This window comes from Haliotis rubra, unplaced genomic scaffold (genome assembly GCF_003918875.1).
Source record: "Haliotis rubra isolate DU_JTF1 unplaced genomic scaffold, ASM391887v1 Scf465, whole genome shotgun sequence".
NCBI classification, from domain to species: Eukaryota; Metazoa; Mollusca; class Gastropoda; order Lepetellida; family Haliotidae; genus Haliotis; species Haliotis rubra.
This window is the reverse complement of record NW_025767152.1, coordinates 661,511-899,519: the sequence shown is the minus strand read 5'-3', so window position 1 is coordinate 899,519 and position 238,009 is coordinate 661,511. Positions and strand designations below refer to the sequence as shown.

At 39.6% G+C, this 238,009-nt stretch overlaps 10 protein-coding genes and 1 long non-coding RNA gene across 22 annotated transcripts; 8 read left to right on the top strand and 3 right to left on the bottom strand.

Annotated features, from left to right (window-relative positions):
- The first annotated feature begins 9,909 nt into the window (after window positions 1-9,909).
- Window positions 9,910-14,804, top strand: LOC124290433 (calpain-9-like). The gene is made up of 6 exons (XM_046727133.1): window positions 9,910-9,914; window positions 10,923-11,082; window positions 11,975-12,037; window positions 12,960-13,054; window positions 14,055-14,218; window positions 14,794-14,804. The coding sequence occupies exons 1-6, from the start codon at window positions 9,910-9,912 to the stop codon at window positions 14,802-14,804; spliced, it is 498 nt and encodes a 165-aa protein (XP_046583089.1).
- Window positions 10,721-22,599, top strand: LOC124290441 (calpain-2 catalytic subunit-like). Of its 2 annotated transcripts, XM_046727148.1 has the most exons (9): window positions 10,721-11,100; window positions 11,975-12,037; window positions 12,960-13,054; window positions 14,055-14,218; window positions 15,250-15,413; window positions 16,850-16,963; window positions 19,154-19,239; window positions 20,297-20,511; window positions 21,917-22,599. In XM_046727148.1, exons 5-9 carry the CDS (start codon window positions 15,275-15,277, stop codon window positions 21,966-21,968), a joined length of 606 nt encoding a protein of 201 aa, XP_046583104.1. In that variant the 5' UTR covers window positions 10,721-11,100; window positions 11,975-12,037; window positions 12,960-13,054; window positions 14,055-14,218; window positions 15,250-15,274; the 3' UTR covers window positions 21,969-22,599. The 2 variants fall into 2 exon arrangements, with proteins under 2 accessions (XP_046583104.1, XP_046583105.1); XM_046727149.1 differs by lacking the exons at window positions 10,721-11,100; window positions 11,975-12,037; window positions 12,960-13,054; window positions 14,055-14,218 and having other exon boundaries at window positions 15,153-15,413.
- Window positions 22,600-32,690: 10,091 nt separating this feature from the next.
- On the top strand, window positions 32,691-69,479 carry LOC124290432. The gene is made up of 4 exons (XM_046727132.1): window positions 32,691-32,924; window positions 67,606-67,904; window positions 68,565-68,648; window positions 68,974-69,479. Exons 2-4 carry the CDS (start codon window positions 67,622-67,624, stop codon window positions 69,477-69,479), a joined length of 873 nt encoding a protein of 290 aa, XP_046583088.1. The 5' UTR covers window positions 32,691-32,924; window positions 67,606-67,621.
- On the top strand, window positions 63,583-150,647 carry LOC124290437 (uracil-DNA glycosylase-like). 8 transcript variants are annotated; one of them, XM_046727143.1, is made up of 6 exons: window positions 117,093-117,314; window positions 117,710-117,736; window positions 142,365-142,588; window positions 143,763-143,810; window positions 145,668-145,840; window positions 150,114-150,647. In XM_046727143.1, exons 3-6 carry the CDS (start codon window positions 142,397-142,399, stop codon window positions 150,394-150,396), a joined length of 696 nt encoding a protein of 231 aa, XP_046583099.1. In that variant the 5' UTR covers window positions 117,093-117,314; window positions 117,710-117,736; window positions 142,365-142,396; the 3' UTR covers window positions 150,397-150,647. The 8 variants fall into 8 exon arrangements, with proteins under 8 accessions (XP_046583098.1, XP_046583097.1, XP_046583096.1 ...); XM_046727142.1 differs by lacking the exons at window positions 117,093-117,314; window positions 117,710-117,736 and adding an exon at window positions 63,583-63,654; XM_046727141.1 differs by lacking the exons at window positions 117,093-117,314; window positions 117,710-117,736 and adding an exon at window positions 65,326-65,365.
- Window positions 150,648-165,649: 15,002 nt separating this feature from the next.
- Window positions 165,650-167,837, top strand: LOC124290439. The gene is made up of 4 exons (XM_046727146.1): window positions 165,650-165,791; window positions 165,879-165,977; window positions 166,611-166,694; window positions 167,017-167,837. The coding sequence occupies exons 1-4, from the start codon at window positions 165,650-165,652 to the stop codon at window positions 167,238-167,240; spliced, it is 549 nt and encodes a 182-aa protein (XP_046583102.1). The 3' UTR covers window positions 167,241-167,837.
- A 42-nt stretch (window positions 167,838-167,879) lies between these two features.
- LOC124290420 (ankyrin repeat and KH domain-containing protein mask-like) lies at window positions 167,880-172,277 on the top strand. 2 transcript variants are annotated; one of them, XM_046727123.1, is made up of 2 exons: window positions 167,880-169,949; window positions 170,562-172,277. In XM_046727123.1, exons 1-2 carry the CDS (start codon window positions 168,608-168,610, stop codon window positions 170,699-170,701), a joined length of 1,482 nt encoding a protein of 493 aa, XP_046583079.1. In that variant the 5' UTR covers window positions 167,880-168,607; the 3' UTR covers window positions 170,702-172,277. The 2 variants fall into 2 exon arrangements, with proteins under 2 accessions (XP_046583079.1, XP_046583077.1); XM_046727121.1 differs by having other exon boundaries at window positions 170,154-172,277.
- A 4,505-nt stretch (window positions 172,278-176,782) lies between these two features.
- Window positions 176,783-190,505, top strand: LOC124290422 (leucine-rich repeat-containing protein 46-like). The gene is made up of 7 exons (XM_046727124.1): window positions 176,783-176,915; window positions 177,582-177,672; window positions 181,543-181,654; window positions 182,913-183,069; window positions 185,472-185,541; window positions 189,701-189,861; window positions 190,061-190,505. The coding sequence occupies exons 1-7, from the start codon at window positions 176,870-176,872 to the stop codon at window positions 190,216-190,218; spliced, it is 795 nt and encodes a 264-aa protein (XP_046583080.1). The 5' UTR covers window positions 176,783-176,869; the 3' UTR covers window positions 190,219-190,505.
- Window positions 190,223-191,842, bottom strand: LOC124290423. Of its 3 annotated transcripts, none has more exons than XR_006901925.1 (7): window positions 191,812-191,842; window positions 191,327-191,429; window positions 191,173-191,282; window positions 191,028-191,112; window positions 190,798-190,882; window positions 190,410-190,490; window positions 190,223-190,302 (listed from the first exon to the last, which is right to left on the bottom strand). It is a non-coding gene; the product is annotated as an uncharacterized LOC124290423 (long non-coding RNA). The 3 variants fall into 3 exon arrangements; XR_006901924.1 differs by having other exon boundaries at window positions 190,410-190,468; XR_006901923.1 differs by having other exon boundaries at window positions 190,820-190,882.
- Window positions 191,843-198,137: 6,295 nt separating this feature from the next.
- LOC124290440 (uracil-DNA glycosylase-like) lies at window positions 198,138-203,071 on the bottom strand. The gene is made up of 2 exons (XM_046727147.1): window positions 203,019-203,071; window positions 198,138-198,563 (listed from the first exon to the last, which is right to left on the bottom strand). The coding sequence occupies exons 1-2, from the start codon at window positions 203,036-203,038 to the stop codon at window positions 198,281-198,283; spliced, it is 303 nt and encodes a 100-aa protein (XP_046583103.1). The 5' UTR covers window positions 203,039-203,071; the 3' UTR covers window positions 198,138-198,280.
- Window positions 203,072-203,569: 498 nt separating this feature from the next.
- On the bottom strand, window positions 203,570-207,885 carry LOC124290431 (uracil-DNA glycosylase-like). Its single transcript, XM_046727130.1, has 3 exons — window positions 207,694-207,885; window positions 205,919-206,142; window positions 203,570-203,647 (listed from the first exon to the last, which is right to left on the bottom strand). Exons 1-3 carry the CDS (start codon window positions 207,800-207,802, stop codon window positions 203,570-203,572), a joined length of 411 nt encoding a protein of 136 aa, XP_046583086.1. The 5' UTR covers window positions 207,803-207,885.
- A 2,451-nt stretch (window positions 207,886-210,336) lies between these two features.
- On the top strand, window positions 210,337-233,023 carry LOC124290430 (retinol dehydrogenase 12-like). Its single transcript, XM_046727129.1, is given in 10 exon segments — window positions 210,337-210,415; window positions 222,970-222,992; window positions 222,995-223,031; window positions 223,034-223,137; window positions 225,464-225,635; window positions 226,502-226,621; window positions 227,253-227,414; window positions 228,259-228,420; window positions 229,034-229,498; window positions 230,634-233,023. Coding segments are annotated over 10 exon segments (1,401 nt in total). The 3' UTR covers window positions 230,711-233,023.
- Window positions 233,024-238,009: the final 4,986 nt, after the last annotated feature.

Here is a 238,009-nt window from a genome sequence, read left to right as displayed (position 1 = left end):
TTTGCCACACGTCGTCCATATCCCACAACAAGAGTTTCTATCCAAGTATTCTGAGTTACATTGAAATGATGTTAAAGCATAGCAGGAATTCATGCCCCCTTATTCGTATACCGTATTTCCTTTCTAATGAGCGCCCTCTTTGGCGCTGATTTTTCTTAACGGATTCCTCCAGACCCGGTACGCTTATTAGAGGCCCGGCGCTCATTAGAGGCTCGGCGCTTCTTAAAATACCCCATATTTAAAAAAGCGGGGATTAGTACATGAAGTTATGATTTCATGACCATTCCACATAATACATACTGGCCACATATAGAAATCCGTGCACACAGAAAATATAAAGATTGGCAGACAGCGCGTCTTTTATGCATAAATAAAGGTGTGAACATAGCAAGTTATTCGGGAGACAATCAAACGCTCATGCAGGTGCCAGGCGACGTCCACGTCATTGGATGGTGGCCTATGGACTTGCAATGTGTTGATTGCACGTGCAGCCTGTGCAGCTGCACACAACATGCGAAACTCTGAAATTGATGTCACTGTCGAAAGCTTGATCTTTGGTCATTTAAACGTTCACAAATTCATTACGAAAAAGTTACATGCACATCATTGCCAAGATTAACATGTGCTCAACGTCATGTTTTCATTGGAATGGTTCGAGCAGGCATGAGCAAACAACAGGTGGCAGCATATTTCCAATGCCATCGTAACACGATATCTCGCATTGGTCAAACAGTAATGACGTCGCTGACCACCCACTGCACGTTCTGGGCGTCCCCGAGTAACGACGCCAAGACAGGACAGATGTATCGGGCGAATCATAGACACAGGTTCCAGACGGCAGCACTTGAAGTCCCAAACCCATCCCGTTCTACTTGTAAAATTTTAGTACCTTTCTATGCATCGTCGATTAATTGCTGTACTCACGCGCATGATGCATCGGCAATTCGCTATTGACCCTTTGTGACTTCGAGGTGATCCACCACTAATTTTAACCTCTGACGTTATCGCCACGGATATTGTTCACGTTCTTTTGACATGGTTGAGGCCCGATACTTCAGCTTATAAAGTACTACATCATGTCTTTTCTATTCCAATTCTGAAGGAATTTTCTGTAAGCACAGTTTCTTTATGTATTAGTATATTTATTTTAGACCAAGGGAGAATCACATTTGCGGTAAAAAATGCAAAAGTCTATACCCGGCGCTTATTAGAGACCTGCCGCTAATTTCTAAAGCAGTGCTTTTTATCCTCGGCGGTTATTAAGAAGATCCGGCGCTTAATAGAGGAAATACGGCATATATGTATATATTACTGTCGTCGTCGTTTGACGTCATAGAACAAAAATCCATTTTCGACATTTATTGCGAGTCATTTTTGAGGTTGAGCGTATTTTACACGAAACGTTACAAAAGCACACAAACCCATTTCATATACTTATGTCGTTCAGAAATCAGGCAGTACACTTTCCATAAAGATGCCAAATTAAATACAGCCGCAGCGCAGTGCTTTTATCGGCTTTTTACTGTTTTTTAACGTATAACAAAATTTTGACAGCATTTAGCTGTGTTTTTTGATTTCAAACCGCAGGTATTTGCACTTATATTTATACCAACGATAGGAAATTTAATATTCTACATTTCTGCATAACTTCTTTATAGCCGCACATGTCCAGGACCACGCAAGAGCAATCCTAGCTCAACGTTCACTTTTCAAACCTTATATCTCTGTAGATCTTTCAGTATATGACGTCAATGTACAGCTTGACCAGCTTGACCAGCTTCTGACTAATTCAGAGATGTGACGCAGTGAAGCCTAAACCGGCTCAGCTTTGGCGCAAGAGTGGCGCGCGCAAAGGAGCCGGGAACCACCTTTATGCGGGAGAAGGAGCCGGTGCTCACCTAATGAAGGGAGAGCACTTCTAGTTTGTTGTCGAGTCGATAAACTAAAACAATCATCTGACAGATGAACGAGACCCAGTACAGGAGACTGGATGTAACAGCGGTCGATTATGGAAGCGGAGGAGGTAAGACCTTCAAACACATGTGATGCTTTCAAAAGTGAGTATGTGGAAGGATTTTTAAAGAAAACAGATTGATCAGATGCCAAAATGAGACTCGATCCAGTCAATGGCCTTTACGATATGCTCATTTCTCAAGACCAATTTTCATCTTGATCTTCATTGATGCTTCAATTAAGAACATAGAAGTACACATTTCTGCCATACACAGCGACAGACGAGACGTTCCAGCCAGGTACACAACATGACAAGGACAGAGGTATTATTGTGTATCTCTTCTGAAGTGTATCTTATCAGCTGTTATTGACCATTTTTGTTCCAAATATAAAATATAGCCATTGGTTACTCTTGAATGTAAGCGATTGTGATTGGCGCCTTATCTAACATTCATTTTCAGCTTACGGAAATGTATATAACAACTGAACCAAATCAAGAGTGTGTGTCGCTCAGTTCAACCATCATACATGTCTTCAGGATTATTCAGTTCAACTGTCATCAATGTATCAAACTCTGAAAGATATTCTCCAACAATGCCAAAAGCAGCCGTTTGTTCCTATGGAGAAAGTGGATCTGGAAGCTATGGAGCCACTTGAAAAACTGCATGGATATATAGAGCAATACACTCCAAAGTTTTAGATTAGCTTATGTCCATTCCTTTTCCAAACTGTTCAGTGTTCAGCATAGGAGATTATGGCACAGCAGACGGTGCTAATTCCATGGTCTTTCTGTGAGACTATTATAATTCTTTAAAGAACGACACGGCCCTGATGCCCAGTTTCAGTTATTCATGAAGATCAAGGTGGGAAATGATTTCAACCACTCTTCCGACGCTTCGACAGGAATTATCTCAAGCCGCCATCCTACCTCCTGGCGATGGACAACGTGTATGCTTTTGCTTGTGGAACAGACTTCTACAAACAATGTGTACTTTCTGATTCCGATGCATTTCATCATGTACATGATGTCCGTACACTGGCTGTCCTTAACCTCAACCTCCTATAGGGACACAACATCTACGTTTGTAACGACAGCCTTGAGGAAGAAAAAGAAGCATTGAGGAAGGAAAAGCCCAGGCTGACTGGGAGAAATTCTGCTGATGAGGAGTAGGAATTGAAAGAAGGTGGGGTAATTTTGTGTTGGTGCGCCTGCCGCTTATATGGATCAAAAGATTCTAAGTCATACGGTTTTCTGCAAACGTTAGTGACTCAGATGGCAGACGCATAGAAATCATTCACAGTTCTGGCGAATCACAAGACAAGAATTCATTAATAAATATTCTGTTTTGTTTGAGGAATATTCAGCAAATGCGAGAGCCATTCGAAGCAGAGAATTCCTAGATCATAGCATCAGACTGCGTCTTTTGTCATCCGAAATAATTTTAAACAAAATTACTTACTATTCTTCACAGAAGAAAGACGAGGAGGGAATTGATGACAGAGAGCTTGTCGAAATGATGGTGTCGGCCCACCGGAAATGGAGCAACCACAGCTTCATGGCAGATCTCTCTCAGACACTCGATCACTGAAAGAAAAGAAACAAATTGTCAATGATTTGTACACCAATGTCATGGAAATGCAACAACAACCCTGAACTGTTTAAGCATGACTATTGTACAGCATATGTGTAGAAACATACACAAGTTTGTTATTGAATATAAGGGTGTGGAGTTAACTCTTAATCGTCAACTCAAGATACATGGTATTGTCTTAGTCTTTAGGCTGAATTTACGAATTATTTATTTATAAATCTATATACTGAACTCATATCTTCACGTTGTATGACCGCACCAAATTAACGAAATTGACCAGACAACGACGTGTGGTTGACATCATGACCATCGCTGTACGTAACAAGGATACGGCATACGTAACAAGGATACGGCATACATAACAAGGATACGTCATACTGCAAGAAGGATACGGGCATACGTAACAAGGAAATTTCGAAAGGCTTTTGCTCGGTTTAGGTGTTCCTCAGATGACTTTTGGCTATCGAAAACAGGGAGATATCAATAAAATAGAGAGGGAAAATAGAATTTGCACATTTTGTGATCTTAATTGTGGTAGAAGATGAATTTCACTTCCTCTTAATTTCGGTCGGGGTTAAGATTGTGAGTTAAGACAAAAATGTCCCAAGATACATTATTCTGTATATCCCGATAGGGTGAAATTTTCAGAGTTAATGAGGGAATTAGATGAGAAATGTGTTCTAACTGTAAGTTATCAACCTTTATCTGTCAAGCATTGTCTCTAAGAAATAAACATACTAGAATCATAGGATGTGGGCAATTATTGTTATTTGTTACGATATGATGATGGAAGTATATAATATGGATATGATATGATATGATAAGGAAAGGATATGACATGATGTAATTTGGGGTGTTTTGATATGATGTGATACGACAAAGTATATGTAATGCGATGTTTTATGATGTGATACATTTTGATGAGATATGGCATATTGTGATTTGACTATTTTTATTCTTTTCTATGATATTGTGTACTATGTTCTTGTATACTATGGGCCCGTGGCCTTCAGTATGAATAAAGATTGATTGACGTAACAAGGATACGTCATACGTCAGAACATGGCTGTATAAATGGAATGAAAGGTTCATTCAGGCATTCCCGTTGGACTGGCGAAGTATAGTTATATCGTGTCTCCCTTTCAATGGGTACAGTGGTTTCAAAACGAGCTCCGCTTCGTTGCTTTTGTTAGTCTTAAAGCATTGGCAGCCTTCGTCGCACAGTTGTGCAAAGTCAGTACTAGGACGGGCTGTTGAGAGAGACACAGATTGATCGGTGCTATAATACGTAAGTTCCTTTCAGTGTCGCATATTACAGTTACAATCATGTTGTGAATATGATCTCCCTATTAGACGTCCAGTGTTATAAGAAATTATTACATGACTATTTCGCATGACATATTCTTTGGGAGGCGTAACCACGTATACACTCTCTCTCTCTCTCTCTCTCTCTCTCTCTCTCTCTCTCTCTCTCATCTCTCTCTGTCTGTCTCTCTCTCTCTCTCTCTCTCTCTCTCTCTCTCTCTCTCTCTCTCTCTCTCTCTGTTGTTTGTTGCGACACGTGAAGATCCGGATTAAAATTGAACTTCATTAACTTATGCTTGTCGTGAGTGTCGACTAACAGAGTCGGGTGGTCAGGTTCGCTGACTTTGTTGACACGTGTCATCGCATCTCAGTTGTATAGAACTCGATCCTGATGCTGTTGATCACTGGACTGTCACCTCTGTTCCAGCTTTTTCAGCAAGTGTTACACACGTGACTCATGCATTTACGTCGTGACTTATAATCGTGATATGGCTGCTATTTCAGTAATGCCAAATACAACAACAATAATTAGTAAGAAAACACAAACCACTACAAATATTGCAGTTGGACAATGTAACGTCGTTGGCGCCACAGAATGATTGTAACGGTATTTCTGTCTGTTGCCATACGGCAATTCATATTAACGTATGCAATACGTTAAAGGAGCACGCTGATTCGCTACATCTACGCACTGGCGTACAGGCGTATTTTCGCTATTATCTAGTATGCTGTGTTACCATTCCACAAGCTATTAAGCATGAGGCGTATTCGACCCTAAATAAACCGTGACTGCATTCTTAATATGTTTGCATTGCCAGTAAGTTGGGAGATATCTGTGGAGAACTAAAATATGTACGAGTGAGTTTGGTTTTACGCCGCTTAGCAATATTCAAGCAATATCACGGCGGTGACACCAGAAATGGACTTCACATTGTACCCATGTTGGGAATCGAACCCGGGCCTTCGGCGTGAAGAACCAACGCTTTAACCACTAGGCTACCCCTGCCGCCCAAATGTGTAAGAACAGACACGTGCTGCTGCAAGGGTGGTCATACAGGGAAGTGCCTAGCAGACAAATCTATAAAGATTGAGGATTAAATTCTACGATCTTTTCTAGGACTGCCTACTGTTACCAAGACACTTGTCTCAATTATGTTTAAGGACCATTGGTTACTGCACATTGTCTTTCACGGACATCTTCAAAACAACAACAATAATAATATTTGAAGATGAATGTAATAGCATATTCATCAAACAAACGAACCTCGGCCTTGTGTGCTTTTGTCTTTTTATGAATATAAACTCACGATGAGTCATTGACGAACGCCATGCAGTTTGTCCATATATCAACAGTGACAGTCTTGTTGCAGAACATGATGGAAAGGTATAGTAGGTTTAAGTTGTGTTCCTTAAACAAAACGTTCTACACGCTACAATTAAACCCCTGTTAGTACTTTTGACATGTGGCAGTGTTAGTGCAACGACCTCTAAACCGGCATCATCATTACAACATCGTCGTTCCCGCGCGTACGAAGGGGACCTCAACGCTGGTAACATCAGTACCATACAAAAACGGCGTTGTTGTTGATTGGTGTTGGATCTCATGACTTCGTCTAGCCAGCGCTGGAAATCAACACCCCCCAAGGGTTTTCTATAACCAATTGTCGATCTGAAACCACTTACACCAGTGAATAAAGTATCGGGCAATTTCTCTTTGGGAGATGTGAATGACGGTCCCCGTTGTATGACTAAGGGTATAGAGCTGCGGGCTTTTTGTTGGTGCTACACAAAGGACTTCACTGTGTACGGCAGGTTTGTATCACTGCGAATTGTGACCAATGTGTTACACACATTTCAATAGTATCAATACACAAGGTCATTTACAAAACGGTCAAATGTACTTTAGGTCCGTCTCCTATTCTCGCGGGTTTCCTATTCTCGCGGTAAATACGCTTTCTGCCGAAATCGCCGATGCGCGACACTTAACGATTGTTTACATCACCGACTGGTAACTAGGAAGTGGACCAAGTCGGTGAATGATCAAAATCTTGCAGTGTCACGAATATTGGGGAGTTTATACCAACTTGGCCATATCATTAATTTTTCTCGCCCTTTCCGGCAGGATGACTCTTACATACACTCAATAACGTTAATTCCTGGTAATACCGCGAGAATGGGAGAGAGCCTCGTTTCGTCAATTGCGGATGGCATTGTTTATCGCCGGGCTCACGAGTGGTAATTCACCTGATGGATCTGGCATAGCTGATAGATGTAGAGGGATAGAGGAGAAGGCCCTTCATTTATTAACGCCAAACATTCATACGATAAAAAAGTGTTTTGTTATTTTTTCAGCCGGTTTCCGTAAGTACCGCGAGAATAGGAAACGCCTTCCTACTTTGATGGGTAGAGCCCACCCGTTGCTAGTACCTTTTGAGTTGAGACCACCCGATGCTAGTACCTTGCTTGTGTTGACACCCACCCGATTCAAGCATCTTGTTCAGTGAAGACCACCCGATTCTGGTACCTTGCTTTAAGCACCTTGTTGAGTTGAGACCACCCGATTCAAGCACCTTGTTCAGTTGAGACCAGCCGATGCTAATACCTTGTTGGGTTGAGACCCACCCGATTCAAGCACCTTGTTCAGTTGAGACCACCCGATTCTGGTACCTTGCTTCAAGCACCTTGTTGAGTTGAGACCACCCGATGCTAGTACCTTTTGGGTTGAGACCCTCCCGATTCTTGTATCTTGATGGCTGAGTTCCATCCAGGTACTAGAATCGGGATTTAACTGAGAAAGTGTATTCCCAAAAGCAACATATGTAAAGTCGAAAAGTAGTTATCAAAACAAATAAACTTAGCAGTTAATTTAAATGTACGGTGTTTCATGACCTAAAGGTTTTGCCTATTGACATTAGCAGCTTCCTCCTTTGCAGATACAGTTTCATTTTAAGACACAAATGTTGTCGATGTTTTGCATCTGAAGGGCTTATTGTTGCTCAAGAAAGACCTGCAGGGGACAAGAAGGTATGCACGTAAGACAAGACCTTCAAACGTTAAGACAATGTTATTAGGCTGGAAAAGGTCTCCGAACCATTGCAAACTCGTGTATATATATAAACATATAATATAATAACACAGTATTAATATATTATGATCGAAGAACTATTTCTTGTTTCTTAATTTTTTTAAGATTAGCCGCAATCAAACTTGATTTTGCCCTGCAGTTGATGTTATCCAAATAGTTTTCTTAACTTAATCCGAACATATTTCTTTTCATTGTAATTACGAGAGGAGGGCTAATATAACGCTTCAAATAATCAACATGTATCCATTATTTTAAACCAAGCTAATTTCGTTACAGGATTTTGTTTATTTACAGTATGGAATGCTTTTGTCCTAAAGCGTCTGATAAGTATCACGAAAAAGAGTTTGACAACAAACACGATGATGAAAATGATGATAAAGGGACAATGACTTCGAAGATACGGACACCGATGTTGTGGATGACTTAGATCCCTACAATCCGTCTGACAAGCAGTACATCCAGGATTCTCTTGGTTCACGCCTGAAGTATTACACCAAAATATTCCTGCCACCGAGATCAGATCCACACAAGCCACAACGTCCAGTAGTTCCCAAAGGCAAAATGTGGACAGACCCAGACTTTCCTCGACCAATGAAAATTAAACTGAACAAAAAAATGTGTTTGCTAGAATGGAAGAGGCCACACGTAAGTATTTATAATGTGTTACAAACGTTCTATTACTCAAATTGAACGGTGTTGCAATAAAATATTCATTTTTGAAACGCTGTCTGAAGATACAAATAGTGGTTAAAGCGTTCGCTCGTCACGCCGAAGAGTGAGTGAGTGAGTTAAAATTTATAGTCACATCGACAATATTTCAGCCATATTGTGACTTAAAAAGTTATAAATTAGCAATAAACACAATTACATTATAAAACACCTGTCGACGAAAGACAGTAAAACAACTAGATCACAGGAATGAATTTAAGACGAAGTAAATCTAATTTATTTTACCTATAAAAGACAATACAACATAAAAACCGGCTATAGATTGCCAACAACTTAAGGCAGATCACCATACTAGGGATCATGGGGACTGACAGCACTTTTGCTCCCTTCATGGGCCGTCACGCCGAAGTCCCTGGTTCGATTCTCCACATAGGTGCAATGTGAAGACCATTTCTGGTGGTGTCCCACGGACACACACACACACATTACGTATGCTGGTATATTTAATGCTGTATATTCCAGCTATATCAGAGTGGTCTGTACATAATCGAGTCTGGACCAGAGAGTCCAATGATCAACAGCATGAACGTCGATTACGTAACTGGGATACGATGACGTGTGTCAAACATATCAGCGAGTCTAAACACCTGATCCCGTTAGTCGCCTTTTACAAGCCTGGGATGCTGAAGACCAAATCTAACCCGGATCTTCACGGGTGTATATTTCATGAGACTAATCACTCATATCCATGAATTAAACACATCAACATACTCTAAGATTTACATTATTCAGATGCCAGATTAGACAGATTTTATATCATAAGCATATTAACTAAGTTCGTAACCACTGATTTTTGTTTGATTTCAGAAAATCTATAGTAACCCAGTTCTTTTCCATGAACAAACTGAGAGAGGTGATATCAACCAACGCAGTTTTGGAACGTGTTGGTTTTAGCGATGGTTGCAAACATAAGAGAATCTGTTCTTCGACATATGGTTTTTATAGACTTTAACAATTAGAGTGAGTTTTGGTTTTAATCCGCTTGTAGCAATATTCCAGCAATATCACGGCGGAGGAGCAGAAATAGGCTTCAAACATTGTACCCGTGTGTTGGGAATTGAACCCGGGCCTTCGGCGGCGTGACGAGCTAACGAATAGCCAACTTGGCTACCCACCGACTCCTTTAACATCCCGCATGACCAGATACATTGATTGTCATGCAGCAAGCCAGAGACATGACAGTAACATGACTCTGACCTCATTGTCAATAGTCTGAACTACTTCTGTTTATAAGTGTGATATATAATGAGGTAGAACTGTGATTCACTCGTCGTCCAGGCTTCAATTCCTATCGTGGACTCAGGCCTTATTGATGTCGTGATATAGCTGGATGAAAGTATGCATTACCACAAATTACGAGGTTACCCACAGATTCCATTTGCATAACAGGTAAAATAGCATTGAAAAAATCGTTGAATCTGTCACTGAAACTCGGGGATGACTTTCTTTTTAAGGTGATCAACGAAATGTCCTATACTCCCAGAACGGATGGTGTCTTCCACTGCAGGATGTGGCGGTTTGGGGATTGGGTGGACATCTACACTGATGATTTATTGCCGGTCAGGGAGGAAATCAGTGTTCCTGTTTGGGGCTGCCGCTCTTCTCTCTCTGGCGGTGTGTGGTCTCCCTGCTGGAAAAGGCCCTTGCAAGGTGTGTCGACACCTTTATATTAATGTAATTCATTTTGATAAGATGCTTCGCTAAAAGATCAAAGCCGCCGACAGTACTTTAACAGGCGATAAAGTTTTTCATTACATCACACTGTTGTGACGTCACTACGCCAATCTCGTCCGCCCCTCGTAATCAAACGTACCCTTGGTAAAAGTACCTCGTCTGTAAACTATTCCGTAGAATCCCGTTTCCTGCTTTTTCGACGGAAACGTCACTGAAAGAGTCCGTCAGTTAGCCCCGAACGAGACTTGTTAATTTAGGGTCACCGACACCGTCGCTTTTCTGTTTGTTTTCTGCCTCGATTAATTCCTGTGTGTATTAAATTATTTGGCATCTCAGAAAAGAAATACACTTCGCTCTACCACCATGTTTTGTGTTATAAAGTACACTTTTGCCCTGAGCTATTATAGTTAAAGTACGAGGACGCTTGCGTGCTATTGTCGAATAGTAAAGCTTGTTTCATTCCTTGTAGCCACGAGTGCCTGTAAATGCGAACGTGAAAGCGTGGCTAAAACCTGCATTAAAAATTAGCTCTGCCTATCTGTTTGTCCTCCTTGAACTACCTATCATTGGCACCTCGGCTTTAGGCTCCACGGATCCTACAGCGTTGTTGAAGGGGGTTGGCCAAGCGACGCCTACCTGTCCCTGACCGGAGGGGTGGCAGAGACGATAGACTTTGCTACCTACAACGACCACCCTTACGACCTTTTCCGGCGAATAGCGAATGCGTTTGGCAGTGGTGGCCTGGTGACTTGCTGTAATCTTGTGAGTATCTCATCACTGTCATTTCTTCTCACACCATAAACGTTAATGCTAAGGATGGCGTCGGGGTAGCCCAGTGGTTAGAGCGTTGGATTGTCAAGACAAAGATCTCGGTTCGATTTCCCACATGAGTACACTGTGTGAAGCCCGTTTCAGGTGTCCCCACTATGATATTGCTGGAACATTGCTAAAACTATACTCACTCACTTATGTTAAGAGGTGAGGTGAAATTGGGTTTAACGTCGTGCTTGAGAATATTTCGCTCATATGACAACGTGCATGCGTGTGTATGTGCATGTGCGGCTGCTTGTACTAGCCCAGACAGAAGCTGGTTTTATAGTGCTAGCCCACTGAGAAACCATGCCGCAGTGAATCATGAATACCCCACTCAGACACATTATACTAACTCCGAGCCGATCAGTCCTTGTTGTACCCATTAATGCCGGGCGCCAGGCAGGAACCAACAAGTACTAACCACTACACCACGGAGGCGGTCACTTATGTTAAGAAACATGTATTCCATTTTTCAAAGTATTTGGTGATGATACCTTTCAAATATGATACCTGGAGGAAGTTTCATGAGAAACACAAGCACTGTCAAAATACTCAAAGAACGTTTCCACCTTTTTCGTCAACGTTAACACCTGTTATCATTATTATTATTAATAAAGGATATTTATATAGCGCACATATTCAGGTAACTAGTACATGCTCAAGGCGCTGGCATCTTTCCCCTGGATCATTGAATGTCAATCTCAACGGCACATCATATTATTAATCTCAACTCCCTGGAGATTGTACAACTCTTGTAGCCACTAGGTGGTGCGGAAGGATCATTTATGTTCTGATTGTCGTGAATACAGATTTGTGTTTACAGGCAGACGAAGATAACATGGGACTGGTTAGAGCGCATGCTTACTCCCTGACCGGCGCTGAAGTGGTGAGTAGGAAATCGTGTCTACAACAAGGCATTTTTCAAGTAAAATGGGTTTGGCCAGGGATAGTCAAATAGGTGATCGCAGTCGTCTTTGGTGCAGATCTTAGTGGAAGTAGCAAATATTCAAACGTGTATGTTAATTATAATTTCAAGGGAATATGGTAGGGTTCCTTCACAGTAATAACCAGATGCTTCAGCCAAGCGTATATTTGGGATGACACTTTCTCAGTACAGTTCATATTTTGGGGTTGAGTCCCATCGGGGAGTTGAAACCACACCCTCAGCGTCAGGCAACTCATCGTCAGTACACAAAGTCAACAATCTAACAACTACAATGACTTTAACTATTCATTACCTACGGCCGTGGGAACAGTGCCAGTCAGAGGGATTCACTACCAGTCGTCTTCCAGTTCTTGTGGAAGCCGCGGTGGCTGAATGGATTCACTACCAGTCGCCTTCCAATTCTTGTGGAAGCCGCGGTTGCTGAATGGATTCACTACCAGTCGTCTTCCAATTCTTGTGGAAGCTGCGGTGGCTGAATGGATTCACTACCAGTCGTCTTCCAATTCTTGTGGAAGCCGCGGTTGCTGAATGGATTCACTACCAGTCGTCTTCCAATTCTTGTGGAAGCCGCGGGGGCTGAATGGATTCACTACCAGTCGTCTTCCAATTCTTGTGGAAGCCGCGGTTGCTGAATGGATTCACTTCCAGTCGCCTTCCAATTCTTGTGGAAGCTGCGCTGGCTGAATGGATTCACTACCAGTCGTCTTCCAATTCTTGTGGAAGCTGTGCTGGCTGAAGGGGTTAGATCGCTGACTTTGTGTGCTGGTGATAAGGTGCCTGACACTGAGACTGGTTTCGAAACATTTCCTGGTAATTCCTTAACTGGTCACTTAGAATGCAGGTCCATTTGTGATTCCTGCAGGTAATGCGACATGACGGCGAAATGATCCCTCTGGTCAGAATTCGTAATCCACATGGCCATCAGAGCGAGGAGTGGCATGGAAAATGGAGTGACAGGTAGGTGTTGAAAACTCGAAACTCGAAACCCGAACTCGAAATCGCGATCTTCTTAACATTACTGCCAGTATTTTCTCGAAATCACGAGTTGATTTCATTACCTTGATTATTTTTCGAAATTTGAGTTATGTTTTCATTAGTTCAAATTCCTTTAGAAAAGTCAAAATTTTTAGAAAACAATTCCAAGACACGAGAAAAAGGAGTTACGAGTGTACTGAAATATTTCAAACAACAGGGGATAAACAGAAGTAACGAGAAATTTCGAGTATTTGAGAGAACTTGAACGACCTAAATTACGAAAATAACAAGGAAAAAACGTAATAACCATAATATTAATGAGTAACGAAAATTTTTGAATTTTTTGGGAAAATAATAATGAAACAACGGGAAACCTCTGCTAAAATTATTACATAGTTACCATTCACTTGATTCTGATGAAACAAAACGTTATTGAAGGGGTCAAGTCGCGCATGTTACATAGAACGAAACTAAATAGTACTTTGATGAAGAATCCCATTTCTGATGCAGTTGATACTGAAATACCGAGATGGATTATTTTGTTGGTTGATGCAGGATGATACCAATTACCATAATGTGCACCCTTTTATGCGTCGTGAGATGTTACTGATTGTAGTCACAGTTTGTAAACTGAATGTCAGTAGATGCCTATTATTATAATTTTAAGTGCATGGTAAACTCAGTAAACTGAGATAATTCATTTGTTTTTTGTTTACCGCCACACTCAGCAATATTCCAGCTACATGGCGGCGGTCTGTAAATAAATCGGGTCTGGACAAGACAATCCAGTGATCAACATCATGAGCATCGATCTACTCAGGTTGGATACGATGACATGTGTGTACCAAGTCAGACTCTTACGACAAGCATGGGGTGCTGAAGACAACTTCTAACCCGGATCTTCACGGGTCAGTAGATAAGTGAACTAAATACGTGGGTGTATGTGGACATAGAAAAAGGATGTTGAAACCATTATTTCTAGGAGTGATGAGTGGTCGACCCTCCAGATGGGCAACAACCTTCACCATGACAATGAAGATGGCGAGTTCTGGATGAATATGGATGATTTCATCAGATACTTTGATCAGACAACAATCTGTTCCCTGACCCCGGACTTTGACATAGACGGCCGATCCGACCCATTAAGTGAGTATAAACATTTTAATTGTTTCATCAGCATTCTAGAAGTTGTTGCCGCCATATAGCCGGGGTATTGCTGAGTGCGGCGTTAAACAACAGTGGGTTTATTTTTATACTGCACTCAGCAATATTCCAGCGATATGGCGGAGGTCTGTATATAATCGAGTCTGGACCAGACAATCCAGTGATCAACAGCAGATCGATCTACGCAATTGGGATACGATGACATGTGTCAACCAAGTCAGCGAACCTGAGCACCCGATCCCGCTAGACGCCTCTTACGACAAGCATGGGTTACTGAAGATCAACTGTAACTCGGATCTTCACGGGTTCGTTAAACAAACGAACCAACTAGAAGTTCGTGAGTCAGTAATAAAGTATACAACTTAATGGATAGCAAACTTTTGTGTGTTGCAACGTTTCGGTACATTTTCTTATTTCGTTTTCAAGCTTTGCATGTTTGTGCTTGAACCCGGTGTAAGAAGCTACATCGAAACGACGCTCTACACAATAAGCAAGAAGTTGTTATCCATAACATGTATCCATATGCTTATTATCAACATGCTGTTGTGCAACTTCAGGACATTCCTGAATGGTAATGCTTTTTACATTTTGTTTTGTTAAATAAGTTTAAAATATAGATAATTGTATTTGAGATACCAGGGCAACCTCGGTGTATATACTGACAACGTCTATCTCTGTATATATATATATATATTAAGTGCATGGTAAACTCAGTAAACTGAGATAATTCATTTGTTTTTTGTTTACCGCCACACTCAGCAATATTCCAGCTACATGGCGGCGGTCTGTAAATAAATCGGGTCTGGACAAGACAATCCAGTGATCAACATCATGAGCATCGATCTACTCAGGTTGGATACGATGACATGTGTGTACCAAGTCAGACTCTTACGACAAGCATGGGATGCTGAAGACAACTTCTAACCCGGATCTTCACGGGTCAGTAGATAAATGAACTAAATACGTGGGTGTTTGTGGACATAGAAAAAGGATGTTGAAACCATTATTTCTAGGAGTGATGAGTGGTCGACCCTCCAGATGGGCAGCAACCTTCACCATGACAATGAAGATGGCGAGTTCTGGATGAATATGGATGATTTCATCAGATACTTTGATCAGACAACAATCTGTTCCCTGACCCCGGACTTTGACATAGACGGCCGATCCGACCCATTAAGTGAGTATAAACATTTTAATTGTTTCATCAGCATTCTAGAAGTTGTTGCCGCCATATAGCCGGGGTATTGCTGAGTGCGGCGTTAAACAACAGTGGGTTTATTTTTTATACTGCACTCAGCAATATTCCAGCGATATGGCGGAGGTCTGTATATAATCGAGTCTGGACCAGACAATCCAGTGATCAACAGCAGGAGCATCGATCTACGCAATTGGGATACGATGACATGTGTCAACCAAGTCAGCGAACCTGAGCACCCGATCCCGCTAGACGCCTCTTACGACAAGCATGGGTTACTGAAGATCAACTGTAACTCGGATCTTCACGGGTTCGTTAAACAAACGAACCAACTAGAAGTTCGTGAGTCAGTAATAAAGTATACAACTTAATGGATAGCAAACTTTTGTGTGTTGCAACGTTTCGGTACATTTTCTTATTTCGTTTTCAAGCTTTGCATGTTTGTGCTTGAAACCGGTGTAAGAAGCTACATCGAAACGACGCTCTACACAATAAGCAAGAAGTTGTTATCCATAACATGTATCCATATGCTTATTATCAACATGCTGTTGTGCAACTTCAGGACATTCCTGAATGGTAATGCTTTTTACATTTTGTTTTGTTAAATAAGTTTAAAATATAGATAATTGTATTTGAGATACCAGGGCAACCTCGGTGTATATACTGACAACGTCTATCTCTGCTATCTCCATCAATATGATTCCTTCACAACCAAGACAAACACCGGTTAACCTGTTTTACCTTATGATATTATCGATTGACTCTGATGTGTTTTTCTGTCAAGGTACCGATGTTGTTGTCACATTCTTGATAAAAACACTTCATGCTCTAATATGTATGTATGTACATGCGTGTGTATGTATGTATGCGTGTGTGTATGTGTGTGCACATGTATATATGCATGTTAACGTGCGTTTGTAAACGTTTGTATGAATATCTAAGCTACTTTATTCTTTCAATACTGATATGGTTGCATTAGGATATCGTCTTATCATTTCTGAAGTACGAAAGAGTTGTGAGATCGTTCATGTCCTGCTCCGATGTTGTTGTATCGCTGTGACCGCCCGTTAACTTGCCTGACCCTGAAATCCAGTCCAACGCACATCTACAATGGTTGAGCAAGTCTATAGTACCTCACCTCTTGGTATTTGGAATTCCGTTTTATTTCGTAGGAATGATTTATTTGGTCAACACACTATCAGTCTACATTTGAACATTACGCAAAGCGGACTTGTCGTACCTATGTCTTCGTCTATGTTGGCCAAGAAGTCATACATTAAATCCTACAACTGAGATACGAACATGATACATTTGCAAAGAAGAACCACCACCTGCAGTTCTACACCCACATACAACATGGACTAATGTTTAGATATATCGAATCATGGCCAAAGTAGCACTTGACTTCTGTTCGATAGATTACGTGCTGAAGATATTCGGAGAGTGGCGAGGAAGGACCTCTGTGGGTCAAGGACGAGATTTGACGGAGAGACTAGGAAATCCTAAAATGGCGTTCACACTTCCTGCAGAAGGTAAATACTTCACAAAGAATATTTACTGGCATCCGCTGTAGTTGAATGTTTTCTGTATGAGTGAGTACCCTATGCAGCTTGTACGAATATCAGACGGTGTCATTTTTTTTAGTTTAGTTTTAGCAATGTTCCAGCGATATCACGTCGGGGGACACCAGAATTGGGCTTCACACATTGTACTCATGTGGAGAATTGAACCCGGATCTTCAGCGTGAAGAGCGGACGCTTTAACTACAAGGCTACCTCCTTTCTGTGTGACGAGTGTGTGCTTGAACTGTCCTGCGCTCCCATTATGGATAACACACCATCACGACTGGGATTGCAGGTTGTAATACAGATCCCCAGCTGCCTAGACTTGTCGTAAGACGCTACTACATTAATCGGTTTGCCAGCATCGGTCAAGTGCTTCTTTGCATGTCGTGCGGGAGCCTAGTGGTTAAAGCATCACGCCGAAGACCCGGGTTCGATTCCCCACATGGGTACAATGTGTGAAGCCCATTTCTGGTGTTCCTCGCCGAGATATTGCTGGAATATTGCTAAAAGCGGCGTAAAACCATACTCACTCACTCACATGTCATCGAATCGCAATTGATACCATGATATCAGTCACTTCGTTGTATGCAAACAGTCGTTATGTACTGGAATATTACTGAGTACGGAGTTAACAAACAAATCGTTGGTGACAGATGCAGGACATGTTGAACCGTTTTTATGAACACCAGGGATCACCAATGTGATATTGAAATTATTTGACATCACACCAACCTCTTATTGGTATCACATCAATCTCTTATTGATATCACATCAACCTCTTATTGGTATCACATCAATCTCTTATTGATATCACATCAACCTCTTATTGATATCAAATCAACCTCTTATTAATATCACATCATCCTCTTATTGATATCACATCAACCTCTTATTAATATCCCACATGGGTACAACTTGTATAGCCCATTGCTGGTGCTCCCCGCCGTGATATTGCTGGAATATTGCAAAAACGGCGTAAAACAATACTCAGTCAGTCAGTCTTATTAATATCACATCAATCTCTTATTGATATCACATCAACCTCTTATTGATATCACATGCAGGCTTCAATGCGGCGGGGCATACTACCGATCAAAGAAATTAGAAAGTCGTGGTCCATGCTGTCCCAATATCGGACCACCTCTTCTTTCATTTCAGCAATATTTGTCAGATTTTTCTTATTGACACTTTCCTTCATAAGTCCCAAAACATTTTGTATTGGATTTAGGTCAGGGCTATAGCTTGGCCAATGTCATACTTTGGGTCCGAAACCAGGCCTGTGAATGCTTTGAAAGATGTTTTGGGTCGTTGTCCTGCTGGAAAATCCAAACATTTCCATTGAACACGTGAGCAGATGGAGTAAATGTCCCTCGAGAATTTCTGTGTACCGCTCACTGTTCATATTCCCTTCAAATACACAGATAACACAGATATGACACACACACATACACATACACACACACACACCACCCCGTTAACTTTCGGACTGTACTTAAAATTCTCAATAATTTCTGGTCATACTATACGTTTGATAATGAGGGGGAAGACGAGAATGGCGGAGTGACGTCAATGTAGTGTGACGTCATGCAAAAAGTATACTTTATCGCTTAAGAAATTACTGTGGGCGCTTTTGATCTTTTAGAAAAGTATCTAAGGATATATATTCTGTGCATAAAATCAAGGTTTTGGGTTCGTTGCGCAGAGATGGCGAAACCATGAGGTTAACTCTGTCTTGTTAACACAATAGGTTTCATCTGGGCTTCTCACAACTGCATTCAGCGTCTGAGTACTTCACCACTCACTTCGGGATTCCCTCCCACTTTAACCAGACACGCTGTCATGTAACTTAGATAAAGTTGAAAGCGGCCTTGAATTTTAATCGATTACTCACCAGTCAACCCTGAATGTAACGGAAGCAATGTTTTCATCGTTTTCAGTAGGGGCGGTGGGGTAGACTAGTGGTTAAAGCGTTCGCTCGTCACGCCGAAGACCCGGTTCTGTTATATTGCTAGAAGCGGCGTAAAACTAAATTCACTCACTCACTCACTCGTTTTCAGTGAATGGTTATCTGGGTGAACTTTTAATGTAAGCAGTCATTTGAATATCCGGTCAGAGTGGAACGATACATTTGTTTTCAAATTGACACTGGTTTTCCAGGAGGTCACATACCCGTTGTGATACACGTCGTCCAGAATGCTGACAGTGGCGAGAGGATTTATCACATGCGGGTCGACTTATTTAAGGTGAGTGAGTGAGTGTGAATGGTTTCAGCAATATTCCAGCAATGTCACGTCGAGGAAACTACAACTGAGCGTAACACAGTGTACCCATGTGGGGATCCTTGGTGTTCTTGAAACGGGTAAATGTGTCCTGCATCTGTCACCAACGACTTGTATGTTAACTCTGTACTCAGCAATATTCCATTACCTAATGACATGTGTGAGTATTGTTTTACGCCACTTTTAGCAATATTCCAGCAATACCACGGCGGGGAACACCAGAAATGGGGTTCACACATTGTACCCATGTGGGGAATTGAACCCGGATCTTCGGCGTGACGACCGAACGCTTTAACCACTGGGCTACCCCACCGCCACTGATTCAAATTTACTATAGCTTTCCATTTGGAATCTCCATGTATAACTGAGGTAGATAAGAACGAGACAGGTTAAAAAAAATTGGGTTGACTAACTTCGAGCTATTCACATTCTTCTTGAGACCAACGTGACTGATGTAGAGCCAGTTAATTTTTATCAGTATGGTGAAAGCCCGAGGTGATCCAGGGTCCCGATCCTCAAAGCGTTCGTAGCTCTACGACCTGTCGTAACTCTATAGTTTACCATAAGATTACGTATGTCGTAGCGTTACGAACGCTTTGTGGATCAGGAACCTGCATTACTTCACTTTCACAAAGCGTTCGTAGTGCTACGGTATTCGTAAGCCTATGGTCAACTATAGACTTACGACAGGTCGTAACGTTACGAATGATTTCTGGATCAGATCCCAGATCTTTCGAGATCCCAGACATTGACGACGTACATTAAACCCAAGAGTTAAGATATGGTGCTGACAGATTTGTCCCAGCGAAAGGGCACCTTAGACTACCTTACCTGTTGTTGGGTCAATTTCCTTTTTCAGTTCTTGAGTCTCGTGAAACTTTACCTCTGAAGGTGTTTCCTATTTTATGTACTTTAAGTGTACGTTGTATTTTTGTTACTGACTGACTGACTGAGTTTAGTTTTACGCCGCTTTTAGCAATATTCCAGTATTTTTGTTACTACTTTGTATGTTACGTTATAGGTAATAAAAGGTTCCGAGACTGAGAGCCACATCTTCATAGAAAGGATGCCCTGTAATACTGAAATGAAGGAGTACTACTACCCCGCGCATCAGTACACCTTCCGCTTCAGCCTCACCCCCGGGCGATATGTTGTGCTGCCGTCCCTTGTTCATCCCGGTATCAACAGGGAGTTTCTCATCAGAGTCTTCTCGCCCCGGCCTCTCTATAGATGCAGGTAAAGTGTGCTAATTGTTCAGCAATCTCTTCATGCGAAGATCTGACCAGGAATCTATTCAAGGAAAGGTTTATCTGCCATGAAGGGACTACAATAATTGTTAAGACTGATGAAACATAATGTCTGATATAGGATATGGTACAGTTTGGTACTGTTGTTCTGGTAGAACTGAATGACCAATGGGAACAAACGCTTAGTGACATTTCTAATTGTTCTCTTAATTCGAAGCTCTGACTAGAAAGCATAGACCGTTGCTCTTACTATCCATCACTGACAGGTTTGGACCCCAGAGAGGCTCCAGTTTTTATGATGACCATAAATCTACGTTATGAATTGGTGTTTGTTTAACATCATTTTATCAAACGGGTCCTGGGTCACGATCCAAAAAGCATTCGTTACTCTATTGATTATCACAGGCTTACGAATGTAGTATGAACGCTTTGTGAAACGGGGCGTGGGTCCACAAAGCGTTCGTAATATTACGACCTGTCGTAACTCTATAGATTATCATAGGCTTACGAATGTCGTAGTGCTATGAACGCTGGGTCCTGGTTCCCGATCCACAAAGCGTTCGTAACGTTTCGACCTGTCGTAACTCTATAGATTATCACAGGCTTAAGAATGTCGTAGCGCTAGGAACGTTTTGTGAAACGGGTCCTGTTGCAGAGTCATTATTCAAAGACAGCTTCCATATAGCTGAGAGACTGGTTTATACGACAATTAACAACAAGGATCTTGTCATAGGGCTTTATGTGGGAACTACGACTGGTAAGTTCTCTTTCACTGACGGAGCAGTTCGGGGTGTTTTGCTGAAGTTTCTATTTTGATTCACTGACTGGGTACTGTTATCGTGGTAGAACTGGATGGATAATGAGAAAAAACACTTGATGAAATTTCACTTGATAATTTCACAATATCAGGAAGCACATAACATCGGTAACGAACAAGGTTTTTTGTTATATTTGGTAATTTTGTTCCTCTGTGGGCAGTATACAATAGAATCAAACCCAGACAAACCAGTGGGTGATGTGAACTGAATTTTATTTATTTTCAAACCTAAAGGTTTTGCTTGGTTGTCATTTTGGGTCAAAAGGTGCTTGAATGGAGTTATGATGTTCATTCAAAATATGGAAGCGGTAACGGAAAGTTTGGCATTATGACGTCACTATCGTTGAATAGCCTAGTTTGATTACACAACACTCGTTAGATAACTATCAACTGTCTACACAACCCCTGTTTCAAATACCCAAATATTCTCACAACGATATTCAGAACATGTTTGTAATAAACTTGATTAAACAAGGATCCGAGACCGACGGTTTTTTGCTCATTATAAGTCTACCCAGCAATGCCCAAGGCAAGATATTATTACTTACTATCTTAATAACGATGCTATTTGTTACAGGCATTTACCAAAGAAGTTGCAGGTGGTTATACAACATCACAGAAGATGGTGATTAACTTTACGTCACAGGTGTCTTTGATCAGAATCCTCGTGTGAACTGAACAGTGAACAGAACAATGAAGAGAACAGACCAATAAAGAGAACAGAACAATGAAGAGAACAGAACAATGACTTAACAGTGAACTGAACAGTGAACTTAACAATGAATGGAACAGTGAACTGAGCAGTGAACATAACAATGAATGGAACAGTGAACTGAGCAGTGAACAGAACAATAAAGAGAACAGAACAATAAGGAGAACAGAACAATGACTTAACAGTGAATTAACAATGACTGGAACAGTGAACTGAGCAGTGAACAGAACAATGAAGAGAACAGAACAATGAAGAGAACAGAACAATGAAGAGAACAAAACAATGACTTAACAGTGAATTAACAATGATTGGAACAGTGAACATAACAAAGACTAGACCAGTGAACTGAACAGTGGTATAAACAATGCGGTTACGGGATCAGCCTATATAAGGCAAGGAATCAATAAGTATCTATTCCTAACTCATATTAATTTTTAAATCCATAACACAACTACTTTTCATCTCCCCTGTAAAAAAGTAGCCATAGTCTTACCCGAAAGACTATGTGGTACGGGACCATAAACCCATACACAAATACTATTTATCTCCCCTGTAAAAAGTATCCATAGTCTTACTCGAAAGAGTAAGACTATGGCTACTTTTAAGGGAGATAAAAAGTAACCATAGTCTTACTCGAAAGAGTAAGACTATGGAGTATGGGGTCATCCTATATAAGGCAAATAATCAATAAGTATCTATTCCTCAATTTGTAAACCCATAAGATCACATCAATTTAAAATATTGACTTCAGCAAAACAATTTAATGTGTATTTTCTATGATGTCTTTGGTTTTCGTAATAAATGCTTGTTGGGCTTGTTGTATCCCTTGGTTTATGTAAAAAAAATCTCGTTCTCGCCGATAGCAGAACTTTTTTAATGAAACTTTAATCGAATCTCTTCTTTCATTTTTTCTATATTTTTCGAGTGCACATAGGATCAAACGAAACTCTTCCTCTGAGATTTTATTATCATTGAGAGCGGTGGAAATATGGTCTTCTATCGTGTTTAACTTTGCTTCAGCAAGAATTCTAATTTCATCATGTTTCTTAGCTTTACGATTCAATTTGCGAGATACAAATTTAAACACTGACCCAGCTATTCCTGTCACTACAGCTGTTATTTCAAGGCCTAACACCACTGGTGAGGCTACGATTGGGGTCAACAATCCAACTCCTACTGCTCCTAATCCCATGCTAGTTGTCATAAGAGTGGTATCAGCCCCATCCAGGTAAGTTAAAGATCTATTGTATTTTTTTGTGTAGCGATGCCCGAATATCACGGTCTTGTTCTAGCTGACGTTTTATTTCACATATCTGTTTAAGTCGAAACCCTTCTACACTTCCCTTTATACTTCCTTCTTCATCTATGGCTGGGTATAGCCCCATTTTATGTGTTTATAATATATTTTATAAATTATTTTTTAATTATATGTCATTTAATATTTGATTAACATAGTTGAGGCTTATAAGGTTTAGATTATTGTACAGGTAAATGGGTGAGACATTAATAGGTATGTTTTGGTCTAAAATACTAACCCCATCTAGGCTTATTAATGGTTTATTATGATTCGGCAACGTTTATTCTCGTGTCTTTTAAGCCAAATTATTCTCAGGCCGTCTAAAAGTATTCTTGGACTGGACATCTCTGCGAGATATACGTCTATAACTAGCGTGGTGTGTGCTTCATACCATAATTTGAATCTGAAAAAACATCACGTTGGTAATCGTAAATGCTGCAAATGAATAAACTGGCATTCAAGCCGACTGGAGCTAACATGTCACCAGTATGCCCTGGTATTCGTAATACTTGAACAGTATTTTCTTTAAAGGGATTAAAGGACGTAAGCAGAATCCCGTTGTTTGTAATTTTGGAAACGAAATCATTTTGATTAAAAAAGATGTAAGGTGAGGTTAGTGTTATTTTAATTAACCATTCAAGCTCTGAAAAATCTGCTAGTGGCATTCGTTCATATACGTCGTCTTTATAGTATAGTAGGTACGGCGTGTCTTCCTCACCAGGTGATTTGAACCGTTTTGTGTCTCCTAGATCACCCAGAGCTACATTGGGGTGATGACTTACCATTGTTTATATAACTGTTATAAAATAGTTTCCAATTGTTTTTCTGATAATTTCTCAGGTGTTAACTTCAATTCCATAAAATGCATGTTCTCGGATAGAAAAATACCGGCTAGAGATATAGTGTCTTCCACGTTAACGGTGACACCCTGCAGACTGGTATGTGAATCGTCTCCCACCCGCACGTAAATAGAGCAAACGCGATACTGGTGTTTTTTAGCCCACTGGAGTTTGATTCCCTTCACGATCTCAATCTCACTCTGCGTTGGTTGGCCTAGGTAGACTTGGATGAACAGCGTGGAATTCTCCGGTAGATTTTGCAAGATGTTGAGCACGCCGTCGAATTCATACACCAACTTCAATACGGCGTTTTTCTCCCCTGGTTTAACCGATAGCATGTGGGCTGACATAGTCGAGCGTGGGCTGATGATTACACTGCGTCTCTCTGATGGGACGTAAGCCACGATTAGGGTTCCGTTGTTAACGACTTTGTTTAGTAAGTGGTCTTTGTTTTCCGTGAATACGTATGGGGAACTTAGTGTGATGTTGAGAAACCAGCTGATTCGAGATGGTAACATCATCCACTTGTTATCGTTAGTGAGCATTAGATAGTAAGGTTTGTTTTGATCATCGTTCGTTCTGTCAAAGTCTTCTAAATCGAACAATTTACCACTGAACGATGGGTATATTCTCCATTCATCCTCGTCGTTGTGAACTATATCGTATCGAGTGTTGCTGACAGATCTTGATGTATCTAGGTTAAAAGCACTACCAGATCCACCGACGACGGGAACTTCAACTCGTTTGTAAATGCTGTTTACAAGCTTTAAAGCGTAAATTTTACCATCTATTCCTGAGTCATCAAACCCCCTAGTATCACCTAGGTTTGATAATCCTACATTACTGCATCTTTTTACTCGCATTCCTGGGCATTGATTGCCAGCCATATATGTATATGTAGTGTTACGCTGAGGTATCCTATATTTATATTATTATTTTTTGTATCTAAAATTGATATTTTTAATTCAGAAATATTACCATTTATCATTTTTTTATACTGTCGCGATGAAAACGACTCGGTGCGTCCGTCATTGTATTTTTCTGTTTTAACCGGGACAGCCCTCAACAACGTGGAAGGACGTTCACTTTGTACATTATCTGTTGTGCTAAGCTGATCGAGATGAACGCATAGCTCGCGGTATGGAACTAGCTCTGGTAACTTCGTACCAGTGACGGTAATCTTAGGGTTTATTTCTTCAGGTGGCAGCCCTGGTATCTTCGCCAACGGTCGACCGAGTCTCAATTTGTTTGGACTGTTGTTAATCAACACCACTGTTCCGTTTGAGTCATTTATTTTGAGTTCAGCTCCTAAGGGTTTGAAAACTTCATCATTGAGAGAAGAGACGCTGTAGTATCCATCTGTTATTTTACGTAGGAATCCACTATAGAACACATTATTATTATTGCTGTTGATGTTTGTCCATCGCGGGTAGTAAATATTACCACATAGTGCTATTTCGAGTTGACCAGACGTGTTATCAATACCGTGCATAAGTTGAACGGCCTCACTACTCGTTACACCCGGAAGCGGAATTTAATATTTATATATATTTATATATTATATAATAATATGTATAAACCCGAAGTACGTTACCCAAAAAACGACAACATAAAGGCTTATGACTTCACACACATGAAAATAGTGGTTGACACGGCTGGTTCTTACTTCAAAACCCAGTTTATAGACGTGTTTAAAAATTATAGGTTTTCGGTCACTAATGTTAAAACGGTTCACGGTTGGTTTCACAACCCTATGCAGTTCTGGCAGAATCAATTCAATTTTGCCGTGTAGTGTGCGACAACTGGATGTGGTTTGACATTGACAGATTCTAGGCATAATGAGCTAAGTAAATACGTTTTCACTTTTCACGTGTATTACCAGGTAAGGCGTATCCCCAAAGAAATCAGCGCCCCAGTCCCACAGGACAAGGCATGGGATGCAGTAAACAATACGTACGATCGACGTGCGTATGAACGTATTTGTAATGAATTCGAACTAGATCCAAAGACGGATTGGCGTTTGACGGGCCCAAACCATGGGTTGGGTATCCCTATCGTTCACAACATGCCCCTCGTGGAAGCCAGCAAAAAAGCTTAAAGAATGGGGTGGTAAAACATATGCGAATGCTTACGTCAGGAGTAACGAGTGGAGAGATGATCTCATGTCTTTCGACCACAGCAAGGATTACAGAGTATGGAGTGAGTGAGTGAGTTTAGTTTTACGCCGCACTCAGCAATATTCCAGCTATATGGCGGCGGTCTGTAAATAATCGAGTCTGGACCAGACAATCCAGTGATCAACAGCATGAGCATCGATCTGCGCAATTGCGAACCGATACAGAGTATGGAGGTTCGAGCAGGGTCCGGGATGACTGGAAAATATTTATGCTGGACACGTCGAAGGGTTTAACTCGTGCTGGTGTTATCAGATAGAATGATTCGATTCGAACGTACGTGTGGGCTATTCTAGGGTCTCAATCACAGACGCATTCTCATATTATAGGTAAGGGAACGGCTTACGATTCTCAAAAACAGTTCGTGGCTAAAATTGAGGACGCTATCGCATCACCAGTAGATTTACCTAGTGCTATAAAACGATATCAGGATACGTTGCAATACGCCAGGTCAAAAGTCGACAACGTGTTCGGTGTTGGATTGTACATGGCTCTGAGTGATATGCGTCTGAGAATCAATAAAATAACAGGCTACAACAATGAAATAATCATCGCCACAGCCGACCAAAAATTGGGTGTTAACGCCGACGTCAACGTCTCCCATGTACCACCACCCACGCATACTGGTGAAACTGGTATAGTGGCATCACCCCCAGAGTCTAGGGTTCAGTCCACACCACCACAACCCCAACAACCACACGTGCAGGTGTTTTATCAGCAGCACATCAAACGTAAAACAGCGCTGGTGGTTGTTGGGATCGCGGTTGGCTTGGGTTTCATCTGGTTAAAAATTCCTTAGCAGCCACGTACACCAACCCGGCAACGGTGATGATGAACGCCCACAGGTTTTGACTGAGCCAAGTGACTGTTTTCGAGAGAGTGCTAAGCAACCACGAGACGATGCTACCCAGGATACCTGGCAGGGCTTCGGCGGCTTTACCGGCAAGTTGAGCCAGGGCTTCCCCTAGTGATTTCAGATGTTTTTTTATCCAGTCTCTGATGTCACCACCACTCGGTGGTTTTGGTGGTGTTGGTGTTCCTCCACCACCAGTCAGCAATATGACCAAGGTCGATATGATGAAGCCAAATGCTGTAAGAACGCTGGCAATGGTGATACCTTGCTCTCGGAACAATATTCTGATCCTTTCAGCCAATGTGGTATCCTTGTTTAGTACTCGATCGATGGTTTCCCGCACGCGGTTGATCTGAGATAGAAGCTGTTCTCGATTCGAGGAAGCGGATTCCAATCGGGTCTGTCTCTCATCTTGTAAATTACGTAGTCGTTCTGTGATACGACGCTTCATATCATCGTCTTCAGTTTCGGTGAGTTTGTTTTTTTCACTTGCGATGTGCTCGTCGAGTTCGTTCAGTTTACCCATGTTGTTCACGAGTTCTCAACGTACATGTTTCCAGGCTTCATCTAAGTTCCCTCATTGGAAATTTAAAACCAGGCAATGGTTTGTCCCAGTAGGTGCCCAACAGTTTTTCGATGCTGTCTGACGCTGTGTCATGTCACCACCACTACTGAGTTCGGACCTGTTAGCTTGCAGATCTTGAACTACCTTCGGAGGAATCTTAGGTTTTGCACCACCATAATCCTGCATGTTCAGTTTATCACGGATAAATTCGGTACCATGGCGACTGGTTAGCGTTGACAAGGCAAGTGGTTTTCTAGTGCGCGTGTTCATGATATCAACCTCCGGTTTATCCTTAAGGCGTAGAATGCCCTTATCATCTATGGTAAACTTTGAATAGTCTTTGTACTGAGGCTCGACGTAGTTTCTATCGTTTTTTAATCCATCGTAATAATCGTCTACTGTTGTTTTAAGTAGTTGGCTGCTCAATGATGAGTTAGTAAATGAAATGTCTTCATCGTAATGAACATCAGCAGAGGTCATAGATCCAAAATCATCCATCGGAATATCGTCCATATTTATGAAATTTTATTATATTAATATAAATATATAACAATGTCATATGGTAGAAAACTAAATCGTTTTCGAAGATTAAGAAAACCACTAGGCGTCAAAGCCGTGCGTCAGTCGGTGACTATTACAAACAAGCCCAGCAAGATAGACCAGAACCAAGTACTGTTGGTTAGATTCCCCAACTTGGGGGAGAACGACGTCATACTACCAGGTACGGTACGATTGGCATTTAACATCACGTTGAAATCAGACAACGACAAACGGGAGCTAGTGAATAATGTGGGCCGTGCAATAGTCAAGAGGACCTCCATAAAAATTAGTGGTAACGAGGTGCTTAGCATAGACGACAGCGATGTATATTACTGTTACATAAACCTATGGAAACGTGAGGGAGAACGCGCCAACGACGTGTACCAGGGAATCAGTAAATCGACTAGGTTACATATCGGGTACGCCTTCACACAAGACGAGACAGCCAAAATATCAAATAGTGAAAAAGCCATCGCCGAAGCGTATGGAAACAGGTTCTGTGTCCCGCTAGACTTGAGTTGCTAACGGGGCATGCACCATTTTACCAAGTCGCATTAGGTGACAGGTTGGAATATAAACTCACGTTCAATGATTACAGCAAAGTCGTGTATACACCGAACGGTGAAGAGGGTAGTTACGAGATCGATAACATCTCGTTGGAGTTCGACATGGTGACTAATCCTGATCTCGCCCGGCAGATTTGAAATCAGTACTCTGGGAAAATGACCATCCTGTACGATAGGATACTGCGACATAGAATGATATTACGTGACAAGAGCGACACGGTATGGAATATCAACATGAACGTGCCGGCGCGATCGATGAAAGGTATATTAATCATACCCGTGGAGGAATACGATCCATTCGAAAGAGACAGCGAGAACTTTTTCAACCCAGGGATCACCAAAGTGGAAGTGACCATAGAGGGAGTGCCTAATCAGCCATTTAGCCATGGAATGAAGGCATATCAGCAGTGGGATGAAATAATGAAGCTACCGGCTATCAAACGAAACTCAATAGTCAACAACGTAGTCAATGACCTGGATCTATCCTCCGTGCATATCGGGGATTACCTAACCACAAAGTACGCGTTATGGTTGGATATGAGATCAACAGATGACGACACTCTACACGGTAGTGGTCGTCGCATCGACAACGGAAGCGAGGGTATAACCATTCAAATAATGAAGAAGGCTCAACCAACTGGTAAATTAAAATTATATTTATATGTAATTATGGACGCGCAACTTAATATAGAGAATTGGAGATTTGTGCAAGCAATGTATTAATTTACCACAAGATCCGCACTGCGCCATAATATGTGGGCAGACGGGCAAGACAGTTTTCGTACTGGATTTGTTGGAGGGGTACTATAAAGACCTATTTGACGATATTATTATCTTATGTCCTGCTATAAAAATGAACAAGACTTACACGGATAGATCTTGGGTGATGACGGATCCCGATGTATATAAAATCGATCCGGGAACACACCCACAGGACTATTTGAAAGTTTATCACAACAAATTTAAAGGGAAGCCGACGCTATTTATCCTGGATGACTGTAGCGCTAATAGAGAGATAACAAAAAAGAGAGATATGCTGTCCTACCTAGCGTTTTCAGGTCGACACGCAGAACATAGCGTCTGGGTGCTGACACAAAAATTCAACTCGGTGTTAAAGGATTTACGTGAACAGACGCGATGGGTAGCTCTATTTCACTGCAAGGACAGGGATTCGTTCGAGGAATGCTTGAGAGAGAACGATGTGATGAGTAAAGTAGACCGGGAACGGGTTAAGAAACAGCTCGCCAAAACTAAACATGCTAAGCTCGTGTTGAAAACCGACCAACCAGTGGATTACCAAGTAATAGTTTAGTAATTTTTACTAAATTTTAGTAATGTTTTAGTAATGTTTTAGTAAATTTTAGTAATGTTTTAGTAATTTTAGTAAGTTTTAGTATAAATGTCGGTTTTTGAAGTTATAGTCGTGTGTAACCTAACCTTTATCTCTTTGTATTTAGGGTGGGCTGGTTATTATTTTTTAAAAATTAAAACTAGATTACCATATTATAAAATGGATTGTGATGAATTACTAGAACAGAGATTAGTTTCAGATGAACAAAAGGACGACAAGCAGCGGGACAGACTGGTAACACTAGTTGTGGGTGGTAAGGCAAAACAATATTTAGGAGATGATATAACTGCTGATAAAATTCAGAAAATGTCAGATGAGGAAATAAATAAATTATACGCCAGGTATGAGTCAAAACTCATGATGACAAAAGTTATAGGTTCTACTATTACCCAGATTTACACAGGTATAGCATCATTATTTTTACCCATCCAACCGGAACGTCGACTCTATTTGTGGGAGGACCTAGAGAAAGACCCGTTTATTGAACACGCCTTGAGCTCTATCAGCTGCGTGCTGTACCACAAATACGGGATGTTTTTAGCCCCGGTGACGGCGGCGATTATCACTGCAAAGCATTGTCAATTTAAAGAGGATAAAAATAATAATAATAATATACAAGATGGATACTTACCAGGAAAAAATAACCAAGATTCCAGAGGAGGAAACACCGAAGACGGAGCCAGTGACGCATGTCACAAAGAAGAAGAACAAAAAAAGAGTTGAAGCTGTTAGAAAAAACGCCATAGCCAGGCACCATAAAAATAATTACACATTGTGGTTTACCGTAGGTGGTGTAGTAGCCACTGCTGTTGTTTCATTATTTATGTTATTTAAACCAAAACAAACACAACCACAGCCATCACCAACACCCCCAGAGGATATCAACTCTCATATTATGTTATGATTAAAATTATATTTCTATTAATATATATTATGTCTGAGGGAAAAACATTCGTTAATGATGCATACCACGCCTTAGTGGTTTCCGGATTAGCAGTAGGATACACTCGGTTGACTAAAATGATTATAAAACAACCGACTATAAAACTCGAATTCGACCTGCAGGATATTGCTATGCTTACTATGAATATTGGTATGGCGATGGCCACCAAGGACGTTCTGATTAAACAAGGTATTATACCTGAAAATATTTTAAAGTAATATATATGATATGACCACGATAGCAATGATGGTTGGTGGAGCTCTTGTGAATGCCCTAGCATTTGCCGGGAGTAATTATCTATTTTCTAAATTCCGAGAGTCAAACGCGGCTGAGGTAGAAGCGGTGAGAAAACGACACGATATAGCTGTAGAAAAACTGCAGACCGCACAGGCTGAATACGCTAAGAGACGCATGAAGAGATTAGATTTTATCAATAATCAACTTCAACGCGAAAATCATTCTGTTAGAACTTTCAAGGACGTCGACGAAGCTATGAAAGAATACTACATGCTAACAGGTAAACAACTAGAACCATTAGGCAATGCACCAACGATTTCACAGTATTACACTCCTTCCGATGGGCAAAAAGATCGTGAGTTGGTATTCTAGGCACTGGGTTTAGCATCGACAGTGTTAATTGTGAAACAATTAGACTAATTACACAAATTATTATATCAAAAATGAGATACGCACCATATCTTTGTCAATGGGTTCTTATGGGGAAAACTGAAATTTGTGGTAATAAAATCCGCATTGAGGGTTATTGTTGTTTTCACCGTAAAGGTTATACTAACTATGTGTTCGGTGTGTGGTATAGGAGTTCAAGGTCATTACCGATTATGTAAAGCCCATGGCGCGGATAAATTACGATTTAAACTTGTTTATGATAAGAAAATAGACTACATCTGCGAAGTTAAACGTTTGTTAAAGATAATGGTATAAGTATATATTTTTTTTATCACTGTGGTATGATTTGTAATTCCTCAAGTACGAATCCTCTACGTGGACCGTCTTTCAAGAAGTATAGGTTAGGTTCCCCGTCTTTGGCATCCACTCGACTGATATTGTACGTTTTCATAGACCATATGGGATCTGTAGCACGTTTACGGGTGTCTCCCTCGTATTCACCTAGTTGATATAAATATCTAAAAAGAGCGCGATCTGGATTTTTTTTTCCTTTTTACGACGGGGTGCTGCTGCCTCTGATATAACGGATTTCATACGGATTGCTTCGACTGGTCTCCTATCAAGTATGCTTGTTATTTCATGATTCAAGAAGTCAACCAGCTGTGGAAGTCGTTCTACCCATTCAGTGTTTCTGTTATTAGGATCCGCTAAATCACGTGAATACTGGCGTGAAAACAAACGTTCGGCTATGAATCTCTCTACTATAGCTTGACTTCGATGGGCTCCCACCTCACCGCGTCTAACTTCTACGTTATGCTTGGCTAGTAGTTTCGACACGGATCCCATGAATTCCCGTCCTGGATCGACTTGCAATAAATCAGGCCATGTAAGCCGACTACGCTTGTATATTCGCTTAGACGCTTGTGCTATTTGATCCGAGTCTTTCGTGGTTAATGGTTCAGCTTCCTTGTAGCGGCTGGCTACGTCTACAACTGTCAGGGCGTACTTATAGGTTTTACCTCTCACCCTGTCGTATGGAAGAAACAACAGGTCGGCCTGGTGAACTTGATTAGGTGTATGTATACCGAATTTTCTCCTCGGTATATATTTTGGTGCTGGTAAGTATATTTGCCATATAACTTGTTTTTGTAACCTGGCTTTGGCTTTTTCTTCCGAAACACATGCGGCTTTAGATAATTTTGTAATAGCGTCTACCCCTTTCCAATATCCTCGCCGGCTGTAGTAAATTTTCTCCATTATATATATAAATTTAAATTTTTTTATGACCGTAAGCAAAGGTTTTGGCAACATCTGAAGCTATCCATCGTTTTGTATCCATTGGTGATAGAGACGTTTTATTTCTAGTCATCCCGTATATTTTGTGCCCGTCACTACGAAGTATGTTCATCTGGTGTTTGAACGTTTTCTTCTCGAACAGGGTCTGTTTGTAGAGGGTATGATTAATATGTCGTTTCACCACGTTCTTTTTCACACCTTTAGCCTTTCTTATTTCAGCGTCGTCTGCTTTTTTGATAGAATACATCTTAGGTCTCAATCCGACGTATTCGGTGATTGGTGTGCCAGCACATTCATCCTTCATCTTACCTAACACCTTTTTGTTGACTTGGCTATGCATGGGGTGGTCTTTTGGGTAATCGCTGGTATCATATAGGTGTATATTGTTTTTAATATCCTCGTACACGTCCTCGGTTTGAATTTCCATGAGTAATGAATCCGTGTCAGTGTACAACACCTCACACCCTTCACCGTATTGTTCCTTGAGCTTGTTATAGTAGAAGTCATACATGAGATGTTTGGATAGGTTTAGAATGCTCATACCAACATAAACCGGTCGATTAAGTATAATGTGGCTCTTTTTCATATGTATCGCTGCCAAGTCATCATCGACTATAATACTTCTATTGTACGCCGGGCTGGATATCAATTTCCTGAGTTTGTTTTCCTCACTCGACCGAAATAGCTTCACGTTAACACGTTTTCGTAAATTCCCCATCGTTTTACCAAATACAGAGTTGTTCATGTTTTTTCTCAAAGTCGCTGGTGGCTGTCTTACATAAATCCGTGTTCATTCTGACGTATGGTTCCATCCACTGGCTTTGATTGAATTTTAGTACCCTATGTATTTTAGTCAGCTTCATACCCAGCGACAGATATAGTTGTAAATTGCGATAGTGAATGATGTACTTGATTTTATTCATCAAGTTAGGTACGAGTTTTTCAACGTTTACCACCCGTCCTGTAGGACCCAGCAAATTTCGTTGGTAGTCAGACATCCATTCCATATTCACCTTCAAACGCTCTGGAGCCAGGGGATAACTGTTGTGTGAGGTGTGTAAATCCTCCGGATATTCTAAATCCACTTCGAGTATATAAACCTTGTTCGAATACTGTGCGATGCTCATAACATCATCGATCTCAGATGTCCACTCAAAACCACAGGTAGGTAGATACTGGTTCATGGCCCAGCCGTACAGGTTGTTGGCATCTAGATAGAGTAGATACTTTGTAGGTTTTTTATGGTTGTAGATTTTCACATACTCGTTGTTAGCTTTGGCATAACGTTTTGATACCATGGAAATACCACTGCGTAACCCTTTCTCTATAAACAGATGCATATCGTAATCGGTGAATAATTCTAATTTCACACCGGTTTTCTTCAGTAGGGCATCCCACGAGAGCCCAGGACTTGAATAATACCATGCCGGGTCCAACCCGTATTGCTTCGAACACGTTTTTCTAAATATCTCGAAAACATCAGCCAGCAATAACACATCAGTTTTCAAATACAAATCGTGATAATCACCTAGATTCTGACACCCCAGTTTTTCCCATACTTTTTTCGCGTGTTCGTAATCGTCTTGTGTGATAGACGCGTCAGACAGCTTGCTATAGAAACTGTCAGTGGGAGGCAGCTGTGTCTCATTTAACTTAAACCAGTCATCCATATATTCATACGGGTAGATACCCTTACGTAGCAGCAAAGCTCGAGTTTCCTCTTCTGTGTGATTAGTTACAGATAAGTCGTTCGGGTTATTAGCCATGACCAAGCTGTCTAGAGACAACAACAGAAACTGAACACTATCTATGAATCTCAACCCATTTAGCGAAAAGGATATATATCTTTCCATATTGTTTGGGATACAGGATATGTTGCCTTTTACCTTTGAAAGAGCTTGCATAATCAAGTGTGAATCATACCCGCGAAGATTGTGAAACACCACTGGTGTATGAATAAGTTCATGATTTATTCTTAGCTTCAAGTTACATTCATTGTGAGCCGAACCTCTTTATTTACCAGTAATGTGACAGTGATCTCTAACTGAATCACCATTTAGAGGTTTACAACACACTTGACAATGTGTGCTTTTGTTGTGGGCTTCCTGGTCATATGCATTGGTGTTTTGTTGCATAGTTTTTTAATAATCTTTTTCTCTTCGTGTTGTAAACACTTTAGAAATTCTTCAGCCGCGTCTTGTCCTCTATAAATAACGGGAGGGTTAGTTTGACCATCACAACGAACGACCACATACCCGAACCCACACGTTTCGTGCTCTTGTACTTTTTGTGTGAAACTTTGATTAGTGGATTGAGCTACTGTATCTATTGGTTTAATGATAGCTTCGAAGTCGGCGTAGATAATATATGGTACTGGTATTTGATTTTTGTGGTTGATAAATTTCAAGATGTTGTTTTTTTTCTCTCGGCATATCTATTCGTACGGCTGTCTCCCCTACACCTAGGCAATCAACCCTGTGCGAATCTAGCAGATCAGCCCTAGAAAACCCGTGAAGGCACCTTTCACAAAAGTGTTTCTTTTCCCTGTGTTTCGATTGATTGTACAACAGTCGGCTGAAATTCTTTATCCATGTGTAGTGATATTTTTCACCTTGTTGGATCATAAACATATTGATCATTTTACGACAATCCTTATACAATAAAGGACTTATCCTGTGTACTATTACGTTTTCACCTTCGTGTCCGAAAACATTTATGGCTAAGTCTTGATTCTGTTGTTCTATTTTTTTGATCTGAGAGATGGGAGTGGGTTCGTCTATACCTTCCCAATTGAGCCCGTCATCTTCTGGATAACTGGAAAGTCTATCGGAATGTTTTTCAACTGGAAATTTAGCGGATCTTATCGCTATCCTCAGACAATTGTTGCCTCGGTTTTTAACGTTAACCATAGCTTGTTTTTTTTTCTTGAAATACTCAGACATGGGTAAGTACGATCCACCTTTCAACGGTATATAGTTTGCTATATCCAGGTAGACCATGTTAATCTTGTCAACAACCCAACCAGAACCCATATTAGTATAACGTTCTAGTGTTTCTCGCATTTTTTCTAATGATCTGTCTATAGAAGAGTTGATAGTGTCTGCTTGCGTTGTAACTTCTTGATTACCTCTGAAGTAAACATTGGTGTATTCAGTTGTTTCATTCGACTGTTGTTTCTCTAGTGTCATGTTTAACGTGAGTTGAAATTTAATACCTCTTAAATCTTTCAGTTCTTCGTTTACTTTGTCAAATACCAATGGTTTTATATCTTCAACGTCTATATTTCTTTGAACTTCCATCCTTCTGTTGTTGGCGATCAATAGCATGTTGTATTGTCCAAATAGTGTTATTAGTTTTAACGTTCCACGCTGTTTTAATTCTTATTGTGCTATTCTAGTTGCTTTACTGTCCTTCGTCGACAGGTTTTTATTATATACATATACTGAACAGCAAAAGAAACGCAAGTTTCGAAAAAATGAAATCTCATGAAGGTAAGCGTTCATGTTTATGGAACGTTCATGGTAAAGTGAAGTGATGATCCAAGATGAGGTGATGTCATGCAATTTGACGTCCATACGAACCATTCGCACAAACACACAAACAGTGCAGCAAAATAATTTTAGCACGTGCATCGATGGTTCTGGATGAAAAGCATGCATTTCACTCTGAGGTATCCTTTATAAAGGTTTGTGTCAAAAAACAGTTCAGTATTGACACTAGGAGATGCACACGACACACAAACGATGCCTAAACTAACCACTGAGCAGAGAGGAATGGCCATTGGAAAGTTGCAAGGAGCTAGCTCTGCAACCGCTGTAGCTAGACAATTGGGCTGTCATCTTACCACCATTACACGACTTGCTCAACGTCATCAGCAAACCGGGGTTGCTGCTGATCATCCCCGTACCGGATGGCAACGAGTGACATCTCATGCGCAAGATCGGTTCATCCGGGTCACTCATATAAGGAACCGAACTCAAGCACCATCAATAACAGCAGCCTTAGTTAATGGGTCAAGGGGAGCAGTGTCAAGCGATATGATTAGGCTTCGTCTTCAGGCTGCTGGAATCCACTGCTGAAGGCCATATGTAGGGCCAATTTTGACACGACGTTTGCAGCCCTCCCATAGCAGGGGTGTCGATGGATTATCTGGCTCAAAACAACATTAACGTTTTTCCATGGCCGTCTCTTTCCCCGTATATGGCTCCCATTGAACATTCTGGGACGAAATTGGACGGAGGATTGGTGCAGGTAGACAGCCACTCACACTTGCACAATTGGAATAGAGATTGGTGTTTGAACGGAACCAATTGCCTCATGCATTCTTTCAGACTCTAATGAACTCAATGAGGCTACGTAGCACAGCCTGTGTGCAAGCTCAAGGTGGCCATACACGCGACTAAAGAGACTGTCACTTTTCGCATTCAGGGGTATCTCCATTTGACGGACTGTGATCAATTTGAACTTATTGCAATTCAATGTCAACATCAACTTTGAGCTATTAAATTGACAGTGTTATCTATAGAATAAATGATGGGACATGATTTTGGTTGTCTTCTATTCACAAACTTGACAAAAAGCCAGACTTGCGTTTCTATTTCTGTTCAGTATATATTCCATTTCAATGTCAAATATGTTCTCGTCACGATATGGCTGAAATATTGCCGATGTAGCCTTTCTCGATGATTTCGCTGTCTATTTCGGGGAAATCTGAAATCTGTTTCCCATATATATATATTTAAAATGTTCAAACAATGTATCGAAATCGGGTGCATCACTAGAGATATTTCTTTTACTCTTTGTAAGCATATTCCAAAAGTCTTTAGGCTTGTGCTTTTGTTTTTCTCTAATCAATTTACAAAATTCATTTTCATGATGCTTGTTATGCTTATTCCTACACTTCTTATACTCTTTAGGACATCGGCGGTACTCAGCTTTATTAAGAGATGTTTTGCAATTAAAGTATTTTCTTTTGGAGTTATGAACGTTATTACGTATATCTCTGCATTTTTTGCCGAACCAAGGTTTGTGATCACGTAGTGCGCTTAATTCATTTTTAAACAGGCGTTTCACACCGAACGTTGCACGTGCAGCATCGGCAAGCAGATTCTCTACTCCAGGGGCAAATTCACTAATTGCATGTGCTGTGTCATCGTGACCTGTTGTCGACTGCAATATGTTTGACAATCTGGAGACATTATTGATGTTGATATTATCTGCAAACAATTTAGGTGAATATATTTCATAACGCTTAGGATATTATCATTTTGGGGTACGTTTGTATCAATATTATAAACCTTAATTTTTTGTTCTACTATTACATCATTGAAACCTAAGTTCAATGAGAACATGATTGGAGAGTGGATATCTGAGTAAAAGGCTGAAAATTCAGTAATCTTTAAATCTCTAAAAAGTGGTAGGCATAATGATGAGGATAGGACATAGTTCAAACTAAATTTGAATCCTGACAAGTGACTTTGCCAACAACTTTATCTTATCTGCCATTACAAATGAGCATATTGGTGTTTCTACATAGTTGTATCAATTTGAGGCCTGATGCATGTTTTATCTTTATCTTGATTTGCTCTTAATATAGGCAGGGAGGCTGTGCAAAGGATATTCTCATGTTCATAAATATAATTCATTATCAATATCAATATCAAGTTCTACAATGATATGTTTGTGTATAGTACAAACATCCTTCAGATTACTCGTCCTTGCATTAAAGTCTCCCATAAGCAAAAGGTAATCACTTTTACTTTGCATATGTAAACCTGATTACTCTAGAACAGTGTACATGAAGCATATTTAGAACTTTCAGGGGGTAAGTGTAAACTTCCCAAATGCAATTTATTATCAGTTTCCAACAAATCTTTAGATATGGTATACCATATAACATAATCACATTCATCATTCTCTAATGAAAGTCAGAATAAAACTTTCTAACAGCTTACCCAATACCACCAGATTTCCTTATGAATCTTGATCGGTTGTGAAGGTACAGTTCATAGCCATCAATTTCTAGTTCGTCTAGTGAATCTGTTTTTGTTTCTTGTAAAGAAATTCGGTCATCATTTTGTAAAAAATGAGGCGAATTCGGTAGTGTAGCTTTCTTATAAGTCCACTAACATTCAGATTGCTAAAACTCAGTTTGTTATTGGGGGATTACATTAAGAGATGTTACCTGTATTTATATCTATAGTTGGGGCGTTTTTACTTATTTCAGCAAAGTAAGGATCAACGGTTTCATCAGTGTGGTCATTCTCACATGTGAGAACCGTGCTGGTTTCATCTTCTAATAGCATATGATTTATGTCAACAACACGTGTATCCTGGTAATTTGACATGCATGGTGATCTGTAATGAAGTCTTTAATGTTTGCATACATTTCCATACAAACTTTGTTCAATATTACATGATTGATCTATTCTAGTTTCAGCATTAACAGGTACTGTTATACCAGTACTACTTGTATTTGCATTATCATACATACAGTTTACAGTGTTACATTGTTGTTCCTTTCTAGGAGGGTGATGGGTAGCCTTGATGTTTGTACTACTGTTTGCATTACCATACAAACCATAAACATTACTACAGACTTGGTCTGTAGCATATTTACAATCTGCAGGTGAGTCACTGTATGTTTGTTCTACGTGTGCACGAGTAAAACACCAGTTCTCATGTCCACCAGCGCACCGATATTGCCTGGGGTGGGGTCCAGCAGTGTCACCCATAGTTGTAGTGGGGACAGGTAATGATTGAAGTTTGTTCTCCACATAGAGTTTGTCTATGCTGATATGATCTCTCTTATTAGCTCTTCTGGCATCCCTAGGTAGGGACATGAGGACCTCCCTCCTGTATGTGCTCACCTCATCAGGGAACTGCTCAAAGATGCTGATGTTCTGTCCCTTGAGTTCCCTCCCATCCCTCTTGACAGCATCTCTCTCCACAGTGTATATAAAGCTATCATGGGGTGGGGTCTTACACTATCTCCTTGGGAGGGGGGTCTCCTCTCCTGACCAAGACGATGTACCCGTTTAAAGCTGATATCCTCACTGTTACATAGGTGTAGTTTGGTAAACCGTCGGAGGACCTCCTCACACTCCTCAGTCTGGCTCTGTTTCTGGGATATTCGTTAAGATGAGATTATCCCTCATACTCCGACACCTTGTGTCAATAAGGGTCTCCTTTAGCCTCAGATTCTCAATCTGAGAGGGTGCCTCGACTTTAGCTTGAGACGAGATATGCTCTTTTAGAGACTTTATGTCTTCTTTTTAATTGTATATTTTCACTCTCCATAAAGTAAAGCTATCACTTATGAACTCCACACTATCTTCTAGTTTATCAACTCTCCCCCTCACCTCCTCGAAGTCCTTTACCCTCAGCTCCAGTGACGCTACATTAGACTTGATAGAAGATATGTCAGACTCGATCTTGTCTAATTTAGCTCACCGTAAGTCCATTCTCTCAGGCATAGCCATAATGTGTGCTAGATCGGTGGGGTTAGGGTGTATTGGTGGCTGGGCACCAGCTGCGGGGGGTGGGGTCCGGGTGGTAGTGACCCTGGGTGTCTGGGTGGGTCTGAGGGTGCAGTACCTGTTGCCCGGGGTGTAGGGTATCCGTGGGTTGTGGGGCCAGACTCGTTACGTTCCTCTCGCGTGATGCGGGTGGGCTCGGGGTGTCCATGTCTGCAAGATTAGGGTCGGTCTCGCTCTCGACTCCCTAAGACAACATGACATCCAAACTCTACAATAGCCTGCACTCATTCAGGATTTAAGTCGATTCAAAGAAGACTTAATGACCCCCGATCAAGGCCGACAACTGTGGCTGAACACGATCAGACATTTCGTATATGGACCTAAGTGCATATGGCCTTCATCAACCGGCTAGTTCATTCCATGTACAGACAATGCAACGATTTCATCGATGTCCATGGATGCCCACACACGATACTACATTTGGGGTATATCAATGGTAAACACGTCACAATTTAATTCTGGACTCACAAAAGTCCAGAAACTCTCCGCACTGTGGGCACTTTCTGACAAGGGATTTGACCAAATTAAACATGCAGTTGTTATGAATATATGCCAAGGATGAAAAAATGAAAAAAAAGATTTTCGAAAACTTTAAATTTCAACTCGCTCGCCCATGGGCGAACAATGGCCCATGGTCGAGAATGTTTAATTTCGCTCAGAATTCATGTTTTGACGGTTGTAAATGAATGAGTGTATGTTTATAAGTATCATGGCACAAAATTCAACTCATTTTGACTTAATTCAGCTAACATAGAGCGATGTTAAAAAATCACGCCCAAGGGCGAAAAATATGTTGGTCCATGGGCGAGGATATTTACTTTTACTCAAAATACATGTTTTTCCTTGTTTTGAAGGTTGTAAATGAATAATGGAAAGTTTGTTAGTATCATGACAAAAAAAATAAACTGTTAGGACTAATTTCGACTAATTTATAGCGTTATTTAAACAATCTCGCCAATGGGCTTAACAAAATTATTTCTCCTATTTATGAAAACAGAATGCGAATTGCTTCATTTTATCCTTTTGATCAGGGTTGGTTGAAAACAAATGTAATAAAGACATATCACTGATGAAAACGATTTGAGTGTGAGTGAGTTAATATACTCCAGTATATCGTCACATCGGCAATATTTCAGCCATATTTTGACTTGAACCAATTAAACATTGATGAGGAATAAATGTTTTGTATATAACCTGTCGTCAAGGGACAGTGAAATATCCAGAATATCAATCAGATTTAAACCTGGCATTTAATATTTATATAATAGCACTATTTGGACAATACACAAAATGAAAACAGGTTATAGACAGCCAGCAACTGAATTTAGATCACCATTTAGACTTTAGCTACCTGCGAGAACCCTAGAAGGACTTACATGGTCCCTTCATACGTTGGCGATTGTGCACAAATTTAGCCATCACTTAAAAACACAAGTATCCTACTATTATAAACCTGGTATATCTAAATTTACTTCAAATGTTTTGAGACTTACGTACCCTCTCAAGAAGACAAAACTGTGAAACCCGTGAAGATCCGGGTTAGAATTGGCCTTCAGTAACCCATACTCACCGTAAGAGGCGACTAACGGGATCGGGTGGTCGGGCTCGCTGGCTTGGTTGACACATGTCATCGGTTCCCAATTGCGCAGATCGATGATCATGCTGTTGATCACTGGATTGTCTGATCCAGGCTCGATTATTTACAGACCGCCGCCATATAGCTGGAATATTGCTGAGTGCGCCGTAAAACTAAACACTCATCCAATTGCGCAGATCGATGCTCACGCTGTTGATCCCTAGATTGTCTGGTCCAGACTCGATTATTTACAGACCGCCGCCATATAACTGGAACATTGGTGAGAGCGACGTAAAACCAAACATACTCGCTCACTCACTCCAAACTGTGACAAAAAGGAACACCTCCAGCTACCAACAATGTCAACAAGAACATAATGGTGTCCCTGCATCAATACATCTTCAAGACTAAACGAATTGATAAATTATTCTAGACCAATATCTGTACGCAAATAATGAAATGTAACTGCAAGTTCATGGTTCCTAAGCTCGTACAATGCACATTTATTCACCTCATGTAATGACTATCTCTGATTGATTCACGTGACCTTGAACAAATTACCATGTATGCCGGGTGCACGGTCGTACACTGCTTGGGTGGTGTAGTACAAATCATCAGGCAGAATATATCATTTATACCCCGCCCCATGGAAAAAAAACATGCATCCACGGCAGTCAGTGAACCGTGAAGCAGTGGTTCAAATCGACTAGTCAGTACCATGTTAGTGAAATATATGACTGAATTTCAGCTTGTTTTGATGCTATATTTACATGAAGAGAGATTTAAGATATTTTTACCTAAGGTTATGTATTTATGTGGTTTTATAAAAATCTTTCTATGGTGTATATTTGGACCCTCTAGATAACATTGTCTCATAAGCCTGTTAAGGTTGGATGTATGTAAAACATTATGTGTTTATTTTATATGTATTTTATATCTTGTTTACATACAAGGGTCACTATGTCTGTCTGTCTGTCTGTCTGTCTTTCTTTAAACATTCGTTAAGATAAATTCTGTTTACTATTGTGATGCGGGGTGTACGGGGATTTTTGCGTCCCGGTGTATCCACCTAGCCGAAGGCGTCAGCGACAGTTTGCTACTACTTATGATAGGAATTAATTTGACGTTTTTGTGTATCCAGTTCTTGTGTATTCTGTTATATTACATATGTACTTTTATTAATAAAAGCAATGTTTTGCTTGTTTACCAAACCAGATTCTCTGAGAATATAAATATGTTTAAACCATATGTTCAAAATTGAAATACAATATGGCATTTCCAAGTTTGACGCATGACACGGCTAGAGAATATCGGTTTCACATTGGCAACCTCTTGTGCTGTCTTATCTCTTATCTCGTATAAACCTCAACCCTCCCACAATATCTTTATGCGCCTTTCCTTTCAGGCCACAATGAGGTGATTCAATGCCGATTGAATGGCCTTATCTTGTCAGCTGGTATTTCTGTACATAGGTTACACTGTTAATGTGGTGTTCAGGGTAAACATGTGACACGGAGATAGGCACACACGCACGCACGCACGCACGCACGCACGCACACGACGACACGGAAACTCTCTCAGTCACACACACACACTCTCTCTCGCACACGCTCTCAGAGAGAGAGAGAGAGAGACTCACTCACCCTTGCATTCGGTTACAGCATTTAATATGTACTTGATTGTGACATTGTACTTTTTGCATAAAATTCAAAAGCTCTTACTTCTCTGTGTCATATTGTTTAGTCAAACGTTATCATAGTATTGCGCGGAAATCTGAAATACAATATTGATGTTATGTAATACATGGTGTCTTTTAAATATATTTCAGCAGAGGTTATCAGTATGTAGAAGTGTGCTGTATTGCATGCAATTCTTAGCATTCTGCCAGTGAGCTACTTAATGAAGCCCATTGTGATATTGTTGGAGTATTGCTAAAACCGACGTAAAACCATACTCACTCACTATACACTACTTTAGATGCTAACATTGCCACAACAACCCACAATCTCACAAGTAAACGAAAAGATTTGAATGAAAATGCCCAGACGTTTACCCTTTCGGTGAATTCAGTATAAATGTGACAAATTATATGTTGGCTGTTTTTTTACAAAGAGAGTGGATTTCATTCAAAGCTGTAATCTGAAACGTATTCCGTACAAAGGTAGTACAGTCATTGTGAGCTGGTCCATGGCGATACACCACCTCTATCGAACCTTGACAAAACACATTTTTAACGTGGTTAAACAGAATTGCTTTCCCACAGAGAACGTGGATTATCTATTTTTGTTCCTGAAGTATTTTGTGTAGAGTAGACAGACAGATTTTTCAACGTTGTTTAAAGCATTATATCTATATGAAAGCATACTTTACGCTCCGACATGTTGTCAAGCTGAGCTGCACCCAAACATGAAATATACTTTTCCTGCAAAATTAAATAACATAAATGACTCATTTATAATAACATGTAACTCAAGAAAGGAAGAGCACAAATACAAAAGTATAAATTGTATGTATTCTACACATGGTTCAGGTTTGTTATTTTTAATGATTGATGAGGGTAGAAAAACCTTTATTGTCCTTTATGTAACGTTGGAATAGAAAATGAAATTCATTTTACACTGTTATCAGGAATTAAGGCAGAAATATATACCAGACCATTTACTAGTAAAACAACCTCTGTATGCATTTATATCTATATAATCCCCCCCCCAAAAAAAACAACAACAAAAACGAAAACAAAACACACACCCAAACCAAACAAAACAAAACAACAGCAACAAAAACAACAAAAAACAACAACAACAAAACAACAACAACAACAACAAACAAACAGACATTGGTACAAATCCAGGGAGAGACATTCTACACCAGTTACATTCATTCAGTTAAGCATCTTCTTGAGAAGTTTGTGGAACTCGGATGGGATTTATGCTTGAAATATACTGGACAAAATAAGTTAGGGATATTGTTATTTTTATGATTGATATTTTATCAGTGTGTCAATGAATATATAGATCGTTATTCATAATTTCAAAATTTACATTTATCCCTAACTATTGTTGTCCAGTATATTTAATAACCGATGCAGTCAACCGCACTAAAACTCAGAACGTTTCAGCCCCCGTTTTACGTACATGGGTGACCACAATATTTATCTGTTGAAGTTTAAAACATGAGACTTTCTCTCGCATAAAATGAAATATTGCGCAGTCATTTAACATTTTTTTACTCGATAACTAAAGATTTCACCGCATTTAACATTGTGCAACTTTGACTGTACCCGTCAAGTAACATTCCACCTGCATGACTCAATGTTTATATTCAGTACATCATAAACTTACGACAACACACATATGTGAGCTGTTATGCTCATGTAAGGAACAAATGCTTTTAGTATTCTTAAGAAATATAGCTCTGAATAGACACGACACAGTTACAACACTCAGTAGACTTGGCGCAAACTGTTTGTATTGATACTTCTGAAATTATTGAATCACAAGGTGGATTTAGACGTGAGTATTCTACTATTGACAACATATTTATTTTGATTGCATTGATAGAGAAACAAATAACGAAGAAAAGAGGGAAATTATATGCAGCGTTCATAGACTTTAAGAAGGCCTTTGATACGGTAAGGAGACCAAAACTGTGGAAATTATTCAATCGCATCGGAATGAAAGGCAAGTTATTTCAAATAATACATAATCTGTATAATGATGTCTCTGCTTGTGTAAGAAATAACAGCACGTATTCAGAATTCTTCAAATGTCATGTCGGTTTAAAACAGGGATGCATTATGAGCCCTTTGATATTTTCAATATACATAAACGAATTAGCAACTAGTATTGAATGTTCAGACTGCTATGGGCTACAACTTATGCCTGATCTTGTACATATATATTTACTTCTTTTTGCTGACGACATTGTGCTGTTTTCTAATGTGGGTAAGGACCTCCAAAAACAGTTAAACATTCTTTCTTCATTTTCGATCGAATTTGGATTGAAAGTTGATATGGCAAAATCAAATATAATGGTATTCAGAAAGGGAGGTGTGTTAGGTACAAATGAGAAATGGAACTTTGAAGGAGTCGAGTTAAAAGTTGTGAATAATTATAAATACCTTGGTATATATTTCACTCCTCAGTTATCATGGAAATATGCTATTAGTAGAAGAGCCCAGTAAGGGAAGCGAGCTTTAAATAGTGTTCTACAGACATTGAATATGAACTGCACTATAAATAGCAAGATATTCTTCCATATTTTTGATCCCAAAATATTACCAATTCTAACATACGGATGTGAAATTTGGGGATATAAGCAATACGATGATCTAGAAAGAATTCAGTTCACAGCTTGTAAGAGATATTTATAACCGGCAGTTAAGACGCCAAATTATGCTGTCCTTGGTGAATGTGGCCGCTTCCCCTATTTGTTAACACTTTAGTAAGAGTCATTAAATACTGGCTTAAAATAAACAGGATGCCTGACCATAGATATGCCAAAACATGTTACAGAATGTCACTTCGTTATGATACTAACGGAAAAGTAAACTGGGTTACCAAGGTAAGAAACATTTTATGCTCTAATGGATTTATGTATGTATGGGTAAATCAAGGGTGCAAAACATAAACTTATTTCTCCAGAAATTCAAACAAAGAATGAAAGATGTATTCATATCAGAGTGGTTTAATTCAATAAATAGTACATCTAAACTACATAGATACAAATTGTTTAAGTATAAATTTGAAACTGAAGAGTATATCAATTCAATACAAATAAATAAATTCAGGAGTATTTTGGCAAACTTTCGTTGCGGTACACTCCCACTAGAAATAGAAATTGGTAGGATGAACGGTATCGAGCGAAAAAACAGATTGTGTAAATTATGTAAATCGGGAGATAGAGAGGATGAATACCATTTTCTTTTGGGTTGCCGATCACTTTCACACATTAGAAAACAATATATCGATGTCGGGACGATTTCTATAGATCAGTTTATTTACCTAATGTCGAATAAAAATGAAAGCATTATTAGAAATGTATCAATGTATTTACATCATGCAATGAATTTGAGAACTTCTATACTATCCCCACAGATATGAATGATTGTACCAATTTGTTACTACACATATGAATATGCATATTTTACGCATGCGCATTAGGCTATTATATTGTATATGCATTCTATGTTGTAATGGGCCGTTGGCCTGAATATCAACTACAAATAAATAAATTCCGATACTTCTGATTGTGTAACACAGATTTCACGTCCAGAAATGTGTCAACAGCTATGAACATTCCCTATCGCCACCCAAGACATATAGAGGGATGTTGTATAGATACATTCAATTTGTCAATCCAACTACTTGTACTTGTCAAAACTGAAATACAATATGAACATGCACACAATAGCTAAATTGAAAGGCACATCTTGCCAAACAAGGTTTTCAAGAGCATATACACATAAATGTCAGTGTCTTTTACAGACTAATATGTGCACGTCTTGAGAAAGGTCAAAGTTCCTATTCCTATCTCAGTAAACAGGGTTGTTTAATCACACGTATATACACACAAATTTTGCATGTCAAATAAGTTAATGCACAAAAGAGAATTTAACAAAAGGTTGAAATTCAAGATTATTCATGTGCATATCTTGGTATATAAGGTTTTGCAATGCATCACTGCCAAAATGCCAAGAAGCGAAGGCGACCTCCAAAGCACCTAACCACCATCACCAATGTAAACAACAATATATTTACACCCTAATTTCACATGACAAAGGAAGTTTTTACACATAACAAAACTCTTGGTCCTGATAGAGTGAGAACAAACAGAATTCCAATTGGTTAGCTCGACACCTTATAAAACAATCAATTCGAGATTTCCTTAGAATGTGCGATATTTGGCTGCGAGTTATGATTCCTGTGGTCAATCCACCCTTATCCAATAAACCAGTGATACAGATGTAATAAATCACTGTTAGAATAAATATTTCACAATCATATTTGATTTGTGTTGTTTCTAATGATTCACCCCTTCTGTGTTCAATAATGGACCAGTTCAGCAATAAACCAGTGAGGCATGAAGTCCCACATAGCCTAATGAACTGTACCTACCTAATTTAATAACTTTAGGCCTCGTGGGACGACACCACGTGTGTCGTCATGGGCAGGAAGTGACAGTGTATTGACTTCTTTCCTTAATTACCCATTTGGGGCTCCCTAATTAACCTTATTTGTTCTGAAGCAGCATAGACTATTTATTTTATTTGGAAGTGGTTATTGGCTAATGTCAATAGGATTGACAAGACATATTTCAATACAGTTAAAGCTCTCACAATTCTGTTTATGTTACAAGAATTAGAAAGTAATATTTCATATTTAACAATTTCTTAGTTTTGACTGTTCCGACGTGTATGTTTTGATATTATCTGTGCGAACACGCATACCACTGACGAGCCACATTTCGCATGTTGTACGTTAATAAATTAATAAATAAGCTCCTGTACTGAGGCTTATCTTGCTGTGATTTCTGTTCTGTTTCATGACTCAATGTATCATTGAAGCAGTATGTCAGATACAGTTTCCAACACAAGGTAGTACTCTGGATCATTCGCAGATTGTTGCGAAGCGGCATTTTTGACATTTTCAGTCATCACTCGATCCTGAACTGGGTCACCAGTGTTATGCCCTTGGTGGTAAAAAACGATGCTTTTTCAGTGCTTCTGTATTCTCAAATCATCTACTATACAATATCACGTCATACTGTAGTTAGGTAACTTGTTCCAAGGCATTGCTTCTAATGTTTTAAGTGCCTAGTGACTACATAATTATGATGATGATTATGAGTTTAACGTGGGCTTCTGGCTGTAGCCAGTGTCGCCGACGTTGTAGGTGGTATAAACATATTTATTTCATGAAAAAGCAACGACAGAATTGTCATGAACTGGATTGGTCAATAAGCTTAAAAGAACTTATATGAAGACCGCTCCAGTATACATAGATAATGAAACAGTATCATGACAAGAACATATGATATCTAAAATCAATTAGATGGTATGACATGTACCCCAACGGGGTAGGTGGGGGGCGATTGCTGTGGGTAGGTTTTGGACGTTTGCATGTGTTGCTGATTAGGTGGGTTAGAGTAGTTTTATAAGGTTTGTTTTGTGATATAATTTCTGATTGCTTTTTGTATTTGTGGGGGGTTGTGGGGGGATAGGAGACTGTGGGTGTTTTTTGTGTATTTTGTGTCGGGTGTGTTGATGTACTGAATTCTATATGGTACGTAGAGTGCGCATGTGAAGAATAAGTGTTGTATCGTTTGTGGGACTTTACATGTGGTGCAGAGCCCACTGGAGTGGCGGTAGTTTAATTTTGTAATGCCTACATATAGTCTATTTAGTGTAGACTGTATCTGACGTGAGTTGCTGAAGAGGTTAACTGAGGAGATTGGTTTGCCGATTGTTTTATATGTCCACGTGGCAGGGGAAGTATGTAGTTGTTTGCAGTTTTCCCGTATTATTAGTTTTTTCACAATGGATCTATACTCTTGTTTGCTGTATGTTAGTGGGTAGTTGATGCTTGAGTTTTTTGTTGCTTGTTTGGCTGCTTTGTCTGCGTTTTCGTTGCCCGTGATCCCAATGTGTGAGGGTACCCATACTATATTGATTTGTTTATTTTGATCTGTTAGTGTGCTGGTTGAGTGCAGTATTCGATGTAGTAGATTTGGTCTGTTTGAGTAATTTCTATTTCTAATAGATTGTATTGCACTGAGCGAGTCTGTGATGATTTGGAGTTTGTTGTGATTAGTTGTTTCTGCCATTTTTGAAGGCTAGATATATTGCCGTTTTCTCTGCGGTATATATAGAAAGATTGTTTGGGATGCGTGCTGATGTTGTAGTTATGTCTGGTTGTGTTGTGTGTATTGTGAATGCTACTGTGTGGTTATACGGGTTGTGTGATCCGTCTGTTTAGATGTGTTTCAAGTCTGGCCAGTGTTGTTGTATGTAATCCATTACCAGTATTTTTGTTGATTTTTGTTTGTTGATATTTTTGTGACGTTTGTTAGAGCAGTGTCCGTGTGAGGAGGTTGGAGGTGATAAGTGTAGTCATGTATGACTGGGGTGAGTTTTATGTTTCTCAGCTTATATGCTTTCAGAAGGTTGTTTAGTCGAATAGTGTATGGGAGTCTTCGTCTTTTTTTAATCAGCTTGACTTTCTGTCTTGGTGGTAGATGTTCAGTTGTGGTTATGAGATTGTTAAGTAATGGGTTTGTGCATGCGTTAGCCCAATAGTTGAGTGTAATTTGTTGGCGTTTAAGGGGAAGGGCTATTTTTCCAGATAACTTTAAGAGAGACGTACGTGCAGTACCTGATGCTGTGCCTAGTGAGATTGTTAGTGCCTTGTATTGTATTGAGTCTAGCTGCTTGGAGTCTTTTTGTGTCAGTGCGTCGTATGCAGGTGCAGCGTATTCCAGCTTGGGTCGTATAAGTGTTTTATAGACAGTGAGAAGCGTGAGTTGGTCTGCTCCCCAGCTTGTTCCTTGTATGTTTCACATTAGGTTGAGATCTTGGTTGCATTTGGTGATGATGTGCTTGATATGGGGTGTGTATATTAGGTGTTGATCTAGTATGAGGCCGAGGAATTTTGTTTGTGTGGTGAGTTAATTTGGATGTTGTTTAACATAAGGGATAGTGAATAGTTTTGCATATAGGGTGTTTTGAAGAGTAAAGCTACTGTTTTGTCAGTGTTGATTTTGAAACCCCATGTATTTGCCCATTTGTCGATATGATTTAGTGCTTGTTGGATGTGTTTCTGGGCTGTGCCTAGTGTTTTATGTGATGTCCAAAGGGATGCGTCGTCTGCAAATTTGGCTGTTTTGATTGTTGAGCGGATGTCAGTAAATATGTCGTTGATCATAAGATTAAAGAGCGTTGGAGATAAGACACTACCTTGGGGTGTGCCATTTTGGATGCGGTGCGGATCTGAGAGTGCATTGTTTACTTTTACAGTTATGGTGCGATTGTTCAGGAATTAAGCTGTGTATAAAGTTGAGCATACGTCCGTTTATATTTTTATGCATCAATTGTGTTATTAGCCCGCAATTCCAAATCATGTCAAAGGCTTTTGAAAAGTAGGTAAATATGGCCAGAAGGTAGTGTTTGTTTGCTTGGGCTACTCTGATGGCGTGCTCTATTCGGATGATGTGATCTAGGGTTGTTCTGTTTGGCGTGAACCCGCTCTGGTCTGCATGTATGAGATTGTTTGTGTTTATGTAATGTTGAAGTCTTTTTTTGATGATTGTTTCCATGATTTTGCATATGTTTGATATGAGTGATATGGGTCTGTATGAGTCTGGGTTCTGTGGTGGTTTGTTTGGTTTCCTTATTGGAATGACAAGTGCTTGTTTCCACGTAGTAGGAATTTGTGAGGTGTACCAGATTGTGTGAAGTAGATTTAGCAGTAGCGTTTTGCCGTGTAGGGTGAGCTGTTTTAGTAGTATATAAGTTATGCCATCTCCTCCTGGAGCAGACGACGTGGTTTTGCTTTGGAGAGCGTGTGTGAGCTCGTGTATTGTTAGGGATGCGTTGTAGGGTATATGGGCTTGGGGCGGTTGCATGACGTAAGCTGGTGTAGTGAGTATTTTCTGTTGCAGTGAAGCGTGATGATTAGTGTTTCTGCTTATGTGCTGATAATGCTGGGCTAATGTTTTTGCTTTTAATTTATTATCAGTATAGTCGTGTATTTTATGGATTTGTGTAGATTTTTTGTTCCGTTTATTGCCTTTTAGTTTGTTCCACATGACTTTAGAATTATTTTTCGTTATGTTTAGAGTGCTGCAGAATTTTTCCCAGTGTTCTTTTTTTGTATTTTTCATAAGCATGTGTGTACTGTTTCGAAGTTGTTTTGCGTGGGGGAGTTTGTGTGGATGTATTTTTGCGCGTCTAAATGCTCGTTTTCTCTGTCTTCTTGCCTGTTTGATTTCTGGGGTCCACCAGGGAACCCTGTTGCGTTGGGAGTTAGGATTTGTTTTGGGAATATACCTAGTAGCTATGTTAATAATTTCTCTAGTGAAATTGTTGGAAAAGGTTTCAGGGGCTGAGCTGATAATTTGTGAATAGTCAATTTGATTGATTAAGGTTTGGTACTTTCTCCAGTCTGCTTTAGTGTAGTTGAGTTTTGGGTCTTGGTGGGTTAGCTCAGGTGTAAGATTGGGACCAATATTGATATTTATTGAGATGGGGAAGTGGTCGCTTCCCCAGCGGTCGTCGAATACTTCCCAAGTTGATTTTCATGCCAGATTTGGCGTGGTGATGGTTAAGTCTATTGCTGTAAGGGAGTTTTGATTTTCCTGTTGGCTGTATCTGGTTGGGGATTTGTCATTTAAAATAATTAGGTCGTTTTGCTGTGCCCATTCGTATAGTAAATTTCCAAATTTGTCTGAGTGGTTTCTGGTGGTCCAGCTATGGTGATGCGCGTTTAGATCTCCTAAAAAGATTGTGTGTTTAGAAATATGGTTAGCTAGTATTTCAAGGTCAGTTTTGTCCATAGGGTTTGTGGTTTGGTGATATATGTTGACTAGTGTTATGTTGTTTTTTTTCTGTCATGATTCCATGTGCTTGTGTTTCCAAGTGGGGTATGTTTATTTGTATTTGTTTGTAACTGAGTGAGTCATGTATGAATAAGGAAAGGCCACCGCGAGTAGCGTTTGGATTGTTTATTGTGCGGTATTTATTGAGTGTGGAGTAGTTTGGTATAGTGAATTGTTTATTTTTTTGTATTTTTGATTCTTGAATGGCTATTATTTGTGGATTTAGCTTATTTAGTTTTATGAGTGATTTTATTTCATAGGATTTAGGTATGAAACCATTTGCATTCCACTGGATAATATGCATAATGACTACTGGTAGTAGTGCAAGTAGAAGCATGTGTAGTTTAGATTGAACGCGTGTGTTGTGTCTCATGTTAGTTTGACGGTTTTAACATTGTGTTGAAATTGTGCTAATGGGAGCGTGTAGAATGAGGTTTGGAGGAGATATTCGTGAATTGTTTCTATTGTGTTGTTGGGAGAGAGATTTAGTGCGGTAATGAATTCTATGAGCTTATGTTGCACATTTTGTAGTTGCGTAATTGTGACTTGTGCTGTGTGTTGTGGGCTCGGAGTTGGGTTTGATCTGTGGGATTTGGGGAGCAACTGCTGGTTGCTCAAGGCTGGCTGGGGTGGCTGTGACAGCCAGGGGCGGCAGCTTTGTTTTGTTTTGTGTTGTGTGATCCTACGACCCCAGGAAGACGCCAGACTAGCTGAGCGACTGGAGCTTAGTGCTCTTGACTCTTTGGGATTTAATGGTGGTGGGAATACGTCGTCGTCGTCATCTGAGGATGCGTACGACTGGGGTTGGTCGTACCAATTGTATATTTTGGAGTTTAAGGGTTTGGCAGGGGGGGGGGGGGTAGGTCAGATGCTGTGAGATAATAGGATTTTGTTTTGGCGAACTGGGCAGGAGTTTGAGAAGGCGGTATGATCGTACTGATCACAGTTTATACAATACAGTTGTTGAGTGCACTCTGGACTGTTATGGAACTCGGAGCTGCATTTGGAGCATCTGTCTAGGTTTTTGCAATTTGATTGAACATGTCCGAAAAGGTGACAGGTAGTATATTGAATTGGTTTTTTTTCTAGTTTTGTGTACTTTGCAAGAGATTGATCCAAATATAATTTTATCAGGAAGTGTGGTGCCTTTGAACGTCAGGATGACAGTGGAAGTGTTTGATGGAGGACTGTGTGGGTTTTTTTCTGGTGATCCTGAGTAGATTGGTGATTTGAGGCTGGGTTTGGAGTTTGTTTGATTCGTATACATATGTCTGAAGGTCATGGTCAGACTCCGCTGGGTCAGTGTAAATGACCCCTTTTGTTTCGGATAGCCAACAGGGTGTTTGCCAAGATAGGTTGAGGCCATCTATTGATGTCTTTTTCATTGCCGCATTGAGGTCGTCTTGATGCTGAAAGTTTATTTTGAAAGCCCTGCCGCAGTTGTTTAGGAATTTGAATTTGAGATTAGATTGTTTTAGTATAAGCCCAAATCTGTTTTTTGTGTACAGGGAGGTGAGAGGTGTGGGACCTGTATTGAATGCGAGAAGTATTAACTGTTGGTTATTGTTTGGTTGTGTTTGGTTAGAACCTTGTCGTTTTTGCATCTTGGATTGTGTTTGCAGGTCCTCTGGGGATTGTCTAAGACGTTTGCCACCCAAGGCTGTAGTCGAAGCTAGGTTATTTAATAGAGTTGATTGGGACTTGCGAGGGATAGCCATGGAAATGGTGGGCGATTTTGGAGGAGGTTTAGGAAACGTTGATGGAATGAGTGAAGTGGGGTTGCTTAGATCAAGAGGTGGGAACTGGGAACTGTGTGAAGTTTTAACGGGAGTTGACGTGAGTGACGGGGAGGGTGAGGTGGTGAAAGTAGTAGGGAGGAGCTTACAGTCTTTCCTTGAGGGGCGTTTGTCTTTCTGCTGATCGAGGGTTGGTGTCAACATTGATCCTTGAGGTGTAGGAGGAGGCCCGTCATTTCGGTTGTGGTGACGGTCGAGTGATAGAGTCCGATTTCGATCGGACGCCATGTTGGAGCGCTCGAGCGGGTGACATGCTGCAGGTGGATTTCACCATAGGCCACAGAGGCCAAGCAAATATCCAGTGGCAACCCAGGAGACGGAGGGAAGATCGCTGACTCGTTTAAAGACGATAATGTTATCAAGACGTAGATAAGTGAAAAGGAAGGGAATTACAATCGCAAGTGATTTTGAATACAACTGCTCTCGGTGACCATCGCCAAATGTTGTTGGGAGGTAGAGTTGGTGTGAAATAATAAAGGAACAGAGAGGCGCGCGGACCTCTGAGAAGACAGGTGGTTGGAGAGAGAGGTGAAGTTATAGATGGCTTGATAGTGAGCTGAAAGTGAATCGAGATTGCTAGGTTGAGAGGTGGGCGCGGACGTCGGAGAGGACAGTCACGCACAAATGGTGAATTTGGAGTGACCTACCTATCCGTGAAACAATTTAGTAATGAAACAATAGGCGAGAGCTTTCAATACAACTGATGGCTCATGACAGGTAATTAATGACAGATGGTCGGATTGGGGTGTGCTGATAGTTATAGCCCGGGAAAGCCACTTTTAAGAAAACAAGAGTTGAACATGGTGTGGTTCAACCGGCAATGGGTATGATGGTCTCTGAATGGGGGTCTCCCGGCAATTATTATTAGTTAATCCATGTTACCGTAAATAATGCAGATTCTTTAATATCGCTCTATAATTAGCCGAATTAAGTCAAAATGAGTTGAAATTTGTGTCATGATGCTTGAAAACATACACTCATTCATTTACAACCTCCAAAACATGAATTCTGATCGAAATTAAACATTCTCGCCCATGGGCCAACATATTTTTCGCCCATGTGCGAGATTTTTTGATATCGCCCTATGTTAGTCTAATTAAGTCAAAATGAGTTGAATTTGTTTCATGATACTCATAGGTATACACCCATTCACTTACAACCTCTAAAACATGGAAAAACATGTATTTTGAGTAAAAGTTAATATTCTCGCCCATGGGCGAGATTTTTTAATATCGTTCTAGGTTAGTCGAATTAAGTACAAAGGAGTTGAAATTTGTGACATGAAGCTTATAAACATACACTCATTCATTTACAACCTCCAAAACAATTCTGATCTAAATTAAACAAGATTTTTTAATATCGCCCTATGTTAGTCTAATTAAGTCAAAATGAGTTGAATTTGTTTCATGATACCCATAAGTATACACTCATTCATTTACAACCCCCAAAACATGAATTCTGATCGAAATTAAACATTCTCGCCCATGGGCCACTGTTCGCCCTTGGGCAGGCCCATAGGCGAGCGAGTTTAAATTTAAAGTTTTCGAAAATCTTTTTTTTTCATTTTTTCATCCTTGGCATATATTCACAATAACTGCATGTTTAATTTGGTCAAATCCCTTGTCAGAAAGTGCCCACAGTGCAGAGAGTTTCTGGACTTTTGTGAGTCCAGAATTAAATTGTGACGTGTTGGTACTATTTTTGGTGATTTTGTTTGTGTGAACTCTAAATGTGATTTCCGAAAATGTGTTAACCATAATTGTCAAGTTTTAACTCAATCCTTCGTTTTGATTGTTAATTAGAGTGAATTAAAGTGTGTGTTGTAAGAAAGCGCTATTGGAGCTACATTTTGTTTTGTGGTTCAGTATATTTCCTTCTCGGGACACCTCGTGAACACTTGATCATCATGCATCATGCATATGTAATATTCCGGAAAAATTTCATTTATTATGTTATTATACTTATTATTAGTTATAAAATCAACTTTCTTCCGTAACATCCGTGTAGAGACGTTACACCATATTAATCTGCCGGATCTCCTGCTGTCCCTTGAGCACGCCAGAAACCTGGAAGCTCGGGTTTAGTCTATATTTGCTTCAACAACACCACATCCTTGCTGGTAGGCTTCAGTAAAGCAGTAGACGTTTAAGACCTGCAAAACGTCGAGCACGCCAACTTACCCTGATGCCCCATGATATACCTTGAATACCGTTCAAAGCAGCATCAAAGTGCACTCACTCACTTAGTCACGTAAGATGTGGACACTGCCACATTTGACATCATCCATCTGTCATGGAATCCATGCTGCTCCGGGAGTAATGGCGCCGTTACTGCTCCAAGACTATGTCTGTGTTGTCGGCTACTTGGCTGAAAGAATAAAACATTGTTTGGAATCTAGCACGTGCCTTGGGCGTGACGAGAGAACGCAACTACCCCATCAAACCTACCCTACTACCCAATAACTTTTTGTATTTTCAAGCGCGCCATGTACACATGTGTATTATTGTGTGCATTATTGCTAGTTACAGTCTACACATATGATCAGGACATTCCAGCAGTAGGTCGGCATCTAAATACAAAGCTTCACAAAGATTGTGTTTTCGGTCGAAATGAGGTACTTATCCAACAAGTCTGGTTTCAAATACCCCGACAAACGATATGTAATAAGTATCAAATTTGACCGATCTTTTGAGATCGCACAAATCTAGCATTATCTATAGAATGAGAAGTGGCTCCAGGTAATGTTTCCGGAGGAGTTCTACACAATTAAGTAGCGATCGAAAAGAACTATTATGGTAAAAAAAATGAAACTGCGGAAATTTAAAAGTTCGAAATAAATCAGGTGCAAATCGTATCGTCCAAATACAACAATACTCTGATAGCCATACACGTTCACGGCACCTTTTCTTGCGTAAACAGGAACTGCCTTAAGAGGCAAAACTGCGTGTTATACCGAAGACACATGGGACACTCCCTCCGAACAAAGCGTGGTCGACGAGCTGTAAAGAAGCCTCTCTAGTGATCCAGCGAGCTTGAGGTGGCGGGATCGAGCCCACCTGTGACCGGGTGTAAAACAGGAGTCTTCTTCGTGTGCAGACACTTTCAGTGTTGTCACAACCCCGAGTGTACAGTACACAACCCTGTACACTTAAAAGAACCCACGAATCCGATTGTAAATGACCAGATGGTGGCCACATGAATACATGCAAATATCTTGTTGCGGGTACAGCAATGTGCAGTAAACTTGGACAAAGTCCTGTGACTATTTGTCCCAGTCCACCCAGGTGTGAATGGGTACCTTGTAAGGATGGGAACGCCACACTAACACGGTGCGCCTAGTGGCTGCAAGACTCGTGTATGATCCCCAGGGAATGAGATTGATAATCTGACGGGCCGTTGAGATTGACATCCAGTGATCGAGGGGAAAACAATGGGCCCTTGAGCAGCTGAGCAGGAAACTGTTCCCCTGTGTCCAAACACCATTACTTCACTGTTTCTATTCTCTCGTGGACACAGGTGATGTTCCTCCATGGTTCTGCAAAGGTCGCACAATACTCCTTCCCAAAACAGGAGACTTGACTAATCCCAAAAATGTCCGCCCTATCACATGTTTGAATACTCAGTATAAAATATTTATAGGGTGTTTGACAAACCTCGTGTCATCCTACTGTTCTGCCAATGATTTAATTTATAGAGCAGAAGGGAGCAAGAAGGGGATGTTGGGGGTGCAAGGATCAACTTCGTGTACAGAAAATGATTTTGGAAGAGGCTAAAACATATCACTGCAACCTCTCAATGTGCTGTATTGACTAGAAAAACCCATAGACTCTGTCCCTCGTGAATGGATTCTTAAGTGTCTGCGTTGTACTGACCTCCCCGGGCGACTACTTGATTTGGTCGACTCAATTTGAGATGTACTCGCAAGGGCAGGTGCAGACTTCGGAATCTATTCCAATCAGAAGGGGAATATTTCAGGGGACTCCTTCAGTCCTTTGCTTATTTGTTTGTCTCTAAATCCTTTGAGCTTCCTGCTCAATAAAGCGGAGGGTTACCATCCCAGACCTCCTCAATACAGATCCCTCACACCACTTACTCATCTCCTTTACATGGCTGACATCGAGATCCTTGCCAAAGGAGATGCCAGTTTGAAAGAACAGGTTCTCCTTGTTCTAAAGATATTGGCATGACATTTGGACTCGACAAATGTAATACTCTCCATTTGAAAAGTGGAATGGTAGTTAATGGTGGATCAGTCAAGTTACAGGGGAGTTATTGAGCATCCTGTGGAAGATCAGGCCTACGCCTATCTTGGAATGCAAGTTCGAGACAAGCTCCAGAGTGCCTAAATTCAAGACAAACTTCGGGCCGAGTACAAATCTCGCTTAAAGAAAATCTGGAGCTCAGAGCTAAATGCTCGAAACAAGGTCAAAGCCACCAATACTTTTGCTGTGCCAGTCTTTCCCTATTCCTTTGGAGTAGTTGATAGGACAAAACAAGACATCCAGAGTCTTGACTGCCTGACCAGAAGCATCACCACTCTCGTTCCTCTCTTAACCGTTTATATATACCAATCAATTCTGGAGGTAGGGGTTTGATTAATGTCAAAGCTCTTCATGATAGAATTGTATTGTGTACTTTGGCACATATTTATCGGATGATCCTCTGGTGATGCAAGGAATTCCACAGCTATTTTAAGCGTGCCAAGGTTGTTCGACAGAATCTGAAATTTGAGGTTGATTTTGCTGGCAATACGGTACAGCGATGGGAGTTAACCAGGTAAAGTTATTCACCAAGTCTGCCCAGAGTCGGTCCTTTGTGGAGAAGCTTTCTGAGAAGCCATTGCATCGTGTGTACATGGGGTGTGTGGAACAGAATAACAGTCCCACCGACTCCTTCGCCTTGATCAAGTCGGCTGGTCTTCAATGTGAAACTGAGGGCTTCCTTTTTGCTGCTCAGGACCAGTCTCTTCCCACTTGTAATCGCCAAAATGTTTAGTTTTACGCCGCTTTTAGCAATATGCCAGCAATATTCCAGCAATATCAGGGAGACCAGAAATGGGTTGCACACATTGTGCCCATGTGGGGAATCGAACCCTGGTCTTCGGCGTGACGAGCCAACGCTTTAACCACTAGGTTACCCCACCGCCCCCTGTTATTCTTAAAGAAAATATCAAAATGAAATGTCGACTATGTAATGAATTTACAGAGACTGTCCAACACCTTGTCAGTGGATGCCCTTGGCGTGGCGTCATAAGTGACAAATGCCTTTGGGCATATAGTAAGGCGACAGACAATTAGCCAGGAGATGTAGGACTCGAAAGACTGCGGATTACAGCTATAGGTAGCGTGTTGGCAGAGACTGCCAGCGACGTGGCTGGCAGAGGGTCGTCTTGACTGATGAAACCCGACTCCCGAATTGCGGGTTTCAACACCGAAAGAGACAACAAACGGCGGCATGTTGCATATAGGAGGTCATGAGGTATGGTGGAGGGGGCGTTGTGGTGTGGGGAGGAATTTGTTAGCAGATGAGAACATCACTGGTCATCGTACAGCGATATTTTAAAGCGTTACATGGGTGACATTCTTCATTCAATTTTATCAACATAACAACCCCAGATCCCATACAGCCCTACCTTCCTTGCTGCCCTCAATGTCAAGGTCTTGCCTTCGCCTGCGCTACACAAATAAGTCCCTCGTGAAACACGTCTGGGATGTTATGGATAGTCGTGTGCGACATTAAAAACATCTCCCAGCCAACCGACAAGAACTGATCCAGGTCCACCAAAGAGAATGTTGACGTATCCCACGTGACGTCTTGAGAAGACTGACTCTTCTTGGTTTACTGCATCTTAATGGCATTTATGCATCGTGAAAACATAATGGCATTTATGCAACGTGAAAACATAATGGCATTTATACAACTTGAAATCATAATGGCATTTATGCAAAGTGAAATCCTAATGGCATTTATGCAACGTGAAATCATAAGGGCATTTATGGAATGTGAAATTTTGATGGCATTTATGCAACGTGAAAACATAATGGCATTTATACAACGTGAAATCCTAATGGCATTTATCCAAAGTGAAATCCTAATGGCATTTATGCAACGTGAAATCATAATGGCATTTATACAACGTGAAAATATAATGGCATTTATGCATGGTGAAACCGTAATGGCATTTATGCAACGTGAAAGCATAATGGCATTTATACAATGTGAATCATAATGGCATTTATGCAACGTAAATTCATAATGGCATTTATGCAACGTGAAATCATAAGGGCATTTCTTCATAGTGAAATCATGATGGCATTAATGCACGTATACGTGAAGTTATTACGTCACTACAGAACCTCTGAAAGGCAAATAGCAGAGATGCACGCAAAGGAAGGTAAAGACGGGGTGGTGTGTGTTTGTCTATGGAGTATTACCTAAAACATCATACTGGGTTTTTTACCCGTTGAATGAAGTTACCTGCAGTAGGGCATTAGATAAGGCGAACACACCCGTGCTAGGACGTCTCTGTGTCCTTCACGATCGCCTGTGGAAGGAACCAGGATGTACCGACCTGGGGTGAGTTCGAAACGGAATGTACGCTGCCGCATTTTAGCGAAGTGTGTCTCATCCTGGCCCTTCTTGACCTTAGTCTTCTGGTCGGGTCTCGTCATCTGAAAGTAAACATTTATTTTGCTAAAAGCGGCTACTTATTTAATTTTCAGTGGTTCCAAACAGCAGCCATTTAGTAATTTAAAGTCGACAACATTCATCGTTATCGAATGTATGTACGAGGGGCTATCAAAAAGTACCCAATGGGACTCAATACTTGTACTGCTGTCAATCGCTCTTCAATGTGATTCGCCGGGTGGCCCTCTTGGACTAAACACTTTATGACTGCTCTGTACTCGAGGTTATCCATTTCTGCCGTTTCAATTGGGGTACATGTGATTAGAAACTAAGCGGCCGGAAACTAGCGACATGTGCATGACAATGTTATATTTATGTGAATGATATAATCCATTTTTCAATATCGTTATATATTATCTTTATCATGCACATGTATGTATGTATGTATGTCTGTATGTCTGTATGTATGTATGTATGTATGTATGTATGTATGTATGTATGTATGTATGTATGTATGTATGTATGTATGGATGGATGGATGGATGGATGGATGGATGGATGCGCCTGCGTGCGTGTGTGTGTGTTTGTGTGTGTGTATGTTTGTGTGTGTTAATGGATGGATACACACACAACCGATCAACTTGAAAGTTAAACACTGTGCTTACAATTCACCATCCTCCATAATCTCCAGGGTATACGTCACGGTAACTCTCCACTATACCCTGGATGCATCTACGGCTCGGTCCGATGATTTTATTACCTCCCTTTGCTGGCACCGCATTCTCACTGTAGCCAATCAGATAAGCCGCCGTTACAACCGAGCTTGCCAGTGTCAACAAAAATAGCGGTGGCAGCCGCCAAAGTTTGTTCGCAGTGCGACTCAGATTTGGGTGGAAAACATACAGACAAACTCGCAGATCGGAAACCTTAAATATATATATGCAAGAACTGCTTCTTTCAGAGTATCTGCAACAATGTATTATTGTTTTCACAAGTTTGATCGATTAGATCATTTAAAAAGCGAAAGTGAGTTGTGATTGGTACGCTCAACTTCCTAGCGTACACACCTGATTATATATATAAAGCCAGCCAAGGGAGGAAAAAATCATCGGGCCGAGCCGTAGATGCATCCAGGGTGTAGTGGAGAGTTATCGTAACGTATACCCTGGAGATTATCGAGGATGACAATTCAGGTCATTGGGGATATTTCATTCTGTCCTTTCAGTTACTCATTTCACGTTCAACCATGGGCGTGGTCGCAAAAGGGTATGAACAGGGAAAGGAATTGTGACATGTTTAATGAACTGAACAGTGACATGAACAATGATTTGAACGATGAACGGAGCAATGAAAAGAACAATGATCTGAAAAGTGACATTAACAATGAACCTATCAGTAAGTGAGTGGGTATGGTTTTAGATTGCTTTAAGCGATAATGCACCGTGAGCGTTCTCGCCAACAGGTTACTACCGACGTTGAGTATGATATTCATCGCCAATACGTTCTCCTGCACACGCTTGCCTGACCATGTGATTTGTTTGTTTGTTGTTTAACCCCTCTTGCTAATGTCGGCTTTTCTTTTACTGAACTGTGCATATTCATCCAGTACATTTTCTAATCCTTGTGTATGTGCGGTTTCTTTGAGTATTTGTGTGTGTATGTATGTGTGCGTGCGTCTGCGTGTTCCTGTGTGTGTGCGTGTGCCTGTATGTGTGTGTGCGTGTGTTTCTGTCTGTGTGTGCGTGTTTCAGTCTCTGTGTGCGTGTTTCTGTCTGTGTTTGCGTTTATGTCTGTGTGTGTGTTTCTGTCTGTCTGTGTGCGTGTTCTGTCTCTGTGTGTGCGTGTTTCTGTCTATCTGTGTGTGTGTGCGTGTTTCTGTCTGTGTGTTCACGCGCAGTCGGATACAAGCACTACTGTGTCTAAAACAGGCATATAATAAATTAAATACCGTAATATATGTTGGTTATACAGTAAACGCATGTATCACATGTTCGATGTCAAATAGTACACCTGTCTTCTATGAAGGTTTTCTCAAATCTGCTGTCATGTTTTACTAACTGTACGCCGATAGGTCTGCCCATACAGTGCCTAATGTCATTAACAGTCAAATCATGCGGCAAGCATGCCATAGGAATCCAATGAATTGACCTCACCCTCGGATCCATGAAAATACCATACATAGATTAGGATAGTTTGTAAGTCGGTAACCAAATATGGAATACAAACTGAAACAAAGTATTAAAAGAAGAGTGTTGACGAGAACCATGATTTGAACCTGTCCACAACGTAAGGTGATGTCGATATATAATAGACTGTTACTGTACGAGTTGTCCCCCTTCATACACGATAACGAAAGTAGAACCCGGGTAACTTCCTGGTTGTATGGACGGGTGGACCGCCCGCACACTATGAGAGTTTCGCTGTAAGTTGTTCTTATTCAGTGTTACATACTCTCCCACTGTTCCCATGCTTGGGGTATAACTGTTTCTGTAGACGGGTGTCTTAATGTTATTGTTTAGTGTTACGAACATGTCATGATTTAACTGTTACTGGTGACCAAACACTTGTGTTCAAAGCTACTTCACACCCTCTGATATCAACGCTCCACGTAAAGGAGATGTACAGTAAAACTCAAATCAAATCATTTATTAAGCATATAAAAACAAGTATCTGGAAGATGATGTTTTTCATAAAGTCAATAGTCTTCTAAAAAAGTACTCCTGTTCCGGAAACTAGCGAGAGTTGACGACTAGAGTTGTTATTATGTGACCTGACGTCACAGTGTAGAGTTGACGAGCTGCATTTCATTCGTGACCAATTCGTGTTATTACGGGCCAAGCTGAAGGATTGAATGTTGGCTAATGAACAGCCGAACTACTTCAGACTTGAACGATAACTCTCTTTCTGAATGTTTCTAATAGTTTTAACAATCACTCATTTCTGTATTTCATAAACGAATGAGATCTCTTTCATATACTACACAATTATGATGATGAAATTAATTTGTTGAGAACATATTCTGTTGTCGTAATTATTCCGAGCTTTTAGTGTTTTATTTCCAAATGAATACATCTAAATGTTTGTAAAAACGTTAAAGAGATTAAAATATATCTATTCAGTGTACATTGATTTCTTCAACTTTCTTGGACATTTAGGAATTGCAAATGTAAGCGGTTTCCTTTATTAGGTATTAACAATAATATTTTTATGTCATAAGTCGAAATACAGAAGACATTTGTCAATATTAGTATCCATTATAGCTATCTTAATCATCTAGATTTACTACGTTTGTTTTTCATAAACCAGGCCTGTGAGCATTTATTGTTTTTGTGGGGTATTAGGTATTTTGCATGTTAATAGTTCGGAATGGTGTTTCATCTTCCATTATTCCGATATTTCATTTTCCTCTCATTTCCAGTTCATAAACGTTCATAAACAATGTTTTAATGCAAGCTTGTGAGTTTGGAGGGTTTTTTTAAAGTGTCAAAATAATGTTAAAGATATGTGCAGGGGCAAGCTCAAGATATATCTATGATCTTTACAAATCATCAGTTAAGCATCTGTTTTATAGCATGGCTTCTGAAAAGTGGAATGAATTGGCTCAGGTTGATAACCCGGTAATGACTTTGAGGGATCATTGAATGTGTCTTTCATACACAGTATATGTACTTTCGATTTATAACATTATTTTACAGATTAATCAGTTACATTAATCAGTAACAGAAATTTAGTCAATAGTTAGTAAGTAACGACTGTATATCTGTTTTGATAGTTTGATAAATCAAAGCAACTAGGGAAAACATTAACCCCAAACAAATCTAGTGGAATTATCATCTTCATATTTTTGATTCGTCTTATCTTAAACATCTAGTTATTAAATATAGACAAGTCTGTATCGGTTTATTCAAGATTTGAATCTCTCGCCGTGCGAGGCTTAGTTCTATTGACAACTGCAATTCATGCAACACAGCTCAGGTCGTCATGCCTGGTAATCACTTCAACGCCCAGCGACAAAGTGAGTCATAAGCTATAAATAGTTTTCCGGGCAATTCCTGTTAAAGCGAAAGCTGTCGTCTTATGGGCACTTGGATATCATCAATAGTGTTCTACCTATTACTGACTTTGGAAGGGAGGTAAGACAGAATACATGTCTGTTACATTATTCAGTACCAGAAATGTACGTAGTACCTAATTACTGACGAGTTTTACCTCAACCCAAAGGTCGAATTTACAGGAAACCCCTTACTGACAATTGTGTATCTGTTTTGATAGTTTGGGAAATCAAGGCAACTATCGGTAAGCATTAATCCTAGCCAATAATGGAATTTATGCCTTCATATTCCTTATTCTTCTGTAAGTTGTCTTTTTCGTATGGTGTTAAATATTCTCCCACGCTTTGGATATAACTGTTTCTGTAGACTGCTGTCTTAATGTTATTGTTTAGTTTCCAGTGTTACGAACATGTCATGATTTAACTGTTACTGGTGACCAAACACTTCAAAACAAGCATCTTGAAGATGTCATATTTTCTAAAGTCAACATTTGCAGACAAAAAACGTGAGAGTTAACGAGCAAAGTTGCCATTAAAATAAACAGCAAAAATAGAACCATCACTAGTTTTTATAGTTATAGCACTCGCATATATATAAAGGACTGAAACCGCTTTACTATACTACAGCGACAATTATGAAGATGAAAATAAGTCTTGACAACAAATTCTATTGTAATTATTTTCAGCTGCATCAGCATCGAGTGACATTCAATGATTGTTTTACCTTTCCGAATGCACTGTGTTGTAAAGATGACTTTTGTATCCCATGGATAGATCTTAGACTATGATTCTTAGAATCAAGGTATCTAACATTAATATAATAATAATAATGTTTCCATTGATATAGCGCCAAACTCCACACTAGGTGTGCTCATAGCGCTAACAATCAAGGCATAGCACATTATTACCCCGGATAACCCAAGCTGGCTGTTAGGCGCTAGAAGGTTATAGTCATATGACTTTTTTCCACTGGGTACCCATTTTCCTGCTGGGTGAACAGAGACAATTTTGAATAAACTCACTTGCCTAAGGTGAGACCACATGTGTCATATGTGCTTCGTTGTGGGGCAGGACTCAAGTCCTAGAAACTCTCAGGAGTCAAGCTGCCAAACACAGTCACCAATCCAAGGACTCTCCGAGCTCGACTCTGCTTAACTTCACCGACTGGTGACCTGAGCTTTGAGCACAGGACCACGCGCCACCACAATATACACAGATTATGTTAGCTTGTCCCAACATATGGTAACATAACGACAAAGAGAAAATGAAGCATATAACTTGGAACACAAGAGTGTAAATTGAGCCCCGATCTTAACCTGTCCACGACTGTGGTGATGTGGAAACATAATGGACTGTTACTGCACGAGTTCTCCCCCTTCTTGTACGATGACGGACGTAGAACACTGGTTACTTCCTGGTTGTATGGGCGGGTGGAGCGGGCTTAAATAATGACAGTATCTCTGTACGTTGTTCATGTTTAATGTTGTTTTATGCTCTGTCTCCGTGCCTTGGACTGAACTGTTGCTGTCAACTGTTATCTCAATATTATTGTTTAGTTATATAATATAATATATTCAGTATAGGCTGTAGAGACTGTCGCCGGGGACCCATACGCTCTGATGTGATCTAAGACACGTGCATCCACGTAAAACTGTCCATTTTATGTCGAGTGTCTTTCCCAAGCTAAACTGTCAAAGTATTCCAATTTTTCTGTAAACTCAGTGAGTTTAGTTGTACACCTCTTTTAGCAATATTCCAGCAATATCACGCCATAAATGGACTTCACGTTTTTGCAAAGTGGCCTATCAATAGGTATATTTTGTAAGATGGTTGTTTTGTTTCAGCAGATCTTCAGAACTGGTAATTTCCTGGCGTTGATGTTAAGATCTTTGAAGCTATGTTGCGATTTGCATATGTCCAAGCCTGGTATTGGTCATCCTGAAAACTTAGTGGCCCAAGCGATCTCAAACTTGCTAGCTCTTTGGCCGCAATTGCAAAATCTACTCATACTTATTAATTGTCAATTTGGTGGATGAAAATGGAAAACAATAGAGTCAGAGTTTTCTCCTGCATACTCCTAGACATTACCATATATGTTTATTTAATCTTTTCGATTTTCATCTTGCATGATTTTGAATTTTAAATTTGACCATGTTCATTATTACCCTCAAACGTAAACTTATTTGGCGTATCTGAATATTCGAGCCTGAGAAAGATGAACCTTATCATGTCCGATTATTTCTGGTTGTAATTTTAACTTTTAAAGACTATATTTATTGAGATAAACATAAACATATGATAAACTATTGACTACATTTACAGAATGGTCTCATGAAGAATGGAAACTGGACCACTGACAAACACTCCAGATGTGACAGAGTGCATACAGTCCCCATCGAAATCAACTCTTGGTGGCCCGGTGGCAGGATCAGCAGCAGGCACACAGTCTGTTATTGAAGGGAACCAACCAAAGGACATTCACTCCACACTGTCGCCAACACAAGATGGTGCTGTAATAGAAGGGAGTCAAGAGCAGGGGAGACAACCCAACCCTTCCGTAATGGAGGAGAACCAGCGACAGGGACTTCAATCCATTTCTACAACAACACACAACTACATCGGTAAATCTTCCCCTACCATCACTGTCTCCTTGTTTTTAGAGCATATTTTCCCCATCATGATGGCTGTCACTGTACTTGGATAGAGTGTCTGCCAAATTAAATACAAAATAGGACTGATTCTACTGTAGATTTCTCTCAATATAGTATATCTCTGATATGTGGTCAAGCATATTTACACATCCTACAGGATTAAATCAAAGTCTAGCATGAAATGTGATGTAAGTTAGTTAAAGGATAGCGATTAAAGAACATTCTGGTTTCATATGTTAAAAACTATTGATCATCTTCACATGTAAGTAAGCAAATTTGTATGTAACTTCATACTGTTATTTAAATGTTTAATGTCCGTTTGGGCTTAGGTCCTGTGTTATTGTTCGTTGTCATTCCGTCTGATAGCTCTGATTGATCACAATTTACCAGAATCAATTTTCAAAAAACTGAAAGCACACTTTAAGAACATAGTCAGCAGTTTGCTTGTTCCAGGTTGTTCAGTATCTCAGCAATTCCTGTCCACGTCACTCAACGTTGTTTTCATGTGTCAGATCGTTCTGTACCTTGGTGTGACCTGTCAAAGTCCTTCAACGGTGTTGTCTTGTTCCAAGTTGTTCAGTATCCCACTCTCACCTGCTCAACTCATTCAAATTTTGTTTCTTGTTCCAGGTTGTTCTGTATCCCAGTATGATCTGTCCAACTCATCTCACACTTCATTGGGGAATCCCGAACATCGTGGCTGTGTATCACAAGGTAACTAATAGTGAAGGGTCACTCACAGCCTAAACATGTCTCCCATAACTGTGCAGCATCTTCTGTCATCAGTAGGACCTGATTAGGAATGAACCTAACTGTAAGTTAGCATACTTTGTACATTGATGTTGTTACTAGTTTTATTGGAGAAGAAATATTAAACAAATTAAAATATATTGCTTTTTGTTAAGTCCCTAGCCTTATGTGAAAATGTATTGTAGATTGTATGCATAATTATGCATCTATTTTACTTAAAAACCAATTCCATCTGCTGTTACAATTTCTGGGAAGACGTCCTCTAGTTTTCTGGTGTTCTTGTTTTCAGCATCTCTTAGCATCAGGATCAAGCAGCTGAATGAGGTGTTTGAGGAAATTCGCACACTCCACACAGCAGAAGAACCCCTGAAAAAACACAACCATGTGGCACTTTGTGGAGCTCCTGGTGATGGGAAAACAAGCATTGCTCTCAAGATATGTGAGAAATATCTCCTAAAGAAATATGAAGTTGTGTTTGTTGAAAATATTGAAGAGTTTCAAGTAGATACAATAATTCAACGACAGTGTGACATGTTGATTGTGTTTGATGATATGTTTGGTTCTGTAGCATTTCCATCCTATCTGCAGAAAATCAAGAAAGTGTTGACCGCCCTGGCTGATGATATAGTAAACATCTCAGTCCAGAAGGAACAACAGGACAAGAGGAAGAGAGAGCTGAAAAAATTGAATGTAGACAAGAAGAATGAGACTCTAGGTGATGATGATTCAAAAGCCTCTACAAACTCAAAAGTGTCTTCATTATCTAGAACATACAACTGGAATGAAGGGATGTAGCAGACTTCACCAGTTTAAAATTAACCTCTTCAACCCTGTGAGTGTTATTGATATGACCACAACTACTCTCTGACTACTAAGGAAGGAATCCATAATAAATTCCTTCTGGAAAGAAATCACATGTTTGATATCTCCAGTCAGGACAAGAACACAATTACACAGTTACATGACAACGTGTTTGGGTTTCCACTCATCTGTCAACTTTACTGTACCAACCCAGCCTTCCAGATGCACAAAATCACTAACTTCTTTCAGAACCCTGTGACCTATCTGAGAGGTGACCTTGACACCATTATCCGTGAAGGTAGCAGCAGATCAGCAGCTCTCGTTCTCCTCGTCCTGTGTGGGGGGAAGTTGGACCTTGTCTCCTTCAAGTCGGGGACAAAATGTGCAGCATTGTTTCAGGTTGTAAAGGAGGAGATAGCGTCTTGCAGTCGTACAGACATCGGTAAGGAAATCCGCAACTTTATCGGCACCTACTGTACAGTGGAGAATCATGTTGCCTCCTTCTCTCATCCATCCATCCACGACGCTGCAGCATGTGCTTTGGGCCATCTTAATGACGTGTTGTTACTGGAACACTGTTCTCTGCAGTTGCTATATGAAAGAGTCAGACTTAACAGGGATGCTAGCTTTCAGTCAACCCACATTGATGATGTCACAAACATGATCTACATCACTTCCAGTCTACATCCTTTAGTGATCTCTAGACTGGTGCAAGGTGTCCGAGAAGGGTGTTTTAGATGGACAGTTGGTCACTCTATATTCAGCAACGTTCAAATAGCCTCCTCCTTCTTGACACAAATGATGCCAGACTTGCCAGAGATTGTTCACAGAAAAGATACGAAATCCGGTGAATGCTTTCTGTATTGGGTCTCAGTTTCAACTAACCATTCACTGTTTGAACACTCGGTGTCACTGATGTGTAGAGAGACAGACCTTTCAAATTCTATTGTCACTGACTTCTACGATAGTATCATAGGCTGTATACAGAGTGGCAATCAACTGTATCTTGAGCGTACTGCTGCTGCACTCAAACAGCTTGACAGTTTTGATGTTGACAGGAGGACAAAAGACCACAAAACACTGCTGATGGTTGCTGCTGAGGCAGGACTGCTAGATGTGTTCAACTTCCTACTGAAAGAGGGAGCTGATGTTTCAGCGACAGACAATCGACATTGCAATTGTCTTCATTTTTCATGTAAATCAGGAAGCAAAGATATAGTAAACGTTCTCATTAAACAGTTTCAAAATCTGATCAATGTTGGTGACGAAGATGGAAATACTCCAGCAATTTTATGTGCTGAATCAGGGCAGGTGGAAATCCTCAAACTTCTTGTTTCACACAAAGCAGATTTAACCAACACGACTAAGTATGACAGTATGAACACTTTTCAAACAGGTTGTATCAATGGTCATGTATCAGTTGTAAAATATTTGCTGACGTGTGAAATCTTTAATCTAGACATGCGAGTAGGATGGATGGAACAAACATCACTGATGTTGGCAGCTTCAAGAGGACATTATGATGTATATGATCTTCTTGTGTCAGTGGGAGCCGATCTGTCACTGACTGATAAATACAACAGTGACTGCTTGATGTTGGCATGTGGGGGAGGTAACATGTCTATAGTGAAACACCTCCTTTCCTTGGAAACATTTGACATCAACAGGCAAGGTGGGTTTTGGCATCAATCAGCAGTTATGATGGCAGCTTCAAGTGGACACTATGATGTATACAATCTTCTTGTGTCGGAGGGAGCTGATCTGTCACTGACTGATACATACAACAGTGACTGCTTGATGTTGGCATGTGAGGGAGGTAACATGTCTATAGTGAAACCCCTCCTTTCCTTGATAACATTTGACATCAACAGGCAAGGGGGGCTTTGGCTTAAATCAGCCGTTATGATGGCAGCTTCAAGAGGACACTATGATGTATACAACCTTCTTGTGTCGGAAGGAGCTGATCTGTCACTGACTGATACAGGGAACCGTGACTGCTTGATGTTGGCATGTGAGGGAGGTAACATGTCTATAGTGAAACACCTCCTTTCCTTGGAAACATTTGACATCAACAGGCAAGGGGGGATGCGGCATCAATCAGTAGTTATGATGGCAGCTTCAAGAGGACACTATGATGTATACAATCTTCTTGTGTCGGAAGGAGCTGATCTGTCACTGACTGATACAGGGAACCGTGACTGCTTGATGTTGGCATGTGAGGGAGGTAACATGTCTATAGTGAAACACCTCCTTTCCTTGGAAACATTTGACATCAACAGGCAAGGGGGGATGCGGCATCAATCAGTAGTTATGGTGGCAGCTTCAAGAGGACACTATGATGTATACAATCTTCTTGTGTCGGAGGGAGCTGATCTGTCACTGACTGATACAAGCAACAGTGACTGCTTGATGTTGGCATGTGGGAGAGGTAACATGTCTATAGTGAAACACCTCCTTTCCTTGGAAACATTTGACATCAACAGGCAAGGTGGGTTTTGGCATCAATCAGCAGTTATGATGGCAGCTTCAAGTGGACACTATGATGTATACAATCTTCTTGTGTCGGAGGGAGCTGATCTGTCACTGACTGATACATACAACAGTGACTGCTTGATGTTGGCATGTGAGGGAGGTAACATGTCTATAGTGAAACACCTCCTTTCCTTGGAAACATTTGACATCAACAGGCAAGGTGGGAGTTTGCATCGATCAGCAGTTATGATGGCAGCTGCAAGAGGACACTATGATGTATACAATGTTCTTGTGTTGGAGGGAGCTGATCTGTCACTAACTGATACAGGCAACAGTGACTGCTTGATGCTGGCATGTGAGGGAGATAACATGTCTATAGTGAAACACCTCCTTTCCTTGGAAACATTTGACATCAACAGGCAAGTGGGGAGTTTGCATCAATCAGCAGTTATGATGGCAGCTGCAAGAGGACAATATGATGTATACAATCTTCTTGTGTCGAAGAGGGAGCTGATCTGTCACTGACTGATACAAGCAACAGTGACTGCTTGATGTTGGCATGTGGGAGAGGTAACATGTCTATAGTGAAACACCTCCTTTCCTTGGAAACATTTGACATCAACAGGCAAGGTGGGAGTTTGCATCGATCAGCAGTTATGATGGCAGCTTCAAGTGGACACTGTGGTGTATACAATCTTCTTGTGACGGAGGGAGCTGATATGTCAATGACTGATACATACCAGAATGACTGCTTGATGTTGGCTTGTAGGGGTGGTAACATGTCTATAGTGAAACACCTCCTTTCCTTGAAACAATTCAGCCAGTGTCAACGGGGATTAGAGAAGTATGTCACTATTGCAAACAACTGGGACAACAAAGCCATTGTGAATCTTCTAAGGTCCTCTTCAACATGACTGAAGTCTGAACGTTGTGAACATGGTGTCTGAACATGTGTATGACTGTTGTATAACTGGCACAGCATAAGCATGTATATAACATGTTATGATAACTCCTGAAGAGAATACACATCTGTGCTACTACGAAAGTTGATAAATCAATATTTTGTGTTTCAGTTTAACTACAGAGATATAAAGTTACGTTAGTGCATGGGTGTTATAAATCATACCAATTGCATATTTTTTTGCTATTTGCTACGTTACAGTTTTTAAGTAGAATAGTCACCTGAGAATGTGTTCATTATTTGATTATTCCAGGAGTTTTAGTATTTTTCCAATTCAGACAGGTGGTATCAAAAATTAACCTTTATGGCACTGTTAAATATTAAATTTGGATGAATTAAATTTTATTAACAGAGTTGGCGACCTAAAACCTGACTAGAAGTATTTAATACCAACCCCTTCCGTAGGCACTACGTCCAACCCTGACCTCGGAGAAAGTTTGTAAGCTGCTTGGTTCTTATCACTTTTATCCGACACTAATATTGTAATATTTCACAAATACTGTTTAATGAAGATTTAGATTAGCCCGCTGGGGGTATTCTTCCGTTGGAAGATCATCAAGTGTCATAAGTGTTAGACAAGCATCAGTCAATCTCTGTATCTTCGCTTTTTGGTAAACATCCAAAAAATGATACATATGTTATATTTGGGATAACACTTTCTCAGTAAAGTACAGATTTGGGATTCGAACCCACACCCTCAAAATCAACAATCCCAGTTCATAAATAATATGGTCTGGATTTCCATTTGCATATGTGATTCGCTACTCTACTAGTATCGGAATGAAACGATGATAACCTGTGTCGTTTATTCGGCAACATTCCACCTGCACCATCTGAGTCTATTTCTTTTGACTATGGTGACAAACATTACATCCATAAACTTTGTAAATACCCCAGAAGGTCCACTCAAACGTATGTACAGTTTATGCATTTTGGTGATTCTATATTATGATTCTTCTTATTAATATATTATCACTTGTTTGTTTCTTTGTTTATTTTATATGATGACAATGAAGGGTATATCATAGATTTTGTGTTTATGGCTAGTATTGGCTACAACTACCAGTTACTAAAGTTATAGCTAAAGCCCTTGATTTATGCTGGAAGCTGAAGAACTTTTAAGTTCCTATGATCTATGGTAAGGTTTTGATTGCTAGTGTTCTACTGCTCGTATTTTATACATATTGAATGTGATATTGATCTATGTGTTGATGAGAATATTGTATTACCATATGTATGTATTTCCACCAACATTTGTGTAGAATTGAATTCATGTTAATTGTGATCTTTGCAGAATAGAACCAACTTGACTTATTGTTTCTAATACTGACGTATCAATTTCACTTACTACACACAAGAAATATATTCCTGTGTAAGTATCTGGATTAATTACCTAGATTTTGTTTCTTGCTTTTCACTATGGAGGTGATCTTTTGTTTATTTTCTCCGCTATTGTTACTTTGCATATATATTTGTACCTTTGTCTCATGTATCAATAAATTTGTGAACTCTGACTAAACTTATTTTGTCGTAATCATCCGAGAAGACTGGAGCTTTTCATTTCTCATCTGTACGTTCAATGTGTGAAATTCATCATTTGCACTTTCGTTTGTATGTTTGTGTTTGTTGAGTTTTTTTTGTTTTGTTTTGTTTTGTTTTGTTTTTTTGTTTTTGTATTTGTTTGTGTGTGTGTGTGTGTGCCTACAATTCTCTTCACTGTGATATTTCAGTTTGGCTTTTCAGACACTCATTTCACGTTCAACCATGGGTGCAGCAACAAGGTTGCATGCAAGTTCAGACAGATGGTAGTCTCCACCTACAGTGAATATTGATAGGATTCTCCTTGAATTCTTCAGTTTCAGATATATTTTAAAGTCATTTTGTGTATCTATTTCATGACTTATAACAGCTGAAATTTAATGTTATTTCATGCGATTCTGGAGGAAAATATTTGCGATTCTGGAAATCGCTTTAAGAAATATACTTTTGATTGTAAGGTGGACAGCCTGTAATAATTACATTAGGATGTGTTCTCAACAAATCATCATTATTATTTTTTAAAACAGGTTATAATCTAATTTTCGAGTGTTTCAGTAATGTTAAGTACTGCTGGAATTAAGGTCGGTTGGTTTGTTGCTTAACGCTGCACAAAGCAATATTCCAGCTACATGGCGGAGGTCTGTAAATAATCAAATCTGGACCAGGCAATCCAGTGATGAACATCATGAGCATCGGTCAGTTGGGATACGATAACATGTGTCAGCGAACCTGTTAAAGTTAAGTTCCCTTTAACTACAAGCATGGGTTGCTGAAGATACACGCACGCACGCACGCACGCACACACGCACGCACGCACGCACGCACGCACACACACACACACACCTATTCCTCAAAAAGCTGTATCCGCCCCTTACCTTGTACAAGTGACTGATGTTGACAGATGTTGCACAGACCATGGGCGGTATTCTAAAAAAGTCTTAAGACCTTAAAAAACTTAAGTCTATGGAAAATGACAAGTTTTTTTAAAAAACTTAAGTCTTGTCTTTAGTCACTTGTTTTTTCTTAGTCATATTCAATAAAGGTTTTAGACTCAAGTTTTGTTGTTTTGGACTTATTTCCTAAGACTGCATCCATGAAGGCTTAACCATAGGATTTAAACTTAAGTCTGTAGGTAAGATGGCTGCCGCACAGCGGGTTTATTTGCCAAGATCCAACAGATTCAATGATATGCGTGATGAGGAACTTTTTAAGAGATAGAGACTGAACCTACAAAGTATTAGATTTTTATTGCAACTTGTTGGAGCACAAAAACAGCCATTAACTGGACGGAATCATGCTATTGACGCGACAACAAACCTTTTAGTCACTTTGACGTTTTTAGAATACCGCCCCATGCTTCCGATTCAGTCTTCTCTCGCAGTAACTTAACTACCTCGGCTGAATCGTAACAAAACTGATGCAAAACAACAAAACTGTTCTATACTAAACAGAAAAAGAAACTTCACATTTGTCACGTTATGCTTAAAACCATGATAACCTACAGGTTAGAATACCCGAGACGGGTACCAAAATCGAACAAGTATTACACCATATTCTATTCTTCTATTCTCCCTGATAAAACACACAAATATAGAATTAGGTGCAGGAGCTTGTTCGATTTCAGTACCACGTTCGCACCCTCTCGCGTTCACAACGGCAAGTGCAAATTCCAATCACTGACAATCTTTGAAAGCTGCCTAAAGACGTATCTCTTTCAAAAGTTCTATAAAGATTGATTTAACAGAGAAAATGTAGCACCTCTACTGCAGTGTATTTTAATTTTGTGTAGCGCTATGAGCAAGCCCTATAAAAAGCTGTATTATTCTTCTATTATTAACGTACGTTGTATCAGTGACTGCTTAACAAATATGAACACTTCTTCCAAAAGTGAGTGAGTTCTGTTTTACGCTGCTTTACGCAACATTCCAGCAATATCACAGTGGGGTGCACAAGAAATGGGGACTTCACACATTGTACCCATGTGAAGAATCGAACGTGACAAGCGAACGCTTTAACCACTAGGCTACCCCACTGCCCCACTTCTTCAAAGAGCATTCCATATGTGTTCGATGGTATTGAATTCAGGCAATTTGTCTGGTCTCCCCATGAAGCCTAAACACAGAGATCTGGGCGTCACGAAGGCGTCAAACGTTCGAGCTGGTCTATGCACAACGCCAACTTGCAATGTGAGAGACGGTAGCCCAGCTTGCTTAGATAAGATGGTTCCCGGTTCTCTTTACGCATCGTCAAGCCCGTTCTGTGACGCAGCTCTTACCTCAACGAACGGGAACCAGCTGGGCTCCGTCTCACATATCGCAATATACACGAGCCGGTACAGGTTAAAGAGACGATGGCTGTGAAGGCCTACCAAAAACCAACATTGACAATGTTATGTCATTTTCCATTGGTTGCTATTTTTAGACGGCTGAGCTGTCCTTCGACGGCCAAACCACATTTTGTATCGTTTTTTAAAAATCGCTGTCATGCAGGCGCTGGAAAGACCTTTGAAAATTAAAATGTCTTGGAAAATTCGTGATCAAAATTCTTGCTTTCTGTTATATCTCGTATTTGATGTCAATATTCACGAGAAATAATAGTTAACGTAAATATTCGTTTTATTTGCGTGAAAGGATCGACGCTTTTCAAATACACACCCTAATTTCCCCACGCGACAAAGATTTTTATTATAAGCTTGTCAGAAAACTGTGAGCGAATAAAATCATCTCTGATGTATGAACGAGAAAAATATGCAGGTAATTTTTACATGTGGACATCGCATACAAATTAAATCTCGTATTGCAAATATTCCAAACTTTCCGCGCGGATGACGTTAGAAAAGTGTGTTTTAGAGCGGTTTGGTGCGCCAACATTGGCACAAAATCAGTAGTAAGTCGGATAACGAATCAATAATATTTTGTTGCGATACATAAGTATTGAATGATCAACTGAGAAAATGCTGAAATTGTCCTGTAGACACTTTATTACAGCAACACGAATTTTTTTGATGCGATGCATCAACACCGCGGCAAACTCTTTGTTCATCAATCAACATGGGTAGGCTTTTTAAGCAATATGGTCTTGTCATCAGTACGAAGTGGTTATATGAAATCGAGGAATAAAGATAAGGTGTGGAAACGAAGGCGGTGCAAACTGTACTTGTGTAAAATGTAAACAAATCATCACAATTCAGTTCTTAGACTGTGTAGCATTTAGATTTATGAACGTTTGATAATTAGTTGGTTTGAACATACTTATTATACGTTAGTGTTGTATACAAAATCTCGTACCTTCAGACAAGTGTCAGCAGATCTAAATTTACTCTACCTCTGAACATAATGTAATAGTCGGAGGACCGTAGATCCAATACAACGTTCCCTTTAGCATAATGTGAAACTGTGCGTCACAAAATACTTCCGCATCCAGTGGTTGTATTATTTTCAGCAATTTCATTAAATTTGAAGATATGACTAGTACTCTGTTAATAATGATGCAAAATTAGTCAAAATACATCTACACAAACAGGAGAATATGGGAATCTAAGAAGTAATTTACATATCGGATAGGGCCATCCAAGTCGCTATTTCGTGCTTTTTTCATGTAGTTTGTTGTCATCTTTTCTTATAAATTGTGAAACTACCAAAACGTATCCGCTCACATTGAGGAACTTTGTATTGGAATAGTTTGGTTCAGGGTTAACAAACCATAACGAAAATATAGCGTCCATATCCACAACAAATTCTATCCAAGTATTCTGAGTTACATTGAAATGATGTTAAGTATATAGGAATTATGCCCCCTTATCTGTATACCGTATTTCCTCTAATGAGCGCCCCTGGCGCTGATTTTTTTCAACGGACCTCGAGACCCGGCGCTTATTAGAGGCCCGGCGCTTATTAGAGGCCCGGCGCTTCTTAAAATACCCTGTATTTTAAAAGCGGGGATTAGTACATGAAGTTATGATTTAAGGGACCATTCCTTAATATATACTGGCCACATATAGAAACTGTGCACACAGAAAATATAAAGATAGGCAGGCATCGTCTTTATGCATAAATAAAGGTGTGAACATAGCAAGTATTCGAGACAATCAAACGCTCATGCAGGTGCCAGGCGACGTGACGTCATTGATGGTGGCCTATGGACTTGCAATGTGTTACTGCACGTGCAGCCTGTGCAGCTGCATACAACATGTGAAACTCAGAAATTGATGTCACTGTCGAAAGCTTGATCGTTGGTCATTCAAACGTTCACAAATTCACATGAAAAGTTACATGCACATCATGCCAAGATTAACATGTGCTCAACGTCATGAAGCCATTGGAATGGTTCGAGCAGGCATGAGCAAACAACAGGTGGCAGCATATTTCCAATGCCATCCTAACAAGATATCTGCATTGGTCAGGGAAACAGTAATGACGTCGCCGACCACCCACGTTCTGGGCGTCCCCGAGTAACGACGCCAAGACAGGACAGATGTATTCGGGCGACTCATATCAGACACAGGTTCCAGACGGCAGTGACCACGTCCCAAACCATTCCCCAGGCCTTCATTTAGAAAATTTAGTACCCTCTTTGCATCGTTGATGCACTGCTGTACTTCACGCGCATGATGGTCATACCCGTTATTGACTTTGTGACTTCGACGTGTGATCCACGACTCAATTTTGAACTTCTGAACTTTCGCTACGGATATTGTTCATGTTCTTTTGACATGTAGTTGAGGCCCGATACTTCAGCTTATAAAGTGTCTACATCATGTCGTCTTTTCTGTATTCCAATTCTGAAGGAATTTTCTGTGGGCATGGTTTCTTTATGTGGCTAGTATATTTATTTTTAGACCAAGGGAGAATACATTTGCCAAAAAATGCAAAAGTCTATACCCGGCGCTTATTAGAGACCCGTCGCTAATTTCTTAAAGCACTGCTTTATCCCCGGCGGTTATTAAAGATCCGGCGCTTAATAGAGGAAATACGGCATATATGTATATGGCCACTCTGTCGTCGTTTGACGTCATAGAACAAAATCCATTTTCGACATTTATTGCGAGTCATTTTTGAGGTTGAGCGTATTTATTAATGAAACGTTAAGCAAAAGCACACAAACCCATTTCATATATACTTATGTCGTTCAGATATCAGGCAGTACACTTTCCATAAAGATGCCAAATTAAATACAGTCGCAGCGCAGTGCTTTTATCGGCGCCTTTACTGTATTTTAACGCATAACAAAATTTTGACAGCATTTAGCTGTGTTTTGATTTCTCAAACCGCAGAGGTATTTGCACTTATATTTATACCAACGGATAGGAAATTTAATTTTCTACATTTCTGCATAACTTTATAGCCGTACGAAGGTCCAGGACCACGCAAGAGCAATCCTAGCTCAACGTTCACTTTTCAAACCTTATGATTCCCAGATCTTTCAGCAGGACGTCAATGTACAGCTTGACCAGCTTGACCAGCTTGACCAATCCAGATGTGACGGCGGCCTAAACCGGCTCCTAGCTTTGGCGCAAGAGTGGCGCGCGCAAAGGGTGCCGGGAACCACCTTATGCGGGAAGGAGCTCGGTGCTCACCTAATGAAGGGAGATCACTCTAGTTTGTTGTCGAGTCAATAAACCAAACAATCACTCCGACAGATGCAACGACCCAGTACAGGAGACTGATGTAACAGCGTGGTCGATTATGGAAGAGGAGAAGGCAGACCTTCAAACATTTGATTCTTTCAAAAGTGAGTACGTGGAAGGATTTTTTTAAGGAAAACAGATTGATCAGATGCCGAAATGAGACCTGATCCAGTCAATGGCCTTTTACGATATGCTCTGCTTCTCCAGACCAATTTTAATCTTGATCTTCATTGATGTTTCAATTAAGAACATAGAAGTACACATTTCAAGTCATGTCACAGCGACAGACGAGACGTTCCAGCCAGGTACACAACATGACAAGGACAGAGGTATTATTGTGTATCTCTTCTGAAGTGTATCTTTATCAGCTGTTATTTGGACTTATTTTTGTCTCCAAATATAATGTACTATAGCCATTGGTTACTCTTGAATGTAAGCGATTGTGATTTACTCCTTATCTAACATTCATTTTCAGCTTACGGAAATGTATAAAAACTGAAACAAATCAAGAGTTTGAGTCACTCAGTTCAACCATCAGACATGTCTTTAGGGTTACTCAGTTCAACTGTCAATGTATCAACGTCTGCAAGATATTCTCCAACAATCCCAAAAGCAGCCATGTTTGTTCCTTATGGAGAAAGTGGATCTGGAAGCTGTGGAGCCACTCTTGGAAAACTACATGCTGGATATATGGAGCCAATACACTCCAAAGTTTTCAAATTAGCCGTTTCCATTCCTTTTCCAAAAGGTTCAATGTTCAACATAGGAGATTATGGCACAGCAGACGGTGGTAGTTCCACGGTATTTCTTGGGAGACTATCAGAATTCCTTAAAGAACGAAACGGCCCTGATACCCAGTTTCAGGTTATTCATGAAGATCAAGGTAGAAATGATTTCAACTCACTCTTCCGACGCTTGACAGGAATTATTCCCGAGCCGCCATCCTACCTCTTGTCGATGGACAACGTGTATGCTTTTGCTTGTGGAACAGACTTCTACAAACAATGTGTACCTTCTGATTCCATGCATTTCATCATGTGCATGATGTCCGTACACTGGCTGTCTCAACCGCCCACAGTTTATAGGGACTCCATCTACGTTTGTAACGACAGCCTTGAGGAAGAAAAAGAAGCGTTGCGGAAACAGGCCCACGTGGACTGGGAGAAATTCCTGCTGATGAGGAGTAAGGAATTGAAAAAAGATGGGGTACTTTTTGTTGGTGCGCCTGCTGCTTATATGGATCAAAAGACTTGTCAAGTAAGGTTTTCTGGGGAAAAATTAGTGACTCTGATGACAGAAATATGGAAATCATTCACAGTCTCTGGCAAAATCACAAGACAAGAATTCATTAATACAAATATCTCGTTTTGTTTGAGGAATCTTCAACAAATGCGAGAGCTATTCGAAGCAGAGAATTCCCAGATCATAGCATCAGGACTGCGTCTTTTGTCATCCGAAATAATTTTAAACAAAAACATTTACTATTCTTCATGGAAACAGAAGAAAGACGAGGAGGGAATTGATGACAGGGAGGAGTTTGCGAGTTGGATATCAGCGAGTATAAACACCTGATCCCGTTAGTCGCCTTTTACAAACCTGGGATGCCGAAGACCAAATCTAACGCAGATCTTCATGGTGTATATTTCATGAGACTAATTACTCATATCCATGAATTAAACACATCGACATACTCTAAGATTTACATTATTCAGATGCCAGATTAGACAGATTAAATGTCATAAGCAATTTTAACTTAGTTCGTCACCATTGATTTTTGTTTGATTTTAGAAAATCTATAGGAACCCAGTTCTTTTCCATGAACAAACTGAGAGAGGTGATATCAACCAACGCAGTTTTGGAACGTGTTGGTTTTTAGCGATGGTTGCAAACATAGCAGAGAATCCAGTTCTTCGACGAAAGGTCTGTGCATAGGGTTTTTATAGACTTTAACAATTAGAGTGAGTGAGTTTGGTTTTAATCCGCTTGTAGCCATATTCCAGCAATATCAGCAGCAGAAATGGGTTTCACACATTGTACCCGTGTTGGGAATTGAACCAAGGCCTTTGGCGTGACGAGCGAACGAATAGACAACTTGGCTACCCCACCGCCCCTTTAACATCCCGCATGACCAGATACATTGATTGTCATTCAGCAAGCCAGAGACATGACAGTAACATGACACTGACCTCATTGCCAATATTATGAACTGCTTCTGTTTATAAGTGTGACATATAATGAGGTAGAACTGTGATTCACTCGTCATGCCGAAGGCATGGAGTCAATTCCCTATCGTGGAATTAGGCCTTATTGATGTCGTGATATGGCTGGATGAAAGTATGCATTACCACAAAATACCGAGGTTACCCACAACACAGATTCCATTTGCATAACAAGTAAAATAGCATTGAAAAATCGTTGAATCTGTCACTGAAACTCGTGGATGACTTTCTTTTTAAGGTGATCAACGAAATGTCCTATACCACAGAACGGATGGAGTCTTCCACTGCAGGATGTGTCGGTTTGGGGATTGGGTGGACATCTACACTGATGATTTATTGCCGGTCAGGAGGAAATCAGTGTTCCTGTTTGGGGCTGCCGCTCCTTCTCTCTCCGGCGAGGTGTGGGTCTCCCTAGTGGTGTGTCGACACCTTTTATATTGATGTAATTAATTTTGATAAAGTGCTTCACTCAAATTCAAAGCCGCCAACAGTACTTTAACAGGCGATGAAGTTTTTGCATTACGTCACACTGTATTCACGTCACTACGCCATTCTCGTCTGCCCCCTCGTAATCAAACATACCCTTGGTAAAGTACCTCGTCTGTAAACTAATCCGTAGAATCCCGTTTCCTGCTTTTTTCGACGGAAACGTCACTGAAAGAGCCCGTCAGTTAGCCCTGAAAGAGACTTGTTGATTTAGGTCACCGACACCGTCGCTTTTCTGTTAGTTTTCTGCCTCGATTAATTCCTGTGTGTATTAAATTATTTGGCATCTCAGAAAAGGAATACACTTTGCTCTACCACCATGTTTTGTGTTATAAAGTACACTTTTGCCCTGAGCTATTATAGTTAAAGTACGAGAACGCTTGCGTGCTATTGTCGAATAGTAAAGCTTGTTTCATTCCTTGTAGCCACGAGTTCCTGTAAATGCGAATGCGAAAGCGTGGCTAAAACCTGCCTATCTGTTTGTTCTCCTTGAACTACCTATCATTGGCACCTCGGCTTTAGGCTCCACGGATCCTACAGCGTTGTTGAAGGGGGTTGGCCAAGCGACGCCTACCTGTCCCTGACCGGAGGGGTGGCAGAGACGATAGACTTTGCTACCTACAACGACCACCCCTACGACCTTTCCGGCGAATAGCGAATGCGCTTGGCAGTGGCGGCCTGGTGACTTGCTGTAATCTTGTGAGTATCTCATCACTGTCATTTCTTCTCATACCATAAACGTTAATGCTAAGGATGGCGTCGGGGTAGCCCAGTGGTTAGAGCGTTGGTTTGTCAAAACAAAGATCTCGGTTCGATTTCCCACATGAGTACACTGTGTGAAGCCCGTTTCAGGTGTCCCCACTACGATATTGCTGGAACATTGCTAAAACTATACTCACTCACTTATGTTAAGAGGTGAGGTGAAATTGGGTTTAACGTCGTGCTTGAGAATATTTCGCTCATATGACAACGTGCATGCGTGTGTATGTGCATGTGCGGCTGCTTGTACTAGCCCAGACAGAAGCTGGTTTTATAGTGCTAGCCCACTGAGAAACCATGCCGCAGTGAATCATGAATACCCCACTCAGACACATTATACTAACTCCGAGCCGACCATTCCTTGTTGTACCCATTAATGCCGGGCGCCAGGCAGGAACCAACAAGTACTAACCACTACACCATGGAGGCGGTCACTTATGTTAAGAAACATGTATTCCATTTTTCAAATTATTTGGTGATGATACCTTTCAAATATGATACCTGGAGGAAGTTTCATGAGAAACACAAGCACTGTCAAAATACTCAAAGAACGTTTCCACCTTTTTCGTCAACGTTAACACCTGTTATCATTATTATTATTAATATAGGATATTTATATAGTGCACATATTCAGGTAACTAGTACATGCTCAAGGCGCTGGCATCTTTCCCCTCGATCATTGAATGTCAATCTCAACGGCACATCATATTATTAATCTCAACTCCCTGGAGATTGTACAACTCTTGCAGCCACTAGGTGGTGCGGAAGGATCATTTATGTTCTGATTGTTGTGAATACAGATTTGTGTTTACAGGCAGACGATGATAACATGGGACTGGTTAGAGCGCATGCTTACTCCCTGACCGGCGCTGAAGTGGTGAGTAGGAAATCGTGTCTACAACAAGGCATTTTTCAAGTAAAATGGGTTTGGCCAGGGATAGTCAAATAGGTGATCGCAGTCGTCTTTGGTGCAGATGTTAGTGGAAGTAGCAAATATTCAAACGTGTATGTTAATTATAATTTCTAGGGAATATGGTAGGGTTCCTTCACAGTAATAACCAGATGCTTCAGCCAAGCGTATATTTGGGATGACACTTTCTCAGTACAGTTCATATTTTGGGGTTGAGTCCCATCGGGGAGTTGAAACCACACCCTCAGCGTCAGGCAACTCATCGTCAGTACACAAAGTCAACAATCTAACAACTACAATGACTTTAACTATTCATTACCTACGGCCGTGGGAACAGTGCCAGTTTACACTTGTCAGAGGGATTCACTACCAGTCGTCTTCCAGTTCTTGTGGAAGCCGCGGTGGCTGAATGGATTCACTACCAGTCGCCTTCCAATTCTTGTGGAAGCCGCGGTTGCTGAATGGATTCACTACCAGTCGTCTTCCAATTCTTGTGGAAGCCGCGGTGGCTGAATGGATTCACTACCAGTCGTCTTCCAATTCTTGTGGAAGCCGCGGTTGCTGAATGGATTCACTACCAGTCGTCTTCCAATTCTTGTGGAAGCCGCGGTTGCTGAATGGATTCACTACCAGTCGTCTTCCAATTCTTGTGGAAGCCGCGGTGGCTGAATGGATTCACTACCAGTCGTCTTCCAATTCTTGTGGAAGCCGCGGTTGCTGAATGGATTCACTACCAGTCGTCTTCCAATTCTTGTGGAAGCCGCGGTTGCTGAATGGATTCACTACCAGTCGTCTTCCAATTCTTGTGGAAGCTGCGGTGGCTGAATGGATTCACTACCAGTCGCCTTCCAATTCTTGTGGAAGCCGCGGTGGCTGAATGGATTCACTACCAGTCGCCTTCCGATTCTTGTGGAAGCCGCGGTGGCTGAAGGGGTTAGATCGCTGACTTTGTGTGCTGGTGATAAGGTGCCTGACACTGAGACTGGTTTCGAAACATTTCCTGGTAATTCCTTAACTGGTCACTTAGAATGCAGGTCCATTTGTGATTCCTGCAGGTAATGCGACATGACGGCGAAATGATCCCTCTGGTCAGAATTCGTAATCCACATGGCCATCAGAGCGAGGAGTGGCATGGAAAATGGAGTGACAGGTAGGTGTTGAAAACTCGAAACTCGAAACCCGAACTCGAAATCGCGATCTTCTTAACATTACTGCCAGTATTTTCTCGAAATCACGAGTTGATTTCATTACCTTGATTATTTTTCGAAATTTGAGTTATGTTTTCATTACTTCAAATTCCTTTAGAAAAGTCAAAATTTCTAGAAAACAATTCCAAGACACGAGAAAAAGGAGTTACGAGTGTACTGAAATATTTAAAACAACAGGGGAAAAACAGAAGTAACGAGAAATTTCGAGTATTTGGGAGAACTTGAACAACCTAAATTACGAAAATAACAAGGAAAAAACGTAGTAACCATAATATTAATGAGTAACGAAAATTTTTGAATTTTTGGTGAAAATAATAATGAAACAACGGGAAACCTCTGTTAAAATTATTACATAGTTACCATTCACTTGATTCTGATGAAACAAAACGTTATTGAAGGGGTCAAGTCGCGCATGTTACATAGAACGAAACTAAATAGTACTTTGATGAAGAATCACATTTCTGATGGAGTTGATACTGAAATACCGAGATGGATTATTTTGTTGGTTGATGCAGGATGATACCAATTACCATAATGTTCACCCTTTTATGCGTCGTGAGATGTGACTGATTGTAGTCACAGTTTGTAAACTGAATGTCAGTAGATGCCTATTATTATAATTTCAAGTGCATGGTAAACTCATTAAACTGAGATAATTCATTTGTTTCTTGTTTACCGCCACACTCAGCAATATTCCAGCTACATGGCGGCGGTCTGTAAATAAATCGAGTCTGGACAAGACATTCCAGTGATCAACGTCATGAGCATCGATCTACTCAGGTGGGATACGATGACATGTGTTAACCAAGTCAGCGAGTCTGACCGCCCGATCCCTTTAGATGACTCTTACGACAAGCATGGGATGCTGAAGACAACTTCTAACCCGGATCTTCACGGGTCAGTAGATAATTGAACTAAATACATGGGTGTATGTGGACATAGAAATAGGATGTTGAAACCATTATTTCTAGGAGTGATGAGTGGTCGACCATCCAGAGGGGCAGCAACCTTCACCATGACAATGAAGATGGCGAGTTCTGGATGAATATGGATGATTTCATCAGATACTTTGATCAGACAACAATCTGTTCCCTGACCCCGGACTTTGACATAGACGGCCGATCTGACCCATTAAGTGAGTATAAACATTTTAATTGTTTCATCAGCATTCTAGAAGTTGTTGCCGCCATATAGCCGGGATATTGCTGAGTGCGGCTTTAAACAACAGTGGGTTTATTTTTATACTGCACTCAGCAATATTCCAGCGATATGGCGGCGGTCTGTATATAATCGAGTCTGGACCAGACAATCCAGTGATCAACAGCAGGAGCATCGATCTACGCAATTGGGATACGATGACATGTGTCAACCAAGTCAGCGAACCTGAGCACCCGATCCCGCTAGACGCCTCTTACGACAAGCATGGGTTACTGAAGATCAACTGTAACTCGGATCTTCACGGGTTCGTTAAACAAACGAACCAACTAGAAGTTCGTGAGTCAGTAATAAAGTATACAACTTAATGGATAGCAAACTTTTGTGTGTTGCAACGTTTCGGTACATTATCTTATTTCGTTTTCAAGCTTTGCATGTTTGTGCTTGGAACCGGTGTAAGAAGCTACATAGAAACGATGTCTACACATTAAACAAGATGATGTTATCCATAACATGTATCCATATGCTTATTATCAACATGCTGTTGTGCAACTTCAGGACATTCCTGAATGGTAATGCTTTTTACATTTTGTTTTGTTAAATAAGTTTAAAATATAGATAATTGTATTTGAGATACCAGGGCAACCTCGGTGTATATACTGACAACGTCTATCTCTGCTATCTCCATCAATATGATTCCTTCACAACCAAGACAAACATCTGTTAACCTCTTTTACCTTATGATATTACCGATTGACTCTGATGTGTTTTTCTGTCAAGGTACCGATGTTGTTGTCACATTCTTGATAAAAACACTTCATGCTATAATATGTATGTATGTACATGCGTGTGTATGTATGTATGCGTGTGTGTATGTGTGTGCACATGCATATATGCATGTTAACGTGCGTTTGTAAACGTTTGTATGAATATCTAAGCTACTTTATTCTTTCAATACTGATATGGTTGCATTAGGATATCGTCTTATCATTTCTGAAGTACGAAAGAGTTGTGAGATCGTTCATGTCCTGCTCCGATGTTGTTGTATCGCTGTGACCGCCCTTTAACTTGCCTGGCCCTGAAATCCAGTCCAACGCACATCTACAATGGTTGAGCAAGTCTATAGTACCTCACCTCTTGGTATTTGGAATTCCGTTTTATTTCGTAGGAATGATTTATTTGGTCAACACACTATCAGTCTACATTTGAACATTACGCAAAGCTGACTTGTCGTATCTATGTCTTCGTCTATGTTGACCAAGAAGTCATACATTAAATCCTACAACTGAAATACGAACATGATACATATGCAAAGAAGAACCACCACCTGCAGTTCTACACCCACATACAACATGGACTAATGTTTAAATATATCGAATCATGGCCAAAGTAGCACTTGACTTCTGTTCGATAGATTACGTGCTGAGGATATTCGGAGAGTGGCGAGGAAGGACCTCTGTGGGTCAGGGACGAGATTTGACGGAGAGACTAGGAAATCCTAAAATGGCGTTCACACTTCCTGCAGAAGGTAAATACTTCACAAAGAATATTTACTGGCATCTGCTGTAGTTGAATGTTTTCTGTATGAGTGAGTACCCTATGCAGCTCGTACGAATATCAGACGGTGTCATTTTTTTTAGTTTAGTTTTAGCAATGTTCCAGCGATATCACGTCGGGGGACACCAGAATTGGGCTTCACACATTGTTCTCGTGTGGAGAATTGAACCCGGATCTTCAGCGTGAAGAGCGGACGCTTTAACTACAAGGCTACCTCCTTTCTGCGTGACGATTGTGTGCTTGAACTGTCCTGCGCTCCAATAATGGATAACACACCATCACGACAGGGATTTCAGGTTGTAATACAGATCCCCAGCTGCCTAGACTTGTCGTAAGACGCTACTAAGTTAATCGGGTTGCCAGCATCGGTCAAGTGCTTCTTTGCATGTCGGGCGGTGCGGGAGCCTAGTGGTTAAAGCATCACGCCGAAGACCCGGGTTCGATTCCCCACATGGGTACAATGTGTGAAGCCCATTTCTGGTGTTCCTCGCCGTGATATTGCTGGAATATTGCTAAAAGCGGCGTAAAACCATACTCACTCACTCACATGTCATCGAATCGCAATTGATACCATGATATCAGTCACTTCGTTGTATGCAAACAGTCGTTATGTACTTGAATATTACTGAGTACGGAGTTAACAAACAAATCGTTGGTGACAGATGCAGGACATGTTGAACCGTTTTTATGAACACCAGGGATCACCAATGTGATATTGAAATTATTTGACATCACACCAACCTCTTATTGGTATGACATCAATCTCTTATTGATATCACATCAACCTCTTATTGATATCACATCAGCCTCTTATTGATATCAAATCAACCTCTTATTGATATTACATCAATCTCTTATTAATATCACATCATCCTCTTATTGATATCCCACATGGGTACAACTTGTATAGCCCATTGCTGGTGTTCCCCGCCGTGATATTGCTGGAATATTGCAAAAACGGCGTAAAACAATACTCAGTCAGTCAGTCTTATTAATATCACATCAATCTCTTATTGATATCACATCAACCTCTTATTGATATCACATGCAGGCTTCAATGCGGCGGGGCATACTATCGATCAAAGAAATTAGAAAGTCGTGGTCCATGCTGTCCCAATATCGGACCACCTCTTCTTTCATTTCAGCAATATTTGTCAGATTTTTCTTATTGACACTTTCCTTCATAAGTGCCAAAACATTTTGTATTGGATTTAGGTCAGGGCTATAGCTTGGCCAATGTCATACTTTGGGTCCGAAACCAGGCCTGTGAATGCTTTGAAAGATGTTTTGGGTCGTTGTCCTGCTGGAAAATCCAAACATTTCCATTGAACACGTGAGCAGATGGAATAAATGTCCCTCGAGAATATCTGTGTACCGCTCACTATTCATATTCCCTTCAAATACACAGATAACACAGATATGACACACACACATACACATACACACACACACACCACCACGTTAACTTTCGGACCGTACTTAAAATTCTCAATAATTTCTGGTCATACTATACGTTTGATAATGAGGGGGAAGACGAGAATGGCGGAGTGACGTCAATGTAGTGTGACGTCATGCAAAAAGTATACTTTATCGCTTAAGAAATTACTGTGGGCGCTTTTGATCTTTTAGAAAAGTATCTTAGGATATATATTCTGTGCATAAAATCAAGGTTTTGGGTTCGTTGCGCAGAGATGGCGAAACCATGAGGTTAACCGTGTCTTGTTAACACAATAGGTTTCATCTGGGCTTCTCACAACTGCATTCAGCGTCTGAGTACTTCAACACTCACTTCGGGATTCCCTCCCACTTTAACCAGACACGCTGTCATGTAACTTAGATAAAGTTGAAAGCGGCCTTGAATTTTAATCGAATACTCACCAGTCAACCCTGAATGTAACGGAAGCAATGTTTTCATCGTTTTCAGTAGGGGCGGTGGGGCAGACTAGTGGTTAAAGCGTTCGCTCGTCACGCCGAAGATCCGGTTCGATTCCCCACATGAGTACAATGTGTGAAGCCCATTTCTGGTGTCTCCCGCCGTGATATTGCTGTTATATTGCTAGAAGCGGCGTAAAACTAAATTCACTCACTCACTCACTCGTTTTCAGTGAATGGTTATCTGGGTGAACTTTTAATGTAAGCAGCCATTTGAATATCCGGTCAGAGTGGAACGATACATTTGTTTTCAAATTGACACTGGTTTTCCAGGAGGTCACATACCCGTTGTGATACACATCGTCCAGAATGCTGACCGTGGCGAGAGGATTTATCACATGCGGGTCGACTTATTTAAGGTGAGTGAGTGAGTGTGAATGGTTTCAGCAATATTCCAGCAATGTCACGTCGAGGAAACTACAACTGAGCGTAACACAGTGTACCCATGTGGGGATCCTTGGTGTTCTTGAAACGGGTAAATGTGTCCTGCATCTGTCACCAACGACTTGTATGTTAACTCTGTACTCAGCAATATTCCATTACCTAATGACATGTGTGAGTATTGCTTTACGCCACTTTTAGCAATATTCCAGCAATACCACGGCGGGGAACACCAGAAATGGGGTTCACACATTGTACCCATGTGGGGAATTGAACCCGGATCTTCGGCGTGACGACCGAACGCTTTAACCACTGGGCTACCCCACCGTCACTGATTCAAATTTACTGTAGCTTTCCATTTGGAATCTCCATGTATAACTGAGGTAGATAAGAACGAGATAGGTTAAAAAAAATTGGGTTGACTAACTTCGAGCTATTCACATTCTTCTTGAGACCAACGTGACTGATGTAGAGCCAGTTAATTTTTATCAGCATGGTGAAAGCCCGAGGTGATCCAGGGTCCCGATCCTCAAAGCGTTCGTAGCTCTACGACCTGTCGTAACTCTATAGTTTACTATTGGATTACGTATGTCGTAGCGTTACGAACGCTTTGTGGATCAGGAACCTGCATTACTTCACTTTCACAAAGCGTTGGTAGTGCTACGGTATTCGTAAGCCTATGGTCAACTATAGACTTACGACAGGTCGTAACGTTACGAATGATTTCTGGATCAGATCCCAGATCTTTCGAGATCCCAGACATTGACGACGTACATTAAACCCAAGAGTTAAGATATGGTGCTGACAGATTTGTCCCAGCGAAAGGGCACCTTAGACTACCTTACCTGTTGTTGGGTCAATTTCCTTTTTCAGTTCTTGAGTCTCGTGAAACTTTACCTCTGAAGGTGTTTCCTATTTTATGTACTTTAAGCGTACGTTGTATTTTTGTTAGTACTTTGTATGTTACGTTATAAGTAATAAAAGGTTCCGAGACTGAGAGCCACATCTTCATAGAAAGGATGCCCTGTAATACTGAAATGAAGGAGTACTACTACCCCGCGCATCAGTACACCTTGCGCTTCAGCCTCACCCCCGGGCGATATGTTGTGCTGCCGTCCCTTGTTCATCCCGGTATCAACAGGGAGTTTCTCATCAGAGTCTTCTCGCCCCGGCCTCTCTATAGATGCAGGTAAAGTGTGCTAATTGTTCAGCAATCTCTTCATGCGAAGATCTGACCAGGAAACTATTCAAGGAAAGGTTTATCTGACATTAAGGGACTACAATAATTGTTAAGACTGATGAAACATAATGTCTGATATGGGATATGGTACAGTTTGGTACTGTTGGTCTGGTAGAACTGAATGACCAATGGGAACAAACGCTTAGTGACATTTCTAATTGTTCTCTTAATTCGCAGCTCTGACTAGAAAGCATAGACCGTTGCTCTTATTATCCATCACTGAAAGGTTTGGACCCCAGAGAGGCTCCAGGTTTTATGATGACCATAAATCTACGTTATGAATTGGTGTTGGTTTAACATCATTTTATCTAACGGGTCCTGGGTCACGATCCAAAAAGCGTTGGTAACTCTATTGATTATAACAGGCTTACGAATGTAGTATGAACGCTTTGTGAAAGGGGTCGTGGGTCCACAAAGCGTTCGTAACATTACGACCTGTCGTAACTCTATAGATTATCATAGGCTTACGAATGTCGTAGTGCTACGAACGCTGGGTCCTGGTTCCCGATCCACAAAGAGTTCGTAACATTTCGACCTGTCGTAACTCTATAGATTATCACAGGCTTAAGAATGTCGTAGCGCTACAAACGCTTTGTCAAACGGGTCCTGTTGGAGAGTCATTATTCAAAGACAGCTTCCATATAGCTGAGAGACTGGTTTATACGACAATTAACAACAAGGATCTTGTCATAGGGCTTTATGTAGGAACTACGACTGGTAAGTTCTCTTTCACTGACGGAGCAGTTAGGGGTGTTTTGCTGAAGTTTCTATTTTGATTCACTGACTGGGTACTGTTATCTTGGTAGAACTGGATGGATAATGAGAAAAAACACTTGATGAAATTTCACGTGATAATTTCACAATATCAGGAAGCACATAAACATCGGTAACGAGCAAAGGTTTTTGTTATATTTGGTAATTTTGTTCCTCTGTGGGCAGTTTACAATAGAATCAAACCCAGACAGACCAGTGGGTGATGTTGTAATCATTGACTCGGGGTACAGAGACACAGAGATTAAAAAACGATGCCGGATGTTAGTTAACGAAAGGGAGATAACTCTGTCACGACTACTTTAAAGATGAAAATAAAAAGTTAAAAATATTTAATGGAATTTGTTTTAACTAATCCCCGGACACCGAAACTGAATTTTATTTATTTTCAAACCTAAAGGTTTTGCTTGGTTGTCATTTTGGAGTTATGATGTTCATTCAAAATATGGAAAACGGAAAGTTTGGCATTATGACGTCAGTATCGTTGAATAGCCTAGTTTGATTACACAACACTCGTTAGATAACTATCAACTGTCTACACAACCCCTGTTTCAAATACCCAAATATTCTCTCAACGATATTCAGAACATGTTTGTAATAAACTCGATTAAACAAGGATCCGAGACTGACGATTACTGCTCATAATAAGTCTACCCAGCAATGCCCAAGGGAAAATATTATTACTTACTATCTTAATAACTATGCTATTTGTTACAGGCGTTTACCAAGGAAGTTGCAGGTGGTCATACAACATCACAGAAGATGGTGATTAACTTTACGTCACAGGTGTCTTTGATCAGAATCCTCGTGTGAACTGAACAGTGAACAGAACAATGAAGAGAACAGAACAATAAAGAGAACAGAACAATGAAGAGAACAGAACAATGACTTAACAGTGAATTAACAATGACTGGAACAGTGAACTGAACAATGAAGAGAACAGAACAATAAAGAGAACAGAACAATAAAGAGAACAGAACAATGAAGAGAACAGAACAATGACTTAACAGTGAATTAACAATGACTGGAACAGTGAACTGAACAATGAAGAGAACAGAACAATAAAGAGAACAGAACAATAAAGAGAACAGAACAATGAAGAGAACAGAACAATGACTTAACAGTGAATTAACAATGACTGGAACAGTGAACTGAACAGTGAACTTAACAATGAATGGAACAGTGAACTGAGCAGTGAACAGAACAATGAAGAGAACAGAACAATGACTTAACATTGAATTAACAATGAATGGAACAGTGAACTGAGCAGTGAACTTAACAATGAATGGAACAGTGAACTGAGCAGTGAACAGAACAATGAAGAGAACAGAACAATGAGGAGAACAGAACAATGACTTAACAGTGAATTAATAATGTCTGGAACAGTGAACTGAGCAGTGAACAGAACAATGAAGAGAACAGAACAATGACTTAACAGTGAATTAACAATGACTGGAACAGTGAACAGAACAATGACTAGACCAGTGAACTGAACAGTAGTATAAACAATGGGGGTACAGGACCAGCCTATATAAGGCAAGGAATCAATAAGTATCTATTCCTAACTCATATTAATTTTTAAATCCATAACACAACCACTTTTCATCTCCCCTATAAAAAAGTAGCCATAGTCTTACCCGAAAGACTATGTGGTACGGGACCATAAACCCATACACAAATACTTTTTATCTCCCCTGTAAAAAGTATCCATAGTCTTACTCGAAAGAGGGAGATAAAAAGTAAAGAGTAAGACTATGGAGTATGGGGTCATCCTATATAAGGCAAGCTTTCAATAAGTATCTATTCCTCAATTTGTAAACCCATAAGATCACATCAATTTAAAATATTGACTTCAGCAAAACAATTTAACGTGTATCTTCTATAATGTCTTTGGGTTTCGTAATAAATGCATGTTGGGCTTGTTCTATCCCTTGGTTTATGTTGTTTTTTGTCTCGTTCTCGACGATAGCAGAATTTTTTTGATGAAACTTTAATCGAATCTCTTCTTTCATTTTTTTTATAATTTTCGACTTCACATAGGATCAAACGAAACTCTTCCTCTGAGATTTTATTATCATTGAGAGCAGTGGAAATATGGTCTTCAATCGTGTTTAACTTTGCTTCAGCAAGAATTCTAATTTCATCATGTTTGTTAGCTTTACGATTCAATTTGCAAATTAAACACTCACCCAGCTATTCCTGTCACTACAGCTGTTATTTCAAGGCCTAACACCACTGGTGCGGCTACGATTGTGGTCAACAACAATCCAACTCCTACTGCTCCTAATCCCATGCTAGTTGTCATAAGAGTGGTATCAGCCCCATCCATGTAAGTTAAAACTCTATGGTATTTTTTGTGTAGCGATGCCCGAATATCACGGTCTTGTTCTAGCTGACGTTCTATTTCACATATCTGTTTAAGTCGAAACCCTTCTACACTTCCCTTTATACTTCCTTCTTCATCTATGGCTGGGTATAGCCCCATTTTATTTTTTGATTATATGTCATTTAATTTTTTATTAATATATTTGAGGCTTATAAGGTTTAGATTATTGTACAGGTAAATGGGTGAGACATTAATAGGTATGTTTTGGTCTAAAATACTAACCCCATCTAGGCTTATTAATGGTTTATAACCTTGTCTTATTATGATTCTGCAACGTTTATTCTCGTGTCTTTTAAACCAAATTATTCTCATGCCGTCTAAAAGTATTCTTGGACTGGACATCTCTGCGAGATATACGTCTATAACAAGCGTGGTGTGTGATTTCATACCCCAATTTGAATCTGAAAAAAAATCACATTGGTAATAGTAAATGCTGCGAATGAATAAACTGGCATTCAAGCCGACTGGAACTAACATGTTACCAGTATGCCCTGGTATTCGTAATGCTTGAACAGTATTTTCTTTGAAGGGATTAAAGGACGTAAGAAGAATCCCGTTGTTTGTAATTTTGGAAACGAAATCATTTTGATTAAAAAAGATGTAAGGTGAGGTTAGTGTTATTTTAATTAACCATTCAAGCTCTGAAAAATCTGCTAGTGGCATTCGTTCGTATACGTCGTCTTTATAGTATAGTAGGTACGGGGTGTCTTCCTCACCAGGTGAATTGAACCGCTTTTGTCTCCTAGATCACCGAGTGTTACATTGGGGTGATGACTTACCATTGTTTATATAACTGTTATAAAATAGTTTCCAATTGTTTTTCTGATAATTTCTCAGGTGTTAACTTCAATTCCATAAAATGTATGTTCTCGGGTAGAAAAATACTGGCTAGAGATATTGTTTCTTCCACGTTAACGGTGACAACCTACAGACTGGTGTGTGAATCGTCTCCCACCAGCACGTAAATAGAGCAAATGCGATACTGGTGTTTTTTAGCCCACTGGAGTTTGATTCCCTTCACGATCTCAATCTCACTCTGCGTTGGTTGGCCTAGGCAGACTTGGATGAACAGCGTGGAATTCTCCGGTAGATTTTGCAAGATGTTGAGCACGCCGTCGAATTCAGACACCAACTTCAATACCGCGTTTTTTTCTCCTGGTTTAACCGATAGCATTAGGGCTGACATAGCCGAGAGTGGGCTGATGATTACACTACGTCTCTCTGATGGGACGTAAGCCACGATTAGGGTTCCGTTTATAACGACTTTGTTTAGTAAGTGGTCTTTGTTTTACGTGAATACGTATGGGGAACTTAGTGTGATGTTGAGAAACAAGTTGATTCGAGATGGTAACATCATCCACTTGTTATCGTTAGTGAGCATTACATAGTACGGTTTGTTTTGATCACCGAACGATGGGTATATTCTCCATTCATCCTCGTCGTTGCGAACTATATCGTATCGAGTGTTGCTGACAGATCTTAATGTATCTAGGTTAAAAGTGCTACCAGTTCCACCGACGACGGGAACTTCAACTCGTTTGTAAATGCTGTTTACAAGCTTTAAAGCGTAAATTTTACCATCTATTCCTGCGTCATCAAACCCCCTAGTATCACCTATGTCTGATAATCCTACATTACTGCATCTTTTTACTCGCATTCCTGGGGCCTTCATTGCTAGCCATTATTGTATATGTAGCGTTACGCTGAGGTATCCTATATCTATATTATTATTTTTTGTATCTAAAATTGATATTTTTAATTCAGAAATATTACCATTTATCAATTTTTATATACTGTCGCTGATGAAAACGACTCGGTGCGTCCGTCATTGTATTTTCTGTTTTAACCGGGACAGCCATCAACAACGTGGAAGGACGTTCACTTTGTACATTATCTGTTGTGCTAAGCCGATCGAGATGAACGCATAGCTCGCGGTATGGAACAACTCTGGTAACCGTACCAGTAACGGTTATCTTAGGGTTTATTTCTTCAGGTGGCAGCCCTAGTATCTTCGCCAACGGTCGACCGAGTCTCAATTTGTTTGCACTGTTGTTAATAAACACCACTGTTCCGTTTGAGTCATTTATTTTGAGTTCAGCTCCTAAGGGTTTGAAAACTTCATCATTGAGAGAACACACGCTGCAGTATCCATCTGTTATTTTACGTAGGGAATCCACCAAAGAACACATTATTACTATTGCTGTTGATGTTTGTCCATCGCGGGTAGTAGGTTATACCACATAGTGCTATTTCGAGTTGACCAGACGTGTTATCAATAACATACATAAGTTGAAAGGCATCACCGCTCGTTACACCCGGAAGCGTAATGTACATATTTATATATATTTATATATTATATAATAATATGTATAAACCCGAAGTACGTTACCCAAAAAACGACAACATAAAGGCTTATGACTTCACACACATGAAACTAGTGGTTGACACGGCTGGTTCGTACCTCAAAACCCAGTTTATAGACGTGTTTAAAAATTATAGGTTTTCGGTCACTAATGTTAAAACGGTTCACGATTGGTTTCACAACCCTATGCAGTTCTGGCAGAATCAATTCAATTTTGCCGTGTAGTGTGCGACAACTGGATGTGGTTTGACATTGACAGACACTAGGCATAATGAGCTAAGTAAATACGTTTTCACTTTTGACGTGTATTACCAGGTAAGGCTTATCCTCAAAGTAATCAGCGCCCCAGTCCCACAAGACAAGGCATGGGATGCAGTAAACAATACGTACGATCGACGTGCGTATGAACGTATTTGTAATGAATTCGAACTAGACCCAAAGACGGATTGGCGTTTGACGGGCCCAAACCATGGGTTGGGTATCCCTATCGTTCACAACATGCCCCTCGTGGAAGCCAGCAAAAAGCTAAAAGAATGGGGTGGTAAAACATATGCGAATCCTTACGTCACGAGTAACGAGTGGAGAGATGATCTCATGTCTTTCGACGACAGCAAGGATTACAGAGTATGGAGGTTCGAGCAGGGTCCGGATGACTGGAAAATATTTATGCTGGACACGTCAAAGGGTTTTACTCGTGCTGGTGTTATCAGATTGAACGATTCGATTCGAACGTACGTGTGGGCTATTCTAGGGTCTCAATCACAGACGCGTTCTAATATTATAGGTAAAGGGGAGCTTACTTATTCTCAAAAACAGTTCGTGGCTAATATTGAGGACGCTATCTCATCACCAGTAGATTTACCTAGTGCTATTAAACGATATCAGGATACGTTGCAATACGTCAGGTCAAAAGTCGACTACGTGTTCGGTGTTGGATTGTACATGGCTCCGAGTGATATGCGTCTGAGAATCAATAAAATAACAGGCTATAACAATGAAATAATCATCGCCACAGCCGACCAAAAATTGGGTGTTAACGTCGACCTCAACGTCTCCCATGTACCACCACCCACGAATACTGGTGAAACGGGTATAGTGGCATCACCCCCAGAGTCTAGGGTTCAGTCCACACCACAACAACCCCAACCACCACACGTGCAGGTGTCTAATCAGCGGCACATCGACCGTAAAACAGCGCTGGTGGTTGTTTGGATCGCGGTTGGCTTGGGTTTCATCTGGTTAAAAATTCTTTAGGGGCCATGTACACCAACCCGGCAACGGTGACGATGAACGCCCACAGGTTTTGACTGAGCCAAGTGACTGTTTTCGAGAGAGTGCTAAGCAACCACCAGACGATGCTATCTAGGATACCTGGTAGGGCAGAGTTTAGCCAGGGCTTCCCCTAGTGATTTCAGATGTTTTTTTATCCAGTCTCTGACGTCACCACCACTCGGTGGTTTTGGTGGTGTTGGTGTTCCTCCACCACCAGTCAGCGATACGACCATGGTCGAAATGATGAAGCCAAATGCTGTAAGAACGCTGGCAATGGTGATACCTTGCTCTCGGAACAATATTCTGATCCTTTCAGCCAACGTGGTATCCTCGTTCAGTACTCGATCGATGGTTTCCTGAACGCGGTTGATCTGAGATAGAAGCTGTTCTCGATTCGAGGAAGCGGATTCCAATCGGGTTTGTCTCTCATCTTGTAAATTACGTAGTCGTTCTGTGATACTACGCTTCATATCATCGTCTTCAGTTTCGGTGAGTTTGGTTTTTTCACTTGCGATGTGCTCGTCGAGTTCGTTCAGTTTACCCATGTTGTTCACGAGTTCTCCACGTACATATTTCAAGGCTTCATCTAAGCCGTACAGTTCCCTCATTGGAAATTTAAAACCAGGCAATGGTTTGTCCCAGTACGTGCCCAACAGTTTTTCGATGCTGTCCGACGCTTCTGTAGCAGGCTGTGTCATGCCACCACCACTACTGAGTTTGGACCTGTTAGCTTGCAGATCTTGAACTACCTTCGGAGGAATCTTAGGTTTTGCACCACCATAATCCTGCATGTTTAGTTTATTACGGATAAATTCGGTACCATGGCGACTGGTTAGTGTTGACAAGGCAAGTGGTTTTCTAGTGCGCGTGTTCATGATATCAACCTCCGGTTTATCCTTAAGGCGTAGAATGCCCTTATCATCTATGGTAAACTTCGAATAGTCTTTGTACTGAGGCTCGACGTATTTTCTATCGTTTTTTAATCCATCGTAATAATCGTCTAGTGTTGTTTTAAGTAGCTGGCTGCTCAATGATGAGTTAGTAAATGAAATGTCTTCATCGTAATCAACATCAGCAGAGGTCATAGATCCAAAATCATCCATCGGAATATCGTCCATATTTTTGAAATTATATTATATTAATATAAATATATAACAATGTCATATGGTAGAAATCTAAATTGTTTTCGAAGATTAAGAGAACCACTAGGCGTCAAAGCCATGCGTCAGTCGGTGACTATAACAAACAACCCCAGCAAGATAGACCAGAACCAAGTACTGTTGGTTAGATTCCCCAACTTGGGGGAGAACGATGTCATAGTACCAGGTACGGTACGATTGGCATTTAACATCACGTTGAAATCAGACAACGACAAACGTGAGCTAGTGAATAATGTGGACCTCCATGAAAATTAGTGGTAACGAGGTGCTTAGCATAGACGACAGCGATGTATATTACTTTTACATAGACCTATGGAAAAGTGAGGGAGAACGCGCCAACGACGTGTACCAGGAAATCAGTCGATTTCTAGGTTATGTATCGGGTAAGCCTTCACACATTACGAGACAGCCAAACTATCGAATAGTGAAAAAGCCATCGCCGAACCGTATGGAAACAGGTTCTGTGTCCCGCTAGACTTGAGTTGCTAACGGGGCACGCACCATTTTACCAAGCCGAATTAGGTGACAGGTTGGAATATGAACTCACGTTCAATGATTACAGCAAAGTCGTGTATACACAGACCGGTGAAGAGGGTAGTTACGAGATCGATAACTTCTCGTTGGAGTTCGACATTGTGACTAATCCTGATCTCGCCCGGCAGATTCGAAATCAGTTCTCTGGGAAAATGGCCATCCTGTACGATTGGATACTGCGACATAGAATGATATTACGTGACAAGAGCGACACGGTATGGAATATCAACATGAAAGTGCCGGCGATCGATGAAAGGTATATTAATCATACCCGTGGAGGAATATGATCCATTCGAAAGAGACAGCGAGAGAAATTTTTCAACCCAGGGATCACCAAAGTGGAAGTGACCATAGAGGGAGTGCCTAATCAGCTATTTAGCTACCGGCTATCAAACGAAACTCAATAGTCAACAACGTAGTCAATGACCTGGATCTATCCTCCGTGCATATCGGGGATTACCTAACCACAAAGTACGCGTTATGGTTGGATATGAGATCGACAGATGACCACACTCTACACGGTAGTCGTCGTCGCATCGACAACGGAAGCGAGAGTATAACCATTCAAATAATGAAGAAGGCTCAAGCAACTGGTAAATTAAAATTATATTTATATGTAATTGTGGACCCGCAACTGGGAGATTTGTGCAAGCAATCTATTAATTTACCACAAGATCCGCACTGCGCCATAATATGTGGGCAGACGGGTTGTGGCAAGACAGTTTTCGTACTGGATTTGTTGGAGGGGTACTGTAAAGACGGATTTGACAATATCATTTTCTTATGTCCTGCTATAAACATGAACAAGACTTACACGGATAGATCTTGGGTGATGACGGATCCCGATGTATATAAAATCGATCCGGGAACACACCTGCAGGACTATTTGAAAGTTTATCACAACAAATTTAAAGGGAAGCCGATGCTATTTATCCTGGATGACTGCAGCCCTAATAGAGAGATAACAAAAAAGAGAGATATGCTGTCCTACCTAGCGTTTTCAGGTCGACACGAAGAACATAGCGTCTGGGTGCTGACACAAAAATTCAACTCTGTGTTAAAGGATTTACGTGAACAGACGCGATGGGTAGCTCTATTTCACTGCAAGGAAAGGGATTCGTTCGAGGAATGCTTGAGAGAGAACGATGTGATGAGTAAAGTAGACCGGGAACGGGTTAAGAAAAAGCTCGCCAAAACTAAACATGCTAAGCTCGTGTTGAAAAACGACCAACCAGTGGATTACAAAGTAATAGTTTAGTAATTTTTACTAAATTTTACTAATGTTTTAGTATTTTTTAGTAAATTTTAGTAATGTTTTAGTAATTTTAGTAAGTTTTAGTATAAATGTCGGTTTTTGAAGTTATAGTCGTGTGTAACCTAACCTTTATCTCTCTGTATTTAGTGTGGGCTAGTTATTATTTTTTTTAAATTAAAACTAGATAACTATATTATAAAATGGATTGTGATGAATTACTACAACAGAGATTAGTTTCAGATGAACAAAAGGACGACAAGCAGCGAGACAGACTGGTAACACTAGTTGTGGGTGGTAAGGCAAAACAATATTTAGGAGATAATATAACTGCTGATAAAATTCAGAAAATGTCAGATGAGGAAATAAATAAATTATACGCCAGGTATGAGTCAAAACTCATGATGACAAAAGTTATAGGTTCTACTATTACCCAGATTTACACAGGTATAGCATCAGTAATTTTACCCATCCCACCGGAACGTCGACTCTATTTGTGGGAGGACCTAGAGAAAGACCCGTTTATTGAACACGCCTTGAGCTCTATCAGCTGCGTGCTGTACCACAAATACGGGATGTTTTTAGCCCCAGTGACGGCGGCGATTATCACAGCAAAGCATTGTCAATTTAAAGAGGATAAAAATAATAATAATAATATACAAGATGGATACTACCCATGAAGAAATAACCAAGATCCCAGAGGAGGAAACACCGAAGACGGAGCCAGTGACGCATGTCACAAAGAAGAACAAAAAAAGAGTTGAAGCTGGTAGAAAAAACGCCTTAGCCAGGCACCATAAAAATAATTACACATTGTGGTTTACCGTAGGTGGTGTAGCAGCCACTGCTGTTGTTTCATTATTTATGTTATTTAAACCAAAACAAACACAACCACAGCCATCACTAACACCCCCAGAGGATATCAACCCTCATATTATGTTATGATTAAACGTTGGCTCTTCACGCCGAAGACCCGGGTTCGATTCCCCACATGGGCACAATGTGTTAAGCCCATTTCTGGTGTCCCCCGCCGTGATATTGCTGGAATATTGCTAAAAGCGGCGTAAAACTAAATTTCAGTCAGTCAGTCAGTTATGATTAAAATTATATTTCTATTAATATATATTATGTCTCAGGGAAAAACATTCGTTAATGATGCATACCACGCCTTAGTGGTTTCCAGATTAGCAGTAGGATACTCTCGGTTGACTAAAATGATTATAAAACAACCAACTATAAAACTCAAATTCGACCTGCAGGATATTGCTATGCGTACTATGAATATTGGTATGGCGATGGCCACCAAGGACTTTCTGATAAAACAAGGTATTATACCTGAAAATATTTTAAAGTAATATATATAATATTACCACGATAGCAATGATGGTTGGTGGAGCTCTTGTGAATGCCCTAGCATTTTCCGGGAGTAATTATCTATTTTCTAAATTCCGAGAGTCAAACGCGGCTGAGGTAGAAGCAGAGAGTAAACGACACGATATAGCTGTAGAAAAACTGCAGACCGCACAGGCTGAATACGCTAAGAGACGCATGAAGAGATTAGATTTTATCAATTATCAACTTCAACGCAAAAATCATTCTGTTAGAACTTTCAAGGACGTCTACGAAGCTATGAAAGAATACTACGTCCTAACAGGTAAACAACTAGAACCATTAAGCAATGCACCAACGATTTCACAGTATTACACTCCTTCCGATGGGCAAAAAGATCGTGAGTTGGTATTCGTGGCACTGGGTTTAGCATCGACAGTGTTAAGTGTGAAACAATTAGACTAAATACACAAATTATTATATCAAAAATGAGATACGCCCCATATCTTTGTCAATGGGTTCTTATGGGGAAAACTGAAATTTGTGGTAATAAAAGCCACATTGAGGGTTATTGTTGTTTTCACCTTAAAGATTATACTAACTGTACGTGTTCGGTGTGTGGTATAGGAGTTAAAGGTCATTACCGATTATGTAAAGCCCATGGCGCGGATAAATTACGATTTAAACTTATTTATGATAAGAAAAAAGACTACACCTGCGAAGTTAAACGTTTGTTAAAGATAATGGTATAGGTATATATATTTTTTTATCACTGTGGTATGATTTGTAATTCCTCAAGTACGAATCCTCTACGTGGACTGTCTTTCAAGAAGTATAGGTTAGGTTCCCCGTCTTTGGCATCCACTCGACTGATATTATGCGTTTTCATAGACCATATGGGATCTGTAGCACGTTTACGGGTGTCTCCCTCGTATTCACCTAGTTGATATAAATATCTAAAAAGAGCGCGATCTGGAATTTTTTTTCCTTTTTACGACGGGGTGCTGCTGCCTCTGATATAACGGATTTCATACGGATTGCTTCGACTGGTCTCTTATCAAGTATGCTTGTTATTTCATGATTCATGAAGTCAACCAGCTGTGGAAGTCGTTCTACCCATTGAGTGTTTCTGTTATTAGGATCCGCTAAATCACGTGAATACTGGTGTGAAAACAAACGTTCGGCTATGAATCTCTCTACTATAGCTTGACTTCGATGGGCTCCCACCTCACCGCGTCTAACTTCTACGTTATGCTTGGCTAGTAGTTTTCGACCGCGGATCCCATGAATTCCCGTCCTGGATCGACTTGCAATAAATCAGGCCATGTAAGCCGACTACGCTTATATATTCAGCTTAAGCGGCTTGTGCTATTTGATCCAAGTCTTCGTGGTTAATGGTTCAGCTTCATTGCTAGCGGCTGGCTCGTCTACAACTGTCAGGGTGCTTATAGGTTTTACCTCTCACCCTGTCGTATGGAAGAAACAACAGGTCGGCCTGATGAACTTGATTAGGTGTATGTATACCGAATTTTCTCCTCGGTATATATTTTGGTGCTGGTAAGTATATTTGCCATATAACTTGTTTTTGTAACCTGGCTTTGGCTTTTCTTCCGAAACACATGCGGCTTTAGATAATTTTGTAATAAGCGTCTACCCTTTCCAATATCCTCGCCCGCTGTAGTAAATTTTTCTCCATTATATATATAAATTTAAATTTTTTATGACCGTAAGCAAAGGTTTTGGCAACATCTGAAGCTATCCATCGTTTTGTATCCATTGGTGATAGAGACGTTTTATTTCGAGTCATCCCATTATATCTTGTGCCCGTCCACTCTGATGTATGTTCACCTGGTGTTTGAACGTTTTCTTCTCGAACAGGGTCTGTTTGTAGAGGGTATGATTAATATGTCGTTTCACCACGTTCTTTTCACACCTTTAGCCTTTCTTATTTCAGCGTCGTCTGCTTTTTGATAGAATACATCTTGGGTCTCAATCCGGCGTGATTCGGTGATTGGTGTGCCAGCACATTCATCCTTCATCTTACCTAACACCTTTTTGTTGACTTGGCTATGCATGGGGTGGTCTTTTTGGGTATCGCTGGTATCATATAGGTGTATATTGTTTTAATATCCTCGTACACGTCCTCGGTTTGAATTTCCATGAGTAATGAATCCGTGTCAGTGTACAACACCTCACACCCTTCACCGTATTGTTCCTTGAGCTTGTTATAGTAGAAGTCATACATGAGATGTTTGGATAGGTTTAGAATGCTCATACCAACATAAACCGGTCGATTAAGTATAATGTGGCTCTTTTTCATATCTATCGCTGCCAAGTCATCATCGACTATAATACTTCTATTGTACGCCGGGCTGGATATCAATTTCCTGAGTTTGTTTTCCTCACTCGACCGAACTAGCTTCACGTTAACAAGTTTTCGTAAATTCCCCATCGTTTTACCAAATACAGAGTTGTTCATGTTTTTTCTCAAAGTCGCTGGTGGCTGTCTTACATAAATCCGTGTTCATTCTGACGTATGGTTCCATCCACTGGCTTTGATTGAATTTTAGTACCCTATGTATTTTAGTCAGCTTCATACCCAGCGACAGATATATAGTTGGAAATTGCGATAGTGAATGATGTACTTGATTTTATTCATCAAGTTAGGTACGAGTTTTCAACGTTTACCACCCGTCCTGTAGGACCCAGCAAATTTCGTTGGTAGTCAGACATCCATTCCATATTCACCTTCAAACGCTCTGGAGCCAGGGATAACTGTTGTGTGGGTGTGTAAATCCTCCGGATATTCTAAATCCACTTCGGTATATAAACCTTGTTCGAATACTGTGCGATGCTCATAACATCATCGATCTCAGATGTCCACTCAAAACCACAGGTAGGTAGATGCTGGTTCATGGCCCAGCCGTACAGGTTGTTGGCATCTAGATAGAGTAGATACTTTGTAGGTTTTTTATGGTTGTAGATTTTCACATACTCGTTGTTAGCTTTGGCATAACGTTTTGATACCATGGAAATACCACTGCGTAACCCTTTCTCTATAAACAGATGCATATCGTAACCGGTGAATAATTCTAATTTCACACCGGTTTTCTTCAGTAAGGCATCCACGAGAGCCCAGGACTTGAATAATACCATGCCGGGTCCAACCCGTATTGCTTCGAACACGTTTTTCTAAATATCTCGAAAACATCAGCCAGCAATAACACATAAGTTTTCAAATACAAATCGTGATAATCACCTAGATTCTGACACCCCAGTTTTTCCCATACTTTTTCGCGTGTTCGTAATCGTCTTGTGTGATAGACGCGTCAGACAGCTTGCTATAGAAACTGTTAGTGGGAGGCAGCTGTGTCTCATTTAACTTAAACCAGTCATCCATATATTCATGCGGGTAGATACCCTTACGTAGCAGCAAAAGCTCGAGTTTCCTCTTCTGTGTGATTAGTTACAGATAAGTCGTTCGGGTTATTAGCCATGACCAAGCTGTCTAGAGACAACAACAGAAACTGAACACTATCTATGAATCTCAACCCATTTAGCGAAAAGGATATATATCTTTCCATATTGTTTGGGATACAGGATATGTTGCCGTTTACCTTTGAAAGAGCTTGCATAATCAAGTGTGAATCATATACGCTTGAAGATTGTGAAACACCACTGGTGTATGAATAAGTTCATGATTTATTCTTAGCTTCAAGTTACATTCATTGTGAGCCGAACCTCTTTATTTACCAGTAATGTGACAGTGATCTCTAACTGAATCACTATTTAGAGGTTTACAACACACCTGACAATGTGTGCTTTTGTTGTGGGCTTCCTGGTCATATGCGTTGGTGTTTTGTTGCATAGTTTTTAATAATCTTTTTTCTCTTCGTGTTGTAAACACTTTAGAAATTCTTCAGCCGCGTCTTGTCCTCTATAAATAACGGGAGGTTAGTTTGACCATCACAACGAACGACCACATACCCGAACCCACACGTTTCGTGCTCTTGTACTTTTGTGTGAAACTTTGATTAGTGGATTGAGCTACTGTATCTATTGGTTTAATGATAGCTTCGAAGTCATGCGTAGATAATATATGGTACTGGTATTTGATTTTTTGTGGTTGATAAATTTCAAGATGTTGTTTTTTCTCTCGGCATATCTATTCGTACGGCTGTCTCCCCTACACCTGGGCAATCAACCCTGTGCGAATCTAGCAGATCAGCCCTAGAAAACCCGTGAAGGCACCTTTCACAAATGTGTTTCTTTTCCCTGTGTTTCGATTGATTGTACAACAGTCGGCTGAAATTCTTTATCCATGTGTAGTGATATTTTTCACCTTGTTGGATCATAAACATATTGATCATTTTACGACAATCCTTATACAATAAAGGACTTATCCTGTGTACTATTACGTTTTACCTTCGTGTCCGAAAACATTTATGGCTAAGTCTTGATTCTGTTGTTCTATTTTTTTGGATCTGAGAGATGGGAGTGGGTTCGTCTATACCTTCCCAATTGAGGCCGTCATCTTCTGGATAACTGGAAAGTCTATCGAATGTTTTCAACTGGAAATTTAGCGGATCTTATCGCTATCCTCAGACAATTGTTGCCTCGGTTTTTAACGTTAACCATAGCTTGTTTTTTTTTCTTGAAATACTCAGACATGGGTAAGTACGATCCACCTTTCAACGGTATATAGTTTGCTATATCCAGGTAGACCATGTTAATCTTGTCAACAACCCAACCAGAACCCATATTAGTGTAACGTTCTAGTGTTTCTCGCATTTTTTCTAATGATCTGTCTATAGAAGAGTTGATAGTGTCTGCTTGCGTTGTAACTTCTTGATTACCTCTGAAGTAAACATTGGTGTATTCAGTTGTTTCATTCGACTGTTGTTTCTCTAGTGTCATGTTTAACGTGAGTTGAAATTTAATACCTCTTAAATCTTTCAGTTCTTCGTTTACTTTGTCAAATACCAATGGTTTTATATCTTAAAAGTCTATATTTCTTTGAACTTCCATCCTTCTGTTGTTGGCGATCAATAGCATGTTGTATTGTCCAAATAGTGTTATTAGTTTTAACGTTCCACGCTGTTTTAATTCTTATTGTGATATTCTAGTTGCTTTACTGTCCTTCGTCGACAGGTTTTTATTATATACATATACTGAACAGCAAAAGAAACGCAAGTTTCGAAAAAATGAAATCTCATGAAGGTAAGCGTTCATGTTTATGGAACGTTCATGGTAAAGTGAAGTGATAATCCAAGATGAGGTGATGTCATGCAATTTGACGTCCATACGAACCATTCGCACAAACACACAAACAGTGCAGCAAAATAATTTTAGCACGTGCATCGATGGTTCTGGATGAAAAGCATGCATTTCACTCTGAGGTATCCTTTATAAAGGTTTGTGTCAAAAACAGTTCAGTATTGACACTAGGAGATGCACCACGACACACAAACGATGCCTAAACTAACCACTGAGCAGAGAGGAATGGCCATTGGAAGTTGCAAGGAGCTAGCTCTGCAACCGCTGTAGATAGACAATTGGGCTGTCATCTTACCACCATTACACGACTTGCTCAACGTCATCAGCAAACCGGGTTGCTGCTGATCATCCGTACCGGATGGCAACGAGTGACATCTCATGCGCCAAAGATCGGTTCATCCGGGTCACTCATATAAGGAACCGAACTCAAGCACCATCAATAACAGCAGCCTTAGTTAATGGGTCAAGGGGAGCAGTGTCCAGCGATATGATTAGGCTTCGTCTTCAGGCTGCTGGAATCCACTGCTGAAGGCCATATGTAGGGCCAATTTTTGACACGACGTTTGCAGCCCTCCCATAGCAGGGGTGTCGATGGATTATCTGGCTCAAAACAACATTAACGTTTTCCATGGCCGTCTCTTTCCCTGTATATGGCTCCCATTGAACATTCTGGGACGAAATTGGACGGAGGATTGGTGCAGGTAGACAGCCACTCACACTTGCACAATTGGAATAGAGATTGGTGTTTGAACGGAACCAATTGCCTCATGCATTCTTTCAGACTCTAATGAACTCAATGAGGCTACGTAGCACAGCCTGTGTGCAAGCTCAAGGTGGCCATACACGCGACTAAAGAGACTGTCACTTTTCGCATTCAGGGGTATCTCCATTTGACGGACTGTGATCAATTTGAACTTATTGCAATTCAATGTCAACATCAACTTTGAGCTATTAAATTGACAGTGTTATCTATAGAATAAATGATGGGACATGATTTTGGTTGTCTTCTATTCACAAACTTGACAGAAAAAAGCCAGACTTGCGTTTCTATTTCTGTTCAGTATATATTCCATTTCAATGTCAAATATGTTCTCGTCACGATATGGCTGAAATATTGCCGATGTAGCCTTTCTCGATGATTTCGCTGTCTATTTCGGGGAAATCTGAAATCTGTTTCCATATATATATATATTTAAAATGTTCAAAAATGTATCGAAATCGGGTGCATCACTAGAGATATTTCTTTTTACTCTTTGTAAGCATATTCCAAAAGTCTTTAGGCTTGTGCTTTTGTTTTCTCTAATCAATTTACAAAATTCATTTTCATGATGCTTGTTATGCTTATTCCTACACTTCTTATACTCTTTAGGACATCTGCGGTACTCAGCTTTATTAAGAGATGTTTTGCAATTAAAGTATTTTCTTTTGGAGTTATGAACGTTATTACGTATATCTCTGCATTTTTTGCCAAACCAAGGTTTGTCATCACGTAGTGCTCTTAATTCATTTTTAAACGGGCGTTTCACACCGAACGTGGCACGTGCAGCATCGGCAAGCAGATTCTCTACTCCAGAGGGAAATTCACTAATTGCATGTGCTGTGTCATCGTGACCTGTTGTCGACTGCAATATGTTTGACAATCTGGAGACATTATTGATGTTGATATTATCTGCAAACAATTTAGGTGAATATATTTCATAACACTTAGGATATTATCATTTTGGGGTACGTTTGTATCAATATTATAAACCTTAATTTTTGTTCTATTTACATCATTGAAACCTAAGTTCAATGAGAACATGATTGGAGAGTGGATATCTGAGTAAAGGGCTGGAAATTCAGTAATCTTTAAATCTCTAAAAAGTGGTAGGCATAATGATGAGGATAGGACATAGTTCAAACTAAATTTGAATCCTGACAAGTGACTTTGCCAACAACTTTATCTTATCTGCCATTACAAATGAGCATATTGGTGTTTCTACATAGTTGTATCAATTTGAGGCCTGATGCATTTTTTATCTTTATCTTGATTTGCTCTTAATATAGGCAGGGAGGCTGTGCAAAGGATATTCTCATGTTCATAAATATAATTCATTATCAATATCAATATCACGTTCTACAATGATATGTTTGTGTATAGTACAAACGTCCTTCAGATTACTCGTCCTTGCATTAAAGTCTCCCATAAGCAAAAGGTAATCACTTTTACTTTGCATATGTAAACCTGATTACTGATTACATGTAGCATATTTAGAACTTTCAGGGGGTAAGTGTAAACTTCCCAAATGCAATTTATTATCAGTTTCCAACAAATCTTTAGATATGGTATACCATATAACATAATCACATTCATCATTCTCTAATGAAAGTCAGAATAAAACTTTCTAACAGCTAACCCAATACCACCAGATTTCCATATGAATCTTGATCGGTTGTGAAGGTACAGTTCATAGCCATCAATTTCTAGTTCGTCTAGTGAATCTGTTTTTGTTTCTTGTAAAGAAATTCGGTCATCATTTTGTAAAAAATGAGGCGAATTCGGTAGTGTAGCTTTCTTATAAGTCCACTAACATTCAGATTGCTAAAACTCAGTTTGTTATTGGGGGATTACATTAAGAGATGTTACCTGTATTTATATCTATAGTTGGGGCGTTTTTACTTATTTCAGCAAAGTAAGGATCAACGGTTTCATCAGTGTGGTCATTCTCACATGTGAGAACCGTGCTGGTTTCATCTTCTAATAGCATATGATTTATGTCAACAACACGTGTATCCTGGTAATTTGACATGCATGGTGATCTGTAATGAAGTCTTTAATGTTTGCATACATTTCCATACAAACTTTGTTCAATATTACATGATTGATCTATTCTAGTTTCAGCATTAACAGGTACTGTTATACCAGTACTACTTGTATTTGCATTATCATACATACAGTTTACAGTGTTACATTGTTCCTTTCTAGGAGGGTGATGGGTAGCCTTGATGTTTGTACTACTGTTTGCATTACCATACAAACCATAAACATTACTACAGACTTGGTCTGTAGCATATTTACAATCTGCAGGTGAGTCACTGTATGTTTGTTCTACGTGTGCACGAGTAAAACACCAGTTCTCATGTCCACCAGCGCACCGATATTGCCTGGGGTGGGGTCCAGCAGTGTCACCCATAGTTGTAGTGGGGACAGGTAATGATTGAAGTTTGTTCTCCACATAGAGTTTGTCTATGCTGATATGATCTCTCTTATTAGCTCTTCTGGCATCCCTAAGTAGCGACATGAGGATCTCCCACCTGTATGTGCTCACCTCATCAGGGAACTGCTCAAAGATGCTGATGTTCTGTCCCTTGAGTTCCCTCCCAGCCCTCTTGACAGCATCTCTCTCCACAGTGTATATAAAGCTATCATGGGGTGGGGTCTTACACTATCTCCTTGGGAGGGGGGTCTCCTCTCCTGACCAAGACGATGTACCCGTTTAAAGCTGATATCCTCACTGTTACATAGGTGTAGTTTGGTAAACCGTCGGAGGACCTCCTCACACTCCTCAGTCTGGCTCTGTTTCCCGGATATTCGTTAAGATGAGATTATCCCTCATACTCCGACACCTTGTGTCAATAAGGGCCTCCTTTAGCCTCAGATTCTCAATCTGAGAGGGTGCCTCGACTTTAGCTTGAGACGAGATATGCTCTTTTAGAGACTTTATGTCTTCTTTTATTTGTATATTTTCACTCTCCATAAATTAAAGCTATCACTTATGAACTCCACACTATCTTCTAGTTTATCAACTCTCCCCCTCACCTCCTCGAAGTCCTTTACCCTCAGCTCCAGTGACGCTACATTAGACTTGATAGAAGATATGTCAGACTCGATCTTGTCTAATTGAGCTCACCGTAAGTCCATTCTCTCAGGCATAGCCATAATGTGTGCTAGATCGGTGGGGTTAGGGTGTATTGGTGGCTTGGCACCAGCTGCGGGGGTGGGGTCCGGGTGGTAGTGACCCTGGGTGTCTGGGTGGGTCTGAGGGTGCAGTACCTGTTGCCGGGGTGTGTAGGGTATCCGTGGGTTGTGGGGCCAGACTCGTTACGTTCCTCTCGCGTGATGCGGGTGGGCTCAGGGTGTCAGGTCTGCAAGATTAGGGTCGGTCTCGCTCTCGACTTCCTAAGACAACATGACATCCAAACTCTACAATAGCCTGCACTCATTCAGGATTTAAGTCGATTCAAAGAAGACTTAATGACCCCCGATCAAGGCCGACAACTGTGGCTAAACTCGATCAGACATTTCGTATATGGACCTAAGTGCATATGGCCTTCATCAACCGGCTAGTTCATTCCATGTACAGACAATGCAACGATTTCATCGATGTCCATGGATGCCCACACACGATACTACATTTGGGGTATATCAATGGTAAACACGTCACAATTTAATTCTGGACTCACAAAAGTCCAGAAACTCTCTCACACTGTGGGCACTTTCTGACAAGGGATTTGACCAAATTAAACATGCAGTTGTTATGAATATATGCCAAGGATGAAAAATGAAAAAAAGATTTTCGAAAACTTTAAATTTCAACTCGCTCGCCCATGGGCGAACAATGGCCATATGGTCGAGAATGTTTAATTTCGCTCAGAATTCATGTTTTGACGGTTGTAAATGAATGAGTGTATGTTTATAAGTATCATGGCACAAAATTCAACTCATTTTGACTTAATTCAGCTAACATAGAGCGATGTTAAAAAATCACGCCCAAGGGCGAAAAATATGTTGGTCCATGGGCGAGGATATTTACTTTTACTCAAAATACATGTTTTTCCTTGTTTTGAAGGTTGTAAATGAATAATGGAAAGTTTGTAAGTATCATGACAAAAAAAATAAACTGTTAGGACTAATTTCGACTAATTTATAGCGTTATTTAAACAATCTCGCCCATGGGCTTAACAAAATTATTTCTCCTATTTATGAAAACAGAATGCGAATTGCTTCATTTTATCCTTTTGATCAGGGTTGGTTGAAAACAAATGTAATAAAGACATATCACTGATGAAAACGATATGAGTGTGAGTGAGTTAATATACTCCAGTATATCGTCACATCGGCAATATTTCAGCCATATTTTGACTTGAACCAATTAAACATTGATGAGGAATAAATGTTTTGTATATAACCTGTCGTCAAGGGACAGTGAAATATCCAGAATATCAATCAGATTTAAACCTGGCATTTAATATTTATATAATAGCACTATTTGGACAATACACAAAATGAAAACAGGTTATAGACAGCCAGCAACTGAATTTAGATCACCATTTAGACTTTAGCTACCTGCGAGAACCCTAGAAGGACTTACATGGTCCCTTCATACGTTGGCGATTGTGCACAAATTTAGCCATCACTTAAAAACACAAGTATCCTACTATTATAAACCTGGTATATCTAAATTTACTTCAAATGTTTTGAGACTTACGTACCCTCTCAAGAAGACAAAACTGTGAAACCCGTGAAGATCCGGGTTAGAATTGGCCTTCAGTAACCCATACTCATCGTAAGAGGCGACTAACGGGATCGGGTGGTCGGGCTCGCTGGCTTGAATTGACACATGTCATCGGTTCCCAGTTAGCGCCAGATCGATGATCATGCTGTTGATCACTGGATTGTCTGATCCAGGCTCGATTATTTACAGACCGCCGCCATATAGCTGGAATATTGCTGAGTGCGCCGTAAAACTAAACACTCATCCAATTGCGCAGATCGATGCTCACGCTGTTGATCCCTAGATTGTCTGGTCCAGACTCGATTATTTACAGACCGCCGCCATATAACTGGAACATTGGTGAGAGCGACGTAAAACCAAACATACTCACTCCTCACTCCAAACTGTGACAAAAGGAACACCTCCAGCTACCAACAATGTCAACAAGAACATAATGGTGTCCCTGCATCAATACATCTTCAAGACTAAACGAATTGATAAATTATTCTAGACCAATATCTGTACGCAAATAATGAAATGTAACTGCAAGTTCATGGTTCCTAAGCTCGTACAATGCACATTTATTCACCTCATGTAATGACTATCTCTGATTGATTCACGTGACCTTGAACAAATTACCATGTATGCCGGGTGCACGGTCGTACACTGCTTGGGTGGTGTAGTACAAATCATCAGGCAGAATATATCATTTATACCCCGCCCAATGGAAAAAAAACATGCATCCACGGCAGTCAGTGAACCGTGAAGCAGTGGTTCAAATCGACTAGTCAGTACCATGTTAGTGAAATATATGACTGAATTTCAGCTTGTTTTGATGCTATATTTACATGAAGTGAGATTTAAGATATTTTTACCTAAGGTTATGTATTTATGTGGTTTTATAAAAATCTTTCTATGGTGTATATTTGGACCCTCTAGATAACATTGTCTCATAAGCCTGTTAAGGTTGGATGTATGTAAAACATTATGTGTTTATTTTATATGTATTTTATATCTTGTTTACATACATGGGTCACTATGTCTGTCTGTCTGTCTTTCTTTAAACATTCGTTAAGATAAATTCTGTTTACTATTGTGATGCGGGGTGTACGGGGATTTTTGCATCCCGGTGTATCCACCTAGCCAAAGGCGTCAGCGACAGTTTGCTACTACTTATGATAGGAATTAATTTGACGTTTTTGTGTATCCAGTTCTTGTGTATTCTGTTATATTACATATGTACTGGTGAAGTATTAATAAAAGCAATGTTTTGCTTGTTTACCAAACCAGATTCTCTGAGAATATAAATATGTTTAAACCATATGTTCAAAATTGAAATACAATATGGCATTTCCAAGTTTGACGCATGACACGGCTAGAGAATATCGGTTTCACATTGGCAACCTCTTGTGCTGTCTTATCTCGTATAAACCTCAACCCTCCCACAATATCTTTATGCGCCTTTCCTTTCAGGCCACAATGAGGTGATTTAATTCCGATTGAATGGCCTTATCTTGTCAGCTGGTATTTCTGTACATAGGTTACACTGTTACTGTGGTGTTCAGGGTAAACATGTGACACGGAGATAGGCACGCACGCACGCACACACACACGACGACACGGAAACTCTCTCAGTCACACACACACACACTCTCTCGCACACGCTCTCAGAGAGAGAGAGAGAGAGAGACTCACTCACCCTTGCATTCGGTTACAGCATTTAATATGTACTTGATTGTGACATTGTACTTTTTGCATAAAATTCAAAAGCTCTTACTTCTCTGTGTCATATTGTTTAGTCAAACGTTATCATAGTATTGCGCGGAAATCTGAAATACAATATTGATTTAATGTAATAAATGGTGTCTTTTAAATATATTTCAGCAGAGGTTATCAGTATTTAGATATGTGCTGTATTGCATGCAATTCTTAGCATTCTGTCAGTGAGCTACTTAATGAAGCCCATTGTGATATTGTTGGAGTATTGCTAAAACCGACGTAAAACCATACTCACTCACTATACACTACTTTAGATGCTAACATTGCCACACAACTCCACAATCTCACAAGGAAACGAAAAGATTTGAATGAAAATGCCCAGACGTTTACCCTTTCGGTGAATTCAGTATAAATGTGACAAATTATATGTTGGCTGTTTCTTACAAAGAGAGTGGATTTCATTCAAAGCTGTAACCTGAAACGTATTCCGTACAAAGGTAGTACAGTCATTGTGAGCTGGTCCATGGCGATACACCACCTCTATCGAATCTTGACAAAACACATTTTTAACGTGGTTAAACAGAATTGCTTTCCCACAGAGAACGTGGATTATCTATTTTTGTTGTGTTTTGTGTAGAGTAGACAGACAGATTTTTCAACGTTGTTTAAAGCATTATATCTATATGAAAGCATACTTTACGCTCCGACATGTTGTCAAGCTGAGCTGCACCCAAACATGAAATATACTTTTGCTGCAAAATTAAATAACATAAATGACTCATTTATAATAACATGTAACTCAAGAAAGGAAGAGCACAAATACAAAAGTATAAATTGTATGTATTCTACACATGGTTCAGGTTTGTTATTTTAAATGATTGATGAGGGTAGAAAAACCTTGTCCTTTATGTAACGTTGGAATAGAAAATGAAATTCATTTTACACTGTTATCAGGAATTAAGGCAGAAATATATACCAGACCATTTACTAGTAAAACAACCTCTGTATGCATTTATATCTATATAACCCCCCAAAAACAAACAACAACAACAAACAAAACCCCAAAAACAAAAACAAAACACACACCCAAACCAAACCAAACAAAACAACAGCAACAAAAACAACAAAAAACAACAACAACAAAACAAAAACAACAACAACAAACAAACAGACATTGGTACAAATCCAGGGAGAGACATTCTACACCAGTTACATTCATTCAGTTAAGCATCTTCTTGAGAAGTTTGTGGAACTTGGATGGGATTTATGCTTGAAATATACTGGACAAAATAAGTTAGGGATATTGTTATTTTTATGATTGATATTTTATCAGTGTGTCAATGACTATATAGATCGTTATTCATAATTTCAAAATGTACATTTATCCCTAACTATTGTTGTCCAGTATATTTAGTAACCGATGCAGTCAACCGCACTAAAACTCAGAACGTTTCAGCTCCCGTTTTACGTACATGGGCGACCACAATATTTATCTGTTGAAGTTTAAAACATGAGACTTTCTCTCGCATAAAATGAAATATTGCGCAGTCATTTAACATTTTTACTCGATAACTAAAGATTTCACCGCATTTAACATTGTGCAACTTTGACTGTACCCGTCAAGCAACATTCCACCTGCATGACTCAATGTTTATATTCAGTACATCATAAACTTACGACAACACAAATATGTGAGCTGTTATGCTCATGTAAGGAACAAATGCTTTTAGTATTCTTAAGAAATATAGCTCTGAATAGACACGACACAGTTACAACACTCAGTAGACTTGGCGCAAACTGTTTGTATTGATACTTCTGAAATTATTGAATCACAAGGTGGATTTAGACGTGAGTATTCTACTATTGACAACATATTTATTTGGATTGCTTTGATAGAGAAACAAATAACGAAGAAAAGAGGGAAATTATATGCAGCGTTCATAGACTTTAAGAAGGCCTTTGATACGGTAAGGAGACCAAAACTGTGGAAATTATTCAATCGCATCGGAATAAAAGGCAAGTTATTTCAAATAATACATAATCTGTATAATGATGTCTCTGCTTGTGTAAGAAATAACAGCAATTCTTCAAATGTCATGTCTGTTTAAAACAGGGATGCATTATGAGCCCTTTGATATTTTCAATATACATAAACGAATTAGCAACTGGTATTGAATGTTCAGACTGCTATGGGCTACAACTTATGCCTGATCCTGTACATATATATTTACTTCTTTTTGCTGACGACATTGTGCTGTTTTCTAGTGTGGGTAAGGACCTCCAAAAACAGTTAAACATTCTGTCTTCATTTTCGATCGAATTTGGATTGAAAGTTAATATGGCAAAATCAAATATAATGGTATTCAGAAAGGGAGGTGTGTTAGGTACAAATGAGAAATGGAACTTTGAAGGAGTCGAGTTAAAAGTTGTGAATAATTATAAATACCTTGGTATATATTTCACTCCTCAGTTATCATGGAAATATGCTATTAGTAGAAGAGCCCAGTAAGGGAAGCGAGCTTTAAATAGTGTTCTACAGACATTGAATATGAACTGCACTATAAATAGCAAGATATTCTTCCATATTTTTTATACCAAAATATTACCAATCCTAACATACGGATGTGAAATTTGGGGATATAAGCAATACGATGAACTAGAAAGAATTCAGTTAACAGCTTGTAAGAGATATTTACAACCGGCAGTTAAGACGCCAAATTATGCTGTCCTTGGTGAATGTGGCCGCTTCCCTCTTTCTGTTAACACTTTAGTAAGAGTCATTAAATACTGGCTTAAAATAAACAGGATGCCTGACCATAGATATGCCAAAACATGTTACAGAATGTCACTTCGTTATGATACTAACGGAAAAGTAAACTGGGTTACCAAGGTAAAAACATTTTATGCTCTAATGGATTTATGTATGTATGGGTAAATCAAGGGTGCAAAACATAAACTTATTTCTCCAGAAATTCAAACAAAGAATGAAAGATGTATTCATATCAGAGTGGTTTAATTCAATAAATAGTACATCTAAACTACATAGATACAAATTGTTTAAGTACAAATTTGAAACTGAAGAGTATATCAATTCAATACAAATAAATAAATTCAGGAGTATTTTTTTGGCAAACTTTCGTTGCGGTACACTCCTACTAGAAATAGAAATTGGTAGGATGAACGGTATCGAGCGAAAAAAACAGATTGTGTAAATTATGTAAATCGGGAGATATAGAGGATCAATACCATTTTCTTTTGGGTTGCCGATCACTTTCACACATTAGAAAACAATATATCGATGTCGGGACGATTTCTATAGATCAGTTTATTTACCTAAAGTCAAATAAAAATGAAAGCATTATTAGAAATGTATCAATGTATTTACATCATGCAATGAATTTGAGAACTTCTATACTATCCCCACAGATATGAATTATTGTACCAATATGTTACTACACATATGAATATGCATATTTTACGCATGCGCATTAGGCTATTATATTGTATATGCATTCTATGTTGTAATGGGCCGTTGGCCTGAATATCAACTGAAATAAATAAATTCCGATACTTCTGATTGTGTAACACAGATTTCACGTCCAGAAATGTGTCAACAGCTATGAACATACAGAGGGATGTTGTATAGATACATTCAATTTGTCAATCCAACTACTTGTACTTGTCAAAACTGAAATACAATATGAACATGCACACAATAGCTAAATTGAAAGGCACATCTTGCCAAACAAGGTTTTCAAGAGCATATACACATAAATGTCAGTGTCTTTTACAGACTAATATGTGCACGTCTTGAGAAAGGTCAAAGTTCCTATTCCTATCTCAGTAAACAGGGTTGTTTAATCACACGTATATACACACAAATTTTGCATGACAAATAAGTTAATGCACAAAAGAGAATTTAACAAAAGGTTGAAATTCAAGATTATTCATGTGCATATCTTGGTATATAAGGTTCTGCAATGCATCACTGCCAAAATGCCAAGAAGCGAAGGCGACCTCCAAAGCACCTAACCACCACCACCAATGTAAACAACAATATATTTACACCCTAATTTCACATGACAAAGGAAGTTTTTACACATAACATTTTTATGCATCAATTGTGTTATTAGCCCGCCATTCCAATCATGTCAAAGGCTTTTGAAAAGTAGATAAATATGGCCAGAAGGTAGTGTTTGTTTGCTTGGGCTACTCTGATGGCGTTCTCTATTCGGATGATGTGATCTAGGGTTGTTCTGTTTGGCGTGAACCCGCTCTGGTCTGCATGTATGAGATTGTTTGTGTTTATGTAATGTTGAAGTCTTTTTTTGATGATTGTTTCCATGATTTTGCACATGTTTGATGTGAGTGATATGGGTCTGTATGAGTCTGGGTTCTGTGGTGGTTTGTTTGGTTTCCTTATTGGAATGACAAGTGCTTGTTTCCACGAAGTAGGAATTTGTGAGGTGTACCAGATTGTGTGAAGTAGATTTAGCAGTAGCGTTTTGCCGTGTAGGGTGAGCTGTTTTAGTAGTATATAAGTTATGCCATCTCCTCCTGGAGCAGACGACGTGGTTTTGCTTTGGAGAGCGTGTGTGAGCTCGTGTATTGTTAGGGATGCGTTGTAGGGTATATGGGCTTGGGGCGGTTGCATGACGTAAGCTGGTGTAGTGAGTATTTTCTGTTGGAGTGAAGCGTGATGATTAGTGTTTCTGCTTATGTGCTGATAATGCTGGGATAATGTTTGTGCTTTTAATTTATTATCAGTATAGTCGTGTATTTTATGGATTTGTGTAGATTTTTTTGTTCCGTTTATTGCCTTTAGTTTGTTCCACATGACTTTAGAATTATTTTACGTTATGTTTAGAGTGCTGCAGAAATTTTCCCAGTGTTCTTTTTGTGTATTTTTGATAAGCATGTGTGTACTGTTTTGAAGTTGTTTTGCGTGGGGGAGTTTGTGTGGATGTGTTTTTGCGCGTCTAAATGCTCGTTTTCTCTGTCTTCTTGCCTGTTTGATTTCTGGGGTCCACCAGGGAACCCTGTTGCGTTGGGAGTTAGGATTTGTTTTGGGAATACACTTAGTAGCTATGTTAATAATTTCTCTAGTGAAATTGTTGGAAAAGGTTTCAGGGGCTGAGCTGATAATTTGTGAATAGTCAGTTTGATTGATTAAGGTTTGGTACTTTCTCCAGTCTGCTTTAGTGTAGTTGAGTTTTGGGTCTTGGTGGGTTAGCTCAGGTGTAAGATTGGGACCAATATTGATATTTATTGAGATGGGGAAGTGGTCGCTTCCCAGGGTCGTCGAATACTTCCCAAGTTGATTTGCATGCCAGATTGGGCGTGGTGATGGTTAAGTCTATTGCTGTTAGGGTTTTGATTTTCCTGTTGGCTGTATCTGGTTGGGGATTTGTCATTTAAAAAATAATTAGGTCGTTTTGCTGTGCCCATTCGTATAGTAAATTTCCAAATTTGTCTGAGTGGTTTCTGGTGGTCCAGCTATGGTGATGCGCGTTTAGATCTCCTAAAAAGATTGTGTGTTTAGAAATATGGTTAGCTAGTATTTCAAGGTCAGTTTTGTCCATAGGGTTTGTGGTTTGGTGATATATGTTGACTAGTGTTATGTTTGTTTTTTTCTGTCATGATTACATGTGCTTGTGTTTCCAAGTGGGGTTTGTTTATTTGTATTTATTTGTAACTGAGTAAGTCATGTATGAATAAGGAAAGGCCACCGCGAGAAGCGTTTGGATTGTTTATTGTGCGGTATTTATTGAGTGTGGAGTAGTTTGGTATAGTGAATTGTTTATTTTTTTGTATTTTTGATTCTTGAATGGCTATTATTTGTTGATTTAGCTTATTTAGTTTTATGAGTGATTTTATTACATAGGATTTAGGTATGAAGCCATTTGCATTCCACTGGATAATATGCATAATGACTACTGGTAGTAGTGCAAGTAGAAGCATGTGTAGTTTAGATTGAACGCGTTTGTTGTGTCTCATGTTAGTTTGACGGTTTTAACATTGTGTTGAAATTGTGCTAATGGGAGCGTGTAGAGTGAGGTTTGGAGGAGATATTCGTGAATTGTTTCTATTGTGTTGTTGGGAGAGAGAGTTAGTGCGGTAATGAATTCTATGAGCTTATGTTGCACATTTTGTAGTTGCGTAATTGTGACTTGTGCTGTGTGTTGTGGGCTCGGAGTTGGGTTTGATCTGTGGATTTGAGGGCAACTGCTGGTTGCTCAAGGCTGGCTGGGGTGGCTGTGACAGCCGGGGCGGCAGCTTTGTTTTGTTTTTGTGTTGTGTGATCCTACGACCCCGGAAGACGCCAGACTAGCTGAGCGACTGGAGCTTGGTGCTCTTGACTCTTGGGGATTTAATGGTGGTGGGAATACGTCGTCGTCGTCATCTGAGGATGCGTACGACTGGGGTTGGTCGTACCAATTGTATATTTTGGAGTTTAAGGGTTTGGCAGGGGCGGGTAGGTCAGATGCTGTGAGATGTTTATTTATTAATAGGATTTTGTTTTGGCGAACTGGGCAGGAGTTTGAGAAGGCGGTATGATCGTCCTGATCACAGTTTATACAATACAGTTGTTGAGTGCACTCTTATACAATACAGTTGTTGAGTGCACTCTGGACTGTTATGGAACTCGGAGCTGCTTTTGGAGCATCTGTCTAGGTTTTTGCAATTTGATTGAACATGTCCGAAAAGGTGACAGGTAGTATATTGAATTGTTTTTTTTTCTAGTTTTGTGTACTTTGCAAGAGATTGATCCACATATAATTTTATCAGGAAGTTTGGTGCCTTTGAACGTCAGGATGACAGTGGAAGTGTTTGATGGAGGACTGTGTGGGTTTTTTTCTGGTGATCTTGAGTAGATTGGTGATTTGAGGATGGGTTTGGAGTTTGTTTGATTCGTATACATATGTCTGAAGGTCATGGTCAGACTCCGCTGGGTCAGTGTAATTGACCCCTTTTGTTTCGGATAGCCAACAGGGTGTTTGCCAAGATAGGTTGAGGCCATCTATTGATGTATTTTTCATTGCCGCATTGAAGTCGTCTTGATGCTGAAAGTTTATTTTGAAAGCCCTGCCGCAGTTGTTTAGGAATTTGAATTTGAGATTAGATTGTTTTAGTATAAGCCCAAATCTGTTTTTTGTGTACAGGGAGGTGAGAGGTGTGGGACCGGTATTGAATGCGAGAAGTATTAACTGTTGGTTATTGTTTGGTTGTGTTTGGTTAGAACCTTGTCGTTTTTGCATCTTGGATTGTGTTTGCAGGTCCTCTTGGGATTGTCTAAGACGTTTGCCACCCAAGGCTGTAGTCGAAGCTAGGTTATTTAATAGAGTTGATTGGGACTTGCGAGGGGTAGTCATGGAAATGGTGGGCGATTTTGGAGGAGGTTTAGGAAACGTTGACGGAATGAGTGAAGTGGGGTTGCTTAGATCAAGAGGTGGGAACTGGGAACTATGTGAAGTTTTAGCGGGAGTTGACGTGAGTGACGGGGAGGGTGAGGTGGTGAAAGTAGTAGAGAGGAGCTTACAGTCTTTCCTTGAGGGGCGTTTGTCTTTCTGCTGATCGAGGGTTGGGGTCAACATTGATCCTTGAGGTGTAGGAGGAGGCCCGTCATTTCGGTTGTGGTGACGATCGGGTGATAGAGTCCGATTTTGATCGGACGCCATGTTGGAGCGCTGGAGCGGGTGACATGCTGCAGGTGGATTTCACCATAGGCCACAGAGGCCAAGCAAATATCCAGTGGCAACCCAGGAGACGGAGGGGAAGATCGCTGACTCGTTTAAAGACGATAATGTTATCAAGACGTAGATAAGTGAAAAGGAAGGGAATTACATTCGCAAGTGATTTTGAATACAACTGCTCTCAGTGACCATCGCCAAATGTTGTTGGGAGGTAGAGTTGGTGTGAAATAATAAAGGAACAGAGAGGCGCGCGGACCTCTGAGAAGACAGGTGGTTGGAGAGAGAGGTGAAGTTATAGATGGCTTGATAGTGAGCTGAAAGTGAATCGAGATTGCTAGGTTGAGAGGTGGGCGCGGACGTCGGAGAGGACATATGGTGAATTTGGAGTGACCTGCCTATCCGTGAAACAATTTAGTAATGAAACAATAGGCGAGAGCTTTCAATACAACTGATAGCTCATGACAGGTAAATAATGACAGATGGTCGGATTGGGGTGTGCTGATAGTTATAGCCCGGGAAAGCCACTTTTAAGAAAACAAGAGTTGAACATGGTGTGGTTCAACCGGCAATGGGTATGATTGAGTGAATGGGGGACTCCCGGCAATTATTATTAGCTAATCCATGTTACCGTAAATAATGCAGATTCTTTAATATCGCTCTAAAATTAGCCGAATTAAGTCAAAATGAGTTGAAATCTGTGTCATGATGCTTAAAAACATACACTCATTCATTTACAACCTCCAAAACATGAATTCTGATCGAAATTAAACATTCTCGCCCATGGGCCAACATATTTTTCGCCCATGTGCGAGATTTTTTGATATCGCCCTATGTTAGTCTAATTAAGTCAAAATGAGTTGAATTTGTTTCATGATACTCATAGGTATACACCCATTCACTTACAACCTCTAAAACATGGGAAAACATGTATTTTGAGTAAAAGTAAATATTCTCGCCCATGGGCGAGATTTTTTAATATCGTTCTAAGTTAGTCGAATTAAGTACAAATGAGTTGAAATTTGTGTCATGATGCTTATAAACATACACTCATTCATTTACAACCTCCAAAACATGAATTCTGATCGAAATTAAACATTCTCGCCCATGGGCCAACATATTTTTCGCCCATGTACGAGATTTTTTAATATCGCCCTATGTTAGTCGAATTAAGTCAAAATGAATTGAATTTGTTTCATGATACCCATAAGTATACACTCATTCATTTACAACCCCCAAAACATGAATTCTGATCGAAATTAAACATTCTCGACCATGGGCCACTGTTCGCCCTTGGGCAGGCCCATGGGCGAGCGAGTTGAAATTTAAAGTTTTCGAAAATCTTTTTTTTCATTTTTTCATCCTTGGCATATATTCACAACAACTGCATGTTTAATTTGGTCAAATCCCTTGTCAGAAAGTGCCCACAGTACAGAGAGTTTCTGGACTTTTATGAGTCCAGAATTAAATTGTGACGTGTTGGTACCATTTTTGGTGATTTTGTTTGTGTGAACTCTAAATGTGATTTCCGAAAATGTGTTTACCATAATTGACAAGTTTAAACTCAGTCCTTCGTTTTGATAGTCAATTAGAGTGATATTCCGGAAAAATATCATTTATTATGTTATTATACTTATTATTAGTTATAAAATCAACTTTCTTCCGTAACATCCGGGTAGAGACATTACACCATATTAATCTGCCGGATCTCCTGCTGTCCCTTGAGCACGCCAGAAACCTGGAAGCTCGGGTTTAGTCTATATTTGCTTCAACAATACAACATCCTTGCTGGCAGGCTTCAGTAAAGCAGTAGACGTTTAAGACCTGCAAAACGTCGAGCACGCCAACTTACCCTGATGCCCCATGATATACCTTGAATACCGTTCAAAGCAGCATCAAAGTGCACTCACTCACTCAGTCACGTAAGATGTGGACATTGCCACATTTGACATCATCCATCTGTCATGGAATCCATGCTGCTCCGGGAGTAATGGCGCCGTTACTGCTCCAAGACTATGTGTGTGTTGTCGGCTACTTGGCTGAAAGAATAAAACATTGTTTGGAATCTAGCACGTGCCTTGGGCGTGACGAGAGAACCCAACTACCCCATCAAACCTACCCTACTGCCCCATAACTTTTTGTATTTTCAAGCGCGCCATGTACACGTGTGTATTATTGTGTGTATTATTGCTAGTTACAGTCTACACATATGATCAGGACATTCCAGCAGTAGGTCGGCATCTAAATACAAAGCTTCACAAAGATTGTGTTTTCGGTCGAAATGAGGTACTTATCCAACAAGTCTGGTTTCAAATACCCCGACAAACGATATGTAATAAGTATCAAATTTGACTGATCTTTTGAGATCGCACAAATCTAGCATTATCTATAGAATGAGAAGTGGCTCCAGGTAATGTTTCCGGAGGAGTTCTACACAATTAAGTAGCGATCGAAAGAACTATTATGATAAAAAATGAAACTGCGGAAATTTAAAAAGTTCGAAATAAATCAGTGCAAACCGTATCGTCCAAATACAACAATACTCTGATAGTCATACACGTTCACGGCACCTTTTCTTGCGTAAACAGGAACTGCCTTAAGAGGCAAAACTGCACGTGTTATACCGAAGACACATGGGACACTCCCTCTGAACAAAACTTGGTCGGCGAGCTGTGTAAGGCGCCCCTCTAGTGATCCAGCGAGCTTGAGGTGACGGGATCGAGCCCACCTGTGACCGGGTGTAAAAACCTTGGAGTCTACTTCGTGTGCAGACACTTTCAGTGTTGTCACAACCCCTAGTGTACAGTACACAACCCTGTACACTTAAAAGAACCCACGAATCCGATGGTAAATGACCAGATGGTGGCCACATGAATACATGCAAACATCTTGTTGCGGGTACAGCAATGTGCAGTAAACTTGGACAAAGTCCTGTGACTATTTGTCCCAGTCCACCCAGGTGTGAATGGGTACCTTGTAAGGATGGGAACGCCACACTAACACGGTGCGCCTAGTGGCTGCAAGACTCGTATGATCCCCAGGGAATTGAGATTGATAATACGACGGGCCGTTGAGATTGACATCCAGTGATCAAGGGGAAAACAATGGGCCCTTGAGCAGCTGAGCAGGAAACTGTTCCCCTGTGTCCAAACACCATTACTTCACTGTTTCTATTCTCTCGTGGACACAGGTGATGTTCCTCCATGGTTCTGCAAAGGTCGCACAATACTCCTTCCCAAAACAGGAGACTTGACTAATCCCAAAAATTTCCGCCCTATCACATGTTTGAATACTCAGTATAAAATATTTATAGGGTGTTTGACAAACCTCGTGTCATCCTACTGTTCTGCCAATGATTTAATTTATAGAGCAGAAGAGCAAGAAGGGATGTTGGGGTGAAAGGATCAACTTCGTGTACAGAAAATGATTTTGGAAGAGGCTAAAACATATCACTGCAACCTCTCCATGTGCTGTATTGACTAAAAAAAACCATAGACTCTGTCCCTCGTGAATGGATTCTTAAGTGTCTGCGTTGTATTGACCTCCCCGAGCGACTACTTGATTTACTCAAGTCTTTAATGAGTTGCTGGTCGACTCAATTTGAGATGTACTCGCAAGGGCAGGTGCAGACTTCGGAATCTATTCCAATCAGAAGGGGAATATTTCAGGGGACTCCTTCAGTCCTTTGCTTATTTGTTTGTCTCGAAATCATTTGAGCTTCCTGCTCAATAAAGCGGAGGGTTACCAGCCCAGACCTCCTCAACACAGATCCCTCACACCACTTACTCATCTCCTTTACATGGATGACATCGAGATCCTTGCCAAAGGAGATGCCAATTTGAAAGAACAGGTTCTCCTTGTTCTAAAGATATTGGCATGACATTTGGACTCGACAAATGTAATACTCTTCATTTGAAAAGTGGAATGGTAGTTAATAGTGGATCAGTCAAATTACGGGGAGTTATTGAGCATCTTGTGGAAGATCAGGCCTATGCCTATCTTGGAATGCAAGTTCGAGACAAGCTCCAGAGTACCAATACTTTTTGCTGTGCCAGTCTTTCCCTATTCCTTTGGAGTAGTTGATTGGACAAAACAAGACATCCAGAGTCTTGACTGCCTGACCAGAAGCATCACCACCCTCGTTCCTCCCTTAACCGTTTATATATACCAATCAATTCTGGAGGTAGGGGTTTGATTAATGTCGAAGCTCTTCATGATAGAATTTTATTGTGTACTTTGCACATATTTATCGGATGATCCTCTGGTGATGCAAGGAATTCCACAGCTATTTTAAGTGTGCCAAGGTTGTTCGACAGAATCTGAAATTTGAGGTTGATTTTGCTGACGACGGTACAGCGATGGGAGCTAACAAGGTGAAGTTATTCACCAAGTCTGCCCAGAGTCGGTCCTTTGTGGAGAAGCTTTCTGAGAAGCCATTGCATCGTGTGTACATGGAGTGTGTGGAACAGAATAACAGTCCCACCGACTCCTTCGCCTTGATCAAGTCGGCTGGTCTTAAATGTGAAACTGAGGGCTTCCTTTTTGCGGCTCAGGACCAGTCTCTTCCCACTTGTAATCGCCAAAATGTTTAGTTTTACGCCGCTTCATTGTGCCCATGTGGGGAATCGAACCCGGGTTTTCGGCGTGACAAGCCAACGCTTTAACCACTAGGCTACCCCACCGCCCCCTGTTATTCTTAAAGAAAATATCAATATGAAATGTCAACTATGTAATGAATTTACAGAGACTGTCCAACACCTTGTCAGTGGATGCCCCTGGCGTGGCGTCATAAGTGACAAATGCCTTTGGGCATATAGTAAGGCGACAGACAATTAGCCAGGAGACGTAGCACTCGAAAGACTGCGGATTACAACTATAGGTAGCGTGTCGGCAGAGACTGCCAGCGACGTGGCTGGCAGAGGGTCGTCTTGACTGATCAAACCCGACTCCCGAGTTTCAACACCGAAAGAGACAACAAACGGCGGCATGTTGCATATAGGAGGTCATGAGGTATGGTGGAGGGGTGTTGTGGTGTGGGGAGGAATTTGTTAGCAGATGAGAACATCACTGGTCATCGTACAGCGATATTTTAAAGCGTTACATGGGTGACATTCTTCATTCAATTGTATCAACATAACAACCCCAGATCCCATACAGCCGGAGCTTCCTTGCTGCCCTCAATGTCAAGGTCTTGCCTTCGCCTGCGCTACACAAATAAGTCCCTCATGAAACACTTCTGGGATGTTATGGATGGTCGTGTGCGACATCAAAAACATCTCCCAGCCAACCGACAAGAACTGATCCAGGTCCTCCAAAAAGAATGTTGACGTATCCCACTAGACGTCTTGAGAAGACTGACTCTTCTTGGTTTACTGCATCTTAATGGCATTTATGCATCGTGAAAACATAAAGGCATTAATGCAACGTGAAAACATAATGGCATTTATACAACTTGAAATCATAATGGCATTTATGCAAAGTGAAATCCTAATGGCATTTATGCAACGTGAAATCATAATGGCATTTATACAATGTGAATCATAATGGCATTTATGCAACGTGAATTCATAATGGCATTTATGCAACGTGAAATCATATTGGCATTTCTTCAACGTGAAATCATGATGGCATTAATGCACGTATACGTGAAGTTATTACGTCATAAATTCAACAGAATCTCTGAAAGGCAAATAGCAGAGATGCACGCAAAGGAAGGTAAAGAAGGGGTGGTGTGTGTTTGTCTATGGAGTATTACCTAAGACATCATACTGGGTTTTTTACCCGTTGAATGAAGTTACCTGCAGTAGGGCATTAGATAAGGGCAACACACCCGTGCTAGGACGTCTCTGTGTCCTTCACGATCGCCTGTGGAAGGAACCAGGATGTACCGACCTGGGGTGAGTTCGAAACGGAATGTACGCTGTCGCATTGTAGCGGAGTGTGTCTCATCCTGCCTCTTCTTGACCTTAGTCTTCTTGTCGGGTCTCGTCGTCTGAAAGTAAACATTTAGCGGCTACTTATTTAATTTTCAGTGGTTCCAAACAGCAGCCATTTAGTAATTTAAAGTCGAGAACAATCATCGTTATCGACTGTATGTACGAGGGGCTATCAAAAAGTACCCAATGGGACTCAATACTTGTACTGCTGTCAATCGCTCTTCAATGTGATTCGCCGGGTGGCCCTCTTGGACTAAACCCTTACGACTGCTCTGTACTCGAGGTTATCCATTTCTGCCGTTTCAATTGGGGTACATGTGATTAGAAACTAAGCGACCGGAAACTAGCGACATGTGCATGACAATGTTATATTTATGTGAATGATATAATCCATTTTTCATTATCGTTAGATATTATCTTTATCATGCACATGTATGTATGTATGTATGTATGTATGTATGTATGTATGTATGTATGTATGTATGTATGTATGTATGTATGTATGTATGTATGTATGTATGTATGTATGTATGTATGTATGTATGTATGTATGGATGGATGGATGGATGGATGGATGGATGGATGCGCCTGCGTGTGTGTGTGTGTGTGTGTGTGTGTGTGTGTTTGTGTGTGTTAATGGATGGATACACACACAGCTGATCAACTTTAAAGATAAACACTGTGCTGACAATTCACCATCCTCCATAATCTCCAGGGTATAAGTTACGGTAACTCTCCACTATACCCTGGATGCATCTACGGCTCGGTCCGATGATTTTATTACCTCCCTTTGCTGGCTCCGCATTCTAACTGTAGCCATTCAGATAAGCCGCCGCTACAACCGAGCTTGCCAGTGTCAACAAAAATAGCGGTGGCAGCCGCCAAAGTTTGTTCGCAGTGCGACTCAGATTTGGGGGGAAAACATACTGAGAAACTCGCAGGTATGAAACCTTAAATATATATATGCAAGAACTGCTTCTTTCAGAGTATCTGCAACAATGTATTATTGTTTTGACAAGTTTGATCGATTAGATCATTTAAAAAGCGAAAGTGAGTTGTGATTGGTACGCTCAACTTCCTAGCGTAGACACCTGCTTGGATATAAAGCAAGCCAAGGGAGGTAAAAAAATCATCCGGCCGAGCCGTAGATGCATCCAGGGTATAGTGGAGAGTTATCGTAACGTATACCCTGGAGATTATCGAGGATGACAATTCAGGCCATTGGGGATATTTCAGTCTGTCCTTTCAGTTACTTATTTCACGTTCAACCATGGGCGTGGCCGCAAAAGGGCATGAACAGGGAAAGGAATTGTGACATGTTTAATGAACTGAACAGTGACATGAACAATGATTTGAACGACGAACGGAGCAATGAAAAGAACAATGATCTGAAAAGTGACATTAACAATGAACCTATCAGTAAGTGAGTGGGTATGGTTTTAGGTTGCTTTAAGCGATAATGCACCATGAGCATTCTCGCCAACAGGCTACTGACGACGTTGAGTATGATATTCATCATCAATACGTTCTCCTGCAGACGCCTGCCTGACCATGTGATTTGTTTGTTTGTTGTTTAACCCCTCTTGCTAATGTCGGCTTTTCTTTTATTGAACTGTGCATATTTATCGAGTACATTTTCTAATCCTTGTGTATGTGCAGTTTCTTTGAGTATTTTTGTGGTCGATGTATGTGTTCGTGCGTCTGCGTGTTCCTGTGTGTGTGCGTGTGCCTGTCTGTGTGTGTGCGTGTGTTTCTGTCTGTGTGTGCGTGTTTCAGTCTCTGTGTGTGTGCGTGTTTCTGTCTGTGTTTGCGTTTATGTCTGTGTGTGTGTCTGTCTGTCTGTGTGCGTGTTCTGTCTGTGTGTGCGTGTTTCTGTCTATCTGTGTGTGTGTGTGTGCGTGTTTCTGTCTGTGTGTTCACGCGCAGTCGGATACAAGGACTACTGTGTCTAAAACAGGTATATAATAAATTAAATACCGTAATGTATGTTGGTTATACAGTAAACGCATGTATCACATGTTCGATGTCAAATAGTACACCTGTCTTCTATGAAGGTTTTCTCAAATCGGCTGTCATGTTTTACAAACTGTACGCCGATAGGTCTGCCCATACAGTGCCTAATGTCATTAACAGTCAAATCATGCGGCAAGCATGCCATAGGAATCCAATGAATTGACCTCATCCTCGGATCCATCAAAATACCATACATAGATTAGGATAGTTTCTAAGTTGGTAACCAAATATGGAATACAAACTGAAACAAAGTATTAAAAGAAGACTGTTGACGAGAACCATGATTCGAACCTGTCCACAACGTAAGGTGATGTCGATATATAATAGACTGTTATCGTACGAGTTGTCCCCCTTCATACACGATAACGAAAGTAGAACCCGGGTAACTTCCTGGTTGTATGGACGGATGGACGCCCGCACACTATCAGAGTTTCACTTTAAGTTGTTCGTATTCAATGTTACATACTCTCCCACTGTCTCCATGCGTGGGATATAACTGTTTCTGTAGACTGCTGTCTTAATGTTATTGTTTAGTGTTACGAACATGTCATGATTTACTGTTACTGGTGACCAAACACTTGAGTTCAAAGCTACTTCATACCCTCTGATATCAACGCTCCACGTAAAGGAGATGTACAGTAAAACTCAAATCAAATCATTTATAAAGCATATAAAACAAGTATCTTGAAGATGATGTTTTTTATAATGTCAATAGTCTTCTATAAAAGTACTCGTGTTCCGGAAACTAGCGAGAGTTGACGAATTGAGTTTCATTGTAGAGTTGACGAGCTGCATTTCATTCGTGACCAATTCGTGTTATTACGAGCCAAGCTGAAGGATTTAATGTTGGCTAATGAACAGCAGAACTACTTCAGACTTGAACGCTAACTCTATTTCTGAATGATTCTAATAGTTTTAACAATCACTCATTGCTGTATTTCATAAACGAATGAGACCTCTTTCATATACTACACAATTATGATGATGAAATTAATTTGTTGGAAACATATTCTGTCGTCGTAATTATTCCGAGCTTTTAGTTTTTTATTTCCAAATTCTTTGACATTTAGGAATTGCAGATTTTATCGTTTTCCTTTATTAGGTATTAACAATAATATTTTTATGTAATAAGTCTAAATACAGAAGACATTTGTCCATATTAGTCAACATCAATATCAGTATCCATTGTAGCTATCTAACTCATCTAGATTTACTACGTTTGTTTTTCATAAACCAGGTCTGTGAGCATTTATTGTTTTTGTGGGGTATTCGGTGTTTTGCGTGTTCATAGTTCGGAATGGTGTTTCATGTTCCATTCTTCCGATATTTCATTTTCCTCTCATTTCCAGTTCATAAACGTTCATAAACAATGTTTTAATGCAAGTTTGTGATTTTTGTGTGTGTTTTTAAAGTGTCAAAATAATGTTAAAGATATGTGCAGGGGCAACCTCAAGATATATCTATGATATTTACAAATGTTCAGTTAAGCATCTGTTTTATAGCATGGCTTCTGAAATGTGGAATGAATTGGCTCAGGTTGGTAATCCGGTAATGACTTTGAGGGATCATTGAATGTGTCTTTCATACACAGTATATGTACTTTCGATTTATAACATTATTTTTCAGATTAATCAGTTACATTAATCAGTAACAGGAATTTAGTGAATAGTTAGTAAGTAACGACTGTATATCTGTTTTGATAGTTTGATAAATCAAAGCAACTTTGGAAAAATATAACCCGAAACAAATCTGCTGGAATTATCATCTTCATATTTTCATTCGTCTTATCTTAAACATCTAGTTATTAGATATAGACAAGTCTGTATAGGTTTATTCAAGATTTGAATCTCTCGACGTGTGTGGCTTATTTCTATTGACAACTGCAATTCATGCAACACAGCTCAGGTCGTCATGCCTGGTAATCACTTCAACGCCGAGCGACAAAGTGAGTCATAAGCTATAAATAGTTTTCCGGGCAATTCCTGTTAAAGCGAAAGCTGTCGAGCTTATGGGCACTTGGATATCATCAATAGTGTTCTACCTATTACGGACTTTGGAAGGGAGGTAAGACAGAACACAGGTCTGTTACATTATTCAGTACCAGAAAAGTATGTAGTACCTAATTACTGACGATTTTTTACCTCAACCCAAAGGTCGAATTTACAGGACTCCCCTTACTGACAATTGTGTATCTGTTTTGATAGTTTGGGAAATCAAGGCAACTATCGGTAAACATTAATCCTAGCAGGGGTTCAAAAATATTTTAAAAAGTCACTTGCCCTGACTAAGTTTCCACTTGCCCTGATTTTATGAAATAGTCATGATGGTGTAATTATGAAAGAATATATCAACATGGTATTTGATGTTAATGTTTACTGGACTATTTATTGAAAAGTGATAAATAGCAAAGAAAGATAACTGTACTTTATTATCATTGCGAAATGTAATAGCTACATTTTGAGCAGTTTGAAATTAAATCAAAGTTTATTTGCAGTTTGAAACCATAAATGGAAATTATCTAGTAGCCCACGGACAAGTAAGATGACATTACTTGATTGCCCGAAAGGAAAACTGACTTGTCCCGGGAGTCGGGCGATGGGATTTTTCAACCCCTGCCTAGCCAATCATAGCGAAATTTATGCCTTCATATTCCTTATTCTTCGTATCTTTATAACTCTGGACGAATGGATGGCCTGCACACAGTGAGAGTTATTTCTGTAAGTTGTTCATTTTCGTATGCTGCTAAATATTCTCCCACGCTTGGGACAGGACTGTTTCTGTAGACTGCTGTCTTAATGTTATTGTTTAGTTTCCAGTGTTACGAACATGACCAAACACTGTGTTCAAAGCAGCACGCTCTGATATCAGCACTCCAGGTAAAGTCAACAGGGCGGTGGGGTTGTCTAGTGGTTAAAGCGTTGGCTCGTCACGCCGAAGACCCGGGTTCGTATCCCCACATGGGTAGAATGAGTGAAGCCCATTTCTCGTGTTCCTCGCCGTGATATTGCTGGAATATTGCTAAAAGCGGCGGAAAACCAAACTCAGTCAGTCTAACGTCAAGATTTGCAGCCAGAAAACGAGAGAGTTGCAAAGTTGCAAAGTTGCCATTAAAATAAACAGCAAAAATAGAACCATAACTAGTTTTCATAGTTATAGCACTCGCATATATATAAAGGAATGAAACCTCTTTGATATACTACAGCGACAATTATGAAGATGAAAATAAGTCTCGAAAACAAATTCTGTTGTAATTATTCTCAGCTGCATCAGCATCGAGTGACATTCATCGATTTATTTGTACCTTTCTCAATGCACTGTATTGTAAAGATGACTTTTCTATCCCATGGATAGATCTTATACTACGATGCTTAGAATAAAGGTATCTAACATTAATATGCAAAGATTATGTTAGCTTGTCCCAACATATGGTAACATAACTATAAATAGAAAATGAAGCATACTTGGAACACAAGAGGGTAAATTGAGCCCAGATTTTAACCTGTCCACGACCGTAGTGATGTGGAAATATAATGGACTGTTACTGCACGAGTCCTCCCCCTTCTTGTACGATGACGGACGTAGAACACTGGTTACTTCCTGGTTGTATGGACGAGTGGAGCGGGCGTAAATAATGACAGTATCTCTGTAAGCTGTTCATGTTTAATGTTGTTTTATGCTCTGTGGCCGTGCCTTGCACCGAACTGTTGCTATCAACTGTTATCTCAATATTATTGTTTAGTTATATAATATAATATATTCATTATAGGCTGTAGAGACTGTCGCCGGTGACCCATACACTCTGATGAGATCGAAGACACGTGTATCCACGTAAAACTGTCCATTCTATGTCGAGTGTCCAAGCTAAACTGTCAAAGTATTCCAATTTTTCTTTAAAGAGAGTGAGTGAGTTTAGTTGTGCGCCGCTTTGAGCAATATTCCAGCAATATAACGTCGGGGGACGTCTGAAATGGACTTCACGTTTTTGCAAAGTGGCCTATCAATAGGTATACTTTGTAAGATGGTTGTTTTGTTTCAGCAGATCTTCAGAACCGGTAATTTCCTGGCGTTCATGTTAAGATCTATGAAGCTATGAAAATGGAAAAAAATAGGGTCAGAATTTTCTCCTGCATATTCCTGGACATTACCATATATGTTTATTTAATCATTTCGATTTTCATCTTGCATGATTTTGAGGTGAGGTGAGGTGAAATTGGGTTTAACGTCGTGCTTGAGAATATTTCGCTCATATGACGACGCGATGCATGCATGTGTATGTACATGTATTTACATGGGGTAAATCTCCATTGTGCGGCTGCTTGTACTAGCCCAGACTTCCGCTGGTTTTAAAGTGAAAGTAGACATGTTTCAACGCGATGGCACACCTATGTGCGTTCGTGTACATGAAAATGTATTTACATGGGGTAAATCTCCATTGCATGAGCTTTCAGAATGTATTAAAATCATATTTCTGTGAAATTGGCACATAGGTCAAAATTGTCGTGAAAAACTGACTACTTCTGCTTATACTTAGCTTAATTTCCTTAACAAATGTCTGGGATATTTAATATATATTTCAAAGCTCAATGAAGTATGTACTTCTCCATGTCAACGTATGTTCGGGTTTGATTTTTTGTTTTTTATAAATTGTACTTAGAGTTGTTTGTGTGCTACTGGATGAAATATGTGGTCAATCGACAGGTAGTCAACGCCTACGAGTGACCCTCTCACAAACAGTCGTGCACTTGCTTTTGCGAGGCGTCTCTCGTACGCGTAACGGGTCTGCGAGGACGATATGTTTGGCTATGTCTATGACGAGCTGTGGGAGGAAAGCACACGTTTCAACGCGACGGCACACCTATGTACGTTCGTGTGCATGAAAAACTATTTACACGAGGTAAATCTCCATTGAACGAGCTTTCAGAAAATATTAAAATCATATTTCTGTGAAAATGGCACATGGGTGAAAATTGTCGTCAAAAACCGACCAATATAACAGCAAACTAAAAACTTAAGCCGGCGCATTGTTTTTACACCGGTAGAAGTGACCACCTCTCTTAGTCCTTTTTCCAATGATTATACTTCCACCAAATATAGTCCGTATGAAAAAAATGTTTTTCGTAAATGTGTATTAATTTATTATATCCTCTTTGTTGTAACGCAATAGAAATATCCCCCTATATAGTACGTACGCTTCTGACAGTCCAAGTCACAAGACGAATGTTTTGACAGAGCAATTTAGTCAGGCATCAGTTACCTCCTCTTAATGACTCGCTTCCCCAGTCACTTCTACGCGAGACGGTTCGCGCAGTTTTTAAGAAAGTAAACATGTTTCAACACAATAACAAACGGGTGTGCGTAGGTGTGCCTCGAAAGCTGCATATATAATTTGAATCTGCGATGAATGAGCTTTCAGAAAATACTAAATGTAAGTTTCTGAAAAATATGCACATAGGGTGAAATTCGCTGTTCAATATTGTCAAATATTGCTTAGATTTTGCACATTTTTGTCAAATAATGTTTACTTTACACGTTTTCATTCATGCCAATCAATGACTTGAACACCTATTAATGACTGTAGCAAAATTTTGTTTCATTATTTTCATAAATAACACTTTTAGACGCGTTTTTGTGTGACATGCAGAACTTCCCTGTCTGTGATCAGGCAGTCACGCGAATGAGTGACCCCCTCTCAGGTACTTGTACGCGTAACGGGGGACAGTAATGAAGTTGTCTAAACCATTCCTGTTCATAGTGATCGTTGAAGGCAACCACAATATTGAGTTACAATTTTGCGAGCGACCACAATGTCTGTGACCCCATTATTTGACATGTTGACTTCAAGAAGTATAGAGTGGCCATTACACTTGACGTCCGTACTCTTTGCAAACTTTAAACAGTTTTCGCTTCTTTGCATAACAAAGAAGCAAGGAGGAAGAATTTCTGGAATGTTGTGAAGTGTAATGGCATTGATAGGTTTCAAAGTTGAAAAATAACGCGATGAAAAAAGCTGTTTCAACAGCTGGGCTGCGCTCATAGCACGTGCGCAAGTAAATAGGTTCGCGCAGCTTGTCGGGTGAGTACTCGGTGAAGGCTTTGGTGTGAGCTATTTTTCTAATGTTTTGTTGATATCTAACAGGCGCGAGCTTTTTATATGTTATGACAGTAAATTAACTGTTTATGTAATTTCATTTGTCTATTTCACCACACGTTCTTCTTACCGAGACGGGGCGGTGGGGTAGCCTAGAAGTTAAAGCGTTGGCTCGTCACGCCGAAGACCCGGGTTCGATTCCTCACATGGGCACAATGTGTTAAGCCCATTTCTGGTGTCCCCCGCCGTGATATTGCTTGAATATCGCTAAAAGCGGCGTAAAACTAAACTCAGTCAGTCAGTCTTACCGAGACACTTTCTCAGTTCGATACTTAAAAGCAATGTCAGAATGTCTAACTGTGATATAGATATGTCGTTGTCACAGACAAGACTCAATGTCTTGTTTTATTGACACCTGTGTGTCTGCCTGCCTGTCTGCTAATGACAATATTCAATACACAGCTGCTATCACTGACCACATGCAATTTGAACTTAACACCAATCAGGCTATACACCATAAACAAAATGCATTGAGTTATGGCCCGAGTTCGGTCTTTGTCACATTATGTAATTACACAGACAAGCAGGTGTGATGCTTGAACACATGACATGTTATGATGTCTGTTGATTGCAAAATGTTATACACAAAAAATGAGCATGTATTTACAAACCCCAACATCTCTATATATTTACACACACAATTAGCCGTGAAGGCATCTGCAAATGAACCAGCCGTTACACTTGAGTTCAAACCCACCCGCTCTGACTGGGTTCGGTATCCCGGCTGCTTCGTTTCTTGGGAAGTAAACCGAAGTACACAATTTTGCACTTTCGATTTGCGATTGTACGCTTATAATTTTGTTTATATATTTTTTCGTAACCAGCAATGTATATTATATGTCATGAATAAGTGATAATTGTGTTTTAATTATGTTTGATTTTTTGGTTGCATGTGACCTTTAAATATCCGCCGACTGCTCTTTTATTAGTAATATCTGCAAAGTTTTGCTTCACAGCTTCTAGTACCTGTAAGACTGGAATAGACTCTGTATGATTCTCTGCATAAGTCTCCTGTAACCTGCAAATATTGAGTACTTTGGTAAATTCAATTCAATTAGATATCCAGTTACATATCACAAAAAAACATGTGGTTAGCAAACTTTCCTTTGAACCAATAGGTTCAGAGTTCTAATCCTGCAGTTTGCAGCAGAGATTTTTTCTATAGGCAGTCAGGGTTTTTATGCAATCTTACATTGACTTTCAGTGTATCACTAATGGTTCACTAGTTCAAGTCAATGCTCGCAGGTTTCATCGCTTTACAAACCACAATTGTGGTGCAGATTTTCATCTTACCTATTAATAATACTAGTGGCTGCAATATAAGTGAAAAAGTCTTGAAATCTGCATCATAAAATCAACTCACACACTCACAAATATATTAAACAGACATATAACAGAACATTTAATATCATTACTTGTCTAATTATCCTTAAAAAATACACACTGATGAGTTAATTTCAAATTGTACAGTACTACTTACTTTTCTAATGAACAACATTGGAATATATTTTCTGGGTGGTTCAATAAAACATTCATAACGAGTTGTTTTTCCAAGTGAGGCTAATAGTATTATTTGATGACATGTATTCAATAAAAGCATTAATTGTTGTTGTTTTTTGTTGTTGTTTTTTTACAGATGGTGAAGAAGACAAAATTTTGATATCAAAATGGCATTATGGTTTGTAGAGTTTATGTTATGTTTATGTTAAATCAGTTATGCATATACTAAATATAATTGTAAATATTATTTTCATTATTATACATGTGTGATAACTTTCACAAAAACCATATAAGACGTTGCAAATTCATATTTCAATTAAAGTAATTTTACTTACCATGATATTAAATTCTTGGAAGCCATTTCTCATTTATTTCGGACTTTTCAAATTTCCCTCCACGAAACAAGCGTTGTGTTGTGATCGTAAAATGGACCAATCAGAGAGCTTGGTAGCATTCGGTGCGGAGTGCCCGGACGCGTTACAGAAATGCGATATAGGCCAATAAGCGGTCGAAACGGCCTAATAAGGCAACATAAAGGGGCTTTATGAAACTTAGATATAGTTGTACAACGAAAACGAATACTTACGTGGCTGAATATATCCATGTTTATTCATGTCAAGCGAGAAATCAGCGTGAATAGAGGTTTATCGCACAGGCGATCGATGCATCGATCGCCTATGGTTTATCGAGGTGTCCAATACGGCGGGTGAATTACCTTGTTCCTATAGTAGTATAAGGGGCGTATCCAATGCATCGATCGCCTGTGGTACCTCAGGTACGTTTCTGTATACAGACGTGTACCCTAAAGGAAGACGAATCTATATATTCCGCAACCCAAAACCGAAACTGTATGTGGTTGATCCCGTTCAATTTATTGCATGAGGTATTCTGTAGTCAGCAATATTCAGTAAATAATCCAGTGTGGACCAGACAATCCGGTGATCAACAGCATGGATGGAGGGGGCTGGTTTGATGAAGTAGCAATATGTTTTTTTTTGTTTTTAATGAATTATATACATATAAAATGACTAGTGAATTAAATCAGTACATTTGAATGAGTGAGTTTATAGTTTTGTGCAGCACTCAGCAATATTCCAGCTATATGGCAGCGGTCTGTAAACATTTTCAGGTAGCCAGGTTTCAACAGTAAATACCAGTACTGTGAACCTCAAATAAATGTTGTGCAGTCAGGTTTTTATGGGTGTTTGTTTTCGAAGTGCCCCACCCCCACCATCCACCTCTCTCTCCTCCCTCCCCCCTTTGAAAATGAGTAAAGACCACATTGAAGTTGATGTTTTGCACACACAGACACATGTACACGCCCCCCATGTGGTAAATCGAACCCGAGGTTTCGGCAGGAAGAGCGGATGCTTTAACCATTAAGCTTCCCCACCGCCACCATAAATGCTTGGAAAAGGTTGAATGGGCATAAAAGTAAACCAACAATTATTTTGTTCCTTAAACATGTTGATGCATGCCCTGGTAGCATTGATGAATGAATGCTGATGATGTTAATCACTGGAGTCGATAGGTTTGATCCTTTTTCTGAGGATGAGATCAGAACTATTATGACCAAATCAAAACCAACATCCTGCCCCGGTGATCCAGTTCCCACCAAGTTCCTTCTAGAAAATATTGATCTGTTTTTGCCAACTGTAACAGACATTGTAAACAAAAGCCTCAGAAGCGGATATTTTCCTCAGGAATTCAAGAACTCTTTTGTTAAGCCTTTACTGAAGAAACCTAATTTGGATAGTAGCGATTTCAAGAATTTCCGCGCGGTATTGAATCTCTCTTTTCTTTCAAAAGTTGTGGAAAGGGCTGTCAGTATCAGGCTGAAGGAACGCTTGGACAATCATAACCTATTGGACAAGCATCAGTCTGCATACCGACAATGTCATAGTACTGAAACAGCTTTAGTGCAAGTTAGTGATGAGTTGAGACGGAATGTAGATAGGGGTGACATAGCAGCATTGGTCCTTTTAGACCTCTCCTCAGCATTTGATACCATAGACCATAGTTTCCTTATAAATCTGCTGAAAACCCAGTATGGAATTGACGACATAGTACTGAACTGGATAAGCTCCTATCTCTGTGACAGACGGCAGTGTGTAATGATAGGGAAAGACAGATCTGACAGCATTACTCTCAAACATGGCGTACCACAGGGATCTGTTTTGGGACCGTTGCTGTTCCTGCTGTATACTGGTCATGTTGCCAACATCACATCAGTCCACAACATGTCGCATCACTCTTACGCAGATGACACCCAACTCCTCAAGAAAATACCACTGCAAAATCTAAATCAGTCACTTCAAGAACTCACAAACTGCACAGGGGAAATCAAGTTATGGATGACAACTCATATGCTTAAACTCAATGACACGAAGACTGAGGCACTTCTGGTAGGAACAAGTCACCAAATTTCAAGATGTCCCATTAAGAACCTAACCATCGCCGATGCAGTTGTTCCTATAAGCACATCTGTCAAAGATCTAGGCATATACTTTGATACATCACTGTCAATGGAAACACACGTGAACAACATCTGTAAGACTTGCTATTTCCATCTTCGCTCCACCAGCAACATCCGTCAATATCTTACAGCTGAAGCCACCCATGCCTTAGTCCGGGCGCTTGTGATTTCAAGGCTCGACTACTGCAACAGCTTGTTGTTTGGGATCAGTCAGAGGCTATTGGATAAGTTACAGAAGGTGCAGAACACGGCCGCACGTATTATCCGTCGCATTCCCAAACATGGCCACATCACACCTGTTCTTAAACAGTTGCACTGGCTCCCCATCAAGGCAAGAAGCGACTACAAAATCCTCTGCTTGACCTACATGACCCGTCACGGACTTGCTCCCCCATATCTCTCTGACCTGCTTACTCCTTACTCAAACAAGCGCTGCCTTCGATCATCCAATCAGGAGTTTCTGTTCGTGCCAAACTTCATAAAACTTTTGGAAACCGGACTTTTTTATATGCAGCCCCAACCTTGGGGAATTCACTCCCATACAATCTGAAAGTTTCTGATAGCATTGCCACATTCAAGTCAGCACTCAAAACATACCTGTTTTCAATGTATTATTAGGAACTCTATTTTGGACCTGTACATATTGCTGCATAAATGTGGGAGACTCTTTTAATTTGTCATTGTTGCGCCTTGAGCATATCTGCTGACGTGGAAAAGGCGCATGAAGAAATCTGCATTTTATTATTTATTTATTATTATGGATTGTATAATCCAGACATAATGCTTTACATGTTTAGCAAGAATATTGTTGGCTGTGGCATTAAACAAACAAACAACCTTTGAGCGAAATGTTAACATTTTAAGATAAAAATAGTGTGTATTGTAAAAGTGTCCTTGATTAATTCTGGACAATGTAGGTTTCTAGTTAATGTGATATGACCTTGACCACTCTGTCTTGCACACAATACCTTCCATGGGGCATCATTTAAAGATTTACAGCCAATTTCCTGTTAATTGTACCCTAGTAATATCATGAAAATATGGAAAAACTGAAGTCTCTCTTAGGATGTTAAACATGTCTAAAAGAAGTTAAATTGCCATACTCTGATCATGTTTTCCTCGTTTCCTCTTCAGCACCTGTAAAAGTGGCAGAAGCGAAAGCAAGCATGTCGTCATCATTTGACCTGAAGTCCCTTCTAACGGAAAGCAGCTGGACAGAAGCCTTACAGGAAGTGTTCCAAGAGCAGTATTTTGAAGACCTCCAGAAACAGCTGGAGAAAGATTACTCAGGAACAAAGCAGATCTTTCCTCCAAAGGAAAAGATTTTTAATGCTTTTAACCTGACCCCAATTGACAAGGTAAACATTTTTGTGAAAGTCTGAAGTGAGGTCACAGATCTGAATCTGTAAAGGCGTCAGATTGTTTAAACTAAAACTTTAATTGATAATCTGAAAATATGTTGAAATATTGGGTGGTTAAATTGTCCTTAATTGATAATCTGAAAATATGTTGAAATATTGGTTGGTTAAATTGTCCTTAATTGATAATCTGAAAATATTTTGAAATATTGGTTGGTTAAATTGTCCTTGTGTTTCATCAATATTGAGGAGATATTTTAACCTACCCATGATCTCTCTGAAGAGGTATAATTTGTTACCAGTGGTGGAAAGAACTTTAAAATTGCTAGTGTACTCCGGGACAGTGGCACATGTAAAATCACCTGCCCTGATCATTTTTACACTATACCGACCGTTTTCTTGTTGATTTTTTAAATAAACCACATAATAAATATTGGAAAGTCAATTGGACACCAGTACAGTGTGATATACAAATTTGCTTGCCCGGCAGAAAAAAAACACTGGACTCGGGCGTCGGGCAATGGGTTATTTCCACCCCAGGTTACGGTTATGTTTTTTGTACACCAGGAATCCTATTACTGCATATACATGTACAGTATATTATGATTTTCTGTATATGTGAGTGAGCGAGTCTAGTTTTACGCAGCACTTAGCAATGTTTCAGCTATATGGCGGCGGTCTGTAAATAATCAAGTCTGGACCAAACAATCCATTGATCAACAGCATGAGCATCGATCTATGCAATGGGGATACAATGACATGTGTCAACCAAGTCAGCAAGCCTGACCACCGATCCCGTTAGTCACCTCTAACAACAAGCATGGGTTACTGAATTCACATTCTAACCAGGATCTTCACGGGCTAATCTGTATATGTATGCATGGGTGTATATATATGATATATTTCTGAATTCCTGATTGTATATTTGTCGTTTAACGCTGTACTCAGCAATATTAAACTACGTGGTGGCCATAAACAAAGAGTCTGAACCAGACAATCCAGTGATTAAAATCATGAGCATGGATCCAGTCAATGGGGATATGGTTGTATTTTAAGGTTATACGGTTGAACAGTTGATGTGTTGTGAAATAAAAATGAGAAGGGGCAACTTTACTGATTTCAACACAGTGGTACCGTTCTTAATGGCATGTTGACAATGTGTGTTGTTTTTTAGGTGAGAGTTGTGATCCTTGGACAAGACCCATACCACGGTGACGGGCAGGTGAGAAACTCACTTATAAACCTCAAGTGACATCACGCTATTGTTCAATTGGGTTGTTCTTTTACAGCGTAAAGTTCTGCAGTCAGTTTCCTGGTCATTCTCCAGGAAATTCCAGGAATTTCTTAAGGAATGCCCTGGGGTTTTTTTATACATAGCCATTGATTTTGAATTATTTTATTTGCACACGTTTTGAAGATAGATATAAGATGAGATCTATACTTGTTTAACACAAATTGTAAATCTCTCACTGACAAGTTGTGAAGTTCCTCCATGTCTGAAGGAAGCACTTATAAGACCCCTCCTGAAGAAACCTAGTTTAGATCCTGATACCTTAAAGAACCCTGTGTCGAACCTCACGTTTCTATCTAAGCTCATAGAGCGCGTAGTAGCCAGTCAGCCTACAAGTTAGGTCACAGTACGGAATCTGCTCTGATACGTGTCCAGAACGATTTGCTAATGTCTGTCGACTCTGAAGGTGGAGCTGCCTTAGTGCTACTAGACCTCTCAGCAGCCTTCGACACCATCGACCATTCCATTCTGCTGTCCCTCCTGGAGACTCGTGTCGGTGTTACTGGAGATGCTCTGAAGTGATTTCAGTCATAGCTATGCAACCGATTCCAATCTGTAATCATCGACGGCAAAGAATCACAGAAGCAGAAGCTTGTATATGACCAGGAAACTGACTGCAGAAGCTTGTATGTCCCATACTATTCACCTTGTATACCCTACCTGTAGGAGACATTGTCAGAAAATACAATCTGGGATTTCATCTATATGCCGACGATTCCCAGATCTACATGGGTTTCCGACCTTTCAACCCATCCTCTGTTGCTAATGCTCAGGCGACCATCGTAGATTGTGTCAAGGAGATCCAGCACTGGATGTCCACGCACTTTCTCCAACTCAACGCCGACAAGACAGAACTTATTATCTTTGGATCCAAATCTTTGCTTTCAAACTTTCAGTTCCCACCATTGAAACTTGGTGACTGTGATGTTAACCCCAGTTCTCAAGCAAGGAATCTAGGTGTGGCTTTTGAGTCATCCTTGTCATCTGAGCGACACATCGATGCTGTATGCAGGTCATGCTACTACCATCTGAGAAACATCAGCTTGATCAAGAAGCATATTGGTACAGATGCAGTCAAGACTCTAGTTAATGCGTTTGTCACATCTCGCATAGACTACTGCAATAGTCTATTGTATGGGGCATCGGAATACTCACTCTCCAGACTCCAGAGAGTGCACAACAGTGCAGCCAGAGTAATCACCAACACCAGACGTCGAGATCACATCTTCCCGGTCCTACAAGACCTCCATTGGCTGGTGTTTGTTTTCAAATCGCTTCATGGTCTAGCTCCTGAGTATATCAGTGAACTCCTATCAACCTACACTCCAGGGAGAGAGCTGAGGTCAAGACCATCAAGAGCACTGGATGTTCCTATGACTAGGAAAAGACACTATGGAGATAGATCGTTCTCCAAAGCCGGCCCCTGGCTCTGGAACCGTCTTCCTCGGCACATTCAGAACATTGTCAATCTCGACCAGTTTAAACGACAACTAAAAACCCACTTGTTCAACATAGCCTTCGCCTAAGCGCCTTTGAGCAATATGTTGGAACAGGCGCTATACAAATATTAACTTTATTATTTTATTATAACTTTGTCTTGCTATTACCGAATATGATCGTAAAATATCACAGTGTTGAAAATTTCCAACAATATTGTGTCAATGCCTGTTTTCAATATTTGTTTAGTGAGACATTACCAGAGTGGTCTAAGGGAGGTAACTGTGTAGTATATGGGGATCTGGTTCTAACTGTTTTGGATAATTTGAAACCAAGGGCTTTTGGTTTTAGGCGGAAGGGCTGGCGTTCTCGATGCCAGATGGACTGGCTGTTCCTCCGTCTCTAAAGAACATCTACAAGGAATTGACAACAGACATCCCAGGGTTCAAGACGCCTGCTGGCGGAAGTCTAGAGAAATGGGCTGTACAAGGAGTGTTCCTTCTCAATGCTACGCTCACTGTGGAGTAAGTTTGTCTCATAGCGTTTGTGTGATATATAGAGGTGACTGCTGAGGGCTTTTTAGCTCAACTGGCCTGTGTCACAGCGTGTACTATTGTCGTTTCGTGTGCTATGAACATTGTCCGAAAATATTATGAAGTAATAATTCTATATTTTTGTCCTCTTCTCATAATGGCTTGGATGTTATTTCTATTAGAGCTGTGACGATATATCGTCGTATCGATAATCATGATATCTTTTCTGACAATAAATATATCGATACGTTTTTTTAATATCGTGATGTGTATCGTTGACCTAAAAATTGTGAATTTTCACTGGAAATTGACGGGTGTGTCAAAATTTACACTGTTACTTGTTATTCAAATACACCTTTTTATAGAAAATAACTAAAGATAGCATATCGTGATACGCATTGTATCGAATCGTATCATTCCAAGATATCGAGATACGTATCATAAAATTTCTGTATCGTCACACCTCTAGTTTCTATAAGGGTGTTAATGGCTTTTCAAATCATCCATACCAGGGTTAGATTTGGTCTTCAGCAACTCATGTTTTTATAAAGACACAACTAAGGGGATACATGTCTTATGTCTGGAAACTGCTGAGTGCAGGGTTTAAAACAACAAATAAACAAATAAACTGACACATCAAAGCATCCAATTTTAATATCAATATTGTCACTAGGATGAATCTTTTATTCTGAAAAACATAAAGGGCCCTAGACGTGAAATGTGGTCAACAGGGTGATCTTAAGTAAGGCCATATAGTTCAAAGCTACGGAAGTGTAGTAGGGACACAGTGAATTTTTTTTTTGGTCTCTTTATCTCCTACGTAGGACATAATATCTCCTATGTAGGACTTAGTATCTCCTACGTAGGACATAGTATCTCCTACGTAGGACTTAGTATCCCCTACGTAGGACATTGTATCTCCTATGTAGGACTTTGTATCTCCTATGTAGGACTTAGTATCTCCTACGTAGGACATCGTATCTCCTGTGTAGGACATCGTATCTCCTATGTAGGACTTCGTCTCTCCTACGTACTTCGTACTCCTATGTAGGACTTCGTATCTCCTACGTAGGACTTCGTATCTCCTATGTAGGACTTAATATCTCCTACGTTGGACATACTACATGTATTTCCTTAATATCTCCTACATAGGAGATGATGAATATATATATAAAAGATATTTGTGTATATACACAACTAATGTTCCGTGAGCTGAAAGGGAAATTGATAAGAATCCTGCAGTTATGTGGATGGGTCACACGTAATTATTCAGTCGAGCAACCACGTCCAGACTTGATAATAATTTCTTCCATTTTTTTAATGTTACAGTTTATGTCTACTTAGAGGTTAGTAATGGTTAGAAAGTACCGGGTATTTACAATTCGAATCTGGGTACTGAGTGTCGCTTAATGTTGTAATTACATGCGTATGCCAATCGTAGCAATTGAATAATTCCAGAAAAAGTTCCCTTTTTAAAGTTTGTTTGTTTATGCAGGACGTTAGATAGTAGAAATGTGAGTCAGTGAATTTTCATGACACTAACGCAGTGTTGCTATACAGTGTTGTGTATAACGTTAGGGTGGCGTGAACCTTCTATTGATAAGTGCAGTTATAGCAATTTTGGTATGGTTATGTTTGATCTATCATACATGCATCTATTCATACACAGAGGGAGAGAGAGGTGGGTAGGTGGGGAGGGATGAGGTTATGATATGAAACTCCTCCGCAAGCTGCTGCTTGTCTTCCGATGGGGCTAGGTTGGATCGGATACAACGCTCGTTGTTTGCGCTTTGTTCGTGATTGTTTACAGGTTGACTTGACTGGGTGAAAAAGGCTTGAATGCGGTGTAAAACTATGCGAAATTCAAAAAGGCAAAGAATTGTCATTCTAGTTATTTGTAAACCACTGTAACACAAAAAGACATATATTGGCCAATGATCAATGTCACTCGCATTTAAAATGTCGCATAGCCTACCGACCGGATCCACTTGAAGTTCTATCACAGAATCCCCATGATGTGAAATGACACAAACTCTTCTTTTTTTTTCCAGTGATAATTTGTTTTTTTGTTTTTTTATTAGTCAAATATTACAGAAAATGCATTTCACGAGTATTTACAGTATACATTTTCATGCCACAAACTCGACAAGCTGTAATATCTATTCACAAGAAGATGGTAATGTTGTCTTTTATCTTGGAGGAAGGTCAGGGAAAATATTGTTGACAAACATTTGTCGACGTAGCTACTACACTCGACCGGCTTCTGAATCGTGGAAATAGGCAAATATAGATTCACACCGATAATCTTAGACAGGTCTGTGTATGCAGATTATGGATCATGTGCCATGACCTCTGAAATATCCAACGCATAAGAGTAAAGTGTAACAAAGTGCAACATATAACAGTGAATAACTGCAACGCGTAATAGTAGAGCAAACTGAATGCAAGGCAGTAAAGTATAGCAGTCCGTCCAACACGTGACAGTAATGTGCAGCAATTAGTTCAACACAAGACTCTAATAGTGAATGAAACAGCAGACTCTTATAGTAAATGAAACACATGATAGTAGATAGTGAGTGAGTTAGTGAGTTCAGTTTTACGCTGCTTTTAACTATATTACAGTAACATCATTGCTGGGGGACACCAGAAATATGCCTCACTCATTGTATCCATGTGGGGAATCGAACATGGGCCTTTTGCGTGACGAGCGAACACTTTAACCACTAGGCTACCCCACCACCAAGACTCGAATAGGAAATGAAACACATGACTGTATACAACACTGACTGAAACGGGGGGAGGGGATTGTTTGCGTGTCTGGGGTTTTGAGTTGACCATTTCAAATTAATGTATATTAATATATATCGCTCATCTCCTTCAAAGGAGGTATTGTATGTCCTACGTAGGAGATACTAAGTACTACGTAGGAGATAGTAAGTACTACATAGGATATAGTAAAACTTAGAAGGAGATACCAAGTCCTACGTAGGAGATATTAAGTACTACGTAGGAGAGAGTATGTCCTACGTAGGACTTAATAACTCCTACGTAGGAGACAGTAAGTCCTACGTAGCAGATACTAAGTCCTGCGTAGGAGATACAATGGCCTATGTAGGAGATACAATGTCCTACGTAGGAGATACGATATCCTATGTAGGAGATACTATGTCCTACGTAGGACATAGTATGACCTACGTAGGAGATAATGAGACCAAAACACTACGCTTCCGTACAAAACAGCTTGATGGAAAATCAAATGTGTCTACCAGTAAACATACTGAAAATGTGAAAAACACCCTCTCAAACCACAGAAATAATCGTGAAGCTTAATCTTCATGTCCTGATCCTTATATAATACACCTGAATATATGTTCAATTGGTTTAAGTCTGAATGTTCATAATGGTTGCAGTAATGGCCGTATTAAAAATCTATTTCTGAATTTTTTCAGCTGTTACTCATTGTGTATGTGAAGCTAGCAGCGGTGCTCAGCATCCTGCATATGAAGTAAACACTATGTATTTATCTCGCCAAGGTTTGCTAAATACAATGTTTATTCTCAAAGCAGGATATTAACCATCCCAAAACATATTCGGATGATAACCTATATATCTTTGTGAGTTTAATTTGGTTATTTGAAACAGGTGTTGTGTAGCCAGTTGTAAATTATCCAATGAGTGTTGTGTAACCAAACTAGATTATTCAGTGATGGTGAATTCATAATGCAGACATTTCTGTTGCTACCTTGATATTTTGAATTGACACTTTAACTCCATTCAAGCATTTTTTTTACCAAAAATGTCAACCAAACAAAACATTAGGTTTGTACATGATTAAAGTTCAATTACAGTGTCATGGGGATTAGTAGTTGTTTTTCAACTGAATATTTTTGTTTATGTTTGCCTTTAACGTAATACTAAGACAGAGTTATCTCCCTTTCATTTTGTTTACATCTGGCATCATCCGCTTGATTTGTCATTCTAGATCACACTGTCTTCCCAACCTATGTGTGATAAATAGATCACAAAACTCGTGGATGTCGAATATGGAAATTTGGCTTGTGAATAAATCAAAACGTTTAAGAATATTGAGTTGGACAATTTGTCATATTCAACACCCACAAGCTGTGTAATCACTATATATTGAGCTGCAGGTGCAATCTGTTTGTCAGGTGCAACAAGGTTATTTCCCTAATGTTGCGTTGGGTGCAAGAAGGTTTCATCTCCTTATTTTGATCCCTGCATTTCGTTACCTCTTCTGTTTCAGGGCACGCAAACCTGACTCACATAAAGGCTATGACTGGCAGAAGCTGACTGACCAGGTCATCAAGATCATCAGTGATCACTGCCCATTTGTCGTTTTCAACCTCTGGGGAAACATTGCTCAGGAAAAGGTCAAACAAATTGATGATAAAAAGCACACAATCATTAAGAATGCTCACCCCTCCCCACTAAGTTTTACCAGGTTCGCAGGCTGTAAGTGTTTCTCTGCCACTAATGATGCTCTGCAGAAGAAAGGGTTCTCTCCCATAAACTGGTCACTGGAGTAACAGGAGCTGTAGCAGCTGGGTCATGAAGTCACATGAACTGTAGTATTTCAGGGCTCCCACTTCAGTGCTCCCTCAGTGCTTGACTAATTACATATTTTTGTCATTTTTATTTTTCTTGGTTTCCATGGAAACGTTTTAGACTGTTCTTAAAAGGGAGTGGTGGGCTTTGCTTCCGGAGCACAACTCGAAAACCGTTTAATATCTTTCAACAAAACTTGGCAGATATATCAAACAGAACCTAAAGTGGTGCCTTTTGCTATTTACAGATTTTTGTCATATCTATTTTTCTTGGTTTCCATGGAAACATATTGAAATTTGTCTGAAAAAAATGAAGTTCAACTTTAAGTAACTGTCAGATGATTTGCTCTTTCATATTTGTATGAGCTGGGGGATTTGTCATCTTCTGATGACTCTTGTTTTGTATGGAAAAACACTAGTCCGAGATAGGCATAGTGATTAACAATAGATAATTGTTTGCCATTCAAAAACATTTTTCTTTATAGGCGACAGATCCACTTCTTCTAAAGATAACTATGTTAGCCTATATTGGCCAAAAATACCCATATAAGTTCCATTGTTAAAGTACAGCATAGGTTTATAGGTTTTATATGCCCTATGTTCTGACATTTGCTGTTTATTCACAAATGGAAAGTGGTTTAATGATGTTCATAATCTAGTTGTCATGGTTGTACTGAATGGAAAGTTACATCTTGCATGTTTATTCTTTCCAAATACGCCTTTGATAATTACAACATTTTGTGATAATGAAGAAATGTGTTCCTGACTTTGAATGAAACAATTCAATTAAATCATTAGTTTCACATTTATGCTCTTTGTCAAAAGCCTTTAATATAAAATACAAAGTTTTCAGATGATATATTACTGACTTCACCTGAGAATATATATTTGATGATCACGGTCAAATGTATCTAATAGTATTATGTAACATTGTGGCAGGAGCGTCAAGGAAAATGTTCTTCCTCACAAATATAAATGTTTTGGTTAATGTAATAAAGTAACAAATATTGTGTGTATTTATGATATGCGTGAAGGAAATATCTTAACAGGGTGGTTAGGACTGACTGAAAGGGAGGAAGAAGGCCAGTTTTTAAACTTAAATGGTCAGGGAAAAATCTATACTTATCAGGGAAAAGTCAGGGAATTTTGGCCTGCCATGCCTGTGGGAACCCTGTATTTTTCGACCCTGTAGTGGCTAGCTCAAGTACCTGGTCCCTGCAATGACTTTATCGCAAGCATCTGGTTCCTGTAATGACTTTATCTCAAGTATCTGGTCCATGCGTTAACAAGAACTGTGGCAGGTGGTCATTACAGTGACAAGAGCCGTTGCAGCTGTTCCACACATTGGCAAGAGCTGTAGCAATTTGTCATTACAGAGTTGTGATAGCTGTTGCAGCTGGTCCCTACAGCGACAAGAGCTGTAGCAGCTGGTCCCTACAGTGACAAGAGCTGTAACAGCTGGCCCCTACAGTGGCAAAAGCTGTAGCAACTGGTTGCCAAATTGGCTAGAGCTGTAGCATCTTGTCATTACAGGGACCAGAGCTGTGGCAGCTGTAGGATCTCATCATTAGAGTGACACAAACTCATACAATGAACAGTTGGTTTATGAGAGCACATCTGCACATATCCAATAGCATTGATAGCAGTGCTTGCTTCCATCATGAAACAACACTATCATTTGTGTGGGTGAATGAGAATTGTTCAGCGTCTCTTTTAACCAGATTCCAGCAATAGATTCCATGCACAGGGACCAATTTTGTCATAGTTCTTAGGATTTGCACTAGCATTCAATATTTTTCACGTTACTTCACGTAAAACAAATATACCAATTTTTACACATATCTTGTAAATGTAACAATTTGTTATCAATATACTAAATCTAATTGGGTTTTTTACACCTATATTGTTAATATAATATTTTTATCCCACCGGCATGTAATGCGCTGGGATATAGTCGTCGCCTCGTCCGTCTGTCCGTCCGTCCGTAATCATTTTGTTTCCGGAGCATAACTCAAAGACCGTTCGATATTTTTTAACCAAAATTGGTAGATATGTCAAACATAACCTAAGGTGGTGCCTTTTGCTATTTACAGATTATTGTCATTTTTATTTTTCTCGGTTTCCATGGAAACGTTTTGGACTTAGTCTTAAAGAAGAGTGGGCTTTGTTTCCGGAGCATAACTCAAGAACCGTTCAGTATTTTTCAACAAAACTTGGTAGATATATCAAACAGATCCTCAAGTGGTGCCTTGTGCTATTTACAGATTTTTGTCATTTTTATTTTTCCCGGTTTCCATGGAAACGATTCGGAAAAAGTGAGGGGTGGGCTTCGTTTCCGGAGCATATCTCAAGAACCGTTCAATATTTTTCAACAAAACTTGGTTGATATATGACACAGATCATTAAGTGGTGCCTTGTGCTATTTGCAGATTTTTGGCATTTTTATTTTTCCCGGTTTCCATAGAACCGATTCAGACTTAGTCCCCAAAGTGAGGAGTGGGCTTCGTTTCCGGAGCACAACTCGAAAACTGCTCAATGTCTTTCAACAAAACTTGGCAGATATGTGAGGCAGATCCCAAAGTGGTGCCTTTTGCTATTTGCAGATATTTGTGATTTATTATTTTTTGGTTTCCATGGAAATGATTCGGATTTAGTCTCAAAAGGAAGGGGTGGGTTTCGTGTCCGGAGCATAACTCAAGAACCGTTCAATATTTTTCAACAAAACTTGGTAGATATATCAAACAGATCCTAAAGTGGTGCCCTTTGCTATTTACAGATTTTTAGCATTTTTACTTTTCCCGGTTTCCATGGAAACATTTCGGACTTAGTTGCAAAAGTGAGGGGTGGGCTTCGTTTCCGGAGCATAACTCAAGAACCGTTCAATATTTTTCAACAAAACTTGGTAGATGTATGAAACAGATCCTTAAGTGGTGCCTTTTTGGTATTTGCAGATTTTTGTCATTTTTATTTTTCCCGCTATCCATGGAAACATTTTGGACTTAGTCTCAAAAAGTAAGGATTGCTTTCGTTTCCGGAGCACTACTCAAAAACCGTATAATATTTTTCAACAAAACTTGGTAGATATATCAAACACATCCTAAAGTTGTGCCTTTTGCTATTTGCAGATTTTTGCATTTTCATTTTCCCCGGTTTCCTTGGAAACGTTTCGGACTTAGTCCCAAAACTGAGGGGTGTGCTTCGTTTCCGGAGCACAACTCAAAAACTTCTCTATATCTTTCAGCAAAACTTGGCAGATATGTGAGGCAGATCCCAAAGTGGTGCCTTTTGCTATTTGCAGATATTTGTGATTTATTATTTTACTCGGTTTCCATGGAAATGATTCGGACTTAGTCTCAAAAAGGAAGGATGGGTTTCGTTTCCAGAGCACAACTGGAAAACTTCTTAATATCTTTCAGCAAAACTTGGCAGATACGTGAGGCAGATCCCAAAGTGGTGCCTTTTGCTATTTGCAGATTTTTGTCATTTATTTTTTTCATGATTTCCATGGAAACGATTTTAGTCTAAAATCAAGCTGGACTTTAAGTAAATGTCAGATGATTTGTTCTTTCAAAGATGTGGGGGCCGGGGGGCATATGTCATCTTCTGATGACTCTTGTTTTATTACTGCTTGTAAACTGATATAGTTATTTTTACACATGTTGTTTTGATGTAACATTAACCATATACATTTGTAGAGACTATATTTCTTTTTGTAATTTTCCCCCATGTTTTTAATGAACAGTTTTGTGAAAGATTTTTATATAAAACACTATGCGACAGTTTTGTATGTGTCATTCTTAAAAACTTTAGGTCATGTATCATACCGACTAATTACTGCTTGACCAGATTGGTGACCATCAGATGTTGAAATAGCTGGATACAGTGAAGATCTTCGTTAGAATTGGTTTTCAACAACCCATGCTTGTTATGAGAAGCGACGGAGGGGATCGTTGGTCAGATTGACTAACTTGGTTGACATTCCACTTGCGCTTAGTCATTGAATATATACTCATGGAAATGGATAAGGGAACACATGAAAGTACAAGTGTTCCTTTATTTATTCTCGAGAGCGGAAGGTCGCGGGTTCGATCCCCGACCGCGTCATACCAAAAGACGTTAAAATATGGTACTTGTTGGTCCCTGCCTGGCGTTCGGCATTAATGGGTACAACAAGGACTGGTCGGCTCAGAGTCAGTATACTGTGTCTGAGTTGGGTATTCATGCTTCACTGCGGCATGGTATCTCAGTGGGCTAGCACTATAAAACCAGCTTAAGTCTGGGCTAGTACAAGCAGCCGCAAATACACACACGTCGTCATATGATCGAAATATTCTCAAGCACGACGTAAAACCCAATTTCACCTCACCTCACCTTATTTATACCCAGAATTAGCCCATTTCTGGTGTCCCCCGCCGTGATATTGCTGGAATATTGCTAAAAGCGACGTAAAACTAAACTCAGTCAGTCAGTATACCCAGAATACATACCTTGTGAAGAAACCTGGAAAAGAATAAAGGAGGCTGTCTGTAATTAATCAAGTCTGGACCAGACAAAATTCTTTTTGTAATGGCATGTGTCAACCAAATCAGTGAGTCTGACTACCTGATCCCCTCAGTCGCCTTTTATGAGTGAGTTAGTTTAGTTTTACACAGCACTCAGCAATATCCCAGCTATATGGCGGCGGTCTGTAAATAATCGAGTCTGGACCAGACAATCCAGGGTTCAACAGCAAGAACATCGATCTACATAATTTGGATACGATGACGTGACAATCCAGTCAGCGAACTTGACCAGCCGATCCCGTGAGTCGCTTCTTACGACAAGTTACTGAAGATCAATTCCAACCTGGACCTTCACGGGTGTACGAGGTTTATACAGCAAAAATTGATGTTTGTGACGACAGCAGTCCTAGCATCTCTAACCCCTATTCCCAGAGGGGCGGTAGGGTAGCCTAGTGGTTCAAGCATTGGCTCGTCAAGCGGAAGACCCGGGTTCGATTTCCCACATGGGTACAATGTGTGAAGCCCATTTCTGGTGTCCCCCAACTTGATATTGCTGGAATATTGCTAAAAGCGGAGTAAAACCATATTCACTCACTCACTCTATTCCCAGAATTCAAATCACTAATAGAACTGTATCTGTGATTCATAAGAACACAATACACAACAGAAGACAGATGCAAAACCCTTTATTTCAAAGTAAAAAAATATAAACGTTGGTTGTTTAACAATACTTTGAGAACACACAGTTAGGTCTGGCTATTGATGATATAGATTGTAGAAATTGATAATCATCAACTAAAAAATATCAATCGATTATCGATAATTATCGGAGATGTAACTTTGAGCCAAAATGCCAAAACTATCTGAAATAAAGGAATATATTTCACATCACTGGGAGTGCGGACATGTTTTTGCTGTGATTATTAACAAAACTACATTCTGAACACAATTTAGAAGCAGATTACGAATAATGTCCTAAATTGGTATTGTGTGAGAAAATTATGATTTTTTTTCTATCACAAAGGTTGATATACGATATTATTGATCACACAATTTTCATATTGATAATCATTAATAATATTTCCAATCGATGATATTTCTGATTAGCCAGCGCTAGATACAATCACATATTGATAACACATTTGTGTCTCGGTCCAGTATATGACAGATTGGCATGCCAAAGTCACAGAAACGGAGAATTATATCTCCTTCCAAATGAGCAATCAGAACTAAATGAGCTCTTTCTTAGATCCTGCTGGAATAAGCAATAATAAGCTCTTAAGACAACTGAAACTAACTGTCATACCATTAAGTAATTTTAATTTAATTAAATGGGAATTTTCATTTGTGAAGTTTTTTCAATTTGGATGTATAAATCGTGTTCATTTTGTCAGAAATGTAGTCAGATAAACAGAATTCCCATGTACCATATTCAAATGAGATTCTCAGATATGTAGAGCTGATACAAGTGATGAATATCGATCAGTGCAATATCTGTTTATAGCCCAACACCTGTGTTTAGCTTATTATAGTATATTGTCATTGTTTTGTGCCTATATATTTCTTGGCAATTATACAATTTTACATACTTCAAGGATTTGGGCCTGAACATAACTTGTTCATTTCTGACGACTAAATGAATCTTATCATTTTAAACATATAAAACATGGATTTTTTATCAACATTGAACTATAATGGAATGATACTGAATATATACATTTCAACAACACAAATAAATAAATGATACATGTAAACACGTCTCAAGAAATAACTTGTCACCATGACATAGAATGATAAATAAAAAATATGCTTTTGTTCGTTTTGGATGGATTCATGTAAAGGTATAAATACAACAAGAAGTGGTATGGCCCATATATCTTCGAGGCCTGGTCAACTCGGACATTGTTTTTGAATTATTGACTTTTAATGTTGGCAGAAGCTTAAACCAAGAAACAAATTATATAAGGTCTCAGAACAAAAGAACAACCTGATGATATCAGTAGATGTGCCCTTACCCAGGTAATACAGATCATGATATGTGCCCTTACCCAAGTAATACAGTTTGGGATATGTGATCTTACCCAGGTAATACAGATCGGGGTACGTTCAACCATCGGCGTGTTCGCAAAAGGACATGAACAGGGAAAGGAATTGTGACATGTTTAATGAACTGAACAGTGACATGAACAATGATTTGAACGATGAACGGAGCAACGAAAAGAACAATGATCTGAAAAGTGACATTTACAATGAACCTATCAGTAAGTGAGTGGGTATGGTTTTAGGTTGCTTTAAGCGATAATGCACCTTGAGCGTTCTCGCCAACAGGCTACTGACGACGTTGAGTATGATATTCATCGTCAATACGTTCTCCTGCACACGCTTGCCTGGCCATGTGATTTGTTTGTTTGTTGTTTAACCCTTTTGCTAATGTCGGCTTTTCTTTTACTGAACTGTGCATATTCATCCAGTACATTGTCTAATCCTTGTGTATGTGCGGTTTCTTTGAATATTTGTGTGTGTATGTATGTGTGCGTGCGTCTGCGTGTTCCTGTGTGTGTGTGCGTGTGCCTGTCTGTGTGTGTGCGTGTGTTTCTGTCTGTATGTGCGTGTTTCAGTCTCTGTGTGCGTGTTTCTGTCTGTGTTTGCGTTTATGTCTGTGTCTGTGTTTCTGTCTGTCTGTGTGCGTGTTCTGTCTGTGTGTGTGCGTGTTTCTGTTTATCTGTGTGTGTGTGCGTGTTTCTGTCTGTGTGTTCACGCGCAGTCGGATACAAGGACTACTGTGTCTAAAACAGGTATATAATAAATTAAATACCGTAATATATGTTGGTTATACAGTAAACGCGTGTATCACATGTTCGATGTCAAATAGTACACGTGTCTTCTATGAAGGTTTTCTCAAATCTGCTGTCATGTTTTACAAACTGTACGCCGATAGGTCTGCCCATACAGTGCCTAATGTCATTAACAGTCAAATCATGCGGCAAGCATGCCATAGGAATCCAATGAATTGACCTCGTCCTCGGATCCATGAAAATACCATACATAGATTAGGATAGTTTGTAAGTCGGTAACCAAATATGGAATACAAACTAAAACAAAGTATTAAAAGAAGAGTATTGACGAGAACCATGATTTGAACCTATCCACAACGTAAGGTGATGTCGATATATAATAGACTGTTACTGTACGAGTTGTCCCCCTTCATACACGATAACGAAAATAGAACCCGGGTAACTTCCTGGTTGTATGGACGGGTGGACCGCCCGCACACTATCAGAGTTTCACTGTAAGTTGTTCTTATTCAATGTTACATACTCTCCCACTGTCTCCATGCTTGGGATATAACTGTTTCTGTAGACTGCTGTCTTAATGTTATTGTTTAGTGTTACGAACATGTCATGATTTAACTGTTACCGGTGACCAAACACTTGTGTTCAAAGCTACTTCACACCCTCTGATATCAACGCTCCACGTAAGAAGATGTACAGTAAAACTCAAATCAAATCATTTATAAAGCATATAAAAGCAAGCATCTTGAAGATGATGTTTTTTTATAAAGTCAATGGTCTTCTAACAGAAGTACTCGTGTTCCGGAAACTAGCGAGAGTTGACGACTTCAGTTGCATTTATGTGACCTGACGTCACAGTGTAGAGTTGACGAGCTGCATTTCATTCGTGACCAATTCGTGTTATTACGAGCCAAGCTGAAGGATTTAATGTTGGCTAATGAACAGCAGAACTACTTCAGACTTGAACGATAACTCTATTTCTGAATGATTCTAATAGTTTTAACAATCACTCATTGCTGTATTTCATAAACGAATGAGACCTCTTTCATATACTACACAATTATGATGATGAAATTAATTTGTTGAAAACATATTCTGTGGTCGTAATTATTCCGAGCTTTTAGTTTTTTTATTTCCAAATGTATACATCTAAATGTTAGTAAAAACGTTAAAGAGATTAAAATATATCTATTCAGTGTACATTAATTTCTTCAAATTTCTTTGACATTTAGGAATTGCAGATGTTATCGTTTTCCTTTATTAGGTATTAACAATAATATTTTTATGCAATAAGTCTAAATACAGAAGACATTTGTCAATATTGGTCAACATCAATATCAGTATCCATTATAGCTATCTAACTCATCTAGATTTACTACGTTTGTTTTTCATAAACCAGGTCTATGAGCATTTATTGTTTTTGTGGGGTATTCGGTGTTTTGCGTGTTCATAGTTCGGAATGGTGTTTCATGTTCCATTATTCCGATATTTCATTTTCCTCTTATTTCCAGTTCATAAACGTTCATAAACAATGTTTTAATGCAAGTTTGTGATTTGTGTGTGTGTTTTAAAAGTGTCAAAATAATGTTAAAGATATGTGCAGGGGCAACCTCAAGATACATCTATGATATTTACAAATGTTCAGTTAAGCATCTGTTTTATAGCATGGCTTCTGAAATGTGGAATGAATTGGCTCAGGTTGGTAATCCGGTAACGACTTTGAGGGATCATTGAATGTGTCTTTCATACACAGTATATGTACTTTCGATTTATAACATTATTTTACAGATTAATCAGTTACATTAATCAGTAACAGAAACTTAGTCAATAGTTAGTAAGTAACGACTGTATATCTGTTTTGATAGTTTGATAAATCAAAGCAACTATGGAAAACATTAACCCCAAACAAATCTGCTGGAATTATCATCTTCATATTTTTCATTCGTCTTATCTTAAACATCTAGTTATTAAATATAGACAAGTCTGTATAGGTTTATTCAAGATTTGAATCTCTCGCCGTGAGTGGCTTATTTCTATTGACAATTGCAATTCATGCAACACAGCTCAGGTCGTCATGCCTGGTAATCACTTCAACGCCCAGCGACAAAGTGAGTCATAAGCGATATAAATAGTTTTCCGGGCAATTCCTGTTAAAGCGAAAGCTGTCGGGCTTATGGGCACTTGGATATCATCAATAGTGTTCTACCTATTACAGACTTTGGAAGGGAGGTAAGACCGAACACATGTCTGTTACATTATTCAGTACCAGAAATGTACGTAGTACCTAATTACTGACGATTTTTACCTCAACCCAAAGGTCGAATTTAAAGAACTCCCCTTACTGACAATTGTGTATCTGTTTTGATAGTTTGGGAAATCAAGGCAACTATCGGTAAACATTAATCCTAGCCAATAATAGTGGAATTTATGCCTTCATATTCCTTATTCTTCGTATCTTTAAAACTCTGGACGGATGGACAGCCTGCACACAGTGGGAGTTTTTTCTGTAAGTTGTTCATTTCGTATGCTGTTAAATATTCTCCCACGCTTGGGACAGGACTGTTTCTGTAGACTGCTGTCTTAATGTTATTGTTTAGTTTCCAGTGTTACGAACATGTCATGATTTAACTGTTACTGGTGACCAAACACTTGAGTTCAAAGCTACTCCAAACCCTCTGATATCAGCACTCCACGTAAAGGAGATGTACAGTAAAACTCAAATCAAATCATTTATAAAGCATATAAAAACAAGCATCTTGAAGATGATATTTATTATAAAGTCAATGGTCTTCTAAAATAAGTACTCGTGTTCCGGAAACTAGCGAGAGTTGACGACTAGAGTTGCTATTGTAACAGGTGGATCCTGTTTCCGGTCCTCAGGTCCGCAGGATTTAGGGGTTTAAAGTCATAATGACAACCAAACACAAGATTTTGCAAACCAAATAAATTTATTTCCAACTCAACTAATATATATCATAAAATCAACAATAAACAAAGTTAAAGAAACAACAACAAAAATAATGCCTCCAAGGATCCTGCGAAAAGTGAAAACCCTATTAAATATACCCATAACTCTTATCCAATAAAAGCCATGCTCTGAAAATTACCCAATAAATGCCTACAAAAGAAAAGTTCAGTGGACTAATCCCTCTGCTCATGAGATGCTCATGCACTGGCCCATTCCATTGCATAACAATGGGGAAGAAGCATACTAGGCACTTGCCTAGCGTGTCCTTACCCCTCAAGAGCTAAATGGACCAGACCACTGAAGCCAAAGCCTGGTGTGTTACTTTTAGCCAAGCCTATGCCTAGCCTGTCCCCACCCTAAAAGAAGCCTTATTTTATACTAAAAAAGTAACCCTACCATTACACTATTATGTGACCTGACGTCACAGTGTAGAGTTGACGAGCTGCATTTCATTCGTGACCAATTCGTGTTATTACAAGCCAAGCTGAAGGATTTAATGTTGGCTAATGAACAGCAGAACTACTTCAGACTTGAACGATAACTCTATTTCTGAATGATTCTAATAGTTTTAACAATCACTCATTGCTGTATTTCATAAACGAATGAGACCTCTTTCATATACTACACAATTATGATGATGAAATGAATTTGTTGAAAACATATTCTGTGGTCGTAATTATTCCGAGCTTTAAGTGTTTTATTTCCAAATGTATACATCTAAATGTTTGTAAAAACGTTAAAGAGATTAATATATATCTATTCAGTGTACATTAATTTCTTCAAATTTCTTTGACATTTAGGAATTGCAGATTTTATCGGTTTCCTTTATTAGGTATTAACAATAATATTTTTATGTAATAAGTCTAAATACAGAAGACATTTGTCAATATTAGTCAACATCAATATTAGTATCAATTATAGCTATCTAACTCATCTAGATTTACTACGTTTGTTTTTCATAAACCAGGTCTGTGAGCATTTATTGTTTCTGTGGGGTATTCGGTGTTTTGCGTGTTCATAGTTCGGAATGGTGTTTCATGTTCCATTATTCCGATATTTTATTTTCCTCTTATTTCCTGTTCATAAACGTTCATAAACAATGTTTTAATGCAAGTTTGTGAGTTTGGAGGGTTTTTTTAAAGTGTCAAAATAATGATAAAGATATGTTCAGGGGCAACCTCAAGATATATCTATGATATTTACAAATGTTCAGTTAAGCATCTGTTTATTGCATGGCTTCTGACAAGAGGAATGAATCGGCTCAGGTTGTTAATCCGGTAATGACTTTGAGGGATCATTGAATGTATCTTTCATACACAGTATATGTACTTTCGATTTATAACATTATTTTACAGATTAATCAGTAACAGAAATTTAGTCAATAGTTAGTAAGTAACGACTGTATATCTGTTTTGATAGTTTGATAAATCAAGGCAACTAGGGAAAACATTAACCCCAAACAAAAACCGTGGAATTATCATCTTCATATTTTTCATTCGTCTTATCTTAAACATCTAGATATTAGATATAGACAAGTCTGTATAGGTTTATTCAAGATTTGAATCTCTCGCCGTGAGTGGCTTATTTCTATTGACAACCGCAATTCATGTATCCCAGCTCAGGTCGTCATGCCTTGTAATCACCTGAACGCCCAGCGACAAAGTGAGTCATAAGCTATAAATAGTTTTCCGGGCAATTCCTGTTAAAGCGAAAGCTGTCGGGCTTATGGGCACTTGGATATCATCAATAGTGCACTACCTATTACAGACTTTGGAAGGGAGGTAAGACAGAACACATGTCTGTTACATTATTCAGTACCAGAAATGTACTGACGAAAGGTCGAATTTACAGGACTCCCCTTACTGACAATTGTGTATCTGTTTTGATAGTTTGGCAAATCAAGGCAACTATCGGTACACATTAATCCTAGCCAATAAAAATTTGAATTTATGCCTTCATATTCCTTATTCTTCGTATCTGTAAAACTCTGGACGGATGGATGGCCTGCACACAGTGAGAGTTTTTTCTGTAAGTTGTTCATTTTCGTATGCTGTTAAATATTCTCCCACACTTGGGACAGGACTGTTTCTGTAGACTGCTGTCTTAATGTTATTGTTTAGTTTCCAGTGTTACGAACATGTCATGACTTAACTGTTACTGGTGTTCAAAGACACACGCTCTGATAACAGCACTCCACGTAAAGGAGATGTACAGTTAACCTCTGGAATCAAATCATTTATAAAGCATTTAAAAACAAGCATCTTGAAGATGTCATATTTTCTAAAGTCAACATTTGCAGCCAAAAAACGTGAGAGTTAACGAGCAAAGTTGCCATTAATGAACAGCAAAACTAGAACCATAACACCGTAGTTGTATGAGTAGTTCTCATAGTTATAACATTCGCATATATATAAAGGAATGAAACCTCTTTGATATACTACAGCGACAATTATGAAGATGAAAATAAGTCTTGAAAACAAATTCTATTGTAATTATTCTCAGCTGCATCAGTCGAGTGACATTCATCGATTTTTTACCTTTCTCAATGCACTGTATTGTAAAGATGACTTTTGTATCCCATGGATAGATCTTAGACTACGATTCTTAGAATAAAGGTATCTAACATTAATATGCAAAGATTATGTTAGCTTGTCCCAACATATGGTAACGTAACGATAACTAGAAAATGAAACATATAACTTGGAACACAAGAGTGTAAATTGAGCCCCGATTTTAACCTGTCCACGACTGTGGTGATGTGGAAATATAATGGACTGTTACTGCACGAGTTCTCCCCCTTCTTGTACGAGGACGACGTAGAATACTGGTTCTTGTACGAGGACGGACGTAGAATACTGGTTACTCTCTCCGTGGTTGTATGGACGGGTGGAGCGGGCGTACATAATGACAGTATCCCCATCTGCAAGTTGTTCATAATTTAATGTTGTTTTATGTCTCTGTCTCCGTGCCTTGGACTGAACTGTTTTCCGCTGTCAACTGTTACCTCTCAATATTATTGTTTAGTCGGGCATCGTCTCGAAAGCTTTGAACATCAACAATATGCCTGTACCCTTGCCGAGAGTATTTTCACAGTTGTAAGAAGCGATTTTATTGATAAAGATTGGTTTCTAATGACGCTTTTTTCGCCACAGTCCGCTATAGGTAGTCGATTGGTCAAAAATCAGACACGTGACCTAAGGCAGCCAATCATATTAAGGCAATGGATACCGTCCTCGCAAACGGAAACTTTAGATTCGGACACGTTTTTGGGTGAAACAATGCTATTCTGAACATATTAAGCAGGCAGCCACCACGCAAATTATGGAACTTATTTGACGTGTATCGTGCCGCGAAGTTATTAACCCGTGACAAAATGCTTCATGTATGTATTTTCAGCATTAAAACATCGTGTCCGAGCGTGAAGATTGAGGCGGCGAGAGCCGAGATGTCACTTGTCAGTGACTTGACTTGCATTACACGATCGCACAAAAAGATGGAAATTGTAATTTTATACGTACGCTTTATCAATTTTTATGAATGCTGTTGTTGATTTCATTCATTAGTCTATTCAATTTATTTAATAATTTCCTGGAAACATCGTTATTTTGCTCTTTGACAATGTTATTAGGACCCGCTGTCGAAGGATGTGTCCGAGAATCGTTGTTTTCAATAACATTGCGAAAAAATAGTTTATAATTTTAATTCTGGTTGATAATATATGATAAATTGAAATTTAATAAGTGTTTTCAGACATTGTTAAATGATAGATTTGATATATGAATCAAAAGTCAGGTAGGTTCCTAAAAGCATGTCTCATTTTGACGTGACTACTGCCTGCCGATTAATCAGCCTCCGGTGTCTGGGGACTCATAACGTTGTGGCTGATTATTCGACCTGTGGTGTTGAATGGGTTAGTAACATAATATAATATATTCAGTATAGAATGTAGAGACTGTCGCCGGTGACCCATACACTCTGATGTGATCTAACACACGTGCATCCACGTAAAACTGTCCATTCTATGTCGAGTGTCTTTCCCAAGTTTTTGCAAAGTGGCTCTATCAATCGGTATACTTTGTAAGATGGTTGTTTGTTTCAGCAGATCTTCATAACTGGTAATTCTGGCGTTGATGTTAAGATCTATGAAGCTATGTGGCGGTTTGCATATGTCCAAGCCTGGTGTTGGTCATGTTGAAAACTTAGTGGCCCAAGCGATCTCAAACTTGCTAGCTCCTTGGCCTTTTGCAAAAATCTACTCATACTTATTAATTGTCAATTTGGTGGATGAAAATGAAAAATAGGGTCAGAATTTTCTCCTGCATACTCCTGACATTACCATATATGTTTATTTCATCATTTCGATTTTCATCTTGCATGATTTTGAGGAGGGGTGAGGTGAAATTGGGTTTAACGTCATGCTTGAGAATATTTCGCTCATATGACGACGTGCATGCCTGTGTATGTGTATGTGCGGCTGCTTGTACAAGCCCAGATTTCCGCTAGTTTTATAGTGCTAGCCCATGCCGCAGTGAAGCATGAATACCCCACTCAGACACATTATACTGACTCTGAGCCGACCAGTCCTTGTTGTACCCATTAATGCCGAGCGCCAGACAGGGACCAACAAGTACCATATTTTAACGTCTTTTTTGTATGATGCTCTCCGGGCGGACGCTCTAACCACTAGCATGATTTTGAGTTTTAAATTTGACCATGTTCATTATTACCCTCAAACGTAAACTTATTTGGCGTATCTGAATTTGTGAGCCTGAAAAAGATGAACCTTGTCATGTCCGATTATTTCTGGTTGTAATTTTAATTTTTAATGACAATATTTATTGAGAAATACATAGACATATGATAAACTATTGACTACATTTACAGAATGGTCTCATGAAGAATGGAAACTGGACCACTGACAAACATTCCAGATGTGACAGAGTGCATACAGTCCCCATCGACATCAACTCTTGATGAGTCAACAGCAGGGGAGACAACCCAACCTTTCCTCAACACAAGATGATGCTTTGGCCTTACCATCAACAGACACTCCGGTGGTAAGAAAATGGAGTCAACGGCAGGGTATGCAATTCAACCCTTCCTCAACACAAGAAGGTGTTATCGCCGTACCATCAACAGACACTCCGGTGGTAATAGAAGGGAGCCAAAAGGAGGGGATGCAATTCAACCCAATTCATGAAGGTGTTATGGCCTTACAACGAACAGACCCTCCGGCGGTAATGGAGGAGAACCAGCGACAGGGAATTCAATCCAGTTCTCCAATAACACACAACCACATCGGTAAATCTTCCCCTACCATCACTGTCTCCTTGTTTTGGAGCATATTTTCCCCATCATGATGGCTGCCAACTGTACTTGGATAGAGTGTCTGCCAGAGTTAAATACAAAATAGGACTGGTTCTACTCTAGATTTCTCTCAGTATAGTATATCTCTGATATGTGGTCAAAAACATATTTACACATCCTACAGGACTTAATCAAAGTCTAGAATGAAATGTGATGTAAGTTAGTTAAAGGATAGCGATTAAAGAACATTCTGGTTTCATATGTTAAAAATATTGATCATCTTCACACATACTGTTATTAAAATGTTTAATGTCTGTTTGGGCTTAGGTCCTGTGTTATTGTTCGTTGTCATTCCGTCTGATAGCTCTGATTGATCACAATTTACCATGATCAATTTTCCAAAACTGAAAGCACACTTTAAGAACATAGTCAGCAGTTTGCTTGTTCCAGGTTGTTCAGTATCTCAGCAATTCCTGTCCACGTCACTCAACGTTGTTTTCATGTTTCAGATTGTTCTGTACCGCAGTGTGACCTGTCAAAGTCCTTCAACGGTGTTGTCTTGTTCCAGATTGTTCAGTATTCCACTCTCACCTGCTCAACGCATTCAAATTTTGTTTCTTGTTCCAGGTTGTTCTGTATCCCAGTATGATCTGTCCAACTCATCTCACACTTCATTGGGGAATCCCGGACATCGTGGCTGTGTATCACAAGGTAACTAATAGTGAAGGGTCACTCACAGCCTAAACATGTCTCCCATAACTGTGCAGCATCTGTCTTCAGTAGGACCCGATTAGGAATGAACCTAACTGTAAGTTAGCATACTTTGTACATTGATGTTGTTACTAGTTTTATTGGAGAAGAAATATTTAAAAAATTAAAATATATTGCTTTTTGTTTAGTCCCTAGCCTTATGTGAAAATGTATTGTAGATTGTATGTATAATTATGCATCTATTTTACTTAAACACCAAATCCATCTGGTGTTACAATTTCTGGGAAGACGTCCTCTAGTTTTCTGGTGTTCTTGTTTTCAGCATCTCTTAGCATCAGGATCAAGCAGCTGAATGAAGTGTTTGAGGGAATTCACACACTCCACACAGCAGAAGAACTCCTGAAAAAACACAACCATGTGGCAGTTTGTGGAGCTCCTGGCGATGGGAAACAAGCATTGCTCTCAAGATATGTGAGAAATATCTGCAAAAGAAATATGAAGTTGTGTTTGTTGAAAATCTTGAAGAGTTTCAAGCAGATACAATAATTCAACGACAGTGTGACATGCTGATTGTGTTTGATGATATGTTTGGTTCTGTAGCATTTCCATCCCATCTGCAGAAAATCAAGAAAGTGTTGACCGCCCTGGCTGATGATATAGTAAACATCTCAGTCCAGAAGGAGCAACAGGACAAGAGGAAGAGAGAGCTGAAAAATTGAATGCAGACAAGAAGAATGAGACTTTAGGTGATGATGATTCAAAAAGCCTCTACAACTCCGCTTCATCTTCACATCTAGAACATACAACTGGAATGAAGGATGTAACAGACTTCACCAGTTTAAAATTAACCTCTTCAACCCTGTGAGTGTTATTAATATGACCACAACTACTCTGACTACTAAGGAAAAGGAATCTATAATAAAATCCGTCTGGAAAAGAAATCACATGTTTGATATCTCCAGTCAGGACAAGAACACAATTACACAATTACATGACAACGTGTTTGGGTTTCCACTCATCTGTCACCTTTACTGTACCAACCCAGCCTTCCAGGTACACAAAATCACTAACTTCTTTCAGAACCCTGTGACCTATCTGAGAGGTGACCTTGACACCATTATCCGTGAAGGTAGCAGCAGATCAGCAGCCTCGTTCTCCCTCGTCCTGTGTGGGGAAGTTGACCTTGTCTCCTTCAAGTCGGGGACAAAATGTGCAGCATTGTTTCAGGTTGTAAAGGAGGAGATAGCGTCTTGCAATCGAACAGACATCGGTAAGGAGATCCGCAACTTTATCGGCACCTACTGTACAGTGGAGAATCATGTTGCCTCCTTCTCTCATCCATCCATCCACGACGCTGCAGCTTGTGCTTTGGGCCATCTCAATGACGTGTTGTTACTGGAACATTGCTCCCTGCAGTTGCTATATGAAAGAGTCAGACTTAACAGGGATGCTAGCTTTCAGTCAACCCACATTGATGATGTCACAAACATGATCTACATCACTTCCAGTCTACATCCTTTAGTGATCTCCAGACTGGTGCAAGGTGTCCGAGAAGGGTGTTTTAGATGGACAGTTGGTCACTCTATATTCAGCAACGTCCAAATAGCCTCCTCCTTCTTGACACAAATTATGCCAGACCTGCCCGAGATTGTTCACAGAAAAGATACGAAATCCGGTGAATGCTTTCTGTATTGGGTCTCAGTTTCATCTAACCATTCACTGTTTGAACACTCGGTGTCACTGATGTGTAAAGAGACAGACCTTTCAACTTCTATTGTCAGTGACTTCTACGATAGTATCATAGGCTGTATACAGAGTGGCAATCTACTGTATCTTCAGCGTACTGCTGCTGCACTCAAACAGCTAGACAGTTTTGATGTTGACAGGAGGACAAAAGACCACAAACACTGCTGATGGTTGCTGCTGAGGCAGGACAGCTGGATGTGTTCAACTTCCTACTGAAAGAGGGAGCTGATGTTTCAGCGACAGACAATCGACATTGCAATTGTCTTCATTTTTCATGTAAATCAGGAAGCAAAGATATAGTAAACGTTCTCCTTAAACAGTTTCAACATCTGATCAATGTTGGTGACGAAGATGGAAATACTCCTGCAATTTTATGTGCTAAATCAGGGCAGGTGGAAATCCTCAAACTTCTTGTCTCGCACAAAGCAGATTTAACTAACACGACTAAGTATGACAGGATGAACACTTTTCGAATAGGTTGTATCAATGGTCATGTATCAGTTGTAACATATTTGTTGACGTGTGAAGCCTTTAATCTTGACATGCAAGGAGGATTGATGAAACAAACAGCACTGATGTTGGCAGCTTCAAGAGGACACTATGATGTATACAATCTTCTTGTGTCGGAGGGAGCTGATCTGTCACTGACTGATAAATACAACAGTGACTGTTTGATGTTGGCATGTGAGGGAGGTAACATGTCTATAGTGAAACACCTCCTTTCCTTGGCAACATTTAACATCAACAGGCAAGGGGGGATTTTGCATCAATCAGCAGTTATGATGGCAGCTTCAAGGGGACACTATGATGTATACAATCTTCTTGTGTCGGAGGGAGCTGATCTGTCACTGACTGATAAAGACAACAGTGACTGCTTGAAATTGGCATGTTGCGGAGGTAACATGTCTATAGTGAAACACCTCCTTTCCTTGGCAACATTTGACATCAACAGGCAAGGGGGGAGTTTGCATCAATCAGCAGTTAGGATGGCAGCTGAAAGAGGACACTATGATGTATACAATCTTCTTGTGTCGGAGGGAGCTGATCTGTCACTGACTGATAAATTCAACAGTGACTGCTTGATAATGGCATGTTGCGGAGGTAACATGTCTATAGTGAAACACCTCCTTTCCTTGGAAACATTTAACATCAACAGGCAAGAGGAGGTTTGGCATCAATCAGCAGTTATGATGGCAGCTTCAAGAGGACACTATGATGTATACAATCTTCTTGTGTCGGAGGGAGCTGATCTGTCACTGACTGATAAATACAACAGTGACTGCTTGATGTTGGCATGTGAGGGGGGTAACATGTCTATAGTGAAACACCTCCTTTCCTTGGAAACATTTGACATCAACAGGCAAGGGGGGAGTTTGCATCAATCAGCAGTTATGATGGCAGCTGAAAGAGGACACTATGATGTATACAATCTTCTTGTGTCGGAGGGAGCTGATCTGTCACTGACTGATAAAGACAACAGTGACTGCTTGATGTTGGCATGTGAGGGAGGTAACATGTTGTTAGTGAGACACCTCCTTTCTTTGGAAACAGTTGACATCAACAGTCAAGGGGGGAGTTTCCATCAATCAGCAGTTATGATGGCAGCTTCAAGAGGACACTATGATTTATACAATCTTCTTGTGTCGGAGGGAGCTGATCTGTCACTGACTGATAAATTCAACAGTGACTGCTTGATGTGTGCATGTTGGGGAGGTAACATGTCTATAGTGAAACACCTCCTTTCCTTGGCAATATTTAACATCAACTTGCAAGGGGCGATTTTGCATCAATCAGCAGTTATGATGGCAGCTTCAAGAGGAGACTATGATGTATACAATCTTCTTGTGTCGGAGGGAGCTGATCTGTCACTGACTGATAAAGACAACAGTGACTGCTTGAAATTGGCATGTTGCGGAGGTAACATGTCTATAGTGAAACACCTCCTTTCCTTGGAAACATTTGACATCAACAGGCAAGGGGGAGCTGATGGTCAGTCAGCAGTTATGATGGCAGCTTCAAGGGGACAATATGATGTATACAATCTTCTTGTGTCGGAGGGAGCTGATCTGTCACTAACTGATACAGGCAACAGTGACTGCTTGATGTTGGCTTGTTGGGGAGGTAACATGTCTATAGTGAAACACCTCCTTTCCTTGAAACAATTCGGCCAGGGTCAACGGGGATTAGAGAAGTATGTCTCTTTTGCAGAAAAATGGCTCAACAAAGCCATTGTGAATCTTCTTAGGTCCTCTTCATCATGATGATAGTTGCCCCGGACTGAAGACTGAACGTTGTGAACATGGTGTCTGAACAGGTGTATGACTGATATATAACTGGCACTGCACAAGCATGTATATAACATGTTATGATGACTCCTGAAGAGAATACATATCTGTGCTACTACGAAAGTTGATAAATCAATATTTTGTGTTTCAGTGTAACTACAGAGATTTAAAGTTAAAATAGTGCATGTGTGTTACAAATCATACCAATTGCTTATTTTTTGCTATTTGCTACGTTACTGTTTTTAAGTAGAAATGTCACCAGAGAATGTGTTCATTATTTGATTATTCTAGGAGTTTTGGTATTTTTCCAACTGAGACAGGTGGTATAAAAAAATAACCTTTATGGCACTGTTAAATATTAACATTGGATGAATTAAATTTTATTAACAGAGTTTTCGACCCAAAACCTGACTAGAAGTATTTAATACCAACCCCTTCCGTAGGCACTACGTCCAACCCTGACCTCGGAGAAAGTTTGTAAGCTGCTTGGTTCTTCTCACTTTTATCCGACACTAATATTGTAATGTTTCACAAATACTGTTTAATGAAGATTTACATTAGGCCACTGGGGGTATTCCTCCGTTGGTAGTCCATCAAGTGTCATAAGTGTTAGTCTTGCGTGAGTCAATATCTGTATCTACGCTTTTCGGTAAACATTCACAAAATGATACATATGTTATATTTGGGATTACACTTTCTCAGTAAAGTACAGATTTGGGATTCGAACCCACACCCTCAAAATCAGCAATCCCAGTTCATAAATAATATGGTCTGGATTTCCATTTGCATATGTGATTCGCTACTCTACTAGTATCGGAATGAAAGGACGATAACCTGTGTCGTTTATTCGGCAACATTCCACCTGCACCATCTGAGTCTATTTCTTTTGACTATGGTGACAAACATTACATCAATAAACTTTGTAAATACCCGAGAAGGTCCATTCAAACGTATGTACAGTTTATGCCTTTTGGTGATTCTGTATTATTATTCTTATTATTAATATATTATCGCTTATTTGTTTCTTTGTTTATTTTACATGATGACAATGAAGGGTATATCATAAATTTTGTATTAATTGCTAGTATTGGCTACAACTGCCAGGTACTAAACTTATGGCCAAAGTCCTAGATTTATGCTGGAAGCTGAAGAACTTTAAGTTCCTATGATCTATGGTAAGGTTTTGGTTGCTAGTGTTGTACTGCTCGTATTTTATAAATATTGAATGTGATATTGATCTATGTGTTGATGAGAATATTGTATTACCATATGTATGTATTTCCACCAACATTTGTGTAGAATTGAATTCATGTTAATTGTGATCTTTGCAGAATAGAACCAACTTGACTTATTGTTATTTAATATTGACGTATCAATTTCACTTACTACACACAAGAAAGATATTCCTGTGTAAGTATCTGGATTAATTATCTAGATTTTGTTTCTTGCTTTTCACTATGGAAGTGATCTTTTGTATATTTTCACCGTTATTGTTACTTTGCATATATATTTGTACCTTTGTCTCATGTATCAATAAATTTGTTAACTCTGACTAAACTTATTATTTCGTAATCATGCGATAAGACTGGAGCTTTATATTTCTCATCTGTACGTTCAATGTCTGAAATTTATCATTCGCACTTTCGTTTGTATGTTTATTTGTGTGGTTTGTTTGTTTGTTTGTGTGAGTGAGTGTGTGTGTGTGTGTGTGTAAGAAATATACATTTGGACATGATTGTAAGGTGGACAGCCTGTAATAATTACATTAGGATGTGTTTTCAACAAATCATCATTATTATTGTTTAAACCAGGTTATAATCTAATTTTCGAGTGTTTCAGTAATGTTAAGTACTGCTGGAAGTAAGGTCGGTTGGTTTGTTGTTTAACGCCGCACAAAGCAATATTCCAGCTACATGGCGGAGGTCTGTAAATAATCGAGACCAGGCAATCCAGTGATGAACATCATGAGCATCGGTCAGTTGGGATACGATAACATGTGTCAGCGAACCTGACCATCCGATACGGTAAGTTCCCTTTAACTACAAGAATGGGTTGCTGAAGACCAATTCTGATCCGGATCTTCACGGGTGTGTTCTTGATTGAAGTAGCACTGATGTTAATATGTAATATGTAATTACAGATGATGTTAATATGTAATATGTAATTACAGAGGGGCACAAGTCGCCAATTCCCCCCCCCCCCCTTTTTTGTGTCCTGAGAGTTTATTATATGACCCGTAAAAACGGGTGAAAATGCCGTGTGCACCCACCACCCCTTTTTCTCAAGAGTGTGTGCGCGCACGCGCACACGCACACGCACACGCACACGCACACACACACACACACACACACCTATTCCTCAAAAATCTGTATACGCCCCTGTCGGGTATGACACTTACCTTGAACAAGTGACTGATGTTGACAGATGTTGCACAGACCATGCTTCCGATTGTTGGAGCACAATTGCAGCCATTAACTGGACGGAATCATGCTAATGACGCGACAACAAAACGTTTAGTCACTTTGACTTTTTTACAATACCGCCCCATGCTTCCGATTCAGTCTTCCCTCATAGTAACTACAGTAACTTAACTACCTCTGCTGAATCGTAACAAAACTTATGCAAAACAACAAAACTGTTCTATACTAAACAGAAAAAGAAACTTCACGTGTCACTCTATGCTTAAAACCATGTTAACTTACAGGTTAGAATACCCGAAAGGGGTACCAACATCGAACAAGCTCCTACACCATATTCTATTCTTCTATTCTCCCTGATAAAATACACAAATATAGAATTAGGTGCAGGAGCTTGTTCGATTTCAGTACCACGTTCGCCCCCTCTCGCGTTCACAACTGACAATCTATAAAAGCTGCCTAAAGACGTATCTCTTTCAAAAGTTCTATAAAGATTGAGTTCAGGCAATTTGTCTGGTCACCCCATGACGCCTAAACTCAGAGATCCGGGCGTCACGAAGGCGTCAAACGTTCGAGCTGATCTATGCACGTCGCCAACTTGCAATGTGAGAGACGGTAGCCCAGCTTGCTTAGGTAAGATGGTTCCCGGTTCTCTTTACGCATCGTCAATCCCGCTCTGTGACGCAACTGGCCTCAGACCACAGTTACCCCCCTTAACTTTTACCATGACCCGGAAGTAAAATATGAGAATATAGTGCCTTGTTTAAATGGGCTGTTCTGCTTGTGCTGATTTTTTCAGGGTGACTTGTGATAGCTTAAATGAAAGGTAAGACATTGTACTTTATTGCAACATTTTTTTGGTCCACAATCTACTCATGGTATTGACACCAGCCTTCCTTGATTTGACCCCAAGTTCAAGGCTGTCTGGTGTGTTTCGGCTCGAAACTTCCGGTGACCATTGTTTACAGTGGATACAGCAAAATCGACATGGTCGACCCAGGCTCATATTTTGCCGATTAAGTGACAAGTGGCAGGTTGGTCAGCATGCAACAGGAGAACAGCCTACGACCGATATTAATTATGGTGCACTGGCATGTCACTGTAGATAGCAAAGAAGGAAAATAATTGTGGTCTGAGGCCAGCTCTTACCTCAACGAACGGGAACCAGCTGGGCCCCGTCTCACATATCGCAATACACGAGCCGGTACAGGTTAAAAAGACGATGGCTATGAAGGCCTACGAAAAACCAACATTGACAATGTTATGTCATTTTCCACTGGTTGCTATTTTTAAACGGCTGCGCTGTCTCCGACGGCCAAACCACATTTTGTATCGTTTTTAAAAAAATCGCTGTCATGCAGGCGCTGGAAAGACCATTGAAAATAAAAATATCTTGGAAAATTCTTGATCAAAATTTTTACTTTCTGTTATATTGCGTATTTGATATCAATATTGACGAGAAATAATAGTAAACGTAAATATTCGTTTTATTTGCGTGAAAGGATCGACGCTTTTCAAATACACACCCTAATTTCCCTACACGATAAAGATTTTTATTATAAGTTTGTCAGAAAACTGTGAGCGAATAAAATCATCTCTGTTGTATGAAAAATATGCATGTAATTTTTACATATGGACATCGGTCGAGCCACGCATACAAATTAAATCTCGTGTTGCAAATATTCCAAACTTTCCTCGCGGATGACGTGAGAAAGGTGTGTTTTAGAGCAGGTTGGTGCGCCAACATTGGCACAAAATCAGTAGTAAGTCGGAAAATGAATAGATAATATTTTGTGGCGATATATAAGAATTGAATTATCAACTGAGAAAATGCTGAATTTTTCCTGTAGACACGTTATTACAGCAACACGCGACGCATCAACACCGCGGCAAACTCTTTGTTCATCAATCAACATGGTTAGATTTTTTAAGCAATAAGGTCTTGTCATCAGTACGAAGTGGTTATATGAAATCGAGGAATAAAGATAAGGTGTGGAAACGAAGGCGGTGCAAACTGTACTTGTGTAAAATGTAAACAAATCATCACAATTCAGTTCTTAGACTGTGTAGCATTTAGATTTATGAACGTTGGATAATTAGTTTGTTTTGAACATACTTATTATAAGCTAGTGCTGTATACAAAATCTCGTACCTTTAGACTAGTGTCAGCAGATCTAAATTTACTCAGAGTTTGGCTGCTTAGCCTCAACACCAACTTTTTCCAGCACAATGCCCTTGTGCAAAAATGTCGGAGCGTAGATCCAATACAACGTTCACTTTTAAGATAATGTGAAACTGTGCGTCACAAAATACTTCCGCATCCAGTGGTTGTATTATTTTCAGCAATTTCATTAAATTTGAAGATATGACTAGTACTCTGTTACTAATGATGCAAAATTAGTCAAAATACATCTACACAAACAGGAGAATATGGGAATCTAAGAAGTAATTTACATATCGGATAGGGCCATCCAAGTCGCTATTTGGTTCTTTTTTCATGTAGTGTGTTGTCATCTTTCTTATAAATTGTGAAACTACCAAAACGTATCCACTCACATTGGGGAACTTTGTATTGGAATAGTTTAGTTCAGGGTTAACAAACCATAACGAAAATATAGCGTCCATATCCACAACAAATTCTATCCAAGTGTCCTGAGTTACACTGAACTGGTGTTAAGCATATAGGAGTTATGCCCCTTTATCTGTATACCGTATTTAAAAGCGGGGACGAGTACATGAAGTTATGATTTAAAGGACCATTCCTTAATATATTTATTTTAAGACCAAGGGAGAATACATTTGCGAAGAATTGCAAAGGTCTATACCCGGCGCTTATTAGAGTCCCGGCGCTTATTTCTTAAAGCACTGCTTTATCCCCGGTTATTAGAGCGCCGGCGCTTTATAGAGGAAATACGGTATATACGTGTATGGCCACTCTGTCGTCGTTTGACGTCATAGAACAAAATCCATTTTAGACATTTATTGCGAGTCATTTTTAAGGTTGAGTCTATTTATTTATGAAACGTTATGCATAAGCACACAAACCCATTTCTTATATACTTATGTCGTTCAGATATCAGACTTTTCACTTTCCATAAAGAGGCCAAATTAAAAAAAGTCGCAGCACAGTGGTTATCGGTGCATGGTAAAAACCGGAGACCCTTACTGTTTTTTAACGCATAACAAAATTTGACAGTATTTAGCTGTGTTTATTTCTCAAACCGCCGAGGTATTTGCACTTATATTTATACCAACGGATAGGAAATTTTATATTCTACATTTCTGTACGCAGATCCAGGACCACGCAAGAGCAATTCTAGCTCAACCTTCACTTTTCAAACCTAATGATTCCCAGATCTTTCAGCAGGGTCCCGTTCCTCAAAGCGATCGTAGCGCTAAGGTGATCGTAACTCCCATACTTTTACATCGACTTACGACAGTCGTAGCGCTACGATCGCTTAGAGAAACGGGGCCCAGGGCGTCAATGCACAACTTGACCAGCTTGACCAATCCAGATGTGACGGCGGCCTGTACCGGCTCCTAGCTTTGGCGCAAGGTGGCGCGCGCAAAGGGAGCCGGGAACCAGCTTATGCGGGAAGGAGCTCGGTGCTCACCGAAGGGAGAGCACTCTAGTTTGTTGTCGAGTCGATAAACAAAACAATCACTCCGACAGATGCAACGACCCAGTACAGGAGACTGATGTAACAGAGTGATCGATAACCTGATCATGGAAGAGGAGGAGGCAGATCTTCAAACGTGTGATGCTTTCAAAAGTGAGTATGTGGAAGGATATTTTTAAGGAAAACAGATTGATCAGATGCCGAAATGGGACTGACTGTCGCTGCGTTTCATTTCATGCAACAAATAGGATTGTCACTGCTAGTCGGGCAACAATCTTTGGTATGCAATGTTCTGATCGTTGACTGCTACTCATATAAACAGTAAACAGCTTATCACAAGAGTAATTTTGCATGGGAAAAACATGGTATATAGTTCCAAATGATAGTGATTTTACAAACTGATGGCAATAAACATATGCATGTTAGAAGTAATAGAACTATACTCAGTCAGATGAAATGAATTATCACATCACGTTCAAGATTTTAACATTCAATGACGTACCAGGTTTTTGAAATTTCAGAATTATCTTTTGTACAATTTCTGATCTATGTAATGAAGTTGTGGTGTTTGAGTACTTGAAATATGCATCCAAAAGACACGTCAGAGTTTAAGGTTATCAAGGGATCTTGATTTTGAAGCCTTGACAAATTCCTCAATGGACAAACCTTAAATGCAAAATGTTTGTGCAACTCTGATCCCTCATATTGCACATTAGTCCCCAAATATGATCCGTCCCAAATGTTGCCATGGTTACGGATGATTCCTCTCACCACATACATCCTAGGTATGTCCTCCATGTTTATTGTATGTTTGTTCAGCTGAGAAGAAAGCTCAACGCTTGTCCTTGCATCTGCTTGTAACCAGACATCTTCCTCCAGAGGCAACTTCTTCATGGGACCAGGAGAAAATGTAAATATCTTTTGTCTGTATTTATAGGGCCGTCTCCCTATTCTCGTGGGGTTTCCTATTCTCAAGAGTAAACACGCTTTCTGCCTAAATCGCCGATGCACCCATTAATTTTAGCGGTTGTTTACATCACTGACTGGTAACTAGGACGTGGCCCAAGTCTGTGAGTGATAAAAATCTTGCAGTGTCACCTAAAATTGGGGAGTTTATACCATCTTGGACATATCATTACTTTTCCCCTTTCCGTAGGATTGCTCATACATACACTTAATAACATTAATTCCTGGTAATACCAACGAGAATGGGAGAAGCCTCGTTTCGTCAATGGCCGATGGCATTGTTTATCACCGGGCTCACAAGTGGTAGTTCACCTGATGGATCTGGCAGCTGATAGATGTAGATGTTAGGGGAGAAGGCCCTTCGTTTAAAAACAACAAGCATGAATACGATAAGAATTGTTTGTGTTATTTTTTCAGCCGATATCCGTAAGTACCGCAAGAGTAGGAAATGCCTTCCTATCTACTTTGTTAGTGAGGCAAATTCTGGGGTGGGGGATAAAAGAAGGGTGCTGTTTATGGGCACAGCTTACTGTAGCGATAATTGGCTCCTTGTTCGATCGACATTTTAGAAGTTGGTGAGTCAAAATAGAAGAAAACAACTTTATTGATGACAACTTCTTGTTTATTGCATTGAGCGACGTTTCGATGTAGATTCATACACCACCATGATTATATTAACAGTGACTACAACCAAATGATTAGAAATATATATGAAGTATGTTTCAACAAACCGCAGATAACATGGTATGTTGTGACAAACAGCAGATTAACATTAACAACAGCATAGTTGGCCCCTTGCATTTGTTAAAACTGATATAAAATACAAAATTTTTGATGCTCCAAGCAGTATCCGAATGTTTTCACAGGCCCCTTCACAAGATAATCATTCCTACCGTATATTCTGAATAGCAAGTTCATTTGGGCAAATTTTGATAATCAAAATAAGCATGGTAGTAATTATAAACATGGTAATCTAAGTATAAACATGGTAATCTAAGTATAAACATGGTAATCTAAGTATAAACATGGTAATCTAATTATAAACATGGTAATCTAAGTTTAAACATGGTAGTATAGTTAATATCGAGAACTCAGTAAGCATGATTATCCAATTAATTGCAAACATGGTAATCTTATTATAAACATGGTAAGCATAGTTAACATAAAGAAAATGCTAAGTGTCTTTATCCAATTAATTAAGAACCTGGTGATCTAATCATAGACATCTTAAGGGCAGTTAACATAGGCAACATAGGCAGGTGAATTATAAACATGGTAATCAAATTATAGACATGGTAAGCACAGGTAATGTAGAGAACTCAAAAAGCATGATTATCCAATTAATTATGAACATGGTAATCAAATTATAGGCATGGTAAGATTGCTAACATAGAGAACATGCTAAGCATGATTATTAGTTTAATTTTGATTAGAGCTTAGATGCAACAAAGAAATGAAACATTATTAAAACACAATTATCATTTTTTCATGCCATATAATATACATTGCTGATTATGAAAAAAACAAATAAACACAATTATAAGCGTACAATTGCAAATCAAAAGTGCAATATTTTGTACTTGGGTTTACTTCCCTCAAAATGAACACCCGGGATACCGAACCCAGTCAAACTGGGTGGGCGTGCACTTCAGTGTAACGAAGGCTATCATTGGCTGATGCATTTGCCGATGCACTTAGGGCTCTTTGTGTGTGTATAGAGATGTTGGGTTTTGTAAATATATGCACATTTTTTTTGTATAACATTTTGCAATCAACAGACATCATAGCATGTGATGTGTACAATTATCACACCTGCCTGTCTGTATAATTACATAATGTGACAGAGACAGAACTCTGGTGCACGAACCCTAAATCAATGCGTTTTGTTTTGGGTGTATAGCCTGATAGGTGTTAAGTACAACTTGCATGTGGTCAGTGATCGGTTTGTGTATTGAATATTGTCATTAGCAGACAGGCAGGCAGACACATAGGTGTCAATAAAACAGACATTGAGTTTTGTCTGTGACATAGACATATCTATATCACAGTTGCTTTTAAACAGTTAAATCGGTAATCCACTGTCATAACATATTGAAAGCTTGCGCCTGTGAAACATCAACAAAGTCAAAACATTAGAAAATAGCTCACATCAAAGCCTACTTTGAGTACTCACGCCAGCTTAAGGTTTTCCGTCTTGAAATGTCGAACACCTCACTGGTTGACACATAACTGAGTAGATCTAGATCCTTAACAAGGTTCTTTTATGTAAGGAGTAGATTATTTACTATTTGTTGTTTGTGTACACAGCCAAGATTAGACTACTCCTGCTCACGACCTTATAATCCGGGCATGCCGCTTCAAGCTGCACAAACCTATTCACTGCGCATGCACTATGAGCGCACCGCAGCACAGCTGTTGCAAACTCTTTTCACCCCAGCTGGGACGATTTTAGTGAATCTTTTGAACTCCAATTTCGCTGGGGGTTTTACATCGCATTATTTTTCAACTTTATAAGTCGAATTTGTATTTTTGATAATTTGTTACTGTAAGTCCATACTGAAAGGTATCAGAATCTGCAAAGTTGTTATTTTGAGTTGCATGTAAGCTCTAGGTCAGCATTCTTTTCATGTGATTTACATAGCCACTGTGATCTATTTGTGCTGGCTGGTTTAGATCTCGAGTGTAAAAGAGGGAATTAAAATATGTTCATTTCTACATCAAAAATGATTCTGCTTTATTTTGAATGTTTGTGGCCAGGGCAAATCTGCATATGGAAACAAAAAGACCTGTCTTCAACAAAACTATTTCTTCTATTTTCTTTGGTATTCGCGAAACTAAAAATATATTAATACAGAAAAATCATTTGTTGTCAAATTTGCAGAATTTAAATCTGTAACAGATTGCACAGCAAGAAAAAGTAGCAGAGAACAAAGCAAAACAGCAGATACCATCAAAAGATAATCAAAGTAGTTTAGACAATGATCATAAACATGACAATGACAGTGGACATAATGAGCATAGTAAGCCGAGTAAGCATGACTATCAAAGTAAGCATGGTGTGCTTAATGAGCATAAGGCCAGTACAATGACATTATTTTTTACAAAGCACGCATGACACATGTGGACTCACCTTAAGCAAGTGAGTTTGTTCATGAATTGCCTCTGTTCACCCAGCAGAAAATGGACACCTGGTGGGATAAGCCATATAGCTTCCAGCGTCTATCAGGCAGCTTGGGTTATCCAGGGTAATAACGTGTTAGCACACAGCATGCACAAGTCCCTGGAAACCGGCACTTTATTAATAGCCATTATTATCATATTGCACAGTTGGACGTTTCACTTTCTTTTGAGAAACAAGTCTGTAAAGAGAAATGATCGTTCCTGGTTACTGTTTTTCGAAACAAAGACAGTCAGAGTTAAGCCTCCCACTCATCCAACTGTCATAGCTAGTAATTCAGAACAGCCATCGTCCAAGTATTTCCAAAGGCCAGTTACTATGTAGTCAAGACATTTGAGACTTAACTGTAATTATGTATAAAATCTTCATCATCCTATCATCATACATTGACATGTCAGTGAACCAGTACCAACCAGGGGCTCCTTTCATGAAGCAACATTTACTAAGGTTAACCTTAACTCCCATTCTTTAACATTGCACTAAGGTTACCTTAGTGACTTACGATCACCTTAGTGCTTTGTGAAAGGAGGCCCAGCATGCCATTTAGAAAGGGGTTCACCAGACACCACACTGGTACAATAACACAACCAAGATTAATCATGATGAATTAAAAGAAGCATTTTTCATGTTTCACAGCTTAACAGCCCTTTGTGAGATCACACATGTTCGACTAGACCGTGAAAACATCAGTCATATTGACAGTCTGGAGCTTCTGAGTGATAAAGTCACCAACGTGTATCTCCAACAGGTGAGTGTGTGTGTGTGTGTGTGTGTGTGTGTGTGTGTGTGTGTGTGTGTAGTGGTTAAAGTGTTTAATTAGCTTGTCATCTCTAAAACCTGGGTTCAATTGCCTATATGGGTATAATGTGTGAAGCCCATTTCTGGTGTTCATGAATTTCACAGCTTGGTGTTCATGAATTTCATAGTTTTGCACCTGTTTGTCTCCGGCCAATTCTGGTGTCCCCTGTCGGCATATTGTTGGAGTATTGCTAGAAGTGGCATAAGGTTAGAGGGAAATTCAGGTGAGTTTCATTGATATATGATAAAGGGACTTTAAACACTAGGGTAGGGGTGTACAGATTATGAGCACTGGATGATAGTCACTTCTAATGTGATGTTTAATATACACAGTGACTTTGTAGACACAGTGAGATCATGGACTCATTGACATCATAGACACAGTGAGATCATGGACACAGTGACATCATAACCTCATTGACATCATAGACACACTGACATCAGAGACACAGTGACATAATAGACATAGTGACATCCTTAACGCAGGTACCTCATAGACGCAGTGACATCATAGACACAGTGATGTCATAGACACAGTGATGTCATAGACACGGTGATGTCATCGGCACACTGACATCATAGACATAGTGACATCATAGACACAGTTGCATCATAGACACAGTGACGTCATAGGCACAGTGACATCATAGACACAGTGAGATCAGAGACATAGTGACATCATAGACATAGTGACATCAGAGACAGTGACATCAGAGACTTAGTGACATCGTAGACACAGTGTGATCATGGACTCAATGACATCACAAACACAGTGACATCACAGACCAAATGACAGCAAAGATTCAGTGACATCGGAGACAGTGACATCATAGACTTAATGACATCATTGGTGATGTCATGTACATGGTGGTGTCATAGATACAGTGACATCAGAGACACAGTGACATCAGAGACACAGTGGCATCAGAGACACAGTTGCATCAGAGGCACGGTAACATCATAGACTCAGTGATGGACGCAGTGAAATCTTGGTTTCTGTAAGTTCATGGAACATGTCCCCAAAAATCACTCTCTACACAGTGTCCAAGTTCAAGTTTATGTTTCCGTAGACAACACTGGTCAAGGTAGTTTCAAGTGTTGTGTTCCTGTCTTTCATGTCACAAACTTTGTATTTCCTTCAAAAGAATCAAATGCTGTACATGCCAGAGAAAGCAGATTTTGATTTGGACAGTTGTACTTGCTTCCAGAACCGGATCACACGCATCAGCAACCTCGACTGCCTGAAAAACTTACAGTTTCTGACACTGGCCGGCAACCTCTTACAGAAGGTGGAGAACCTCAGTAAACTCTCCAAGCTTCTCTTCCTTGACCTCTCAGACAACCGCATAGCACAGTTTGACATTGGTAAGGTGCCACCCCAGCTCTGTGTTTGGAGACCAACAATTCAGGGAGCAACCTTGTGTGTTTTCTCAAGGTACTAGTTCAAGATTAAAGCCCTAAATGATCTGAAATAATGCCTCTGTATTTTTAGGCATGCTAGGGAATGCACAGGGGTGTCCCCAGGAATGTGGAAGTAGGGTGTCTGTGAACAACGAGGAGAGTTTTATGGATATAAATCTTTTTATCATTAATATGAGCAATGTTTCAGTGTAGCTACAAACAAAATTTTAAGCAAGTGATGTACAATACTGCAGGCAAGGCTATATGTTACTAGTAAAATTTGAACAGTAAATTGGTTGTTCTTTACACAATTATTAAGCTTGATCTACAAGATTGGAGGATGTATACACAAGAAGGCAGTTGTTACACAAGCAGAATTAATGAAGGAGGGATTAATGGGTAGGGGAAGTCAATGATATGACAGACAGGAGAATAATGGAATTAAGATTGCTTGGTGATGAGTTGGTGGTAGGCAGTGGGGATGTAATATCCTTGGTCTCTGTTCATGGTCTATTGGAGTCTCTTGATGTGAATGGATTATAGTAGTCTCCTGATCTTGTATAGTTTGGCATGAAATGCATGTGGACCCGTTTTTTGTAAATATCTCTTCATCCAATGATCCAATCGATCTCAAACTGTGCAAGTGGATGTTTTGTCAGACAACCTAATCACATTGTAAATCACCGATTTTATGCATTTGTATTAAAGAATCTGTCTATGTAACTGTCAACAAAATAAACAGCAGAACGCAGACTGCTTGCAGAGGGAGGGAGCCAATGACCTGTAACAGCGGCAGTGTTACAGATTCTGATTAAGCGATGCGAGCAATCACTTGGTGTTTGGAGACTGTGCGCTATAGAAGATGACTTATTATTATTAGTGGTATATCCATGTAACTCTCCCCTGTTCACTCATAATCACCTCGGTGTAGTGGTTAGAGCCGCCTGCCTGGAGAGCGAATGTCGTGGGTCTCGATCCCCGACCGCATCATACCAAAAGACGCTAAAATATGGTACTTGTTGGTCCCTGCCTGGCGCTTTGGCATTAATGGGTACAACAAGGACTGGTCGCTCGAGTCAGTATAATGTGTCTGAGTGGGGTATTCATGCTTCACCGGGCATGGTATCTCAGTGGGATGGCACTATAAAACCAACTTAAGCCTGGGCTAGTACAAGCAGCCGCACATACACACGCATGCACGTCGTCATCTGAGCGAAATATTCTCAAGCATGATGTTAAACCCAATGTCACCTCACCTCCCTGTTGTTCACCACACCAACTTCTGATTGTCACTCACAGAAGGTTGTCCGTCTGTGTTTACGTCATTTTAAGAATACAGTCTCATGAAAAGCATCTGAATATCAACATGTGTCATCCATACACTTATGAATGTCAGCTGTCACGGTCATGTGACCAGCTTCTCTCGTCCAAAGCTGCATATTGTATAGGCTTCAAAATAAATGACCAGTTCTACATGTGTACCTGCCATTGTTTCAAAGCAAAATGCTGATGATCAGTTTTCCAGCCACTGTTTCATGTCAGTACACTGGTGATCAATTTACCTGTCATTATTTCATACCCATTCAGTGATAATCAGTTTACCTGTCACTCTTTCATAACAAATCACCCGTGAAGATCCAGGTTAAAATATTGAACTTCAGTAGCCCATGCTTGTCGTAAGAGGCGACTAACGGGATCGGGTGGTCAGGCTCGCTGACTTGGTTGACAAAAGTCATTGGTTCCCAATTGTGTAGATCGATGCTCATGCTGTTGATGACTGGATTGTCTGGTCCAGACTCTTTTTTACAGACCGCTGCCATATAGCTGGAATATTGCTGAGTGTGACATAAAACTAAACTCACTCACTCACTCATAACAATACACCAATTATCAGTTTACCATCCGTGAAGGTCCGGGTGAGAATTGATCTTCAGCAACCCCTGCTTGTCGTAAAAGGCCACTTACGGAATCAGTAGGTCAGACTCGCTGACTTGGTTGACACATGTCATCATATCCCAATTGCGTAGATCAATGCTCATGCTGTTGATCACTGATGATCAGTTTACCTGACATTTCAGGGGTGGAAATAACTCATTGCCTGACGCCCCAGTCCAGTGCTTTTTTCTGTTGGGCTAGCAAATTTGTATGTCACGCTGTACCGGTGTCCAGTTGACTTTCCAATGTTAATTATGTTGTTTATTTAAAAAATCACCAAGAAAATAAGCCAGTATAGTGGAAAAATTATCAGGGTAAGTGATTTTACATGTGCAACTGTACCAGAGTACATTAGCAATTTTAAAGTTATTTCCACCCCTGCATTTTTTATAGCAAGACACCAATGATTGATTTACCTGATACTGTTCCAGATGAATTCCCCCAGTCTCTGATACTGCTGAACCTGTCTGGTAACCCCTGTACTCAGATGCCAGACTACCGGTGAGATACTGGCTTCATAATGTTGACAAACTACATCTTGTACATAACTCACAACTTAAAAAATCTTTCTTTATTTAAACTTGATATGGAAGAATACTGCTGTATCTGTAACAGAACTGGGTCAGTGGAGTTTGTTTGTTTGTTTATATCATATGTTGCGGCACGTGGTCCTGTGCATAGAGCTCAGGTCACAAATCAGTTAAAGTTAACCAACGTTGTGTGCGGAGAGTAATTGGATGGGTGACCGTGTTGACTCCTGAGTGTTTCTAGAACTTCAGTCCTGCCCCACAACGAAACACATTTGATACATGTGGCCTCCCCTCAGGTTATGCAAGTTTGTTCAAAATTGCCTCTGTTCACCCATCTGAAAAATGGTTATCCCTGTGGGATAAATCATGTGACTATAACCTTCTAGCATTACCCTGTGGGATAAATCATGTGACTATAACCTTCTAGCGCTACCCTGTGGGATAAATCATGTGACTATAACCTTCTAGCACTACCCTGTGGGATAAATCATGTGACTATAACCTTCTAGCGCTACCCTGTGGGATAAATCATGTGACTATAACCTTCTAGCGCTACCCTGTGGTATAAATCATGTGACTATGACCTTCTAGCGCTGTCCTGTGGGATAAATCATGTGACTATAACCTTCTAGCATTACCCTGTGGGATAAATCATGTGACTATAACGTTCTAGCGCTACCCTGTGGGATAAATCATGTTGCTATAACCTTCTAGCGCTACCCTGTGGGATAAATCATGTGACTATAACCTTCTAGCTCTACCCTGTGGTATAAATCATGTGACTATAACCTTCTAGCGCTGCCCTGTGATATAAATCATCTGACTATAACCTTCTAGCGCTACCCTGTGGGATAAATCATCTGACTATAACCTTCTAGCGCTACCCTGTGGTATAAATCATGTGACTATAACCTTCTAGCACTACCCTGTGGTATAAATCATGTGACTAAAACCTTCTAGCGCCACCCTGTGGTATAAATCATGTGACTATAACCTTCTAGCTTACCCTGTGGGATAAATCATGTGACTATAACCTTCTAGCTACCCTGTGGGATAAATCATGTGACTATAACGCTCTAGCTACCCTGTGGGATAAATCATGTGAATATAACCTTCTAGCACTACCCTGTGGGATAAAGCATGTGACTATAACCTTCTAGCTTTACCTGTGGGATAAATCATGTGACTATAACCTTCTAGCTACCCCTGTGGGATAAATCATGTGACTATAACCTTCTAGCTACCCTGTGGGATAAATCATGTGACTATAACCTTCTAGCTTACCCTGTGGGATAAATCATGTGACTATAACCTTCTAGCTACCCTGTGGGATAAATCATGTGACTATAACATTCTAGCTACCCTGTGGGATTAATCATGTGACTATAACCTTCTAGCACTACCCTGTGGGATAAAGCATGTGACTATAACCTTCTAGCTACCCTGTGGGATAAAGCATGTGACTATAACCTTCTAGCTACCCTGTGGGATAAATCATGTGACTATAACCTTCTAGCGCTACCCTGTGGGATAAATCATGTGACTATAACGTTCTAGGGCTACCCTGTGGGATAAATCATGTGACTATAACCTTCTAGCGCTACCCTGTGGGATAAATCATGTGACTATAACGTTCTAGCTACCCTGTGGATAAAATCATGTGACTATAACCTTCTAGCGCTACCTGTGGTATAAATCATGTGACTATAACCTTCTAGCTACCCTGTGGGATAAATCATGTGACTATAACCTTCTAGCTACCCTGTGGGATAAATCATGTGACTATAACCTTCTAGCGCTACCTGTGGGATAAATCATGTGACTATAACGCTCTAGCTTACCCTGTGGGATAAATCATGTGACTATAACCTTCTAGCGCCACCCTGTGGGATAAATCATGTGACTATAACCTTCTAGCCTACCTGTGGGATAAATCATGTGACTATAACCTTCTAGCTACCCCTGTGGGATAAATCATGTGACTATAACCTTCTAGCTACCCTGTGGGATAAATCATGTGACTATAACCTTCTAGCTTACCCTGTGGGATAAATCATGTGACTATAACGTTCTAGCTACCCTGTGGGATAAATCATGTGACTATGACCTTCTAGCTGTCCTGTGAGATAAATCATGTGACTATAACCTTCTAGCTTACCCTGTGGGATAAATCATGTGACTATAACGTTCTAGCTACCCTGTGGGATAAATCATGTTGCTATAACCTTCTAGCGCACCCTGTGGGATAAATCATGTGACTATGACCTTCTAGCGCTGTCCTGTGGGATAAATCATGTGACTATAACCTTCTAGCGCTACCCTGTGGGATAAATCATGTGACTATAACCTTCTAGCTCTACCCTGTGGGATAAATCATGTGACTATAACCTTCTAGCGCTACCCTGTGGGATAAATCATGTGACTATAACGTTCTAGCTCTACCCTGTGGGATAAATCATGTGAATATAACGTTCTAGCGCTACCCTGTGGGATAAATCATGTGACTATAACCTTCTAGCGCTATCAGGCTGCTTGGGTTATCTGGGGGAATAATGTATTGTACTATTCATTGTTAGTGCAATGAGCATGTCTCGTGTGGAGTCTGGTGCTATAAAAAATGGACACATTATTTTGTTTGTTTGTTAAATGTCATATTAATTGTTCTGGATTGGACAGTCCAGTGATTGTCAGCCAGATAGACATTGCTTCAGCAATTGTGACAAAGGCTAGGGCACTTCAGTAAAGGGTCTTTCCTCCTCAACAAATCCAATCAGGTGTCTTTTTCCTTCTCTCTTGTTTTCCTATTTTGTTGTGAAAGTTGAAGCATCTTAATTCTTTCAGGTCCGGTAGGCTGCTCAGAGGTGCAAATAACTTTAAAATTGCTAGTGTACTCCGGAACAGTGGCACATGTAAAATCACTTGCCCTGATAATTTTTCTACTATACCGTCCGTTTTCTTGTTGATTTTTTGAAATAAACAACGTAAATAACATTGGAAAGTCAACTGGACACCGGCACAGTGTGATATACAAATTTGCTTGCCTGACAGAAAAAACACTGGACTCGGACGTCGGGCAATGGGTTATTTCCACCCCTGCTGCTGAACATTCTGGTATTGTTGTTTTCCAAATAGATTGATTCACCAATTGTTGTTTAACGCCGCACTCAGCAATATTCCAGCTATATGGCGGTGGTTTGTAACTAATCAAGTCTCGACCAGACAATCCAGTGATCAACAACATGAGCATTGTTCTACACAATGGGGAACCGATGACATGTGTCAACCAAGCCAGCGATCCTGACCACCCGATCCTGTCAGTCACCTCTTACGACAAGTATGGGTTGCTGAAGACCAATTCTAACCCGGATCTTCACGGGTCGTTTTCCAAAAAAGAGACTGGTCACTCTGTGTGTGGGTTTGATTTTTGGTGGTTGGTTGTAGGTCTGTTCCTAGGACTGTATCATATATTGCTGACCCCCATCACCTCTCAGCTATCCCATATGTCGCTTTTCCATCCCTCAGCATAAAGAAGTTCATGTTTTCATGACTGATCATATTTTTCAATGAAACATTTACTATGGATTGTTTATCAGCTTAACTGGCTGGTTTTGCTATCTGGTATATTTTTCTGAATTGTATTTTGTTTCTTTTCATGGAAACAATTTGACTTTGTCTCACACGACTCGAGGCTTCATTCTCAAACTAATGATATTTTTGTGTGAAGCTACAAACTTTGCATTGAGTTTATTCTGAGCTGTTTCCTAATAATATTTTTGGGCTTTTTTATTTCTTGTGTTTCTATGGTAGCAAGTTGGAGTTAGTCTCAAACAAGTAGCATTTGTTGTTAATTATGCAAACAAATATTTCCGCATGAAACCATTATCTTCATAAGTTATAATACAAAACACATTTATAATAACAAATTGAATTTATGTATAAAATTTGGAACTGGGGAGTTGGAGTAAAAATGCATTCTATTTGGATGTTGACCAAACCTTAATGATGGGTTAGTGAATAATGTAACCTTAAAAATAATATTAAAAGAGTGGCCCAAAATACTCATTTTATTAAAAATGATCATTTTACTTAAAATACTTTTGTAATTAGTATAGTCTCATACTGTTCTCCAGAGGCTGCATCATTCAAGACCTGCACAATCTGCAGCAGCTGGACAATGTGGACGCCACTGAGGAGCGAGAGGAGGCGGGATACCCGGTGTCCAGTGAGGAGGAATCGGATGAGACAGAAGAGGAGCCAAGACGCAGGATGATGAGAGAACATGAGGTGGATGGTAAGTTGATCACATGTGGTACTTGATATGTCTGTCAGGAAACAGGTTGTTATCATATATGTGTAATACATGTTAAAAGTTTACAAGATCATATGGGTTTAGTGCAATTAATTGTAATAGTTTTGCCAAATGGTATACAACCACGTCAGCTAAGCAAAAGTTACATGCTCTAAATTTCCTGCGTTGTGTTTTTCCTCAGTGCCTCTACAGAGTCTAACGTCTGAGGTGTTGATGAGGTCACAGACCCGTCTAGAGGAGAGTCTTGCTGACCATCGCAGACACAACATGGAGCTGGACAATATAAGGCTCAAGTACAAGTTGCCCCCAAGTGCTAGATCCACTCCTCACAACACCTGACTCCACTCCACACAACACCTGACTCCACTCCACACAACACCTGACTCCGCTCCACACAACACCTGACTCCGCTCCTCACAACACCTGACTCCACTCCTCACAACACCTGACTCCACTCTACGCAACACCTGACTCTACTCCCAACACCTGACTGCGCTCCACACAAGACTTGACTCCACTCCTCACAACACCTGGCTCCACTCCTCACAACACCTCACTACACAACACCTGACTCCACTTCACACAATACCTGACTCCACTCCACACAACACCTGATTCCACTCTCTCACAACACCTGACTCCGCTCCCCAACACCTGACTCCGCTCCACACAACACCTGACTCCACTCCTCACAACACCTGATTCCCACTCCTCACAACACCTGACTCCGCTCCTCCTGACACCTGACTCCGGCTCCACACAACACCTGACTCCACTCCTCACAACACCTGACTCAACTTCATAACACCTGACTCCGCTCCACACAACACCTGACTCTGCTCCTCACAACACCTGACTCCACTCCACACAACACCTCACTCTGCTCCTCACAACACCTGACTCCGCTCCACACAACACCTGACTCCACTCCTCACAACACCTGATTCCACTCCTCACAACACCTGACTCCGCTCCCAACACCTGACTCCGCTCCACACAACACCTGACTCCACTCCTCACAACACCTGACTCAACTCGCAACACCTGACTCCATTCTACACAACACCTGACTCCGCTCCTCACAACACCTGACTCCGCTCCCAACACCTGACTCCACTCCCAACACCTGACTCCGCTCCACACAACACCTGACTCTGCTCCACACAACACCTGACTCCATTCTACACAACACCTGACTCCACTCCCAACACCTGACTCCGCTCCTCACAACACCTGACTCCGCTTCCAACACCTGACTCCACTCCCAACACCTGACTCCGCTCCACACAACACCTGACTCTGCTCCACACAACACCTGACTCCATTCTACACAACACCTGACTCCACTCCTCACAACACCTGATTCCACTCCACACAACACCTGACTCCATTCCACACAACACCTGACTCCACTCCACACAACACCTGACTCCACTCCTCCCAACACCTGACTCCATTCCACAACACCTGACTCTATTCCACACAACACCTGACGCCACTCCCCGCAACACCTGACTCCACTCCTCAAAACACTTGACTCCTCTCCACACCTGATCCTGCTCTACACAACACATGCCTCCGCCCCACACAACACAGGACACACCATACAACACCTGACTCTACTCCACACCGGATCTGCTCTACACAACACCTGACTCCACTCCACATCTGACCTCGCTCTACATAACACCTGGTTCCTTGCCACACAACACCGTTCTCCACACTACACAACACCTGACTCCACTCCACACCGGATCTGCTCTACACAACACCTGACTCCACTCCACATCTGACCTCGCTCTACATAACACATGATTTCTCGCCACACAACACCGGTCTCCACACTACACAACACCTGACTCCACTCCACACCGGATCTGCTCTACACAACACATGATTTCTCGCCACACAACACTGGTCTCCACACTACACAACACCTGACTCCACTCCACCCAACAGCTGACTGTACTCCACTCCACTCCAAAGTTTTACATGTATTTAGGGAGAATGGAATGATGTTATGTAAAATGGTGTTGGCAATGCACATCAATAAACCTTTTCAGATATATAATCACAATAACCATATCCCGATCTACATAACCTGGGTTAGATCGCATATCATGATCTGTATTACCAGGGTAAGATCACATATCATGTTTTGTATTACCTGGGTAAGGGCACATACCCGATCTGTATTACCTGGGTAAGATCACATATCCCGATCCGTATTACCTGGGCAAGGGCACATATCCAGATCTGTATTTCCTGGGAAGGATCACATATGCCGATCTGTATTACCTGGGTAAGGGCACATATCCCCATCTGTATTACCCAGGTAATATCACATATCCTGATCTCTATTACCTGGGTAAGGGCACATATCCCATCTGTATAACCTGGGTAAGATCACATACCCCGATCTGTATTACCTGGGTAAGATCACATATCCCAAACTGTATTACCTGGGTAAGATCACATGTCCCAAACTGTATTACTTGGGTAAGGGCACATATCATGATCTGTATTACCTGGGTAAGGGCACATCTACTGATATCATCTGGTTGTTCTTTTGTTCTGAGACCTTATATAATTTGTTTCTTGGTTTAAGCTTCTGCCAACATTAAAAGTCAATAATTCAAAAACAATGTCCGACTTGACCAGGCCTCGAAGATATATGGGCCATACCACTTCTTGTTGTATTTATGCCTTTACATGAATCCATCCACAATGAACAAAAGCATATTTTTTATTTATCATTCTATGTCATGGTGACAAGTTATTTTTTGAGACATGTTTACTTGTATCATTTATTTATTTGTGTTGTTGAAATGTATATATTCAGTATCATTCCATTATAGTTCAATGTTGATAAAAAAATCCATGTTTTATATGTTTAAAATGATAAGATTCATTTAGTCGTCAGAAATGAACAAGTTATGTTCAGGCCCAAATCCTTGAAGTATGTAAAATTGTATAATTGCCAAGAAATATATAGGCACAAAACAATGACAATATACCATAATAAGCTAAACACATGTGTTGGGCTTCAAACAGATATTGCACTGATCGAGATTCATCACTTGTATCAGCTCTACATATCTGAGAATCTCATTTGAGTATGGTACATGGGAATTCTGTTTATCTGACTACATTCCTGACAAAATGAACAAGATATATACATCCAAATTGAAAAAACTTCACAAATGAAAATTCCCATTTAATTAAATTAAAAATACTTAACGGTATGACAGTTAGTTTCAGTTGTCTTAAGAGCTTATTTTTGCTTGTTCCAGCAGGATCTAAGCAACAGCTCATTTAGTTCTGATTGCTCGTTTGGAAGGAGATATAATTCTCCGTTTCTGTGACTTTGGCATGTCCATCTGTCATATACTGGACCGAGACACAAATGTGTTATCAATATGTGATTGTATCTAGCACTGGCTAATCAGAAATATCATCGATTGGAAATATTATTAATGATTATTGATATGAAAATTGTGTGATCAATAATATCGTATATCAACCTATGTGGTAGAAAAAAAATCATAATTTTCTCGCACAATACCAATTTAGGACATTATTCGTAATCTGCTTCTAAATTGTGTTCAGAATGTAGTTTTGTTAATAATCACAGCAAAAACATGTCAGCACTCCCAGTGATGTGAAATATTTTCCTTTATTTCAGATAGTTTGGGCATTTTTGCTCGAAGTTACGTCTCCGATAATTAGCGATAATCAATTATTAATTTTTAGTTGATGATTATCAATTCCTATAATCTATATCATCAATAGCCAGACCTAACTGTATGCTTTTAAAGTATTGTTAAACAACCAACGTTTATATTTTTTTACTTTGAAATAAAGGGTTTTGAATCTGTGTTCTGTTTTGTATTGTGTTCTTATGAATCACAGATACAGTTCTATTAGTGATTTGAATTCTGGGAATAGAGTGAGTGAATATGGTTTTACTCCGCTTTTAGCAATATTCCAGCAATATCAAGTTGGGGGACACCAGAAATGGGCTTCAAACATAGTACCCATGTGGGAAATCGAACCCGGGTCTTCCGCATGACGAGCCAATGCTTGAACCACTAGGCTACCCCACCGCCCCTCTGGGAATAAGGGTTAGATACGCTTAGGACTGCTGTCGTCACAAACATCAATTTTGCTGTATAAACCTCATACACCCGTGAAGGTCCGGGTTAGAATTGATCTTCAGAAACTTGTAAGAGGCTTACTCACGGGATCGGCTGGTCACGCTCGCTGACTGGATTGACACATCATCGTGATCCAAATTGCATAGATTGATGTTCATGCTGTTGATCCCTGGATTGTCTGGTCCAGACTCGATTATTTACAGACCGCCGCCATATGCTGGGATATTGCTGAGTGCGGTGTTAAACTAAACTAACTCACTCATAAAAGGCGACTGAGGGGATCAGGTAGTCAGACTCACTGATTTGGTTGACACATGCCATCACAAAAGGAATTTTGAAATTTCGTAGATCTATGCTCATGCTGTTGATCACTGGATTGTCTGGTCCAGACTTGATTAATTACAGACAGCCTCCTTTATTCTTTTCCAGGTTTCTTCACAAGGTATGTATTGTGCTGTGGGTGAAATTCTTGGTATACTGACTGATTGAGTTTAGTTTTATGCCGCTTTTAGCAATATTCCAGCAATATCACGGCAGGGGACACCAGAAATGGGCTAATTCTGGGTATAAATAAGGTGAGGTGAGGTGAAATTGGGTTTACGTCGCGGCTTGAGAATATTTCGGCTCATATGACAACGCGTGTATGTGTGAGGCTGCTTGTACTAGCCCAGACTTAAGCTGGTTTTATAGTGCTAGCCCACTGAGATACCATGTCGCAGTGAAGCATGGTATACTGACTCTGAGTTTAACCAGTCCTTGTTGTACCCATTAATGCCGAGCCAGGCAGGGACCAACAAGTACCATATTTTAACGTCTTTTGGTACGACGCTGTCGGGGATCGAACCCGCGACCTTCCACTCTCAAGAATAAATAAAGGAACACTTGTACTTTCATGTGTTCCCTTATTCATTTCCATGAGTATATATTCAATGACTAAGCGCAAGTGGAATGTCAACCAAGTTAGTCAATCTGACCAACGATCCCCTCCGTCGCTTCTCATAACAAGCATGGGTTGCTGAAGACCAATTCTAACGAAGATCTTCACTGTATCCAGCTATTTCAACAGCTGATGGTCACCAATCTGGTCAAGCAGTAATGTGTCAGTATGATACATGACCTAAAGTTTTGAAGAATGACACATGCAAAACTGTCGCAAAGTGTTTTATTTAAAAATCTGTCCCAAAACTGCTCATTAAAAACATGGGGGAAAATTACAAAAAGAAATATAGTCTCTACAAATATATATGGTTAATGTTACATCAAAACAACATGTGTAAAAATAACTATATCAGTTTACAAGCAATAATAAAAAAATATTATATTAACAAGATAGGTGTAAAAAAAACAATTAGATTTAGAATATTGATAACAAATTGTTACATTTACAAGATATGCATAAAAATTGGTATATTTGTAACGCTGAAAAATATTGAATGCTAGTGCAAATCCTAAGAACTAAGACAAAATTGGACCCTGTGCAAGGAATCTATTGCTGGAATCTGGTTAAAAGAGACACTGAACAATTCTCATTCACCCACACAAATGACAATGTTGTTTCATGATTGAAGCAAGCACTGCTATCAATGCTATTGGACATGTGCTGATGTGCTCTCTTAAACCAACTGTTGATTGTATGAGTCTGTGTCACTCTAATGATGAGATGCTACAGCTGCCACAGCTCTGGTCCCTGTAATGACAAGATGCTACAACTCTAGCCAATTTGGCAACCAGCTGCTACAGCTTTTGCCACTGTAGGGACCAGCTGCTACAGCTCTTGTCGCTGTAGGGACCAGCTGCTACAGCTCTTGTCGCTGTAGGGACCAGCTGCTACAGCTCTTGTCGCTAGCTGCCACAGCTCTTGTCGCTGTAGGGACCAGCTGCTACAGCTCTTGTCGCTGTAGGGACCAGCTGCTACAGCTCTTGTCGCTGTAGGGACCAGCTGCTACAGCTCTTGTCCCTGTAGGGGCCAGCTGCTACAGCTCTTGTCCCTGTAGGGGCCAGCTGCTACAGCTCTTGTCGCTGTAGGGACCAGCTGCTACAGCTCTTATCGCTGTAAGGACCAGCTGCTACAGCTCTTGTCGCTGTAGGGACCAGCTGCAACAGCTATCACAACTCTGTAATGACAAATTGCTACAGCTCTTGCCAATGTGTGAACCAGCTGCAATGGCTCTTGTCACTGTAATGACCAGCTGCCACAGTTCTTGTTAACGCATGGACCAGATACTTGAGATAAAGTCATTACAGGGACCAGATGCTTGCGATAAAGTCATTGCAGGGACCAGGTACTCGAGCTAGCCACTACAGGGTCGAAAAATACAGGGTTCCCACAGGCATGGCAGGCCAAAATTCCCTGACTTTTCCCTGATAAGTATAGATTTTTCCCTGACCATTTAAGTGTAAAACTGGCCTTCTTCCTCCCTTTCAGTCAGTCCTAACCACCCTGTTAAGATATTTCCTTCACACATATCATAAATACACACAATATTTGTTAATTTATTACATTAACCAAAACATTTATGTTTGTGAGGAAGAAAATTTTCCTTGACTCTCCTGCCACAATGTTACATAATACTATTAGATACATTGGACTATCATATATATATTCTCAGGTGCAGTCAGTAATATATCATCTGAAAACTTTGTATTTTATATTAAAGGCTTTTGACAAAGAGCATAAATGTGAAACTAATGATTTAATTGAATTGTTTCATTCAAAGTCAGGAACACATGTATTCATTTTCACAAAATGTTGTAATTATCAAAGGCGTATTTGGAAAGAATAAACATGCAAGATGTAACTTTCCATTCAGTACAACCATGACAACTAGATTATGAACACCATTCAACCACTTTCCATTTGTGAATAAACAGCAAATGTCAGAACATAGGGCATATTATAAACCTATGCTGTACTTTAACAATGAAACTTATATGGGTATTTTTGGCCAATATAGGCTTCCACAATTTGCAAGAAACCACCATAGCCATCATACTATTTATAATATTTTGGAACAGTATACAAATGAATGGAAAATTATCTGTTAACATAGTTATCTTTAGAAGAAGTGGATCTGTTGCCTATAAAGAAAAATGTTTTTAAATGGCAAACAATTATCTATTGTTAATCACTATGCCTATCTCGGACTAGTGTTTTTCCATACTAAACAAGAGTCATCAGAAGATGACAAATCCCCCAGCCCATACAAATATGAAAGAGCAAATCATCTGACAGTTACTTAAGGTTTCCATGGAAACCAAGAAAAATAAAAATGACAAAAATATGTAATTAGTCAAAGGCACCACTTTAGGTTCTGTTTGATATATCTGCAAAGTTTTGTTAAAAAATTGAACCGTTTTCGAGTTATGCTCCGGAAACAAAATGATTACAGATGGAGGGACAGACAGACGGGCAAGGCGTCGACTATATCACCCCGCATTCATGCTAAGAAGGCTCTTATCAAATTTATGTCAGTTTCCCAGAATTTTGGAATTTTAACCCAGAAAATATGTTTCATATTGTTTGATTCACAAATCCAACCGATTGTGCTTCATAGAAGAATATGTCTGTTATGTCACCCGGCTGTAGAAGATAAAAATCACATTATGCTAATTTCAGAAAACAATACCTGCCAAATAATTATCTGTAAAAATATCCTTCAAGTGACTCTGTTTCCATTCTATCCTCCAGAAATGAAAATGTAATATGTAATCTAGGGCATTATGTAAAACATGCTGTTAAAAGCAATCTCTTATCTGAACTGTAATTTATTTCATGAAATGTCTGTAACATGTGCTGCTTCTTTGACTTTGACTACTACCATACCTGGTTAGCGACATTCTGAGTCTTACTTTTCCCTGACCCAAACCCTAAATTTCCCTGACTTAAACCCCAAATTTGCTGACTTTTGAAAACATATCAAAATTCCCTGACTTTTGAAAACATATAAAAATTCCCTGACTTTTGCCTGACTTTCAAAGAAATGCCAAATTTCCCTGACTTTTGAAAACATATCAAAATTCCCTGACTTTTCCCTGACTTTCATAGAAATGCCAAATTTCCCTGACTTTTCCCTGACTTTTGAAAACATATCAAAATTCCCTGACTTTTGAAAACATATCAAAATTCCCTGACTTTTCCCTGACTTTCATAGAAATGCCCAATTTCCCTGACTTTTCCCTGACCTGTGGGAGCCCTGAAATACTACAGGTCATGTGACTTCATGACCCAGCTGCTACAGCTCCTGTTACTCCAGCGACCAGTTTATGGGAGAGAACCCTTTCTTCTGCAGAGCATCATTAGTGGCAGAGAAACACTTACAGCCTGCGAACCTGGTAAAACTTAGTGGGGAGGGGTGAGCATTGTTAATGATTGCGTGCTTCTTATCATCAATTAGTTTGCCCTTTTTCTGAGCAAAGTTTCCCCAGAGGATGAAAACGACAAATGGGCACTGATCACTGATGATCTTGATGACCTGGTCAGTCAGCTTCTGCCAGCCATAGCCTTTATGTGAGTTAGGAGTGTGTGCCCTGAAACAGAAGAGGTAACGAAATGCAGGGATCAAAATAAGGAGATGAAACCTTCTTGCACCCAACGCAACATTAGGTAATAACCTTGTTGCACCTGACAAACAGATTGCACCTGCAGCTCAATATATAGTGATTACAAAGCTTGTGGGTGTTGAATATGACAAATTGTCCAACACAATATTCTTAAACGTTTTGATGTTTTCACAAGCAAAATATCCATATTTGACATCCACGAGTTTTGTGATCTATTTATCACACATAGGTTGGCAAGACAGTGTGATCTAGAATGACAAATCAAGCGGATGATGCCAGATGTAAACAAAATGAAAGGGAGATAACTCTGTCTTAGTATTACTTTAAAGGCAAAAATAAACAAAAATATTCAGTTGAAAAACAACTACTAATCCCCATGACACTGTAATTGAATTTTAATCATGTACAAACCTAATGTTTTGTTTGGTTGACATTTTTGGTAAAAAATGCTTGAATGGAGTTATAGTGTCAATACAAAATATCAAGGTAGCAACAGAAATTTCTGCATTATGAATTCACCATCACTGAATAATCTAGTTTGGTTACACAACACTCATTGGATAATTGACAACTGGCTACACCTGTTTCAAATAACCAAATTTAACTCACAAAGATATATACGTTATCATCCGAATATGTTTTGGGATGGTTAATATCCTGCTTTGGGAATAAACATTGTATTTAGCAAACCTTGGCGAGATAAACACATAGTGTTTATTTCCAATGCAGGATGCTGAGCACCACTGCTAGCTTCACATGCACAATGAGCAATGGCTGAATAAATTCAAAAATAGATTTTTAATGTGGTGAAAAATGTTTTGGTATCATTATCTCCTACGTAGGACATAGTGAGTGAGTTAATATTTAACGTCACATCGGCAATATTGCAGCCATATCGAAACGAAAACAATTTATGCAATAAAAAGTAATGGAATATATGTACGTTATAAAAAACCCGTAGGACTTAGTATCTCCTACATAGGACATAGTATCTCCTACATAGGACATAGTATCTCCTACATAGGACATAGTATCTCCTACATAGGTTGTTTTATCTCCTACGTAGGACTTAGTATCTCCAACAGAGGACTTAGTATCTCCTACGTAGGAGTTATTAAGTACTACGTAGGACATAGTATCTCCTATGTAATACTTAATATCTCTTACATAGGACTTAGTATCTGCTACGTAGGACTTACTGTCTCCTACGTAGGAGTTATGAAGTCCTACGTAGGACATACTATATCCTACATAGTACTTCATATCTCCTACGTAGGACTTGGTATCTCCTATGTAAGACTTACTATATCCTACGTAGTACATAATATCTCCTATGTAGGACTTAGTATCTCCTACGTAGGACATACAATACCTCCTTTGAAGGAGATGAGTGATATATATTAATATACATTAATTTGAAATGGTCAACTTAAATCCCCAGACACTCAAATAATCCCCTGTTTCACTGTTTCAGTCAGTGTTGTATACATGTGTTTCATTTCCTATAAGAGTCTGAGCGGTGGGGTAGCCTAGTGGTTAAAGTGTTCGCTAGTCACGCCAAAGACCCGTGTTCGATTCTCCACATGGATACAATGTGTGAAGCATGTTTCTGGTGTCCCCCTGCAATGATGTTACTGGAAAATAGTTAAAAGCGACGTAAAACTGAACTCACTCACTCACTATCTACTATCATGTGTTTCATTTACTATTAGAGTCTGCTGTTTCATTCACTATTAGAGTCATGTGTTGAACTAATTGCTGCACATTACTGTCACGTGTTGGACCGACTGTTATACTTCACTGCCTTGCGTTCAGTTTGCTCTACTATTACCCGTTGCAGTTAGTTCACTGTTATGTGTTGCATTTTGTTACACTTTACTATTATGCAGTGGATATTTCAGAAGTTGTAGCAAATGGGTCATAATAAGCATGCACAGACCTGTGATAGACTATCGGTGGCAATTTATGCCTGGTTATTCCACGATTCAGAAGCCGGTCGAGTGTAGTATCTACGTCGACACAGAAAATGTTTGTCAACAATATTTGTCCTGACCTTCCTCCAAGATAAAAGACAACATTACCATCTTCTTGTGAATAAATATTACAGCTTGTCCAGTTTGTGGCATGAAAATGTATACTGTAAATACTCGTGAAATGCGTTTTCTGTCATATTTGACTAATAAAAAATATTTTTAAAAAATATAATTTATCACTGGAAATAATAAAAAAAATTAAAAAAAGAGTTTGTGGCATTTCACATCATGGGGATTCTGTGTTAGAACTAAACCCAGTAACCTGTGCTTGTGGTCCGGTGGACTTCAAGTAGATCCGGTCGGTAGGCTATGCAACATTTTAAATGCGAGTGACATTGATCATTGGCCCATATACCGGTATGTATTTTTGTGTTACAGTGGTTTACAAATAACTAGAATGACAATTCTTTGAATTTGGTATTGTTTTACGCCGCATTCAACACTTTTTCACCCAGTCAAGTCAACCTGTAAACAATCACGAACAAAGCGCAAACAACGAGCGTTGTATCCGATCCAACCTAGCCCCATCGGAAGACACGCAGCAACTTGCGGAGGAGTTTCATATCATAACCTCATCCCTCCCCACCTACCCTCCTCTCTCTCCCTCTGTGTATGAATAGATGCATGTATGATAGATCAAACATAACCATACCAAAAATTGCTATAACTGCACTTATCAATAGAAGGTTCACGCCACCCTAACGTTATACACAACAACACTGTATAGCAACACTCATGCTAGTGTCATGAAAATTCACTGACTCACATTTCTACTATCTAACGTCCTGCATAAACAAAAACAAACTTTAAAAGGGAACTTTTTTTCTGGAATTATTCAATTGCTATGATTGGCATACGCGTGTAATTACAACATTAAGCTTACACTCAGTACCCAGATTTGAATTGTAAATACCTCGTACTTTCTAGCCATTACTAGCCTCTAAGTAGACATAAACTGTAACATTAAAAAATGGAAGAAATTATTATCAAGTCTGGATGTGGTTGCTCGAATTTAATAATTACGTGTGACCCATCCACATAACTGCAGGATTCTTATCAATTTCCTTTCACCTCACGGAACATTAGTTGTGTATATATCGCGAAATATCTTTATATATATTTATCATCTCCTATGTAGGAGATATTAAGAAAATACATATAGTATGTCCAACGAGGAGATATTAAGTCCTACATAGGAGATACGAAGTCCTATGTAGGTGATAATGTAAGTCCCACGAGGGAGAGACTTAAGTCCTACCTAGGGGATATGATGTCCTACGTAGGAGATACAATGTCCTACGTAGGAGATACTAAGTCCTATGTAGGAGATATGATGTCCTACGTAGGAGATACGATGTCCTACATAGGAGATACAATGTCCTACGTAGGAGATACTAAGTCCTACATAGGAGATACGAAGTCCTACGTAGGGGATACTAAGTCCTACGTAGGGGATACTGAGTCCTACGTAGGAGATACTATGTCCTACGTAGGAGATACTATGCCCTACGTAGGAGATACTATGTCCTACGTAGGAGATAGTAAGTCCTACATTGGAGATATTATGTCCTAAGTAGGAGATAAAGAGACCACTGTGTCCCTACTACACTTCCGTAGCTTTGAACTATATGGCCTTACTTAAGATCACCCTGTTGACCACATTTCACGTCTAGGGCCCTTTATGTTTTTCAGAATAAAAGATTCATCCTAGTGACAATATTGATATTAAAATTGGATGCTTTGATGTGTCAGTTTATTTCTTTATTTGTTGTTTTAAACCCTGCACTCAGCAGTTTCCAGACATAAGACATGTATCCCCTTAGTTGTGTCTTTATAAAAACATGAGTTGCTGTAAACCAAATCTAACCCTGGTATGGATGATTTGAAAGCCATTAACACCCTTATAGAAACTAGAGGTGTGGACGATACAGAAATTTTATGATAATGATCTTGATATCTTGGAATGATAATGATTCGATACAATGCGATCACGATATGCTATCTTTAGTTATTTTCTATAGAAAGGTGTATTTGAATAACAAGTAACAGTGTAAATTTTGACACACCCGTCAATTTCCAGTGAAAATTCACAATTTTTAGGTCAACGATACATATCACGATACTAAAAAAAGTATCGATATATTTATTGTCAGAAAAGATATCATGATTATCGATACGACGATATATCGTCACAGCTCTAATAGAAACATCCAAGCCATTATGAGAAGAGGACAAAAATATAGAATTATTACTTCATAATATTTTCGGACAATGTTCATAGCACACAAAATGACAATAGTACATGCTGTGACACAGGGCCAGTTGAGCTAAAAAGCCCTCAGCAGTCACCTCTATATATCACACAAACGCTTTACGGTGACAAACTTACTCCACAGTGAGCGTAGGCATTGAGAAGGAACACTCCTTGTACAGCCCATTTCTCTAGACTTCCGCCCAGCAGGCTGCCTTGAACCCTGGGATGTCTGTTGTCAATTCCTTTGTAGATGTTCTTTAGAGACGGAGGAACAGCCAGTCCATCTGGCACCGAACGCCAGCCCTTCCGCGCCTAAAACCAAAAGCCCTTGGTTTCAAATTATCCAAAACAGTTAGAACCAGATCCCCATATACTACACAATTACCTCCCCTTAGACCACTCTGGTAATGTCTCCTAAAACAAATATTGAAAACAGGCATTGACACAATATTGTTGGAAATTTTCAACACTGTGATATTTTACTTCATCATATTCGTGGTAATAGCAAGACAAAGTTATATCAATCTTCAAAACGTGTGCAAATAAAATAATTCAAACTCAATGGCTATGTATAAAAACCCAGGGCATTCCTTAAGAAATTCTGGAATTTCCTGGAGAATGACCAGGAAACTGACTGCAGAACTTTACTACTGTAAAGAACAACCCAACTGAACAATAGCGTGATGTCACTTGAGGTTTATAGGTGAGTTTCTCACCTGCCCGTCATCGTGGTATGGGTCTTGTCCAAGGATCACAACTCTCACCTAAAAAACAACACACATTGTCAACATGCCATTAAGAACGGTACCACTGTGTTGAAATCAGTGAAGTTGCCCCTTCTCATTTTTATTTCACAACACATCAACTGTTCAACCTTATAACCTTGTAATACAATCATATCCCCATTGACTAGATCAATGCTCATGATTTTAATCACTGGAATGTCTGGTTCAGGCTCGTTTTTTACAGCCACCACGTAGCTGGAATATTGCTGAGTACAGCGTTAAACAACAAATATACAATCAGGAAATCAGAAATCTATCATATATATACTGACTGATGAACTGTCTTATTCTATAACAATTGCTATAGACAATGCCAAGCTGAATACTGACTGACTGACTGAGTTTGGTTTTACGCCGCTTTTAGCAATATTCCAGCAACATCACGGCGGGGGACACCAGAAATGGGCTTCACACATTGTGCCCATGTGGGGATTCAAACCCGGGTCTTCGGCATGACGAGCCAACGCTTTAACCATTAGGCTACCCCACCACCCCCTATCATATATATACACCCATGCATACATATACAGAATAGCCCGTGAAGATCTGGGTTAGAATGTGAATTCAGTAACCCATGCTTGTCGTAAGAGGTGACTAACGGGATCGGTGGTCAGGCTTGCTGACTTGGCTGACACATGTCATTGTATCCCAATTGCATAGATCGATGCTCATGCTGTTGATCACTGGATTGTCTGGTCCAGACTCGATTATTTACAGACCGCCCACCATATAGCTGAAACATTGCTAAGTGCTGCGTAAAACTAAACTTGCTCACTCACATATACAGAATTATCATAATATACTGTATATGCAGTAATAAGATTCCTGGTGTACAAAAAAATAACCGTAACAAATTATACCTTTTCAGAGAGATCAAGTTACTAGGTTAAAAAATCTCCTCAATATTGATGAAACAAAAGGACAATTTAACCACCCAATATTTCATAATTTTTTCAGATTATCAATTAAGGACAATTTAACCACCCAATATTTCATAATTTTTTCAGACTATCAATTAAGGACAATTTAACCACCCAATATTTCAAAATATTTTCAGACTATCAATTAAGGACAATTTAACCACCCAATATTTCAAAATATTTTCAGATTATCAATTAAGGACAATTTAACCACCCAATATTTCAAAATATTTTCAGACTATCAATTAAGGACAATTTAACCACCCAATATTTCAAAATATTTTCAGACTATCAATTAAGGACAATTTAACCAACCAATATTTCATAATTTTTTCAGACTATCAATTAAGGACAATTTAACCACCCAATATTTCAAAATATTTTCAGATTATCAATTAAGGACAATTTAACCACCCAATATTTCAAAATATTTTCAGATTATCAATTAAGGACAATTTAACCACCCAATATTTCAAAATATTTTCAGATTATCAATTAAGGACAATTTAACCACCCAATATTTCAAAATATTTTCAGACTATCAATTAAGGACAATTTAACCACCCAATATTTCAAAATATTTTCAGATTATCAATTAAGGACAATTTAACCACCCAATATTTCAAAATATTTTCAGATTATCAATTAAGGACAATTTAACCACCCAATATTTCAAAATATTTTCAGATTATCAATTAAGGACAATTTAACCACCCAATATTTCAAAATATTTTCAGACTATCAATTAAGGACAATTTAACCAATCTAATATTTCAAAATATTTTCAGATTATCAATTAAGGACAATTTAACCACCCAATATTTCAAAATATTTTCAGATTATCAATTAAGGACAATTTAACCACCCAATATTTCAAAATATTTTCAGATTATCAATTAAGGACAATTTAACCACCCAATATTTCAAAATATTTTCAGATTCGATCAATTAAGGACAATTTAACCACCCAATATTTCAAAATATTTTCAGATTATCAATTAAGGACAATTTAACCACCCAATATTTCAAAATATTTTCAGATTATCAATTAAGGACAATTTAACCACCCAATATTTCAAAATATTTTCAGATTATCAATTAAGGACAATTTAACCACCCAATATTTCAAAATATTTTCAGACTATCAATTAAGGACAATTTAACCACCCAATATTTCAAAATATTTTCAGATTATCAATTAAGGACAATTTAACCACCCAATATTTCAAAATATTTTCAGATTATCAATTAAAGTTTTAGTTCAACAAATCTGACGCCTTTACAGACTCAGATCTATGATCTAACTTCACACTTTCACAAAAATGTTTACCTCGTCAATTGGGGTCAGGTTAAAAGCATTAAAAATCTTTTCTTTTGGAGGAAAGATCTGCTTTGCTCCTGAATAATCTTGCTCAAGCTGTTTCTGGAGGTCTTCAAAATACTGCTCTTTGAACACTTCCTGTAAGGCTTTTGTCCAGCTGCTTTCCGTTAGAAGGGACTTCAGGTCAAATGATGATGACATGCTTGCTTTCGCTTCTGCCACTTTTACAGGTGCTGAAGAGGAAACGAGGAAAACATGATCAGAGTATGGCAATTTAACTTCTTTTAGACATGTTTAACATCCTAAGAGAGACTTCAGTTTTTCCATATTTTCATGGTATTACTAGGGTACAATTAAGAGGAAATCGGCTGTAAATCTTTAAATGATGCCCCATGGAAGGTATTGTGTGCAAGACAGAGTGGTCAAGGTCATATCACATTAACTAGGAACCTACATCGTCCAGAATTAATCAAGGACACTTTTACAATACACACTATTTTTATCTTAAAATGTTAACCTTTTGCTCAAAGGTTGCTTGTTTGTTTGTTTAATGCCACAGCCAACAATATTCTTGCTAAACATGTAAAGCATTATGTCTGGACTATACAATCCAGTGATTAACATCATGAGCATTCATTCATCAATGCTACCAGGGCATGCATCAACATGTTTAAGGAACAAAATAATTGTTGGTTTACTTTTATGCCCATTCAACCTTTTCCAAGCATTTTTGGGGGTGGTGGGGTAGCCTAATGGTTAAAGCATCTGCTCTTCCTGCTGAAACCTCGGGTTCAATTTACCACATGGGGGGCGTGTACATGTGTGTGTGTGTGTGCAAAACATCAACTTCAATGTGGTCTTTACTCATTTTCAAAGGGGAGGGAGGAGAGGTGGGGGTGGGGGTGGGGCACTTCAAAACAAACACCCATAAAAACCTGACTCCACAACATTTATTTGAGGTTCACAGTACTGGTATTTACTGCTGAAACCTGGCTACCTGAAAATGTTTACAGACCGCTGCCATATAGCTGGAATATTGCTGAGTGCGGCACAAAACTATAAACCCACTCATTCAAATGTACTGATTTAATTCACTAGTCATTTTATATGTATATAATTCATTAAAAACAAAAAACATATTGCTACTTCATCAAACCAGCCCCCTCCATCCATGCTGTTGATCACCGGATTGTCTGGTCCAGACTGGATTATTTACTGAATGACTACAGAATACCTAATGCAATAAATTGAACGGGATCAACTACATACAGTTTCGGTTTTGGGTTGCGGAATATATAGATTCGTCCTCCTTTAGGGTACCATTACGTTTCTGTATAAATTTGACTTTGTTTAGGGTACAGGTCTGTATACAGAAACGTACCTGGGGTACATATGTGTAAGTACCTGAGCCGACTACGACCCCTTCAGGATTACTGAGAGCCTATAAGATTCTCTCCCCATACACCTGGGTCATTTCCAAACACAGGTGAGCAGGAAATTAAATGAAAAGAAAAATTAGCTTATTATGGGCAATACGGTAGTTCACACTCGCTCTATATCATATAGTATATGTCTCCTTGTGTCAACAGAGTATTATTGCAGTCACATTTTCATTACGAAACAAGCATACTTCAACAGTTGAAATCGATTTATGTGTTGGTCATGCCACGACTTGTTCAAAGCAGTGTACGTCAACGAACGATGGATATTGCCGGTAAAACGCTTGTACTTGTAGTCAGTGATCAATGGCTGGGTGGTGCATCGTGAGTTTCGACATTATCTACCTTTTTTTTCTTCCGCTCTTGGTTTGGCCTTAACATGTTTCCCTTTAGACTGTTTCTTTGCCTTGGGTTGACCAGCTAGAGGAGCCAAGCTTTTGCGTTTGCGTGGCATCGTTAGATCGCCGTGGTAACTGGTATCAAGTTTCAAAACACAACTTGCGACCTAGATACAGCGCTGTATTGCGGAAGTAACGAAGACAGACGCTTTCGTTCAAGTTGGTAGAAGCGGGAGTAAAATCCTCGTTTACCTGGCCTTGCTAAATGTCACATTTATGTCCGCGTAATAGAAGCTGGCGCAATGGTAGACTAATGCTTAGTCCCTGAATATACATTATTTCGATTGTAACAAATAAATACATTTAAACTGAAAAGGATCCCCAGTGAGTTTGGAGCCTGAGGAAATCTAGACTTGCTTCAATTACAGTTTTAGCATTGCAGGGAGGGCAATGCATTACCTAGGGAAATAATGTGGTTCAGGGACTGTGAGACAGACTAGCGCAGTGGCAGTGATCTTATTTAGCCTTGGAAATCATGTGATTAACAAGCACCATACCTCAAAGCTTGTCACAAATCAATATGTTTTTGTGTTAATGTTTTCACGATATAGCTGGTCCTAGAGAGCGTGAGCTAACACGATATCCATACTGGCGGATGTTCCATGTAGCCTGGCGCCCATGCATGTATAATAAATATTTCAAAAATGGCAAGTCTAGATAAGCGGACAGTCTGAGGACGCCATTCTGGTTTTTATAATTTGTATCGAAATTTTCGTTTAAACCAAAAATAATTATCTTAGAAACTAGTGCAATTTTACTGTCCATGATGCTTTTAAATTTTATGGCTAGCGTGTGATGATGATTCTTATGGAGAAGAATGTACAATGTGAATGGCACTCCCCTCTCCTAACTAAACTTTATGTACAAAGTAAGTGCCCCCACACACCTCCCCCCAGAACAAAATGGGTGACCCCCTTAAAGTCAATTTCTCTCTCTCTCTCTCTCTCTCTCTCTCTCTCTCTCTCTCTCTCTCTCTCTCTCTCTCTCTCTCTCTCTCTCTCTCTCTCTCTCTCTCTCTCTCTCTCTCTCTCTCTCTCTCTCTCTCTCTCTCTCACACACCTCCCCTCCACACACACCTCCCCTCCATTTTACCCCTAGCCATAATGAACGGTCCCTAAGTCAATAATATTTTGTGAATGCACAATTGGTGACAGAATGCTTCGGACAAACGCAAACGAATTGATACTCATATTTGACCATTTCTAACATTTAGCTAAGTAGGTAATTATTAGAATTTCTTAATTCTCCTGCTGTGTTATAGTATGGTTCACTTTCAACATTTAATGTTTACATGCATATTCTATACATTTTAATTGCTTTAATCAAATGCTAATAAGTCTACTTTCTATGTATTATTCATAATACAACTGATTCATTACATGATCCATTGGACAGTCATTAAGAAGAGATAAAGGTGAATTATTTTTTAAATATAGATCTATAATGAATAATCCAAAAGGAGTTAATAATAATTCTACATGTCATCACGCATGCGACTTGCCCGACCGTTCTAGATTGGAGATGAGCTCCTTTCTTAATTTATTCTGTAGGGCGTGTGTGACCGATTGACACGACATAAGCATAATGTTCAGTGATTAAATTTATATTTTTTAACCGCCGCATTCAAAATTTACTCAAATATTTAGTAGTACGTTGTTTTGTGTCTAAGCATAAATAGTTCTATTTATCATCAATGTGAAAATGTGAAAGCAGAATTGTGGGGATTTGGGGGTTCTTTAACGCCGCTCTGAATCAATTGTGTTGATTCTGTCCGTAAATAATCGAAGCTGAACCAGATAATCCTGTGTTTGACATCGTGAGGATTGATCTCCGTAACTGGGGTACGATGACATGTATCGAGTAAGTCAGGTGCATCCTGTCGCAGGTTGCATGGGTTTCGTGAGATGCATTTTTCATTTACGTTGAACTTCATCGGTACCACAATTCGTTCAACTCTCAGGACCAGCATTTGGGTTCTAAGGGAAATAATTGCTACCCCGTGGAAATCCATTCTAAACATTAAGCACGTGCACTACTCAAAGCTATTTTTCATTTTGATCATTTAAGCGCTGAATCCTCGTGCATTTCCTTGTTATATACACAATCTTGAAGATCTATACAAAACAGAAAACGAAACTAAAACTGAAAAACTGACAGGTTTATAAAACATTCATTGAGGAAATCGGTCTGTGGCGAATTAAAAGCTCACTAATGTGCACTCTTTCAGTGGTCGTCGATGTAGTTGTTGGCTTCATCGGATGGTGGTGATGATTATGACAACGTCAGTTGATAATCAAGTCTTCGCCAGACAACCCAGAGATTGACATCATGAGCATCATATATAGTCAACTAAATCACGTAGCCTGAACCAAGCGATCCATATAGTCGCCTCTTATCCCATGGCTCTTGGTCATCACATGAGTGATATATAGTATCTCGCAAGTGGAAGTCTGTTAATGCCTATCTATTGCAAACGACGGACACCGATAGTTTCAACAGATTTGCTTACAGATTAATATTCTGGGTACCAAAATGTCAGCTAAAGGGGTGCTGTGGTTGTTGTCGCCAGTCATTGGAGTCAATCATGAACATGCCAGGTGATGGTTATGATGATGATGACGACGACGATGACATGCGCCATGATGATGAAGAAGATGGCGATGACATGCGCAATGATTATGAATATGATGATGATGATGACGACGACGATGACATGCGCGATGATGATTATGATTATAATGATGATGATGATGATGACGACGACGATGTCATGCGCGATGATGATCATGATTACGATGATGATGACGACGACGATGACAAGCGCGTTGATGATGATGATGATGTAGCTTTATCTTTATAAATACCAACATGAACGTTCAAAGTTATGGCTTTCCACAACAGTCGCCCCTTACAACACAAAGACATCCTCAACAGATGTTGTTGTTGCATGCATGTACTCTTGAAAATTAAATGACAAATTGATACTGTCGGTGTGAGTGAAATAGTCCACAACAATTAACCTCATTTGTTAACAAATATTAATCAATTTGGGGCTGAATACAGAATTGCTAGCTGTTAATATCTCGATTACATACCACTATGCCATGAACATCTGTTGCTGAAGACCAATTCTAACCCGGATCTTCATGTGTACTGTACATGATGTACAGAGTGAGTGAGTGGGTTTTACGCTGTTTTTAGCAATATTCCAGCAATATCATGACGGGGACACCAGCAATGGGCTTCACACATTGAACCCATGTGGGGAATTGAACATGCGCAGGGGCGTGTCACACTTAGAAACAGCGTTAGAAAGACATATAGGTATATAGACCCTAACCTAGTACTATCATTTTATATAGTATACTAGGGTAGGGCCCTATATGTCTTTCTAACGCTGTTTCTAAGCGTGACACGCACCTGTGTGAACCCGGGTCTTCGACGTGAAGAGCGAACGCTTTAACCACTGAGCTACCCATCACCCCCATGATGGACAGAACAAGCACTATGTACATATGCACAGAAAACCCGGCCCGTGGTTGAGTAAACGGTTGCCTAGAACTGTGATGCGATGTGTTTATGGCAGGCTTAAATAACCGATAATCGGGAATATCGTCGATGGGAAATACTATTAATGATTATCGATATCTAAATTGTGTTAGCGATAATATCGTATATGAACTTTTGTGATAGAAAAACGTTATTTTATATGTTCTCACACAATATTCGAATTGAGAACTTTATTCATGGTCTGCTTCTATAAATTATGTTCAGGATGCTGTTTTCTAATACGAGAGTCGGTCAAAAAGTAATCGGCCTCACTTAAAAAATGATAGCTGTTTTGTTATGTTTTATTGTTCAACATATTATTTGTCAACCTCAAACAAATTGGTTTAGCTACGTTTCAGCCTCACGATCCCCAATTTGTTTGACTCTTTTATCTTTTATCTACCCCCAAAAAACTCAATATCTGCAATAAATGCACCACAAACTTCGGGAAACAAAATGTGCAAGAAACATTTTTTTTGTGTGTTGGAGATAGGTAGAAGTACGCTTGAATAGTAGAATCAAACTTAGATAATTAAAGTGCATAAAAAAGCAGTTAGAAACTACACTCGTTTTTAAAGTGAAACAGCCTACATGTTTACTGAAAGAGCTTGTTTTGGAGACACTACCAACACCCCTTTAAGATGACGTAATCATAAGGACATAACTTATTCTAATGTTTTCACTGTTCATACATGACGCGAAGGGTTCAAGCTACTGACTGAAGGGTCACAAATGTCAGCTCTCAATATATTGTAAACAGTGCCAGCCTGAATATCTGGACACAGTGTTTTTGAAAGATTAAAACAGTCCCGTCTAAATATAAGTCAAGCAATCCAAATCTTTGAATGTTGGTTAAAACGAGATCATCCAATTCTATTCTATAGTATTATCTTAGGGCATACCATTATCCAAGCCGCACAAAATCCTTTTTCATTTTCTGCATTTTTTTTAGAAATAAATATACTCCAATGTGGGACGTTGGGGTAGCCTAGTGGTTAAAGCGTTCGCTCGTCACACCGAAGACCTGGGTTTGAATCCCCACATGGGTACTATGTGTGAAGCCCATTTCTGGTGTCCCCCGCCGTGTTGTTGCTGGAATATTGCTAAAAGCGGCGTAAAACCAAACTCATTCAGTCAGTCAGTATTCAGCTTAGCATTGTCTATAGTAATTGTTATAGAGTAAGACAGTTCATCATTTACACAATCAGCATATAATGTTCATAACTATGTTCAGTAATATAGTTTCCAATACAAACATCCCACTCCTGGTCACAGTCACCACGTGATACAGGATTAAATGCATCTTTAAAATATGTATGCCATGTTTCTGGTAAAATATTATTCTTATCAGGTCACCTAGATGAATATTTTTTATACTTCTTAAATATTATTGATTAAATAAATATTGATGAAATAAAGGATCACTTGCTACATTGTCAAAACTCGTAATATGGGTGATTCTTAATCAAGGGTACAGCCTACTAATCACGGATGCAACCAACCATAACAAGTGTTGTTTTAACGGGTCTGCGTTTGGGGAGGTCTGCGTTTTGGGAGACCGACTGGTCAGTTCGTTTCTTGTTTAACGTCGCGCTGAGCAGTATTCCAGCTATATGTCGACGGTCTGCAAATAATCGAGTCTGGGTCAGACACTCCAGTGATCAACATCACGAGCATCAATCTACGCAATTGGGATACGATGATATGACCACCCATCCCCTTAGGCGGTTCTTACAACAAGCGCGGGTTGCTGAAGACCAATTCTAACCTACACTGTCATGGGTCTCCGAACATTATGGGGTTTTTGGATGTGGATATATCCTATATTCGTGATATCCAATTACAATTCAGTAGCGCTTGCAGTTATGTATGTCAGGTTTGATTAACATTAATATTGACACTTAGCTAGTATATAGGCTGCTTATAAAACACGTGTTTAAAAGAACATCAATAAATCCAAACTCGGAACACTGGCGTAGCCTTGTGGTTAAAGCGTTCTTTCGTCACGCTGAAGACCCCGGTTCGATTCCTCAATGGATACAATGTGTGAAGTCCATTTTGGTGTCCCCGCCGTGCTATTGCTGGAATATTGCTAAAACGGCGTAAAACCATACTCACTCGCGTGGAATTGGGTTTAACGTCGTGCTTGAGAATATTTCGCTCATATGACGACGTGCATGCGGGTGTATGTGTATGTGCGGCTGCTTGTACTAGCCCAGACTTAAGCTGGTTTTATAGTGCTAGCCCACTGAGATACCATGCCGCAGTGAAGCATGAATACCCCACTCACACACATTATACTGACTCCGAGCCGACCCCCATTAATACTGGGCGCCAGGCAGGGACCAACAAGTACCACATTTTAACGTCTTTTGGTACGACGCGGTCGGGGATCGAACCCGCGACCTTCCGCACTCCGGGCGGACGCTCTAACCACTACACCACGGAGGCGGTTCGCTCAAAGGGAAATGCTGATGTTACGTATCAGCTATGAATATATATAACTCAGTCCGAGCGACCCAGCAAAACAAACAGGTAAGGGTTATTGGCCTAGTTACACTGAGGCTATACCTGTCAACCTGTCGTGGATGTCAATCATGTGTCAATATACAGGGCGGGAGCGGTGAACACGGGCTGGACAGGCACTGGATATACTTACCTGTCGATGAACGGACGGAACAGAGTTTTCTAGCTGTTGTTCATCTGCTTTATTATGTCAAATATGGACGGGGAAAGGTAAGGATTGGGGGATTGGGGGGGTGGGGTGGGGTGGACATGGCGACAAGGAGGTGAAGGGTCGTAGGTTTATCAATGACATGGAAGTAGGTTGAAACTGTGAAACATTTATAGGTGTATCGTTTCACTGGCAAGATTAATAGGTCATGTTAGTTTTTGAGGAATACATACATTGTACTTTGCTTTGTTTGTTGGTCGTTCAAAGCCGCACAATTCCTTTTGTATGACCTGTACAAAATCCAGTCTTGGTCAATGATTTGTGTCTTCAACAACGACCTGCGCCGTCAGGTACAAAGACAGACGATCACCCTGGTCACCTGGACCGACCACTCGATCTGCGATGTCGCCCCTTATGGCCAAAACTTTGCTAGGGACCAATTCTAACAGGGTATCCCCTCAGCCAGAGTAATTACATGTGTTTGTTTTGTTCGTTTTGTTGTATAACGTTTTGTTCGTTTGTTGTATAACGCCACACTCAGCAATATTCCAGCTGCGAACACACACACACACGCATACATACATACATACACACACACACACATACTACACACACACACACACATATACATACATACACACACACACACACGCATACATACATACATACATACATACATACACATACATACATACACACATACACACACACACACACATACATACATACATACATACATACATACATACATACATACATACATACATACATACATACATACATACATACATACATACGGTCCGGGTTATATTGTGCCTTCAGTAACCCATGCTTGTCGTAAGAGGCGACTAACGGGATCGGGTGGTCAGGCTCGCTGACTTGCTCGACACATGCCATCGGTTCCCAATTGCGCAGATCGATGCTAATTCTGTTGATCACTGGATTGTCTGGTCCAGACTCGAATATTTACAGACCGCCGCCATGTAGCTGGAATATTGCTGTGTGTGGCGTAAAACTCAGCTCACTCACTCATAATGTCCGTACTCACTGTCACCCCGATTGGAATATTCCTGAACAAGAAACTAAACAAGATTTATAAATAAATTACTTCTCCCTCCCTCGTAGGTATTCCTACCTTTATATCTGAATGTTTTAAGCTTCAGCTAATAATGTTTTAAGTTAAATATATTTGTTTCCCCCTATTTATAGACATTGTGATTTATAAAGCAGTTCACTCAAAACGATCTTAGCGTTAAGACTATCCTTACGATCACTGCTTAACTAAGATCGATATTTGCAATGAATGGGTAATAATTTTTTTTAAAAGTACATCATTACTATCCGATACCGATACGAAAAGATTGTGGGAGAGAGGCAGTTATACCCAGGGACCAAAGGGGGGTAACTATGAAGTAAAGCCTCGTTCAAGCATCGCAGTTCTACGGCCTTGACCTCTCAACAATATTTACGGTCATCGGGCGGGAAAGAGACATTTTGCACGTTTACTGTCACACATTTCAACGTGTTAAAGAGAATTTGGGTGAGTTCACTCTTTTTGATTCATGAACGATATTATACTATTATCCTGTTCAATTAATAAAGGCTGCATGTTGCGTTGTTTGTAGTTGCAAGAGGTGTTACAAGATTTCTTTCGTCTGACAGAGGCATTGTTGTGATCGACTTATTCACACTGCGAAGTGACTCGCACCGACCGACCGACCCACCATGAGTGCTTGTTTGTTTACGCGTTAAAGCAGTATCTTTTATCTTTTGGTTTAGTCAATCGAAGACAATGTAACTTCAACATATCGGACTTTTAATCATATGTTAATGACAAGCTCTGCAGTCTGAGATGCAGAAAGATCTATTTTTAGATCAAGCTTATGATTTCTGCTACAGCTGACTGTTCAAAATAGCATTTGGAGACATTTATGTATCGCAGATTTATTCTCAAACGCAGTTTCATTACATTTCTGTTTCACTGGCTTGGGTCGGTATTGTTTTGATTTAAATAATACTTAAATAATATAGCTGCCTTTTCATCATATTTTAGCACCTTGTGAACCACTGCTTCATTTGTTTGCATGGGCACTTGGCTAGGTATGAAACAATATTTGAAATGTTCATTCGCATTACATTAATGATTTTCACACTCCCATTTCTGGAAAGTATTGATTCAAAGGATAAATTGCTATCATAAGCATGAAAAGGACAAAATTAGGGCCAGTGAACCCCCCACCCCCATTTTCCTGTCATCATTTCCTGGTGATGTGTGAGGCTCTTCACAGGGGGACTACAAGTCAGTAAATATTTTGGCATTTTTGTTTAGCGTCGCACTCAGCTTTTGTAATTTAGTGACTCGTTTTACAGTTCTTGTGATTAGCAAGAAGGCAACTAATGTTGGCACTGATCCAGAGCAATTTCCTTGGACTGTTTGTTGCTTTTGTTATTGTTTTTCTCCCGTGAGTACCCAGATGATATCCCATAATTCTTGACTGGTTCGTGACCTCTGCTGTACTACCCGCATGCGCATTTGATAGTATAAGTATAGATTAATCAACAAAGAGGAAATCATTTTTACTCGACAATATTTCTGTCTTTATTAATTTGATAACAAATGAAAACATTTTGAAGTTTAACCATCTGCCAGTGGTGAAAAATGTTCGGACTGAAAAATAACGATGTCAGTGTGCGTCTTTATGTTTTGTCTTATAATCCTAATTAGTTTATTATCATATTTGTATGCATTTTGAAACCTAATTAAATTCACACGATCTGCTTATACTTATTGTGAATTTATAACATGACTGTAATATCTAGACATTTTATAGATTGCCAACGTCGATTATGTGTTATGTCACACACACGCCCCAAGTACGACCTAGTGTATTACACTTCACGGCGAAAAAATGGTTCTGTATACTGCTACGTGCAACAAATGAATAAAAAGAAAATGCAAATATTAAAATTAAAACCGACTAAAGTTACAGCAACATTGTCAGGCTATCCTACCTTGTTCGAGGAATGTATCCATCAATATCCACATAAAGGAACAACATGCCATTCACCTTCAGCTGACAAAGAATCCTGCTTCGTGTCATGTGTCTTGTAACAGTCTAATATGCGAAAATGTGATATAACGTTTCAGGTTTTTCACATTGGTGTAGAGTCTGATTGGTCACCTAAGATAGCACACATGGCAACTAATTGCATGATGTCCGCCATTCTTTAACAAAGTAATTTAGTAAGCCAATACTGAGCAATCAATCAAGGTATTGGCGGTTAATCCTTTCAAGGGAGGACATTGTTTTTACACAGGCACTTTACGACAGGGTGCATTCAGTATAGATTAGTAAATCTACATACATTAACACTACCTTTTGACAAATTCACTGTCCAAGATAAAAACAATTAATCAATCAGTGTGTTATCGGTTAATCCTTTGATCGATGTTTGTTTTTGTAACTCAGCTGATAATCCCTCTTGCTGCACTTCCATGCGCATATTACATAAGATGTAATACATTTGCCACATCAGACCTTAATTCATAATTTTGAGTATTTACTAAAGACACGAGAAAGGCCAAATGGAAACCTTTGTCGGGTAATCTGAGTGGTGTTACCACTAATTATACCTGTTATGAATTCATTAACTGACCATCAAGTGAATGATGACATATAACGTGTAGGTTTACCACCAAACACGGGTTACAGAAAGGGAGTAGTAATTACTCTATTGCATGCAATTTGATTGCCTGACAAAAACTTAAAGGCCGACACTGTTTTGAGGACACGAACGGAACTGCATGGTTGCGTAAGAAATACATATACACATTTGCTGTAGGCATGTTGTTTACCTATCAAGTAAATTTTCAGATTTTTCTAGCAATGGCAAGGTGGGGATGTTTAGTTTACGAATTCAAATACATCAAATGTGTGTTTCTATTAATTTAATATCATAGCATTGGTAATAAACATCATTTTTACATGACATGATTGAATATCGAGGTAAAAAAACACAGAATTAGGATCAAATTAGATCACTCATTATACCATGCAGCATTTGATAATCTGAAATGTTTACACTGTCTTCCACATACACTAGGCTGCTGTGTTTGGGCATTTGAATAAAACATGGTGCCGGTGTGTTTCAGCACCCTAGTTTTTTGCTGTTTTTTGACAGTGTTTCTTTTCACTCAAACTCAACGAATATTGAATCAGTTACTTCACTGTCATTTAAAGTGCCCATTTAGCACATAAAAAGTTGCATTTACCATAGAGTATAAATGACCTCTCCATGTTTAAGTTTAGATATGACTATCAAATTTTAGGGTGTTCCCATACTTTTTGTTTGTAGTATATATTAAATGAACTCAATCTAATAACTGCTGGCTCAATATTGTATTCCAGTCTAAGTAAACTTAGGCACAGTATTATTCGCTTCACTGCTATACTGAGTCTAACAAAACCTTGTGGAAGGTCGCATCAAGTAACCTTTTCAATTGACCAATCAGAATACAGCTTACCAAATCGCAAAAAGTTGACATTCGCAAATACCTTTTGAACTTCAGCCTCGAAAAAGTTTTGTACCTGAACGATTCCAAATGCTACTTTCTGCACGATCGCTTCCGAGTGATACCCATGGAGGGCGCAATGAGTAAACAATCGCTGAAAATATCGTTTTCGTCAATATTCAAGGATGTCATCTTGCGATTTTATAAGCGAATAGTAACAATGTCATTAGAAACACCTAAGCGTATATACTGCAGGTCAAGTATCTGTGTTTCATGTGGATTTTCGTTTGTTGATAGATCAGTATCTGTGTGACCAGGGAAGAGAAAATCCAAAAACGGTTTTGTAAGTCCCGTCGAACCCTAACAAGTAGTCATTGTCTGATTGGTTAAATCCGTTCGGCCGTCTCGCGTTTATTGGACGGTCAAAGGTCACTCAAAGGGTAGCTGATGCGACCTTCTACTAGGTTTTGTTAGACTCAGTGTAACGGTGTAACGAATAATACTGAGCCTTACTTTACCTAGTCTGTATTGTATTCGTAAATATATTTTCATGTTCATTGCGCTATGGTTGCTGTATATATCCCATTCGCATCATAGTGTATTCATGGCAGCCACAGAGTCCACAAATAGTGTTTCAAAATAACAGGACATTGGATCCTGTAAGTTTCAGATGTTTGTCTGACCCACTGAAAATACACACAGGGTTCGAAATACATGTACCTCATATATTAGTGTGCCATGGCACGGTAATTATTGAAATGACACAGCTAAAAAATGTTCTCGGTGCCCTTTGACACACCTGATTTTTCAACAATTATATTTAATAATACCATACAAATTAAATAATACCATACATATTTGAATGCGCATAAACCCATTTCTTTATTTAACAATAAATTTCAAATGATCATCATCATTGTCATTTATTCTAAAAACGTGGGCATACTCAATTTCTGAAAGGCACACCTAAAATATATGTCTGGTGCCCTAAGGCACACTTAGAAAAAAAGTATTTCTATCCCTGACACAGGACCCACAGAAGAAAAAATAAAGATACATTTCAGAGGTAGCATTTCTTGTAATTGGCGTTGAAATTATTAACAAGCGTTAAATTTATAAACAGCAGAACAGTGTCACATATAATAACTTCAGTCAAAGTCATTGTGAGATATACAGTCAGACACTGCGGCCCGCGTGTTGTAGACTTCCATCGGACTGTTGGCGAATCTGCCGGATTTGTGTGAGGGTCCGTTGCTATTCGTGAACACTGCAGCCCTAATAAAGTGTGTACCCCTGGTTACAATGAGTATACTCAGGGATTTACCTTGAGTCCTGTATTTCAAGGTCCCTGGAACTCATACTCTTAATTTTCAGGGGTTCTGGACAACAAAATGGGGGTCCCAGACACTTAAATATAATTATTAATACTGTTATTGTATTGTGTATCATGATCATCACATAGTTGCAGTAATTGAATTGCAAATAATACCATAACCCAGCTTGTAGCAAACTCAGTGATAACATATTTTAACTTGATTGGAATTTTTACAGAAAGTATTTGGACTTTTTCTGAGTCTCTGTGGACGCTCTAATTAATTTGGTTGCGTCCATTGTAATTTTTTATGCGTATAGGACGCAGGAATTCGTGTCTTGTAAATCCCTGTATACTTTATTGATTTAGGCTGAACAGGACAGTATACCCCATCAGGAACCTCATGAAGGGCTTGTGATGAATATGTATTGTAAACATGGCAAAAACTCTCTGTGGTCTTCCTTGTATGTGATTAACTGCATGATTGTGGCTTTTAAAGAACTTGGACCCATCCACTAAGTGTTCATAGCAGTACGTCATTCGCAAGCCAGTGATATAGTGGAGAGTTACTATCGGGACCCTGGGACCCTATCCACTAAGCATTCGTCACATTACGTCATTTGCAAGCCAGTGATATAGTATTAGTATAGTGATAAATAAGGTGTAAAGTTACGAACATCTGGTAGATCGGGACCCTGGACTCTTTCAACTAAGTGTTCGTAACATTATTTCATTCGCAAGCCAGTGATATAGTATAGAGATAATAAATTGTAAAGTTAGTAGTTACAAACTCTTTGTACATTGGGACCCTGAACCCTTTGAACTAAGCGTTCGTAACATGAGGTCAATTGCATGTCAGTGATATAGTATAGAGATAAATAAGTTGTAAAGTTACGAACACTTTGGAGATCGGGACCCCTCGACCCCTTCAACTAAGCGTTTATAGCATTATGTCATTCGCAAGCCAGTGATATGGTACAGGGTTAAAATAGGTTGTAAAGTTAAATACACTCAACAACTTGGGATCCTGGTCATTGAAATTGAATGGAACAATACAGTAGATATGTAACAAAGTTTGAATCAAACCAATATCAAATCTGCAGACACCAGAAATGGGCTTCACTTCACACTACCCATGTGGGGAATCGTTGTCACTGATTGTCATCACGACCTGGGTCATGCCGACCTTCTCTGTTTACATTATCAAGTTGCTGTCTCTGTTGGTTTCATGTAACATCTTACAAGTGGGAGTATCTTTATAAGTGGCTCCAATAGTGACAAATATTTTACTAAATGCGTTATGTTGTATTGGTTTGAATGGTTTCATATGTGACATTTTGGAGGAATTAAGGGATCCAGAGCTACAGATAACTTTTGGGGTCATTGAGTTATTTACTCGCTTGTGTTCATCTCATTTGGGTATCCTAATTTTTCTTTGAGTAACCAAATAAATTGCACACACCTTACTCAAACTCAATTGGGTATTTTGCCATTTCCCATTTACTGTTAAAATATGATAAAGTTCAAATGTTTTTTGGTTTACATGTTTGTTATTTATGTTTGATCTCTAATATGAGAAACGAGAAGAAAGACTGCAAGTTGCCAAGTTCATGTGCTGAAATAGAACCTCTCAATATGCCTGTTATTTTATCTATTTTTGTGTGTATGCATTTAAGATCACATTTATTGAGTATTTACAAATATTCAAGCGTACCTGTACGCAATGACTGAATAGGAATTGAGTTTTCAAATAATTATTTGCGTAATTTACGCAGATACGCAGCTTATCTGTACCTCTGGGGACCGCTCATAATTTATGGCTTTGGGGGTGGTTTGTGATGATGATTTTTGTGAAGAAGCATGTACAATGTGAATGACACCCCCCACCCCCACCCCATAAAATTTATGTACAAAATAAGTGAACACTCCCCTGCATGTCATGTACAAAATCAATGACCCCCCTCCCCTTCTCAATTTCTTAGCGTAATTTTAAACATGGTGTTATGTACAAAATTGCTGCTGCCCCACGTAAAACGTGTGTACAAAACTGCTGACCCCACCCTAGCTCCCCAGAACAAAATGGGTGAACCCCCTTAAAATAACTGACCATGAAACTTATGTTATACTATTACTATGCTTTATCATTATATTCTCAAACCTTTGGTTCTATATCATTTTATTTATCTGTAAACCATTGGCATACAGCCATGCACAATGAGGACTGGGAGCCTGAAAATATGGTGTAACAGCAACTAAGAAGATAATATCGCACACACACAGAGCTATTATGAATCTATGATGTACGCACTTAGGCAGAAACCCTCCATTCAATATATCAATGGTTTCATTAATTCAGGTAATGAATCACTATCATTGTTAAAAGAACCTTATTGTTCCTGGCCAAAATTTGTCAAATTTCTTCAACTTTTTTCAAGTAAAATATCTACTCTTAAAATGTATCCAAGTTCATTTTAAGATTGTTTGTAAACACTTTAATTGATTTGTCATTTAGTCATCTTGTTGTACATTTCGTACGTACTCCTTTGTTATACTCCACGACCAAGCATAAAAAGTAGTGTTTTTTATCCCCTCAAAGGCTAGAAATATTCACATTCCTATCGATTGTTTGTTTAAATGTTTTGACTGCATGATCCTACCAACCATGTTATATGGTTGTGAGGGGGATTCAAATGTAGACATTTTAGAAAATGTTCACAAGTTATTCATGAAATCTGTCCTGAAACTATGCAAGAGTACACCATCCTAAATGCTTTACGGAGAGACTGGATGAATTCCTATCTCCATATATATTAAAGAGTGAATAATTTCAGTTTGGTTTAAACTTGCTACTAATGTACATCAAAATAAAATGTCAGTTATAATTCACAATGTTTCATCTCACATGCTAGAAAATAATATGTATGCTTCACCATGGCTTGGTAATGTTAAACGTATTTATTGCCCCCGCCGCAGCGCGGAACAAAATTGGACCTTAGAAACCTATTTTGGCTTCCTCACAGTTGTTTCAGGTTTTTCATCAGGGATGTAGTTGAAGACATTTAGACCTGTGGTACATTTACTGTGGAGGAATAGCGTGACCTGGAAATGAAAACTTGACAAAATATTGTTGTGGTTGTTTCAGCTCTGACACAGTACCCACGATGACTGGGCGAAGTTATCATCGTGACTGGAGCCAACTTCGAGGGATCGGGTTTGAGGCTGCCAAGTACCTGTGTGATGGGGAAACGAGGTGATATTGGCTTGTAGAAATGAAGAAAAGGGGAAAGCAGCCGTGGGAAAGATACTCAAAGCTAACCCCAATGCCCTTGCCAGCTTTATGCAGGTAAGAAGTTGATGCTTAAAGCCCATTGCCCGACGCCCGAGTCCAGTGTTTTTTTCTGTCAGGCAAGCATATTTGTATATCACACTGTACCGGTGTCCAGTTGACTTTCCAATGTTAATTATGATGTTCTTTATTTAAAAAATCAACAAGGAAATGGGCCGGTATAGTGGAAAAAGTATCAGGGCACTTGTGCCACTGTACCTGAGTACACTAGCAATTTTAAAGTTATTTCCAGCCCTGTAAAGCTTTCACAACTTTTGCAGATTCTGATACCTTTCGGTGTTGACATACAGTAACAAATTATCAAGAATGCAAATTCAACTTATAAAGTTGAAAAATCCCTCGATGAGAAAAATCCAGCAAAATCGGGAGTTCATCCGATTCACTAAAAAAAACAACTGGGTTGAAAAGTGGTTTCAACAGCTGTGCTGCGCTGCGCACAAAGCGCATGCGCAGTGAATAGATTCGCACGGCTTGAACAGGGATGCCTGTACACACACAAAGAGCCCTGAGCGTATCGGCAAATGAACCAGTCAATGAAAGCCTTTGTTACACTTAAGTGCATGCTCACCCAGTCTGACTGGGTTCGGTATCCCAGGTGCTTCGTTTCAAGGGTAGTAAACCCAAGTACAAAATATTGCGCTTTTGATTTGCAATTGTACGCTTATAATTTTGTTTATTTGTTTTTTCATAATCAGCAATGAATATTATATGTCATTAATAGATGATAATTGTGTTTTGATTATGTTTAATTTGTTGGTTGCGTCTAAGCTTGAAAGCTAGTAGGATTATCGGTCTTTCCCAGTGGGACCTGTGAAGATCTCGGTTAGAACTGGTTATGAGCATCAGCCTATGTAATCGAGACAAGATGAGATGCATCAATCCCATCAATGACCCTGACAACCTCACCCTTGAAGATCCAGGTTAGAATTGGTCTTCAGTAACCCCATCCTCGATAATCTCCAGGGTATACGTTACCATTACTCTCCACTATACCCTGGAGGCATCCCAGGCTTCGCCCGATGATTTTATTACCTCCCTTGGCTGGCTTTTTATCCAATCAGGTGTCTACGCTGGGAAGTTGAGCGAACCAATCACAACTCGCTTTCGCTTCTTAAATTATCCAACCGCTTAAACTTGACAACACAATTGATGCAGAGGGTACTGTGAAAGATGTGGAAGGAGTTCTTTTATTTATTTTTTGAAAGTTTCAGATCTGTCAATTTGTCTGTATTATTTCTCCAAAAATATGAGTGGCACTGCGAACAAACCTTCGCCACTGCGACCGCTATCTTTGTTGACACTGGCAAGCTCAGATGTAACGGGGGCTTAGCTGATTGGCTACTGTGGGAATGCAGAGCCAGCAAAGGGAGGTAATATACTTATCGGGCCAAGCTTTAGATGCATCCAGGGTATAGTGGAGAGTGATCGTAACGTATACCCTGGAGATTATCGAGGATGCAGTAACCCATACTTGTCGTAAGAGCCGACTAAAGGGATCGGGCGGTCAGACTCGCTGACTTGGCGGACACACATCGTATCCCAGTTACATAGATTGATGTTCATTCAGTTGATCACTGGATTGTCTGGTCCAGCCACGATTATATACACGTCTTGTCATCATATAGCTGGAATATTGTTGAATGCAGCATTCAACAACAAACCAACAACAACAGTGTTGGTTATGTTTGACAGGCAACATGAAATCGAGGCTGGACAAGACAAACCAGTGATCAACAGCATGAGCATCTATCTGCACAATTGGGAACCGATATGTGTCAGCCCAGTCAGCGATCCTGACCACCCGATTATGTTAGTCGCCTGTTATGACAAGCATGGGTTACTGAAGATCAATTCTAACCCGGATCTTCACGGGTGAGGTTGTCAGGGTCAGAAATGTTGAGGGTATCGCAATGCGTCAATGTCACTGGTTTTAGCCTCTGGTTTTCAAAAACTGCTATTTTTTATTTGACATCACCTTGATGTCATTGTGAAAAGGTAATCTTTTTCTAGGAGAAATAAAATTGAGAGAGGTATTTAGAAAAAAGTATTTAAAAATTTGCATCACACGATGACAGACAGCCTTTGAAAATACCGGACATTCTAACTTTGTACCGGTCAAAGTCCAGTATATACCGGATAACGGAAACTCTGGTAGAACCATACTCTCTCACTCACTCACTCACTCGATTTCCTGTATGGCTGTAGAAATAGTTTTCTTGGGATCTTCAGAAATCTTAGTTAAGATTTTATGTTTAATTAGGCAAGATGTTTTTGCATCATGTATGGAGAAAATCTGAGTTGAAATAGCCAAAATGTATTGCAGTTGGATTTGGCGGAACTGTCCTCGGTGAGGCAGTTTGTCGAGGAGTTTCACCAATCAGGACGCAAGCTTCATGGCCTTATCAACAACGCTGGCATCTACCTGTACGGCAAGGACAACAAGCGATACTTCACTAAAGACAACTTCGAACTCTCCATGGGAACCAACCACTTAGGTACAACCAGTAATTTCCACTTGCAACATGTTTGTTTGCTTGCTCAGTGGCAGATATATAACCACTGTTTCTTTAGAATATGGTATTTGTCTTCTTTGTCTGTTACAGTCAGATTCCATATTTGTTGATTAGTTCTTTAAAAGATCAAACAAACTGTACGGTTTTGTATTTTAGCTTTCTCACTGACAGCATCAGTTTAAAGGATTGCGGACAGTTTTGTTATATTACTTCATTCAAAAGATATGTGAGTGTGCAACTCAAAATATGTTCAGGGTTTGACACTAAGGCACGTCTGAATGACATTGTCTAGTAGGTGGCTGGTCCGGTCTAGCTAAAATCATGACTGGCCGTGTAGATATTTAATGAACACTGTTTCAAATCACTGTATACGATTTTTTTCATTCTTAAAAATCTTGTTGCGCCATGTCGAGTATTAAAGAGACTTTTATTAAGGTTATTTAAGTGTAAAATGACAATTAAAGCTACTCTATATGTTAATGATAAACGTTCTTCAGAAAAATCAATACCTAAGGTATACAGTATTCATAATGGACAAAAGAAAGCAACATTTATGGCACAGGTTTTTGTTCAATATAGTTTGTTCATCTAGTATGCACTATACACCTGCAGATAACAAAACTAACCTTGTTTTGTCTTCCAACAGTGTGGTCTAGTTGACATTAGGTCACGTCTAGTAAATGTTAAGACCCATTAGTCCACTGGTCTAGTAGTAAAAACTGTTAACGTCAAACCTTGATGTTGGGTTTATGTATTCGTATAATATTTCAGTTTCATGTTTGGAAACAAAGTGTGTTGATTAAGTTAGTTCATGTGGTTGATATCAAGTATATGTGCTATGTTTTCAGGTCACTTCTTGTTGACGAACCTTCTGCTGGACGACCTGAAGAAGACAGGTGGCGATACAGGAGACTCCAGGATCGTTGTTGTGTCATCAATATTGCATGATGGGAACTTCCGCAATAAGAGTTAGTAATTAAAGATTTTGTAAACGATCTTATATATTCATCAACTTCTAAATGCCTCTCAAGAATCTCAACCTTTGGTCAGTTTGGATAAGTGAGTGAGTTTAGTTTTATGCCTCTTTTCATATTCCAACAATATCACAGTATGGGACACCAGATATGAGCTTCATTCATTGTACCCACATGGGGAATTAAACCCAGGTCTTTCAGTGTGATACGTGAACTCTTTAACTACTCGGCTACCACGCCACCCAATTACATTTGATAAATGAGTGTTGTTAACCAGGGAATTGAACCTATTTCTGTCGATGTGATGAGTGAACTCCTAACCACTAGGCTACCTCACTGCCCCTTTTACGTTTGAATCTGTGAAGATTCAGTTTAGAATTGATCTTCACTAAACCCATGCTTGTCGTAAGAGGCGTCTAACGGGATCGGGTGGTCAGGCTCGCTGACCTGGTTGACACGTCATCGTATCCCAATTACGTAGATCTATGCTTGTTCTGTTGATCTTTGGATTGTCTGGTACAGACTCGGTTAATTACAGACCACCGCGATATAGCTGGAATATTGCTGAGTGTGGCGTTAAGCAACAAACAAACAACATTTGATGAACGAGTGTTGTTACTTTCAGATCTCCCTGGCCTTGACCTTGACGATTTGTTTCTGGGAGCAGCCGGGAAATACAGTAGTAGCCTGGCCTACAAGAACTCCAAACTGGCCAACCTGATGTTTACCTATGAGCTTACAAAGAAGCTTGACGGCACCGGCGTCACTATCAATGCTCTGTGTCCAGGTAGGTTGGCAAATCTTTAAACATTAACAGAGCTGCAGATAACGTTTTGGGTCATTGAGTTATGTACTCACTTGTGTTCATCTCAATTGAGTATCCTAATTTTCCTTTTAGTAACCAAATAAATTGTACCCCCTAAACTAAATGGGGTATTTTGCCATTTTCCATTAACTGTTAAAATATAATAAAGTTTAAATGTTGGTTTACATGTTTGTTATATATATTTTGATCTGTATAATAAAAAACGATAATATTAATTATAAACTCCAAGTTGCCAAGTTCATGTGTTGAAATAGAACCTCTCAATATACGTCAGATTTTTCATCTATCCACTGGTAGGCAATCTAACATTTGAAATTTTTGTGTGTATGCTTGTAAGATCAAAATTGTTGAATATTTAAAAACTTTCAAGTGTACTTGTATGCAATAGACGTAGTAGGAATTGGGTTTTCACATAAATATTTGCGTAATTTACGCAGATACGCAGCTTATCTGTACCTCTGACATTAAGCCTGACTTGTTTTGTTTCAGGGCTTACAGAAGTTTTAGTAATTAATGGTCGTCAGATTGATGGAAATTAAATGAATGATCTTTCTTGTCTTTGTTGGGGTTGTATAATTGTTTGCAGGGTGCAATTTCAGGGTTTTTTTCACTACCTGCATCAAGTGCAACCTAGCTTATAGGTTTGGCTGCACCGTCAACATTTTGTACTAATCTGATTCAGTGCTAAAAGTGTTGGGTCTATATAGAGTGATAATTTCATTCTCTGCCCTGAATTATCAACAGTCTTGTGCCTCCTTTATCTTCATGGCGGAAGATCTGAGATGGAGTTGTTTTATTTTTGCAGGGTTTATCCCCTCGACTGATCTGGGGCGGCATGCTTCAGCACCGATGCGGTTCTTCACACGATATGTCCTCGACGGTATCCTACGTTTTACCAAGGTCACTCGTTCGACAGCGCAGGGTGCTAAGGCAGTTGTTGAACTTGCTACGTCAGATAAACTGAAAGGTTAGAATATAGTCTTTTGGGGGCCATGATACACACTAAACAGTTCACCGAAACCTACTATATTCTGAAATCTTAGGGGGCAGTGGGGTAGCCTAGTGGTTAAAGCATTCGCTCGTCACCCCAAAGACCCGGGTTCGAGTATCCACATGGATACAATGTGTGAAACCCATTTCTGTTGTCCCCCGCTGTCATATTGCCGGAATATTGCTAAAAGCAGGGTAAAACTAAAACTAACTCACTCACTCACCGAAGCTGGAGGTATAATGATACATGAGGCTGCAATAAGATACTATTTAATGTATTTGATAAATTCAGATTCTGAATCACAGGTTTAAACTATTTAAAATTTCAAACAGTGAAAATGTGATATTGTCTGGGAAAAGCGTATTAAAAATATATACTAATAATATACAAATTTGTAACAATATTCCAGCAATATCACGACGGGCTTGACGCATTATACCCATGTAGGGAGTCGAGCCGGATCTTGAGAGTGACTAGCAGATGCTAGACCAGGAGGCTACCCGACCGCCCCTCATAGGAACATAAAGTTACGGTAGTTGAAGAATATAAGTTTAGAAATGATGTTCTTAAAAAATCTTATTATTTTCAGGGGTGAGTGGTAAGTTTTACCGTGATCATGCTGAAACCGATTCATCAGCCGAATCCAAGAATGAAGAACTGGCTCAGAAGCTGTGGGAACTGAGTGCTCGCTACTGTCACATGGAGGGATACGAACCTCTTGACGCACCAGAGCCACCTGTTGAGGAACCGGCCGCTGCAGCCACTCCGGCTAAAAAGAAAGAAAAAGAAGAGGAAAAGAAGGAAGAGGCTGAGGTCAAAACTGAAGGTGAAGGCCAGGTTGAGGTTAAAGTTGAGGGTGAAGGTCAGGCGGAAGCAGCAGCTCAGGCTGCCGTTGCAACTGTGGAGGAAGTGAAAGAAGAAAAGAAAGATGAGGAGAAAGTTGAAGAGAAGAAAGATGAGGAGAAAGTTGAAGAGAAGAAAGAGGAGGGAACAATCAAAGAAACGACAGAGGAGGAAGTTGTCAACGTCACCGAAGCTGAACCTGAAACTAAAGGTAAAGATGATAATTTATCTATGTTATTTAACCAGTGTTTGACATGTAGTCAGACATAACACAAAGTCAAACATCCCAGCATTTTAATCCCTAACATAGACAACATTTACTCACAATCACATTCATTCATAACCAGTCTTGTGACTTAAGTCACTAGACCTGTGAAGGTACAGGTTAGAATTGGTCTTCAGCAACTCATGCTTGTCGAAGTCGTAAAAGGTCGACTAATGGGATCGGGGACTTGGTTGACACATGTCATCGTATCCCAATTGTGTAGATTGATGCTTATGCCAGGGTTTTACGGGACACATGATTCCTACGTATTGGACGCAGAAATTTGATGAAGTACCCACAAACTAAAATCCTGTGTGTCCTTGTCGACTTAATATAATTATTTTCTGGTAAAGAATTTTCTGAGTTTGTAATGATATCCCATATTAAAATATAAACATTCTGTTTCCAATCATTGTTCTAATGACATTGAAAGTAACACATATTATAACATAATCATTATTAAATAGAAGCATCCATGATCATTGATTTCATGCAAATTGATGGACTCCCAATTTTGGAAATGGACTCTCAACAAAATATGCCATGAGTCCCCAGGACTCCCAGTTTTGAAGAGCTATATAAAACCCTTCATGCTGTTGATCACTGGATTGTCTGGTCCATAATATTCTAAACTGTATGTTGTTCAAAGGATTTGAATACACCATCTTGGAAAGACTTCTGTAATATAAGACTATTAGAGTTACCTCCCTTACATCAATCACTTTGCATAAGCAATCCGTCAACAGAATCTGTCTTGAATGTGAACACATAGATGTGGGAGGTCTCTGGATTCATATGCAATAGGAACAAATGTCAATGTCACCTCACACCTTGTTTGAGTATTCTGTTAAACTGAGTGACGGGACGGTGGGGTAGCCTAGTGGTTAAAGTGTTTGCTTGTCACGCCGAAGACCTTGGTTCAATTCCACACATGGGTACAATATGTGAAGCGCAGTGGTGTTATTGGATCATTGCTAAAAGGGGCTTAAAACTAAACTCACTCTCTCACTAAAGTGAGTCACCCTGAAAATCTTAGGTTAGAAAACATTGATTGAATAAGAAAGTTATGTTGAAATTGCAGGAAAGGACCTGGATGTTGATGTGGAGAAGAAGGTGGAGACGATTGCTGCTGCTGATACTGCTGTACCTGCTCAGTAAGGCTCGACGATGCTCAGCTCGACCAAGTGTTCTGATGACAGGGACGAAGGCTCTCCCATTTTGCCTGTCATTAAGCTTTTAATTGTTCGGGGAAACTTAAGGAGCAATGTTGCTTGTAAACATGATAAGCAACAATTCATAAGCACCAACAAATCAGATAGTTATTTATGGGAAACACCTCTCAATATGTTATTTCTGTGTGTTTGAAAGTGTGGAGAAAGGTTGAGAGGCTCGTCATGCACTTTGTTAAGAGAGGAATATTTTGGTGGTCTTTACACTGAGATACAATGCCTAAAGGACCACTTCCTGCTCTGTACCAAGGCTTCTGTCATCTTAACTAAAATTCTGAGACGCCAAACATTTTGACTTTTGAATAAATAATTGTACTATTATGCCAGTCCTCCAAATCACAGTTATGTAACATCCCAAAGATTACTTTCAAAGATGAAAATTATATAGGGCTAATTGTTAATGCACCTGTTACTTAAAATTTTCTTCAGCATGACCATGCTGGCCAATAAGAGCCATTGTTTCAATTTGCTCTGTGTTAAAATGTCTATTCCTCAGAGTTACAGCATCTCTGATTGGTTGTTATCTTAAAACTCACTTAAGTCACATTGTTGATCAGTCTTTGTTGATACTGACAGGGAACCAAGTGCATGTACTCTGAAAGACTTTGGGACTTGGATGTTGTGCTCCTGTTTACCCTGCTATTTCTTCAAACCTAGTCAGGGTTGACATCCTGGAACCTGACGTTCCAGTCCCTCTGTACAGCATCTTGCCATTTGTTTATGCTGGTTTGTTAAGAAATCCAAAGTACCAAGTTCTCTGTGAAATAGTCAAGACTAACAGACCCCAAGTACATTGTAACAGTGTTTTTGTTATCCGGAATATACCGGACTTTGACTGGTACGAAGTTAGAATGTCAGGTAATTTCAAAAGCTGTTGGTCATCATCTCTGGCAAATTTTAAAATTAATTTTCTAATTACCTCTGTCTATTTTATTTCTCCTTGAAAAAGATTACATTTTAACAATGACATCGAGGTGTTGTTAAATAAAAAATAGCAGATTTGGAAAACCCAGGCTAGAAATAGTGTCATTGATGCATTGTACCCTCCACATTTCTGATTGTTGTAAGGGTGCAGGGTGTCGCGCTCAATGAAAAGCGTAATCACTTGACTGGTATAATATACAAATGACCAGTATTTGAAATGCCAGCCGGTCACATAGCCCAGCTGTAAAGAAAATACCAACGGAAACACTGGTTGTAATGTATCAACAAACATCTTTCAAGCAGAGGACCTTGTTGATATTTAATGACAGTGTACTGAAATTTAGTAAAGTTAAGCAGGTATGCTGGTATTACAATACATTGTGATATGCCAGGGTGGTTGGATAGCCTAGTGGTTAAAGCGTTCACTCTTCACGGCGAAGACTCGGGTTCGATTCCCCACATGGGTACAATGTGTGAGGCCCATTTCTGGTGTACCCCGCTGTGATATTGCTGGAATATTTGCTAAAAGCGGCGTAAGACCATTCTCGCTCACTCACTATGATTTGTCCATGGTATACTGATATCATATTACCTAATTATTGGTGTATGTATCACAATGATGTATTTAGTTACACTGGGTGAATTTAAATTTCCCAAAAGGAAGAATGTTTTTCCACAAAATACAATTAAGTGTTTTGATATTCATGTTATTTGCAGTTAACACCAACCATGACATATGTCTTTAATTGAGGGTACTGTCCTCCAATTACACATATTCCTTATTTTCTGCCAATATTTGAACTAAGTCTCTGAGCAACCTGTTTATGAATCTGGATATTTGATATTGATTTTCACAAGTCAATGGATCATGTTTGTTCATTCTTGTTTCATTATGCCCTAATAATTTGTACCAATATGTTGAAGATCTGATTAGAATCTGTAGCCCAATTTCCTGTTATATGTGTTCATATGATGAGACTTGTTGAACAAGGTTTCTATGTCAAACTGTAGCAGTGTTTGTAAAACACGAGTGCACCGGTACACTCTAAGTAAACTTAGACTCAGTAGTATTCGTTTCACTGCTGTACTGAGTCTAACAAAACCTAGTAGAAGGTCGCGTCAGCTAACCTTTGAGCGACCTATGACCGCCCAATCAAACGAGAAACGGTCGAACGGATTTAACCAATCAGACAATGACTAAACGGACGAACGGATTTAACCAATCAGACAATGACTACTTGTTAGGGTTCGGCTTTACTTACAAAACGTTTTGGGGATTTTCTCTTCCCTGGTCGCTGAAACTGATCTATCAACAAACGAAAATCCGCATAAAACACAGATATTTTACCTGCAGTATATATGCTTAGGGGTTTCTAATGACATGGTAACTATTTGTTTATATTTTCGCAAGGTGACATCCTTGAATATTGACAAAAACGCTATTTTCAGCGACTGTTTACTCATTGCGTGTATCACTCGGAAGCGATCATGCAGAAAATAGCATTCGGAATCGTTCGAGTTTTTTAGGTAAAGGTTCAAACGGTATGTGCGAATGTTAGCTTTCGCGATTTGGTAAGCTGTGTTCTGATTGGTCAGTCCAAAAGGTTAGCTGACTCAACCTTCTACTAGGTTTTGTTAGACTCAGTATAGCAGTGTAACGAATAATACTGAGCCTAAGTTTACTTAGACTGGCACCGGTAGGAACATTTTCCTCTTGGCTTGGTGCTGTGTTAACTTACAGGGCTGAAACGGTATGCTCTTAAAATGGTACGGTACATATTACAGTACAAGGCCTTCGGTTCGGTTCGTTATGATTCAGTTAAGTATATCAGATATGATCATAATGCAGAAAATTGACAAGAGCCAAACCTAGATAGATTTTGACAAAATGATATGATTTCTAGACATTTTAGAAAAGGGATTTAAAAGGTTATTAAAATAACGTTACGAAAACCGAAAATACTGATTTTGTTTTATCGCATTTTTCCAGACCGAAGGCAAAATACTGTGGTTCTAGTAATGCCGCGATATACCGTTTCAGTCCTATTGTCTCATAGCCTGTATTTGTAGCAGGCATCTGTCACTATAATACTGCACACTCAGCACTTTTATATCTTCACATGTTTATATGTTCACAGTGACATTATACACCATTAGTAATTCACATTATTGCAGTAACCATGGTAACTATTGCAGAAGACTGAAAAAGTTAACTTGACTGCTGGCTTTCATAGGAAAGCTATTATACCACTCAAAATTAGTTAAGGAGCACCTGATTCTTTCACGATATTGATGTTACTATGGTTGATTTGTCTTGCCATGGACCTCCTGGTTCTTTATTATTGCTATGGTTAATCTGTCATTGCATTTACTGTAGTACTATGAAGGAATTATCCTTAACATCTTTTGAGTAGTATTTTTGAAAACAGTGCAGAGGGCTTTTTCCGTATGTAATAAGTGTCGTAAAAATGAACTTGATCAGTGTCTGCATCTTTTGTGATGTAAACTGTACGTAATATTTGAATACATTACCACACCTTGATCAAAGTTGAAGTAACAGTTTCGCAGCAATACCATGCTTGGACATTTATGAGCACATACACAATGATAACATGTATATTACAGGGTGCGATTTTGCTATTTACAACCTGCATCACTATATGGCTGAAATATTGTCGAGGTGACGTTGAATTTGAACTCACTCACTCACTCACAACCTGCACTGGTGCATGCTAAAAATGGCTGGTGCAGGTTACCTTCAGTAACAGGTTGCACCCGGTGCAGGTAACAATAATCTTCCAGCATCTTATAGCTGTCTTCGTGTGTGACTGTAAGTGATATGTTTCTCTCTGCTCGACTTGTTACAAGCCTAAACAATTGTGTACTCATAAATCCGTTACCTAGAAGTTGTCATATCATTAAAATTTATAAAAAGGTATTTAAGGCAAAATTGAAACAGAATCATAAAACATTTATCATCATGGGGTCACATTCTGATGAATGTATGAAAATTGCTAAGCAAATATTTATTTTCTTTTTAGAACTAGTGACATTATTTTATGGTGCAACCAAATTCTGATGGTGCAGCCAAACCTATAAGCCCGGTTGCACTCGGTATCACCCTCCTTCAATTACTACTAAGTGTTGGAAAAATATATCATTTGTTGAAAAGGGATGGTCTTCGTTTACTACGAATAAATCTGTCTCGCTGTCTCAAATTGTAAAGTTTAGGAATATTTCTCCACATTATATTCTTAGATATTATGAACATGATGAAGAGGTTCTTATTAAAGGGTTAAACTTGATATGATTTAATGTGCCCTAAATTGTAATGAAATTGGACCAGGTGTTTCAGATTCAGTGGTCTGCATGTCAGCCTCCCAGAAACATAGGTTTATGTTCTTAATATCAACCTCTGGTTTATCAAACCCAAACGATCTTTCTGAGATGTTGCCGATTGGGCGTAAAACAACATTCACTTCCCCTGTCACATTTAGTGAAGGTTTGCCTTTGAGTAACAGTCAAGGTTGTATTTGTAAATGTAGGCATCTTTTTGAAGGAGTGATGAAAAGTGGGACAATTACATGAAAGATGCGAAGTTGTTTCCAATTGATGTGCTTATCACCCGCTCACTATCTTCCAGTGCTACAACTCAATCTTGTGACCTTGTGTGCCTACTTTATTATCAGATAAACCTTGATAAGCAATTTGCCACAATGATTTTCATGTTTTACTATTTTTGTACGTGACTTTGCTATTGTGTACTTAAAGCTGACCGGTGAAAAATCCCATGTCATTGCGAAAAAATAATCTCAGATTTGAAACAAGTGTATGTGTTGGTAATGTTTTGTGTGTGTTAGATCTACAAACATTGGGGCTGGCTAAAATGATCGATAATCGGAAATATCGTCAACTGGAAAAATTTCTTATGATTATCGTCATGAAAATAGTGTCATCGATAATATTGTACATTAACTTGTGTGATAGAGAAAAATTCATTTTTTTTTCACACAATAAACAAATTTTGGACTTTATTGATGATCGGCTCCTAAATTATGTTCAGGGCCCCCGTTCCTCAAAGCAATCGTAGCGCTACGACAGTCGTAAGTCTATGTTAAAGTATGGGAGTTACGATCATCGTAGCGCTACGATCGCTTTGAGGAACGGGGCCCAGGATGCTGGTTAGTTAATAATCCATGCAAAATCATGTCACAACTCACCAGTGATGTGACATATATGTATTTATTTCAGACATTTTGGCATTTTTGTTCAAAGTTACGCCACCGATATTCATCAATAACCAATCAATATTTAGTTAACATTTATCGATCTCTATGATCTATACTGATAGCCAGCCCTAACATATCAACCAGTTGGTTCTTAGTTATGTAGTTATAGTGGTGGTAAAACTCGTTCATAACCTTAAAAAACAGTTGCGGACATGGCCTGTCATTGGAGCTACTTACATCTGATTCATTCTGAAACTTGAATTCCAAAATAAGGACGTGTGTGAAGATGGATAGCAAACTGGTTACACTATTTTCTTGACTTCTTGCAAGTGTTTTGTAAGCTTAATGTCAGTATTTTCAGCTTGTGATATCACTCATGATTGTCATTGTCAGTGCTACATGGGCTGTATATGTGTTCCTCCATTGTCAGTCGATGCAGCTGATTGGCTGTGTCGTATGGTGTAATTATACGGTATACAGTATTATATGGTGATATGAGGCACATGATACAATACATAGATTAACAGCTCCTGTATCACAATACTTGTGATTCATTACAGGTTATTTTATTGTCAAAATAACAGAGACTGTTTAACCAGTTTAAGCAAATTCTCTAGAATCTCCAGGCTGGGTACAAATTGCAGAATCTGCACAGTGCCCCAAGTTTGTTTTTCCTGTACAATATCTCATCTGTGCTACCTAAAATATGAAAATAAATGATTCAGGGATGTGATTCATTTGCAGAAAGTGACAGAGTATGAACTTATGAAATAAAAGTACTTAAGAAATCTTATCACTCCCATATTATCAGCATATGTATTGTATCTCTGCCTCACCTTATTGTTATTTTTAGACCATAGCATGGTTCCAGTGAAATGGAAAACAATGAACTCGAACATGACATTACACAAACTGCAATATATCTTGTGCAACGGGCAGTGGGATAGCCTTGTTTATGCTTTCGCTTCTCACACTAAAAAGCAAGGTTCGATTCCTGCAATATAAGGCCCATTTCCTGTGCCCCTGGCCATGATGATAATGGATTATTGTAGCCCATAAGTGTGTACTCTTGCGCAAAGTGGTACATACACTTGTCACTAGTGTTGGGAATTGGTCAAAATCTCATAATTGATGATTGGTTCATTACAACCGATCAGTCATCGAAAATAATTGGTTAGCTTCATTTATGACATTTTCCTGATTAGTTTTGTTAATGGACAAAAAAAATTAAGAAAAAACACCCTGTAGTTCTTTGGTGTGTTTGCAAATTGCACAAAAGGCATTGGCAAATTTCACATCTTTAAAAGATGACTAGTAGGTTAGGAACATTAATTTCTTGGAGTCTTGAAGAAAAATTCAACCATGACTTGGAACGAGCTTGTAGTGGTCATAAAATGTAACAGACAAAACCAACCTTGTGAAAAATATTGTTGATGAAAACAAGTGTTCCAGAATTGTTTGTGTTCGATTATGAGAAAACATGATCGATTGCTTGGTCGTTTGGTCACTGCAACCAATCTTCGATTATTTCAATTATTCGGACCACCACTGCTTGTCACATTCTTCAATAGTAGGATTTGCACAAACGTCATGTTTTTAGCAGTGTTGATTTCTCTTTCATAAGTTCCACCTACCTTGACCTGAAAACAGCACATTATTGCTAGAACGGGTTTGAGTCGGATGTGTTCACAAGTTCTGATGAAAGTACTGTGTACAGGCCCATGAAATACTGACGATGAACCTTGATTGCAAAGCAATGTGATTGACAATATCAGTCGACAAATATATTGTGAGAGGTCTGTTGCCTTTTGATCTAAATATTCCCTAATCTTCAAGGTTGTTCACATCAAGAGTACACCCTGTATTGGTCCTTTAATGACCAATGCCATTTATTTGTTTTGATAAAAAAAAATGTATTCCACTGCTCCTTACTATTTTTTTGGACAATTTTTATACAATTTGTATTTTGTCTTGACTATTTTTTAAATATATATATTTCATGAATTAGTATTGGATGACCACGCTGATTTACACGTACAGATTTATGCTTTGGTTGTTTTGTATGTTTGTTAATG

What these genes read in the sequence shown, in the direction of transcription:
- LOC124290433 (XM_046727133.1), top strand. An exon ending in CGTTTGGCAGTGGTGGCCTG is followed by an intron (nt 11,083 to 11,974) that starts GTGACTTGCTGT and finishes TTGTGTTTACAG; the next exon opens with GCAGACGAAGATAACATGGG. An exon ending in CCCTGACCGGCGCTGAAGTG is followed by an intron (nt 12,038 to 12,959) that starts GTGAGTAGGAAA and finishes TGATTCCTGCAG; the next exon opens with GTAATGCGACATGACGGCGA.
- LOC124290422 (XM_046727124.1), top strand. Translation starts at nt 176,870, where the DNA reads ATGGAAGAGGAGGAGGCAGATCTTCAAACGTGTGATGCTTTCAAAA. An exon ending in ACTCAGATGCCAGACTACCG is followed by an intron (nt 185,542 to 189,700) that starts GTGAGATACTGG and finishes ACTGTTCTCCAG; the next exon opens with AGGCTGCATCATTCAAGACC. An exon ending in GAGAGAACATGAGGTGGATG is followed by an intron (nt 189,862 to 190,060) that starts GTAAGTTGATCA and finishes GTTTTTCCTCAG; the next exon opens with TGCCTCTACAGAGTCTAACG.
- LOC124290432 (XM_046727132.1), top strand. Translation starts at nt 67,622, where the DNA reads ATGGAAACTGGACCACTGACAAACACTCCAGATGTGACAGAGTGCATA. An exon ending in AACAACACACAACTACATCG is followed by an intron (nt 67,905 to 68,564) that starts GTAAATCTTCCC and finishes TTCTTGTTCCAG; the next exon opens with GTTGTTCTGTATCCCAGTAT. An exon ending in TCGTGGCTGTGTATCACAAG is followed by an intron (nt 68,649 to 68,973) that starts GTAACTAATAGT and finishes TCTTGTTTTCAG; the next exon opens with CATCTCTTAGCATCAGGATC.
- LOC124290439 (XM_046727146.1), top strand. Translation starts at nt 165,650, where the DNA reads ATGAGTCAACAGCAGGGGAGACAACCCAACCTTTCCTCAACACAAGAT. An exon ending in AATAACACACAACCACATCG is followed by an intron (nt 165,978 to 166,610) that starts GTAAATCTTCCC and finishes TTCTTGTTCCAG; the next exon opens with GTTGTTCTGTATCCCAGTAT. An exon ending in TCGTGGCTGTGTATCACAAG is followed by an intron (nt 166,695 to 167,016) that starts GTAACTAATAGT and finishes TCTTGTTTTCAG; the next exon opens with CATCTCTTAGCATCAGGATC.
- LOC124290441 (XM_046727148.1), top strand. Translation starts at nt 15,275, where the DNA reads ATGGGCAGCAACCTTCACCATGACAATGAAGATGGCGAGTTCTGGATG. An exon ending in TGCGGGTCGACTTATTTAAG is followed by an intron (nt 19,240 to 20,296) that starts GTGAGTGAGTGA and finishes GTTACGTTATAG; the next exon opens with GTAATAAAAGGTTCCGAGAC. An exon ending in CGGCCTCTCTATAGATGCAG is followed by an intron (nt 20,512 to 21,916) that starts GTAAAGTGTGCT and finishes TATTTGTTACAG; the next exon opens with GCATTTACCAAAGAAGTTGC.
- LOC124290420 (XM_046727121.1), top strand. Translation starts at nt 168,608, where the DNA reads ATGGTTGCTGCTGAGGCAGGACAGCTGGATGTGTTCAACTTCCTACTG. An exon ending in GATGTTGGCATGTGAGGGAG is followed by an intron (nt 169,950 to 170,153) that starts GTAACATGTTGT and finishes CATGTTGGGGAG; the next exon opens with GTAACATGTCTATAGTGAAA.
- LOC124290440 (XM_046727147.1), bottom strand. Translation starts at nt 203,038, where the DNA reads ATGCCTACGCTCACTGTGGA. An exon ending in ATGCCTACGCTCACTGTGGA is followed by an intron (nt 198,564 to 203,018) that starts GTAAGTTTGTCA and finishes CTTCTGTTTCAG; the next exon opens with GGCACACACTCCTAACTCAC.
- LOC124290431 (XM_046727130.1), bottom strand. Translation starts at nt 207,802, where the DNA reads ATGCCACGCAAACGCAAAAGCTTGGCTCCTCTAGCTGGTCAACCCAAG. An exon ending in AAGAGCGGAAGAAAAAAAAG is followed by an intron (nt 206,143 to 207,693) that starts GTAGATAATGTC and finishes TTTCCTCTTCAG; the next exon opens with CACCTGTAAAAGTGGCAGAA. An exon ending in ACCTGACCCCAATTGACGAG is followed by an intron (nt 203,648 to 205,918) that starts GTAAACATTTTT and finishes GTTGTTTTTTAG; the next exon opens with GTGAGAGTTGTGATCCTTGG.
- LOC124290437 (XM_046727137.1), top strand. Translation starts at nt 131,513, where the DNA reads ATGGACGCCCGCACACTATCAGAGTTTCACT. An exon ending in CACACTATCAGAGTTTCACT is followed by an intron (nt 131,544 to 142,364) that starts TTAAGTTGTTCG and finishes TTTCCTCTTCAG; the next exon opens with CACCTGTAAAAGTGGCAGAA. An exon ending in ACCTGACCCCAATTGACAAG is followed by an intron (nt 142,589 to 143,762) that starts GTAAACATTTTT and finishes GTTGTTTTTTAG; the next exon opens with GTGAGAGTTGTGATCCTTGG.